Consider the following 288,358-nt stretch of genomic DNA (forward strand, 5'->3'; position numbering starts at 1 on the left):
TTGCCTATACAATAATATTTTCTTATTTGGCAACCAGCTGTATATCCAGAAACAAGGTACCACGATGTGCACGTGCTTCGCCCCCAGCTACGCGAATCTTTTCGTGGGCTGGTGGGAGAAGCACATGACCTGGTACGGGGCAAATGAGCCCTGGATGAATAAGATCGCCGTCTGGATCAGGTACATTGACGATATTTTTATCGTCTGGAAAGGGTCGCAACAAGAATTCCGACCATATCTAGATCTCTTGAACCATTACATCTACAACTTACACTTTCCTAGCAATATAAGTGATTCAGAAGTGGCCTTTCTAGATCTACTGGTATATGTGAGTGAGGGACAACTTATGACAAAGTTATACCGGAAAGCCACCGCAGGTAATGCCACCTTACACTTTACCAGTCAACATCCAAGATGCCTGGTGAATAGCATCCCCTATGGGGAGTTACTGAGGATAAAACGTAACAGCACTCTAGACACTAATTACCAAGGATCCAAGAAGGAAGCCATCAAGCGCTTCAGTGTAAGAGGCTATCCACTAAAAACATTGAAAGCAGCAGAAAGAAGAGCAGATGAGAAAGAAAGAAATCTGCTTTTAGTAAAAAAACAGGATGAGAAACAAGACGATACAACTAGGTTGATTTTGACGTTTTCGAAGAATTCTCCTCGAATTCGTCAAATCATCAACCGACATTGGAGTATTTTGAGGGCAGATATGGTCATTGGAAAACAATTGCCCCAACATCCCAGCATTACATATAGGAGGAACACCTCTCTGCAGGACCTATTAGTGCACAGTCATTTTGATAAGAGCATGAAAGGCAGAAATGAAATTAGATGGTTTTTCCCCTGCCTTAAATGCAAAGCTTGCAGGAACAGTAAGAAGATTAAAGGATATAAGGTCCCAGGTAGACCAACTGAAAAATTAATCCTCAAGTTTTTAAACTGCAACTCTGACTTTGTAGTATACTGTCTGAGCTGTCCTTGCAACCTGCTGTACATTGGAAGCACAGTGCATCCCGCAAAAAAGAGAGTCAAAGAGCACATGCGGGCTATCACCAATAACAACAAAAACTACCCAGTCGCACGCCACTTTGCTTTACATCACCAAAGTGATAGTCACCTACTGAGCTATTTTTGCCTTGATCAAATCCCAGTGAGACAAAGGGGGAGCGATAGGGTGAAAAGATTGCGCCAGTTAGAATCTAGATATATTCTAGAATTGAGAACTATGGCACCCTCAGGTTTAAATAGCGAAGAGGAACTGTGGGTACATATAGCTAATGTAGGAGGAACATATATAGGGGCAGCATTCTTGTTTATGTATATTTATATATTCATATGTATATTTTTACTCCAACCTTTTCCTCCTCCCTTTCCTTTCCCCTTCAGCTAGTGCTTGACATTACAATAGTTTCCTTCTATATGTAATATTTATGAAATATCAACTTGTTATGGAGCATAGGGAGGAACTATGTATTTTATTTAAATTCGAAAATGAACTGAAACAGAAGATGGAACACCAATATAATTCAATTTGACTTATCATAATATTGTAAAGCTAATTTTACCTCCATTTTTGTCTTTTTCCTTCTTTAAATACAATACATGATGGTGTTTTATAAATGACATTATATCATATAGTCCTACCACTAAGAAAAAAGAGAAGAAAATGTCATTGCCCATTCAGGGCTTAATAATAAGAATGTTATAATATTGAGATTAGAAACTGTAATTACAGTGGATAACAACATCATGTAAATGATTGGTAATAACCTCATGTAAATAACTGATAATGACTATTTTTTCTCGGTTGAAAACATCAGTGATCTTGGGACTATATGTTGGCTATTGGTCATGAGTAACTCCAAGATGGCCACTATGGCTACAATTGACAAACATAGTGGTCCTTCCTTCATGTTTACTTAAACATTGGAGTCTTTTTGCTATGTTTTTAAACATCCGTGTATTTAAGACAATAATTGTGATTTGAACTCTGACATTGAAAAAGGTCGCGAAGACCGAAACTGGTTTGTCAGCATGGTGGAATAAAGCATTTCTAAATCCACTGGCTCGGAGTACATTACCAGCCTTAGAAGGCTAAGGCGTTCTTTGTTCGAATATATATATATATATATATTCAATGAAAAAACCAAAGGTTTCACACATGTTATAGTTAGCTGGACATTTCACTCATAAATAACCAATGAAATTCCCCCGTTATAGTTAGTTCAGCTAACTATAACTCGCGCGCCCGCAATGCACTACTGATGACGTCACATATTACATCACTCATGACATGGTCACTGACATCACTCATGACCTCACTGATGACATCTCAAATGACATCACTGATGACATCACTGATGACATCATCCAGTGAATGTGTGTTTTTCTGAAAATTAAATATGTTTTATATATGTATATTTCAAGGTCAATGGAAGAATAAATGGGTATATAAGTGTCTAAATGGATGCTTTATTTTAGAAAAATGTATTGTGTAACTGACTGATTAAGTGTATCATAGTGAATACATGGCTTACTGAGTAATGTTTAAATATGTAAATATCTGTATCAGTCTCTCACTTTGTGTATAAGTGGCTGCATGGGTTGGTGAGTAGCTTCATGGGTGTCTATATAGGTTATTAGTTGTTTTTTTGAGTATCAGTCTGAGTGTCTGCATGGTTCGGTGGGGGGTATTACGTAGTGCATAGGTGCATGAATGAGTGATTCACTCTTTGTATGTGTTGAAGACAGCATGTGTGCAGGAATGTATGGGTGGATGAGTGTGTGTATGGGTGTGTTAGTGAGTGAATGACTGTCTCAATAGTGTCTTTATGAGTAACTACATATGTTTTAAACTAGTATATGTGACTATTGGTGTATATAAGTGAGTATATGTGAGAGTGAGAGATTGAAAGAGTTCCTGTATGAATAAGTATGTGTTTCTAAAAGTGACTGTTTATAAGACTAAGTATGTGTAAGTTTCCGTAGAAGTAAGTGTGGTGGTGTGTGTGTATAACTGTATATGCAAATAAATATATGTTTGTTTCTTTATTAGCATGAGTGACTATGTGTGTGAGTAACTCTATGGATGAGTGGCATTGTGTAACAGGATGTATAGGTGTATGAGTACATATGATGAGTGAGTACATGTATGAGTGACTGTATAGGACTGTTGGTGAATGAGTGGATGTGTATGTGGTTCTTAGAATTACTGAAGAGGTTGTTGTAACTGGTATTGGTATGTCCATTGTTTTGAAAATTTTAGTCTCTATTTTTGAATGTGCGTATCAAAGGTTATATTAGGGGAAGAGGAGGTCTGCCACTCTATCACAAGGATGATGTTATCAGTGATGTCATCAGTGATGTCATTTGAGATGTCATCAGTGATGTCATGAGTGATGTCAGTGACCATGTCATGAGTGATGTAATATGTGACGTCATCAGTAGTGCATTGCGGGCGCGCGAGTTATAGTTAGCTGAACTAACTATAACGGGGGAATTTCATTGGTTTTTTACGAGTGAAATGTCCAGCTAACTATAACGTGTGTGAAACCTTTGGTTTTTTTCATTGAATTTCTAAGGTTTTTTAAATGCTAATTCCTAACTATAACGTGTGTGAAACCCATGGTTTTTTCAGTGAATTTGCAAGGTTTTTTTAATGCTAATTCTTATATTTACCTTTTTTTTTTTTTCTTTTTTGCAATGTTTTATACATATTTTTATTTTATTTTTCTATCCTTTTTTAAAGACTATGGTTAAATTTTAAAAATTCTACAATATATTTTTTATTTTTACCTTTTTTTTAAACTAAACAGGTAAGATTTATTAGTATAACATAGTGTTTTTTAAATTCCCCTTTTTTTTTTTTTTTAGTATTTTTTTAACGTGCGCGTACGGTAAGCGCACGTCTTGCTTTTATTACGTTAGATTTCTACGCTGTTTGCGTTCATTTACGCAATTTGCGTAGACGTACGTCACGCGTACGCGGCGCGTAACGCGTACGCTGCACGCGCATGTTACGCGTAAGTGAAGGGGCGTGCCTGTTTTACGCGCATGCGTACTTTTGCCGTAAGCGCACCGTAAGCGCACCGTAAGCGTAACGTATGCGCACGTTGGGTCATGTGATCAAGAAACAAGACTTTTGATTGGTTTTTACTACTTTCAGTTCTAGAACTCTCCTACACCACACCCATTCCCCTCATTTCTGCTTGTGATCCCTTAGGAGAAGGAGCTGGGTTGTCTTTGTGATACGATGGCAGAACAGCAGAGCTCTTCTGAGAGTGAGGCTAGCAGCACTACCTTGAGGCAGAGAAGGAGGAAACAAAAGACCTCTTTCATATGGGAGTATTTTTCTTTTCCAGAGGGCAAGAAAAAGGTAAATGCACCCTTAGTGACTTGGAAGCTTTGTGGCTGTGTACTTTCAAGAGGGAATCCCAACAAGAAGTATTCCTTCGGGAATCACACCATGTTGAGACACCTTCAAGATGTACACGGTAGGACACATGCTCGACATACTGAAGGTAACCCTTCAGTAAGTCAACCAAGCACATCCACAGCAGCTCAGCCTGGTCCATCATCTGCAGGGCCGAGTCCATCTTCGGTAGGTCAGCTGAGCCCTTCATCTGTGGGGGGAGCATCTCCTTTTTCTCGTCCTCTGGAAACCAACCATCGGTTTGCGAGGGTTTTGATTCGGTGCGCCACTTGTCATGATCTAATTTGTCATAGGGAGACCAGTGTTGCCCTAGTGAACAATTTAATAGATCAGCACATTTGTCGTACCGACTAATATTCCCATTCTTTCTTTCCTCTGTCCCTGCATGAACACAACGGCTCTTTTAAGAGCCAACCTTACCTTTTAACTTTTTTTTATATATTTTTTTAAACTTTTTTTTATTTTTTTTTTACCGTACGCGTAATTTTTTTTTTTTTTTTTTAAAACACTAAAAATCAATTATCACATTACAAGGTCCTTGAGAGACTACAATGAAAAACTGAAAATGTGATTGTGGAGAAGTGGAAAAAAGGGACCATGACATTTTTGACTTACCTTACCCACTTTAAAAATTATTTATGAATTAAAATTTAATTTTAATTGCTTTATCAATGGTTCAAGTTTTCGAAAATTTTCTATCTCAATCTGAAAAAAAAGAAAAAAGTATTAATATTTAATAAAACATTTTATAATACAGTACACATATTTACATATTTTCCCCCAAAAATTTTTGCCTTTTTTTTGCTGTTTTCAGAATATATTGCATTTCACTATAAATTGTGAAAGCAATTGCATTCATCATTTAACAGCGGGCAAAAAAAAAATAACAATCTCAAAGATTGTTTTAAAAAAGCCCAGAATCTCTTTTTACTTAAACATAACATTATAGAAATGCATAATATTCTAAAAAAATATCATCTAATATCAATACTTATTTCTTTAAAATACCGTCTGACATTTTTGTTTCAGAAGTATAATCACAAAAATATATCTCAAATAACTCCACAATACATCTGGTTTCATTTCCTTTAGGCCAAATAGTAATTTTAAAATTCTTTTTTGATGAAATTTCCAATGTTAATCCAATAAAATTCTAAAGTTTAAATTGTTCAGATCTCACCGATTCTCTGTAACATTTTGGTTTCCGATTGATTAATTAATAATTAAATAAGTCCACAATACAATTGTTTACCTTTCCTCATGGCCAAATAGTAATTTTAAAAATCTTTTTTGAATAAATTTCCAATGGCAATCCAATAACATTCCAAAATTTAAATTGTGCAGATGTTACCGATTTTGTCTAAATTTTTGGTTTTTCAAAGTTTCATTAAAAATTTAAAAAGTCCACATTACAATTGGTTACCTTTCCATTAGGCCAAATGATAATTTGTAAAATCATTTTTTTTTTAAAATTCCAATGGTAATCCAATAAAATGGTAAAATTGTTTTGTACAGATCTTGCCAAGTCTCTCTAAAATTTAGGTTTCAGGAAGATTAGATAGGAATTTGCTAAATCAAAAGGCAAACATTGCTTGAAAATCAATTGGGAATCATTACACAGTGTCCAGCCTTTTTCACATTTAAGATAAACTGTGTAATGTCCAGAAGTAACAGTAGGTCCTTCATGGAAAATTATTGCAACTGTTACAAAAGTTTTTCCTGAAATTGATAATTGCTGTCCTGTAAACTTCTTTATTAAAGTATCCAATTTTGAACCATCAGCTTTACATCGTTGCATCATTAAAATTACATATTTTCTGTATTCCTTTAAAATTAACGTTGAAAACATTTCAGATTGACACTCACTGCATTCCATGCTATGATTAGCATCTTTAACTAATTTAGCAAAAGTGACTGTTTTACTTTCTGGCAATGTTAAATAAATAAACCTTTCAGAATCAACATTAGAGCCACATGTATTGTAACAGTTTTCACAACTATGTTCCCATTTATAAGAGACACCAAACATATTTTCAATGGGAACCCCTTCTTCTTCCAGTACCTGAAGAAAAAACATCAAGAATTCCTGTGCGTCTTGCTGTACATTTTGAGAAAACTGTGTTCGTCCTGAACATACATCTAAAAGTTTTCTAATTTCAGTAGCACTTTCTATTTGAGTTTTATCATTACTCAGCTTTTGAAAAAGGAAACTCAACTCAGAACAGAATCTTTTTCTCTGATTTACTATTATCTGCTCTTGCACACTTTCCAGATAAAATGCAACATTCAGCACTACATTAGCGTAGCAGTTGACACCAGAGCTATTTTCAAAATGACAACCTACAACCTCTTCAACATTTTCCTTTTTCTTTTTGCTTGCAATTACATCACTCCTCTTTTTTTTCCTCCTCTCTACATCTTCATTACAGATATTCTCATTTCTCCTTTTACGAGAAACTACACGTTTCTCAAACACAGGATACTGACCTAAATGAGGAGCATAGGTTCTTCTTAATCTATTATACTCCTTTACACAATTTGTATCAGCACTAACTTTTGAGTCATCAAAGTCTATCATGAATAAACCAGATAATGTTTTCACTCGTGACAAAGCTACATAAGCCATACCTTCTTTGAACACAGTTGAACCAATGTTCACAAAAGCACAATCTACAGTCAATCCTTGAGACTTGTGAATAGTTACAGCATATGCTAGAGAAAACGGAAACTGCTTCCTACGTACATATAAGTCTTTCACCAACATGAAACGAACTGAACAACGACAAATGTCTTTAACTTCTTCTATCTGATCAAATTTTATTTTTAAACATTCAATTCCATCTTTTTTCTGATAATTAATAAAACCCACAACTCTTCCCATAGCTCCATTAACTAAACCTTTTTCAACATCCAAATTTCTCCTTAAAAATACTCTACAGTTCATGCAAACATATAGATTTTTTTCTAATCCAGCTGTTTTGGAAATGTTCTTCTCTAGTGAATCCAATTTATTTTTCAGTGTGCCTGTTAATGTGATAGTAATTCTTCCATCCTCAATTTTGTCCACTGCTTCCAATTTCCTGATATCTTCCTTTTCCAATTTTAAAAGCTCCTCATTGAATATTGAGCATTCACGTAGAGTTGGCATTAAGCAGATGACACTTTTCTTTTCTGCAATGTTCTTGTATATCTTCTGTGCAACTATTTCTTCCTTTGGAAATAAATTATGTAGCAGCCGACTCTGTAATGCTTTCGTGCCAGCTTCAGTGAGTAGTCCAATTCTGATATCTTTCAGAATACTTCCATATTCTTCATCGTTTGCTTGCCTCATATTAGTAGTAAGTTCCTTGTACTCAAAGAAGGACCAAATATTTGCATTACCGATGCTTCCCAATGACTTCTTTGTGTCTTCATGTGTCATAGTATTAAACACTGGTTGTCCTTTAACTGGAGTAAGTTGTAGAAGATCCCCAAAAACTATGACATGTTTTCCACCAAATAACACGTCATAGTCTGTCCTTAGAATTTGCTGCATTCTTAAATGCACAAAGGCAAGCATTAAGTTTGATACCATGCTCACCTCATCAATAATGAGAACTTGCATCTTCTTCAATACTCTTGAAACTTCCAAGCATGCTTCTCCAGTTAGCTTGTTGTATTGTATTTTGTTCTCATGCTCCACTGGTAACATTAGCAAACGATGTAAGGTGATTCCTTTTATGGTATATGCTGCTAACCCAGTTGGAGCAGTAACCAAACAAGACAAAGTAGAATCCGTTTTTTGCTGTAGGTAGCTTCTGATGACTTTTATTAAGAAACTTTTTCCAGTTCCAGCTTGTCCGCTTACATACATCCTGATTGGATGAAATGATGTGCATGAGCACTCTTTTTTTCATGTAGTAATCCGTGATCAATTTTGCTTCTGATCTCTTCATAAATTTGTTGATGCTCTTCATTCAGTTGTCTTTCCAAATTTTGTAAGTCTATAAATTCTTCTTGAGCTTGATTCATAGCCGTTTCCACTTCATTCATGGCTATTGATGCTTCATTTTCAACGATTGGTTGTCCTAGGGGATCTTGACTGAGTGTTCCTGAACTTTGGCTGTCTTGAGAACTGTCTCTAGCTACTTCAGCTGCAATTGTAGTTTCCTGTTCAATTTCTTCATTTAACATTTGCAGATAAGTTGAGAATGTACTGCATTGTATGCTGTCTTTGCAAGCATTAAAAGAATCTTCATAGCTTTGAAATTCTCCCAGTAGTTCATCCTCTGTACGCCATGGTTTAAACAGCTGTAAAAGAGCCAAGTAGTAAAATTCCTTTTTGTCAGTAGTGTCGCAACTCAGCTTCCTGTGATTTATCAAACTTCCTTTTGTTTGCTTCACCAAACATCCTTCCTCACCAATGACTTTATATTTTCTATTGTTGATGTCTTCTGCGGCTTTCCGTGAATAAATGTAGTTCTGCAGCACTTCATAGAGACACATGTTTTCCAGATGATGACTTCTTTTTGGATAATATGTGTCCAACATGTTTGATTTCAAAATATCTGTACTTTCTGGGTTATTCTCGGCCAAATATTCAATTTCTCCAACAGATTTCAGTACCCGATTTCTCATTGCTGCAAGGCCTAAACTTGCCCAAATTATTCTTCTTGATTTCGAGTAGAGACTTGCAGAAGATAACCTATCTGAACATTCGTAGGATCCAATTTCTCGATGCGATAACATCTTTAAACTGAAACTGTACAGCTTCTTACTGACAGTCTTCTTGTGAGAAATCTCTTCCCACATTTCTTTCAATTCAGTTTTTTCAGATTTAGTAATGTAAGACGTTACATATCGAGCAACAGCAATGGAATTGTCAGCTACATACTGTATATCCATGTTAGCATTCCACATGGATAAAATGACTGGGTTGTAGTCATTTATATTTTTTGATTCTTCTTTTCTTTTTAGGTTGTAGGTATTCTTAGGTGATTTTCTTGTGATAGTATGTCTCACAGATGACATAAAATTGTTTACTCTTCCATTTGAAAGAACAGGTCTAGGAAATCCAAATCGACATTTAGTGTAGTATTTATCTTTGCTCATGTATTTCCGTCGACAGTATTTTCCACACCGATGACTTTGGAAACGTAAAACTTGCTCCTTTAACTTTTTCTCTTCTGTGCTTTTTGGTATAGCACATGTTGCATATTTTTCAATGTAGGATAACACTGCTTCATCAGTATCTGTTCCAAACTTTGGGGCATCCTTGATCCACAACAGCATATGAATATGAGGAGCACCTCTTGCCTGGTACTCTTTTCTCCAAAAGAAATCCACTACTTCTCCAAGGGGTGGATTTTTTTTATTGCAGATGAAGGACATCATAGCCTCAAATCTATGATTGAAATATCTGCAAACATTAACCGGATCCAATGAGCACAGTTCTCCTGCTGTCTTGGATTCAATGTTTTTAATGTTTGAATTTGCCTCTCGTAGAAAATCCAGTAAATCATCCCAAGCGTACTCAGCACAGCTTAGGGTAAGGAACCATGTTGGTGTTCCTAAATTCCGTAACATGCATTTTAATTCACCATGGCGTCGGTACCAATATTCATTTGTCCCACGCTGACAAGCCATCAGATTGATCAGTTGTGTTTCCAAATGATCATCTCGGTGCTGCACTTTCTCCATAAAATCCTTAGCAGACACATTTTGTAAATGTACTCCACTTTTTAAAATGTGATTTACTGCATAAGATAGTGCAGACAAGTCGCTTTCAAAAAAAAGATGGAACAAATAAGGAATACTTTGTCGAAATCTGGGATCTTCTGCATATAGTCTTGTAGTCCGATACTCAGAAGCTGGAATCTGTTCTGGACGTTCATCGTATCGTCCTCCTTTTCCTTTAGGAAACAGCTGGGGAAAACATCGAGCTTCCAATCTCTCCTCCCATACACTCACGGGAGTTCCTTTTGCTTTCTTCATCTGAAACAGATCAATATTGTCTCCCATAGCTTCTTTTGAATGTAGAGGATGTATGCTAAAATGTTCATAAATTTCTTCTTCCTTTGACTTGTCCACTTTTTCAATTTGTCCAGTTGGTGTTTCTGTGTCTTCTTGTAAATCTTCTTCTTCTTCTTCTATATAAATTGATTCATATAATTTGTTATTCCTTTTCAAATACAAATTTGCTCTTTGTACTTTCCGTACATCTACCAGCTCCTGCCAAATCTTCTTATTCTTTGTAGGTACACCATTAACCAGAATAACTAATGGTTCACTTTCCAAAGTATCTGCATCAATAGTTTCCATATTTTTTTTCAAATCCAAGGGCAAATACACCACTCTACCTTTTAAACCTCTCAGTAAATCTGAAGGAGGTAATTTACCAGTTTTGGGCTCCATACGTACTATGGTCTGGAAGGGATGAACACATTGAATGAGTATAGACTCATATGTATTTAATTCAGAAAGTTCGGCAGGAATAGCATCCAATTCTAAATTATTATGTACAGCTCTGGTCGGCATTCTATTTTCTTCTAATTTGTTGTAACAGTATTTACAAATACGCTGAACTTCACCCAATTCAAAACAATTTTCAAGAAATATATATGTGGCAAAATCCTTCCACTTCTAATTATCTTCATTTTCACTTTTTCTGTAGAGATCAACATACCTGGTTTGTTTTCTATAGTGAGTTCTGCGGCAACAAATACAAGTAATATTTGGTCTTTCATTAGAGATTATTGCAAATTTTGTTATGTGATCATTAAATGTCTTACTTACAGAGGGTTCTACATTCTCTTCCACTTCTTCCTCATTTACTGTGTCCTTTTCTGCACTGTCTTGTTCAGGACCAAAGTAACAAAACTGAATTTCATCAACAACCTTCTCTACATCTGATACCGATCCACGGAACAGAGCCCTATTTAATTCATCTAACTTTATTGCTGGACTTTTAGCAAAATACAACCGTCTCACAAACTTTCTCATTTCAGTATGATGAACAGCCAGCATCCTGAAATGATGGAAAACACTATTACACACTTTTCTAGATAGACAAGCCAGAGAATGACCCTGCAAACCAGTATTCTCTCTCACTCTGCATGGATCTAGACTTTGAAGCACCTTAATCTTCTGTTTTACACTTTTTTTACTATATTCTCTTAGAAACTCACGAAATTTATCAATAGATTCCTGACGCACAGTGCAAATACTACTACAATTCCAAGTGTACACTGGGGCTTTAGGACGTCTCCCCATAGCCTCATCCGCCATCACTTGTACCTCATCTCTTGGAACCATTTTCTCCTTCTCCATTATACAACCATTTTTCACTTCGTAAGCACGACCTCTGGTGTCAACTGCATGCAGCAAACTATTACTTTGAAAATAACTCTCTTCATTAAAAAAAGGTTCACTACTTGAACTATGCATCCATTCTCCTAAAAACACTTTACAAAAGTTTGTTCTTTTCACTACTCTTTTCCTTTTGCTTTGTGATTTCAGTACATTGACCATTTTATCTAATGTACGCATCCTATTCAAAATTAAAATGAATAGTTTCCTTTTTAATTCTAATGCCTTTGCTGCAATGGCTTCAATTTCTTTTTTTCTCTTGTAATATTTTGCCTTTTTCTTATATTTCTTTACATACTTTATCAAATTGGACATAACTCTTCTCTGAAACATTTTTCTACGTATCTCTTTAAACGCTGTTTTTCTGTTTAAGTTAATCTTTGTTATTGCAGAAGGTATATTTGCATTAACTAAATTCTCAATTTTTTCCTGTTCTTTTCTATTGAAAAGATTCTTTCCAGTACAGACATTTTGTACATTTTTCCTTTTTTTGAAGATGTTCTTTAAAAAATGTTTTGTCTGCTTACCAGAAGACTTTCTCTTTTTCCCAACATGAGCATCTCCAGCTAACTTAGGTCCTCCAGTTGTCTTCAAATATAGATTTTTTTTGTGGTTTTTCCTTTGTCTGGATTTTGTAGGCATCTTAAATTTTGTTCACTGCTCTTCAGCAATACCTGAAAAAAACTAAAAAAAAATTCCTTTCTTTTATTTAAATATATTACTACATTTGTTATGATCTTTTCAAATCTTAAAATACGATGTACCCCTTTCCTACAAGTGAAAATCACAATAACACCATCACAAATTAAATATCTAAAAACAATTCCTGTGTGCACACAGAGTCATGGTTTGAAATTAGGCAGAAAACGAAATTTCTTTGCCATTTTGAAAGCACACTTACTACTCTTTTTTTGGCAAGTAATAAGTACTTTTACAGTCTGACACATTTTGAATCCACTTTTCAGATTCTGATAAAAGCACATGTCCAAACTGCTTTTTGAGACCAGCACCATGTGTAACCTGGGTGACTGACTACACTCCAGCAAGGACAACCAGCCTTAGTGATGCTGAATGTATTTGCATTACTGACTGCAACCTCAAACCCAACTCGGTTGTGAATACTGTGCATGATTCCACAGGATAAGCAGCTGGGTGTGTGCTAAGAGTCTGCTTCTGCATAAAAACATAGCTCCCCCTTTCCATCTAATGCAAATGTAAAATCACCAGAGCAATACCAAACAGATTTCTGAGACCAGCAACATGTGTAACCTGGGTGACTGACTACACTCCAGCAAGGGCAACCAGCCTTACTGATGCTCAATGTATTTGCATTACTGACTGCAACCTCAAACCCTAAAAGTATTCCTCATTTATACCACTACACCTTAATTTATGGTGAAAACATAGTCCATATTATTTTACATGTTTTTATTTGCATTATTAAGTGCAACCTCAAACCCCACTCAGTTGTGAATACTGTGCATAATTCCACAGGATAAGCATCTGGGTGTGTGCTAAAAATCTGCTTCTGCATAAAAAAATAGCTCCCCCTTTCCTACTAATGCAACTGTAAAATTACCAGAGCATAACGCAATAAATCTCTGCCTGTAATTCCTCTTTGCACACAGAGTCATGTTTTCATATTAGTCTGAAAACGTAATTTCTTTGCCAATTTGAAACCACACTTACTACTCTTTTTTTTGGCAAGTGATAAATACTTTTACAGTCTGACACATTTTAAATCCACTTTTCTGATTCTTAAAAAAGCACATGTCCAAACTGCTTTTTCAGACCAGCAACATGTGTAACCTGGGTGACTGACTACACTCCAGCAAGGGCAACCAGCCTTAGTGTTGCTGAATGTATTTGCATTACTGACTGCAATCTCAAACCCCACTCGGTTGTGAATACTGTGCATGATTCCACAGAATAAGCAGCTGGCTGTGTGCTAAGAGTCTGCTTCTGCACAAAAAAATAGCTCCCCCTTTACATCTAATGCAACTGTAAAATTACCAGAGTAATACGCAATAAATCTCTGCCTGTAATTCCTCTTTGCACACAGTGTCATGTTTTCATATGAGTCTGAAAACAAAATTTCTTTGCCAATTTGAAAGCACACTTACTACTCTTTTTTTTGGCAAATGATAAGTACTTTTACAGTCTGACACATTATGAATCCACTTTTTAGATTTTTAAAAAAGCACATGTCCAAACAACATTTTCAGACCAGCAACATGTGTAACCTGGGTGACTGAGTACACTCCAGCAAGGGCAACCAGCCTTAGTGAAGTTAAATGTATTTGCATTACTGACTGCAACCTCAAACCCCACTCGGTTGTGAATACTGTGCATGATTCCATAGGATAAGCAGCTGGTTGTGTGCTAAGAGTCTGCTTCTGCATAAAAAAATTACACCCCCTTTCCATCTAATGCAAATGTAAAATCACCAGAGCAATACCAAACAGCTTTCTGAGACCAGCAACATGTGTAACCTGGGTGACTGACTACACTCCAGCAAGGGCAACCAGCATTAGTGATGCTGAATGTATTTGCATTACTAAGTGCAACCTCAAACCCCACTTGGTTGTGAATACTGTGCATGATTCCACAGGATAAGCAGCTGGGTGTGTGCTAAAAGTCTGCTTCTGCATATAAAAATAGCTCCCCCTTAACATCTAATGCAACTGTAAAATTACCAGAGCATAACGCAATAAATCTCTGCCTGTAATTCCTCTTTGCACACAGAGTCATGTTTTCATATTAGTCTGAAAACGTAATTTCTTTGCCAATTTGAAACCACACTTACTACTCTTTTTTTTGGCAAGTGATAAATACTTTTACAGTCTGACACATTTTAAAACCACTTTTCAGATTCTTAAAAAAGCACATGTCCAAACTGCTTTTTCAGACCAGCAACATGTGTAACCTGGGTGACTGACTACACTCCAGCAAGGGCAACCAGCCTTAGTGATGCTGAATGTATTTGCATTACTAAGTGCAACCTCAAACCCCACTCGGTTGTGAATACTGTGCATGATTCCACAGGATAAGCAGCTGGCTGTGTGCTAAGAGTCTGCTTCTGCACAAAAAAAATAGCTCCCCCTTTACATCTAATGCAAATGTAAAATCACCAGAGCAATACGCAATAAATCTCTGCCTGTAATTCCTATTTGCACACAGAGTCATGTTTTCATATTAGTCTGAAAACGTAATTTCTTTGCCAATTTGAAACCACACTTACTACTCTTTTTTTTGGCAAGTGATAAATACTTTTACAGTCTGACACATTTTAAATCCACTTATCAGATTCTTAAAAAAGCACATGTCCAAACAACATTTTCAGGCCAGCAACATGTGTAACCTGGTTGACTGAGTACACTCCAGCAAGGGCAACCAGCCTTAGTGATGCTGAATGTATTTGCATTACTGACTGCAACCTCAAACCCCACTCGGTTGTGAATACTGTGAATGATTCCACAGGATAAGCAGCTGGCTGTGTGCTAAGAGTCTGCTTCTGCACAAAAAAAATAGCTCCCCCTTTACATCTAATGCAAATGTAAAATCACCAGAGCAATACGCAATAAATCTCTGCCTGTAATTCCTATTTGCACACAGAATCATGTTTTCATATTAGTCACAAAACGAAATTTCTTTGCCAATTTGAAAGCACACTTACTACTCTTTTTTTTGGCAAGTGATAATTACTTTTACAGTCTGACACATTATGAATCCACTTTTCAGATTATTAAAAAAGCACATGTCCAAACAACATTTTCAGACCAGCAAAATGTGTAACCTGGGTGACTGACTACACTCCAGCAAGGGCAACCAGCCTTAGTGATGCTGAATGTATTTGCATTACTGACTGAAACCTCAAACCCCACTCGGTTGTGAATACTATGCATGATTCCACATGATATGCAGCTGGCTGTGTGCTAAGAGTCTGCTTCTGCAGAAAAAAATACCTCCCCCTTTCCATCTAATGCAAATGTAAAATCACCAGAGCAATACCAAACAGCTTTCTGAGACCAACAACATGTGTAGCCTGGGTGACTGACTACACTCCAGCAAGGGCAACCACCCTTACTGATGCTGAATGTATTTGCATTACTGAGTGCAACCTCAAACCCTTAAAGTATTCCTTATTTATACCAGTACACCTTAATTTATCGTGAAAACATAGTCCATATTATTTTACATGTTCCTCTCATTTAAATTTCACCCAAAACAGAAAATGATAAACACAACTTCAACAAAAGGAATTCCAATTCTAATATTCATTTCTTAATTTACCATATACATCCCCTCTCAAACTCTAAACTCACCTTTAAAATTAGTTAGTTGTGAAAGAAATGTGGCACTCAAACAGCAGATTATCAGAGCCAGGATCTCTGTTCTGTACACCTCTCTCCTCTCAGCAGAACCAGATAATGGCAAAGTTTCCCTCTCTTTTTCCACACATATACATGTAAGTTTCAAATCTCAGTGCTTCCCCTTTTTTTCAAATGTAATCACACATTTCTATTGGTTGAAAACCAACCCTTTTCCAAAAGTACCCTTCCCCCAACTTGACTTCTGCCTAGTACCCTTCCCCCAACTTGACTTCTGCCTGCTACCATAGCAACAGCTCTTGAAACACTGCTGTGCAGAGTTAGGTCAGAAGTTCACCAAACAATGTTTTATTTCCAAAGAGCAGGAGTGGTTGACTTTTCAAACCTAACAGCAAATCCATAGTACTGTTCTTTGGTAAGACATTTTTCTGTACCAATACAAAACATGCTTCTATAAATTTACACATACAGCCTAGTTTTTATTGTAGAATGGTATGAAACAGCCAATCATTTAAAAAAAAATATATATATGTATGCCTCCATTTCCAAACTGTCTTTCATTTCTTTTTACCATTCTACTGAATTACACCTCCTGAGTGCATCCAGTTCTCCTTTGAAGATGTTCACAGTGTGGATTGTAGGGCACAGCTATGTCTTCTGGAGTGAAAAGTATGCAGAGAAAACAGGTATGGTGAGAGACCTTGCTTTGCCAAATGTAGACATTAAATGGATTGGTCAGAGAGGGTTAAAGTGGCACCAATTGATGCCATTGGTGAAAACCTTCATGCAAATCCAACACCCTGACCTCATAATAGTGCACTGTGGTGGCAATGACCTAGGCACTTTGACTGGGGTAGGTCTGGAAATGCTTATGAAGGAGACCTTTGCACAACTGTTTTCACTTTTCCCTAAAACTGCCTTTGTGTATTCTAACATATGCCAAAGGCAAAAATGGAACTGGTCCAATCATTTTTGTCCGCAGATTGACAAAGCAAGAAAGCACGTCAACAAATCTGTTTCTGCTTTCCTCCGTGACTATGGTATGGGTTCCATTTACCACAACAACTTGCGTTACGACATGCAAGACATTTAAAGAGGAGATGGTGTACACTTCACTGATGAAGGGAACAGAGTCTTCCTCTTGAACCTTAGACTCTGCATCGGTACTTACTTGTAGGTACCACTGAATCACTTCATAAACACAACGGCTCTTTTTAGAGCCCCCTAATATCTAAACACTTAAATCTGCATTTAATTTCATTTTTTATTTTTTTTTCTACCGTACGCGTACGGTTAGCTTACCGTACGCGTACCCCGCGATTTTTAAAAAAATTAATAAATGTTTTTTTTGTACTTTTCTGTCCTTCTTTGACCCCCTTTCAAATGTTAGGGGGTCTGTAACTCTCTTCCTTGCCCCCTTTTCAAGTTATCTCCCTTTTTTTTCTGACTGAAACACACGAAATGGCGGCCGCCGCTTCCTGGTTTCGACCGATTCGAATGTTTACTAAGATCTATCAGCCAATCAGAATCGCGCTCGCGCACGTCACCGTACGCGTACGGTAAGCGCACCGTAAGCGCACCGTAAGCTGGCTCAGATATATATATTGATTTAAAGGCTATTTTCTCAGAATCTACTGAACAGATTTACACCAAACCTACAAAAGGCACTTCCTTGACCTGAGGACTACCTCTCTGCCAAATTTCATTTAACTCTGTTCAGCCGTTCGGGCTGTAGCTGTGTCTAAAGGTCCTATGGAAAAATGCATGGGAAAAACGTGTTTTGGGACCCCCCTTTTATCTCAGCCCCCGCTTGACGAATCCTCCCCGAGACTTTCAGGGTAGGAGCGGAACGCAGCGCCCCACCTATTTTGAAAATTTGGCGAGGATTCGTCGACCGGCGCCAAAGTTATTCAAAATAGAATGTTGCGGATTTCCTATGGTAAGAGGGTCCTAACTATAACTACCTACTGGCGACCGCCAGTAGGTAATATATATATATATATATATATATATATATATATATATATATATATATATATATCCAATATAGGTGTATTTCTGTTGCGAAATAAACATCCAGCACTCCGTAATAAGAATGGGCACTCGGTCTTTATTTTCAATAAACGAGGTGTAACATCAACGCGTTTCAGCAGACTCGCGCTGCCTTGTTCACGATGTTTTGTGCATATATATATATATATATATATATATATATATATATATATATTTAATACCTACTGACACTCACCAGTAGGTAGTTATAGTTAGGACCTTGTTTCTATTCAAAAAGCATTTTTTGTTTTCCCAATAACTTTGGCGTCGTTTGATGAATCTTCGTGAAATTCTTAAAACTAGTGGCCCGCTCCGGTCAGCTCCGAGCACTGTTTTCCGAGCAAGTGTCGGAGAACAGTAGTATCAGCACTGTATACACTGAATGCGGCTGTAACCTGAAAACACTTTGTGCACATAAGTGCATGTTTAGCAGCTCCCTGTCTGTGACTTCAATGCCATTAACCACAGGAGGTGGTGAGTCGGCAGGGACTGCAGGGGCCTTGAGGTTCCTCCCATCATCCTGGGTGGAAAAGAAGAGAAAGAGGCAAAATAAAGGTCAGAAACAAGCACAAAGTGGCAGAATAAAGGTGAAAAACAAGCAAAAAGAGGCAGAATAAAGATCAGCAACAAGCAGAAAAAGGCAAGATAAAGGTGAGGAACAAGCAGAAAGAGGCAGAATAAAGGTCAGAAACGAGCTGGAAGAGGCAGAATAAAGGTCAGGAATGAGTAAACAGAGGCAAAATAATGGCTAGAAACGAGCAGAAAGAGGCAAAATAGCATTAGGCAACAATCAGAAAGAGACAAAATAAAGATGAGAAAGGAGCAGAAAGGCAAAAAAAAGGTCAGCAATGAGCAAAGAGAGGCAGAATAAAGATCAGAAAGAGACAGAATAAAGGTCAGCGACTAGCAGAAAGAGGCAAGATAAAGGTGAGAAAGGAGCAGAATGAGGCAGAATAAAGGTAAGAAATGAGCAGAAAGAGGCAGAATAATGGTCAAGAACAAGCAGAAAGAGGCAGAATAATGTAAACAACGAGCAGAAAGAGGCAAGATAAAGATGAGAATTGAGCAGAAAGAGGTGGAATAAAAGTAATAAAGGAGCAAAAAGAGACAGAATACAGGTCAGGAACAAGCAGAAAGAGGCAAAAATAAGGGTAAGAAAAGAGCAGAGGAGGCGGAATAAAGGTCCGAAACGAGGAGAAAGAGGCAGAATGATGTCAGCAATGAGCAAAAAGAGGCAGATTAAAGGAGCGAAATGAAGAGAAAGGCAGAATAAAGGTCAGCAACCAGCAGAAAGAGGCAAATTAAATGTGAAAAACGAGCAGCAAGAGGCAGACTAGAGTTCAGAAACGAGCAGAAAGAGGCAGAATAAAGTTCAGAAATGAGCAAAACAAGGAAGAATAAATGTGAGAAATGAGCGGAAAGAAGCAGAATAAAGGTAAAAAACGAGCAGAAAGAGGCAAAATAAAAGGTCAGAAAAGAGCAGAATGAGGCAGAATATAGGTCAGCAATGAGCAAAAAGAGGCAAAATAAAGGTGTAAAATGAGCAGCAAGAGGCAGAGCAGAGTTCAGAAAAGAGCAAAAAAAGGAAAAATAGAGGTAATAAACAAGGGAAAATTAAAGGTCTAAAACAAGCAGAAAGAAGCAGAATAAAAAAAAAAAAGAGACAGAATACAGGTCAGGAACAAGCAGAAAGAGGCAAAAATAAGGGTAAGAAAAGAGCAGAGGAGGCGGAATAAAGGTCCGAAACGAGGAGAAAGAGGCAGAATGATGTCAGCAATGAGCAAAAAGAGGCAGATTAAAGGAGCGAAATGAAGAGAAAGGCAGAATAAAGGTCAGCAACCAGCAGAAAGAGGCAAATTAAATGTGAAAAACGAGCAGCAAGAGGCAGACTAGAGTTCAGAAACGAGCAGAAAGAGGCAGAATAAAGTTCAGAAATGAGCAAAACAAGGAAGAATAAATGTGAGAAATGAGCGGAAAGAAGCAGAATAAAGGTAAAAAACGAGCAGAAAGAGGCAAAATAAAAGGTCAGAAAAGAGCAGAATGAGGCAGAATATAGGTCAGCAATGAGCAAAAAGAGGCAAAATAAAGGTGTAAAATGAGCAGCAAGAGGCAGAGCAGAGTTCAGAAAAGAGCAAAAAAAGGAAAAATAGAGGTAATAAACAAGGGAAAATTAAAGGTCTAAAACAAGCAGAAAGAAGCAGAATAAAGGTCAGAAGGGAGCATAAAGAGGCTGAATAAAGGTCAGAAACAAGGGGAAAGAGGCAAATAGGCCTGGGCGGAGTTCCCAGAGTTCTGCAATGCTGGACCGTGTGAACTGGCCAAAAAACTCTTCCGTGTTATGCGGAGTTCTGCAAGCAGCGGAGTGCATTAAGTCACGCCTTTGCACTGATTGTTAGCGGCAGGTGTTTGTCCCACACTGGGTAATCAGCACAAATGTCACCGTGAGCAGCACAAGAGGGCGCTGCTTCTTCCAGCCGCTTGAGTAGATGTTCTACTCGAGCGGCAACTTCTTCAACGCAAATGGAAAGTTTCTCAACGCGAGTGGGTATGGCCATCTGCGACCACCCGTGTTGAGAAATCATGCAGGTAGGAGGTTTGAAGTAAGATTTCCTTGCTTGCACTAGACAACTTAACGTTGGCTAGCCCGAGTGAGGAAAAAACTCCACTACGCTATGAGGAGCAGAGTTTTTCCGAACTCTGCGCATTGCATGGAGAGCTGAGTGGATAAAACTCTGAAAACCCGGAATTTCACACCCAGGCCTCGAGGCAAAACAGAGATGAGAAACCAACAGCAACAGGTAAAATAAAGGTGAGAAGCAAGCAGAAAGAGGCTAAATTAAAGGCCAGCAAAGAGCAGAAAAAGCCATAAAAAGATGAAGAATTAGCAGAAAGAGGCAAAATAGAGGTCCGAAAAGAGCAGAAAGAGGCAAAATAAAGGTCATAAATTAGCAGAAAGAGGCAAAGTAGATTTCATAAACAAACCAAAAGAGACAAAAAAAGAATAGAAACGAGCTGAAAGAGGCAAAATAGAGATCAGAAACGAGTAGAAGAGGTAAAGTCGCAGTCAGAAATGAGCAGAAGAGGGCCCCTCACAACCCTCAGCAGCCAAGGGGACTTCATCCCCAAACAGTAGTGTAACATGAGGTGAATCTGCTAATCTGCAGAGGCACCTCCTGAAAAAGGGGGCTGGGCCTCAGCAATCCCACTGAGGGGGAGTTACTGGTGATAGCAGGTGGGGTTCTTGGCCCCTAAATATTCTCAGCATCCAAGCATCTCAGCAACCGTGATTTAATTTCAGATGTCATCAGTGATGCCACTGACCATGTCTGTCGCGATCCTCTGCGGATTCTGTGGGGGCGAATGAAGTACAAGAGTTCCACCTCCCGACGTCCCCGGCTCTGAATGTGAACACAGAGTACCAGGGCAATCAGGCGAGGGATGGGGAATTAGGAAGGGAACAGCGGGGACTGGGATACCTGTAACAGAAGGAAATCATAATACATAGTACAACCACACTGGGCAACCTACTCTCATTAGGTCTCACTATGTCTCCTCAATGTGTCACCTCATACACAACAAAACACCAAGAACATTGCCGAAATCGCCACAAGTTACAACAAGAGGCTTCCTCCTTTCATCTCACACACCCCAGGTTGTTTATGGCTCTCTGGGTTCTGTTCCCCCTGACTTAAGGCTCCTTTGAGGTGGTAGCACCCGATATAATTCTGCAGTGCTTCAATACTAACCGACTCAGTGACTATAGTCTTTCACTGACACCCTTGTCTAGCCCTTTAGGTGAGGTATAGTTAAAGTCACGCACCCCCCTATTACACCAGGCTGGTGTCTTCGCCGGAGTCAAGAAATGTCCCGCACAATGCAGCCCCTCCTTAGAACGACTATACCTTGCTATTGGCAGGCTGCGGCTCCGGCGGGGAATGGCACCGCTCCGGCTTCCACTGAGGAAGCGTCCGCTCCTAGTGCCTCTTTTGGTCCGAGGCTTAGATATCAGTCCCGAACTCCTGGGACGCGGTGGCGCTTACGTCAGCGTCCCGCGAGTGGTCCTTCACCTGTGGCAACTCCTGGATTCGAAGTAACGCGGTAACGCTTGGCTTCAGCGTCCCGCGAATAAAGAGTGCTCCTTCACCTTTTGGCCAATCCTAGGTTCGAAGTAACGCGGCAACGCTTGGCATCAGCGTCCCGCGAGTGGTCCTTTACTTTTGGCAAATCCTGGGTTCAGAATAACGCGGCAACGCTTATTCTAGCGTCCCGCGCTGGCGAGCTTCAGCAGTTCTTCGTTTCGTTCGGAACCCACCGAACGGAATTCAAGTGAACAGGATTACGCGCTCCGATTGGTCCTCCTCTCCCGTACTAAATAGCGGAGGCCACGCCCTCTACCGCCAAGCTTTCTGGAAGTTGTGGTCTGGTTACAGTTTCGGTAGGCGCACTGGATCAGCGCCTGACAGTATGCTCCCCTCCCGCGCGCCTCCTAGAATCAGGCTTGTCCGGGAAACGGGCGTGAAACAACCGCACCGCGGTCGGGGCGTGCACATCCGAAGACGGAACCCAGGAGTCCTCCTCAGCGGTGTACCCCTTCCAGGCTACGAGGTACCACAGACGACCCCTCCGGAACCTGGAATCCAACACCTTACGTACTTCATATTCCAAATGACCATCTCTGAACACCGGCGGGGCGACCACCCTCCGAGCCCCCAGCGCCGGCTTTAGCAGACTGCAGTGTAACACCGGGTGGATGCGCAAAGAGGCAGGTAACGCCAATTTGTACGCCACGGCACCCACGCGACGCACCACCAGATACGGACCTATGAAACGAGGATGGAAGATGCTGCGCAGCTTGAACCGGAGGTGTTTCGTGGATAACCACACTCTGTCGCCCGGTTGATACCGGGGTCCATCCTGCCGATGTCGGTCCGCCCACGCCTTGTACAACCGCTTGGCCCGATCCAGGTTGAGTTTCAAGCGGCCGTGCAGCCTACTCAACTCCTGTAGATGAGCAGAAATGGCAGGTTGATCGCGCACCTCCGCGGGGAAGGATAAAGGGAGCACCTTGGCATGATATCCGTAGTTAGCCCGAAAGGGGGACTCCTTGGTGGAGCTGTGCCACGCGTTGTTGTAGGCGAGTTCTGCTAACCAGAGAAGCGACACCCACGACGTACTCGCCTCTGTAGCATAGCACCGGAGATACGTCTTCAGCGTCTGATTCAGACGTTCGGTCTGGCCATCCGTCTGGGGATGGAACCCTGTGGACGTGGCCGCTTCCACTTGTAGGGCCTTACACCATGTTCTCCAGAACCTGGCAACAAACTGCGGGCCTCTGTCCGAGATTATGACTCCTGGAAATCCATGCAATCGCACCACGTGAGACAACAACAACTGGGCTGTTTGGCTGGCTGAGGGTAGATTCCTGCACGGGACGAAATGTCCCATTTTGGTGAGACTATCCACCACCACCATAATCGCATCATATCCCTGATCCAGCGGTAGGCCCACCACAAAGTCCATGCTTATGGTTTGCCAGGGCCCCGCAGGAGTCGGCAAAGGAACCAGCTTGCCCTTAGCCTTCGAGTGATCTCCTTTCGCTCGAGCGCATACCGCGCACTGCTGTATCCAAAGACGGATGTCCTGGTTCATGTGTTCCCACCAGAAGTGTTGTTGCATCAGGTGCTGCGTTTTCGTACAACCGGGGTGTCCTGCTATCTGGGACTCATGGCACCAGGCGAAGGCCTGCCTTTGTAGCTCCATTGAAGGCACGAACAGTCGATTTTGATAAAAGGGCAAACCCCCTTTTATGCGCCTGTCCGCCTCCTGTTCCTCCCATCGGAGCCAGTCCATTAACGTGCGGTGCTTTCTGACGGAGTCCAGAAACGAGTCTGCCCTTACCGCGCATATCACCTTCTCTGGGGGTATGATGGCCTCAATGACTTCAGAGCGGTGTTCTTGCCCCCCGTCTTGTCGTGAAAGTGCATCCGCTTTCCTGTTCTCTGACCCCGGGCGATACGTGATGATGAACTCGAAGCCAGCAAAAAACAGCATCCATCGCATTTGCCTTTGCGTGAGATGCCGGGCCGTTTTTAGGTACTGTAAATTCCGGTGGTCGGTGAAAACAGTTACCGGATGTTTGGCCCCCCACAGATAGTGCCTCCATTCCTGAAACGCCTTCCTGATGGCCAAGAGCTCCTTTTCGGCGATCGTGTAGTTTGTTTCTGCTGGAGTCAGTTTCCGGGACAGAAAGGCCACTGGATGCAACTGTCCTGTTAGAGCTTCCCTCTGTGACAGCACGGCCCCCACCGCTATGTCGGAAGCGTCTGCTTCTACTATGAATGGGACTTCTGAGCGAGGATGTTGCAGGATTGGGGCAGTAGTGAAGGCCTTTTTTAAGTCACAGAACGCCTGCATGGCCTCCTGAGACCAAGAGAACGGATGACCTTTGCGTAGCAAACGAGTGATAGGCGAGACGAGCTGCGAGAAGTGAGAGATGAACCTTCTATAATAATTAGAAAATCCCAGAAAACACTGCACATCTCTCACGTTCTTCGGTATGGGCCACTCCTGCACTGCAACCACCTTTCTCTCAGCCATACTCAACCCTAACGGACTCAAGACCACCCCCAGGAATTCTACCTCTTCTACATTGAATTCGCATTTGCTCAACTTGCAAAACAAATTGTTCTCTTGTAGTATGTGTAGGATTTGTGACACGTGCTTGATGTGCTCTTTGGGGTCTGAGGAATATATTAGTATATCGTCGATATATACTACTGCAGTTTTATCAATATATTCCTTGAGAACGTCATCTAGGAAGTATTGGAACGCGGCCGGGGCGTTGCACAGCCCAAACGGCATCACCCTGTACTCAAATAGCCCGTACCGCGTCTTAAATGCCGTCTTCCACTCATCGCCCTCTCTTATCCGGACCAGGTGATAGGCCCCTCGCAAATCCAAGCGAGAGTAAATGGACGCCTCCTTCACCTGGTCTAGCAAGACTGGGATGAGAGGAAGAGGGTAGCGGTTGCGCACTGTGTTTTAATTCAGTACTCTATAGTCGATGCACGTTCGTAATTCACCATTGGCTTTCTTGATGAAGAACAGTGGTGAAGCCGCTGGAGAACGTGAAGGTCTAATAAACCCTAACTCAACGTAGTGGTCTAAGTAGTGTCGCAAATGTTCTGTCTCTGGCTCTGACAAGGCGTATACTCGACAAGACGGCATGACTGCCCCTGGGATTAAGTCAATTTGGCAGTCGTAAACGCGGTGTGGTGGCAAGGTTTCCGCCTTACTCTCGCTGAACACCTCCCTGTACTTGCCATAGGCTGCCGGGAGAACCGTCTCTTTCTCAGCTGCGGTACCGAGGTGAAAACCGTGAGTGAGGGCTAGAAGATGGGTTCGATGCGCCGTGGCGCACTCCTCTCTACAGTACTCGGTGTCGAACTCCACCGATTTCTGCTTCCAATCGATCGTGGGGTTATGGGTTGTCAGCCAAGGCATTCCCAATATCACTTCGTATTGCGGAGCCTCGATGATGTTGAAGGCCACCTCTTCCACATGATCCCACAGGAGTCCTGCTTTGGTCAGGGTTAGAGATTCAGTGACTTCTGTGATGGGCCCTGATTTAAGAGGCTTCCCATCCACCGCCCAAACTATCTCGGGACTGGTTCTCGGAATGCGTTTTAGTCCTAGCCGCTGTACTAACCCACTATCTACGAAGTTCCCGGTGGCCCCGGAATCAATCATCACCCCTATCTCGTACTCGCTAGTGCCCGCGGTCAATCGCATGGTTAACACTACGTGAGATTCGGATGCAACCGACTCTATCACGGCCAAAGAAGGCAACCGCATAACCCGAGGTTCGGTTGTCGTCTCCAGTACTTCTGAGGTTTGTCTACCTGAGGGCAACGCCGGCAACGAAGCCACTGCCACTTTCTTAGCCCCGGCATACCCGCTCTTCTTGGGTTTAACCGGACACTCTCGAACATAATGGCCTTTCTTCCCGCAATACATGCAGAGACCGGCGAGTCTGCGACTTTCTCTCTCGGCTTTAGATAACGGGGCCCTAATCGCACCCACCTCCATGGGTTCTGCCTGAGACTCCGGAGATACCCCTGTGGTCCTGGGTCATCTCTCCGTTTTATCTACGTGGCCGTACACCCGCTCTCCCTTCCGCTCAGCCAATCGGTGGTCTAACCGCAACGTGAGGTTCATCAGGTCTGTATAAGTTTTAGGCTGCGGATCGATCTGCGCCAGCACGTCCTTCATATCATCATGTAAGCCCTGATAATACAGGGACATACGCTTTTCCTCTGGCCACGCCGTCTCGGCTATGAGCCGGTTGAACTGGGTCAGATATGTCACTAACTCATGTTTGCCCTGTCTGAGTCCCAATAACTCTCTGTCCGCCGAAAACGTGGTGGCCCTTCTATCGAACACTCTCTCGAATTCGTCTCTAAAAGCGTTCCAATCGGATAACAGGGGATCATCATATTTGACCAAGGGAACTGCCCAATTGGCAGCGTCCCCCGTCATATAAGATATCGCAAACGCTACCCGCGAATGATTGGTGGGGAAAGAAGCGGGTTTGCATGAAAAATGTAAAGCTATTTGTGTCAGGAATGTTTGGATCTTGTGGGGGTCACCCGAGAACCTCTCCGGGCTCGCCAGGGTGATGGGCGGTGATACATTCACATGTATAGGCGATATTGACGACGAGGCATCAAACGGGTTGCGCCCCTGTCGTTCTACTCTATCCTTCAGGGCGGCTGTTTCTATCTTTGAGGCAGCCAATTCCTGTTGGACCAACAGGAGGGCTTGCAATACATCGTCTAGGGAGGCCATACTTGTGCTCGACTCGAACCCACAGAAATAATTCTTGGGCGCGTAATTCTGTCGCGATCCTCTGCGGATTCTGTGGGGGCGAATGAAGTACAAGAGTTCCACCTCCCGACGTCCCCGGCTCTGAATGTGAACACAGAGTACCAGGGCAATCAGGCGAGGGATGGGGAATTAGGAAGGGAACAGCGGGGACTGGGATACCTGTAACAGAAGGAAATCATAATACATAGTACAACCACACTGGGCAACCTACTCTCATTAGGTCTCACTATGTCTCCTCAATGTGTCACCTCATACACAACAAAACACCAAGAACATTGCCGAAATCGCCACAAGTTACAACAAGAGGCTTCCTCCTTTCATCTCACACACCCCAGGTTGTTTATGGCTCTCTGGGTTCTGTTCCCCCTGACTTAAGGCTCCTTTGAGGTGGTAGCACCCGATATAATTCTGCAGTGCTTCAATACTAACCGACTCAGTGACTATAGTCTTTCACTGACACCCTTGTCTAGCCCTTTAGGTGAGGTATAGTTAAAGTCACGCACCCCCCTATTACACCAGGCTGGTGTCTTCGTCGGAGTCAAGAAATGTCCCGCACAATGCAGCCCCTCCTTAGAACGACTATACCTTGCTATTGGCAGGCTGCGGCTCCGGCGGGGAATGGCACCGCTCCGGCTTCCACTGAGGAAGCGTCCGCTCCTAGTGCCTCTTTTGGTCCGAGGCTTAGATATCAGTCCCGAACTCCTGGGACGCGGCGGCGCTTACGTCAGCGTCCCGCGAGTGGTCCTTCACCTGTGGCAACTCCTGGATTCGAAGTAACGCGGTAACGCTTGGCTTCAGCGTCCCGCGAATAAAGAGTGCTCCTTCACCTTTTGGCCAATCCTAGGTTCGAAGTAACGCGGCAACGCTTGGCATCAGCGTCCCGCGAGTGGTCCTTTACTTTTGGCAAATCCTGGGTTCAGAATAACGCGGCAACGCTTATTCTAGCGTCCCGCGCTGGCGAGCTTCAGCAGTTCTTCGTTTCGTTCGGAACCCACCGAACGGAATTCAAGTGAACAGGATTACGCGCTCCGATTGGTCCTCCTCTCCCGTACTAAATAGCGGAGGCCACGCCCTCTACCGCCAAGCTTTCTGGAAGTTGTGGTCTGGTTACAGTTTCGGTAGGCGCACTGGATCAGCGCCTGACAATGTCATGAGTGATGTGATATATGAGGTTATAAGCAGTGCATTGTGGTGGCGTGAGTTATAGTTAGCTCAGGTAACTGCTGAATTTCTCTGGTTTTGTATAAGTCAGAGGTCTGCCTAACTATAAAGTCCCTGTAACCTTTGTTTTTTAGGGTGAATTTCTAAGGTTTATTTAACTCTATTTCTTAAGTGTAATGTCCCTGTAACCTTTTTTTCGAGGTGAATTTCTAACTTTTTAAAATTCTGTTTTATAACTTTAACATTACAGTATTATTTTTCTATAATTGGATCGAATATTACATCGGCATGGTGTACCACGTATTTTTGTATTTGTCATACATTTATTTAAAAAGTCCATTAATTATCTTATTTCAAGATATTTTTGATTTTGCTGTCACGATCACCGAAGACACACCGTGAATACTGCGTGAATTTGACAAAGTGTAAAGCACATATATTGACATATTTTATGTAAAGTTTCAGTGTAGTTGTTTAGTAAGATGCTAATCTAACTTTCCCCTTCGTAGTCATTTGTCGAAAAAACTACATCAAAAATGCATTTTCCTTGTTCACAGTAAAACTGGAGTTCGTGATGACGTCAATAGTCGCGAATACAAATTACAAAGTGTAAAACACATATATGGACATATTTTATGTAAAGTTTGAGTCTAGCTGGTTAGTAACATATTGGTTAACTTTATTTTCACAAAACAATTGTCAAAAACAGCAGTTTCAAAAAATTACTTTCTGCATCGGTACTTGCAAATGGCACATAACTACTGAAAAGAAGTACACACCCAGTACTCCCTTCTTGAACATTCCAGGAACTGGTTAGTTTATTATTGGAACTGTCCAAAACTGATTTTGAAAAGTGTGCTGGTTTGTACCTTTCTTGGCTATTTCTATAAAAATAAAATGGTATCAGAAGACCCAGAGGAAGACCTACAACTGGTTGAAGTTGTTGAAGACCAGGAGGACTCAGCTGCACATGAGCAGTCTTCTGATGAAGGACCACCAATGAAAGCATAGCTTTTTTTTCTTCATTATTCCATCTGGTGTATCAAAGACAACAACTACATTGGTGAGGTACTGCATATGTGAGAAGGCATTATCTCAGGGCACAGCAAAAAAATATTCAAGTGGTACAACAAGCATGCTGTCCCACTTAAAAACAAACCACAAGAAGCAACTTAAAATTGCACAGAAAAAAAAAGGAGAGGGATCATATGCCTCAAGACCTCCAGCCCCTGTTCTCGGTGACAAAGTTCCAGCTGAAGTGGAGATAAGATGCAGTGAAATCTCACCAGAATTAAAGTGTCTTGCTACCTTCTTCATGTACTGTAACACCATTGTAACAACCGTGGAGCAATCTGTGGATGTAATTTTTTGCAGAATGTGAAAAAGCATAATGCTATATTTGTGAAAGTTCTTTTTGAAATGGAAATCTGTTCAGCTGTACATTGTGCAATTTCACTTTCTAATTTAGTACCATACTCTTCATCGTTGTAGTATGACTATGACATATTTTTCATATCTTTGTAGTAACAATGTAGACCTAAGTTCTAAACTGCAATTTAGACAAGTCATATCTTGATAGGCGTTTTTGGTTAAAATTTCAAAGGCAAAAGATTTACAATCTAGTAGTCAAGTAGAGGAATTGTTCGGAATTGATTTCAGTACTAAAGGTGAATTCACAATGTTCACAGTTATGGTTACATTTATAAGTTAAACCAAATAATTAACTGATATACACATACCCTTCCTCTAATGGTCCTAGCATTACCATTAAAAATTCTTTAGCATCCTGCTGAACATTTTGAGAAAACACTGCCAATCCAGTACACTACTCTACCTTTTAGACCATTCTGCAGCTCTGTTGGTGATCACTTGCTGTTTTAGGCTCCATACAGACCGTAGCGTGAAATGGATGTATACTTTGGCTAAGAATTGAATCATAAACATTTAAACCGTGAAGTGGTTCTTGAATGGGAACCAGTACTTATTTGTTATGCACACCTCCAGTTGACATTTTATTATCCTCTAATTTATTGTATCAATGCTTACATATAACTTGCTGTGTGGATTAGTCAAAGCATTCCTCAACAAATAAATACACAGCAAACATTTGCCAGTTATCATTATTTTTGTTTTCACTTTTGAAATACAAGTCGACAGTCCGTGTGTGAAACATGTAGCGAGTGTGTCGACAACATATACAAACATACTCTGGTTTTTCAGAGCACACTGTGGTACATGTTGTAATCTTTTATTCAAAACTATGAACTTTGATGTGTCCTGTTCTGCAACTCCTCTTGTTATCAACTCTTCATTTTCTGTAGAGTCCTGTTGTGGACAAAAGAAACAAAGCTGCACATCATCACAAACTGTTTCTACCTCTCTCACATTACCATGTAAAAGTGCTTCATTCATTTCTCCTAAACATAAAGCAGGAGTTTTCACAGAGTACCACCTACTCACTAAGGTTTGCACTGTTTAGAGGTGTACGGCTTACATCCTGAAATGATGAAAGGTGCTTTGGCACACTTTCTTTGATAAACAAGCTAATATGTGTCCCTCCACATGTATATGCTTTTTGTACTTACAATGATCTAGTCCTTGTAAGGTACTTATATTGTGTTTTAAACTTTGTCTTGGAAAGATATGTAGAAATGCTCTTAGTATACCAATGCATTGCTATTGAATACTACAAACACTGCTACAATTCCAATTGTATACAGGGCCTGACTACACCTCTTCTGCTATAACTTGTTCTACATTTCTATGTACCATTACCACTTTCACTATTAGGAGTGCCATTCTTTCATCAGTAGCATGAACTAATGTGTTATCCTAGAAATACTTTAATTCATTAAAGAAAGGCTCTGTAGTAGAAGTATATATCCATTCTCCACTAAAAACTGTACACAAGTTACTTCTATTCACTAATCTTTTCTTCTGGTTTTGTCTCCTCGTGTACAACACCATTTTGACAAGAGTTTTCATTCTGGTTATAATCAAAATGAAAAGGTTCCCCTTCATAGCAAAGGCCTTATCAACTACTCCCTCAACTCGTTCTTTCTGTTTCAGTGCCTTTCTCCTTCTTCTATACTTCTTCACATTTCTCAGTAGATTTACAACCACTCTACTATGAAACATCCTGGCTCTGATTTCTTTAAACTGCTTCTGTGTCCTGGTTAAGGTGTGTCCATCTTTGTTACACTCTTTCCTGTTCTTGTAATATAGATTTTGTCCACTCTAATTCTTTCTCATAGTTTGCTTTTTATTTTAATTATTTTTTAATCTTTGCAGGAATACACATATATTTTTAAGAAATTACTTACTCTCACCAGTAGCACTTTTTTCTTTCACCACCTTTTCTGCACTTTTCCCCTTTTGTGTCTCATAGATACTGTAGTTGCTTCTGTTGCTTTTTCCTCCCAGTTCTTGTAGGCATTCTAACTATCTAGTTATGTAGATATTGTTCCATAAAAAATAAGTACATTTTAGGTTTTACTCTAGTCAACATAATAACTACTTTACTACTGACTTACACATGATTCAAAAGCAGTTTTTATGTTATGTTGCAGTTTTAAATCTACAGATGAACCTAGCTATATAACTACATTCACTTACTTCAATATACATGCATGGATAGTGCATATGTTATTGTTTAGGTGCATGGATAGCACCTAGCAGATTGGATGAGTGCATGAGTAGTGTTTCAGTGACTGGATGAGTACATTGCTGTTGCCCATGTGTTTTTGGTTGAGTAAACAGGTAGTGCTTGGGTGATTAGATTGTATTAGTGCAAGAGTATTGCCTCAGTAATTGAATGAGTGCATAGGTACTGGATGGGTGATAGGTTCACTGCAGTGGTGCTGCCTGCTTAGTTGGATGAGTGCTAGGTTGTGCCTTTATTTGGATGAGTGCATGGGTTGTAAGTGGGGGTTTGAATGGGTGCATAGTTTGTACCTTCGGTGTTTGAATGACTGCATAGGTAGAGCCTTGGTGATTGTATAAGTGAATGGTTAGTGCCTGGACAATTGAATGAATGCATGGGTAGTGCCTGAATAGTTCAATGACTATATAATTAGTGCCTGTGTGATTTGAAGAGTGCATGTGTAGTGCCTGGGTGATTGAAAATGTGCATGGGTAGTGCGTGAGTGATTTGATGACTGCCTGAGTAGTGACTGGCTGACGGTGAAAGTACCTCCATTGCTATTAGATACATAACAGTAGTGACTATATCTGTAATGCATTGTTTAAGTCCTTCTGGCATATCAAATTACCTGGTTTAGCGTATCTAGCCTGTTCTACTGAAGTATGTGTGAGGGAAGTCTAGATATCACACTTGATATATATTGGATACAGGGTCTCTAGGAGTGTACATAGCTCTGTTACTCAGCATGCACATCCATCAGTAAGTTTCTAAAACTGAAAACAACAATTCTTTTCTTATTGGCATACCAACATCAGTTCACAAATATTTCTTATATCTTTAAAACATATATTCAGCATTTCTCAAAGAAATGTTACAGAACAAGTAAAGCTAGCACAAGAACTCTCAAGAGACATTCTGCACTATTAAGCCGCCTCAATTTTAAACACAGCATGTTAAAAGAAATACACCACCCTCACCATGTGCATGACATTTTCAACAGCCTTAAAGAACATAGATTACCATGTAAACTTATATGTGATTTCATAATATACATACACCTTCAGGCCATCTTTCCAAAAATATATAGTTCTTTACATCTTTAAGTAAAAATAAGAGTCTCATCATACATATAACTATCATCAACCAGAAAAAACAAATCTCACCATCTAAACGTCTGCAAACTGGTAATGTAAGTAAAACCACATTGACAAACACTTCCTAATATATACCTAACAAGTATTTCTACCTTATAATTCATAAAAAGGTGCAGCACATTTTCTCATCTTTTATTGTGACTACAGTTCTCCTGTTTAATAATGTGACTAAAAGTACTACAATTTCCAGAATGCAAATATTATAGATGTATCTATTCTGCACATAATGCTTAGAAATGTAAAACATTCTTACTGTTGAATACAGTCCACATTGTAACTATTCTGTTGCTTTCCTATAAAGTACAGAATGGCATAAAGGGACACTAATTCATATTACTCTTACTTCCCAAAAGATTCGGTACTAACATCTTAAACACATACCCTCTGCCAGTAGCAGTTCATCTGATATATTTTCATCATATCACTGTGATATTTTTTTTTTCAAACTCCCATATACATCTTAATTTCTAACATAAATCGTGTAAATAATTAAAAAGCTATGTACATACCTGTGAATTGAGTTTTTAGATTATATTGTTGTTTTAGCTCTTTTAGGATAACTTTTACACTGTTAGGTTTGTAAAAACTAAGTACAAGAATGATACACCACTCTCATACAAAGTAACTATAAAATGACAACCTATTCAATTTCCACTCTATGATCATGAGAAAGACAGCAAATGAAATCATATTTTCCATTTTAGATTACTCTATCTCCACTTGTGAATTTGTTAACCCTTTCCCTCTCTTTCAAATAGAGATTTCTGCCTATGCGTTTTCGCAATGTTTTTACGATCAACGCAAAGTAATCATAAAAAAACCATCCAAACCTATATTTAGCTTCAGTTATTTTTTATTTAAATATTCCACAACAGTTTAATACATAGTCCTGAGTTGGAAATTGAAGTTTATCATTACTTAAATTGTGTCATAACTCCTCAACTTAAAAAAAAACGTTCTGTCTCTTTAACACCCTTCCCCAAAACACTTTTTGCTGAGTGTGTGTAGCAACTCAGTGGAACCAGTAGGTCACAGGTTCACAGCACATTCTCTAAGGACCATGCTACTTCCAAATCAGATACAGCAGTGTATTTCAATCCTCAGATTCAAAAGCATATCCGTGTCTGTATTACATTTCTTTTTTGAAACAACAGCCAATAAAAGGACTTCATGCTAATGCATCTAACACAGTACCTAAATTTATTCACTTACATGCTGACAGCATTCAATCAAATATATCTTTTATTTTAAAAAAAGACAACACCTCTATTATAACTGCTTTTCATTTGAAAAACTACCTCATTCAGCTGAAGACTTCTCCTGACTGCTATTGCTCCTTCACTTCAAAATGCTTAGAGTGTGGATTGTTGGCCACAGCTATGTCTATTGGGCTAAAGAGGCTGCAAAAAAGAGAGGTATTGACACTGAGACATGGGTTTGACAAATGTGGAGATTACTTGGTTTGGCCACAGAGGGTTATAGTTTCATCAGTTGCTAGCTTTGGTGAAAACCATTGTGGATTGCCAAGTTCCTCACCTCGTTATTGTGCACTGTGGTGGAAATGACCTGGGCACACTAACTGGGATAGGGCTGAATATCCTAATGGAAGATACCTTTGCAGAACTGATGTCACTTTTCCCTAACACTGTCTCGGGGTGCTCGAATATATTCCAAAGACAGAAATGGAACTGGTCAAATCAATTCTATCCACTGATTGCCAAAGCCAGGAAACATGTTAATAAAACTGTTTCTGCATTCCTCCGAGACCATCGCATGGGCTGTACCTATAACAACAATCTGCATTTTGACATGCATGGAATTTATATAAATGATTGAGTGCACCTTACACAAAAAAGACAGCATGGTGTTTCTAAGTAACCTGAAACTCTGTCTCTGGTCTTATTTGTGGCTGTCATATACACACAACCAACACAACGGCTCTTGTCAGAGCCAACCTAGTACCCGAAATATTTTTTAGTTGTTGGGAATTTTACAACGACGTTGTGATGGTCGCAAATAAGTTGTGAAATCGCAATACAAAAGCAGACATTTAACGGCCACCAGCTAATGCAAAAATAATAACAAATAAAAATCTTTTCTAAACATTGCACTACACATATCACTATATTCATGCCTCTTTAAAAACATGTGTAAACTTATGTTTTTGTACTAAGTTTGATTAAAAACCATCTTTAAAACATTTTCTGTTTTTGTGGTTATTCAGGGCATTGTAACGACGTTGTTATCCGTGACGATAGAGCATTTTTCATGATGTCTAAAACACATATATGCACACATATTACATTATTTTACACACTAGGTTTTATTACTGTATTGTCTAAAGTCATGTTTTTCTAGTGAGTTTCAATAAAAACCATATCTAAATCCTAATTTCCGTGTACGCGTTGACTCCAGGGGTCGCAATGATGGCGGTAACTGCGACAACTGCACCTTTTTCAGATATTGAAAAGCAAATATATGCACACATATTGTAGCATTTTGGGCACTAGGGATTTATTACTGTACAATCCAAACTCATGTTTTTCTACTGAATTTCAATGAAAACCATCTCTAAAACCTATTTTCCATTTTTGTGGTGGCACCTGAGTAACAATGATGTCGGTATCCGCGATCATCACAAATATGTTGTAAAAACACAAAGCAAAAGCAAATTCAATAGCCACCACCAGATAAATAATTACAACTATATTATTCATTCTAACCATCACACTAGATAAATCACTATCTAAAAAACTCCATAAAACATTTATCGGTCTCTCAGTATCACTATCACAGTGTGTATTAATGTTTCACTGGGTTATTTGAGTGGTTGCTTAAGTATCCAAGTGGGTCTGTGCCTGGCTGCATTAGTTCTTCTGCAGGTCTATAAGTGGTTGCATAAGTCTCTGAGTGGGTGTATGAATGGGCGCATGAGTCTTTGAGTGAGTTTTTGAATGGGTGTATAAGTCTCTGATTGGCTATGTGAGTGGGTGTCTGAGTGTCTGAGTGGGTATGTGAATGGGTACATGAGTCTGTGAGTGGATCTATGAGTGGGTGTATGTGTCTGAGTGGGTCTGTCTATCAGTGGGTATGCAAGTGAAAGAATAAGTGTCTCAGTGTGTTTGTGAGTCAGAGCGTTAGTGTCTGAGTGGGTCTGTAACTGGGTGCATGAGTCTCTGAGTGGGTCTGTGACTGGTTATATAAGTCTCTGACTAGGTATGTGAATAGGCACATGAGTCTCTAAGTGCATCTGTAAGTGAGTGCATGAGCCTCTAAATGCTTATCTGAGTACACAAATGGATCTCTTAGTGAGTCTGTGAGTGGGTGCATTAGTGTCTGAGTGAGTGTATGAGTGTCTGAGTGGATATGTGACTAGGTATTTGAGTCTGTGACTGTGACCAGCGAGGGTGTGATATAGATATAGATACTTTTTGTTTTATATTTTCAAAAAAGTTCGGGAAGACGTCGATAGTCGCGATATCTTGCGATGGTATATGGGGGGCCGCAGTGGTGGTCACGGCATTGTTACGAATATCAAGGGCATTTTGGACATATATCTTGTGTCACTAACACCTCCATTTCTCAAACATGGTGTCAGAGTACCTCCACGATGACCCATTATGTTAGCTTTCACAGATATTTTCAGCCGCGTGACCGTTCACGACAGTTAAAATGGATGACGCAACTTTCTGTTCAGGTTGCATCCAGCCAATCACAGCATTCTTGTTGGCACGCGCATTAGCAAGTAATCGCGAAATCATTGCGAAGTACCGCATCCAGAGATATCACTATAATTTTCAACTTCGATTTCTCAAGAACTACTGAACGAATTTGCACCATATAACAAAAAGCACAATCTGTGTAATAACATTTACCTTTCTGCCAAATTTGGTGTCATTCTGTCCTGCGCTTCAGGCTGTAGTCGTGTTGACTGGTTACTATGGGAATTACCATTGCAAATGCATACTTTATTCAACATCACTTTTATCAGCCCCTTCTCCAAGAATCCCCCAGAAACTTTCCATGTGTAAGAAGAATCAGCGGAGCATCTATTTTCGATGCCCTTGTGAAGATTCGTCAAATTGCGCAAGGTTATAGGCAAGTCCAAAAATGCATTTTCCTATGGAAACATGGTCCTAAGTATAATTACCTACTGGTGACCACCAGTAGATAATTAATATTATATATATATATATATATATATATATATATATAGATGTGGGTTGGCAGAAGAGGAGATAAATAGCAAGGCAAATGCTACCAGAAAAAACACGATAATAAATTTGACAAATGTTCAACTCAGTGAAGAAGATATACAAATACTGTGCTTGGGTTTTTCATTCTGTCCAGCAAAAAGTTTAAATTATCCTAATTTACGATTGGACATTTACAAGCAGTTAGGAAGCTTAAATTGAAAAAACATTTTCTTTTAAATACCAAAATCAAATGATACTAGTGAATTTAGTCAAGGAAATGCAACAGAAGATCTGATCCCCAACTTAACACAATCGGATGTAACTTTGATTGACGAAATGCAGGACATGTGGGATGCAGGCACCATTGATGTGAATCTGGAAAATGCCAACCGGGATGGGACTGGTCAAGTTCATACACAGACAAGCTCTAGCAAAGTGACAATAAGTACCCCCACTGCCTTTAAACCGAAGTCTACTTTTAACCCTATACTTTTGAGAGACTCCATCGATATCGTTCATGAGAATGTGGTGAGTGAAGTGAAACAACTCAACCTGAAAGTGCAAAAAGGGAAAGTCACCCCCAACAGGCAAAATATCAAATACCGAGATCTCATCTCTAAGCTACAAACAAATAAGGTTGTAGTAATACCCAACTCTGACAAAGGAGGCAACATTGTTTTGCCTACAAAAGAGAATTACCCGAAAGAAGCCTATTCTCAATTAAACGATCGAACATGTTATGCAAGGTGTAACACATCAATGTTGAAAGAGCTGTATGCAAAACATTACAGGAACCTAGCCTCATGGAAAATAAAGAGCCTTTTGCCACAAGAGGAACATGATTTTTTTTTAAAACAGAATTCTGTGGTACCCACTATTTATTTTATACCGAAAGTAATATCGGCGATTGGCAGCTAATTGGAGCATATGTCACAATATATAGACTATTTTGTTCAAAACTTGGTAAAGACTCTGCCTTCGTATGTGAGAGACACCAGTGATTTCCTCATTAAATTATCCAAATTTGAATTGGAACAGGAGTATATACTAATTGCTATTGATGTCTGCTCATTATATACCTGCATAAGACATGAAGATGGGGTACATGCACTGACCTACTATCTGACTAATAAGACTACAAACACTGTGAGCCATAATGAAATGTTGATTGAAATGGTTAGGTTCTGTTTATCAAATAACATCTTTATGTTCAATAACATACTGTATCAGCAGATACAAGGTGTTGCTATGGGGCCAGTTTCACCCCTAGCAACGCCTGTTTACTAATGGGGTGGTAGGAGGAACTGGTCCTCAGGCAGCAACACACATTAAGCATTACCAGAAATGTCAGAGACCTGATGGTAGTTTGGAAGGGAACCCATGATGAGGCCAATGAGTTTATTAAGGCCATTAACCAGAATAACCTGAATTTGCAATTTCAGATACCATTAGTCCCACTGAAGTCAGCTTTTAGGATACTTTGATCTACATAGAGAACAACAAAATTAAAACCAAACTGTACAGGATGGCGACCGCGGGGAACTCAACGTTACATGCTAATAGTTCCCATCCGCATCACCTAATCAATAGTATCCCTTATGGGGAAATGTTGCGGCTGCGACGTATACACATTGAGGACAGTGACTTATTGGCTGCTCAGATTGCATGTAAGGAGAGATTCCTGGACAGGGGTTACTCTCCTAAGATAGTCAATAGCGCCATCACTAAATCTACGAAGCTCCCTCGTAATCAATTGCTAAACAAAAGCACACACCATTGCATTACTAAGGATTTGTTACCCAGTAGAGACTTCAGGATTATCACAGAATACAATAGGCAACATAAACAGATTAAGTCCATCATTAATAAGAATTGGCCTCTTGTAATAAGTGATACGATTATTGGGCCAACTCTTCCCTTGAAACCATCAATTACGTATAGTAGGGTACCCTCTATGCGAGATGAGTTGGTATAGACCAGTCCCGAAGTATTATAAGGTACCTCCTGGTTACAAACACACAAAGGATTCTACAAATGTAGGCCTGTCAGTTAGGTGTTAACACTTTAACCTATATGACACCATTTAGCTCCAGACAACACACTATTTCCAGACTCCTTACCTGTAAAACCGAATATGCAGTATACATTTTGTATTGTCCCTGTAATCTTCGGTATGTTGGCAGTACAAAATTACCTGTTCACAAACGGATACTGCAACATATACCACCATAAGGAACCAGGACAATACTTATCCTGTGGCCCGCCGTTTCCGGGACAAACATAATGCTGATAAAGAACATTTAAGGTATTATGTTATTGATTCTGTACCAGCAAGCAGGAGAGGAGGGGACCTTGAATCAAAATTGAGGAAATTGAGAAAAAAACCAAATATATACTGGAGCTAGATTCTAAACACCCCGGGGGCCTTAATATCACAGAGGACCTCTATACTTGCCTATATTGATGTGCTGTAACATAGATATCAATTAGGCTATCAGTAATATTCACAAATCATGCACGGCCCCTCTTGGTTCAAGTTCTGTCTGCATTCAGATGGGTTTCTCTATGCGCCATGCATGATCCAATAAGATATATTTTTTATCCTGCACCTCCTTATCCAACATGAACATGTAAATGTTACACATGTTTTAGTATCTATATATCTTTTTATTAGGATTAATGATTTTATATGTAAGTTTTAATATACAATCATTTTGAATACTTATTTATTCATAATATTAGGACAGATGACGTTTTATACATGCGTAAATTTTTAGGTATGTCAACATTTCAGTATTTATACTTGGATGTTTGGGTATTTAATTATTTATTTAATTATTTATTCAATTATCTATCTATTCATCATCTTTTTCTATCTGGAGAGGTACATATGTATATATTTGTATTTATTGGATCTATGACGTATACCGTCTCTTGTGATGAACCCTTTGTACATATATAATCTGCACAAGGCGCATACGGGTATTTAGACCATGATTGCAACAACTAACAAACAATGTGGCGTATTGCGGTGATTTAGGGCTCTAGATCCCACTGCATTATATACACAATATATGTGGCCACTTACTAGACCCAATTTGTTCCAACTTTCCTATCCTGGTCCGAGAGCCCCTCCCTGTGCCATGGTCGGATCATTTTGTATCTTTTTTCTCTTGGCCCGTCTTCAGGGTTGAGGCTCTGGCACCTGTCTTCCAGAAACCTGTGTTGGGGAGAGTAGACCCTCTGGATCAGGCCCTTGCACTCAACATTTCTAGACCGTCGTTGTCCGGGGGTCTGGAGGATTGCATATCTGGGTTTACAGGCTGGATGTCTGGAGCTGTGAATTCCATTACTTCCTCTCGTCCTATAAGGCCGGCCAGAACTACTCCCTCGAAACCCTGGTTTACCCCCGCCCTGAAGGTGCTCAAACAGGAGTGTAAAATCCTGGAGCGTGACTGGCTTAGGAGCAATTATTGTCCGGCGGCCAAAAGCCGGCTTAGAATTGCCCAGAGATCTTACTATGCTGCCATTTCCGTGGCCAAAGGTCTCTTTTTTACCTCCAGCATCGAGGCGGCCAGGAACAACTCTAAGGAAATTTTTTCCATAATCCAGAGTTTTACCTCCCCGGTGGCCCAGACCAGTGCTGCTCCCTCCTCTTTTGACTGGTGCAACACTTTGTCTGGCGCCTTCAGTGATAAAATATTGACTATTCAGGCATCTTTTCCTCCCCACTCTGGTGCTTTGCCAGGCATGTTGCCGGTGAGGCCGGCCCCTTCTACCTTGCTGTCCGCCTTTTCCCCAGTTCACCCTCTGAATAGTCTGAAAATACTCAGAGGTCTTAAATCGGGGTCCCCGGCTGATGCTTGCTCGGCCCGACTTCTAGCAGCTGTTGCTGAATACATCTATTTAGAAGTCAATTTGATTGTTAATCTTTCCCTTCAGACTATGATGGTTCCTCAGGTCTGGAAGGAGGCTAAGATTTTGCCACTGCTTAAAAAACCTACTTTGGACCCGCTTGAGCCTGCCAACTACCGTCCCATCTCCCTCCTGCAAGCTCTGGCTAAGATATGTGAGAAGGTGGAGCTTAAACAACTGTCTGATTTTGTGGAGGCCGAGGATCTCCTTCACCCATCGCAATCTGGGTTCCGCTCGTGCCATTGCACTGAGACTGTCCTTGTCGAGGTCGTGGAGGCCATTCGGACGTGCCTTGATGCCGGGGGTAGGGCCGCCCTGATTTTATTGGATCTCTCGGCGGCCTTCGATACGGTCCCACACGATCTTTTGCTGATTCGCCTTGCTGAGCTCGGGGTGTCTGGGGCCGTATGGGGCTGGCTCAGGTCCTTCTTGGAGGAAAGGGTCGAGCAGATCTGGCTCCCTACTTGTTATTCCTCCCCCCGCTTGGTCACTACGGGTGTCCCGCAGGGCTCCTCTCTGAGCCCTTTGCTCTTTAATATATATGTCACGCCTCTGATCCACTTGGCTGAAGCACTCGGTGCTAAGGTGATGGCCTACGCTGACGACACTCAGCTGCTTTTCACCTGGGATAAGGCCGCCAGCTCAGCCCTGGATGCCCAACAGTGTCTTTGTTCCATCTTCACTTGGCTGGCAGGGACTCAGCTTAAGTGCAACGACCAAAAATCGGAAATTTTGCTCTTTGGCACTTTCCCCTCCGACTTCCGTCATCAGCTTTGGCCCCAGGAGCTTCTTCTCCCCTCATCCGAGGGTCGGCCTACCAAGAATTTGGGCGTCTGGTTCGAGGAGAATCTGCTGTTTTCCACCCAGGTTAAGAAAACTGCTGGCTGCTGCTTCGGACTTATTAAAATTCTGAGAAAGTTCTTTCCTTTCCTTCCGCAGGCAGCTAGAGTCACAGTCACCTGTGCGCTGATTCTTTCCCGGTTGGATTACGCCAACTCTCTTTATATTGGCTCACCGGGATACCTCATCAAGAAATTGCAGGTAGTCCAGAACACCGTGGCCAGGCTACTACTGGGGCTCTCCTCTAGACTGAGGGTTACCTCTCACCTGATTGCCCTTCATTGGCTACCAGTAGCGGCTAGAATCAAATATAAATCTTTGGTTCTGGCGCATCGCGCCCTTCATGGTCAGGGTCCCCTCTACCTCCAGAAAGGCTTCTCTTTCTATGCCCCCGCTCAGGCCTTGCGCTCGGCTTCCATGGGCCTGGCCCTGGTTCCTATATTCAGACTTCAGAGGATGGGAGGTGGTTCTCTGGTGGTCAGGGCCAGTAGGGCTTGGAATGCCCTCCCCCTTGATCTTCGTCTTACGCAGGAGCTCACTGCTTTCAAAAGAAAGTTGAAAACATTTCTCTTTGTCTGATCTCCTCTGTCTGCCTCAGGTTCACGCCGGGATACTCGTGAGTGGAATATAGCATAACATAACATAACAATATCCACTTGAAGGATTGTCGTTTTTCCACAAGGGATGTCAGATTGCTACTTAGTACAGATAGATGTACGAGATAATCTTCAGCCCTTTATTGTTTTTGCACATATTTGTTTTGCACTAGCACTTTATTTGCTATAGACTAAGACCGAATACTTTGGAATTGGGATCCGCATTGCTCATGCCTCACTGTTATTAACAATGAATTTTTGGTCAGCATTATCAAGCAGCAAAACGACTCGTTCCGTTATTTTATGTATTTTAGATAACGTGATGTTTTATGACTACACAAAGAAAATGTTCTCGAGATGTGTTTTCAAAAACAATCAACTGTCTACCAAGATGTTTAAAAAGATATTTGTACTTTTTTCATTTACTGGACGTTTCACATCCTAAAATTACAGATTGTACTCTATAACTGTATTTTATAACAGCATATGATGGAAGTTTTAGTTGCAATGGCTTGTAAATGCAGGAATATCTTTTATGTCTATAGATACGTTTGCACATGTGTTTTGCATTATGAGCACTTTTCCCTTTAAAAGAACGGCGATGACGCGTATAAAATGTCATGTGATCAAGACCTGTGGTGGGCTGAAACGCGCTGTGGCGAGACCTGCACCCTGAATAAATAATTTAAGAAGGCACATTATCGTGGTCCGTTCCGTTTCTTCCAATGTGGAGGAGTGGCGAAGTTCAAGAATATATATATATATTACCTACTGGCGGTCGCCAGTAGGTAGTTATAGTTAGGACCTAGTTACTATAGGAAAATGCTAACATTCTATTCACAATAACTTTGGCGCCGATTGATGAATCTTCGTGAAATTTTCAAAACTAATTCTTTGTTGAGATCAGCTCCTATGTTGAAAGTTTGGGGGTGATTCGTGAAGGGGGGCCAAGAAAAAAGGGGGGGTCCCAAAACGTGTTTTTTCAATGTTAATTTCCATAGGAAACTTTAGACAAGGCTACAGGTCGAACGGGTGAATGGAATTACCCCAAATTTGGAAGGGAGAAGGGTCTTGGTCTAGAAAGCACGCTTTTGTTTATTTGGTGTAAATCCGTTCAGTAGTTTTTGAGAAATTTCGAAATTTACAGATATCGATATTTGGGAATTCTGCCATCTGATTGTCTAAGGCGTTACGAGCACAAGCTTGCTGGTGATTGGCTGAGAGCGGTGCGAGCGGTTGCAACTAGGAAGTGTTGGCCGCCATTTTGTGAGTCCGTTGAAGCGATGAAGGGGAAAAAAGGGAGAAAAAGTGGGAAAGAGGAGGGTAGGAGCGCTGTGAGGTTTGTAGGATGGGTAGGGTGTGCCATAGAGGGAGTGTGAAGCGAATTATTTATCCCTACTGGTGTGAAAGTGCTGTTTTGCCCACTGTGAGTTGGTACTGAGGTGAGGTGCCGGTACAAACTGGGATGAAACTGTGCGTCTAAACTGTGAGCTGAGTGCTGTAAAGTGATGAACTCTGGGCGCTGTAGCATATTGGGCGCTGTAGCATATCTGTGCAGATGGTGTTAGTATGCGTTTAGAGTATAGCGGGAGTGGGAAGCAAAGTACTTAGTGGTATCGGTATGAAGACTCGGGGATGAAACTGTGAGTGTAAGTCGTGTGTTTATTGCTGTGAAGTGATGTGCTGTGGGCGCTGTAGGATACTGGCCGCTGTAGCATACCTGTGTAAGTAGTGTTAGTGTGCGTTTATTCTATACAGGGAGTGTGAAACAAACTACTCATCCCTATTGGTCTGAAGAGTGGAATGTAGTGTATTAGGAAGCAGGAATAAAGGAAAAATCATGAAGAATATAATGCAGAATGTTGCAATGCCAGAGAAGGAAAATGATAAAATGAGTTGAGTCTAAGAAAGTGGTTGTGTGTTATAAAGGGATGGAGTTTGAAAATTATATAGAAAGTGTCTTTATTTCAGTGCCATAATTGGACAAACTCCAATTGCTTCTGCTGTAGTCAAATCGAAGCTCCTGAAACAGTGAATTGCACATTATATGTTTCAGTTCTATGTGACCTACAGAATAGCTATTAGACATGAATAAATACATTGTATAATGAAAATAAAGGTAGTTTACGATTATCACACTGTGCCAACCAGTTCCTAAACAAAGTCGACTTTATACATTTTTACTTTGAGGTTCTGAGCAGAGGCTGACTTTGAGTAAAATTATGTGAAAGGGATTTGTGAATAACAGGCAGACAGAGAGGTGTGTGCACAAAGAATAGATGTGCTTTCTAAATGGGTGTCGGGTTTAGGTTAATTTTGGAAGTAGATAGCGTATTTGCATAGGCCATACATCACCGATTCCTGGTTAGACTGGAGACGTAAGGGGGAATAATGAGGATAGAGTTCAAATGTCTGACTATACTTAGAAAGTTATTTTATCAAAGTAGTAGGATTGAAGTGTATTATAAAAAATGTAAAGGAAAAAAGTAGAAAAAGATGGAAAAAAATACATTCAAGAATAATGTGAGTTTCTTACAAGGATTGGAGATTCCAGTCCAGAAGTTCTTCAGCTGCTTGAGATGCGTAATGTTCCAAGAGGCTAGTGTTGCCATTGTGTGAGAAAAGTGAAGCGATCCAATTCATATCCTCGAATGGACAGTAATGTTCCTCGAATGTTGGAGCGGTAATTTGAATGGGCAGGCATTCTGCGACGTTGTGAAAGGTCGCACGTTCCTGGAGATCTTTCGCGGCTGTGCAGAAATCCCATTGCGCTGCGATTCCTTTTTGCATTGCATTAGCCATTGCTCCGCTGACAAAACAATCACGTTCATGGTTTTCAAGATACTCCATTACCTGCTGGATATCTGGAGCGATTGTTGAGATGTTGGCAAGGCATCCATCCATTTGTCAGTTGAATGGGCAAGTTTTGCAATCAAACAATGGTTGTACGCATATTGCATAAGTGTAGATAAATGTTATGTTGTAGCTAGCTCCGATAATAGATAGAGGCAGGCAGCCGAAAAGTTTTTCCGTTCTTTTACAGTATTGATGTAGCTTGGCGTAGAGCCGTATTCTGTCGGACATAGTTGTTACTATAGAGAGCGTAGCCATTTGTAGAAGTAGAATTAGTCGTAGAATGGCTGCAAAGAGGGTTAGAATTATGGGCACTGTTCCTGTTATTCCAGAGATGATCGATAGAATGTCTGAATGTAGTCTGGTATTAAAAGAAGAACAGTTTGAAAGCGTGTTAGAAGGCTGTAGGAGACCGTGTTAAAAAGTGTGCCAGACCTTGAGTGTGACATATGTTGGAAATTGTGTAACAATTCACAAAGTGTAATGGGAGGTTCGTATTTAAAAGGGAGTGTATTTTACTTGAAGTTCGTGGTATCTGCAGTCGATAAATTTCTTTTGCAGGAGTGAGGGACACTTCTGTTGTGAACAAAAGAGCTTTCAGTTTGGTTTGTTTAATGAAATCTGGTTTCAAGGTAGGGATTGAAGGCCAAGTTGAAGTTTGGGAGTTAGTTTGTGTGGGTGGGAATAGACATTGCCACAGGAAGTTACTCAGTTTGAAACAGTAAGGACATACGGTATGCCAGCTCACATTCCGTAGGAGTGCATATTATTGAGAAGCAGATAACTGCCGTTAGAAAGCTGTGTGAATGTTGGTCTGATTGTGGGAGTTGGCGTCCTTTTAAGAAAGGACACAAGATATGGGGCTGTAAGCTTAGAAGCGCCGTGTAGTTGGACATTCTTGGATAAAACGTCTGTATGCTCTTTAAAACAGCGATATGTAAATGGGAGAAACCACTGCTCGTGAATAAACACGCTACTTCATATAATCACATACAACATGACAAACAACATGTACACCTAGCAGACACAATGACACTACATACTGTGGGAACCGTGGCTAGCAATGTACACAAAGCAAACATGGCATGGCACCTCTGCCACACAATGCAGAATGCGGGGAGAGATGGGAGCAAAGTATGTGCGAAGGTGGCAAGTAATTCTCGATTATAAAAGTATACAATGCAAACTCTTGAGGGGATGTGCCAGACAGACTTGAGTATGCAGAGCACAGACATGTGCATGTCAACATACTCTGATGGTCTATTGTGTAAAATGGACAGTGGACGCAACCATGATAGAACAGTCAGTAGGGAAGATTGCGGAATGGTAGCGGGTACATGCCTCCTCCCCCCCAAATGTTTAGGGAAGTGGACTGGCTCGCCGTACGCAAGGCTAGCGCAGGGCTATGAATAAAAGGCACGTTTCTTTGGGTGTGGTTCTCTTCTGGATTGGCAAACGTGTCTGCCAGGTCTGCTTATACCGGCACGAGGCTGACGCTGTGAGCGAAGGTGGGTGCGTGAATGATGTTGTCAGACTGCTGGTACTCAGAAACCATCACGGCCGCTGTGACACATATATACCCCACAGTTCACCTTACGACACCGCTGTATGTGAAAGAGGGCCGACTACGTGCCGGCGGAAGGTCCTGGGCCGAGGTCTGCGAGCTCGGACGGCTCCTGAGATTAACGCTGGCTACCGTGACACAGGCACACAGAACCCAGCCTGAGGCCCAGGGGTGTGAAGTGCTCTGTATAATAGTAACACAGTAGTCCGAGAGGTACCGACAGTGGAACGGTGTTTTGATACCATAGTGGACGATGTTAGAACTGTATCTGTGAGTGGAGATGAAGGTACTCCCTTCGACGGGTGCAACCAACTCTGGGTCCCAACAGTGGAACGGTGTCTTGATCCCATATTGGATGATGTCCGATATTACCTGCTGCTGAGTTTTCAGAGAACTCCCTCCGTTGAGGTGCATCAGACTCTGTGCTTCCGTAGCTAACTGCTGCACATGATTATTGGGCTTGGTTGACTGCAGTCGGTGGAGTACACCGTGGTACAGCAGGTCCAAACAGTGGAACGGGGTCTTGATCCCAGAATGGACGATGTTAGAACTGCATCTGAGAGTGCAGATGAAGGTACTCCCTTCGACCAGGTGTAACCAACTCTAGGTTCCAACAGGGGAACGGTGTCTTGATCCCGCAATGGACGATGTTAGAACTGCATCTGAGAGTGCAGATGAAGGTACTCCCTTCGGCCAGTTGCAACCAACTGTAGGTCCCAACAGTGGAACGGTGTCTTGATCCCATAATGGACGATGTCCGATATTACCTGCTGCTGAGTTTTCAGAGAACTCCCTCCGTTGAGGTGCATCACACTCTGTGCTTCCGTAGCTAACTGCTGTAGAGGATTATTGGGCTTTGTTGACTGCAGTTAGTGGAGTACACCGCGGTACAGCAGGTCCGAACAATGAAACGGGGTCTTGATTCTATGATTGAGGATGTCAGAAGGGAAAGTCTGTGATGATTTCGGTGTACCTCCTCCGATCAGGGGCAATCAACTCTGGGTCCCAACAGTGGAACGGTGTCTTGATCCCAGAATGGACGATGTCCGATATTACCTGCTACTGAGTTTTCAGGGAACTCCCTCTGTTGAGGTGCATCAGACTCTGTGCTTCCATAGCTAACTGCTGCACATGATTATAGGGGTTGGCTGACTGCAGTCGGTGGAGTACACCGCGGTACAGCAGGTCTAAACAGTGGAACGGTGTCTTGATATCACAATGGACGATGTTAGAACTGCATCTGAGAATGGAGATGAAGGTACCCCTTCCGATCAGGTGCAACCAACTCTAGGTCCGAACAGTGAAACGGTGTCTTGATCCCACAATGGACGATGTTAGAACTGCATCTGTGAGTAGAGATGAAGGTACTCCCTTTGACCAGCTGCAACCAACTCTGGGTCCCCACAGTGGAATGGTGTCTTGATGCCATAATGGATTATGCTAGAACTGCATCTGAGAATGGAGATGAAGGTACTCCCTTTGACCAGGTGGAACCAACTCTAGGTTGCAACAGTGGAATGTTGTCTTGATTCTACAATGGAAGATGTCCGATATTACATTCTGCTTAATTTTCACAGAACTCCTTCCGTTGAGGTGGATTAGACTATGTGCTTCTGTAGTTAACTGCTGCACATGATTATTAGGTATGGTTTATTGCAGTTGCTGGAGTACACAGCGGTACAGCATGTTCGAACAGTGAAACAAGGTCTTAATTCTATGATTAAGGATCTCAGAAGTTAAAGTGTGTGATGATTTTTGTGTATAGCTTCTGATGAGGTGCAACCAACTCTAGGTACCAACAGTGGAATGGTGCCTTCATCACACAATGGACGATGTCCGATATTACCTCTTGCTGGTTTTTCACACAACTCCGTCTGTTGAGGTGCATCAGATTCAGTGCTTCTGTAGTTAAGTGCTGCACATGGTTATTGGGCTTAGTTGACTGGTATTGCTGGAATACACCGTGGTAGAGCAGGTCCAAACAGTGAAATGGGGTCTTGATTCTATGATTGAGGATGTCATAAGTTAAAGTCTGTGATGATTTTTGTGTACCCCTCTAATCAGGTGCAACCAACTCCATGCTCCAGAATCCATCGGTATGTGGCTGTGAGTTGTGAATGACCACTGGATTTGGTGTAGACTACAGTTCGCAGGGTTCACAATTTAAATTGTGTGGTGATTGTTTAATTACAGAATCCATTAGTTAAGTAATTAGAACGTCTATTGAAACATACACAATATTGTTTTAGTATACTTGCTTCAAGAAGTTTTTTTTATATCAGATATAGGTTTAGTGAAATGACCAAATTTATCTTGGAAGTACAAAGGAACAGTGAACAGTGTATACTGTGGAGAGATGAAATCCCAATTCGAATTGTTTCGATTTATTCATTGTAGAGTTCTCTGTAATTTATGTTGTTTTCTTTTGTAAAGAGGGAGTGAGAAAAAGTATTGATGGTTGTGTATGTGAGTACTGCTTTTAATTAACAATGCAGACAGTAGTGTTAACAATTCAGATCGAGTTGCTATTGTACATGATGTAATCCTGTAAGAGAAGAGATTGCTGTAGTGTGCTCTGTCTGCACCACTCATACACATCATTTCGGGCTCCGCACACGTTTTCTTTGCTTCGTGTATTGCAAACTGTAGAGCTCAAGTCAATGCTACGTGACTGTGGGCCCTTGCTGAACACTCTCTCTGGCCTATACTGCCGACTTCAGTGTTCACATCTGACATTGAGCTGGTATTGTAGATGACGCAGTCCTGTAGGAAAAGACATTGCTCCAGTGTGCTCTGTCTGCACTATTCATACACATCATTGCGGGCTCTGTACACGTTTTTTTTGCTTTGTGTATTGCAAACCATAGAGCTCAAGTCAATGCCATGTGGCTGTGGGCCTTTGCTGACCGCTCTCTCTGGGCTATACTGCAGACTTCAGTGTCCACATTTGACATTGAGTCGGTATTATAGATGATGCATTCCTGTAGGAAAAGACATTGCTCCAGTGCGCTCTGTCTGCACCACTGATATGCATCATTGCAGGCTCCGCACACATTTTTTTGCTTCGTGTATTGCAAACTGTAGAGGTCAAGTCAATGCCACGTGGCTGTGGGCCCTTGCTGAACGCTCTCTCTGGCCTATACTGCAGACTTCAGTGTCCACATTTGACATTGAGTCGGTATTATAGATGATGCAGTCCTGTAGGAAAAGACATTGCTCCAGTGCGCTCTGTCTGCACCACTGATCATTGCATCATTGCAGGATCTGCACACATTTTTATTCTTCATGTATTGCAAACTGTAGAGCTCAAGTGAATGCCAGCTGGCTGTGGGCTCTTGCTGACTGCTCTCTCTGGCCTACACTGCAGACAGCAGTGGTCAGAATTCAGATGGAGTCGCTATTGTAGATTAGGTAGTTCTGTAGGAAAAGACATTGCTCCAGTGTGCTCTGTCTGCAGCACTCATACGCATCATTGTAGGCTCTGTACACATTTTTTTTGCTTCGTGTATTGGAAACTGTAGAGGTCATGTCAATGCCACGTGGCTGTGAGCCCTTGCTGAATGCTCTCTCTGGACTATACTGCAGACTTCTGTGTCCACATTTGACATTGAGTCAGTATTGTAGATGATGCAGTCCTGTAGGAAAAGATATTGCTCCAGTGTGCTCTGTCTGCACCACTCATATGCATCATTGCAGGCTCTGCACACATTTTTTTTTAGTTTGTGTATTGCAAACTGTAGAGCTCAAGTGAATGCCATGGGGCTGTGGGCCCTTGTGACCGCTCACTCTGGCCCACACTGCAGACAGCAGTGTTCACAATTGAGATTGAGTCGCTATTGTAGATGAGGTAGTCCTGTAGGAAAAGACATTGCTCCAGTGTGTACTGTCTGCACCATGCACATGTATAATTGCAGGCTTTTCACACTCTCTTTTGTTGCTTCGCTGATGACAAACTGGGTAGGTGAAGTCACTTTACGTATTTGTGGGCCCTTTGTGACCGCTCTCTATGGCCTACACTGCAGACAGCAGTGTTCATAATTCAGATTGAGTCTGTATTGCAGATGATGCAGTGTTGATGGCAACAGATATTGCTCCTAGTAAGGGCTGTCTACAGCACGCATTATCGGTGGCTGTGCACATGCTGAATGCTTTTGATGGGGTATGTGAGTGCACTAGAACTGATGGAGCATTTATGATATAATCTTTTTGTGCATTATTTCAGATCTATTGATTGTGTGTCAGTATACCACAAGTTGTTGTTTTTTTACGATGGAATTATTTCTGTATTATTTCACATCTACTGTCCCTACCTTACTTCAGCAAAAATTATTGATTCTTTTAATATTGAATCTCTGTGTTTGATCCAATGATTACTGTTGTGGTTGAAGCTAGCAGCAACCATTGTCTGCAGGCTGGTTTAGACTTACCGCACACACATCCAGCACAGACGTCACTGGATATGTCACCAAGGTAATAAAAAGGAGTCGAGCGTATGTGCCCGTATCCACTTCCACTATCTATCTGTGTCCGTGTGTTAATTATCTATGCATGATACTGTCTCTGGGCCATACTATATTACGTTGTGTTGTGGACAGCGTATTGAACCATGTTACGTGTGGTATTGGAGAACATTTCGGTAATGTAACTTTTAGGTGTATGGGTATCATAGGTGGAAGGCTACTTTACAGAGCATGAATATTGATGAAAATGATGGTTGCATGTTGTGTGTAGTGTAAGATTTGTGTATATTGCAAAAAGTTTTGAACAAAGCTCTCTAAGCAGAAGAGGTGTGTCTCATGAAATGCAGTACAGATATTGACTAAAATGGGTGGTGCTTTCCAACTGTTACAATGAGAAATGTTATGAACTAACGAAAAGCTTTTTTTTTATCGTTACATGGCAATCGTGCAGCCAGTGCGCAATGAGACCGCACTCGATATGATTTTGAGAAAATATATTTATTATAATATAAGTTTATTAGAGTTAGAAATATATAACTGTTTAAAATAGTTTTAATTATCGCTTGCTCTCATAAACACTTTAAAGTTTTTTAGATATAGTTTTGAGACCAAAAAAATGAGGGAATGGCATATGCGGCGCAACATCGTACGTCTATGACATAACACAGCGCGTGGAAGCGTGCACTTGTCGCATACGCAACACGCAGCGGGCGCGACCCTATCCGTACATGACGTAACGTGCGGCTTAGTAGTGCGTACCCGTCGCATACCAAAGTAGCAGCTGGCTCGACCTCATATGTACATGTTGTTATGCGGGACGCAGGGAGACAAACCCGTCGGATACGAAATGCCCATCATTTAAAAGTGGTGGATAGGATTCGCGTGTTGATCGCGCTTGGTAGACTACCGGTATGGGACTGTAGTTGTCTCAAAAAACAAAAAAATATATATACATATTTTGTGGGGATGATATCAAAGATTACATAATTTGTAAAGTTTAAAAAAAGGATGATGGGTTGCAAAATATTAACAAACAATTTACAAAAATATAGGTTTTATAAATATTAAAATATGAAATTTAATTTTAAAAAACCTTCGAAATTCACTGAAAAAACCATAGGTTTTACAGACGTTATAGTTAGGAATTAGCATTTAAAAAACCTTAGAAATTCACTGAGTAAACCATAGGTTTCAGGGACGTTATAGTTAGTTGGACATTTGACTCATACAAAGCCAGAGAAATTTGCCTATTATAGTTAGTTGAGCTAACTATAACTCGTGCGCCTACAATGCACTGCTGATGATGTCACATAATACATCACTCATGACATGGTCAGTGACATCACTCATGACATCAATGATGACATCTCAAATGACATCACCGATGACATCACTGATGACATCACTGATGACATCATCCACGTGATAGTCAGTTTTGAAAAGCATAGACACTCCAATACCTGATACTAGGTATCCATCCACTGATTCCTATCTATATATTGTGAGCCAGATATACACTGATACAGTCACTCATACATGGTGTCACTCATTATTACATCAGTATACTATCCACTCATACATGTATATATACATTTGCACAGTGCTAATGATCCATAGAGTTACTCACACATCTATTCAGTCATGCCAAAAATCAATCATACACCCATGTACTCACCTATGCAGATATATACACAACACCTGCCTTTTTTATACACACATCACTTTCCTTATTTATATAGATACTATCACAGACTTACTCTCTTCTACAATCACTAATACATGTACACATTCGTGTATGTAGACACTCTTGCAATCACTGGCTTTTTTAGTAGTCTATTATTCACCCCAACACTCACATATAGTGTGTAAAAACATATATAGTTACTCACATATATACAACTGAGACATCAATTCACTAATCAACACACCTGTTCACACAGTCATCTACCTATACAGCCCTTCTGAGATGCACTTTTGAATTTATAGAATCAGTAAATCGGCCATTAAGACATGTATGCACAGTCAGACACTACCCACACACCCATATAGACAGTCAGACCCCAATACAGATACTCATACAATCAATGAAAAACACATATACACACTGATGTAGCTACTCACCAAGCCATGCACCTGCTTACACACCAAGTGAGAGACTTAGAGAGACATTCACACAGTCTAGTCACTAATCTATGCATTCAGTAACATACATTCAATCAGTGACTTATAGAGACAGTCATGCATCTACTAAATAATGTATTCAGGCACTTTTACATCGACTTATTCTTGAATAGACCTTGGCATAGATATATATGAAAAATTTTAAAATTTTACAGAAACACACATTCACTGGATGATGTCATCAGTGATGATATCAGTGATGTCATTTGAGATGTCATCAGTGATGTCATCAGTGATGTCACTGACCATATCATGAGTGATGTAATATGTGACGTCATCAGCAGTGCATTTCAGGCGCGCAAGTTATAGTTAGCTCAACTAAATATAACAGGCGAATTTCTCTGGTTTTATATGAGTCAAATGTCCAACTAACTATAACGTCCCTGAAACCTATGGTTTTTCAGTTAATATATATATAAATATATATATATAAATAAATAAATATATATATATATATATATACATATACACACAAACACACACACATATATTCACTGAAAAAACAAAAGTTAGAGGGATGTTATGCTTGACACTATACCTGTGCCTCTGCCATGCACTGCTCATGACCTCACATATAACATCCCTCATGACATGTTCTATTATACATTTTATGACATTACTGATGACCCTCGCATTATTAAAATAAAGGGGCCCAGGCTGCCAGTTTGTTTTTCTTTTGTTTTGTTTTTTGCAGTTTTTTCTCATCTTTGGTCCCAGGGGTTCCCCGTGGGTCCCCCAAATAGGGCCTAATGGATCAGGGTAACCCTACCCTGCCCACTTATATCTTATTTTTAAACATGCTCAGGACAGAGGACTAAGTCTCTGAGTCCTGAAACGGCTGCCAGCAACAGTCATCAGCAGTTGCCACTAGGCAGCTATAGTTATGTCAGCTTTTCTATAGCAAACGCTTTTTAAGTGTTGCTAAAGCCTTTGGCACCCCTCTACCAATGCCCATGTCCTACTTATTGACTACTGTTTGCATGAAAAGTTTCAGGGTGATCCATCAAGTGGGGGCTGAGAAAAAAGGGTGTCCCCATGCTTTTTCCATAGACTTCTTTGGACAAGGCTACAGCAAAAACGTCTTGGTCCACAAACCACGCTTTTTGTAATTTGGTGTAATCCGTTCAATAATTTTGGAGAAATGAAGGGTCAAAAGTATTTATATATCTGGATGGTTGGGCCTCCAGAGACTATTGCGGAAGCACTGCTTTAAAAACAGAGCATTCTAATTGGCCCAGGGAGCTTTATTTCCCTTGGGCCATCTTGCTCCCATGAGATTCATACTTCTGCTGGCGCGACCGCTCTGATTAGGGGCCAGCAACATGAGAAAATGTTGCTGGCAGCAATTTCTGGACTCGGGGACGTAGTCAGTTGTCATTAAGTAAAAAAATAATTTGATATAAGGGTGCAGGGTAGGAATAACCTAACCCCCTAGGCCCAATGGGGTGGACCCAGAGGGCTCCCAAGGTACAAAAGCAAAAATTGCCATGATCCTGCAGGACTCTAGTAGAATTGAAAAGAAAAAACAAAATGACGGCTGGGCAGCATTCATTAAGTTTATCCTCTGGGTGGAAACCCCTGGGGCCCAAATCATGATAAAAGAGGAGGGATCTGTACAACCTCCCTTCCTGAGCCGTTAAAGCTCCTGGAAAGTTGCCCTTCACGCCGACATTTCCAGGTAAGTGGTGCCCTCTCCCTGAGCCTCCAGAGGATGCAGGCATCCACGCCCGGACCAAAAGTTCTGTATATGGGGCAGCCACACTGACCCCCTCCCCAAGCCTCAGGAGGTCCTGGGAAGACCACCCCAAGGCCAAAATTAGTGCATATAGGGCGGGGAACTGGGGTGGGTCCTCTCCCAGAGCTTCTAAAGGCCCTAGCCCGCTCCAACACGGCATGGAAACCTGTGCTTGCTCTCGCTTGCCAGGATAATTTTTTGATCTCCTGCCAAGCCAGAACAAGCACCTAGTATGCTATTGGCAGATGGGAGCTTTAAAGATGTTCCACCCGCTGAGACTGGTCTGTTTCCCTGCCCGCACTAATACGGGCATTAAAGCAGATCAAAATATTGTTCCCCACTGGAGGGAACAGCATAAATAGCTTCTCCCTGTGGAAGGGAGCAGTGCCCGTTCCCACGCCCTGTGGGGAGCTGGATAGGGTTGTGGGGTCCTTGGGGCTCCTCAGCAGCCTCTAACAAGGTGTCCCATCTGCAAGTAAGGTGGTGTTCCTAAGGCCAACAACAGCTTGGGGAGGAGAGCTGCGTGGACCCCACATCTTTATTTAAATGAGTGACCCTTTGGGAAGGGGTCCCCAGGGCTTAACAAGACTTGGGAAGGGGGTTGTGTGGCCACCTCCCTTTTAATTAAATGAATGGTTATGAGGGTGAGGTCCCTAGGGCCTAAGAAGCATCGGGGAGGTGGGCCCAAGTGGGCCCCCTTGCCTTTCATTTTAAAAAATAGCCCTGGGGAGGGTTCCTTAAAAAGGCTTGTGGCGGGGGGCATGCAGACCCCTCCTTTAATTTAAGAAGTGGGTTTGGGGATGGGTTCCATCAGGTTAATAAGGCTTGGGGATTGTGCCATGCAGACCCCCACCTCTTTCATTTAAGTAGTGGCCCTGGGGGGTGGGGTCCAATGGTTACTAAGAATTGAGGAAGGGGGACACATCAACCCACTCTCCTTTAATTAAAAAAAGGCCCTAGTGGATGGGGCTAGCAGGAATTAATAAGGCTCGGAGCTGGTGTCCACTTGACCCCCAAAACCCTTTTTTTTAAGGACCTGGGAGTGGTGGGGTCGCCAGGGCCTAATAAGTCTCTGTGAGGGTGGCCACTGGACTCACTCCCCTTTTAAAAGAAAAATAACCTTGGATCCCCAGGGCTTAATAAGGCTCGGGAGGGGGACACCTCGACCTAAGATCCTGTGGCCAATCCACCTCTGGCCATGCACAGCGGGAGTTTGGCTTTATGTATGGTAATAAAATATTACAAACTAGAAATCCACTGAAGAAATCAAAGGTCAAAGCAAGATTATGGTTTGGTGTGATAAAAATATATATTTTTTCTATTAATTAGAAATTCACTAAAAAACACAAAGGTTAAAGTAATGTTTTGGTTAGGTGAATGTGTCAGTGACAACGTTAACATTATGAAATAAAAACTCAACAGAAATTCAACAGCTGTAGTAACAGAGCTAACTGTAGCTTGAGCCCCCGTCATCACTGCCTATGACCTGACATGTTCCATCACTCATGACATGTTCTATGACATCGCTGATGACATCTCAAAAGACATCATTGATGATATCACTTATGACATCAGTGATGAGATCTTCTAAGCTTCTTTTGCAGACATTGCTCTATAAACGCCTACATCATTAGATCTCTGAAAATAAGTACACAAAAGCTCAGAAGAATATGAAACATCATTTCTGCCATCACAAAACAACTCCCTTAGATGTAGACAGCATGGGGCATGTGTCAGATTGACTCTATTCCATATACTTCACAGGTAGCATTGTTCACTTAACAATCAGCCGCATATGTTTGGAACACTCTCATTCCTTATGGTGTTCAAACTGTATACAACTGTTCAGAGAAAGACAAATTTCTAAAAATACTGAACCTCTCTTTCAAAACAAATGCCCTACTATGGACAGCTTTTATCTGTATCAAACCCCTGACAGTCACTGAACCTACATTGGGAAATTAAGTTAATATGAATAGAGAAGTATGCACTGTAAACAGTATTCAGAGAAAGTTTACACAGTAACACACTGTTTGAAGACAGTGAAACTCTCATGAGAAATACACTACAGACTAGTAAAAAATTATTTAAAATAGTGTACACTCTCTGCAAAACATGTCTAAAGAGCGACTAATCATTTAAAGTAACCAAGGTCTGAAGGTGCTAACGATCATACTACCTTCAGCCTTCATACTGTGCTGAAAACTTTACAGGTGGCTCATATTCTGAAGCACACTAAGCACATGTAAATAGGTTAGTATCTGGTGCATACACAATCTTCCATGTTAAGTAGAAACTGTCATGTTGAGATGATTCTGTCTTATAACTCAAGGCTGCTTAAAATGCTTAGTATATGGCATGTAGAATCTTTCCCATGATGGAAATGTTTCTGCAGCACCATAAAAATGAGTGGAACATAATAATGTAGGTCAGAAACTGCCACCTGCACACAATTACTCTTCATTACAAAGATTTATAATGTCAATACCTCTACACACCTATGATGCATTAGAAGCACATGCGTTTTATAAACACTTACACAAATTAGCTGGACAAAGGCTGTACAAAATGAGGTAGAAAAGTAATATGGTAGTTATCTGCCACTATTTAAGACAAACAAACACACTCATTGGATGATGTCTTCAGTGATGTCATGAGTGATGTCATTTGAGATGCCATCAGGGATGTCATAAATGATGTCATTGAACATGTCATGAGTGATGTAATATTGTGAGGTCATAAGGTATAATAAAATGATCATTAGCAATGCATACATCAGATTAGTTGCTTAAACCTCGAAGCAATACAGTTAACATAAGATCCTAATGCATATATTGACTTAATCAGTATAAATAAACACATATTACCCAAAAAGAATCCATGTGCAGGAAACATATACCCACAGCAGAAGGACTTTTTATGCATCAATGTGGAAAATGGAGGTAACAATTTTCTTAAAAGAAACAGAAGTGAAACTAAAGCAAAATATATGGCAGGACAAATCTTTACATGCAACAATACTTTATAATGAAACAGCTTTGCAGTAAACAGTGACTTAGAACATATTTGATGAGGGACATAGCTTGATGCCCGCAAAGAAGGCCTTATTTCTGTAGGCTCCGCAGATCAGGTGGCGTTCCAGAGACAGTAGATCCTGCCATGTTGTTTTGAACCCTCCTGGAAGAGGCTGGAGAGGCAATAGGTATGCTTTTTTCGTGAAAACATTTTTTTCACATTTTTTAGAAGTTCTCCCTGATCTCTTTTTTGCGGGTATGCACGTCAACATTTCCTTATATTGTCATAGGGAGCGGGGCTCCTGGAGTGGAGCCCTGACATTCTCTGTACTTCGGATTGCAGGCTAAAAATTTATATAAATAAAGATGCTTATGTTTTCATAAGTATTTTACACACAAAAATATAGCTGGTTAAGTACAAGGACTGCTACATGGTTACCTGAAGGTACTTATTATATATTTTATTCGGAGCTTGTGGTTTGGCACTTTACTTCACAAAGACCTAGGGGGTCATCATGATCGCGGGCGGATCACCACCTCCCGACCGGTGGTGGCGATCCACCCACGATAACTCCCCGCCTGCCCATCATTTACCCCACACCAAATTAGCATGGCAGGGTGTACCACAGCAGACGGAAAGTCCATCCGCCCCTTTTCCGCCAGTGGGATTGCCGACCGGGCAGAAAAGGGAGACAATATGGTGGCGGTGCATTATCATGGGCATTCAAAAAGGCCTTTCCATGGCGGCGATGCTGCCATGGAAAGGCCGGCGGAGATTGCTTTGGGGGCCTGTTATGGGGGTGTGGGGGTGTTACTTGGGGAGCTGCACTTGGGAAAGTACCCCCCTTCATTGGTGTACACAAGGTGCCTGTCACGCTGTGCATGCCAATGCACAAAATGCATTTTTAACACTGTGGCGGGTGCTGCTTACAGCACCGCCCGCCACAATGTTAAATATGCGGGATGCGACCACCAGGGTGGCGGTCGCATCCTAATGTGCACAGCGGGACTGCCGCACACCTGGCGGTTGGTCCCGTTTACCGTTACGGTGGTGGGCGGACTTTGTCGGCCCACCATCATAATGGGCCGCCTAGTTTTGAAGACTTTTTTTCTTTTCTTTCTTTCAAATTTCCAAAATATTGGTTTTTGAATTCAACTTGGGAAACAATAATTATTTAAAGAAGCTCTTACTGGAGTAGGTGTCCCCATTCATGGTCAGAAGCAGGAAGGCCAAATACGTAAATAAAGACTCTCCTTTTTGCTTTAAATCTTCAGGTTCAGTGTCAGTCAAGAAACAGTGTTTCCAAAAGGAACGCTTTATAGCTGGGGACAATAAGAAGGCGATAGCATAGGTTAATTAAACCTGATTTAAGGGAAATACAGTTTTACCTGTGCATAGCAATCAAACCAATAGTAATCATATATTTCTGAGTAAGAATTTGGTTCAAGTTATGTTGTGTGCTGAGTTAGGTGATAGGTGCTAATATCCAATGATGTCCCAGTTAGAAGGTATCGTTATACCTCCTTGCTGACTGAATAAGATTTCCTTTCCAGATTTGAGAATACTATTACCAACTATTTTGATTTGAACTCCATTAGAAACTCTGTTGTTAGTATGATAAGGCATCTGCCAGAAGTTTCATTATTAATTATGTGTCAGGGAAAAAGAAAGAAAGAGACTTATAAAAAGTCACAAATACATTTGGAAGTGATATAAGTCTTAATAATAAATAAATAGTCTGGTGAAAAGCTGATGTCAGTACAAAAAGAGTTGAAAAGATTTTATGGTGGTGAAAATAGATTGAGTAAATTACTCGCTAATTACCTAAAACATAAACACTTAAAAATATTGCTAATGAAGAGGCGTTTAACGCTTTTAATGTTAGGGATATGCAGATTGTTTTACAGATTATTATAAATAAATCTTTTCATCAGGAAAGTGGTCTTCTGAGAGTAAGTTAAATAAGTATTTTGGCGAACCCAGTCAGAAAAACAGATCTTTGAGTGAATTCACCACTGTCGATAGAAACTTGGATTTTGCAGAAATTCAAGAAGCCCACAATAGAATTCTAAATGACAAAGCCCAAGGAACTGATTGATTTATGGTGGAATTTTTGCTACAATTTTCAACAATTATCTACAACGTATTTACACTGTCCAGTTATTTTATTCCATTTAGGAAAGCTAACTGAACTTTCACTGATGCCATGCTATTTTAATTCCCCAAAAAGAAAGAGACCCATCCTATTGTACAAATTAGCTGCCCATCCTATTGTAAGAATTAGCTGCCCATTTAATTGATTGATATTGACTAGAGATATTTTGCATAGCCCTTAGCATTGGTTATTGAAAAGTCTCTACGGGAGTTAATAGGGTTTGAGCAAACTGGTTTTGTGGTTTGTGCGAGTTCAAATAGCTCAAGGATTTATTTTTAATATTATCCATGGGGCTTCCAAGAGGAATGGGTCAATGGTAGGAGTAACTCATGTTGACACAAAGGCATTTGATCATGTTAATGGGAATGTCTTGTACAGTGATTTGACTAAACGTTTTACTTAGCTGACTTGCCACCAAGTAATCAAAATGAGATTTAAAAGTGAGTTATATGGGCAGAGAATATTTTTTATCATGTGAAAGTCCATTTGAAATTACTAAATTGTTCCCAGTACAAAGATACTCCAAATAAGGCTCCCAAATATGATCTAAACTGGTGAAGTCCAAAAGGTAATATTACAGTTAGCCCCTCTCTCCATATTTATAGCTAGTTCACAAGTTAATGGTGTTTCAGCAGTCTTTGCCATGGGTTCTCCAACAGATCAGAAGGTTGTCAGAGAAGTACCTGAGATTACAGACAGCTGAAGCAATCATAGTAATCACCGTTCCTTATTACTGTTTCAACTCCTGGTAATACCAAAAATGTTTCCTTTACAGCAAAGTTTTGGAAAATGAGTCTAACTTGATTATCGGATGTTTTTTTTCTGCATTGTCCTGTTCTACTAACATTTCAACAAGGGGTTTGGGTGCAACATATCCATGTTGAAAGTCTGGTTTGAGAGCCCCATTTTATTTCATCCATTTTTATAAAACAATAATGCAACCCAAAGACCACTTCAATGAACTTTGCACAAATGGGGAAATGGAAAGTTGCAGGGGTAATGATGGACTTGCCACTTGATGTTCACTAGTTATCGTGCAAGATCACTGTTTGGGGATTTTGAGGTGGGATGTTTTCAGAATTTATGTCAGCAAAGATGAATTTTCAAGCTTTCCTGCTTCTCAGAAGGTTTGCTTTGAAGTATATATGAATCACGTTTCAGAGGAGTTCTTATGAGTGTGGCCAGAAATATTTCCTGTGATTTGTCCACCTTGGAATTATCCTTCTGGTAATATAGATAGAATGCATGTTTTCCATGGTATTCCACCTGGAGGCTACGCCTCCCACAAACCTTAAGCCCCATCGGAATGATCAGGGCCCCTGTTGATGAGGGATTCAGTAGTCAACCTCTTTAATGTTCAAACCTAGCTAGGTGAATACACTCTGCTTTGGTATGCTGACCTTGGGCATCTAGTCAGATTGAATGGCATCCCCTGGTTGGATAGTTAGGTGGATGTCGAACCATAAATAATCATGTATATGAGGCATAGGGTCTTGTTTGACATTTTCAGAAGCCAGGGTAGTTGCCTTTCTTCTGGTGGTTAGTGGTACTCTAGACATTCATACACATGTGTTGAGGTTTATATTAGCATAATGGAAAGGTGACCACAAATGCATGCACTCCTATGGACTGCAACAACTCAAATTAAAAAAGTACCCTTGGAAGCACGCAGCCAGTAGAAGGACACTGGCCGTGGACAGGAAGATGCACTTAGTCCAAGCTCCATGGAACGGACCGACAATGCAAGAGAAAATGAAACTAGAGGTCCAGACTGAATAGAAGCACGTGACTGAGAGTGATCATGAAGCCAACTAATGGTAAGTAATGGGCTGGATGTAAGCCCTTTTTAATTACATTTTTTCAGAACAATAGATTCCCAAGGACAGCTCATTTGCTGTCCAGGCGAGACCTAAGAAAGGGAGGATGTCCCTACTCTGTCTTAGTTTCCATCTGTCACCAAGACGTTAAAATGCAGTTTATGATAGGCAGGGTTAAGTATGCCCTTTTGTCACTCGGACTCTCTGCCTGGACAAAGCAACACAAGTCCCTAACAAGAGATAACTTAACGGATGTGATGTGCACACACAAACCTTCATGTTTTAAGCTGTCTGGCCCGGATATGGAGTACTATATATAACGTTTTCTTTTTACAGCTTGCAGCCTCAGATTTCTTTCTACAGCTTACATCCTTAGATTACTTGCTATTGCAGAATTCCGCCTTCCACTGTACTGCTAAAACCCTGAAGGAAAAAAAAAACTAACTTAATTGAAATCCACTTTATTCGTTTGGGCTTGGTTCCTCTCCTTTCTTTCTTCAGAGTGACACTCATCTTACCTTCCATCCTCTGCATGCTCTGTATTTCTGAGCATAGCCTCCTTTCAGTCTCATGCCTGTGTACCTTATTCTCTTTTATTGTAATTCTGGAAAAGGCTAACACCTCTTTTCATAGATCACAACCTCTCCTGTTTGACAACCGTATCCCTGCAACCTAACATTACCTAATCTCCCCCAGCATATCTATCAAACCAACCATTCACCTGAAACCACATAGCCCCCATTAATGAGCATAACTAAGTGGTATTAATATTTACTAACACAAAGTACCTGGAGTAAATATATGCTATGCTTTTTCTTGAGAGCACATGACTATTCGCAATAACCAACATTTAACCACTGGAATAACAATTAACCTTGGGTTCCAGAGTAGCATGCTACTCGTCGTACACAGCTGCAAAGCCTCATCAGGGGTAGCATGTCCTATATAAATGCAATTACAGTGCTTTACAATGGAATGGTTTTGGGTCTAAAATCTTTGGTTAAACATGTTTATTGTACTCGTATTCAAACACGTCTGGCTTTGTAAAGGGAGTGTTGTCTTCATTTGGCCATTACAAAGAGGAACATGCCATGATTGGCATGTATCTCCTTAAGTATTTATACTCTCTTTGGAGCCTTTTCTTGAAAATATAGGACAGAAATAGTCAATTTCAAATACTTTAATCAAACTAATCAGATTAAAATATAACAGACTATGCTGATGATATTTTATTATAGATTATTAAACCAGAAATGTTCTTGCCAGCATTCTTTCTGGAATTATCATGATTTTCTATTGTCTCACATTATAAACAGTATTTCAATAAGTTGGAATTTTAACCTCTTAATAAATATTTTTCCCAAAATGTCTTTCAGCGAGTAGGACAAAGTTGGAATGTGACAAAAATAAAATGTTTCAGTATTTAATACTCCAATTCTATCTAGAGTACTCTAAAGTTTAATTTGGAGGAGTTAACATCTAGAATAAATAGTTTGGAGGAGAGATGGTCTCCTTTATAGCTTTCTTGGTGGGGTAAACTAGTCACAATAAAGATGATATTTCTTCCCATTATTAGGTTTTTCATGCACTGTTACCCATCAAGGTCACTAAGTCGTTTTTCTCTAAAACGGGTGGTATACTTTCTAGATTTCCTGGGAATTACAAAAAAACTGGATTTTAGTACATGCTCTTAAAAACCCAAGTGTAAAAGGGAATTAATTTGTCTGATTTTTTAAATACCCTTATGCTTTTTGTTTGGAACCGGGTGGAAAATTACTTTTCAGTTATCTGATTTTTACCCTTTCACATACAATTTGGTCCTTTTCATGACGCAACCCTAAGACAGGTTAAGTGTTTTATAGGTCCTACAATTTCATTATCTCGATATCTGTTGAGGCCTCTTTTAGTCGATTTTATAACAAAAAGGATACAACCATTTCTGGTATTTTGTGGTATAACAATAATGTTACTATTAATAAGACATAACATAAGACATTAGGGATGTGATGTTAATAATACTTTTGACCTTTTATAGGACTCTGTAATTGTTCCTTTTTCCATCATAGTTGATATATATCAACAGCCCAATTCATGTTTTAAACAATATAACACACTGGTTAATACACTTGTCAGTAGCCTTCCAAACTGTCTTGCACTCCATACTGAAAATAAATAGATACATTTGAAGTTGAAACACCTCAAGGATTCTGCTGAAAATAAGGCTTTAAGTATACAAATTCTTAACTTGCTTGACAGGTTACACAAGGGAGAAATGTAATATTGAGGTGAAATATGAAATCTATTTGGTTGTGAATTGTCTCTAAACTTGTGGGACATGTTTTGGTCTAAAATTAACTCCACCTCACACTCATCAGGAACCATTCAAACCTTATTTTGTGTTTACAATAGATTATTCTCTACACCCTCCCATCTATTTAAGATGAAAGTTCTTCAACATTATACCCATTGGCACTTTTACACAATTCTTTTTCAAAGTCCTGTAACTTACCAGTTTTGGTTACAGTGTTGACACAAACTTATGGATATATGTGACAATACTATTCCTTTTTTCAGACATGAATGTTTTCTGAATGGATGTTATGATTATTATAAGCATGAGAGTCTCCTGGCCAAGTTTATGGAAATTATGTTTGCAAATGCCATTAAGGTTATTATGTCAAATTGGAACTCAGCGGATAATATTTCATATAAAGTCTGGTGTAAAATAGAATACAATAATAATAGAATGTATGCATATGTTAGAGCTTTCCAGTTAACCATTACAAGAGGCAGAATTTTAGACCCTTCAACACATTATCTGAATAAATAATCCTAGATGTCCTACTTAACAAAAGATAATTGGAAGCCACCTTAGGTGTTATTAGGAAACCTCACTGGGATCTAATTAGCCAATCAGGTTTAATGTGTTGCTATCTTTAAATGTATATATGGATAGCTTATTTAGCCCCTGGTAAAACATTTTATTATTATTGATTTCTACTGTAGGAATTCAATATCTGTTACTAATTTCTTCATTTTCCTGCACTGTTAACCGTCTTTAATGCACATGTGTGAAGCTATTTCTTTTACTGATACATTTTGTTCTCATACTTAAGAGTTTATACCTAGTTCACCTGCAATTCTGTAATTGTCTCTATAAAGGAATGTCTTATTGCATCATTGCTTTTTTATTTAATTATAACTTTCATGCTATTGCTCTACAGTTAGGATCTGGAGAATCAAGGCCGAGGCAGGCCGAAACGCGTCATGGCGGTCATGGTGGCAGAAATAAACTAAAAAATATAGCACCTACTTTGTGGTTCGCTTCCGTTTGCTTCCAGAGAAGAGGAGATGCAGCAATGGAGTCTGTGGAATATATATATATATATATATATAGATATATATATATATATATATCCAACAAGGTGACCCTTAACTCCGACTGCGGTCACAAATCGAGGCGCACTCTGGCACTGGTGTTTATTTAATTTTATTTATGCACACGAACACGGACATATATATATATATATATAACTTTCAGCAGTCCTGTCTTTTCTCCTTGTTAAACAGGTACAGACCACAAAGTGCCAAGTAGATTTAAGCGTGCTAATTTATTCTTCCACGGTCAGCATAACGTTTCGGCTGTTGACACACAGCCTTGATCACATGACCCCCCAGTGACGCACATGATTTATATACAGCTCATGATTGGATGTTTGGCAGGTACAATTATGTTTTTGAAAAAATGTAGAGCTAAACAAAATAGTTCAAATGTAGAAATATTTGTTAAAATCCATAAATACATAAATAACTCTAAAATGTCATCATTGTTACATATATAATCACAATTACTATGATAAAATCTCATAAAAATAATATCATATAATATATAAGACCTTTAAAATAAAAAAGGGCCTACATAGTCGGGTTGTATTTCCGGTTTTTTTTTATCTCCTCCCCCCGGTTTCTTTTTCTTTTTATATATATATTTATATATTCCACAGACTTCATTGCTGCATCTCCTCTTCTCTGGAAGCAAACGGAAAAACAGGACCATGCGGAGAGGAATATATATATATATATTCACTGAAAAAAACAAAGGTTTCAGGGGCGTTATAGTTAGGAATTGGCATTTAAAAAACCTTAGAAATTCACTGAAAAAACCATAGGTTTCAGGGGGTGTTATAGTTAGCTGGACATTTCCCTCGTACAAAACCCTAGAAATTCCCCTGTTATAGTTAGTTCAGCTAACTATAACTCGCACCCCCGCAATGCACTGCTGATGACGTCACATATTACATCACTCATGACATGGTCAGTGACATCACTGATGACATCACTGATGACATCTCAAATGCAAATTCACTGAAAAAACCATGGGTTTCACACACGTTATAGTTAGGAATTATCATTTAACCTCTTCGACGCCGATGACGGAACGGTTCCGTCATGCACGTCGGTTGGGCTGTGCTTATGGCGGAACCGTTCCGTCATGGCCCTGCCCGCGCTCAGATCTTTCAGCACCGCGCGGGAATCCGCGCAGCGCTGAAGAGGTTAAAAAACCTTAGAAATTCAATGAAAAAACCAAAGGTTTCACACATGTTATAGTTAGCTGGACATTTCACTCGTAAAAAACCAATGAAATTCCCCCGTTATAGTTAGTTCAGCTAACTATAACTCGCACCCCCGCAATGCACTGCTGATGACGTCACATATTACATCACTCATGACATGGTCAGTGACATCACTGATGACATCACTGATGACATCTCAAATGACATCACTGATGACATCATCCAGTGAGTCTGTGTTTCTGTACAGTTTTAATATGTTTAATATATATAGGGAAAGGCCTGTTGAAGAATGAGTGGGTGTACAAGTGTGTGAATGGATGATTTTCTAGGTGCGTAACTGACTCTATAAGTGAGACAATTAAATGTATCTTACTGCAGACTAGTGACTAAACTGTGTGAATGTCTGTATGTGTCTGTGTGTTGGTGTATAAGTGGCTGCATGGTTTTGTGAATAGCTATATTAGTGTCTATATGGGTTATTGATTGGTTGTCTGAGTATCTGTATGAGTGTTTGTGTGGGTAGGGTGTGTGTGACTCTGTGCATAGATATGTGAGTGGGTGATTCTATGGGTGCATGGTTTTTAGAGTGCAACTGTGATGGACTGTATGGTTGATTGAGTGTATGTATGGGTGTGTTAGTGATTGAATGTATATCTCAGTTGTACATGTGTCAGTAACTACATATGTGAAACACAGTGTATATGTGTGTAAGAGTATATAACTATCTATATGTGAGAGTGTGTGATTGCGGGAGTGGCTGTATGGATGAGTGTGTGCATGTATCAGTAATTGTATAAGAGCGTCAGAATTTGTTAGTATTTGTTAGTATTTTTATGAGTAAGTGAACTTGAGTGTGTTTAACTGTATAGGTGAGTAAATTGGACTGTGATTAATTATTTGCATGACTGACTAGGTGTGTCAGTACCTCAATGGATGATTGGTGGTGTATGAGTGTCTATATAGGTGTATAAATGCATATAATAGTCCTGTACGGAGTGACTGTAAGTATGAGTAACTGTACAAGTGAGTGAGTGGAGATGTATGTAGACCTAAGAGTCAATGAGTGGGTATGTAGTTATTGGTATTGGAGTATCTATGGTTTTCAAATGGCCGTCTGAAATTTTGAGCCAGTGTATCAAAGGTTATATTAGGGTGTGAGAAGATGCACTAATTTATCACATGGATGACGTCATCAGTGATGTCATCAGTAATGTCATTTGAGATGTCATCAGTGATGTCACTGACCATGTCATGAGTGATGTAATATGTGACGTCATCAGTAGTGCATTGCGGGGGTGCGAGTTATAGTTAGCTGAACTAACTATAACGGGGGAATTTCATTGGTTTTTTACGAGTGAAATGTCCAGCTAACTATAACATGTGTGAAACCTTTGGTTTTTTCATTGAATTTCTAAGGTTTTTTAACCTCTTCAGCGCTGCGCGGATTCCCGCGCGGTGCTGAAAGATCTGAGCGCGGGCAGGGCCATGACGGAACGGTTCCGTCATAAGCACAGCCCAACCAACGTGCATGACGGAACCGTTCCGTCATCGGCGTCGAAGAGGTTAAATGATAATTCCTAACTATAACGTGTGTGAAACCCATGGTTTTTTCAGTGAATTTGCAAGGTTTTTTAAATGCTAATTCCTAACTATAACGTGTGTGAAACCCATGGTTTTTTCAGTGAATTTGCAAGGTTTTTTAAATGCTGATTCTTTTTTTTTTTTTTTTTTTTTTTATTTTCAATTTTTTTAACATATTTTTATTTTAATTTTCTATCCTTTTTTAAAGACTACGGTTAAATTTAACAAATTCTACAATATATTTTTTTTTACCATTTTTTTAAACTAAACAGGTAAGATTTATTAGTATAACATAGTGGGTTTTTTTTCCACTTTTTTTTTTTTTTTTTTAAATTATTTTTTTAACGTGCGGTAAGCGCACGTCTTGCGTACATAACGTTAGATTTCTACGCTGTTTGCGTTCATTTACGCAATTTGCGTAGACGTACGTCACGCGCACGCAGCGCGTAACGCGTACGCTGCATGTGCATGATACCCGGAAGTGAAGGGGCGTGCCTGTTTTGCGCATGCGCGGGTGCGCGTGTCTTTTTTACGCGCATGCGTACTTTTACCGTAAGCGCTCCGTAAGCGTAACGTACGCGCACGGTGGGTCATGTGATCATGAAACACAACTTTTGATTGGTGGAAACTTCTTTCAGTTCTAGAACTGTCCTACACCACACCCATTCCCCTCATTTCTGCTTGTGATCCCTTAGGAGAAGGAGCTGAGTTGTCTTTGTGATACGATGGCAGAACAGCAGAACTCTTCTGAGAGTGAGGCTAGCAGCACTACCTTGAGGCAGAGAAGGAGGAAACAAAAGAGCTCTTTCATATGGGAGTATTTTTCTTTTCCAGAGGGCAAGAAAAAGGTAAATGCACCCTTAGTGACTTGTAAGCTTTGTGGCCGTGTACTTTCAAGAGGGAATCCCAACAAGAAGTATTCCTTCGGGAATCACACCATGTTGAGACACCTTCAAGATGTACACGGTAGGACATTTGCTCGACATACTGAAGGTAACCCTTCAGTAAGTCAACCAAGCACATCCACAGCAGCTCAGCCTGGTCCATCATCTGCAGGGCCGAGTCCATCTTCGGCAGGTCAGATGAGCCCTTCATCTGTGGGGGGAGCATCTCCTTTTTCTCGTCCTCTGGAAATCAACCATCGGTTTGCGAGGGTTTTAGTTCGGTGCGCCACTTGTCATGATCTAATTGCTCATAGGGAGACCAGTGTTGCCCTAGTGAACAATTTAATAGATCAGCACATTTGTCGTAACAACTAATATTCCCATTCTTTCTTTCCTCTGTCCCTGCATGAACACAACGGCTCTTTTAAGAGCCAACCTTACCTTTCAACTTTTTTTTATATATTTTTTTAAACTTTTTTTTATTTTTTTACGCGTAATTTTTTTTTTTTTTTTTTAAAAAACACTAAAAATCAATTATCACATTACAAGGTCCTTGAGAGACTACAATGAAAAACTGAAAATGTGATTGTTTTGAAGTGGAAAAAAGGGACCATGAAATTTTTGACTTACCATACCCACTCAAAAAATTATTTATTAATTTAAATTTAATTTTAATTGCTTTAAAAATGGTTCAAGTTTTCGAAGATTTTCTATCTCAATCTGAAAAAAAAGAAAAAAGTATTAATATTTAATAAAACATTTTATAATACATTACACATATTTACATATTTTTCAAAAAAAAAATTTGCCTTTTTTTTGCTGTTTTCAGAATATATTGCATTTCACTATAAATTGTGAAAGCAATTGCATTCATCATTTAACAGCGGGCAAAAAAAAATAACAATCTCAAAGAATGTTTTAAAAAAGCCCAGAATCTCTTTTTACTTAAACATAACATTATAGAAATGCATAATATTCCTAAAAAATATCATCTAATATCAATACTTATTTCTTTAAAATACCGTCTGACAATTTTTTTTCAGAAATATAATCACAAAAATATATCTCAAATAACTCCACAATACATCTGGTTCCATTTCCTTTAGGCCAAATAGTAATTTTAAAATTCTTTTTTGATTAAATTTCCAATGTTAATCCAATAAAATTCTAAAGTTTAAATTGTACAGATCTCACCGATTCTCTGTAACATTTTGGTTTCCGAAAGATTAATTAATAATTAAATAAGTCCACAATACAATTGTTTACCTTTCCTCATGGCCAAATAGTAATTTTAAAAATCTTTTTTGAATAAATTTCCAATGGCAATCCAATAACATTCCAAAATTTAAATTGTGCAGATGTTACCGATTTTGTCTAAATTTTTGGTTTTCCAAAGTTTCATTAAAAATTTAAAAAGTCCACATTACAATTGGTTACCTTTCCATTAGGCCAAATTATAATTTGTAAAATCATTTTTTTTGAAAATTCCAATGGTAATCCAATAAAATGGTAAAATTGTTTTGTACAGATCTTGCCAAGTCTCTCTAAAATTTAGGTTTCAGGAAGATTAGATAGGAATTTGCTCAATCAAAAGGCAAACGTTGCTTGAAAATCAATTGGGAATCATTACACATTGTCCAGCCGTTTTTACATTTTAGATAAACTGTGTAATGTCCAGAAGTAACAGTAGGTCCTTCATGGAAAATTATTGCAACTGTTACAAAAGTTTTTCCTGAAATTGATAATTGCTGTCCTGTAAACTTCTTTATTAAACTATCCAATTTTGAACCATCAGCTTTACATCGTTGCATCATTAAAATTACATACTGTCCGTATTCCTTTAAAATTAACGTTGAAAACATTTCAGATTGACACTCACCGCATTCCATGCTATGATTAGCATCTTTAACTAATTTAGCAAAAGTGACTGTTTTACTTTCTGGCAATGTTAAATAAATAAACCTTTCAGAATCAACATTAGAGCCACATGTATTGTAACAGTTTTCACAACTATGTTCCCATTTATAAGAGACACCAAATATATTTTCAATGGGAACCCCTTCTTCTTCCAGTACCTGAAGAAAAAACATCAAGAATTCCTGTGCGTCTTGCTGTACATTTTGAGAAAACTGTGTTCGTCCTGAACATACATCTAAAAGTTCTCTAATTTCAGTAGCACTTTCTATTTGAGTTTTATCATTACTCAGCTTTTGAAAAAGGAGACTCAACTCAGAACAGAATCTTTTTCTCTGATTTACTATTATCTGCTCTTGCACACTTTCCAGATAAAATGCAACATTCAGCACTACATTAGCGTAGCAGTTGACACCAGAGCTATTTTCAAAATGACATCCTACAACCTCTTCTTCATTTTCCTTTTTCTTTTTGCTTGCAATTACATCACTCCTCTTTTTTTTCCTCCTTTCTACATCTTCATTACAGATATTCTCATTTCTCCTTTTACGAGAAACTACACGTTTCTCCAACACAGGATACTGACCTAAATGAGGAGCATAGGTTCTTCTTAATCTATTATACTCCTTTACACAATTTGTATCAGCACTAACTTTTGAGTCATCAAAGTCTATCATGAATAAACCAGATAATGTTTTCACTCGTGACAAAGCTACATAAGCCATACGTTCTTTGAACACAGTTGAACCAATGTTCACAAAAGCACAATCTACAGTCAATCCTTGAGACTTGTGAATAGTTACAGCATATGCTAGAGAAAACGGAAACTGCTTCCTACGTACATATAAGTCTTTCACAAGCATGAAACGAACTGAACAACGACAAATATCTTTAACTTCTTCTATCTGATCAAATTTTATTTTTAAACATTCAATTCCATCTTTTTTCTGATAATTAATAAAACCCACAACTCTTCCCATAGCTCCATTAACTAAACCTTTTTCAACATCCAAATTTCTCCTTAAAAATACTCTACAGTTCATGCAAACATATAGATTTTTTTCTAATCCAGCTGTTTTGGAAATGTTCTTCTCTAGTGAATCCAATTTATTTTTCAGTGTGCCTGTTAATGTGATAGTAATTCTTCCATCCTCAATTTTGTCCACTGCTTCCAATTTCCTGATATCTTCCTTTTCCAATTTTAAAAGCTCCTCATTGAATATTGAGCATTCACGTAGAGTTGGCATTAAGCAGATGACACTTTTCTTTTCTGCAATGTTCTTGTATATCTTCTCTGCAACTATTTCTTCCTTTGGAAATAAATTATGTAGCAGCCGACTCTGTAATACTTTTTTGCCAACTTCTGTGAGTAGTCCAATTCTGATATCTTTCAGAATACTTGCATAATCTTCATCATTTGCTTGCCTCATATTGATAGTGAGTTCTTTATACTCAAAGAATGACCAAATATTCGCATTACCAATACTTCCTAATGACTTCTTCGTGTCTTCATGTGTCACAGTATTAAACACTGGTTGTCCTTTAACTGGAGTGAGCTGCAGAAGATCCCCAAAAACTATAACATGTTTTCCACCAAATAACACGTCATAGTCTCTCTTTAGAATTTGCTGCATTCTTAAATGCACAAAGGCAAGCATTAAGTTTGATACCATGCTCACCTCATCAATAATGAGAACTTGCATCTTCTTCAATACTCTTGAAACTTCCAAGCATGCTTCTCCAGTTAGCTTGTTGTATTGTATTTTGTTCTCATGCTCCACTGGTAACATTAGCAAACGATGTAAGGTGATTCCTTTTATGTTATATGCTGCTAACCCAGTTGGAGCAGTAACCACACAAGACAAGGTAGAATCCGTTTTTTGCTGTAGGTAGCTTCTGATGACTTTTATTAGGAAACTTTTTCCAGTTCCAGCTTGTCCGCTTACATACATCCTGATTGGATGAAATGATGTGCATGAGCACTCTTTTTTTTCATGTAAAAATCCGTGATCAATTTTGTTTCTGATCTCTTCATAAATTTGTTGCTGCTCTTCATTCAGTTGTCTTTCCAAATTTTGTAAGTCTATAAATTCTTCTTGAGCTTGATTCATAGCCGTTTCCACTTCATTCATGGCTATTGATGCTTCATTTTCAACGATTGGTTGTCCTAGGGGATCTTGACTGAGTGTTCCTGAACTTTGGCTGTCTTGAGAACTGTCTCTAGCTACTTCTGCTGCAATTGTAGTTTCCTGTTCAATTTCTTCATTTAACATTTGCAGATAAGTTGTGAATGTTCTGCATTGTATGCTGTCTTTGCAAGCATTAAATGAATCTTCATAGCTTTGAAATTCTCCCAGTAGTTCATCCTCTGTACGCCATGGTTTAAACAGCTGTAAAAGAGCCAAGTAGTAAAATTCCTTTTTGTCAGTAGTGTCGCAACTCAGCTTCCTGTGATTTATCAAACTTCCTTTTGTTTGCTTCACCAAACATCCTTCCTCACCAATGACTTTATATTTTCCATTGTTGATGTCTTCTGCGGCTTTCCGTGAATAAATGTAGTTCTGCAGCACTTCATACAGACACATGTTCTCCAGATGATGACTTGGGATAATATGTGTCCAACATGTTTGATTTTAAAATATCTGTACTTTCTGGGTCATTCTCGGCCAAATATTCAATTTCTCCAACAGATTTCAGTACCCGATTTCTCATTGCTGCAAGGCCTAAACTTGCCCAAATAATTCTTCTTGATTTCGAGTAGAGACTTGCAGAAGATAACCTATCTGAACATTCGTAGGATCCAATTTCTCGATGCGATAACATCTTTAAACTGAAACTGTACAGCTTCTTACTGACAGTCTTCTCGTGAGAAATCTCTTCCCACATTTCTTTCAATTCAGTTTTTTCAGATTTAGTAATGTAAGACGTTACATATCGAGCAACAGCAATGGAATTGTCAGCTACATACTGTATATCCATGTTAGCATTCCACATGGATAAAATGACTGGGTTGTGGTCATTTATATTTTTTGATTCTTCTTTTCTTTTTAGGTTGTAGGTATTCTTAGGTGATTTTCTTGTGATAGTATGTCTCACAGATGACATAAAACTGTTTACTCTTCCATTTGAAAGAACAGGTCTAGGAAATCCAAATCGACATTAAGTGTAGTATTTATCTTTGCTCTTGTATTTCCGTCGACAGTATTTTCCACACCGATGACTTTGGAAACGTAAAACTTGCTCCTTTAACTTTTTCTCTTCTGTGCTTTTTGGTATAGCACATGTTGCATATTCTTCAATGTGAGATAACACTGCTTCATCAGTATCTGTTCCAAATGTTGGGGCATCCTTGATCCACAACAGCATATGAATATGAGGAGCACCTCTTGCCTGGTACTCTTTTCTCCAAAAGAAATCCACTACTTCTCCAAGGGGTGGATTTTTTTTATTGCAGATGAAGGACATCATAGCCTCAAATCTATGATTGAAATATCTGCAAACATTAACCGGATCCAATGAGCACTGTTCTCCTGCTGTCTTGTATTCGATGTTTTTAATGTTTGAATTTGCCTCTCGTAGAAAATCCAGTAAATCATCCCAAGCGTACTCAGCACAGCTTAGGGTAAGGAACCATGTTGGTGTTCCTAAATTCCGTAACATGCATTTTAATTCACCATGGCGTCGGTACCAATATTCATTTGTCCCACGCTGACAAGCCATCAGATTGATCAGTTGTGTTTCCAAATGATCATCTCGGTGCTGCACTTTCTCCATAAAATCCTTAGCAGACACATTTTGTAAATGTACTCCACTTTTTAAAATGTGATTTACTGCATAAGATAGTGCAGACAAGTCGCTTTCAAAGAAAAGATGGAACAAATAAGGAATACTTTGTCGAAATCTGGGATCTTCTGCATATAGTCTTGTAGTCCGATACTCAGAAGCTGGAATCTGTTCTGGACGTTCATCGTATCGTCCTCCTTTTCCTTTAGGAAACAGCTGGGGAAAACATCGAGCTTCCAAGCTCTCCTCCCATACACTCACGGGAGTTCCTTTTGCTTTCCTCATCTGAAACAGATCAATATTGTCTCCCATAACTTCTTTTGAATGTAGAGGATGTATGCTAAAATGTTCATAAATTTCTTCTTCCTTTGACTTGTCCACTTTTTCAATTTGTCCAGTTGGTGTTTCTGTGTCTTCTTGTAAATCTTCTTCTTCTTCTTCTATATAAATTGATTCATACCATTTGTTATTCCTTTTCAAATACAAATTTGCTCTTTGTACTTTCCGTACATCTACCAGCTCCTGCCAAATCTTCTTATTCTTTGTAGGAACACCATTAACCAGAATAACTAATGGTTCAGTTTCCAAAGTATCTGCATCAATAGTTTCCATATTTTTTTTCAAATCCAAGGGCAAATACACCACTCTACCTTTTAAACCTCTCAGTAAAACTGAAGGAGGTAATTTACCAGTTTTGGGCTCCATACGTACTATGGTCTGGAACGGATGAACACATTGAATAAGTATAGATTCATATGTATTTAATTCAGAAAGTTCGGCAGGAATAGCATCCAATTCTAAATTATTATGTACAGCTCTGGTTGGCATTCTATTTTCCTCTAACTTGTTGTAACAGTATTTACAAATACGCTGATCTTCACCCAATTCAAAACAATTTTCAAGAAATATATATGTGGCAAAATCCTTCCACTTATAATTATCTTCATTTTCACTCTTTCTGTAGAGATCAACATTCCTAGTTTGTTTTCTATAATGAGTTCTGCGGCAACAAATACAAGTTATATTTGGTCTTTCATTAGAGATTATTGCAAATTTTGTTATGTGATCATTAAATGTTTTACTTACAGAGGGTTCTACATTCTCTTCCACTTCTTCCTCATTTACTGTGTCCTTTTCTGCACTGTCTTGTTCAGGACCAAAGTAACAAAACTGAATTTCATCAACAACCTTCTCTACATCTGATACCGATCCACGGAACAGAGCCCTATTCAATTCATCTAACTTTATTGCTGGACTTTTAGCAAAATACAACCGTCTCACAAACTTTCTCATTTCAGTATGATGAACAGCCAGCATCCTAAAATAATGGAAAACACTATTACACACTTTTCTAGATAGACAAGCCAGAGAATGACCCTGCAAACCTGTATTCTCTCTCACTCTGCATGGATCTAGACTTTGAAGCACCTTAATCTTCTGTTTTACACTTTTTTTACTATATTCTCTTAGAAACTCACGAAATTTATCAATAGATTCCTGACGCACAGTGCAAATACTACTACAATTCCAAGTGTACACTGGGGCTTTAGGACGTCTCCCCATAGCCTCATCCGCCATCACTTGTACCTCATCTCTTGGAACCATTATCTCCTTCTCCATTATGCAACCATTTTTCACTTCATAAGCACGACCTCTGGTGTCAACTGCATGCAGCAAACTATTACTTTGAAAATAACTCTCTTCATTAAAAAAAGGTTCACTACTTGAACTATGCATCCATTCTCCTAAAAACACTTTACAAAAGTTTGTTCTGTTCACTACTCTTTTCCTTTTGCTTTGTGATTTCAGTACATTAACCATTTTATCTAATGTACGCATCCTATTCAAAATTAAAATGAATAGTTTCCTTTTTAATTCTAATGCCTTTGCTGCAATGGCTTCAATTTCTTTTTTTCTCTTGTAATATTTTGCCTTTTGCTTATATTTCTTCACATCCTTTATCAAATTGGACATAACTCTTCTCTGAAACATTTTTCTACGTATCTCTTTAAACGCTGTTTTTCTGTTTAAGTTAATCTTTTTTGTTGCAGAAGGTATATTTGCATTAACTAAATTCTCAATTTTTTCCTGTTCTTTTCTATTGAAAACATTCTTTCCAAGACAGACATTTTGTAAATGTTTCCTTTTTTTGAAGATGTTCTTTAAAAAATCTTTTGTCTGCTTACCAGAAGATTTTCTCTTTTTCCCAACATGAGCATCTCCAACTAACTTAGGTCCTCCAGTTGTCTTCAAATATAGGTTTTGTTTGTGGTCTTTCTTTAGTCTGGATTTTGTAGGCATCTTAAATTTTGTTCACTGCTCTTCAGCAATACCTGAAAAAAACTAAAAAAAAATTCCTTTATTTTATTTAAATATATTACTACATTTTTTATGATCTTTTCAAATCTTAAAATACTATAAACCCCTTTCCTATAAATGAAAATCACAATTACACCTTCACAAATTAAATATCTAAAAACAATTCCTGTGTGCACACAGAGTCATGCTTTGAAATTAGGCAGAAAACGAAATTTCTTTGCCAATTGCAAAGCATACTTTCTACTACTTTTTTGGCAAGTGATAAGTACTTTTACAGTCTGACACATTATGAATCCACTTTTTAGATTCTTAAAAAAGCACATGTCCAAACAACATTTTCAGACCAGCAACATGTGTAACCTGGGTGACTGACTACACTCCAGCAAGGGCAACCAGCCTTAGTGATGCAGAATGTATTTGCATTACTGACTGCAACCTCAAACCCCACTCGGTTGTGAATGCTGTGCATGATTCCACAGGATAAGCAGCTGGTTGTGTGCTAAGAGTCTGCTTCTGCATAAAAAAATAACACCCCCTTTCCATCTAATGCAAATGTAAAATCACCAGAGCAATACCAAACAGCTTTCTCTGACTAGCAACATGTGTAACCTGGGTGACTGACTACACTCCAGCAAGGGCAACCAGCGTTAGTGATGCTGAATATATTTGCATTACTAAGTGCAACCTCAAACCCCACTCGGTTGTGAATACTGTGCATGATTCCACAGGATAAGCAGCTGGGTGTGTGCTAAGAGTCTGCTTCTGCATAAAAAAATAGCTCCCCCTTTCCATCTAATGCAAATGTAAAATCACCAGAGCAATACCAAACACCTTTCTGAGACCAGCAACATGTGTAACCTGGGTGACTGACTACACTCCAGCAAGGGCAACCAGCCTTACTGATGCTGAATGTATTTGCATTACTGACTGAAACCTCAAACCCCACTCAGTTGTCATTACTATGCATGATTCCACAGGAGAAGCAGCTGGCTGTGTGCTAAGAGTCTGCTTCTGCACAAAAAAATGGCTCCCCCTTTACATCTAATGCAAATTTAAAATCACCAGAGCAATACGCAATAAATCTCTCCCTGTAATTCCTATTTGCACACAGAGTCATGTTTTCATATTAGTCACAAAACGAAATTTCTTTGCCAATTTGAAAGCACACTTACTACTCTTTTTTTTGGCAAGTGATAAGTACTTTTACAGACTGACACATTTTGAATCCACTTTTCAGATTCTTAAAAAAGCACATGTCCAAACAGCTTTTTCAGACCAGCAACATGTGTAACCTGGGTGACTGACTACACTCCAGCAAGGGCAACCAGCCTTAGTGATGCTGAATGTATTTGCATTACTGACTGCAACCTCAAACCCCACTCGGTTGTGAATACTGTGCATGATTCCACAGGATAAGCAGCTGGGTGTGTGCTAAGAGTCTGCTTCTGCACAAAAAAATGGCTCCCCCTTTCCATCTAATGCAAATGTAAAATCACCAGAGCAATACGCAATAAATCTCTGCCTGTAATTCCTATTTACACACAGAGTCATGTTTTCACATTAGTCACAAAACAACATTTCTTTGCCAATTTGAAAGCACACTTACTACTCTTATTTTTGGCAAGTGATAAACACTTTTACAGACTGACACATTATGAATCCACTTTTCAGATTCTGATAAAAGCACATGTCCAAACAGCTTTTTGAGACCAGCACCATGTGTAACCTGGGTAACTAACTACACTCCAGCAAGGGCAACCAGGCTTAGTGATGCTGAATGTATTTGCATTACTGACTGAAACCTCAAACCCCACTCGGTTGTGAATACTGTGCATGATTCCACAGAATAAGCAGCTGGGTGTGTGCTAAGAGTCTGCTTCTGCACAAAAAAATGGCTCCCCCGTTACATCTAATGCAAATGTAAAATCACCAGAGCAATACGCAATAAATCACTGCCTGTAATTCCTATTTGCACACAGAGTCATGTTTTCATATTAGTCACAAAACGAAATTTCTTTGCCAATTTGAAAGCACACTTACTACTCTTTTTTTTGGCAAGTGATAAGTACTTTTACAGTCTGACACATTTTGAATCCACTTTTCAGATTCTTAAAAAAGCACATGTCCAAACAGCTTTTTCAGACCAGAAACATGTGTAACCTGGGTGACTGACTACACTCCAGCAAGGGCAACCAGCCTTAGTGATGCTGAAGGTATTTGCATTACTGACTGCAACCTCAAACCCCACTCGGTTGTGAATACTGTGCACATTAGTCACAAAACGAAATTTCTTTGCCAATTTGAAAGCACACTTACTACTCTTTTTTTTAGGAAGTGATAAACACTTTTACAGACTGACACATTATGAATACACTTTTCAGATTCTGATAAAAGCACATGTCCAAACTGCTTTTTCAGACCAGCACCATGTGTAACCTGGGTGACTGACTACACTCCAGCAAGGGCAACCAGCCTTAGTGATGCTGAATGTATTTGCATTACTGACTGAAACCTCAAACCCCACTCGGTTGTCAATACTGTGCATGATTCCACAGGATAAGCAGCTGGGTGTGTGCTAAGAGTCTGCTTCTGCATAAAAAAATACCTCCCCCTTTCCATCTAATGCAAATGTAAAATCACCAGAGCAATACGCAATAAATCTCTGCCTGTAATTCCTATTTACACACAGAGTCATGTTTTCACATTAGTCACAAAACGAAATTTCTTTGCCAATTTGAAAGCACACTTACTACTCTTATTTTTGGCAAGTGATAAACACTTTTACAGACTGACACATTATGAATCCACTTTTCAGATTCTGATAAAAGCACATGTCCAAACTGCTTTTTGAGACCAGCACCATGTGTAACCTGGGTGACTGACTACACTCCAGCAAGGGCAACCAGCCTTAGTGATGCTGAATGTATTTGCATTACTGACTGAAACCTCAAACCCCACTCGGTTGTCATTACTATGCATGATTCCACAGGATAAGCAGCTGGCTGTGTGCTAAGAGTCTGCTTCTGCACAAAAAAATGGCTCCCCCTTTACATCTAATGCAAATTTAAAATCACCAGAGCAATACGCAATAAATCTCTCCCTGTAATTCCTATTTTCACACAGAGTCATGTTTTCATATTAGTCACAAAACGAAATTTCTTTGCCAATTTGAAATCACACTTACTACTCTTTTTTTTGGCAAGTGATAAACACTTTTACAGACTGACACATTTTGAATCCACTTTTCAGATTCTGAAAACAGCACATGTCCAAACTGCTTTTTGAGACCAGCACCATGTGTAACCTGGGTGACTGACTACACTCCAGCAAGGGCAACCAGCCTTAGTGATGCTGAATGTATTTGCATTACTAACTGAAACCTCAAACCCCACTCGGTTGTGAATACTATCCATGATTCCACAGGATAAGCAGCTGGCTGGGTGCTAAGAGTCTGCTTCTGCATAAAAAAATACCTCCCCCTTTCCATCTAATGCAAATGTAAAATCACCAGAGCAATACCAAACAGCTTTCTGAGACCAACAACATGTGTAACCTGGGTGACTCACTACACTCCAGCAAGGGCAACCAGACTTACTGATGCTGAATGTATTTGCATTACTGAGTGCAACCTCAAACCCTTAAAGTATTCCTTATTTTTACCAGTACACCTTAATTTATCGTGAAAACATAGTCCATATTATTTTACATGTTCCTCACATTTAAATTTCTCCCAAAACAGAAAATAATAAACACAACTTCAACAAAAGGAATTCCAATTCTATTATTCATTTCTTAATTTACCATATACATCCCCTCTCAAACTCTAAACTTACCTTTAAAATTAGTTAGTTGTGAAAGAAATGTGGCACTCAAACAGCAGATTATCAGAGCCAGGATCTCTGTTCTGTACACCTCTCTCCTCTCAGCAGAACCAGATAATGGCAAACTTTCCCTCTCTTTTTCCACACATATACATGTTAATTTCAAATCTCAGTGCTTCCCCCTTTTTTTCAAATGTAATCACACATTTCTATTGGTTGAAAACCAACCCTTTTCCAAAAGTACCTTTCCCCCAACTTGACTTCTGCCTAGTACCCTTCCCGCAACTTGACTTCTGCCTGCTACCATAGCAACAGCTCATGGAACACTGCTGTGAGGAGTTAGGTCAGAAGTTCGCCATACAATGTTTCATTTCCAAAGAGCAGGAGTGCTTGACTTTTCAAACCTAACAGCAAATCCTAGTACTGTTCTTTGGTAACACATTTTTCTGTACCAATACAAAACATGCTTCTATAAATTTACACATACAGCCTAGTTTTTATTCTAGAATGGTATGAAACAGCCAATCAGTTCTTTTTTTTATAAAAAAAATATGTATGCCTCCATTTCCAAACTGTCTTTCATTTCTTTTTACCATTCTACTGAATTACACCTCCTGAGTGCATCCAGTTCTCCTTTGAAGATGTTCACAGTGTGGATTGTAGGGCACAGCTATGTCTTCTGGAGTGAAAAGTATGCAGAGAAAACAGATATGGTGAGAGACCTTGCTTTGCCAAATGTAGACATTAAATGGATTGGTCAGAGAGGGTTAAAGTGACACCAATTGATGCCTTTGGTGAAATCCTTCATGCAAATCCAACACCCTGACCTCATAATAGTGCACTGTGGAGGCAATGACCTAGGCACTTTGACTGGGGTAGGTCTGGAAATGCTTATGAAGGAGACCTTTGCACAACTGTTTTCACTTTTCCCTAAAACTGCCTTTGTGTTTTCTAACATATGCCAAAGGCAAAAATGGAACTGGTCCAATCATTTTTGTCCACAGATTGACAAAGCAAGAAAGCACGTCAACAAATCTGTTTCTGCTTTCCTCCGTGACTATGGTATGGGTTCCATTTACCACAACAACTTGCGTTACGACATGCAAGACATTTATAGAGGAGATGGTGTACACTTCACTGATGAAGGGAACAGAGTCTTCCTCTTGAATCTTAGACTCTGCATCGGTACTTACTTGTAGGTACCAATAAAAAATCACTTCATAAACACAACGGCTCTTTTTAGAGCCCCCTAATATCTAAACACTTAAATCTGCATTTCATTCCTTTTTTTTTTTTTTTTTTACCATACGCGTACGGTGAGCTTACCGTACGCGTACCCCGTGATTTTTTTTTAAAATCAATAAATGTTTTTTTTGTACTTTTCTGTCCTTCTTTGACCCCCTTACAAATGTTAGGGGGTCTGTAACTCTCTTCCTTGCCCCCTTTTCAAGTTATCACCCTTTTTTTTCTGAGTGAAATACACAAAATGGCGGCCGCCGCTTCCTGGTTTCGACCGATTCGAATGTTTACTAAGATCTAACAGCCAATCAGAATTGCGCTCGCGCACGCCACCGTACGCGTACGGTAAGCGCACCGTAAGCGCACCGTAAGCTGGCTCAGATATATATATTGGTTTAAAGGCTATTTTCTCAGAATCTACTGAACAGATTTACACCAAACCTACAAAAGGCACTTCCTTGACCTGAGGACTACCTCTCTGCCAAATTTCAAGTAATTCTGTTCAGCCGTTCCGGCTGTAGCTGTGTCTAAAGGTCCTATGAAAAAATGCATGGGAAAAACGCGTTTTGGGACCCCCCTTTTATCTCAGCCCCTGCTTGACGAATCCCCCCGAGACTTTCAGGGTAGGAGCGGAGCATAGCGCCCCACCTATTTTGAAAATTTCGCGAGGATTCGTCGACCGGCGCTAAAGTTATTCAAAATAGAATGTTGCAGTTTTCCTATGGAAACAGGGTCCTAACTATAACTACCTACTGGCGACCGCCAGTAGGTAATATATATATATATATAGTGGGTGCTCGGTGCACGAAGCGCACCGAGTGCCCACAGAGCGCGCACGGTGCGCGCACAGTGCGCGCACGGTGTAATCCCTAAAAAAAAAAAATGTATAAATACATAACTTAGCATTTAAAAAAACGTACAAATTCACTTAAAAAACCATAGGTTTCACACACGTTATAGTTACGAATTAGCATTTAAAAAACCTTGCAAATTCACTTAAAAAACCATAGGTTTCACACATGTTATAGTTAGCTGGACATTTCACTCGTAAAAAAAAAATGAAATTCCCCCGTTATAGTTAGTGCAGGCAACTATAATTCACGCGACCGCAATCCTCTGCTGATGACGTCAGATATTACATCACTGATGACATATGTGTCTTTCTGAAAAATAAATATTTGTAATATATGTATAGCTAAAGAATAATGGAAGAAGACATGGGTAACTAAGTGTCTAAATACAGTGATGTAATATCTGACGTCATCAGCAGAGGATTGCGGTCGCGTGAGTTATAGTTGCCTGCACTAACTATAACGGGGGAATTTCATTGGTTTTTTATGAGTAAAATGTCCAGCTAACTATAACATGTGTGAAACCTATGGTTTTTTAAGTGAATATATATATTATATATATTCACACGCGCCCACTTTACGCAGTTAGTGCCGTGCACGCACGGTGGGCACGCGGTGCGCTACGCGCACCACGTGCCCATGTTACGCTAGATGGGCCATGTACGCACGATGCGCTTCGCGCACCGTGCGCACATGGAGGACATATGATGCACTTCGTTTTGAAAGGTAATATTTTAATTTTTCCTATATTTTATAAGCCATGCACAAATGGTGCCCTTCGGGCACCATTTGCACACGGGGTGGAGAGAGTGTGGATAATTTTTTTTTAATTATTTTTTTTTTTAATATTTTAGTTTATCTCATATCTAATAAGCCATGCACAATTGGTGCCCTGCGGCCACCAATTGCACACGGGGTGGAGAGATTGTGGATAATTTTTTTTTATTTTTAATTTTTTACCGTACGCGTACGGTAAGCGTAATCGGCGAAATTACCGAAAAAATAAAAATTCCGTTTTTGGCCTTGGGGGATCTTTGGGGACTCCCTCAACATGGCTATGTGTGTGGGAGCTGTCTAAACAGCCCCTTTACATGTTTTTGGGCTTTATATTTTAGAAATCACTCTCAGTGCGAGAGAGAAAATGGCGGCCGCCGCTTCCTGGTTTCGGCCGATTCGAATGTTTGCTAAGATCTAAGAGCCGATCAGAATCGCGCTCGCGCACGCCACCGTACGCGTACGGTAAGCGTACCGTAAGCGCACCGTAAGCTGGCTCAGATATATATATTGATTTAAAGGCTATTTTCTCAGAATCTACTGAACAGATTTACACCAAACCTACAAAAGGCACTTCCTTGACTTGAGGACTACCTCTCTGCCAAAGTTCTAGTAATTCTGTTCAGCCGTTCGGGCTGTAGCCCTGTCTAAAGGTCCTATGGAAAAATGCATGGGAAAAACGCGTTTTGGGACCCCCTTTTATCTCAGCCCCCGCTTGACGAATCCCCTCGAGACTTTCAGGGTAGGAGCGGAGTGTAGCGCCCCACCTATTTTGAAAAATTCGCGAGGATTCGTCGACCGGCGCCAAAGTTATTCAAAATAGAATGTTGCGGATTTCCTATGGAAACGTGGTCCTAACTATAACTACCTACTGGCGACCGCCAGTAGGTAATATATATATATATATATATATTCACTGAAAAAACCATAGGTTTCACACATGTTATAGTTAGCGGAAATTTTACTGATAAAAAACCAATGAAATTCCCCCGTTATAGTTAGTGCAGGCAACTATAACTCACGCGACCGCAATCCTCTGCTGATGCTAATACTGTATTTAGACACTTATTTGCCCATGTCTTCTTCCATACATTTTTAGCTATACATATATTACAAATATTTTTTTTTCATAAAGACACATATGTCATCAGCAGAAGATTGCGGTCGCGTGAGTTATAGTTGCCTGCACTAACTATAATGGGGGAATTTCATTGGTTTTTTATCAGTAAAATTTCCGCTAACTATAACATGTGTGAAACCTATGGTTTTTTCAGTTAATTTGCAAGGTTTTTTAAATGCTAATTCCTAACTATAACGTGTGTGAAACCTATGGTTTTTTCAGTGAATTTGTACGGTTTTTTAAATGCTAAGTTACTTTACGCCATTCGTGGCGTGCGCGCCCACTTAACGCAGTTCGTTCCGTGCGCGCACGGTGCGCTTCGCGCACCGTGCGCGCACAGTGAGCACGCGGTGCGCTTCGCGCACCGCGCGCCCACTTTATGCAGTTAGTGCCGTGCACGCACGGTGGGCACGCGGTGCGATGACAAAGCAAGAAAGCACGTCAACAAATCTGTTTCTGCTTTCCTCCGTGACTATGGTATGGGTGCCATTTACCACAACAACTTGCGTTATGACATGCAAGACATTTATAGAGGAGATGGTGTGCACTTCAATGATGAAGGGAACAGAGTCTTCCTCTTGAACCTTAGACTCTGCATCGGTACTTACTTGTAGGTACCACTAAAAAATCATTTCATAAACACAACGGCTCTTTTTAGAGCCCCCTAATATCTAAACACTTAAATCTGATTTTCATTTTTTTTTTTTTTTTTTTTCTACCGTACGCTTACCGTAAGCTTACCGTACGCGTACCCCGTGATTTTTTTTAAAATCAATAAATGTTTTTTTTGTACTTTTCTGTCCTTCTTTGACCCCCTTACAAATGTTAGGGGGTCTGGCTCTTTTTAGAGCCCCCTAATATCTAAACACTTAAATCTGATTTTCTTTTTTTTTTTTTTTTTTTTCTACCGTACGCTTACCGTAAGCTTACCGTACGCGTACCCCGTGATTTTTTTTAAAATCAATAAATGTTTTTTTTGTACTTTTCTGTCCTTCTTTGACCCCCTTACAAATGTTAGGGGGTCTGTAACTCTCCTCATTGCCCCCTTTCCTTGTTTTCACTTTTTTTTTTCAGAGTGAAATACACAAAATGGCGGCCGCCGCTTCCTGGTTTCGGCCGATTCGAATGTTTACTAAGATCTAAGAGCCAATCAGAATCGCGCTCGCGCACGCCACCGTACGCTTACCGTAAGCGTACGGTAAGCGTACCGTAAGCGGGCTCAGATATATATATTGATTTAAAGGCTATTTTCTCAGAATCTACTGAACAGATTTACACCAAACCTACAAAAGGCACTTCCTTGACCTAGGGACTACCTCTCTGCCAAATTTTGAGTAATTCTGTTCAGCCGTTCGGGCTGTAGCTCGTTCTAAAGGTCCTATGGAAAAATGCATGGGAAAAACGCGTTTTGGGACCCCCCTTTTATCTCAGCCCCCGCTTGACGGATCCCCCCGAGACTTTCAGGGTAGGAGCGGAGCGTAGCGCCCCACCTATTTTGAGAAATTCGCGAGGATTCGTCGACCGGCGCCAAAGTTATTCAAAATAGAATGTTGAGGTTTTCCTATGGAAACGTGGTCCTAACTATAACTACCTACTGGCGACCGCCAGTAGGTAATATATATATATATATATATATATATATATATATATATATATATATATATATATATTCCTTTCCGAATGGTCCTGTTTTTCTGGCTGCTGGGCAAATACATTACAAATCTAGTGGCAATCGGCCGGGAATCAATTAGAAAATATCCGATAAAGTAGCAAAACACTGAGCGAGAAATTAACTTAAGAGGATAGCGCAGCATGCTAAGGCAGCATACGTGTAAAGCAGACAAACTGTGCTCGCGTCCCGGGACTGACAGAAGTTCTAGTTACTCACATTAATCCTTTCTCCTCTATTTTATTATTTTTTTGTAAATATAACTGAAATAGAAATACAATAAGAAATAAATTACAAATGCAATTGAGCTGTGCGTAAGAGAAAACTAAATGATTAGAGTGCTAATACGCAGGTTTGTTGCCATTTTGTGATTTTTCCCCAAAAAATAGCATCAAGGATAAACAAAACTTCCAATACCAGAATGCAATAGATGAATGACAAGAGACGATTACAACAGGAAGTTGTGTCTGAATTGTTTAAATATGCAGAATTGAAATGGCGTTCTGTGTTTGATGATTGTTCCGCATGAGCAAGGTCTCAGCTGAGACTGAAACGCTTTGGCAGCATTTGTGAAAATAAACACCCTTCAACTATCGATAGAGGAATGAGAAGAATTATTGTTTGTTATTAAGTTGCAGCGAGTGCGGTGAGGAAATCCCTCTTCAAAGGGAAAGTGTGGTGATATATATTACCTACTGGCGGTCGCCAGTAGGTAGTTATAGTTAGGACCCTGTTTCCATAGGAAAACCGCAACATTCTATTTGGAATAACTTTGGCGCCGGTCGACGAACCCTCGCAAAATAGGTGGGGTGCTACGCTCCGCTCCTACCCTGAAAGTCTCGGGGGGATTCGTCAAGCGGGGGCTGAGATAAAAGGGGGGTCCCAAAACGCGTTTTTCCCATGCATTTTTCCATAGGACATTTAGACAGGGCTACAGCCCGAACGGCTGAACAGAATTACTAGAAATTTGGCAGAGAGGTAGTCCTCAGGTCAAGGAAGTGCCTTTTGTAGGTTTGGTGTAAATCTGTTCAGTAGATTCTGAGAAAATAGCCTTTAAATCAATATATATATCTGAGCCAGCTTACGGTACGCTTACCGTAAGCTTACCGTACGCGTACGGTGGCGTGCGCGAGCGCGATTCTGATTGGCTGTTACATCTAAGTAAACATTCGAATCGGTCGAAACCAGGAAGCGGCTGCCGCCATTTTCTCTCTCGCACTCTGAGGGGGGGGCTGTAAACAAAGGCAAAAAACATATAAAGGGGCTGTTTAGACAGCGCCCATGCACATAGCCATGTTAGTTGAGTCCTCAAAGATCCCCCAAGGCCAAAAACGGAAAATTTTTATTTTTTGAAAATTTCGCCGATTACGCTTACCGTACGCGTACGGTGCGCTTACGCTAAAAATGTTAATAAAAAAAAAAAAACACTCTCTGTGCATGGCATATTATTGTCATCACTTACAAATTAAATTTAACAGATTACCTATCACAAGGAAGCGCATAATATGTCCTCCATGTGCGCACGGTGCGTAACGTGGGCACGCGGTGCGCGTAGCGCACTGCGTGCCCACCTTGCGTGTACGGCACTAACTGCGTAAAGTGGGCGTGCGGTGCGTGAAGCGCACCGCGTGCTCACTGTGCGCGCACGCGAAGCGCACCGTGCGCGCACGGAACGAACTGCGTTAAGTGGGCGTGCACGCCACCAATGGCTTAAAGTAACTTAGCATTTAAAAAACCGTACAAATTCACTGAAAAAACCATAGGTTTCACACACGTTATAGTTAGGAATTAGCATTTAAAAAACCTTGCAAATTCACTGAAAAAACCATAGGTTTCAGACATGTTATAGTTAGCGGAAATTTTACTGATAAAAAACCAATGAAATTCCCCCGTTATAGTTAGTGCAGGCAACTATAACTCACGCGACCGCAATCTTCTGCTGATGACATATGTGTCTTTATGAAAAAAAAATATTTGTAATATATGTATAGCTAAAAATTTATGGAAGAAGACATGGGCAAATAAGTGTCTAAATACAGTATTAGCATCAGCAGAGGATTGCGGTCGCGTGAGTTATAGTTGCCTGCACTAAATATAACGGGGGAATTTCATTGGTTTTTTATCAGTAAAATTTCCGCTAACTATAACATGTCTGAAACCTATGGTTTTTTCAGTGAATTTGTATATATATATATATATATATATATATATATATATATATTCACTGAAAAAAACATAGGTTTTACACATGTTATAGTTAGCTGGACATTTTACTGATAAAAAACCATTGAAATTCCCCCGTTATAGTTAGTGCAGGCAACTATAACTCACGCGACCGCAATCCTCTGCTGATGACATATGTGTCTTTATGAAAAAAAAATATTTGTAATATATGTATAGCTAAAATTTAATGGAAGAAGACATGGGCAAATAAGTGTCTAAATACAGTATTAGCATCAGCAGAGGATTGCGGTCGCGTGAGTTATAGTTGCCTGCACTAACTATAACGGGGGAATTTCAATGGTTTTTTATCAGTAAAATGTCCAGCTAACTATAACATGTGTAAAACCTATGTTTTTTTCAGTGAATATATATATACACATGATCTTTTTCCTAGTCTGTCTGAAACTTAACACTAACTTCAACTTCTGAAGAAAAGAATTCAATAGTTTTGCATACTAAGTCATCATAGGATATAACCATAGTGAAGCAAGGTAAAGTCTTTTTTACAGTGCTCTATGCTCTCAAACACTAACATGAAAACAAGTGTTAAAAGAGAGAGGTGTCTGTTTCAATTACCAGTGTCTTGAGACAACCAGACAAATCACACTTCAGGTTTTGATCATGAATGTCATCCACTGCCATCTGGGTTTCATGCACGTGCTGTTCCCCCAACAGCAAAAAAATCCTTTATAACCGGTGTCTTCTGCCACTGCTGATGATAGTGCACAGGTTGTCAAGCATTTAAGACAACTAAGATTGTAGAGCGATCTAGGACCTTTTAAATGCACATGTCAAACAGTGTAGTATACTGCAGGCTGCAAAAGCAGCCTTGGCACATTGATTACCATAAACATCATGTGCTGTTACACAGACTGTTAGACCTGACATCCTTGTGTGGTTTCTTCCTATCTTTTTGCCTTAAGACCTCCTGTTTTTGCTTACTACGTTTTTGCTGGCCTTAGGACTTTGCACACTTTACCCACAGGGGGCACGGGGATACGGGAGGGTAGCACAGGGGACGTGGGGTGGACGTTTAACAAGTTTTAAAAATGCCTGAACGCTGCCGGCTTCCTCTTGCATTGTGCCTTGTGGCATTCTTCTTCCTGGTCCACGCAGATACTGGGACAGGATCACAGACTCGTTGTACAATCTCCACGCTGCTCTCATGCTATGAAGCAGTGCAGGGATTGGCATGAATAGGATCAAAAGAAGATCCCTCAGGCACAGAGAGTCTGTGTTGTTTCTCTAACCCGGCTGTTCAATACAGAAACCTAAGAACGCATGTGTGTTTGGCCAGCTGTCTCAGGCCGGCCAAACACACATGCGCACTTATACAGTGCACGTCCCTTCACTCATACTCCTCCATCCCATGGGCAAGCCCCTGCCCTCTCTACACATGTTGGCTGAGCCAGCTGCTGAAAAATAAAACAATGATAAAATGTAATTTTGTGTTTCAGCTGATGGCTCTGAACCAGGGGGGCGACGCTCCTCCACCGTTGCGAAGGAACACCCCCTGACTTTACCACTGCTAACCAGTGCTAAAGTGCTTGTGCTCTCTGGCCAAAACATGGTAACATTGGCTTATACCCAGTTGAAATATTTAATTTACTTAAAAATCCCTAGTAAAGTATACTATATGTGACCAAGGCCTTAAAGGAAAATGAGATGCACTTCAAAAACAATAATGAAAAATGTTCTTCGAATTTTTTTAGAGTAGGCAGTGGTCCTTGGAACCTCTGCCTGCTCTTAAAAAACATTTTGCATACATATGCAAAGGGAAAGGGGTTCCGTGGAGACCCCTCCCCATTTGTGAGTTTCAACCAACTGGTGGTAAAATGTGAATGTTTTGCAACCACATATCGGCTGCAATGTATTCTTACATACCACTGCAAGTTGCTATCAGGAAGCCACTCCCTTAACACGCCCTTTCCTAAAACCGAATCGCTAACCTATTTTGCGATTCAGTAATAGGTTGCTGAATCGCAAAATAGGGTTCCCTACATACAAAAAAAGCTTATTTTTTGCGGTTGCAAAAGGCCCAATGCGACTTCAAAAAAGCAATGTAAATGTGACCCCTAGTCTTTACCACGAGGAGTCCTATTGATTATGCTGAACGAATTAGGAAAAAGCAACATGTTCACCTTTCCAAGAGGTAAATTCATGTTCTATTGTTTTTCTTACTATGTGCAGGCGTATACACAACAAGTAAATTTCCTATTGCAAATTTCTCACATCATTTGAGCATACCTTTGTTTGCATACTTTTCCACATGAAAGCCAGAACTATTGGCTTTTCAAATGGTCATTATGTGTATAATTTTGTATTTTTCAAACAAAACAAAACACTGAGTATTGATGCTGTTCTAGAGGGTAATGTAGGTGCGCAAATCCGCACTTTGTTCTTGTAATCTGGTGAATACCTTTTTCAAGAACACATTTCCTATTGTGCTTCCTAAATACCATATGTATGTATTTATTGGTATTGATATAGTCAAACCTGGCAATGGAGCGCCATACGAGAGGGGTCGAGAGACGAACTACAAGCTGCGTACATGAAGAAGGGATTATACAAATTAATTTACCACAGATTCAGGCACAGGGAGATTGTCCAGAACCCCACGATGCTGAGTCTAGTGCCAAGGCTAGGATTTAAACCTGGGTTCCTAGGTTCCAAGGGTTGCAGCTGGAGCTGCTAGGCCACATCCCTTCCCCACAATAAGCGTATTATTCACTTAAACTTGCCCAAGCGTTGCCCTTTCTGACTCGCAGTCCCATTAGTCTTGCACGCAGGCACACCTGTTCACCTGCAGTTTTTCATGCTAGTATTGTCACTTCCCATCCCACAGTCCATCACTCTTATGAGCAATAGAGCTACTTTACAGTCCCGTCTGCCCTCCAGAACCAATGATAAAGGGCTGCGTGTGGAGAGTGGACAAGCGCAGCATCTTTATCACGGCTCAAGACAATCGTGCTCTGCTTCTGTGCTCCCGTTCTGTTGTTTTTAAATGTGTAGATGTCCCATCAGATGAAAAAACGAAGCGATTGCTGCTTTCCTATAAAGTCATTTAGCTAATAATTTTAGGTAGATAAAACATATATTTTACTCATGTGTACACGTGATCTTCACTTGCGATCTTGCTTTTTCATCAGTAGCCAAAGCACAGCTTAGTCCATTGCATGTCTGGAAATGTATTTGACTCATATCACCACTTTAATGCAAAGCACATCTCCAAAGCCATCTCTTTTCCTTCCCCTCCTATTTAGCTATATGCCCTCCTCTCCATAGTTCATTGTAGCTTGCTATTCATTTTCTATTGCTCTCTCTGCGTGCCAAGTTGCCCCTCTTTAAGACATTATTAATGCTAGTCCTTTTTGTGGATGTGGTTGAAGAACTAACTGGGGCATATTTATAAAAGAGTTGCGTCACCCTTGAACCATGCAATGGGGCGCAACTCTTGAGCTTGATTTATCAAGCCTCGCATTCCACCTTACGTACTCTTGTGCGGCTTGATAAATCTAGAGTGACGCAATGCAGCGCAAACCACTGCATTGTGTTACTCTGCCCCAAGGTGGCGTTACATGGGTGGAGCATGGCTGACCCAGATTTGCCATCCGTGGTAGACCCGGGAATGCGTCAAAATGCTATCCCTTCTCAGGTGAAGCGTACAAGGAGAAATATCTTTATTTCTCCTCGTTAGTTCCTCTTTCTATGTGAAGGACACACAGAAAAAGAAAAAATGCCTCAGGGAATTGTTTTTGTGCAGGAAGTATACCTTTCTGCACAAAACAATCCTGCTTACAATGCAATGCAGGCACCCTAGCACCATTGTGTATTGGCACTAGGCAGCACATTGTGACCCAGCACTGGGAAATGACAGGAATGTGCTGTATATGAAGTACAACGCATTCCTGCCCTTTCCCTATCATGCAGCACAGCGCCAGTGATTATTTGTTAAATATGCCCCTAACTGTATACCAAATGGTGAAGAATCATTGTTGGTATTCTGCAGCATCAGTAACACGTGAATCTTCTGGCCGTGGTTCATGGCTTCAAAAAATACCATGTGGTAGTGTAGGTTTCACTACACATTATCCTCTATTGCCACACAAGTAGCAGTGGCTTCATGGAAAGGATACCTGTGATCAGAGACCGGTAATTCATGGGAACTATATAATGTTTTCCATTATCAAAAAAACATAAATGTTAACATGTATTGGGATTTTCCCTTGCAATGTCGGCTTTTTGGTGACGCACGTCATTCTGTGTTCAGTCTCATGGTGTTTTTTGCTAGCCACCATAAAACCTTCATAGTAGTATATGTTTTTAAACCTATTTTAGTATTTGTTATTTCTAAAGTGCAAACACAGCTGTTTAGCAGTGGAATGCGCCAAGGGGGCAAACCCAATAAGGATACATAGGGCAAAGAGGATAGAGGTAGACACTGGAGCTAGTAGTCATTCTGTTTGAAGAAGTCTTCCTTGAAGAGAGGAGTTTTCAATTTGATCCAGGATTGTAAGAAGGTTGTGGCTGTTCTGCTGGGAATATTTGTCCAGACCATGGAGTCATAGATTAAGAAGGTTTGTCTTCTTATTTTCTCCTTCTGGCAGTACGATGTCAGAGCACCTCATCTGACGTTGGATAATGTTAGTATGTTAGCTAAGTAAAATCAAATCAAATCAAATCAAATAAGCTTTATTCGGCTTCATACGAGGAAACCATAAAAGTTAAAAGACATAAAACCCAGTTACATTGAAAAATACATGGTAATAAAACAATCCAATTGCAGCACCCCCACATTTTGCTGTATAGTGCCTAGTATATAAGAAACACAGGTTAAGATAAAAGACCGCGTTCAATACATATAGGACATTACATGCAATAATAAAGTGCAACGTGCCATATGGGACATTACTCCCTTTACATGTTTGACCTTGTAATGGGGGCTAAAACTTCACAATTTGTCAAGAACCTAGTTATCCCTGCACTAACCAAGCATCCAAGCAGGCCCTGAATTTTACAATAGATTTCAAATATCCCACAATAAAAAATAGACAATCCTCTTTTAATAACTGTAAATAAAAAAGGGCAGGGTGAACCTGGGTGAAATTCGACTTCTTTAAAATGGGAACCATAAAATGCCTTCGGGGAGTTTCATAAAACCTACATATAAACAAAAGTGCAGCAAATCCTGTGGAGAGTGGCCGTCGCAGCCACAGGGTGCAAGCACTTGTCATCTACTGCATCCCTGGGGCCTTGCTAACTGGAGGCGGAAAAGATTCATCTGAAACCTTGTTAATAAAAACTTCTCATGTATAGTTAAGGACCCCATAAGATAGAGCTCCATTAGCGGGGTTGTTTTAAGCATTAAAAACCTCTGAACATACGGTTTCTGCACCTCCTGTTCATCCCTTTCCATTTTCCTAAGAGTTGAAAAAGCTAAACTAATTGATTCCACATCTTTCTTGACAATAGTTTCAGGTTTAAAAAATAAATCAGCTCGCTCTAACCCTTTCAGACTTCTTCTAATGTAACTTAACCAGGGAATTCGCATTGCCTTATCAAGAGACATGCACTCCCGCAAAATCAAATGGTTAAAGTTAGCTCCTCGTTCATCCAGCACTTCATCCAAAACACAAGAGGGCGTAGAGCCAGGGTATCACTTAGAAAGGGGACTCCCAGCTCCTCATGGGCCGCTTGGTTGGAAAAACCGCACAGGCAACAAACAACCGCTTCAGGAATTTATTCTCGATTAAATGTTCCTATACGTATCAATCAAGTATATTTTAATGAATTAGATACCTTGTTTAGGGAATTTATCTGGGCGAAAAAAGCCCCCAGAGTCAAATTAGTTACTCTGCAACTACCCATAATCCAAGGGGGTCTAGCGCTCCCGCAGGTACGAATCTATTACGAGGCTGCTTTGTTAAATTTTGTGGTTGATACATTATTTTACAAGCGTAATTTTGATTGTTTTTTTTTGGATAAAATGATATTAGAAGCAGGAGTTCAATCTTCTTTTTTTCTAAAAACATCTAAATTGCCTAAAAGGACCCGCTATAAGTCTCTTCGAGATCTATCATTTAGATTGCAGGCAGCTTTTAAAAAAGCTGGCTCTTCTGGCTTTCAATATGTTACATTGAGGGAGTTTAATAACATCGGTCTGCACCTTCAATCTAGACATATTGATATATGGGAGGAATCTGGTTTCTTTTTACTTAAGCACTTTATTGTTCAAAATAGAGTCTTGTCCTGGCAGGAAATTACCTCAAGAGTTGAAGGCCACAGAAAACCCACGTTTCTTCGGATAGTCCATGTTATATCTAATACGGCGGGCATTTTAAATACTCCACAAAAAATTATGATTGATTTATATGCCTCCAACTGTTGTGGTTTGGGTAAGTGGTACTCTTTATTGAGGAATCAGGACCAGGACAAAGTCATATTAAACCATTTGGAAAAAATAGCTCGGGAGACGGGCTGTAGGATTAATCTCCAGGAGTGGGAGAAAATCTGTCTCTTGGGCTATAGATCCCTACGTGCTGCCAATTTTAAAAGAATGTCCTTTTTATCAAGGTGGCTTGTTTATTGAACACCGTCCACAATACAGAAAAAATTCCCCGAATCTCCGAATAGGTGTTTCCGGTGTCAGCAGGAGGATGAAGGTGGCTGGCATCATATTTTTTACTCTTGTCCCTTATTGGGCCAGTTTTGGGGAGAAATTTTTAGCGATTTGGGTATTGCCTTGGGTAAGTGTTTTTCTCCCCAAGCTGAAACCGCACTATTTGGGGGTGTGAGGGAGGAAGCTACTCTATCCAGCGCTGATAAAGTGCTTATAGCAATCTCCTGTATGGTGGCCCGCTCCCTGATACTTCAAAATTGGAAATCAAAGGAGATACCAAACCATCTAGCCTGGTTCAATAAAATGAAAAGGACTTTTAAATGTGAAGAGGCCTATGCTAGGAGAGTCGGGGGAATAACGAAATTTGACAAAATTTGGAAGGCGTTTAGAGAACTACTCGTAATTAAGGATAGCATCCGGATCTATTGGTTCTCGATGACTTAAAAAAAAAAAAAACTTTAGGGGGTCAAACTATCTACGACTATGTATAGTTTCTTAGACTTGTATGCCTTGTCATGTTGATTCAGGTTGTGCGCTGTAGGGGGGAAAAAGGTTGCATCCCCTTAAGGGGAATCTATAATGTATTTATTGATTGCCAGCTGCATTTGCACTTTAACTATCTCACTCTTTGTACTATAGGACCTAAATATGGCTTGTTTTCGTTGATAGAATTACCTGTTGGTATTGCATCTGCACTTTATGTGGAATTAATCTTCTTGTGCATTACTAGTCGCACTTTATTCTATGAAGCCATGATCTGCACTTTAATCGTTTTACTCTTTACACTATAAGACCCAAATATGGCTCTTTTCATTGATAGAATTTCGCGTTGCTATTACATCTGCACTCTAGGGGGAAACTCATGATTTGCTGCTACTGCATTTGCACCTTATTCTGAGATTTGAAAAGATGAATGGAGTGGCTCTTTATTTTGCACTGTATTTTAATATTGATGCATTGTATGATATAATTTAAGTTTTTTGTCCTGTGATTGACATAAATGAACACAACACATATGTCAAGTCTCAGAGCAAATGTTTCAAGTCAGATGGTCTTTTGTTCTGTCTTACATTGTGCATTGTGGTAGATGTTGCATTTGCATGTGTGTGATATGTTATTTTAGTGGTGGTGCATGTGTGATGTCTGAGTTTGTTGTGAATATGGTGAACAGTGAATTCTTGCTGGTTTGGTGAATATGAAAGGACGTATGTATCAAAAGAATGAACATTATTTTCTAAATCATGTTTGTTGCTGCAGGACATGACTGAAAATATCTGAAAACATAGTAGGACATTGACAAGTATATGTTTAGGTTACAGGCGCAAATAAAGCTAAGCGGTAAATAAATGCAAATGTATAAGATCTTGATTAAATTTGAGAAAGGTATGAATAACATATGCAGTTAACAATGCAATTGACTTGCTTGAAACGCAAATGAAAATATTACAGTAAACAAGAAAAGACATGTGGAAGTTTTGGGACTTTCAACAAGTGGCGTAGAGAGTGAATTAGTAGTTTTCAGCACGACTTCCAAGTCCTTTCTCAGAACAACGTGTGAAATGTGTACTTTTCAGTATGAGTAGCACAGGAGACTCATGTATAATGTCTATCTCCATGTCTTTTTTAAAAAAAGAAACACCTGAATATATTGCTGTAGGAATTCCAACTCCGTATTATATTATATTTAACCCTGTTTTTTAAATGTAACACCCTTGCACTTTTCCTCTGCTGTGGAAGAAAACACATCAAACAATATCAGCCAGAAGTGCTGTGATGAAATGATGTGCCTTTGACCTTCCAGTGCAGATTACGACTTGCCTTGAGGGGAAAAAAGAGATAGACGTATACTTGAGTTAACCCTAGCGATCGATAAATATTCGTGGTGGCATTCCATGCCATAATATGATTGCATATTTTGGTACTGCAGACGGAAAACAACCACCATATGCAAATCTGTCGTGTTCGTGCTTCGAATTTGGACTGGTCTGGCTTCCTGTTATGGTCTCAGGATGAGAACCAGAAAAACAAAATAAGAATGAGACCGACCATTGTAAGGGCATAGTGAAGGTTACTATGCCTGTTGCATATCAATCAATTATAGCAGAAATGGATGGGTTCACGGTTGACCAGTGATGCGACGAGCTGCTGAATTTAGCTTCTTAGATGTGACCAAAAGAAAAGATGATCCTAATGCCCATCCTTAACAAGCAGCATCTACCCAGGTAAAACCAAAGCCTCTCGTCAGGTGGGCAGCTCTAAACTCTTGACTGGGAAAACTGAGGCCTTACCTGAAAATGTCAATGAGGCATCTGATGCAGGATACAAGCCTCCACCTCCGGCATAGCGCGGGCAGTTTGTGGATGCAAGTAGGTGTGGAAGGGGAGCAGTGCTTTGGTTCCTAGTTGGAGACCTGGGGCATGTCTGCCACTCATCTGAGGTGTGGGCATCACAGGCATGGTGTGTTCTTTTCTCGGTCAGACTGGTTTGATGGCATGCGCACTGGCGGGTTCAGGCACAGTAACGTTTCCTGATGTTGGTCATCCTGCCGTGTAGAGACTGCTTTGCGCCCGCCTACAGTCTGAACTGTCTCAACCATAGTCTTTGACGGTGTGCAATTTTACCACATAAGCCCACATGTAAGTCGCTTTTGCATATAGCTGCCAGCCTGATGCTTGCGTTGGTATTGCATGAAAGCTACCCAGGATGTAAATCAACTGCCTTTTCAGTAGTTTATCCATCTTTGTTTTAGGGTTATAATGGGACTGTGCTGGAAGCAGGTGACCAGAGAATTTTTGCAAAGTAGTCACTTGATAAGGACGCTCTTGCGAGTGTTTATCCTGAGTGGGTGGCCATGTCTGGTTAGTGTCCTAAATACTGTTTAACATGCCTGTGGGGCTAAACCTTGATTGCCCCTCGCTCTTCCTTGCACCCACCTATGTCCATGTGGACAACTATACTGCCTTGCATAGCAAGTGGACTGGATGCTTATGTGAATCATCTTCTTTGCATTTAGTACCTCGAATGGCTTCCACCTCTATCATTGTAGATTGAGACCAACTCTAAAGCCAAGCTTCAACATAGTTCTGGGTCGCCACAGCTCTTTTGAGTGAATATACACCTTCCAGCTACGAAGCAGCACTGGCAGAAGGCAACGCATTTACAGACATACTTAAAGGGAATAATGCACTAACTGACCACCAAAGTTCATAGCATGAGGGGAGAGGGTAAGACCAATGTTTATGATAAGTACGTGTAAACAGTGAAGCAACAAAGAAGCTAATGTTTGGCAAATGTATCTGGATGACATGTAGGGAGATTCTGGCATGCAAGCATGTAAGGTGGTAAATTCGTATGCATTTTTGGGTATTTGGTTATGTTGCTTTGCGTACCCCTGCCACACGGTCACAGTGCCTGCCCCAGAAAGATAGATGCACTGCGTGTCTCTGGATGTTTGTATATCAATCACATATTAAAACATTTGCGTGAATGATTAAAACAATTGTGGAACAGAATATCCCACTCAAAACCCGACTCCAAATGAATGTTAAGGAGTTTTAAAAAACTATTCATACTCCCAACAGCTCTACTCTAAAACCAATCTTCTTGTATAAATAATTTCTTAATTTGAATTTCAGGATTGGTAACACTGACTCATATCAATAAAATGGAAATTAATAACAGACTGAATCTGGAAACACATTTACACAATGAATTATTTACTTTATTTTATACCTATAAGACATGGAATATTGAGTGTTTTTACCAATTGAAGTGTATTAATGAGATTCAGATTTTTGACATGAGGACGCCATTTCTTCTCATCTCCATTCCCATCTCAAATACACAGACGTCATAGGAAACACACCATATAACCCAAAAAAGAAGGTACGGAATTCACCAAGAACATAATGCCTGCTGATTTGGGATTCGGTTGCCTTCCTAGCTCAGAGCTTCCCTCAAGAATCATATTCTTCAGACTGTCTCAGCTGCTCTGAGGGATTCTCAAACCAGTGCCAGCAGCAAGTGCTTGAATGCACTGTAGTGGACAAAGTTCTATTGGTTACTGGGGAGCATACTTGAATTATTGCTAGATATGCAGCCTACACATTTGAAGATCAGCAACATCAATACAGAGAAGCAGCCTGTTGCATGGACATTTCCCTGCTTCTGATGGCACAGTCAACTACTCTCAGCCTAGGTTACCTACTGAATATTCATGTTTCTACATAGTGCACATCTTTAATACACAATTGTTTTTGGATTGCTGCTTTTAATTCAAGGACTGTTTTTGTTCATTTCTCCACAAATATAAACCCACGTGGACATTTTCTTTAGTATTGCCATTTTTGTCATATTTTTCCTCTTTAGTGTTTCTCTTTCCATTTAAAATTGGCGTTCAGTGTAACATTTTTTATTTCTCTAACGTTTGCAGGGTTTGTTACACAGAAACCTCCGAAAGGTCCTCTGAATGCAAGGGGGCAGATTTATCAATGTGTTGCATCGCCCTTGCACCACGCAAAGAGAGTGCACGAGCGACACAACACTAAACTGAGCTTTATCAATCCAAGCAGGGACACCTTGCATAGCCTTGTATGACTTGATAAATCTGTAGTAACGCAATGCAGCGCAAATCGCTGCACCCTGTTACCCTGCCCCAGAAAGGCGTTCCATGGATGGAGCATGGCTGATCCCATGCATCCACCCATGGATTTAGGTGTATTCCTAGTTTTACCAACACTACTAAGCCTAGGAAAATATTAAAATGCTACGTGTCCCCAGAAGTAGAGCAGCAAGGAGAAATATCTTTATTGCTCCTCGTCGTTTCCTCTTTCTAAGTGTGCTGCATTTTGTAGCACACTTAGAAAGTAAAACTCCTCTGAGCATTGTTTTTGTGCAGAAAGGTGCCCCTTTCTCCACAAAAGCTATCATGCCTACAACGGGGGCACCCTTGCACCATGGTGCAAGGGTACCTGCATTGGCGCTAGGCAGACAAAAGGGCACTAGCCTAAGGAAAGGACAGGGGTGCGTGGCAAAATGTTAAATAAAGTGCATTCCTGCCCTTTCCCTTTTCATGCAGGCTGAAGTCTTCGATTGAGGCCTTTAGGGAGGCCAAGGTAAAGCGAGTTGGCATAGCCCATCCTGGAGATGACTAAGGGCAAAATGACTTCGACCAAGGCATCAAATTTGAGTAATCTGTCAATTTTCGTAATTTTGCGTAGCTGTACAAAACAGGAAGACATGACAGCTCCCAGTTGGGGGTTCAGTGTCCGATTTCCATAGATGAGGACTCCAGGACTCATAACAGAGTTCTTGGGTTGTGAGGGGCAGCCCATCGTGGGAGGCCTGAAAGAGAGATTCCACAGATCTATCTTATTGTGAGTAGTGACAATCTCAGTTTTATCAGAGTTAAGTTTAAGCAGTTTGCCACTCATCCACTCTTGAATGAACAGCATAATAGATTTCAATGGATTTGGTTGAATTACTGCTGGTGCATTGTGTAATGATGTAACATGGCTCCATGCCAGAACACTAGGCATGGAACCAGCTTGTTCTGAGGTTCTGTTGTTGATGGGGTTCTAATGAGGGGCACAAGAATGATTCCCCCATTGAGTTTGAGAGAAGTCATCGTGAACATGGCTCATGAAGGGCATATGGGCATTTCTAAAACCAAAGAACGCATCCGACAGGATTTCTGGTGGCCTGGATTAGATTTGATGGTGGAACGTACTGTTAGGGAGTGTACGCCTTGTCAAGCTAGTGATAAGGTGCTCAAACCAAGATATTCACCTATGGTTTGTAGAAGTTTACCAAAAAGTCCATGGGATGAATTAGCTATCGATATTGTGGGACCATTGCATGGAGAACATCAGACTCCTTACCTGTTGGTGTTGCTGGATTTGTATTCACGATGGGTGGAGGTGAGTTTAGTGAGAGAGATCACTTCTCTTTCTGTGATCAGTTTTTTAGAATCTGTGTTCAAACGAGAGAGTTTTCCTAACTCTATTCTTTCTGACAATGGTCCGCAGTTCTGTTCTGCTCAGATGGAGGAGTATTTTGTAAAATGTGGAATTGAACATAAAAAAATTGCATTATATCATCCAGAGGCAAATGGTGCTTTGGAGAGATTTAACAGGACTTTAAAGGAGAGTATACAATTAGCAAAGGTAAACTGTTTAGATTGGAGAAAAGAACTGCAGTGTCGTATAACAGCCTACAGGTACACTCCTCATGCATCAACGGGGAAGACTCCTTTTGAACTGCTCAGGGGAAGGTCTCCAAATACTTGTTTGTGTCCTGGCTGGATGGTTGCTGGGAAGGGTTTGAAAAACAATGGTATTGGGGAATGGAGAGACAAAGAAGTGTCTCTGCAAAACAAAAGGAAGATTTATGTTGATAGAAGGAATAATGCGAAAGTTACAAATTTTGAGGTTGGAGATAAAGAAAAGGTCAGAGCTCCTGTTGGGTGTCAAAATTGGTCAAAATATACCTCTCCAAAAACTATCATTAAGCTGTTTAAAAATGCTGTCAAGACGGATGATGGTCGCATCTGGAATCATAGTCGTGTAGAACATTTTCGGGGGTGTGGTGTGGCCGACAGGAGAGATGATACTTCTTATCGTTTTCCCTTAGACATTGATGTAAGGTCTGATAGTACTTGTAGGGGTGTCAGAACACGCAGGTTTCCTTTGCATTTACGTGATTTTGTGTAGTTCTTTCTACCTTCTTTTTCTTGTTGTTCAAATGTGTTTATTGTTCTCATGTTACTTTTGTTCTAATGTAAAGAGGAAGAAGTGTAATGATGTAACATGGCTCCATGCCAGAACACTAGGCATGGAACCAGCTTGTTCTGAGGTTCTGTCATGTGAGGGTTCTATGAGGACAGTTGATATGCTGGCTGTTGGTTGAGGCTGTAATAAATACCTCTTACCACATATCTTCATCTGGTGTGGATTTACTTTATTACACATTGCAATTGCAGACCGTCCGTATAATTCTAAACTCTGACATGCCTCTCCTTTAGAGAGTGCACTAATGGACAAATGTACAAATTAAAAAGATGGGGAGACAGGCAGGATCCCTGAGGAACTCCACAGATTAATCGGACTGTAAGAGATTTGAAAGGGGATAACTGCACAGATTGCGATCAGTGCTTTAAAAAGGATGTGCTTATCTGGCACAGTCCTTCTATGGTTCAAATCCTTTCTGGAAAACAGAACGCAATCGTTCATGACCGACAAGATTCTTTCTCTCTCCTCACCTAACCTACTAGGAGTACCACAAGGCTCTACCCTGTCCCCCACACTATTCAACTTATATGTCGAACCACTTACCGATCTAATAACGCAGGCGAACATCTCCTACCACATGTACGTGGACGACACCCAACTTTACATTATGATCGCCTCCATTGAAGAGATAAAGAAACATGTCTAGCTCTCGAAAAAACCATCCAATGGTTAATGACCAACTTCCTCAAGCTAAACTCACAAAAAACTGAATTTCTTTTAATCTCTCCCCCAATAAATAAAGGAACGGACCAAAATGATCACTGCTCTGAACTGCACGCCAACGTTGGTGGACTCCACAATATCACTTGGAATCACACTGGATAAGAACCTTAACATGCAAGCTCACATCAACTTGATGGCTAAAAATGCCCTCTTTCACCTCAGCTATCTCAGAAAAATGAAGCCATTCATCGAGAACCCAGACCTCAAAACTGCAGTTCAGTCCTAAGTCATATCGAGGCTGTAGTACGGATGTTCTACCCTCTCAGGGTTCCCAAAATCTCTACCGCCCCTCTAAAAGCCTGTCTAAACGCCGCAGCAAGACTCCTAACTGAATCTAGGAAATTTGACCACATATCATCACACCTAAATGCACTCAACTGGCTCCCCTATGAAGCTCATATTCACCTAAGGATGGCTTCAATCACTCACAAGGCGTTACACCACAACACCCCCCAGTACCTAGCCCAAAAACGTACAACTATCTGGAGGAAACAGACATTCTAGGAGCGCAGATAATCTACTCCTGAAACCCTCACGGTTCAACAAGACTAAAACCTCCAACAGAGTATTTTCCGCCATTCATCAGAAAAATTGACTCGATACCCCACTTCAAAAAGGAAGCAAAATCATTCTTGATGAGCAAATTCCTCCATTAAAGTCCGCACAAACACCACGCCAGCTTACAACCTCAAACTTGTCTATACTCTCCGTCCATTGATATTTTGAAGCTAAGACGTGCACAATCTCGAATTGACTCTTTTTGCTCAGAACAGTTCTCTACTCTGCTTTTATCCCCCAAACTCTGTTATGCTATGTTGTTACCTTGTATGCATTGTTTTTGTATGCTATGTTTTTACTAAATGTGCTACTCATACCTTGCTCACTATGTAAAGCTCTCGTTTACCCTACCTTGGGTCTGGTTTGCGCTATAGAAAACTCTAACAAACAATAAAGTTGTGACCCAGGCCAGTGCTGAGAGCAAAAGGCCTTCGGCTCAGATACGGATGATCAGAAGCTCCTAGCTGACTATGTCAAAAGCTGCAGGCAGATCTAGAAAGACTAGCATTTGTTGGTACCTCTGTCAGCCTCTTCTCGCATATCATCAATAACTGAGACAATGACTGCTTCAGTAGAGTGCGTTGGATGGAGTCCTGCCAGATGAGGTCCAGAAAATTAGATTCCTCTTAGAAGGAGAAGAGGTGCCTGGCAACGTGTGCCTACAGCACTTTTGCCAAAAAAGGTAACAGTGAGATGGGCCGATAATTTTTCAAGGAATGTGCCTCCTCGTCAAATTTATCTTGGAGTGGGACCATTACAACCTCCTTAAAATGTTAGGCACTATGCCTTGACTGAGGAAGTGATTGAGAAGAGACATAGCTATCTCAGGCAAATGTGAAAAGATGGTTTTTAAAATTCTCGGAGGGCAGGTATCGTTGGGGGAGCCTGACTTAACTTTAGATAGCTGATACAAAAAATCACACTTGCTGATGGTGGGAAAGTCAGATAGTTTAACTGAGTTATTATTTTCAGTAGGTGTCACATTAGAGGGGGGCTGGCAAGGATACTATCCTTTATAATCTTAATCTTCTTGATTAAGAAGGAATTAAGAGTATCACACAAAGGCTGTGTGTTGGTTGAATGGGTAAGGTCACCCTGTAAGGATTGGACAGTTCAGAAACTATACTAAAGATTTCTTCCGACTTATTCAAGGAGGCCAAAATTGTAGTGGAGAGAAAGGTAGCCTTAGCTTGTCTAATTCGTTTTTTATCATTGTTAAGGTCTGATGAATAAAGGTACTTGCCATCAGTCGAATAGTTGTTCTGCCGTTTTCGCTCAACACAATATATATATATATATATATATATATATATATATATATATATATATATATATATATATATATATATGCAAAACATCAATCCTTCTTTACATATTTTCAGTACAAGTGCATTTTCCATGATGTGTGTCGGCCACTGTTTATATATATATATATATATATATATATATATATATATTACCTACTGGCGGTCGCCAGTAGATAGTTATAGTTAGGACCTAGTTTCCATAGGAAAAGTGTTTTTTGTTTTCCCAATAACTGTGGAGCCGTTTGACGAATCTTTGAGAAATTTTCAAAACTAGTGGGGCGCTCCGGTCAGCTCATGTCCTGAAAGTTTCAGTGATTTGTCAAGCGGGGGCCGAGAAAAAGGGGGCTCCCAAAACGCATTTTCCCCATGTAATTTTCCATAGGAAACTTTAGCCAAGGCTACAGCCCGAACTGCTGAACGGAATTACAACAAATTTGGCAAAAATGTAGCCTTGGTTTAGAAAGAGCCCTTTTTGTTAAATGGTGCAAATCCATTCAGTAGTTCCTGAGAAATTAGAAAAAGAAAAAGTTTCGATACCTGGGGCAGCGGAGGGTTCGTGAACCCTCCAGAGCACGAGCTTCACTGTGATTGGCTGCCAACACTCCAAACTGGGAACTGTTGGCAGCCATTTTGTGACTCAGTAGAACGGAGTCACAAGAAAACAGTAAAATAAATGTTTAAAAACGAGAAAAGGGTGCAGGGTAGAAACACTCTGACCCTTTAGGCCTGTTCCCCCAGGACCAAAAAAGTATTTTTTAAAATAATTTCGGCAGAAAGCATGATAGGGTCGCGAACTCTGTCGAAATTATTTAAAAAAATAAAGTGCGGGCTTCCGCACTTGATTTAAATGAGGGCCAAGGGTGGGCCAGGTCCCAGGGCAATTGCCCTATTCATAATTGTGGGGGCCTGCTGGGCCCCTGCAGCCCAGGGGACCACCACCTTCCTGGGGCTATGTAAAGTATATGTGGAAGGGCACGCAGCCCTCCCGCAGCCCCATCGACTGCCACCTCCCTGGGGCTTATTTTTAATTAATCCATGGGGAGGCCTACAAGGCCCCTCTAAGCCCCGGGGACCGCCACCCCCTGGGGCTTTAAAAAAAAATGTAAACCTGTGTGGGGGCTCGAGCCCCCCCTCATGACCCGGGGACCACCACCTCCCCAGGGCACTAATAATGCAAATTAGGCGGTCTATTATGGACCCCCGAGCCCTGGGGACCACCACCTCCCTGAAGCTATGTAAATAAAGTGAGGGGGGCCATGCAGCCCCCCTCCAGGAGCCCTCCATGGCCCTGAGGACCACCACCCCCCAGGGCGGGCTCCTGCAGTGTCCCGGGGTGCCCACCCCGGCACACTGGTGTTTTCTATGACAGGGCGGGAGCCGTGCACTCCCACCCTGTCATAGCAAACACTGCTTTGGATTTTGGAAGCGAGAGTAGGTTGCCTGCTCTCGCTTCCAAAATCCAAAGCAGATTGCTTTTCCACATAGGGAGCTGCATGTAAGCAGTTCCCCGTGTGGAAAAGCAATGCCGGCTCCCGCAGGCGATGAGGAGCCAGCAGGACCATGGGGGCATTGGGGCTCCCCCCACTGTTCCTAACCATGAGGCCAGGTCCCGGGTGATGGGGTCCCGGGGCCAAAAATGGCACGGGAGGGGGGTGACAGTCCCCCCTCCTTCATTGAAAAAGAAAAAGAAAAGAAAAAAGTGTATTTGGGCATGCCCCGGGGGATGGAGTCCACAGGGCGAATGTAAATTAATGAAAGTAGACGTTTTTTCCAAAAACAATTTGGAGTTGCGACCCTAGAGCGGCACTCAGCGCAGCCCCCAGTGTGAACGTGAATGGTGTGCAGCACTCAGCACGGCCCCCCATTGTGAATGCGATGGGTGTGCGGCGCTCAGCCCGGCCCCCCAGTGTGAACGTGATGGGTGCGCGGCGCTCAGCGCGGCCCCCAGTCTGAACGCGATGGGAGCACGGCGCTCAGGGTGGCCCCCATGTAAACACGATGGGTGCACGGCGCTCAGCGAGGCCCCTAGTGTAAATGCGATGGATGCACGGCTGTAGGTCGCACTGGGTGCGCGACTCCAAGCAAATATAATTATGATTTTTCTTATTTAAACCTAGGTTATATGTTGGGCTATTGGGTGGCTCTAAAAAGAGCCCTTGTGTTTATTATGAGTTTAATGCAGACACATGTAAGTGCGGATGCAGAGCTTCAGGTTGTTGAGAAACACTCTGTTCCCTTCATCAGTGAAGTGTACTCCGTCACTCCTGTAGATACCCTCCATATGGAAACGTAGATTGTTGTTATATATATGGAGCCCATCCTATGGTCTCTGAGGTAAGCAGAAACAGATTTATTGACATTTTTTCTAGCTTTCTCAATCTGAGGACAAAATTCATAGGACCACTTCCATTTCTGTCTTTGGCACATTTAGAGTATACAAAGACAGTTTGGGGGAAAAGCAACATCAATTGTGCAAAGGTGTCCTTCATGCAATTCCAGACCTACCCCAGTCAATGTGCCTAGGTCATTGCCACCACAGTGCACAATCATGAGGGCAGGGGCTAGGAGATGCAAAAAGTTTTTAACCAAAGGCATCAATTGGTGCCACTTTAATCCTCTCTGTCCGATCCATTTAACGTCTACGTTTTGCAAAGCTAGGTCTTTGTCAATACCTCTGTGTTCAGCATACCTTTTGCACCAGAAAACATAGCTGTGCCCAACGATCCACACTGAAAGCATCTTGAAGTGGTGACTGCAGATAATGAAAAGATGTCTGTAGCTGAGGTAGTCAGTTGGTAGAATGAGAGATATCTAAAATGGTGGACAAGATTCTGTTTTAAAGAAAGTAGAGATTTGATTGGCTGTTTCAGAACATTGTACATTCAAAAATAGTGTGCATTTTACTTTGTTTAAAAAGCAAGTTTATTATTGGTTAGTAAAAAGTGTTGGAAAGGTACAGCATAACAGATAAGGTCATGTTTTGCAAAGCCAACCACACCTGCTGTTCTCATTTGCAACATTTTGTGGTGAACTTGTGACCTGTGAGTTAAGTTGAATGTTGCATGACCTGTTGCTATGGAAACTGACATTAAGCAGAAGTGTTGAAGAAGTCAGTTGATAAGGATTATTATCTGTGACCAATGGAATTGTGTTTTACAATTTGAAAAACCCTGGTGAAGCAATGTCATTTGTTGCTTATGTGTATTTGCATGGAAAAAGAGAGGGAAATCTTGCCATTACTGATTTTACCTTGCTGAGTCTGGTAATCTATTTTGACTGTGTGTAAAAGAAAATCCTGTCTCAGCGTGTGAGATTTTTTATTCCACAGATTTATTTTCAAGGTGAGTTAAATATTGTTGAAAAGATTTGACATTATTCTAAAACTGTGTTGTTTGAAATATATTATTAAATGTAGAGATGTATACTGGAATTAGTTTCATTGTACTTGAAGTTTGTTTAAAAAACAGTCTGTATAATAATATATATTTTTTTAAGTCTGTTCAAAGGTATAGCTGAATGATGCTTCATATTTTTAGATAGTTGCTTGAAGATGCAGTAGAATTGTGTTTTTTGAAAGATGCTCATATAAGGTGTAGTTTATTAGGCATCATTTTGGTTTTCTCTCTACAAAGGTACAGTTTAATGATAGTGCATAATTATAGCTAGTTTGATAAAGATGCAGCACAACGGTGGTGTTTGAAGGATAATCATATAAGGTGTTATTAATTAAGTTTCTGTTATTAAATTGTACAGAAGGTAAAGTTAAATTATGGCATATAATTAAATATAGGATGATGAAAAAAAGTGCTGTTAATTAGGTTTCTTTTTGTAGTTTAGGCAAACGTATAGTTGAATGATACCACATAATTTTAAATAGAAAACTGAAGATATATGTAGTTTTACAAAAGATCATTAAATGTGTTGTTAATTGCTCTTGTTTCTTAAGTCTGTTGTGAGGTATAGTTTAATGGTGTCGCATATTTGAAGATTGAATGGTCAAGATGTAACTCGAAAATAAACCACCATATATTACCCTTTGTGGCATGTTGGACTTATCTACTGAACTAGATAGTATGTAATGAGTTATCTATGTGTTCAGATACTATTTATACAGTTGCATGTATGGTTAGTGTACCCAGGTACTAACACATGCAATGCTACAATCCTTTGAGGGCTACCTATACAGTTTAGAAATGTCCCTGTTACTACCTATGCCCTCCTCCAATTACCCAGCAAGTCACATGTCCTTATCCAATCACTCTGCCAAAACCCAAGCACTTATAAAGTCACCATGCACTCTTCTTGCATCACTCTAAGTATCCGGTCACTATCCAACTACTCATGCAATGACTCAGGCACTAACACATACAGTGCTACAATCACATGTGCACTATCCATGCAGTCCTCTAACCACCTAAACACTACTGATTCACTCCTCCAATTACCCAGGGAGTACCCATGCAGTCCAGGAATCAAACTGTCACTCCCTGTGCACTCCCCCAATCACCCAGACAGTCCCATGTCCTTATCTAATTATTCCGCCAAAACCCAAGCACTTATAAATTCACCATGCACTCTCCATGTAGTACTCTAATAATTCCGTCAGTACCCATGTACTCATGCAATTACCCAGACACTAACTCATGCACTTCTACAATCCTTTGACTGTTACCTATACAGTTTAGTAATCTCCCTATTACTACCTATGCACTCCTCCAATTACTCAGCCTGTCCCATATCCTTATCCAATCACTCTGCCAAAACCCAAGCACTTATATAATCACCATGCACTCTCCTTTCAGCACTCTAAGTATCCAGTCACTATGCATGTAGTCATGCAATGATCCAGGCACTAACATATGCAGTGCTACAATCACATGTGCACTATCCATGCAGTCCTCTAACCACCTACACACTACTGATTCACTCCTCCAATTACCCAGGTAGTAGCCATGCAGTCCAGGAATCACACTGTCACTCCCGGTGCACTCCTCCAATCACATAGCCAGTACTATGTACTAATCCAATCACTCCGCCAAAATCCATGCACTTATAAATTCACCATGCACTCTCCTTGCAGCACTCTAAGTATCCAGTCACTATCCATGTACTCTTACAATGACCCAGGCACTAACACATGCAGTGCTACAATTACATGTGCACTATCCATGCAGTCCTCTAACAAACTACACACTACTGAGTCACTCCTCCAATTACCCAGGTAGTAGCCATGCAGTCCAGCAATCACACTGTCACTCCCTGTGCACTCCACCAATCGCCCAGCCAGTCCCATGTCCTTATCTAATTATGCCGCCAAAACCCAAGCACTTATAAATTCACAATCCTCTTTCCTTGTAGTACTCTAATCATCCGGTCACTATTCATGTACTTATACAATGACCCAGGTACTAATACATGCAATATTAAAATCCTCTATCCACTGCCCATGCAGTAGTCTAAACACGTAAACACTACTCATTCACTCCTACAATTATCCAGTTAGTACCTGTGTACTGCAGTAAATGCATTGTGATTTCAAAACAAAGCGTTTAAATGGTTTTTATGTAGAACCTGTTTGTTTAATAATAAAATGGTATATTTTATAGATTTATATTAATCAATTACATTTTGTTTTTGACAGATATTCTTCATCATCATTAAAAAAGACTTACCATGACTAAAAAAACAGAAAAGAGGAAACAACAGAAGAAAAACAATTATTTGAAGAAAAGACAACAGCAAGAATTAGACGAACTACAACATGTGCGAAAAAAGAAAAAGTTTTTCGGTAAGAGAACAAAATAATTTATTAAAAGACTTTCAAGGACTAGAAACAGTTGCCTCAATGTAGACAGTAGAAAGAATACCTCAACAACAAAGAAGAATGAAAAGAAAAAAGGAGAAATTAATGGGAAATCACATTTTCAAAAAAACAATCCATGGTAAAAGGAGAAAGAATCAATTTGATGAAATAAGGAAAAGAATGTTTCACAATAGATTAGTAGTTAATTTATTAAAAGATGGCAAGAAATATAAAAAAAGATCAGCATTTTATAAAAAGAAGATACAGATTTAAACTATTGTTGAGGAGGCTTTGGAATTAAAAACAAAATTATTCATTTTAGTTTTAAACAGAATTCGATCATTAGATAAGCAAATACATTTTATGAAGGCCAAAAGTAAAAAGAAGAGACTAATTAACAGAACTAACTTTCGTGATATTTTTTTGGGTGAATAGAAGCACAGTTCAAGTTCAGAGCCTTTCTTTTAATGAAGAGAGCTATTTTCAAACCAATACATTAGCGCATGCAGTTGATACCAGTGCTCATGCTTATGAAGTGAAGAACGGTTGTCCAATTGAAAAAGAAAAGATGGTTCCTAGAAATGTGGAAGAAGTGATAGCTGATGAAGTTCTAGGGAGACGTACTAAAGCCCCAGTGTATACTTGGAATTGTAGTAGTATTTGTAGTATACAACAGGAGTCTATTGATATTTTATGCAATTTCTTACGAGAGTATAGTAAAAAAAAGTGTTAAACAAAAGATTAAGATACTGCAAGGACTAGATCTTTGCAAAGTGAGAAAAAATACTGGTTTGCAAGGACATTCCCTGGCTTGTCTTTCTAGAAAAATGTGTAAACATGTTTTTCATCATTTTAGAATGTTAGGAGTTCATCACTCTCAAATGCGGAAGTTAGTAAGAAGATTGTACTATGCAAAAAGTCCAGCAATAATTTTTATTGACTTAAACAGTGCTCTTTTGCATGGGTCAGTATCAGATGTAAAAAAAGTTTGTGATGAAATAGTGTTTCGTTACTTTGGTCCTGAACAAGAGTGTAGAGAAAGTGAGAGTTGGATAGAAGTAGGTGTTGAAGAAGATATGGAAGATAGTAGTACTGAGAAGTTTGAAGAAGAAATTACAAAGTTTAAGGTAATTTGTTGTAAAAGACTTAACTATGTTTGTATTTGTTGTCGACGAACTCACTATAGAATCAAACTAGGAATGTTGATCTGTATTTAAAAAGTGAAAAAGAAAACAATGATAAGTGGAAGGAATTTGCAACTCATTTGTTCGTAGAAGATTGCTTTGATTTAGGTAATAATCACCATATTTGTAAATAGGTCTAGGCTGTATATTCCGTTCCGCTTGCAGAATTTGCGGAATTTGGGTAATTTTGCGTTCCGCGGAGAACGCGTAGTTGCCAAAAATTCAGCGATTCGTGGCTTCACGGAATTTTTTGCTTGTTCGTGCTTTCAAAATGTGTGTTCGTGAGATATTTCCCCCCGAGCATGCAAACAGCGTCCGCAAACAGGAAAAAAGCATCGAAAACAGGCGGAACAAGCAATTCCGCGTGTTCGAAGAACTCTGCATGCTCGCGGAGATTTTTTACCGTTTCGCAGAGCTTTGCATAGCGCGACTACGCAAATTCCACCCATCCCTATTTGTAAATATTATTATTATGTTATGCCAAATTAGAGGGTAACAAAATGCCAGCTAGAGCTGTACATAATAACCTAGAGTTGGTAGCTATTACTCCAGAACTGGTAGATTTAAACACGAATGAGTCTATTCTGATTCAATCTGTGCACCCGTTTCAGGCTATTGTTCGTATGAGCCTAAAACAGGTAAGTTGCCTCCCACAGATTTACAGAGAGGATTAAAAGGAACAGTTGTATATTTATGTTTAGATTTAAACACAAATATTGAAACTATTGGTGTAGAGAAAGAGGAAACTGAACTGGTAGTTATTCTAGGTAATGGTGTTCCTACGAAGAGTAGAAAAATATGGCAAGAATTAGTAGATGTCAGCAAAGTGCAAAAGGCAACGTGATATCTAAGAAAAATCAATGATTACTACAAAAATGTGTATGTGGAAGAAGAAGAAATAGTTTTAGGAGATGATAGCGAAATGTCAAGTGGCCAAATTGAAAAAGTGGACATGTTCAAAAGTGAAGAAATTTATGAACATTATAGTGTACATCCTTTACATTCCAAAGAAGTGATGGGAAATACTATTGAATTGTTCCAAATGAAGAAAGCGAAGGGGACTCCCATGAGTGTTTGGGAAAAAAGTTTGGAAGCTCATTGTTTTCCACAGCTCTTCCCCACTGGAAAAGGTGGACGATATGGAGAAATGACTAGTACAGATTCCCGCACCAGAATATCGGACAACAAGATTGTACTCAGAATATCAAAGAATTTGAAAATGTATCCCATATATATTTCATCTTTTGTTTGAAAGTGACTTGTCTGGACTTTCATATGCAGTCAGCCACATATTAAAAACAGAAGTTCATCTTCAAAATGTTTCTGCAAAGGAACTCATGGACAAAGTACATGAGAGAGATGATCATTTAGAATCTCAATTGATTAATTTGATGGCGTGCCAGCGTGGTACTAATGAGTATTGATATTGTCGTCATGGAGAACTTAAATGCATGTTAAGAAACTTAGGAACTCCTACGTGGTTTGTTACACTAAGCTGTGCTGTATACGCATGGGACAATTTACTTGAATTTCTTTGAGAAGCAAATTCAAATATTAAAAACATTGAATTCAAGACACCTGGAGAACTGTGCCCATTTGTTCCTGTAAATGTGTGCAGATATTTTAATCATAGGTTTCAAGCTATGATGTCTTTAATCTGCAATAAAAACAATCCTCCTCTTGGAGAAGTTATTGATTTCTTTTGGAAAAAGGAGTATCAAGCTAGAGGTGCTCCTCATATACATATGCTTTTATGGGTCAAGGATGCGCCCAAATTTGGAACTGATTCAGATGAGACTGTTTTATCTTTTATTGAAGACTATGTTACATGTGCTATACCAAAAACAAGAGAAGAAAACACCTTAATGCAACAAGTGTTACGGTTTCAAACTCATCGATGTGGCAAATACTGTCGACGGAAATACAAGTCGAAGGAAACGTTTTATACCAAATGTCGTTTTGGGTTTCGACGTCCATTAATATCCAAAGGAAGAGGGAAATCTCCCAAAAATACTTACAATTTAAAAAGAAGTGAGCAATTAAAGTATATTAATGATTATAATCCAGTTATTTTGTCGATGTGGAATGCTAATAGGGATATCCAGTATGCTGCGGATAATTCCATTGTTGTTGCTCGGTATGTTACGTCATACATAACAAAATCCGAAAAGACAGAGTTGAAAGAAATGTGGGAAGAAATTTCCCACGAGAAGAGTCTTAGTAAGAAATTGTACAGCTTTAGTTTGAAGATGCTGTCCCATCGAGAGATTGGGTCCTAAAAATGTTCGGATTGGTTGTCCTCTGCAAGTTTATATTCAAAGTCAAGAGGAATAATTTGGGTTAGTCTAGGTCTTGCTGCAACACGTATTCGAGTACTTAAATCTATACAAGAAATCGAATATTTAGCATTAAATGAACCTGAAAGCACAGATATTGTTAAAACAAACATGTTGGATACGTACTATCCAAATAGAAGTCCTCATCTTGAAAACATATGTCTCTATGAAGTTTAAAGAGAAATATTACAGAGAATATAAATGAAGAAAAATATGCAGTGATTGGTTCAGAAGGATGTTTGGTGAAACATAGTAAAGGAAATCTGATTAATCATAGGATACTGAGTTGTGATACTCCTGATAAAAGAGAATTTTACTATTTAGCACTTCTGCAACTCTTCAAGCCTTGGCATACAGAACTGGAATCACTTTGAGATTTTCAGTGCTATGAAGATTCTTTTAATGAATGTAAAGATAGCATTGAACGCACAGTTTTTCCAAATTATCTCAAAGTGGTGAAAGAAGAAATTGATCAAGAAGCTACTATTGCAGCTGAGATTGCTAGAGACAGTTCGCAAGACAGTCAAAGTTCTGCTCCACTGAGTCAAGATCCATTACGACAACCAATTCTTGAAAATGAAGCAGCAATCACCATGAGTGAAATGGAAACAGCAATACAACTAAAAATTGAACAGAAAGAAATATATCAGCAAGTGAGACAACAGATCGACCATGGTTTTCTTCATGAAAAAAAAGAATGCACATGCACATATTTTAAACCTATTCAAATGTATACCAGTAGTCAAGCTGGTACAGGAAGAAGTTTCTTAATTAAAGTTTTGACCAGTTATCTAAAGAAAACCTCTGAATCACATTTATCTTGTTAGCAGCACATAGCATTAAAGGAATCACATTACATTGCTTACTAATGCTACCTGTTGAACATAAAAACAAATTGGAATATCACAAGCTTTCTGGAGAAGCTTGTTATGAAGTTTCAAGGGTACTAAAGAAAATGAAACTTCTGATTATTGATGAGGTAAGCATGGTCTCAAACTTAATGCTTGCCTTTGTGCATTTAAGAATGCAGCAAATTTTAAAAACAGAATACGATATCTTATTTGGAGGAAAACTTGTGATAGTTTTTGGTGATCTACTGCAATTTACTCCTGTAAAAGGGCAACCTGTATTTAAAACACTTGTATATGAAGACACCAGAAAGCCTTTGGGAAGTATTGGAAATGTGAACATTTGGTCATATTTTGAATACAAATAACTTATTAAAAACATGCAACAGGCAAGTGATGAAGACTATGGAAGTATTCTTCAAGATATAAGAATTGGTGTGTTGACAGAACATGGTGAAGAAGCTTTGCAAAGTCGGCTACTTACAAACTTGTTTCCAAATGAAGATGTTGCTCCGGAAATAATATACAAAAAAATTGGAGAAAATAAATCTATAATCTGCCTAATGCCAACACTGCGAGAGTGTTCTACATTCAATGAAGAACTTTTAAAGCTGGAAAAACAACAAATAATAAAAATGGAAGCCATTGATAAAATAGAGCACAAAGGTATTACTATTATTTTGATAGAAAAATTAAAAACAAAATTGGATTCATTGGAAAAATCTATATCTAAGACTGCTGGTTTAGAAAAGAATTTATATGTATGTGAAAACTGTTGGGTAATTTTACGGCATAATTTGAATGTGGAAAAAGGTTTAGTAAATGGAGCAATGGGAAAAATTGTTGATTTTGTTAATTATCAAAATAGAGATAGAACTGAATTTTAAAGATTAAATTTGATCAGATTAAAAAGGTAAAACAGATTGGACGTTGTTCTGTTTGTTTTTTGCTTGTTAAAGATTTGTATGTTCATAGAAAACAGTTTCCTCTTTCTTTAGCATATGCGGTGACCATTCATAAATCTCAAGGTTTAAGTGTAGACAGTGCTTTGGTAAACATTGGAAATACCGTGTTTAAAGAGGGAATGGCGTATGTTGCATTGTCCCAAGTCAGAACTTTATCTGGATTGTATTTGATTGATTTTGATGAGGGAAGGATTAGTGTAGATGCACATTGTGTAAGAGAGTATAATCGGCTAAGAAGACTGTATGCTCCCAATTTAGGTGAATATCCTGAATATGAAAAGCGTGTAGTAGGTCAAAAACTCTGTAGTGAGGTTGGAAAGAAGAAAAAAAATCAAGAGAATGTTGAGATTCAAAAGAAAAAGAAAAAGGACACGGTTGAAGAGATTGTAGGATATCAGTTAGAAAATAGTTCAGGTATCAACTGCTATGCTAATATAGTGGTGAGTGTTGTATTTTTTCTAGAAAATCTCCAACAGTAAATTACGGAGATCCGTGAAAAAAGGTTTTGTTCCTTGTTGCATTCAATTTTTGAAAAATTGTGAACTGATGCACCTAAAATCCAAAGTGTTTCTGGCATTCGGAATCTTCTGGAAATATGTTCTGGTTCGTCACAATTTACACAGAACGTACAACAAAATGTTCAGGAATTTCTTATGTTTATGCTTGAAGTATTGGAAGATGAAGGAATACAAATTGAAAATCTTCAGAAATGTTCTCAACATTATTTATAGAACGATTTGGACAATATATTATTTTACTGATACAATGTTTTAGAGCAGATGGAAGAAAATTGGAAACTTTGTAGCAAATCAACTATCAATATCAGGAAGAACTTTCGTAGCAGTAGCAATTATTTTCCATGATGGACCTTCTACAACATCTGGATACTACACTATCTATTTAAAGTACAATAAAGGATGGACACATTGTAATGATGCCCATTTGGTTGTCAAATATCGGTTGCCTAATGAATTACCAAATTCATACCTAATATTTTTAACGCCAAAGAGACCATCTTTCGGCCTAATGGGAAGATGTCAATATGAATTAATGACATTATATTTGATATTTGTATTATATGTAACGCAATTGACGATGTTTGTTTTAGGAAATGTGAACATATAATTGACTTTGTTGTAAATATTTTGGACACAGATTTGTTTTTTTTAAAAGTCTTATTGATTGTATTTTTTTGCCCGCTGTTATATGAAGAGCAGTATTGAAATTACTGTCTATGGTGAAATTCAATAGATTCTGAGAACAGAAAAAAAGAAAAACTGAATATCTTATATAATGGTAAATTTATGTTGTGTAGTTTAAACTGTAATATTATATGTTATAACTGTTTTTTCTTCTCTTTTACAGAATAAAATTCTAAAGTTTAAAAGTTTAAAAAACTTAAATTATATAAAAGAACTGCAAAAATTGTTTCAAAGAGTTTCATATCTACTATTGTAAAGGTAAGATTAAGTAACCCAAACACTATCCATGCACTACTACATTCACCTCTACACTATCCATACAGTCCTCTAACCACCTACACACTGCTCATTCACATCTAAAATTCCCCAGGTACTACCCATGCAGTCCAGCAATCACCCTGTCATTCTCGATGCTCTCCTTAAGTCACCCAGCCAGTACCATGTACTAATCCAATCCCTCTGCCAATACCCAAGCACTTATAAATTCACTCAGGCACTCTCCTTGCAGTAATCTAATCATCCAGTCAGTACCCCTATACTCATGCAATGACCCAGTCACAAACACATGCACGGCTGCAATCCTCTATGCACTAGTAATGCAGTCCTCTAACCACTTATACACTTCTCATTCGCTCTTTCAATTCCTCTAATAGTACCCATACAGTCCACAACTCACTCTGTCACTCCCCATGCACTGCTCCATTCAGCCAGCCACTACCATGTACTAATCAAAACACTCTGCCAATACCCAAGCACTTATAAATTCACCACACACTCTCCTTGCAGTACTATAATCATCCACTCAGTACCAATGCACTCATACAATGACCCAGTCACAAACACATGCACTGCTGCAATCCCCTATGCACTACTCATTCAGTCCTCTGACCACTTACAGACTTCTCATTAGCTCCTAAAATTCCCCTGGTAGTACCAATGCAAAACAGCAATTGCCCTGTCACTGCCCGTGCACTCCTCCAGTCACCCAGACACTACCATGTACTAATCCAAACACTCCACCAATACCCAAACATTTATAAATTCACCACGCACTCTCCTTACAGTACTCTAATCATCCACTCAGTACTCATGTACTCATGCAATGACCCAGTCACAAACACATGCACTGCTGCAATCCCCTATACACTATTCATGCAGTCCTTTAACCACTTACACACTTCTCATTCACTCCTAAACCTCTACACATATACTCATGCAATCACCCACACATTAGCATGCAGTCATTTCTCTTTTTTTAACCAGGTAAGGTAGTTCTAATAATAACTTTTTTTTCTTCTTTTTTTGCTTTTATAATTTGTTTGTGTTTTTTTAAACCATTTTGTATATTTTTTGGGGTGTTTTTTAAACAAAGGGAAAACAACAAAACAAACTGTCCAACTTTGCAAGTAAAACAATCATTGCAAGAAAAAGTGTAACAAAAAAAATAATTAACACGAGTGGTTTCTTGCGGCAAAAACCACAGCTTCAACAGACTGCTCGCCATAGCAAACTACAGTCTTGCACTTGATGCAGTGCTGTTCTAAATTTGCAAACTCGGAACAGATGTAGAGTCCACAATTACTCGGTCTAGCAGTTTGCTCATCATGGTGCTGTGCTTCCTGGGCGCGACGATGTTGTTCGCGGGCCAGATGACGTGGATGCAGTGTCTCCAGGTGCTTCAACATATTGGACGTGCTACATGAATACTTCTTTTCACTTCCACTTGAAAGGACCCTGGGACATAGCGTGCAGCTAACTTTCCTCACATTCACCTTCATTTGCCCCTAAGGAATTGTAAAGAAGGCCCATACCACAGACTCTTTCCTATTCCTTAATGGTTCCTCCAACTCTTCTTCTGTTTCGAAAGTCACATGTCCAGATGAAGAAGCCATTTTTTAGTGCAAAACAACACCAAAAAAATATACAGCCTACTATAAAGAACACCTAGGATGCAGTCAAAGGAATGAAAAAAAGGGAGGGGTCCTTCACATTCTAGAAACAAAACCTTGTAAACCAATGAAATGCTTTCTTTTGAAATCACATGGGGGTCGCGCACCGTGCGTGCACCCAGCGCGGCTTATGAAAATTGTATTTAACAATAATATAACTTTATTGCAAATATAAATATAATCATTTTATAATGACTAGATAATCTCTTCCTTTAAAACACATACTAAAGTTATATACATATACTTTTAAAACATAAACATTTTACAGGGGTCACGCCCCCGGCATGACCACATACGTACATGACGATACACAGGGCCGGACACCGCGCACCCATCGCATACCACACGTGCATCAATCGCGAAGTTCAAAAAATGTTCTTAACACTAACATACCTTTAATAAAATTACTAATATATGCTCCTTCAAATTAGTTTATATAATCTCTTGATTTAAAAGACATATTAAAGTTATATATATATATACTTTTAAAATAATAATATTTTACAGAAGTCGTGCATCCAGTGTGTTCTCATACATACATGATGTTACGCAGGGCCGGACACCGCCCACCCGTCACATATCAAACGCGCAACCACCACTACTTTACCAATATGGAGGTTTGACTCCATGCACACACCAAGGTAGGTACACGTTCGGTACGCAACTCCACTTTTTTGAAAAAAAATTAATATATATATATATATATATATTTTAGCAAACAAAAACATTATATTATTTTTACAACAATAAAAACTAATATAACAATATTTTTAACATATAATAGTTACAAAAAATCATTTAAAAAACCTTTGAAATTCACTGAAGAACAAAGGTTTCAGGTACTTTGAAATTAGAAATTATCATTCAAAAAAACCTTTGAAATTCGCTGAAAAAACCATAGGTTTCATGTACGTTATAGTTAGAAATTAAGATTTTAAAAAACTTTGAAATTCACTGAAAAAACCATAGGTTTTAGGTACGTTATAATTGGAAATTAGCATTTAAAAAACCTTACAAATTCACTGAAAAAACCATAGGTTTCAGGGACATTATAGTTAGTTGGACATTTCACTCCTACAAAACCATAGAAATTCTGCTGTTATAGTTAGTTCAGTTTACTATGACTCGCGCCCCCGCAATGCACTGCTGATGACGTCACATATTACATCACTCATGACATGGTCAGTGACATCACTCATGACATCACTGATGACATCTCAAATGACATCACTGATGACATCACTGATGACATAATCCACATGATAATCTGATTCACCTCCTCATACCCTAATATAACCTTTGATACACCCACTCTAAAATACGAGTACCATTTTCGAAACCAGAGACACACCAACACCAGTTACTACATAGTCACTCATTGATTCCTAGGTCTACACTCATATCCACTCATTCACACACACGTCACTCATACATGCAGTCACTCATCAATACAGCACTATCATATGCACTCATACACCTATACAGACACTCACACACTGCCACTCACCCATACAGTTACTTGCACACCTAGTCAGTCATGTAAAGAATCAATCACACTCCCATTTGCTCACCTATACAGTTATACACACACACCACCTCACCTATTCATACAGATACTAACACATACTTAATCTCTTATACACTCACTGACACAAGCACACACTCATCCATACAGCCACTCTCACTATCACTCACTCTCACATATAGTCATTTATATACTCCAACACTCACATTTACTGCCTTTCACATATGTAGTTACTCACACATATACCACTGAGACATCCATTCATTCACCAACACAGCCATATGCACACTCACTCACCCATACAGCCCTTCACAGACACACTCTTTTACCCATACACCCAGTGAATCACCCACTCACACATCTATGCACAGAGTAACACCCCCCACCCACACACACAAACACTCAGGCACCCATACAGATACTCAGGCAACCAATCAATAACCTATATAGACACTCATATAGCTACTCACCAACCCATGCAGCAGCTTACACAACAACAGACACACTGAAAAAAGACATTCACACAGTTAGGTCACGAACCCATGCATTCAGTAAGACACATTTAATCACTCACTTAAACAGTTAGGCACCTACTAAATCCTCCATCCAGACACTTATACACCCACTCATTCTTCAATAAACCTTGGCATTAACATATATAAAACATATTTAAACTTTACAGAAACAAACAGCCACCGGATGATGTCATCAGTGATGTCATCAGTGATGTCATCAGTGACGTCACTGACCATGTCATGAATGATGTAATATGTGACGTTATCAGTAGTGCATAGCGGGGGCATGAGCTATAGTTAGCTGAACTAACTATAATGGCAGAATTTCTATGGTTTTATATGAGTCAAATGTCCAAGTAACTATAACGTCTCTGAAACCTATGGTTTTTTCAGTGAATTTCTAAGGTTTTAAAATGCTAATTTCTAACTATAACGTCCCTGGAACCTATGTTTTTTTCAGTGAATATCAAAGGTATTTTAAATATCGAACTACTTTTGTGCTATTTGTCATTAGTACTGTTTTTTCTAACTTTTCAACTACATAAAATAAACTGCAAAACTGCTATGTATATATTTCACAAATTACAGTGAGTTTTTAAATAATACAAAATAATTTATCATTCAGAAAACAATTTTTCTCCCTTTTTTTGCTGCCGTCAGTTCTACTTAACTTCACTAATCACAGTGATGTCAGTGTAGTTTCATCATAAACAGCAGGGGGAAAAAACAATCAACTAGATTGTTAAAAAAAACAAATCCCTAATTCTCGCAAATATAATACAAAATCAACACAAATAACACATCCAATACTACTTCTAATCTTCAAATCTTACCTTTACTTTGTAGTTTCTGTTCACATTTTCCCAATACGCCAAATAACGTATCAAAAATTTCACTTTGAAATCATCCAGTATGCATTCCTTAAAGTATCTTTACACTTTCCCTCTAGGCCGAATGATGTATCTAAAATCTTTGTTTCAGAAATATCAAGTATGAGTTGAGTAATTCATAAGGCAATCTCGGGTTCATTTCCAAGTGTGTATCGTTGCAGTGACTCCAACCATTATTATACTTTAAATAAACTGTATAATGTCCACTTGTGGTAGTACTTCCAGCATGGAAAACAATAGCAACTGTTTCAAAAGTTCTTCCAGAAATAGATACTTGACTAGCAACAACATTTTTAATTTTGGTTACCACTTTTCTCCCATTTGGTCTATAGCGCTGCAGCATTATAATCAAATATTTTCCATATCTTTGTAGGCATAATGTAGATAGCATTATTGATTTACAATGAGAACAGATCATCTCGTGATTAGCTTCTTTTACTAATTTGGAAAATGGTACAGATTTACAGTCAGGTATTGTTAAATATAGAAATTGTTCTCTGTCAACTATAGTGCTTGATGTTAATGAACACTGTTTACATTTATGTTCCCATTTGTAACTGAGTCCAAATAAACTCTCAGTCTGAATTCCTTCACCTTCTACTGCTCCAACCATAACCATCAGAAATTCTTGTTCATCTTGTTGTATATTAGCAATGAACGTTAAAGATCCAGTACATGTATCCAACAGTTGGCGAATACCAGAAGCAGAATGGATCTTAATTCTATCAGTTCCCAATTCTTGAAATAAAGTATAAAGTGCCAAACATAATCTTTTTTCCTGACTTTCCATAATCTCACCGTTTAGAAAAATATTACCATAGCAGTTGACACCAGAAGCATTTCCTAATTGATATCCGACAACATCATCACTTGTTTGTATTTTCTGCTTCTTTACATCTTTTCTTTTCTCTTGATTTTGTTTCTGCTTTTCAACCATAGTTGATTCTTCAACATGTTTGTGTTTTGAACCCAGAACACGTTTCTCATAAATAGGATATTCACCTAAACTTGGAGCATAAAGCCTTCTTAAACGATTATATTCTCTTACACAATTAACATCAGCACTAACCTTGTTCTCATCAAAATCAACTAAATACAAACCAGACAATGTTCTTACTCGAGATAATGCAACATATACCATTCCCTCTTTAAACACAGTTCTTCCTACATTTACCAAAGCATTATCTGCACTTAAACCTTGAGATTTATTAATATTTATTGCATATGCTAAACAGAAGGGAAACTGTTTTCTACGAACATACAAGTCTTTTACAAGCAAAAAACGTGCAGCAGAACACCCAATCTGTTTTACCTCTGTAATCTGATCAAATTTAACTTTCAAGAATTCAATTCCATTTCTATTTTGATATTTCACAAAATCAACAACTTTCCACATTGCTCCATTCACTAAACCTTCTTCTACATTCAGATTACGCCTCAAAATTACCCGACAGTTTAAACATACATCTAATTTTTTTTCTAAGCCAGCAGTTTTTGATGCAGACTTTTCCAAAGAATCCCATTTAGTCTGTAGTTTTTCTAAAAGAAGAATTGTTATTCCTTGATGCTTGATTTTATCAGTACCTTCAATGTGAACTATTTCTTGATTTTCCAATTTCATAAGCTCTCTATTAAATGTATAACACTCTTCCACTGTAGGCATTAAGCAAACTATAGACTTTTTTTCTTTCATTTTCTTGTACATTACTTCTGTTGGTGTGTTTTCATTTGTAAACAAGTTCTTTAGTAGACAACTTTGAAAAGCTTGTTTACCATGTATGCTTAGAACACCAATTCTTACATATTTTAGAATTTTTGAATAATCTTCATCTCTTGCTTGTCTCATATTCTGAGTGAGTTCTTTATATTCAAAATGTAACCACAGATTCACATTTCCAATACTTCCCAAAGATTTCTTAGTGTCTTCATGTAGAAGAGTTTTAAACACTGGTTCTCCTTTTACAGGGGTAAGTTGTAGAAGATCTCCAAATACAAATAAATGTTTTCCTCCAAAGAGAATGTCGTAATCTGTTTTTAATACCTGTTGCATTCTTAAGTGTACAAAAGCAAGCATTAAGTTTGAGACCATGCTCACCTCATCAATATTTAAACGTTTCATTTTCTACAGCACAACTTCTGATAGACTAATGTATTATCATGCTCAACTGGTAACATCAGTAATCTATGCAAAATAACTCATTTAACATTGTGTGCAGCGAATCCAGTTGGAGCTGTTACCACACAACATAAATGTGAACCAGTAGTTTTTTTAAGATAACTGGTCAAAACTTTAATTAAAAAACTTTTACCTGTCCCAGCTTGACCACTGATGTACATCAAAAGAGGTTTAAAACATAAACACACGCATTCTTTTTTCATGCAACAAACCATGTTCTATCTGTTCTCTCACTTGTACATATATTTCTTTCTGTTCAACATTTACTTGTTCTTCTAAGTTTTCCAATGTAATATTCTCCTCGTGTGCTTGTTGCATTGCAATTTCGACTTCATGCATAGCAAGCGCTGCTTCATTTTCCAGTATTGGTTATCCAAGAGGATCTTGACTACATGGACCACTACTTAGACTATCTTGAGAACTTTCATTAGCTATTTCAGCTGCAATAGTCTTTTCCTGTTCAACTTCATCATTCAACATTTTTAAATATGTAGGGAAAGTTGTACATGCAATGCTATCTTTACATGCATTAGAGCACCCCCAGTTTTCTTTCCCACTTAAAGCCCTAACTGCACCATAGTAACAAAGAAATGGTCCAAGCTTCCATTTAAATCTACAATGGCACCAAGTTTCATAATTTGCCATCAACGCTGGCAGCCTTCTACCACAGTGCAAGAGTGTCTATCAGCAAGAAGATTTGTTATCCTCAGAAATGTTGTGTGATTTGCGTAGCTGTCTGCTGGAATACTCATCACCAAAAGGTATTAAAACATGCAAATTTGCGAGTAAAACATATACCATACCGTAAAGCGGTTCATAAATGGGCCCAGTGCCACTACACCACCCTCATCCCCATCCTTGCTTAACCCTACAAAATCAAAGAAGGAGCCCCAGCAAACCTGGTACAGCCACTATAACAATACAGGAACTTAATTTCAACAAGTGTCTGCGGAACGCTCAGCAACAAAAGGTATTAAAACATGCACATTTCCGTATAAAACATTTACCATGCCATAGAGCGCTTTATAAATGGACCCAGTGGCACTACATCACATTTACTAGCTACACACATGCACGTTACAAATGTCCCTGTTATAATCAGCAACTTAACCACCTCCCCCACCCCCACCCCTGCCCATACTTAACCTTACGAAATCAAACAACTAGCCCCAGCACTCCCGTTAGTACCACTATAGCCATACATAGACTTAATTGCAACAGTTGTCTGCCGGAACGCTCATCAGCAAAAGGTATTAAAACCTGCAATTTTGCAAGCAAAAAATATTCACCATACCATAAGGCGGTTTATAAATAGTCCCAGGAGCACTACACCAACTCCACACCCGCCCTTGCTTAACTTAACGCAACAAAACAAAGAGCCCCAGCAAACCTGGAAGCGCCACTATAGCCATACAGAGGATTAATTTCAACCGAAGTCTCCCGAAACGCTCATCAGAAAAACGTATTAAAACATGCAAATTTGCGGGTAAAACATATTCCATGCCATGGGGCGCTCTATAAATGGTCCCAGTGGTACTACATCACCTTTAGTAGCTAGTCATCTGCACGTTACTAAAGGCTGTGTTTTATTCACCAACATACCCACCTCCCCCACCCTCACCCCGACCTTGCTTAACCGTACGAAATCAAACAGAAACCCCCACCATTCCTAGTAGCGCCACTATACCCATACACAGGCTTTGCAAACGTGGGACATTTTGTTTATCTCGCCTGAATACATTAGCAAACCCAAATTAACGCTGTACCTCATTTTCAAAACCATACAGTCCTTTAAAGATGACAAACTACACTTCTTCTTTGTGAAAAATTCCTAAACATATATAAAGTACTTATTTAACAACAGGTCAAACTTTATGCATATTTTATAACCAATATGAAACACCACACTTTACTAACTATATTATTTTGAAATAAAAAATACTTTCAAACTTAAAAATATCACCTCAAATACTTAATCACTACTACAGAACACATAACACACCTTGTTCATTTCTACCTCACCTTTGTAGTTGGTATGCAGATTACAAATGTCACACACACATGCAATTCTTTCTTTGTCACACAGTACATGTAATGCACCGCTTTCATCAAGAATGGAACCAGTAATGGCACAATTTCTCTGTCGCTCCACATATAAATACATGTAAAGAAAAAATCAGAATACTTCATTCCTTCATCGACATTCTAAAACTTATTTCCATTGGTTATTTTTTAATTTTCCATATGAAAAGCTACTTAATATTCGGTGCCACATACAGGTCAGAAGTTCAACATATTTTATCACCACACTTTCTGGAGCATTCTAAGACACCTGTGGGTTAAAAGTTCCGGATTTTTTGGAAACGTTACTTTTTTTTGAGCATATTCTCGAACAATTAACAGCACCTGCGGGTTAAAAGTTCACCATTGTTTAAGTTCCAAATGTACCTTCCAAATGCAAGTAGCATGTCTGGTTGAGCTGAGCACATTTCATCCTATCGTATGTACTCCACATTTAGACTGCTCTTTATTAACCAATGACAAACATGCTTTTTCACCCAACTAATATGCACTCTAGTTTTTAGTACCCAATGCTTCCTATTTTCCAATCAATTATCGTTTTCTGTGGGGGGAAAAAATATTTTTCCCCATCTTTAAACATATCCCTTACTCTACGAAGGAACTGCATGAGCTTCAGACATTTTTCCATACCTTCCAGCCATACCTTCAAAATGCTAGTGTAGATCGTAGGACATAGCTATGCTTTTTGGTGCAAGAGGTATGCAGAACAGAGACGTATTGACTTAGACCTAGGTTTACAAAATGTGGACATTAAATGGTTTGCACAGAGAGGATTGAAGTGGCACCAATTGTTGCCTTTGGTTAAAACCTGTCTGCATCTCCAACACCCTGACCTCATGATTGTGCACTGTGGTGGAAACGACCTAGGCACATTGAATGGGGTAGGTTTGGAAATGCTAATGAAGGACACCTTTTGACAACTGATGTTGCTTTTTCCCCAAACTGTCTTTGTATATTCCAATAAATGCCAAAGACAGAAGTGGAAATGGTCTAACTAATTTTGTCCTCAGATTGAAAAATCTAGGAAGAATGTCAACAAAGCTGTGTCTGTATACCTCATAGATCATAGAATGAGGTCGATCTACAACAACATACGTTTTGATATGGCTGATATCTACAGAAGTGATGGAGTGCACTTCACAGATCAGGGAAATCGAGTTTTTCTGAATAACCTGAAGCTGTGCATCCGCACTTATATGTAGCTCCAACTATAAACACAAGGGCTCTTTTTAGAGCAGCCTTTTAACTGACAGCTTAGGCCCACTATTTTAGGGCCAGGTAACGGCAACTCCCGGACCCTCACCAACATTTATTCTCCACACAGCTGTGGCACAGCGGCCAGACCATCTGACTTTGGAGCACAGAGCTCTCGCTTTGATCACCGGCTCTAGCGACAGCTCAGGATAGCACCATGTGACTCTGAGCAATAGCTCACTTAATTTTCACGCCGGCCCCCAGCGCCTGCAGACCCGTACGAGTGAGTAGTTTGCACTTTACAAATACCGGATTGATTCAAAACGGCACAATTGAACTTCACTCTCCCTCAGCAGCATGCCCCAATCACCCTACAGACGTCACAGATGTCACAGACGAGCACAGAGCTCACGGTTTAATCCCCTGCTACGGCAGCAGCTCAGCTCAGCACCATGTGACTCTGAGCAATAGCTCACTTAATAGCTCACATAATTTCCACGCCGGCCTCCTGGGCCTTCAGACCCATAGGGGTGAGTAGTTTGTGCTTTTTCAAATACCGTATTGATTTACCTTCGCACTCCCTGTATAACACCACCTAAGCACCATATACAAGTTACCATGTTCCAAACAAAACTTCCTCCTACTACGTATAAAATATTGCTGACACTACTTACACAGGTGTGGCACAGCACCCAGAGCACATGACTTCACAGCATAGGACGCACAGTTTGGGCTCACAGTTTCATCCCCGAGTCCAGCAGCAGCTCAATTTAGCAGTATGACACTCTAGGCAATACCTCACTTAATTTCCGTACCCTGCACTTTCAGACCGGTAGGGGTCAGTAGTTCAGCGGCTTTATCCCCGAGTCTGGCAGCAGCTCAGCTTACGCCCCCAGTGGCATCAGACCCATAGGAGTGAGTAGTTTGCACTTTACAAATACCAAATTGATTTGATACACGCAAATTTACCTTTGCACTCCCTGTATAACACTCCCTAAGCACCATACACAAGTTACAATGTTCGAAACAAAAGTTCCTCCGAGTAGGTATAACTACATGCTGACACTACTTGGACAAATGTGGCACAGGGGCCAGAGCACATGACTTCACAGCATATGACACACACTTTGGACTCACGCTTTCATCCCCAAGTCCAGCAGCAGCTCAGCTTAGCAGCATGAGACTCTAGACAATACCTCACATATTTTGCCTACCCTAGCACTTTCAGAAAAGTAGGGGTCAATAGTTCGTCCTAGTAGGAATAAACAAATGATGACACTACTTACACAGGTGTGGTGCAGTGGCCAGGGCACATGACTTCAGTCACAGCATAAGACGCACAGTTTGGGCTCCCGCTTTAATCCCCCCGAGTCCCGCAGCAGCTCACCTTAGACTCTAGGCAATACCTCACTTAATTTCCGTAGCCCAGCACTTTCAGACTGGTAGGGATGAGTAGTTGGCTTCGCACCCCCTGTATAACACACCCTAAACACCCCACAGAGGTAAGGCTTCTCCTACCCTCCTCTTTCCTACTTATTTCGCCCTTTTTTCCCCTTACTCGCTTCAACAGAATCACAAAATGGCTGCCAACACTTCCTAGTTGCAACCGCTCGCACCGCTCACAGCCAATAAGCAGCAAGTTCGTGCTCGTAACACCTTAGCCAATCAGATGGCAGAATTCCCAAATATCGATATCTGTAAATTTTTATATTTCTCCAAAACTACTGAACGGATTTACACCAAATAAACAAAGGTGTGCTTTCAAGACCAAGACCCTTCTCCCTGCCAAATTTGGGGTAGTACCGTTCACCCGTTCGACCTGTAGGCTTGTCTAAAGTTTCCTATGGAAATTGCATGGAGAAAACATGTTTTGGGACCCCCCTTTTTTTCCTCAGCCCCCCTTGACGAATCTCCCCCAAACTTTCAACATGGGAGCTGATATGAACAAAGAATTAGTTTGGAATATTTCATGACGATTCATCAAACGACGCCAAAGTTATAAGCAAAACAAAACATGCTCTTGCTATGGAAACTTAAACTTGGTCCTAACTATAACTGGTGACCGCCAGTAAGTAATATATATATATATATATTCACACAAAAACCATAGGTTTCAGGGGCGTTATAGTTAGTTGGACATTTCACTCGTACAAAACCATTGAAATTACCCCGTTATAGTTAGTTCTGCTAACTATAACTCGCGCACCCGCAATGCACTACTGATGACTTCACATATTATATCACTCATGACATGGTCAGTGACATCACTCATGACATCACTGATGACATCTCAAATGACATCACTGATATATACCTGGTGGGCTAGTTGGCCCCCAGGGGACCTCAGGATTGAAGAAGAATTAATTTCCCCAACTTAAAATGCACCACAGGGCGTGTTTACACACATGTCACCTCAGGCCCCGCACCCTCCCTTCACTACTGTGCAAACGCGCCCCGTGGCCCAGTATTCAATGGTAATTAGTTCCCCATCTGCAAACATGCCAGGGGGCGCGTTTGCAGAGTGCTGCAGGGAGGGGGCGGGGCCTCCGGCGCGATGCCGGTCTTTCTTTTTTTTTTAAGCAGGAGGACTGTGTGGCCCCCCTTCTTTTCCTTTTTATTGGTCCTGGGGACCCCATCCCCCAGGGCCTGACCCCTTTTTTATATAAAAAATTGGAAGGGGCCCGCGTTGCCCCCCTCCTGAGGCCATAATAGGCCCTGGGGACCCCATCCCCCAGGGCATAGCCAGTTTTTTGTATTTATTTAAATTTTTGGAGGGGGGCGGCATGGCCCCCCTCCTTAGGCAATTCATGGCCCCAGGGACTCCATCCCCCGGGGCCGGCCTTTCCGTTTTTTTTCTTTTTTGATTTTTTTTTTATAATTTGGGAGGGGGGCTGTGTGGCCCCCCTCCTGGGCCACTCATGACCCCGGGGACCCCATCCCCCGGGGCTGGCCCTATCCGTTGGGGACCGTGGGGGGGTCTCCATTCCACTCATGGTCCCACAGGCTCCCCGCGTTCTGCGGGAGCCTGGTATTGCTTTTCCACACGGGGAGTTGCTAAGATGCAGCTCCCCATGTGGAAAAGCAATCGTCTTTGGTTTTTGGAAGAGAGACAGGATTTCCTGCTCTCTCTCTTCCAAAAACCAAAGCAGTTTACTATGACAGGGCGGGAGCCACCCGGGACACTGCAGGAGCTGGCCCTGGGGGGGTGGCGGTCCCCAGGGCCATGACAGGACTCCAGGAGGGGGGCCGCGCAGCCCCCCCAACATTAGCAAAGCCCCAGGGAGGTGGTGGTCCCGGGGGCTGGGGGGTCCATAACAGACCCCCCAATTTGCATACTTAGTGCCTTGGGGAGGTGGCGGCCCCTGGGGTGTGTGGGGGCCTCGAGCCCCCAACACAGGTTAGGTTTTTTTGGCACGAATCTTGCAGATTATTTTTTTTTAATGCTTTTTTTGGCCTTGGGGGTCCCTGTGGGTGTTTCTTCCCTGCCCCCTTTTCTTGTTTTTTGCGATTATTTTTCTGTTTGCTTGTGCCTCAGTTCTACCGAGGCACAAGATGGCTGCCAACACTTCCTGGTTTGGGGTGTTGACAGCCAATTAGCATGAAGCTCGTGATCAGGAGGGTGCGCGGATCATAGGAAGAACATTTTTTGTTTTGCTTATAACTTTGGCGTCGTTTGATGAATCTTCATGATATTTTCCAAACTAATTCTTTGTTCATATCAGCTCCTATGTTGAAAGATTGGGGGTGATTCGTCAAGGGGGAGCCAAGAAAAAAGGGGGGTCCCGAAACGTGTTTTCTCCATGTTCATTTCCATAGGAAATTTTAGACAAGGCTACAGGTCGAACGAGTGAACAGAATTACCCCAAATTTGACAGGGAGAAGGGTCTTGGTCTAGAAAGCATGCTTTTGTTTTCTTGGTGTAAATCCGTTCAGTAGTTTTGGAGAAATATCGAAATTTGCTGATATCGATATTTAGGAATTCTGCCATCTGATTGGCTGAGGCATTATGAGCACGAGCTTGCTGCTTATTGGCTGCGAGATGTTGCAACTATGAAGTGTTGGCAGCCATTTTGTGATTCAGTTATAATGAGTAAGGGGAAAAAAGGGAGAAAAGAATAGTAAACAGGAGGATAGGAGGATAGGAGCACTGTAACCTCTGTGAGGGAGTGCGAAGAATGACATGGTGCTGAGATGAGATGCTGCTAAACTCGGGTATGAAACCGCGAGCCTAAACCATGAACTCATTGCTGTGAAGTGATGTGCTCTGGTCTTTTTAGCATACCTGTGCAAGTAGTGTTAGTAGGCATTTATACCATACAAGGAGTGGGAAGCGAACTACTGACCTCTACCGTGCGTTTATACTATACTGGAAGTGGGAAGCGAAGTACTCACGCCTACCGGTGTGAAGACTCGGGGATCAAACCGAGCTGATTGCTGTAAAGTGATGGTCTCTGTGGGCTGTAGCATATTGTCCACTGTAGTATAACTGTGTAAGTAGTGTTAGTATGCGTTTATACTATACAGGGAGTGGGAAGCGAACTACTCACCCCTAATGGTCTGAAGACTCAGGGATTAAACCGTGAGCTCATTGCTGTAAAGTGATGTGCTCTGTGCGCTGTAGCATACCTGTGGAAGTAGTGTTAGTTTGTGTATATACAATACAGGGAGTGGGAAGCGAACTACTCACCCCTACCGGTCTCAAGACTCGTGGATGAAACCATGAGCTCATTGCTGTAAAGTCATGTGCTCTGTGTAGTATTCCAATGTAAGTCATAGTAGAATGTTAGTATGTAATGCTACTAGAATGTAAGTATGTAATGTTAGAATGTAGGGCTGTCATGAGGGGAATCTTGGGGAGTTTGTACACGGTGCTGGAGAAGACGGTTGCCTTGCTGTCTGCTCCTGTTGGTGGCTGTTTAAGCTGTCTTCTTTTCCTGCAATAAATCTACTTATCGGATCCACTGCGGTCTTCCTCTTCACTACATAAATTTGGTGATGAGCGGGAGAAAGTAAAAAGAAGGCAGCACTCACCAATATTTTGAGCTTCCTTGCGTTCTGCTGAAGACCAGTTTTCTTGGTGAAGCTGTTTCGACTCATCCCAGGGTTGTCGGCTCATGGAACTATGTCATCTGACCTGGTAGGATTTTAATTTTTTGATTTTGGGCTTCCTCTGCCTCTTCACTACACTTTGGTTGCTGTACAACACGTGTGCAAGTAGTGTTAGTATGCGTTTATACTAATGTTGTAGTTATGCAGTAACCAATGAATCATTGCTCTATGGAGCGTCACCTCCCAGGTGCAGTTCATACTATGTTCCAGGGTGTGCCTCCGCGGGACATTTATATTTTCTATTACAGGGCGGGAGCATGGCTTCCACCCTGTGATAGCAAATCCTTGTTTGCCTCGTTGAAGTAAGAGGAGAAAAACCTCGTATCGCTTCAATAAAGCGACTCCGGATGGTAAAAATGGAGAAAAAAAAAATGAAGCGGGGTCTCATCCGTTCATTTAAATGAGACCCCTGTTGGGTAATGTTCCGGGACCAATCCCATTATTATATTGTGTGGTCTCTGCAGCACTGGGGACCTTAATCTCACATATAAATTAGGCACGGAAGGGTACAGAGTCGTTTTGTAGCCTTGGGGATCGCCACCTCCCCGGGTATTGTTTAGTAATTGTTTGGGGGGGCTTCAAGGCAAACTCAAGTCCGGGGATCGCCACCCTCCAGGACTTTACTTAAATATGCAGGGTGGGCATCGCCAGTCCCTGAAGCCTCGGTGGCGCTAAGCAGTGCCTTATTGGTTCTGTAATCACACGGGCAGTGTGATTACAGAACCAATATCTTATAAAGTGATACACTCATAGAAGCCTTGCAGTTGTAGAATTACCTAGGCTTCATTTATGTAATAGTCCGTTGGTTTATATTTGGTAGGTGCACCGCAAAATTACAACTGTTTTCCCTCATAACCTCCATCAACCGCCGATTTTCACAATAAAACACAGACAAGTGTTGTCAGAAAAAGAAGACCCATACACTCACTTATTTATTGGTAAAAAAAATAACTTTTATTAAAACAACACAAATAAATGGAAACGCAACTTTATTCGAACAAACAACAGAAAAACATGAAATAAGTGGGTGGGACTACTCCGGAAGCAGCATACAAAACCTGTAAGACAAAAAAGAAACATAAGTATGTGTGCCATGTCCAAGAGAAAAAGAAAGGTAGTTAGAATGAAAGGAAGAAAGTGAGAATGGGACAGAGAGCGAGTGGGTGGAAGGGAGAATGGGAGTCAAAAGAACAGAGGGAGGAGGAGACAGAGCGTCGGCCTACTGCACCCAGCCCTCATTGTTCACCTCCCGTCACCCATGTGTCTGGGATGCTGGGGTCCACGAGAAAGAGTGCGGTCCAGCAAGTCTTTAAAATGAAACAGAGATATGAATGAGACCAGAGATTACATTATTATCTACGGCAACATCGCTTGTCTGCACCTGTGCACCCAGGCTGCTGCATCCCAGCAACTTCCCCTGCAGTGTGCTCAATTGCAGCTCCTGCACACCGAAGCTTCACTGCTCACCTGCCACAACCGGTGTGTCCAACGACATGCCGGTGCGAGCTCCAACTCTGGGATGCCGCTCTCAGGGTGGCACAGCAGGTCTCCGGTCGGGGATGGTGTCTTGATACCACGATGGAAGGTGTCTGAATGTGCAGGGCCTCATCTGGTTCCACTAACTCAGTGTCTGAAAAGGAAAAAAAACTATAATGGTGGAAACGTCTTGAGGTAAATGAAGGTTTATTTCAAGCTTAAACACCAGTTGAGTGTATCCTTCCTTCTTGAAGTACCATCTACCAACTGTTAGTGGTAATCGTGGTTCAAAGAGGAGTTGGAGTGCACGAGAAGACACAAGGTTAAATAATAATATGTTATGCCAACGTTCACATACAAAAGGAACAGAGCACATGCTAGAAGCATAATGTGCGTGTGCAATCCAGTGGCGCAAGCCTCTGTGCATGTTCACTTAGTAGTCAGCTCACTACAGTGCCCCAAAAGCCAACACCATGTGTCTGTAGGGCATAGCTGCCCGCTGGCTCAGGCCTACAGTACGTTCCAGCAGGTCCTTAAACTCTCAAGTCTCAACTCTGAAAGTCTCACATATGACACACTACTATAGTGGTAAAGCCTGACAACAGAGCATACTGCAACACAAATCTACACATTACTCTTTACTATTTGTCACATGTGATCTAGGATGTGCACTCTACCCTTGGCTGATGATACCCCTTCGAGCCACCAATACCCAGGCCGAAAGGCAGCACAATAATGCGCACACACACACACACAAGGGGCATCGTGTAACACACATTTGTTTTTTGATGTAACGTTTCAGATGCATGGCCATCACACGTGGAAGGCTACTGTACAGAGCATGAATATTGATCAAGATGATCGTTGCATGTTGTGTGTACAATAAGATATGTGTACACAGCAAAAGCTTTTAAAAAAAGCTCTCTAAGCAGAAGAGGTGTCTCTCATCAAACGCTGTAGAGAGAATGACTAAAATTGGTGGGGTCCTCCAACTGTTACAATGGGAGATGTTATGAACCAATCAAACGCTTTTTTTAAGGTTACATGGCAATCGCGCACCGAGCGCGCAAGGAGGCCGCACCCGACGCGATTTTGAGGAAATATACTTACCATAATATACGTTTATTACAGTTAGAACTATCTAAATGTTTAAAATATTTTAGATTATCGCTTGCTCTCATATACACTTTAAACTTATTTAGATATAGTTTTGAGGCATAAAAAATAATTGAGGGAATGGCACACCCGGCGCGGCACCATATGTCTATGACGTAACACAGGGCCTGGAAGTGTGCAGTCGTCGCATACGGAACACACAGCTGGCACGACCTCATACGTATATGACGTAACGCTTGGTACCGCACACCCGTCGCATACCAAACTAGCAGCTGGTGCGACCTTATACGTATATGATGTTAGGCAGGACGCGGTGATACGAAGCCGTCGGATACGAAATGCGCATTCTTTACGAGTTTAACAATATGGCGGATAGGATTTGCGTGCTGATGGAGCTTGGTACACTACCGGTACGGGAGTCCAGTTTTCTCAACAACAACAAAATAGAAGATATACATACTTTTTTTGAAGATATAAAAAATTAAATAATTTTTCAAATTTAAAAAAAAAGGATAATAGAGTTACAAAATATGACAACAACAAAAAAAGAAAAAATATAGTTTTATAAATATTAAAATTTGAAATTAACATTTAAAAAACCTTTGAAATTCACTGAAAAAACCATAGGTTTTACAGACTTTATAGTTAGGGATTAGCATTTAAAAAACCTTAGAAATTCACTGAAAAAACCATAGGTTTCAGGGACGTTATAATTAGTTGGACATTTGACTCCAGAGAAATTTGCACGTTATAGTTAGTTGAGCTAAGTATAACTCGCGCGCCCACAATGCACTGGTGATGACATAACATATTACATCACTCATGACATCACTGATGACATCTCAAATGACATAACTGATGACATCATCCACGTGATAATCTGATGCACATACTGATGCCCTAATATAAACTTTGATACACGCACTCTAAAATACAGACTACTATTTTTGAAACCATACGCACAACAGTGCCAGATACTACATACCACCCACTATTGCCAAGGTCTACATACACATCCAGTCACTTATACATGCAGTTACTCATCAATACAGTACTATAATATGCACTCATACACCTATACATACAGTCACACTCTGCCACATACAGATACTCAGACAACAAATCAATAACCCATATAGACACTCATGTAGCTACTCACCAACCCATTCAGCCGCTTATACACCAACTGAGACACTAATACAGACTTTCACATAGTTTAGTCACTAACCCATGCATTCAGTAACACATGTTCGATCACTCACTTATACAGTCAGTCACGCACCTACTAAATAAACCATTCAGGCACTTGTAAATCCACTCATTCTTCAATACACCTTGGCACAGATATATATGAAAAATATTTAAACTTTACAGAAACACACATTCACTTGATGATGTCATCAGTGATGTCATTTGAGATGTCATCAGTGATGTCATCAGTGATGTCACTGACCATGTCATGAGTGATGTAATATGTGACGTCATCACCAGTACATTGCGGGCGCGCGAGTTCTAGTTAGCTCAACTAACTATAACGTGCAAATTTCTCTAGTTTTACATGAGTCAAATGTCCAACTAACTATAACGTCCCTGAAACCTGTTTTTTCAGTGAATATATATATATATATATATATCACACATTTACATGGCTATGTTAACAAAACATTATCTATGGCAGGACCTTCCCCTTCAGCACACCTGCCCTTCTCTCCAATCTGCATCCTGTCTGCTGGCCGTATACAACTGACCTCCTTCTGTGCTGGCTGAAACAAAAAGGTAAATTACATCACTCTTCAGAGGCATTGGGTTTATGTTGCATTTCTGCTTTGCAGGATGAGCTGATACGTGTCCCAAAAACTGTGACATGTATTTAAAATTAAGTAAAGTGCTGGGATGTTGGGACAGTCCTCTGAAAATTGTGATTGTCTGGGGATATTCAGGACATTTGTTCACCATTGCTGTTGGCCAAATGGAAATTAACATGGGTATAATAGTCACATAAGGAATTTAGGAGGCTGAAGGCAGACACTTGATGATAAAAGAGGGAAAATGAAGAAAAGGGAGCAAAATGAGGACAGGACTGAAAATTGGAAGTGACTGAAAGTAATGATGGAATGAAAGATGACACTGATGTTCCAAGAGTGTTATGGGGCTCAGAGGGAGCACAGCTTAAAGTCAATAACTATCAGACGGCAAAGCAGGAGATGGTGAACAGAAGCATCTAAGCAAGCAATGATACACACCAGGAAAGAACAGACACAAGCACGGTAGGAGAATAGGACCAAGAGAGAGATAAAAAGTCATCCTAATGTGTACAAGCAGGGAAAGGCATAAATCAGTTGCGGCCAGCATGACTCGCGGGTTGGGGGGTCGCCGGGAAGGGAGTCGTACTGGGGGGTTGATTTTAATTACATTTCTTTTATGTAACTTACCTTCGAGGCCCACTCCGGTCTAGTCCCGCATTGTCCTGCGTCCTCTCCTCCACACAGGAAGCATCCAAGCAGGCAACCTCCCTCCCCTCCCTATACAATGCTGCAATGGCAGTGTTGTGATTGGCTGGGATGCCGACGGCACAGGTGTCTAAGGGAGGCCGTTTTCACCATGCAGGCTGCATGCAGCCTACATGGAGAAAACAGAGAGTGTGCATGACTGGTTTGGTCGGCCCTGGGGCCAACCAAACAGCCTGTGCCCACAACAGTGGGCAAGCCACTCCTCCCATGCCTGGAGCAGGACTGCCCACCCACACCCCTCAACCAAACCCTGCCTTCTGCTTTCTCGCAGTGCGAGAAGCAGAAACATAAAATGGTATTCATGATACCACTTTATGTATCTGCTTCTCGCACTGCGAGGAAGCAGTGGGGCGACGCTCCTACGCTCACATGGAGGAGCCGCCCCTGGCATAAATAACTGGGCAAATGCACTGGTTTACCACACAGGTGGTACACATGTAAGATACAGAACTTCCCACAGTAATAGGTTAACTAAATATCTTGGTGCAGGTTTCTCTGTCAGATAGCCACTGAAAACCCCCATTAAAAGAGGGCAGCTGAATTCTGTAACTCGACTCCGGGGCACAAAAGGATTGTACTAACATACACAAGACAAGCCTCTATGGCCATAGTTGAAGATTCCTAAGAAAATGGAAATATCACACTGTCACAATTAAGGCACAAACGACTACATGCACCATTAGACAAACGAAGGGGCAGGAATTGCCAAGGAAGAGGGGTGCATTCAAAAGTAGTAAAGTTCGACACACGGAAGGACAAAACGAAAATAGTAGACTAGCATGTACATTTCACAAAAACATACAATGCAAGGATGAGATTAGCAAAACAGAAGGGCAAAACTGAATATTCGACAGAGCAGGGGGAGCACACTAGCCTGGCCTCAAGGTACAACTGGGAAGCAAACAAGGCAGGGCCTGCAGAAGCATACTCAGAACTGTAAAAGGTAAGGCAGGTCAAAGCTGGAGACAATGCCAAGACAAGCTCATGAGGAATAGGACTGTAACAAGCATGTCATACCCCCTGCAAGGTAACCTAGACAATGTAATGGGAAAACATAAGAAATGGGCAGTTAAACAAACAGTAGAAAAAAGTAGCCAGTAGCTAAGGGCAGACACACAAGGAAAAACAACAGGGATAACTGGATCTGAAACAGGAATACAAGAAAAGAAGCAAAGGGATGAGGTAGCAGGAAAGGAAAGAGACAAGAAGCCAGGGAGGGAGCAGCACCTGACTGCAGACTAGAGACAGAAAATACAGTAAAACAAAATGCTTGCATGGCTGCGAAAAATCTTCATTCATGAATGAAAGTAATGGGATGCACACCAAAGTTCAGTTCTGATTCCGATGTTTGTCAAAAGTCATCCAAGAGTGCGTGCAAAACTGGTGTAGTGCCTTGCCCTGGTTGCACTTGATATACTATGAATTAGGTGGGGCGTCATTACGCCCCGAAACCAGTCGCACTGCAACATGCACAAGTCCACAAATGTTTAAGTTAATCCGTGTTTAGGTAATTATCCATTGAATTTTCTGCTTGAACTCGACTCCACTCGATCCACACTAAGAACATCATGCAATTTCCCAGGTTTCCTATGTATCTGATGAGACCATCCGGACTTCTATCAAAAACACGATAAACGCATGATTCATCCCAGGCATGTTCTTTTTATTAAAACCCAATGCATTTCGGACTACATGAGTCCTTCGTCAGGGGTAACTACAAATAAAATATGTCGTAATTAATAATCAATAATCAGCATGTACATGTAATATAATGCATATCTTCAACAATAAACTTTATCTATCAATCATCTTGTTGTACTCCGTGAATTATTGTGCACAAATGTGAAAACGAAAAAATAAATAAATAAATGAAATGAAATGTACACACATCCCCCTCATTATCATGCCCAGCCCCCGTGAACACCCCCTTCTGCTCAATGCTGCGGAGTTTCTTAACTGACTACCAACATACCAGATGTATATTTGAATGAAAGCCCTTCAAAGAACAGCCAATCGCTCAAAAACTGGTGTTAGTCTCCCCTATCTAGCGCCCTTCTGCCTAATGCTACGGAGTTTCTTAGCTAACCATCAACATGGCCCGTGTATATTTAATGAAAAACCCTTCAAAAAACAGCCACTCGCATTGAACTGATGTAAGTTTCCCCTGTCCTTCGCGCTCTGTTTCTAAAGCATCAGTGACTGACTCTTGTGAATGATTTGCCACCACGTAATAAGACATTCCACCCGTTAAATCCGATACACCTCCCTCTATTTACCCTGTTTGGAACGGTCCTGCCCACATGCATTCTGCTGAATACAAACGTACCTGCCCTGGGATATTGCAAACTCTCCATCTTCCTCTCGGAAACATGCGAAAAATCTTCAGCAAGCTGCAGTGGAAGTGGACACTGACAATGGTAGAGGTAAAACAGGAATTGGACATGAAACAGTCAACAAGAGTTCCAGTACTTAAAGATTCAAAGATCAATGCATGCACAAGGAGCTTTAGACAATGACAGCTGATAAACAGTTAGATGCAGCAGCAAGCACAGAAGGTCACAAGACTGGGCTGCTCAGAACTAACCACCAGTTGGTGTAAACCCGTTTCCTCACAAGTCCTGGAAGAGAGATTCTTTTGCTGAGCAATAGCAGGACTAATACTGTTGAAATAATTGCACAGTGGCTGCCAGGTCTTCATGAATACTTCCTGTTGCAGTTGGTATTTGTAGTCCATAGACACAAGCGCAGGTTTTCAGTGTGTTCCAGACAATAATAATTGAAAGGCTGGTTTTTTTAAATTAAGGTAGAATATAAAAACAGCACCATGAAAGACTATGAAAGATAGTGGTGATAAATACGATTTTTAGCCTGATATGTTTTGTTACATACTGCTTTCTGACATAGACTTGCTGCCTCTTTGTAGTAAAAATAACAGACCTAGGTATGCAATCCCCTTGGCTAAATTTCTGAGGTGGATGTGGCACAGTCGCTCCAAACTAATTTAGGGCTGGAAATTGTTCATGATGAAATCATTTAATATCGTTCAGGACCATGTGAGCATACCAGGACTTGTGGGGCTCTTTTAAGTCCACTACGGCGCATGAGATTGCTTCCACTCAACATTTTTTAACATTGTTTTAACATGCAAGGTTTGATAATGATGGCTCTGATCTCTTTTTTGCACATGTTTTTTGCACAAACAATTTTTGCACAAATATTTTTTGCACAAATGTTTTAACTCTTGCACTGTTGATTTTTTTCAACTTTTATATCTTTTATCTGTATGTGCTTTTATGACTTGCATAGTCAAATAAAGCTTCTTTGATGATGATGATGATGATGTTGGTGGAAATAAGAGATTTGTTATTGTTCAGCCCCTCCAAAATTTGATCATATGGTTTGGAGATTAAGGGGCTCATTAGGATGGTGGGCGGATTTGATCCGCCCACCACCGCAGCGGTGATTGTGTCCGATCACCATGCGTGCGGCGGTCCTACCTATTCAATCATGATGGGACCGCCACTGCTGCAGTCGGCTTCCGCACCTTTAACATTGCGGTGATGGCTGCTGACAGCAGCACCGCCATGATGATGAAAGGAGCATGTTGTGCACTTCACTGCACTACGTGGCAGGCACTACACTGTGCCTGCCTCTTGGTGCAGTGAAATGTAGAGGGGTACCATGGGTACCCCCCCAGTGCACCCACATCTCCCCCAACACAAGAGGGGCACAAAACGGGCTCTGGAAGGCATTCTCCGCCAGCCTTTCAATGGCGGTTGAACCGCCACAGAAAGGCTGTCTTCCACCAGCATCATAATTGTGCTGGCCATATGCAAATCAGTCTTGACCCTGCTCCCCATGGGAACAGGTCAGCCAAATCTGCCAAGCCAAGTCCTCCCAGGACCAGACCCAAGCATCCTGGGACCAGTTTTGGGGTATCATACCTCATCATCCAAGCTTCTTTCTCTTCAAATGAAGGCCCTGGAATAAATATTGCAACCCAGACACCAACTCTTCAGTACACTTCTGTACCTGTGGATACTCTGCCAGGAAGTTGGATTGTTCTGCTGCTGAAAGGACTGCTACTCTACTGGACTGCTGCTCTGCTGTGCTAGGACCCAAGAGTGATTCCAAGGGCTAGTTGGCTGGCCTCCTGACTAGATCTTTATAAACAGAAGGCTTCAACAACCCGGAACCCAGCACCTAGACCCTGCTGTCTGTGAGTCCTACCCTGCCATGTTTTGCCACTTCAGCCCTTGACCATTCGAAGAGGGCCTGAATGTACTCTACAAGCCCAACTGGGAATCGAGGAGAATTGGCACATCTCCTCTGCTAAGAGGAGCAATCTCAAGTAGAACCAATGCAATGCCTCTGCTGTGAGGGTTCTCCCAGAGCAATGACTTCACATCAACTTCACAGTCCACATCGGAAAAGCTGCTGTGCAAACCTGTACTAACCCAGGCCCTCACATCACAAATCCCTTGTCAACGGCAGCCTCGATGAAGATGGAAGTTCTCACATTGCACCCTCACAGGTCTTTAAAATTGATGCATCACCTCTACAGCGCAATGCATCTTTGACGGTGGACTTAGCATAGCAATTCCTCATTGACGGAATCCTTGATGATGGCGCGGAACCTTGCATAACAGCTCCTCGAAACTGATGCATCTCCTCGGCTGTGCGGCATCTCCTCAACTCGGGACCTTGCAACGCTCCGCAGACCAAGAATAAAGGCACACTTGTTCAGTGGGCCTAATTGGGACCCTGGAGCCAGCCCACACTTCATCACGGTCGGCCTGAACCTGTGACTTTGTCCCAGTCATGTGTGACCAGATATCAACAGCTGGCACCTTGTGTTTTTTGGTGCTATTTCACTGAACTTCTTTTAATGCATATTTCCGGTTCTACTGGTTGGATTTTTGTTGTTTTGGTCTTGATTTATTTATTAAAATATACTCTAATTTTTTTAATTGTGTGAGATATTTCTTTTGTTGTGTTTTAACTTTATTACTGTTTGAAGTGCTGCCCACATACTTTACCCATTACCCCTAAGTTAAGCCTGAGTGGTATGTGACCAGGTACCAGAGAGCTGATCACAGGTTAATTTGGGGTTTGCTTGTGCTTCACCCTGAAAAGGAGTATGGTTGCTGCTTGAGTAGGGGTTCACTCCGATCAACCACTAACCAAATGTCTTGCAATATCCCTCATGAAAAAAATAATGCCTGAAATGCAGGATAAAATGTAGTAAGGCTAACGGAAACATACAAAGCAACCTGAACTTAATTACTGATGCATAAGTAGAAAGTACTGGCTTGATATACTGGAAAAATTAGTTGACGGAAGTCTTTATTGGTAGCACCTTTGCCACATCTGAAGTTGCTACAAATTAGTAAGCTTATTTTCCTGCAGGGATAGGAACAGGTTATTTCAATAGTTACACTTGAAAGATTTATTAGTTCCAGAGCTGCACAGAGACAACGGCAAGATTTGCAACACACACTCTGAGCTCTATTAGATTAATTATTATTGAAGTCCAAGACTGCTCTACCACACAGAGTAGAATTTCTTTCCTTTTGACACTCCCTGTCACAAATTATTTTCCTGACAGACTGATAGGCATCATCACAGGCATTCATATTCTAATCTGCAGACAGATTGAGGGCATTGAGTCTTTAATTTATTTATCATGCTTTTTTGTGTTACCAATTACTGGAGCCTTCTTTTGCTGTTGTTTTATTAACACAGTTGTTTTGCACTTGTTTAGTGTTCCATTGTAGTAATATTTTCTAATTGTTGTTAAACGTCTTCTCATCTCTTTCTTAAGTAGGACTGTCTAACCACATTAATCTGTTCCTCTGATCAAAGGTCCTTTTTAGCTCCTTTAAATGTTGTGCCTCTCGCGGCTCCTCAGTCCACCCATACCCTTGTTGATACTTAGGGAGCATTGGAGCTTTTGTTTGGTATGGCTCTTCCAGATTACTGTTGAATGGATTTCATTTTAGGAAGTTGGTCATTTGGCTTCTCGGGGACAGTATGAGCATATGTAGACAATCTGCACACTATTTAAATGCTCACATCGTGCCACTGCGAGAAGCAAACCCTTAAGTGGTAAGTACTCGGAGTCAGCATGCCGTCTTGTCTCTTCCACCCCAGAAGCTTCCTTTTATTCAGGTATATTTTGGTATGCAGCTGTGACCTTGCTAAACTTAATGATGCATCCCTCACAATCTCTACCTATACTAAGCAGGGTGTTGCAGAAGCGGGAGTAGCTAATAACTATGATGCCGGTGGCGGTGTTACTTAGAACCCATTGAATTTGCCACCAAGTCCTGCTAAGTTAGATACGTGCAGTGCTGCTGCTTCTTTTGTATTGCTACAAGCTTGACTTCTCAATTTCTGGTCGCTTCCTGCACACTCACTAACCTTTTGGTCTTATGCAAGAGGGCACATGAGATTTGATCTTTCTCACTGAAACTGGTTTCAAAGACAAACTGGCACTCTATTTGGATATGGCCATTTCAAATAAACATGAGATTCTGCATTGAATCATAAAGATTCCAGGGATGGAACATTACACTTATTTATGGGGAGTCACAACATAGCACTATTGTTGACTTCCACATTGGGAAAAATGTTGAGTCACTTACATGTAGAGGTTTTCTATCCATTTTCTTGCCCTCTCCACACATTTATCTCTTCCAAGTACAAATTCATTCAAATCCTTTTATGAAGACATTATTGCAACGATCTTGCCAATCATTTCTTGACAAAAAGTAAAAAAAAATCTAAGCTGGCAGAAGGACTTTTTGCTACTTCAACCTGAGTCCATTGTTCTGTGGCGTCACCTAAGTCCTTGACACCCTGGTTTTCTTTTTACCTAAGGGAACATTGAAAAGGGATTTCTGGTTGGCAAGGGCTTGTGCCTAAGCCAGGCAGAAACCACCACTCTAGTCAGTGCAAGGGTGTTACACGCTGATGATAATCCCTGCTAACCCTCTTGGTAGCTTGGCACGAGCAGTCAGGCTTATCCCAGAGCCAATGTGTAAAGCGTTTGCGCAACACACAGCGGCGACACTCTAGGCACACCACAAAAGAAACTCCACACAAGGTGATATCAAAAATAGCCTTTGTATTATCCATAAACACATCAGAACATAATCACAATTGTACACTGTGCCATCTGGCATTTAGGTATCATTTTACAGGGGCTTATATACACGACAGGGCCAATCGAGCCACTGTCATACCCATTAGAACAGGTAAGTAACAACACGACCAGTAATCACGTTAGGCATTCCACATTATGCAGCAACCAGTAACTACTGGTAAAGGCACCTAGGCATAAATCACGTTAGGCATTCCACATTATGCATCATTTTAGGCATACGTGACAGTATCACTGCGCCCTAATAGAGCAAGTTATGCGAAACAGCATCTGCAGTGGGCATTATCAGCACCACCTGAGGCCTAAACCTAATCAGCAGCAGGGACCGATAGTATACCTACCAAAAGGATACAGTCCCCCAGTCAGTGTTCCCAAACGGGGGCCCTATCCTGGGCTCGCCCCGCAATGCCACCTCAATACATGATTGCCCCCGATATCTTGGAAGTGCACCGCCACTCGTGATCATGCGGGCAGCTAAACTTAAGAGGACAAATGTGGGAATATCCTTGGTTCTCCTTCCGCACCCAAAAGAGGTATGCCAGTGGCCCTTCAGGGCCGAGAACACTACAGAGTGGCCCGGAGCAGAAGGCACCCTGGTCCCCCCAGGCAGTCACCTTCTGTCCTCACCGTTTCCTTTCTTGGCAGATCTACAATGACCCTTCTAAATCTCGTCCCCACGGCTTCGGAATCACATTGGGACACTTCGGCCCTGGAGCCCTCAATGGTTCCCATCGTTACCCCGAGAGGTCTCCGGCAGCCGGATTGCCAAGAGACTCCCCACCTACAGCCAGTCTCTGCTCCGCCTGGACTTAGGAATAGTATAAATTACTATTCCTACTCCAGTTAGCGCAACAGGGAAGGTGTTGGATTTAAAATCCAATAGATTCCAAAACATTCACTGGTGTTGCACGCCACCTAGCACAAGTTGTTGAAACGTCTTGCGATGTAAAGGCACGCGTGGTAACAGTGCGTTGGTTGTAACTACCACGTTGTTATGAACCCAGTTGGTATTGCCAGCATTGTAAACACTGTCTCCCTAGTTGAACTGAGCCCACGAGGCTCAGCCTCCTCCCTCAGTCGGGTCCTGCCCACAACCAGGCAACCTCTGCCTGTCTTCCGGCAGCCTCTGTCTCACTCGTGGGTGGAAGTCTTCTGACCCTCTTAGGGATCGGATGGTAATGGCTAGGTAAAGCATACCTTTTTTCTGGATAAGGAAAAGTTGACTTCTGTCAAGTCCTTTTGTTATCTAGGAATTACATTTAACGATAGCGGGTCTTGGACCTCGGAATTTGATTCTATCAGACTAAAAATGCTGCGGTCTACTGGCAGTATTTTTCGTTTTGCCTCTAAACTCGGCTCACGAAGCATTTTAGACATGATGAACATATACAATGTTTGTTGTGTCCCCTCTGCACTGTATGGGGCAGGTGTATGGGGCCATAGTGTGGGTACATCCCTGCAGAAGGAGGAAAATAAGTTTTTAAGGAGGTTGTTATGTGTCCCCCCTTCTGCTTCCATTCTGCTGATCCATGAAGAAGTTGGGATCGAGTTTATTTCTGATTTAGCAGCAGTCCGGCCACTTTTATTGTGGCGTTCTATTTGGGCTAAACCAGAGACTCGATTTACTCAGGATATCATTCTTGATTGTATAGGCTTGGACCACTCCTCACGCATACAGTGGTTGAGATACATCCACCGCTGGTATCTCCTTCTTTTTAATATTGATGTATTCCGCGAGCCAGAAGAGGTTGTTTCTATTTCAAAAAAAGAAATTAAGACAACGTTCTTAAACTTCCGAAAGGCAGAGCGAGATAAAATTTCTGGCAATCTTATTACCGTGAAATTTTATAAAGATTTAAATTTAACTTCGGGGTTCCAATCCTATCTTGTGTATGTGACCCGTCCCTCCCATCAGTATGTTTTAACACGTGTCAGATTGGGTATTGTTCACCATCTGGTTGCATTTCCAAACACAAGAACCAGTTCAGATATACCCTGTCCGTGTGACAGTATTTCCCGGCAGAATAGTTGCCACTTTTTACTTCTCTGTAAATTTTATCATTCTCTCAGGTTAAAATACCTTAACCCCTTCAGTGCCCGCCCCTTTCCCCGCCCTGTGCCGGCCGTTGTATTAGCGGGCGGGGTCTATGACGAGCTGGACTCGTCATGGGCACAGCGCCACCGCGGCCCATGACGAGTCCAGCTCGTCATGGGCACTGAAGGGGTTAAGCCAATTTTTATCAAATATAATATTCGTACTACAGACACAGCACTGATACTTTTATCCTCATTAGAGAACGAGGTGATCTGTTTTTTCCTGGCTACTTTTATTTTGAAGTGTACAGCTGTCAGGAAAAGTATTGTACTATAATATTTTTATACTTACCTGTCTGTACCTATGTTATACAGCTGCCAGGTATTGTATTTCGCTGCTATTACTGTTTACATTTTTGTCTGTATATATACGTCTTCAAGTTTTATACCATTTTTGTAACTAAAGTATTATTCTTATTTTGTTGATGTCCACAGTATATTATGATTATTTATAAATTTTGATGTACAGCTGCCAGGAAAGGCCCATTGAGTAATTCCTACTGATCTCCTGTCTGTTCATTCATGTACGTTTTGCTTTTATAATAGTACATTGACCCAAACTGGCAAGATTACTCCTTAATTGTTGCACTTCAGCCTTTTGCACGTCTTATCATCGTTTCTTATAAGTGGTCATATGGTGATTTTAAACATTTTAACTATGTATTTTTTTGCTTGTATGATTTGTATGTACAAATCGAATAAAAGCTTTAAATTGAATTGGCTAGGTCACTTCACCGCAGCTGCCCGCACCGCACTGGCCGGCGGCTAAGCACTTCAGGACTCCACCCCTTCACTCGGCAAGTTGGAAGCACTGAGGCCCTACAGACCCCAGCTGGGTTAACTTCAGAGCTGTGGCCCCTCAGGTGATCTCTTTCCTCAGGCCTGACCACCCTCTTGTTGGGGATTCCTTCTTGGTGGCCCGGCTAGCCCGGGAGGCTCCATCCCAACCTTGCCACTGTCCCTGCCCACAACAGCAACAGGAATCACACGGGGCTCTCGCTCTCCTTGTGGGAGCCCCAACCACAGTCAGGCTGCCTTTGCCTGACTTTCGGATGCAATGAAGCGCTCACGATGCGCTTGAAGCAGGAGCCTCCCCTCCTCAAATTAAAAGGGGGCAAAGACAACAACCAAACAAAGGGGAAGCACTTGCGACGCTCTTCGAACGGCAGGACCCCCTCTCTTCAGGGGTACTGGAGACACCTGCACAGTGGTAGCTGGCAGGCAGGCAGGCCAGCACGTAGGGCCCCTAAGCAGGGGGCAGTCCCTCCAGCCCCTCCAGCAGGTAGCAGCCCGGTCCCACACGGCGGTTCCCCCTGGCAGTCCTCTGGCCAGGTGCAGTCCACCAAGTTGCAAGTAAGCCCACAAGGCAGAGCTGGGCCCAGGCAGGCCAGCTCACAGGGCCCTCCAGCAGAGGGGGAGTCCTTTGCGGCAGTTCCTACTGGCGCCCAGCAGTCTTCAAGTAAGCACCAACAGCACATTTCATGGGGTCACAGCCCCAATACTTATACCCCTTAGTGTCTTTGTTCTCCCCCTGACGCAGGGCTCTGCGCCCAGTCCAAACCAGTTCTGGGGGCACTCCCACTCTTTTCTAAAGGTGCACCACCACCCCCTTTGTCAGTGTAGGCTCTGGCCCCAGACACACCACAGGGGGCAGAGCCAGCATTGTGGAAGGCAGGCAAAGTCCCATTCAGTCTCAGGTGCTACTCCTCCCTCCACTCCAAATGCAGTTTGGCCTATTCAGCCTAGTGCTGACTCATTCATCCCCTGTCACTCCAGAGCCAGACATGCAATACACATCAGGCAGGCACAAAGACACATAGCACACAGAAATGCCCTCTTCTAAAAGTGGCATTTCTAAAATAGTGATAATAAATCTCCGAACACCATTGCACAGCATTTATTACCACTATTCCAAACATACCAAACTTGACCACTCTACTCCTCTAAGATCAGAAATTACCACTGAAGCATATATCTGGGAATCCCCAATGCATTCCTATAAGAGGGCAGCCTCACTGTAGTGAGAAACCAAAATGGCTGTTTGTCACTACCAGGACATGCCACACAGTTAAGACACATGTCCTATCTTTTACCTACAATGCACCTTGCCTATAGGGCTACCTAGGGCCTACCTTAGGGGTGACTGACATGTAGTAAAAGGAGGGTCATAGACGTGGCAACCACTTTGTGTGCCACGTCACAGCAGCAGTAAATTGCACGCACAGGCCCTGCAATGGCAGAGGCCTGAGACATGTTTGAAAGGCTATTTTGGTGGGTGGTGCAATCAGTGCTGCAAGCCCACCAGTAGCATTTAATTTACTGACCACGGGTATATGAGATACCCCATTACTGGGGACTGATAGGTAAATTAAATTAGCCAAACAGGTGTAGACCAATCTCACCACGTTTTACCATTGAGAGAACATGCACTTTACACTGGACAACAGTGATAAAGTGCACAGAGTCCTAAAACCAACAATACCAGGTCAGAACAAAATACTAGGAGGAAGGCAAAAAGTTCAGGGATGACCCTGCAAAAAGGGCCAAGTCCAACACAAGTGCTGAAAATTAAACACAATAAAGGCTGATTTTCTCTCTTGGCAAAGTTTTATAAAGAAACATCAATGAAATTGAGTCCAGAATAAACATATTTTGAAGAATTGTCTGCTTATGAATTCACATGTATAATACTGTCTCTTTTGGTTTGTGTACTGCATGCATAGTAGAAAGAGAATAACGTAATACCAGTTTCAAATGAACACAATTGGTTATGCTGTGAAATACCAGCAGTCAGATAAACAAGACAGTTCAAAAGGAATTTACAATAGCATTGGCAGCAGATAGGAACTGATAAAGCATGGAATGTGACATGTGGTCACATCTGGTAACAGGGTCCTGCTATACAAAGGTATCACTAAAGTAATTATAAGATAAGACACAAAACACTGGCACTGAATGGAACTACCTTGTGTGCGGAAGTGTTCATTCTGAAAAAGCCAAATGCAGTCACTCAAAGTGATATTAACCAGTGGCTGAAGAAGGCTTTCCCATTGCCCCATGCTGTATGCTGTAGTGGGTGGAAGTAAAATGTGAATGACACAATCAGGCGTGGCTCCTCCGCTAAGGCGGAGGGGAGGGGCTCCGCCCCACTGTCTTGAAGCAGTAAAAAAATAAAAAATAAAATGATAATAATGTATTGTTATTATCATTTTCTTTTGTCCTCCTGCTGCGGTAGCTTTGCGTAGTGGGCGGGGCTGTAGAGCAGGGGAGGAGTGGTAGAACCCTCCTAAGTGCGAGATGACTGTTTGCTCGGACCTCTCAGGCCACCCAAAACAGTCATGCAAACTTTCCCTGATCTCCATGCAGTCTGCATTCCAGCCTGCACGGAGAACATCGCCAGGCCCCCAGTCCCTGGCTGAGCGCCAAACCACGGCGCTCAGACCAATCACAACGCTGCATTGCAGCATTGAGATTGGTCAGGGGAGCCTGGCTGTATTTCCTGGAGTCCAAGACTGAGGAGAGCAGGAGCGGAGACGTGGGACCTGGCAGCAAGGTAAGTGTATGTTTTTTTTATTTAACATTGTGACCTGCGCCTTCCTTCGCCCGCTCACCACGTGAGCTGTGCCAGCCGCCACTAGACACATGAGACCAATGGATGAGGAGAGGTGTCTGAAAGCCCCTTTAGTAAATTCATCATACTTACAATTTTAGTAATTTCATAAGGTCTTGGCTAAGGCCAGACCTAAAAGACTTCTTTTCAAGACCATCTGCCTTATGCATTAGGTGTTTTATGTGATTAAGATATCCCTGTTGGCCCCTTGTATTACACCTTGCAAATCAATGGGTAAATTGCACTCAGATAACCTCCTACTTTTTGCCATTCTTAGGATCAAAAAATCTAGGGCTGGCACAATGACAGAAGGTCACTTTCTACTCTTGGGCAAGAACTGTAGGATTCCCTTCCCTTAAAAATAAAAACCAATGGCACTCCTCTTTATTTCAGAAACACCTTAAAATCGTTTGTATTCCGTTAAAGTCTTAATTCACTGTTTCATTGTCTCTAAGCCGTTTTTTCCTGTTTCTAATGCCAAGATGCCTATCGGGTGAATGCTGCTCTCTACAAGTACTTCTATTCCACTCCAGGGCCGGTGCTAGGCCTCACAGCACTACACAATTGCTGCGAGCCACAAGAGAGGGCCCCTACCCTGGGCATTGCAGGGGTATGTGTTTGGTTTACACTATATCAATACCACATACCTATACAGATAATAACGTACTATCCTGGAAGAAATGTTAACACTGGAGTAAAGATATATAGTTTGTGGAAACCTGGGCCAAGACTTTTTACCCAGAGCAAATAATCTAATGTATTTACACTTAAAATAGTTTAAAAATATTTCAACTTATTTTATTAGTGCAATTATTTTTGTTTCTGTTGATACTGCATCAGTAAAGTTGCCTCATGCAAAATCGCTTCAACAACGGCATAGGAATAAGTCAATGTATAGTATTAATGTGATGTTATGCCATATGCAAATTAGGGGTGCCTCTCCCAGTCCCCTTCTGCCCAGGGCCCCAAAACCCTAGGACCGGCCCTGTTCCTCTCCATATATTGACGCTTGCTCCAGTGACAAAGGATTTGTAAAAAATGTTGTAGGCAAACAGGCAAAAGTAGTAAACCAGTTTAACACCAAGCACCCCACACTCTTTTCTACTAGATGGCTGGAGTAGATTGCAGGAGCTATTTGCCAAATGCCGCCAACAAAATGTCTGATGCCACTGCACTGTTACCGTGGCTGGCCTGTCAAAGCTCATGCACCAGTACAAGGGGTGCAGATGCACACACCCTTCAAATCCTACATTAGAGAGATGAAGGAGCTTATTTACCTCTAAAAGTAAATAAACACCTTGTTCCATAAGCACTCTCCTCAGTAGTAAGAGCAAATGGTCACATTCGGAATAGGCTGCTAGTTTTTGAACTCTCCTGCCTTTAACATGGTTTTTTTTAATATGGGGCTGTTGTTTTCTTAAGTTTGATATGAGCATATTTAGAAGTTAATGTAAGCATTTGTGAAGCGAGTAGCAAAGGGTGCTAGAAACATGGTCTTCTGGACAGCCCAATCTCGTTGTGTTATTATACAGGTTGGTTGTGTCTAGAATGACCAGATGGATCTACTTTTTCATTCTTGGACTTTACTTTAAAATATAATTGCTAGTTTTGTTGGTCCAATTGACTCAGTTAGAGTGAACCAACTCTACAGCTATCATAATTCACTGACGTTAAATCAGAACCCAGAACTGAAACTGGTGACATAGCATCATCTGATCAACCTAATTGTGTTCTGTACAGACACAGGAACAAATAAAGTGAGTGATTATTTTGGGTAAAACCTTGCAGGTACAATAGAAAATCGAATAGAAGGAGAAGAGGAGGAAAGTAGGTCTCCATTAAGCTCATTTTAATTTCGAATATCTAAGAAAATCAAGGAGTATGACCCAAAAAATATGATTAAATAAGCATTAAAAAGTTATTTCTCAGCTGCATGTTTAAAGGCACCTATTCCTGATTTCTTCATGTGTTGTGAAAGAGAATACATACTAGATTTTCTGATTATATTAGGCTCTTGCTCTTTACTCTCTCTGGGCCTCATTTATAAGGGTGGGGGTGGGGGTGTTCCATGGGTGTTGTTGGGGGCGTTCCCTGCAACATCCATGACTTTTTGACACTGTCCCAGATTTACGGGAAATCGTAAGTCTGAGGCAGCACCAAAAATGTACGCCTCCCCAGGGGAGGCATGAGGAAGGTACAACTTTTTCCCTTTATATATTTATTTCTCCTCGGTTTCCCTTCCTACACAAAAATAATCCTCCCCGCAATGCAGGCACTCTTGCCCCATGGTGCAAAGGTGCCTGTGTTGGCCCACGGCAGCCCATTGTGCGGCAGCCTAGGTGAAAAGGACAGGAATGCGCCGTACCCAATAGATACGGCCCTTTTCTTTTGCCGTAGGGCAGCGCCGCAGCAAGGCCTGCTACACTACGGCAAAATAAAAACCATGACTGCGGCCCTCTGTCCTTTATAGTCGTTCTGACATATTTTCAGTACGGAGGTGGAGAGGCAGTAAGTAGCTTGCTCCACAATGATCATCCGCGCGCGCCCCATTTGCATTTGTGATTGCTCTCGCATGTTGCTCAACAGTCTGTGAGATTGCTTCTGTACAGGAGAGCCAGATGGGTTGCAGCAATACGGTGAAACAGATGAGCTACTCAAATCAATTGTTTTATCAACAATCAGCTGCAGATAACCATCATTTTAATGATGGAAATTAATGGTGTTTGCTAACATGATGTTAATTAAACAACACGGTTCTGGCTTTTTTCCATTTCTTATTTTTTGGCTTTCTTGCCTTTTTTTTGCCGCTCACAAATTTTTTCTACTCCTGACATCTTTCGTTATTGACTCCTGCCCCAATGAAAAGGCGATTAAAATCGGCTTTTGTTTGATGTTGCTCTTATTGAAGAACAAAATAGATCTTTCTGAAGCTTCCTGGTGAGATGAAAGTCTAATTATCTGCACAAATGAAAGGAAAAGCTTTAATTAGGCCTGTGCCGAATCTGCGCACTGCGTAGTTTGTGCATTGTGATGGATGGGGCTTGCTTTTTCCTCGGTGGCTGCGGCTAAACTAATGAAGGTAAGGGAAGAGAACCAGCCTGCTCCCAGGAACCAGCTGGCGGGAGCGGAGACTGGGGTACACCTGTATGGTGTGTGAGAATGCCCGGAGCAGCTGCCACGGGCCGCGATTCTGCGTCATGCATGCGGCGGCTTTATCGTCTGCTCGCGAGCTTTGATCTCCGCGCAGACAGCGGGGGTCCCAACAAAACAGCCTTTCATGTTTCACGCGCGCCCCTCTCTCCGGCTTTGCAGTCCACACTCGAGTTCCAGAGAGGACGGCTGGAAATATTGTCTTGTTCAGAGGCAATTAATGATCAGCAACTGACAGGATTGAAGCGGCTGATAAGAACAGTTATGGGCTGCTTTTTCGCGGTTTCCCGCTGCGAGGCGGGAGAGCAGCGGTGGCAGAAAATGCTAAAATATTTAAATACTACCTTGAGGGGGCGGGGTGGCGATTAGCTAGTTACGAACCTTCGTAACTGATTCTGTTGCTGTGCCCAATTTACTGGATAGTTAGTCCCTGTATTTGAAGCGCGTGCCCCTTTAGGAAGGAGACGGGCCCCTCCGCCTGGCTGAGCGGAATTGTTCAAGAGCTGCACTCCCAATTCTAAACTCGGCTATGTTCACAGCGCGGTTTAGCATCCCTCTTGCTTGTGCTGCTGACTGTGTCTTTATGAAGTCCACCTGGTTTCTGGAAGGTTAAACGACACTATTCGAATCGCTTTCTGTTTAAATATTCTTTTGGCAGAATCATAAAGCACCTTTGACATCAAAATCCCTTGCGAGAATTGCTTGCAGACGTTCCTGGACAGGATAACAATGGAAATCGGTCAGGAGAAATTGCACATAAAAGTCAGATCCTTGTGAACAATGTGTACTTTTAAATCTTTCTGTCAGGGGAACCTATGCGAGAGGAATTCCGTATGTATCCCTGATTATTTGTGCGTGCGAGTCGGCGAATGTTACTAGCAGAGTAAGCAAACTCACCTTTGTCACAGTGAGTGTGTGTGGTACGGGTGACTTTGGGGCAATCAGATTTGTACCTGTTCAGAGTGTGTAAGCTTTAGTTAATAAGCTGCCTGCACCAATGTGCAAGCGATGTGCGCAGACAGATCGAGTGAGTTGTACAACGTGGCCGACTGCTTTTCCAATGGCATTCACAGATGTACAGCTCTGCCAAGCCTATGTGTTAGAATACATCACTTTGGAGTGGGCAGGAACGTTGCAACCTATAAAATGGACAACCTATCCTGTTAATAAAATTCCCTCTTTTGTGTGTACGATCTAATTTTGAATAAACGGGAATTTGCAAACTCATTAACAAATTTGGGGGCATATTATCAAGAAACGGCGTTAAAATTATTGCTTCTTTAGCGGCAGAAAACTGCAGCTAAAGCGGCGATAATGGGCTTGATAATATGCCCTTGAGAATTCCCACAGAAGCCCATGTTCTGGTGTCAACATGGGCTTCTATGGGAATTCTCTGCGGCATATTATCAAGCCCATTATCGCCGCTTTAGCTGCAGTTTTTTGCCGCTAACGCGGCGATAATTTTAACGCCAAGCTTGATAATATGCCCCTAAAACAGAGACAGCATATTACCCACATATAAATTTGAAGAATTGTATTGCACAACTTTTCACTCGTAAGGGTATCCAGGCGCTGTCCATGGGCACGGGGAGGTTAAGTGATTTGTCCAGGATCGCAGGCTGTTGAGTCAGCGCTGTCTCGAACCCGGATCCCCATCTTCCAAGCCCACAGCTCTGTCTGCTGCACAACTTTATTGCCCTGTATTCTTGTATAGCCAATTGCAAACACTGACAGGGAAGAGAGAACAAACTGCGAGAGGGAGAGAGAGGGACAGCTCTCTGTGTAGAGGCAGGCATCCACGCGTTAGGAACAATTTAGCAGAAGGTTCAACCAGCAGATCTGGTTTTCCATTTCCATTGAATTTATGCAAATAGGAGTCCGTATGAGCAGAGGTGTCTGGAAGGTTTGTGAAAGCAGATGCAATTGTTGAGGTATTCTGTATCAATATTATGTTGTACTTTGAAAGTGTGGGTGAGGAGTTTTAATTGTGCTCATTTGTGAACAGGGAGTCAGTGGAACTTCTTCAGATGTGGGGTGATGAATGTGCAGTCTAGGAGGTTGAGAGCAGTTCGGGTAGTCAAGTTTTGTATGGCCTGAGGCCCTCTGGTGATTTTTTTTTTTGTTGATTTCGGCATAAGAGAGTTATTCCGTAGTCCAGCTTACTTGTGACCAGGGCATTCATGACAGTTTTCAAGTTGCTGATTGAGAGCCACTTAAAAATTCCTCCGTATCTCTAGGGTATGGATGCCTGAAGCGGTGACAGCATTGACTTGCGTGGTCATGTTGAGGTTACTGTTGATGATGATCTTGATGTGGGTAGTAGGGGTGGGTGTTAGTTCTATCTCTGGTGTCCCAGAGATCACGATTTCGATCTTGTCGGTGTTCGGCGTCAGACAGTTGGTCTTCATCCAGTGGGCAATTTGTCATGCAGGCATTGAACTTGATCGGGTACTGGGTGACTCGTCTGTGAGAGAGAGAATGAGTTGTGTGTTGTAGGTGTAGGAAAGGATGTTGATGTCGTAAGATTGGATGATACCGGCTAGAGACATCAAATATGTGTTGAAGATGGTAGGGCTCAGGCAGGATCATTGCAGAACTTCCCAGATGGGGCTGCAGGCATCCGAAGTGTACGGTGCCAGGCTGACTGATTGGGTCCTTCTAGTCGGGGAGGGGAAGATCCATCGGAGTGCATGTCTTTGGATTCTAAAGTTGTGTAGGCATTGGATAGGGTGGGAGATTGTGTCAAATGCTGTGTAAAGGACCAAGAGGATGGGTGCCGCCATGTCTCCACTGTTCAGAGCCATGTGGATGTCATCCATGGCAGCAATGAAATCCACTGGTCCTAAGAAACTGCTTCTGCTTCCTTCAATACACTCTGTACACATTGACCACCTTCTTTCCCCAACTCTTCCTCCTACCGTTCAACAGTCCATTTGTCATGTCTCCAAACAAGGATATTTTTTAATAACTTTTTTTGTGGTATTTCATGAGCATGACAAAATATTTTGCTGATGCATGTGTGTTGATTTGAAACATCACGGGCCAGATGTACAACCCTTCCATTTTGTGAGGTGCAAATTGCATAGTTTTGTGACTTGCAATTTGAGACTCGCAAAATGGAATGTACAACAGTGTCTCAAACACTGTTTGCGATTCCCAATGAGGCCACAAGCGACCTGCCTCATCAACATTCATTAAGATGGTCACAATTTGCGACCCCATTAGGAAAGGCCAGCACGCACAGGTATGGTGGCCTGCTGGGGTCAGCAGACCACCATGTCTGTGACTGCTTTTTGAATAAAGTATTTATTTTATTTTATTCAGACTGTTTTCCTTAAAGAAAAATGGGATGCATTTAAAAAAGAAAAATGAAACGTTTCTGTTTCATTTATAAGAGTAGGCAGTGCTCCATGGGACCACTGTCAGCTCTTAAAAAATATTTTCGCTGCCAGTCACAAAAAGGAAGGGGTTCCCTGGGAACCCCTTCCCATTTATGAGTGGCTTACCACCTTTTCGAAATAGGTGTTAACCTGTGAGTGTTTTGCGACTGCAATTGCGGTTGAAAAACAATCGTACATAGAAGTACGACTCGCTATTAGGAAGGGACGCCCTTGGCACGCCCCTTCCTAATAGCGAGTCGCAAACCCTATTTTGCAAGTCAGTATTAGGTTACCAACTCTAAAATAGGATTTGTACATTGCACATTTTTCCCATTTGCGACCACCAAAAACGGTCGTACATTTGGCCCCATATATATTGTCAGCATTACACAGACAACATAAATTAATCTTTTTCTGGGGTTGTAGTTGATGTAAAATCTTCCCCACTAATGAGACAGGTGTTTTCCATTCTATTTAAAACAGAGAAGTGAGGATTATGACTTATCTTATTAGTGAAATTCTCTAGTGGCAAATATATATATTATAGCGAATACATTTTTTCCAACATGAATGGCAGTTAACCCCACTCCATCAAGCCATAGTCTGCATTCCAGCCCCCCACCAGTGTCCATGATATCACAATATGATACCCACGGCATCACAGCTCTCTGTACAAGTTATCAGCAGGTGATCACACTCCCTCTTCTTTGACTGTTAGGAGTTGATACAACATACATAAGAAGAAATCCAAGGAAAGAAACCATTGTGAGAACATTAATGACTTCACACTAATCTGAGGATCATCAGCCCAAAGCAGTTACTTCAACAACAAGCGTTGGCATAGACAATAGGTCTTGCCTTTTGAACCTTATAAGTGTTTAGACATGCAGCATATTATCCTGGGTGCTGACCTGCCAGGTAGTGGCAGTCCCAAGGTGATTAGCCTGAACTGAATTACATACATGCTAACCGACACGATTCAGGCAGGAGACTCCTTTTATTTTTAAAACCTCACACTTTGCTGTTCTGCTATGTATGTAATTAGAACCTGCAAGAGTGAGATAAAGAGACAGGAAGTGGAAGGTAGTGGAAGAAAGAGGCTATAATGTGTAATCAAGACTAAAGTGAACAGATGCCCTGTTCTTTGCTTGGGAAAGGTGGCAGCAGGGAGGAGGGCTAACCAGAAATCCTACACCGGGCAGCTGCAGAAGTTATTTGAATACACGTGTTTACTACGTGTTAGAGATCAGCTTTGATTGCATGGCACATGTGTGGTGGCGAAGCTGTAGCATGAAGGTAATCAGAATGCAAAATGAAAAAAAGAACAGTTTAAAATAGTGACTAGGAGGGAGCGACTTCGCCTCTTTGTCATTAAAGGTATTTAAAACCATCTGTCCCATTAGTAGGGGAGATTTTACAGTCTGTTACAAGACCAAACGCTTTATTATGACAATATTGAAGCCTTTCAACAATATAGCAAGAAGCTCAGGCAACAGGATTAAGGCATAAAGGTCTAAAAATTGACTATTGAGACCAGTCTACCACCTTCCTTATATCCTCCAGATGTGCAGAGGCAATAAATGCTTTGGACACTTAAGCCCCCTAGAGAAATATTCCCTAAATAAGGAAATATCAATTGAGGCCTCCTCCATAACCTATCTAACCCATCTTGCTAAAGTTGAAGAGGTCCCAGACACGAAAAGCTTCTTACAGGTTATTAAACGCTGAAAAGCCAAAAGAGGATAACAAGCAGCATTGTATGCTTCATAACATCTGAAACATTTAGCTAAACAAATTCAGGACAATCTGGAAAACGTGGATAGAATATTACAATTAGGGCTCCCGGTTTTATGGTATTTATTTTTTTCACTTTTCCGTCTGTATTTATCCATATTTATTTTTGGTCAACTTTTTCTCTATTTATCCATATTTATTATGGGTTTGGTGAAAAAAATAAATCTGAAACTGGTATATTTCCGCATTTATTTAACCAATAAATATACAATCACGCTTGAATGCCTGCCAGGTTTCAGGGATATGAACACCTACAGAGATAAATTAAGGCACTTATATGAAAATATGAACATTTCAGTATCAGCCTAGTGCATATCTACTGCTGTTTAAGCCTCTTTACTAAAATTCCTTTTATTTTTAACCCCCTTACCTATCATTCCACACAGTTATTGACCTGGCAGTCTTGCCAAAGTGTATTTAGAATCACTCAAAAAGCACCCAATTTCCGTTTTATCCACATTTAAAAATAAATACAGACAAGAAATTAAATGGTTTTCTGTCTGTATTTATCTGTAAAAATCAGTAAAAACGGAAAACTGGGAGGCTTAATTACAATTGACAATGTTTTGGTGCATGTGTTGACCTAAAACATAATGTCCTATTTAGGGAAGCATTTGTTATAAATATCCAGAGTCTTAACATCCATGGCAGAATGTTGCCTCCCAGAATAGCTGACCTATTTTTTTAAATTTATCTGTAGGCCTTCCTGCTTAAAATAAAAGAGAAACCAGATAGGAGAATCAGCGATGGGTTAACCTGATGGTCCATGACCCAGCTAACCCTAACCGGCCACATTTGCTATTAGACCTATTGGATGGAGCCCAATAATATCTGATGACCTGCAGGTCGTCTGTGGAAGTCCAGTGACATTCCATGATCTCATAAAGTCTTCTATGCTATCAGTCAACAAATGGCGTTGCAACACAAGCTTGTGAGGCACATCTGTAGGACTGGAAACAGTCTGAGAAATGAAAGGGAGGAGCCTCAATTATTCTATAGAGAGCTCCAGGATTTGCTAGTACCAAACTGGAGCAGTCTAAAATAGAGTATCAATACCAGATTGAGCCTGCCTCTCACATTTGCGCTAGAGTACTGAGGATCATGGCGGGGGAAGCATATACCCTGAAGAGATGTCAAGGTTGATAAAACACATCCACTGCTTCTGCGTCCAGTCTCCAAGTGAACATTACAGGAAGCTTGTAATTCAGCTTGGGAGGAAACCGATCGACTTGATGTAGGCCCCAAAGGTAATCAAGATGATGAAACACCCCCAAATCTATAGACCAGTAACTCCTGTCATGAAGAAACCTTGCTCCCCAATCTGTGACTGAAATGGCTCATCCTACTCTGCCCACTCCATAATTCCACTGTCTATGCAGTAATGCCAAACCTCTGTTGCCAAATCCACTAAACCATATCAGTGATCACTTCCAAGTTTGTTTATAGTCCTGACCACCGAAATGGTGTCCATTTGTAGCAGGATAATACCACCCTCTTTGTCTGGATCCAAATGTTTCATAGGACAGTAACTTGCAAGCAACAGTAAGTAATGACATTGAGTTTCATGTGGCTGCTACTTTACACTTGTAAAGAAATCCATAAACTGACCACCCCAAACTAACTGGCTTGTGGCAGATTCTGGCATTGTATCAAGAATTAGGCCAAAACCAGATTTTCCATTCTAAGGGGCGGATTACGATGTAGGGTGGATGGCCACCGCCCGCATGGTGGAGGCGATCCGCCCCACATTTCCCTCTGCCCGCCACCCATTTCCCCCACCATATTAGTATGACGGGGGGACCCCGGCGGACGGAAAGACCGTCCGATGGTTTTCCGCCGGTCGACCAGTCGACCAGGCAGAAAAGGGGCTAGATATGGTGGCGGTGTCTGCTAGACACCGCCATCCATATTAGCATGGGTGCGGGAAGCAGCCTTTCCGTGGCGGCGATGCCACCACGAAAAGGCATGCAGATTTTGCTGTCAGGGGGTCCATTGCGGCCCCCCAGGGTATTGAGGGTGGGAGTGCACATGGGGGGTACCTATGGTACCCTCCTACCTACATTTTCATGGACAAGGTGGCAGGCACCGCGCAGTGCCTTTTACCTTGTGCATGACAATACACTCAGTGCATTCCCAGCATTGTGGCAGGCGGCTGTGTGAGCACCACCTGCCACAACGCTGGGAATAGAGGATGCCACTGCCACAGTGGCATCCTAATTGCAGGTGCGGGACTGCCACACCACTGGCGGACGGTCCCAGCACCTCTAGGGTGGCGGGCGGACTTTTATCTACCCGCCATTCTAATCGGACCCTATGTCCCCATTTAGGAGACCCTTCATTCCAACTCCTCCTTTGTCTTCATGAGAAAAGAATTTAAGGCGCAGTGAGGAAGGCCTTTTTTCTGATGTAGGGTTTTCAACTTCTGGACTGACCTGTAATAAAGAGGGGTCATAACATACCAACAGTCCTGGCTAGTTTCCACAGAAAAAGCCTGTCTAAATTCAGTGCAACATGAATCTTCATCTTTAAATCCTTGCTATGGAAAGGAAGTGGGATGCCTTCTGTAAGTCTATTGCAACCCCCAAACACGGAATCATCTGTGAGAGAACTGGTTGAGGCTTGTTATGGTTTAAAACAAAACCCAAGTTCTGTAATGGGACACAACATTCACTACTTGAACCACCAGAAACGTCTTATCACAACACATAATTAACATATCAACCTGCTAAACAATGATCCAACTACCCCAAGGCCTGAGTAGGGCCACTACTAGCTTGAATACCTGTGTTAAGCACCAAGGATCCAAGGATAGGCCGAAATGAAATTTCGTTTGGTTTGAAAAAAAGTTGGAGAAACTGCCTGTTAGGAAGGTGAACTGGTACCAACAGGGTTCTTTCAAATCTAACTTTATCATCCAGTCCATTTTTGAAGGGACTCTGCTGTTTTGACATATCTGTTAAGAAACATTCCATTTAATAACTTCAAATCATGACTAAGGGTGGGCGTAGTTCGCGAAGTAGCACTTCGCGAAACTACGCAAAGTGAAGTTCGCACTACGCGAGCTACGCGTAGCACTTCGCGAACTGCGTAGTAACATGTTCGCACTGTGCAAGATGTTGTTTTCAATGATTGCACAGTGCGGACAAGCAACCGGCACTGTGCAATCATTGAAAATGGCATCTTGCACAATGCGAGCTGTAGTTTTCTGCTGCTCGAGTAGATTTTTACTCGAGCGGCAGCTTTCTCAACACGAACTGGTAGTTTCTCATCGCGAGCGGTCGCGAGCATACGCGACCCCTCCCAATGAGAAACCTCGCGTTGGGAATCTCGCCGGGAGGTTTATTTTCCATGCTCGTGATCGCCAACTTGATGTTGCTGATCGCGAACAAGGAAAAAGTCTCGCCGGGATGTCATTTTGCTTGCTCGCGGACGCCAACTTGACGTTGAGGACCGCGACAAGCAAAAAATGACCGCAGCACTACGCAAAACTACGCTACGCGTGTTCGCACTGTGCTACGTGCAGTTCGCGTAGTGCGAAGTAGCGCGAACTTCGCAAACTACGCGAGCGTAGCGTAGTGCTTCGCCCAGGTCTAATCATGACCAGATGAAAACTTTAATCTTTCTTTAGCAAGAAGAATTTATTGACAAACCTCTGTTTCCGATACGTCACAAGCTCTATTTCATATTTGCACAAAAACTCCAGGACCTCTTTCCGCACCAAATTACTCTCAACCTTGGAAAAAACAGTGGACAAGGATGAACTCTAATCTGTAATCGTACATTGTTTTCAACACCCATGGATCCCCAGATACCAACTCAAAGTTTGAGAAACAGAGTAAGTCTGACACCTAACTGTCTTTATCTGAGTATGAATACCCTCTGCTTCAAGGCCTCTGCCACATCATTCACCCCCTCACTCAGGTTACAGGAGACAAAAACCTCTGTCATTCATGGCTGAAGAAATGCCCTTCTCTAGGGTTGTATAATAGACCTGTTGCTTTTGGGCATATGAGAAAGCTCTTCTTTGGCTGGCCTTTCTTTAGTTTCTGTAGAGCCTTGTTGAGAGAAGTAAAGATCTGAAAATATGCACCGTCCTCCTTCAGAAACCTCTCACCAAAAAGCTTACCTTCTATATCAGCCCACATCTCCTAATCTTAATCCTTCGCCAATTTGGGATCAATTCTCATTAAGTAACATTTGGCATTTTGCTGAAAGGGAAGCATTGCTGTTCCCTACCAAACAAAATGCATATTAAATACAACCTCTCAACACAACTGTTTCACTGGCACACCAGATGCTGCTGCTTTCTCTTTAAGAACCATTATTTGAGTTAGGGGACCCGTGATATCAGTCAGTGTATCTTGGCAGATCTTAAGGATCTAGTCAAGACTTTTTTGGCTTTTGCCTCCCTTAGGAAGGAAAGCAACTAAAGTCAGATCCATGTCCAGTGTTAAGGATAACTTGTGAAGTAGGATCGGGTTCGGATTAGACCCCTATGTACAAATCCAATTGATTCAATTGGATTTATACAGATGGGAGCTAATCCAATGTGCATTGATGGGGTGGAAGTCCACTCCCCATACCAACGGTGAGTGATAACACTCGGTTAAAAATAAGGCTGCCAAAAAACATCCTAAATTTCTCCCTCTAAACTTTCTGAAATGCCTGGAGCAGACGCATGATGAGGGTATGCATAAGCATCATCAACATTCATGTCCATTCCCTCATTATGCGGGAATATGGAAACAGGCAAAGGGGGCCCCAACTATTAACTTCACACTTCTGTCTACACTGGAAAGAGTCACCCACCAGCTCTGACATCCTGTCTTATTTCCTAGAAATGTCTTCCTGAGAAAAGTATCCTGCTATGCCAAAGGAACTAATTATCACTCTGTCATCTGAGATGGCTTAGAAACATTTATTCTTTTCTTGGAGCATTTCTTGCCTTCTGAACTCATTGAAAGCAAACTCCTCTCACAACTCTACTATGCCTAGTCCCGAGTATATGGATGTAAATGAGAGATTAATCTGTGAAAAAGGGCAAGGATGACATTTTGTATGTACTTCATGGCCTCATTTTCTGCAAATTTGCCACGTCTTGAACCAGAAAATGAGACTCCTCAAAAGCAGATTCCTTCTTCTCTGAGATATAATGGCTTTCCTCGTGCATTGAAGATTTGGACCCTTCCTCTCCTGTAGTCTTCGAAGACTGCGGAAGTGTCAACTTCTGTAAAGCACTATTCTCCATTATAATATATAAAGTAGAACAAAAAATAAAGGTGAGCAGTTACTGCAGAATATTTTTGTATATTATTTAAAATGATGCATGAGTATTTTATTATATCTTATATGTATGTTTGTGGTCCCTAAAAATGCTTAGTTACTAACCTGAAACTACACCGCTAGTCTAGAGCTATCCAATACAACAGAAAAAATCCCCACAAAGAAATATCTTGTCAGGCAATCTTAGCTACCATGGTAGACAAGCACAGCTGGTGCACACCTCCTGACAGAATGTCCTACCCACAGAGACACGAAGGTCAAAAGACACATAGTGCGAGGCTCGTACTTGCATGAGCTTGCATTTTTCCAAAATGGCACAGTTACTGGCAAAAAAAGCACGACCAGTACCAAATTCCAACTGGTCAAAGGAAGATGACATGGTTGACCTCGAAATGCTTTAAAATTTACAGTTCTGTGAGGCAAGATGGCGTCTGTGTGAGCAGTTGCATTGGCCGCTCCTCTGTCGCTCGGATTCCTGCATCACGGGAAAAGGGGTATCGGCTTGACATAGATGGTGACCACAACGCTGTCTTACTTATGATTTTAGACCTGGCGTGGGGTTGTGACGCAGCTGTCGCCGGCAGCCTTGGCAGCAGGAGCTCTGGTGACCGGCAGTGTGAGGCAATTCCTGCTGAAGACTGCCTCGGTTCTCAGTGGAGGGGCGGTGACGTCTGAGTGGCTCACGACAAAGGATTGTACCAGGGACTGCATCGAGTATAGGATGCCTCCCAAAGCGGCACGTGCTGTGCACGAAAAGACAACTGATGCTGCAGTGCTGCCAGTGAATAGGAGTCTAACCGACTCCCATCTCCCCAAGCCTGCACAAACTGGCTCAACAACTACCACTAGCAACAAGGCAATCCAAAGGAATAGAAAAGATTCTGAGATTGTTATTACAGAGGATGGGAAAAAAGAAGATAACATCCCACCAGGGAAGACGGAAGTCTCTCAGGGTAATCAAATGCAGGTACAGGTTCAGCAAAAACAACAGAGCATCACTGAATTTTTCCCAGCTGTAACAGCAACTGCAGAAATCTCTCAGGTGGAAGTATGCAAAGAAACCTGGAGAGATGGGAATGGTGATGGCTCTCTGGTCTCAGCCATCCAGTGAGCGCGAAGTGTGGAGCAGTGGGGGTCCCCGAGGCTATGGAAAAAGTCTACAGCTGAAAATGTCCAAGGGGCAGGACAGGGGGAAACCATAAGCTTGAACACACTATTACCCACTTGGGGCATATCGTGTTGGATGCTGCCGGACATCTGGTAGATAATGCAGAAAGCAATCAAACAGCTCAGCCGTCAAAACTCTCTGTTTGGAGCAACATCGAGATTAATGCTCTGGTCGAAGGAGCAAAGGGCTTTAGAGGGCTGGAGGACTCCCAGGATTTAAGAGATATCTTCTTTTCTCTCACTGATGGCTCGGACATCAGCTCCGGTGACTCAGAGACTAGCAGTATCCTCCAGACCTCCAGCTCCAGCCTCGACAGCCAGTACGACGGCCCGGGCACCGCAATGAGAAGAAAAAGGCAATCTAGATGGAACAAAGATGCTCCGCAGCAAGAACGGGAAACATCCAACACAATGCCTTTACAACGCAACCATTACAACGCAGGTACACTTACATCGCATGATTTTACAACGCATGCTGTTACTATGATTATATAGGTACAACGCATGGGTGAGTATTGTATGGTAAGTGTTTGTTCTATTTTGAGATAATGCATGTTAAATAATGTTAGTAATATTTATTTATAAAACATAATAGTTGATTAGTTTTTATATATTAATATTAAAGAGTTAATATGTTTGTTAATCATAAAATATAATTTATGGAATAGTAATAAGTTCTGAGTAAATTAATACCCAGGTATTATTATTGATGCTACTGTTATAATTATTTTGGAAACATTTATAGAAAATTTATTTTTAAATATAAGGGAAAAAAGATAGTACTCGGGTATTAATTTTGTTGGTAAATATTGGATTTGGGTGATTATTATTAACTTTATTTTAAGGTTTAGCTTAAAATGTTAAGTAAATTAATACTCAGGTATCAATAATGTTTATAAGTATTTATTTGCTATGTAAAAAGTCAAAGAAAATATTATTATAAAGTAATTAAATATCATTCAATATTTTAAATAAAAAAGTATATAGAAAAAAATATATTTAATGTTATGTTTAAATACTATCACTGTTAAGCGTAAATTGTGATTAATAATATATATATTTTAATGTAAAGTATATGTAAATACCTATTAATAAATGTTAATAAAATACATATATAGATTGAAATGTTTAAATTAAAATAATATTCATTTGCATTTTTTATTAAAGATAAATAAACATGCACAAAGAAATAGGAAACAGGTAATTTTTTTTTCAGAATTTTTTATTGTTAATTTAACATATTTAGAATCGTAATAAATTCAGAAAAATATATAGAAAAATAGTGTATATTAACATATTTTATAAAAATAGTTTTGTATTTTAATATGTAGAGTAACATTTCCTAATACATTTTTTAATAAGTTTCTCATGCTTTTCCATTGTTTTCAATGAGAGAAAATTTCCTTTTTTCATTTTTAGTAAAACAAATGACGACCAACGCGTAGACGTAAGTTTCATCATTAAGGAGAATGTCGCTGGAGAGAACAGAAGCAAGGGAGAGCTGCTTTATGGTAAGATAAATTTACAATATTAAAGTGCATAGGGCCCCATTAGCATGTCGGGCGGATCGCCACCGCCGGGCCAGCAGTGGCGATCCGCCCGCCGAATGTCCCTGGCACTCCCCACGCCATATTAGTATGATGGGGGGACCACCGGGGGACAGAAAGACCGTCCGCCGCTTTTCCACTGGTTAACTCGTCAACCGGGCAGAAAAGAGACATGATATTGTGGTGATGTCGATGCATGCGGTCTTTGGCCTTTCCGTGATGGCAAAGGAAATGCATGCAGTGGCTGACATTGGGGGCGCATTGCGGGCCCCCAGGGTGTCGGAAGGGTGGACGGTGCACATGGGGGATACCCATGGTCCCCCCCTCATTGCCATGCACTACGTGGCAGGCACCATGTAGTGCATGGCAATGATGTAGGCACTGCATTTGCATTGCAGGCAGGTCTGCAGCCAGCAGATCCACCCGAAATGTCAAATGCGTAGGAATGCGTCCGCCAGTGTGGCAGGTGCATCCTAATTTGCATTGCGGGACCGCAGCGACTTCTGCGGTCGGTCCCATGCTCCGTTGCAGTGGCGGGTGGGTTTGTCTGCCCGCCATCATATTGGACCCCACAGTGTACTGGTAATGTTTATTGTAAGGAGAGATGAGGGAGGTATATCTATTTAGTAAATGTGTTTTACGTATGTTTCATGTGTTTTCACAAACTAATTTCCGCCATTACATGTTGCAGTAGTAGTCCCACGTCGGGTCTTTTATTTTCAAAACTACATTTGTTTTGTTAAGTGGTTAATGGTATATATATTAAACACTTAATGAAACAAAAGTGTTTTGAAATGTGTACCTTTTTGGTTTAGCAGTACGTTGTTTAATAAATAACACATTTTTATCATCTTCGCGCTTAGATGTATTTAAACTTTGTTTAAACTGTAATACACTTTGGATGTGTTCATATTTTTTTTTCTATAGGATTTTGGCCCTAGATGGATTGAATTTTTGAAATTTGTTGCATTTTTTATATGTAAAACAACAAATATTTTTGGGATTATTTTCTTGGGTTTCCTTATTTTGGATTTCTATAGATTTGAAATGTTGTTGGATTTCGATTAGAACTGGATTGCAACGTTGGAATTTGTTGCGTTTTTCCTAAAAAAAATATATTTTACGTTTTTTTTTATTGAGTACGTATTTTGACATATGCACTGATTTTAGTGTGCATATTAATATATTTTTCATCGAGTGATGGATTTTTAAAATGGCTTCGCTTTTATTTACTATGGATTAAAGAAAAAAGGACTCTTGGTGAAGTAATGGATGGATTGTAAGTCCAAGAGTTGAGGATAGAAAACCTCTGAAGGTAAGAAGACCCAACTTTTATTTATAATTTCAATATTTTTTTAATATGATCAATTGAATTAGTAGGATTTGTTTTAGGGTAAAACAGACAAGTAACATTTATTATTTATTTATTTTATTTATTGATTTCTAAAGCGCCTGGTGACCCGAAGGCATCCCGCGCTGTAAATCTTTGTGGACCAGGAGAGGGGGAGGAGGGGATGGACTATTTGGGAAACAGGAAGGTTTTAAGTTTTTTTCGGAATAGAGCGTGACAGGATTCCAAACGTAGACTGCGTGGAAGAGAATTCCATCCTGTGGACGCTTTGATCGAGAAGCGGCGACCACCTGTGCGAGCCTTCTTGAATTTTGGAACAGTGGCCAGATGTTCGGCGTCGGAGCGAAGGAGTCTGGGGGCTTTGTAGGGGATAACCATATCTTTCAGAGCAGCCGGACCAACCCCGTTGATGAGCTTATGGGTGGTGCACAAGGCTTTAAACTCTACTCTCTGGCGAACGGGGAGCCAGTGTAGGGCCTTAAGAGCCGGTTTGGCTGAGGCTCTGGGTGGGAGGTTCATAATGAGCCTAGCCGCCGCATTTTGGGTGCGTTGGAGTTTAGCCAGGGTAAATTCCGGTGCCCCAAGATAGATGGCGTTGCTGTAGTCGAGCCTGGCTAAGATGAGCCCCTGAACCAGAAGTTTCCTGGATGAGAGGGGGCGAAGAGGGAGGATCTTGCGCACCGATCGCAAGAGACCAAAACAGGTGCCAGCTGTTTTGACCGCCTGAGTCCTCATGGTGAGGTCAGGTTCCAACCATACTCCTAGTGTTTTGATCTCTTTTTTAGGTGTTGGAATTTCACCGAAGGCGTTCGGCCAAACTGATGGAGGGATGGACGTCCATTTATTGCCCAGGAGCATGATTTCAGTTTTTGCACCATTCAGCCTCAGGGATGATTCACACATCCAGGTGTGGATGTCCTGGAGACAGTTCAGCAGGCTGTCTGGGTGGTTATCCAGGTGGGACAAGGAAACGACGAGTTGAGTGTCGTCAGCATAATTTATTATTTTTATCCCGTACGGGGTCACGACATCTTCTAGCGGGGCCATGTATACATTAAACAGGGTGGAACTGAGCGATGATCCCTGGGGAACTCCGTTCTTAAGAGATAGTGAGTCTGAACGTGAGTTACCGTCCCACACCTGAAAGGAGCGGTCGGATAGGAAGGATTCAATCCATGCTAGTGCAGTTCCTACAATTCCTGCCCTGGCCAGGCGGTGTAGAAGGACACGGTGGTCCACCGTATCAAAGGCGGCACTGAGGTCCAGGAGGATCACTGCCACTGATCCTCCTGAATCCAGGATACACCTTGCCTCCTCGATGACGGAGAGGAGGGCAGTGTCCGTGCCATGGCCGGGCCGGAAACCTGTTTGGGATTGACGCAGAAGAGTGTTTGTCTCAAGAAATTGGGACAATTGCGCATTCACTAGTTTTTCCGCAATTTTGCTGACACATGGGAGCAGCGAAATAGGTCTGTAGTTGGCCATGTCGTCCGGGTTAAGATGGGACTTTTTCAACAAGGCCCTGACGACCGCATTCTTCCAGTTAGAGGGCACCGTTCCTTGGGAGAGAGAGGTGTTGATAAGATCCCTGATGGTAGGGGCTATGTTGGTCGACACGGTTTTCAGGAATCTAACCGGGGCTGGGTCAAAGGGAGATCCGCTTTTCATTTTATCCAGCGTGGACGATACCTCGGTAAGGGAAAGTGCTCTGAAAGTGGACAGCTGTGGGCTGTTGTTACAGGCCTCTATATCCGTGTGGATAGGTGTGCTGATGGTTGGAAGGGAGTCCAGTATCCTCGAGATTTTGGAGTCGAAGTAGTTGGCCAGATCCGTACTTCTATCTGGAGGAGGGGAGTGAGAGGCGTGTGTTATTGGGATATTTAGTAGTTCTTTAACTATCAGGTAAGATTCTTTTGACGAGTTGGTGGCGTTTTTTATTCTGATGTCATAAAATGCAGCTTTGGCTAGCTTAAGGGCTGATTTGTAGCGTCTTACCGAGCTGTAGTACATGTCTTTGTTACTATGGAGCCAGTCTTTTCTCCACAGTCTCTCGGCCTTCTTACACTCTTTGCGGAGAGCATACATGTGTTTTAAAAGTGTGGGATGTGTGCAAGAATATCAAAGTAGTCTGAAGCCACTGTCAACGAAAATTGTTGAATTACACCCAATAGTCTTTCTGACATTTCCTTAGTTCTGGTAGAAATACATGGGTTCAGACTACCTGTTAATGATTGCACCATTCTCATTTCTTGGAAACTTTGCTCCTTCTTAAAAATTTCCCAAAAATTATAGAAATTAGGATGAAGTTTTCCAATTACTTTGTTGAAGGAGTTGTGCCATCCCTCTATGGCATTGTTTGTTTTTGCTCCTCCCTCGAATGTCGAGTAACAGTTCCACCAGTCCACATGGAAACGAAGTGTCCTTCTGTGACCCAACCTGCTTAGATGGCTAATCCATGTGTCTTCAAAATAATTTAGTATAGGTGCCAATTTATTTTCATTTGCTGTAAAATATTCATATTCAGTAATTGAAGTGTAGTATTCAACTACACTGTCAGGAGTAAAAGCAAAGGGCAGTTCATTTTTTGAGTGCACACTGTAGTTTACTGTCTGATATATAATCCTCAATTAAAGATGTTTTTTGAAGTTTGCACCAATATGCCTGAGAAAAGTGAAAGATACATCCTTGAATTTGGGTTTGTGGATAAGTTTTTGTTATTGTATTAATCATAGAATATTCAGTCAATTATTACTTTTCTAGGACTTTTGTTAGAAGTTTTCGGTTTATCACTGATAAAAATTCAGTGTATGTTGAGGATTGTGTATCAGGCAGTAAACTGTATACTAAGGGAACTACTGTATTGTTAATGTATGCATGAATAGGGTATATTTGGGTGAATGGATGGGGCGTGCTTTTAAACGTTCCATCTGTTAAATGGTAGTGGCAGTGTCAGTCGATAACCTTTCAAGTATTGCCCGGCGGTAATCGCCTCTCATACCACTCGATAATTTACCAATGAAAGAGGCAGGCGCCGGAGACTGGAAGGCAGGAAACAAAGTTTTATTCCGTCGGAGCAGAACACATCAGATCAGACAGCAAGGTATCGTCACGAGGTGCTCTAACTGCATCTCTGAGGCCTGGCCTCTTATACACAGGTTTATGACTTTATTGCAGGTTTATTGTACATGGCACATTCTTGAGATTACTTTGATGTATAAAAGAACGTCTTCGGAATCCCCACTTTGAACTCGTTCCCACACATATCTACAGTGGAAGTCCCCACCCCATCTACAGTAGGAGATGGCTATCACGCAGCTGGACATTCCGCCAATTCCCGGGGGTGTGTGCAACCGGCCGGGTCTCAGGGGGTAGGGGCTTTGATCCACTGTAATCCCTTTGATGTGGGGTGTTTCCCTTACAGTAGGGGCAATAAACTGCATCCGCAGGGCTAGGTGATGGCCTGGGATCGGTTCGGACAATGGGGCGCAGAGGAAGGGGGTTATCAAAGAGAGGCATGACCATGTATGGGATGTCGGTCAGGCGTGGGATGTGGTTCCATGGCAGGGTCGCGCAGAATGAGGGGGTTTATGGCCCGTGTATGAGAGAGCGGGGGTGGCCGGCGTGCGGGGGATGCTCGCAGCGCCAGGGGAAAGCGCTGGCGATCGAGAATGAGCGGGGAGAGAGTGGGGTGCCTAAAATGGCGGCCGTGCGTTCGCTGTGCGTGGCGCTGGGGAGAGGCAAGATGGCGCAGATAATGTTCAGTTACAAGCTAAATTTCCACAGTCCTCCCTTTTAACATATCTCGCCAGCTTGTCTAGTTCGGATCTATCCCCATAATACTACGAATTTCCACCTCATACAGAGCTTTCATTCGCTCTGTTTCAAAGTCCAAAGTCTTAGGGCAGATGCAGTTCATAAAAAGCGAACATAAAGGTGGCAGACACTAAATCCCCAAGCAACATCCACATAGTATCACAATCGGTATTAGGATAAATGAAAACAGCCTCCATCCCCAACTTTTAATAGTGTCCCAAAACCAACTCCCCAGTGACCATTCTTCTTGCTCTTGATGGACCTCTGCGGATAGTCTGTGGAGGTGTTCAATTGCTTTGTAGACTGAGGGTGAGTTATCCGGTACGTAGGTACAACAGCTGGACCCAATGATGCGGCATGCTCCTCCACGATCAGCCAGAACCACATCTAGAACGAGGCGGTTCTGAAGAGCCACTAGGCGGACGGCCTGGAGCTCGGCGGTGTTGTTGGCGAGGATGCCGGCCGTAATGTTCATCGCCGTTTCGACTGCCTGGGTTAAGTGGCGGAAGGCACGGCTGTTTGCCATTGGACCCCAGAGTGGAACAAGGCCGTTTACTGCGTCCATGAACTGCGCTCCGGCGGAGTCGGCTTGCACAATGTCTTTGGCCCGTTTCTGTCGGTGATGGTTTGCTGGAGCCACATATGTCGGAGGAAGGACAAAGGCGATGTAGCAGGTGCCTCCCCAACCTTTCGGAAGCCAGGTGTAGGCCTTAGTACCACAGACGAAGTACATATTCGGGGAGGCAACAAAGGAAGGCGGATCAACTGAGTCCAATGTTCGGGTGATGAGGCAGGAGCTGTGGCCCACCAGCTGCGCCCCCAGGCCTTCGAGGCATACAAATCCAGTGATGTTGACGACGGATAGGGCCACTGTCAGGGTGGCGGCCGTTCGTTTCCGGAGGTAAGAGAAGGTGGGTCTGGCTGGGTTGTTGAACACTTGCATTTCAACTCGTTCTTTGGCAGGGATGTCCATGTGAAAGGAAGTGTTTGATCTCAGAGGACAGAAGGGGGCAGAAGTTCTTCCAGTTTTGTTCAGCCAGAACCCATGGTAAAAGTGTGACATGGTTCTGCTGGAAGTGGCATTGTCCTTGTAGCTTTCCTGCAGGAGGATTAACCAGGCGAGGCAGGAGCCATGGACAGAAAAAGGAGAAGGGATGAAAGGGATAGAGTGTCCAGTGGCATGTGGTAGCAATCCACAGATCCAGCAATTAGTGGCGTTGGCAGCAAGATTGTGTTGGTGGAGCAACTGCACAAAAGAGTTATTCCTGAACTCCTTACGCCTCTCTCGGAGTTGGGGTGAAAGTGAGATCAGATGGTGTTCTTTCATGGTGGTAGGTTGAACGGTGGTCAGCAATGTCTTATGAGCGGGTGTGCTCTCCTCCATGATCCAGAAGGTGACCACGAGGAGAAGGCAAAAGAGAAGGGTAATGAAAAGTGCAATAGTCTTTTAGCTGTGCATTCGGTCAGTCTTTGGGTTTTTGTAGTGGATCTTCGGACGTCCGGTTGCTTCCATCATCTTCATGTCGGGCGCTTCCATCACCTTCAAGAGACTCGGTAGCGGGCAGAACCACAGACTTTGTTTAGTTTCTCTCCTTGTGGCCTTTGAGGTGACTAGGCTACCGCTCTGAGATTTCCACTTAGCCTGTGGTCTGCTTAGCCGAAGTTCTCTCCTTTCGTCGCAAGTTATACCCTTCCTTGGATGGCACGGTGGGATCGGGATATCTTACTAACTCAAGTGTCTCTGTATCTGAGCAGCGGCTCAGGGATGGTCGGTCTTTGTCCAGAAGTTCTTCTTGGGCGGTGATGTTGTCCGTGGTTGTCAGGGTCGGTGATACCTTCTTGCAGTGGTGTGCATGCAGCCAATTGCGTTTCCCCTCCACTCGAAGAGCTGTTCGGGTGGTGATCAGGACTTGCAGGGGGCCCGTCCACCGGGGCTCCAGACTCTTGGTGTGCTGGAAGTTACGCACTAAGACGAAGTCACCGGGTTGGATGTCATGTCCGGGGCCCCTGGAAACATCGGGAATGGCGTGCAGCACCTGCTGATGGATAACAGACAACGTTTTAGTTAGGTTATACAAATAGTCAGACATGAGGACGTCCGGGACGTCGTGGATGGATGTTGGCTTTGGAGCAGCCCAAAGGTTCATGGGCCGCCCGAAAACGACCTCGTAGGGGGTTAAGTGGTGTTTAGTGGGGGTGGAACGCATTGATAGCAATGCTAGCGGGAGAGCGTCTGGCCATCTCAGTCCTGTGGTGGCGACTATTTTTGCTATCTTAAGCTTCAATGTGGCGTTGTGTCGCTCAACCAAGCCTGCAGATTGGGGATGGAAGACCGCATGGAATTTCTGTTTTACACCCAACCCTTTTAAGATGAGTTGGATAACTTCGGCTACGAAGTGGGGGCCGTTGTCGCTCCACAAAATTCGACAAAGGCCGTATCGGGGGAAGAATTCCTTCAGTAGTACTTTTGCGGTAGTCATAGCGGTGTTGTCATGGGTTGGGTAGGCTTCCACCCACTTGCTGAAGGCACACACAACGACAAGTACGTACTTCAAAGCTTGGCACCTTTCTAACTGGACATAGTCCATTTGTAGGACTTCAAAGGGGTGATTGGGGACCCCAAACCCTCCCCGGGGTACAGCAGTTCCTTTCCCAGGGTTGTGTTGGAGGCATACTAGGCATTGTTGGACCAGACGTTTGGCTGAGTCAGGTATTCTGTCGTTGTGCCAGACTTTGGAGATGAGTTCGATCATGGGGGCAGACCCTATGTGTGCGGGGGAGTGTGCCATGGTCAGCATGGGGATCAAGTATGAGTCTGGTAGCAACCATTTGTTCAAGTCTTTAGTTCGCCAGCAACCGTCATCGTCCTTCAATCCCACCCGGGCCCATTCAGTTAATTCGTGTGGTGTGCTGGCTAGTTGGATATCCCTAATAGTTTCCCTAGCATCCTTCCATTTCTCAGTTTGTGACCTGGTCACGTACATACGGGTCGTGGACCTATTCTCGGCTGTGGTTCGGGCAGTAATGTCAGCCAGTGCATTTCCCTGTCCTATAATGTCTGTCACCTTCTTGTGTGCCGGGCATTTGATCACAGCTAACCGTGTGGGGAGGAGGACTGCTTCGGTCAGGGCAGAGACTAGATCTCCATGCAGGATGGGTGTGCCATGAGAAGTCAAGAATCCCCTCTCTTTCCACAAGAGCCCAAAGTGGTGAACTACCCCGAAGGCGTACTGACTGTCTGTGTAAATGTTTGCGGTTGTCCCTGCTGCCAGGATGCTGGCTCGTGTGAGAGCAATTAGTTCCGCCGCCTGTGCGGATCGCTGTGTGATGCGGGCTGTCTCAACAACTGTTCGGGCTGTGGTGACTGCATAGGCAGCTGAGGTGGTGCCATCGGGGAGCTTGATGCATGAGCCATCCACCCATAGTTCTCCGTCAGGGTCCGGGAAGGCAGTATCCCGGAGGTCAACCCTACTCTTGGTTTGTTCGTCGGTGAGGGTCACGCAGTCATGTATAGGGGACGCATTGGGGTCAGCGTCAGGGAGAGGCAGTAGAGTAGCTGGATTCAGAGTGGTGCATCGTTTCAATGTGATGTGGGGTGCAAGCAGAGTCAGTTCGTAACCAGTCAGTCGTGCGCTAGTCAGGTGTTGAGTCTTGGTTTGGTTCAGGAGGGTGTCAACCGCATGGGGTACCAATACTGTGAGGGGGTTCGAGAGCACGATCCCCTCGCTTTGCCGGATAGAGATAGCAGCGGCGGCTACTGCTCGAAGGCAGGCGGGCAAAGCTCTGGCTACAGGGTCAAGAGTGGCAGAGAAGTAGGCACAAGGGCGTTGCTTAGGGCCTATGGACTGGGTTAGGACAGACAACGCACATCCCTCCCTTTCGTGGGTGTAGAGGGAGAAAGGTTTAGTGTAGTCTGGGGTTCCTAGGACTGGGGCCGAGCAGAGGGCGTCTCGTAATTCTTTGAAGGAGGATTGACATTCGGGTGTCCAGGGGAGGGGGAAGGGGACATCTTTAGCCAGCAGGGAAAGCAGAGGTTTTATGATAAGACTGAAATTTGGCAACCATTGTCGACAAAAGGAGGTGAGGCCTACTGGGGACCGTACTTGCTTCTGAGTCTTGGGAACAGGGGTTTCTAGGATGGTCTGAATTCGGTCAGGGGTACGTTTTCTCCCGTCTTTGGATAGTAGGTGGCCTAGATATGTTACTTGTGGTTGGCAGAATTGCAATTTCTTCCTGGAGACCTTGTGACCGTTCTCCGCGAGGAAGCGGAGGAGGTGAATGGTGGCTGTGACGGCAAGTGGAGTGGTGTCGGCCGCCAAAAGAATGTCATCGACGTACTGTATCAACACCACTCCATCGGGTAGTTGGACTGCATCTAGTTGCCTCTTGAGGGCTTGGCTATAAATACTGGGACTCTCAGTGTAGCCTTGGGGTGCCCTGCAGAATCTGTACGAACGGGCTTTTAAAGTGAAGCCGAACAGGTAGCGGCTGTCTGGGTGGATGGGGATGGAAAAGAATGCGTTCTTGAGATCAATAACAGTAAAGGTGGTGGCAGTGGATGGAATCAGGGTGAGGATGGTGGTGATGTCTGAGACCACGGGGTACTGGGGTATGACTACTTTGTTAACCTCTCGCAAATCAACAATGAAACGGTAGGCTTTCTCATCTCCCTCACCTTGCTTCTTTACAATGGGTAGGATAGGGCTGTTGCAAACACTACTGACTACTTCTTCTACCACTCCTGCCTCGACTAGGGACTCGATGATTTCCACCAATGCCTTCTCGCCTTCGGGTGATATCCGATACTGTGGAAGCTTTGGGAGCACTGCGTCCGGTCGGACGGTTATGTGTACCGGGTCGATCACCATGCGCCCTACATCTGAGTCGGTTTTAGCCCATAGATGTGAAGGTAATGTGTCGAGTAGGGACATGTCAGCATCGGTTATAGAGAGCATACGCCGTGTGTGACAGGGTCTGGACAGATCTGGGTTATCGAGTAGGATGACTCGAACTCCGTCTGGGGAGCATCTGATGGTAGCTCGAAAATGTTTTAGCAAATCAAGTCCCATAATAGCATCGGGGGTGTTAGAGGAGAGCAGAAAGGTCGTGTCAGTGGTGTTATCTTCTAAGTCAAAGGAGATTGGTGCTGATAAGGGGTTAGTGGAGGGCGTTCCATCGAAGCCTATTGAGGTTACATGTGAGCCAGACAAGGGTGCCCTAGGAATCAGTCGTTTAGATAACGCACTACGTGTCGCCCCAGTATCTACCAGGAATGGAGATTTTGTGCCCAAGACCTTAGCAGTGACGTAAGGACCTTGCTGGTCAACACGGAGTTCGACTGGATCCCTCCCTTGCCCCTGGCGGTCCTATGCGAAGTCATGGGTGCTTTCATAGTCGGACTGTTGACACTGGTTTTGTCGGGGGCGATCAAAGGTGTTTGGTCTGCCTGGCCTGTCGTTGATGGCGTCGTTCGTGTACCCTCGTCCCTGTCCTCTATTTCTGGGGTCATATGCTGTGTCTCTGGGGTCCCTATTTCTGTTCATTTCCAGAAGGACCGGGCACTGGGATTTCCAGTGTCTGAACCCTCTACAGAACGCACATTGATTCCCATCTAAGTCTCTCCGTCCGTTGTAGGGTGCAGGGGTATGGTCTCTAGGGGGTAGCTTTCTAGGGGCGGTTGGTTGGTAATTCCCTTTCGGGGGTTCTCTTCCTATGGTCACCCCTTGCAACTGTGCTATCATTACCCTCTCCTTCAGTTCCTTTTTCTTCCTTTCTGACGCCCTATCGTTCTCATTCTTTTGGTTTTCGTAGTATTGGGCCATCTGGAGGATAGCTGCGGGTTTGGAGGCTGCCCAACTACTCTCGCTGGTCTGCAGCTTCTGGGAAACTTCTTGTGACAGACCCTTCACATAATTCTGGACAAAGAGGTGATGTCCGGTTGCAGTGGTCATGTCCTGGCCACTATAATCGGAAAACACAGTCTCGAACCGCTATGGGGGTATCTGTTTTGGTTGTCTGCCTGTGTTCTTTAAGGTGTCGATAGACCTTGAGTGTACGAGTGAAGAGGTTCGTCACATCGCCCTCTCCTTCTTCCCCAATGTCTACCTTCCTATATAGGGCCGCTAAGCCTTCGGGACCTTTATCGCGGTACCTATCCTCATGCATTCAGGGCGTGGTAACAAAGTCGTATGACAAAGTGTCGTCTGCGGCTGTCGGCATACGAGTTATACACATCTGTTATATACTCCTCACTTTCCTTTCGCTCCACCAGTGTCCCTACTATCTTGTCGATTCCTGCTCGTTCATCCTTTGTTAGTCGATTCATTCTGGTGGAATCTTTCTTTCTTATCTCAGGGTCATCCAACGTCATTGCCGACGTTGTGTTCAGTACAAGAGGCTCGGCCGGCGCGGAGGCCGTGAGGACCGAGGCCCCTGTACTGCTTTCGCTCGTGTTTGGGGGTTGTGGGTGTTGCACTACCGATTGGGAGGGTGCGTATGGAGGGGGCATGTAATGATTGGGGGACCTAATAGTAATTCGTCATTCGTTCGTTGCTTAGAGGACAACTCAGGGTAGAGCATAGAGGGGGTCCTAACAGCGTACTGGCCTGAGGTTTCGGGCTCCTGTCTTAGTTTAGTTTCCCTTCTCTCCTTTATTTCTTCTTCTAACTTTCTAGCGGCAAGGTGCGCTGCCTTTCGTAATTCCTTTTCTGCCTTTACTTCTTCCCTCTTTTTCCGTTGCGTTGCTTCTTTGCGCCACATGCCGATACTGTCAAGCATAGTAGGCATCGTCTTATTGCTACGCAGAGCCATTCCTAGCACTTCTATCTTATGGTCGTCGAAGGATCCCATCAGTGGCCACTGACTCTCGGGGTCCTTCCTTGTATATTTATGCCATAGCTTGCTATAAGCTACGGCGACTAGTCCATATTTAGTGAACATGTCCTTATTAGGGGTGCCTTCCAGTGGAGCCGGATGGTCCACCTCTAATAAGCGGTCCGGGCAGAACCAACTACTAAGTCTGCGTTACCTACCCTTCACTATCTGCAAAGGGAGAGAGAGAGAGTATTTCTACTCCTCCCCGTTTGTAGACAGCGAATATCTCAAAGAGAACAATCAATGAGCAATACTAGTATTTCAAAACTTCAAACAATCAATCAATTATTTCACAATTTGTCGTGTATCACGACCTTACCCGGACCGCGTGGACAGTTTCTCGTCTTCCGCCTCCAGCGCCCGATCGTCCTCTACTCTCCGTATTTGCCGCGGCACTCCTGATGGTTCCCAGTCAGGACCGTAGATCACTCGAGAGAGGTCTGCTCGGAACCAGTGAAGTTCGGATGATCGGCTGCCAGACGAGGGTCTATTGGGCAGGAGCTCTCCAGATCGTTGCAGTCGTTCACTCTGTCGTCAGGACCTCTCCCACTGGATCCACGTGTCTCTGATGGGCCCCACGTTGGGCGCCAATTGTTAAATGGTAGCGGCAGTGTCAGTCGATAACCTTTCAAGTATTGCCCGGCGGTAATCGCCTCTCATACCACTCGATAATTTACCAATGAAAGAGGCAGGCGCCGGAGACTGGAAGGCAGGAAACAAAGTTTTATTCCGTCAGAGCAGAACACATCAGATCAGACAGCAAGGTATCGTCACAAGGTGCTCTAACTGCATCTCTGAGGCCTGGCCTCTTATACACAGGTTTATGACTTTATTGCAGGTTTATTGTACATGGCACATTCTTGAGATTACTTTGATGTATAAAAGAACGTCTTCGGAATCCCCACTTTGAACTCGTTCCCACACATATCTACAGTGGAAGTCCCCACCCCATCTACAGTAGGAGATGGCTATCACGTAGCTGGACATTCCGCCAATTCCCGGGGGTGTGTGCAACCGGCCGGGTCTCAGGAGGTAGGGGCTTTGATCCACTGTAATCCCTTTGATGTGGGGTGTTTCCCTTACAGTAGGGGCAATAAACTGCATCCGCAGGGCTAGGTGATGGCCTGGGATCGGTTCGGACAATGGGGCGCAGAGGAAGGGGGTTATCAAAGAGAGGCATGACCATGTATGGGATGTCGGTCAGGCGTGGGATGTGGTTCCATGGCAGGGTCGCACAGAATGAGGGGGTTTATGGCCCGTGTATGAGAGAGCGGGGGTGGCCGGCGCGCGGGGGATGCTCGCAGCGCCAGGGGAAAGCGCTGGCGATCGAGAATGAGTGGGGAGAGAGTGGGGTGCTTAAAATGGCAGCCGTGCGTTCGCTGTGCGTGGCGCTGGGAAGAGGCAAGATGGCGCAGATAATGTTCAGTTACAAGCTAAATTTCCACACCATCCATCATCCCAATATCGTTGCTTTCTAACCGTACTAGATTATGTGGTGTGCTGAAATTTAGGATTGTCTTTTGAGGGTTTTCATTATCATGCAATAGGAAAGGTTCATTCGAAGCAGTAATAGGGAGTTCAGGTGGAATTATTATTTCAGAGTATGTTTGGGGTGTTACTCTTTGTGGGTTACTTGTCTGTTTTTGACGTTGAATAATTCTTCTCAAATTAGGTATTGTGGGCATACTACTTGCAACATGTGGGGGAATTTGTTGTGATACCTCCCTTAAAAGTGAACCACAGGGTTCATTGGAGGTGGATTCAATATCTTTAATTTAATTAATTAGTTCTCTAACTTCAATCTCCATTGCAGAGGCAGAGTGATTATGGTCTGTGGTCCTTAAAACAGTGTCACCAACAGTAACCGCTCTACCTGTGCAATGGGTTGAGTAATATTTCACACATCTCCTGTGTTCAGATAGTCTGGGTTCAGATAGTCTCTCCTTACAATAAACATACACACTATGGTTCAGCAGTCTGTTCCCTCTTTTGCTTTGAAAGTATTTTGCTTCTTTGGATGATGTTGCTAATTTTTACTGAAAAGAAAAGAAAGAAATAAACAATGTTATTTATTTAAAATATAGTGATCTATACCTGTTTAGAGGGAAAATGACAGTATGTTTTATATTACTTTTTTCACAGTTTACAATGTATGCATTTTCACAATCTGGTTCTTGTTTTTATTTTGATGTATCTCTATTTTTGTTGTATTTTAACATAAACAGTCCTGCTTTGTTGGGAGGAATAATAGGTTTAAATAGGTTTTGCAATGTTCTTTTGTGCTGGAAAATTAGTTGTCGTTTTCTGTGTTTCTGAAAATAAAAATATATATTGAGTTTGATTAGATATATGTTGTTTACTGGTGAAGTTTCCTAGTGAGAGTAACTTAAGGGTCTATTAGGATGGCGGTCTGATGGCTGACGCCGGCCAGCGGTGGCATCCACCCGCGATTGCAACCCAGAAAACCGCCGGTCCCATTAGCATGGCAGTGATGAGCCCGGAAGTGAGATTTTCCACCCGCCACATTTCCGCCGGGAGCAGTCCGCATGCTTGCCTGGCGGCAGAGCTGGACCGCTAAAATGATGCCGGTGGTAGCCAGCCTTTTCGCGGTGGTGGAACCGCCATGGAAAGGCATAAGGAGAATGTCTCCAGGGGCCCATTGCGGGCCCCCAATGTGTTTGGGGGGTGTGGGTGCACTGGGGGATACCCGTGGTACCCCATACATGTCTCAGTACCAGGTGGCAGGCACTGTGCAGTACCTGCCACACAGTGCAGGGATATGCTGGATATGCTTTTTTGGACATCGCGGCGGTACTGCAATGTTAAATGCCGCTATCGTACTGCGCGGTCAGATTTCCACTGCGGAGCATACTCATTGGACCGGCTGTTATGACACGGTCCTAGCAGTTGGTGTTTTCCTGCTACCATGGCGGTCGGAGTGATTTTCCGACCGCCATCCTAATGGACCCCATAGTTATTTATTTTTGTTGGCATTTGTTTTTGTAATCTTACCTTTATAAAATTGTATAGGTTGTTTCTTCCTTGTATTTATTATTTTGAGTTATTTTGTGGTCTGAAAAAGATTAAAGAAAATTATTGTTAGTGTATTAAAAATGTGTTACTTAATTTCTCTGAATTATAATAGCATATATTTGGTTAAGGAACAATACAATCATGTTTTATAATTATATACAATTACTTTTTTTGAATACAAGACTTAAATTTGTGTTTATCTGTCAACATTTCTTATTTAAGTATAATCAATTTATTTACCTGTTAAGGGGCCGATTCCGATCTTGTATTTTTTTTTCCCATACGACTCGTATCCGTACAAATCATACAAGTCCCATCCGACCCGTGAAGTACGATTCGTACGGGAAAAAGTACATACGGATCAGCCCTATCCGTACAAATCAGATCGGGAAAAGTTGTACGAGACGTACCCGAAAACGTCCATCCCGTACATGGGGAAAGACTTCTACATATGCAATGTCTGTGTACGCACCGTACAGTAGCAATGTCTGTGTACGCACCGTACAGTAGCAATGTCGGTGTACGCACCGTACATAAGCGATGGCGGTGTACGCACCGCACATAAGCGATGGCGGTGTACGCACCGGAAATAAGCGATGGCGGTGTATGCACCGTGCATAGCAATGGGGGTGTTCGCACCATACATAAGCGATGGCAGTGTACGCACCGTACATAAGCGATGGCGGTGTACGCACCGTACATTGCCATGGGGTTGAACGCACCGTACATAGCAATGGGGGTGTATGCACCGTAAATAGCAATGGCAGTGTACGCACCATACATAGGTGATGGCGGTGTATTGTATTGTATTGTATTGTATTGTATTGTATAAAGTTCTTCTATAGCGCTTTCTGTCACCCTACGGGTATCCTGGCACTAAGAGACTATAGAAAAAAAAAAACCTGAGACAGTAGGAACGTTTGCCGTTGTGCCAAGAATGTTACACTCTAATCTCTGCCAAAGAGCCATGTTTTAAGATTTTTCCTAAAATTCAGCAATGATTTGGCTTGGCGTAGATCTTGGGGGATTTGATTCCAAAGGCGGGCTGCCGCCGTACTGAAGGCACCTGCCTCCCGTCTTAGTGTGTTTAACTCTGGTAACCACTGCCAAACTTAGGCTGGTGGACCGAAGAAGTCTCTTTGGTTCGTACCATGAGAATCTGTCGCACAGAGGAGGAGGACCAATGTTATGGAGGGCTCTATACACCATGACCAGTGATTTAAACTCGATCCTTTTATTGATCGGGAGCCAGTGAAGGTCCCTCAATGCCAGTGTTGTTGAGGAGTCACGTTGTCTTCCCAAGGCCAGTTTGGCTGCGGCGGACTGTATTCTTTGCAGTCCCTGTACAGTGTACCGAGGGGCACCCAGGAACAGTGAATTACAGTAATCGAGCCTACTTAGGATCACGCTCTGAACCACCAGAGATCTGGTCTCAATAGGGAGGAGCGGGAGGATTTGACGCAAAGCTCTTAGTAGGGCAATACAGGTGCCTATGGTCTTGTTCGCCTGGGATTGCAGCTGGAGATCTTCATCCATCATAACCCCCAGGTTACGGACTGTTTTTACTGGCAGTATCGGGGCGTCTTCCGGCAAGAGTCGGAACTCACCCGAGAGATGTTTAGGCAGTCTCGCTGCACAGCAGTGCAGTAACTCCGTTTTCCCGGCATTCAGCTGCAATGACTTGGCTCTCAGCCAGTCTGAGACTTTTTGCATGCAGGCCTGGAAGGAATTCATGGGCACTGCATGCTCTCCCTCCAGGGAGAACATTAGCTGGATGTCATCAGCATAGTTAACCACCTCAATCCCGTAAGATTTTATTAGAGGGATCAGGGGTCTCAGATAGGCATTGAAGAGTATAGGGCTGATAGCTGAGCCCTGGGGTACTCCATGGCGAACCGGGGTCCAGGAGGAAACAAAAGGCGTTAATGTCACTGCCTGTTGACGATCCGTCAAATATGACCATAGCCATTCCAAGGCGCGACCTGTCACCCCCATATCTTCTAACCTTGCCAGCAACACTGAGTGATTAACCGTGTCGAATGCTGCCGACATGTCCAACAGTACCAGCACAGAGGAACATCCACTGTCGGCATGCATTCGAAGTTTGTCCAGAACGGTAATCAATGCAGTTTCCATCCCATGCCCAGGCCGGAAGCCAAACTGGTCCCTGTCCAAGATCAGATGTTCTTCAAAAAAATTGGACAGGGATTTGCTGACTAATTTTTCCAAGATTTTAATTGGAAATGGCAACAGGGAAATTGGGCGGAAATTAGCTGGCAATGAGGGATCAAGAGAGGGTTTTTTCAGTAATGGGGTGACCATTGCCTGTTTCCACCTGCTTGGTACAGTGCCTTCACTCAGGGATTGGCAACAAATTTGCCACAGATCTGAGAATAGGGCGGGTCCGAGCTCCTTCCAGATCTTGTGAGGAAGGGGGTCCAAGGGTGATCCTGATGAAATCTCCCGCGCTATCTCATGAAAAGAATCCTCCGTAGGGGGGATAAAATGGCTCAGGGTAGTTTCTCTTCCGGTGTCTACGCTAATCGTGGAGGGCTCTATAGCATTCTGATCGAACCCACCCACGATGTTATTGACCTTCTCAACAAAAAAAGTAGCAATTTTGTTGCACAAGTTTTGTGATGGCTGGATAGTACTGGCCATACAGCCCGGGTTACTAAGGTCTCTAGTCAAGTCAAGTCAAGTCAGAGAATTTATATAGCGCACTACATACCCAGAGGGTCTCAAGGCGCTTAGAAAGGGGAGGAGGATTACTTGTCAAATATCCACGTTTTAAGTTGTTTTCTGAATGCCAGGTGGTTCTGGGTGAGGCGAAGGTAAGCGGGGAGTGAGTTCCATGTTAACGATGTTGAAAAGTGCCCTAGTTCCATTGGGTGCCTGCAGAATGGAATTGGCATAAAATTTCGCCTTAGCTTCCCTAATAGCTGCCTTATATTGGAGTTGTATAATTTTTAAGGCTGTTCTGTCTGCTTCCAGGTACTGTCTACGCCAGCTTCTTTCCGTCTGTCTGCGTACGAGGCGTAACGCTTTTAGCTCCTCACTGAACCAGGGGGCCGAAGGAGTACAACGCATTCTCAGTTTTTTTTTAGGTATGTGGCCTTCTAATACTAAGTTGATGGAAGTACTATAACTAGTATAGTTTTCTTCCGGTGTAGCCTTTGGGTCAAACAGGTTAGAATGTGGGAATAAGGAGGATGCTCCTCTCCTGAAGAGTTTAGCCCAGTCCCTTCCCCACCTAAAACGTGCTTGTTTGTTCACAGCCCGTTTATCCTCTTGTATGCTAATCCTGAACTGTATTAAATAGTGGTCAGTCCAGTTTAGTGGAGTAATACTGATTACTTCAGTTTCAGAGGGTTTGGCGAAGACTAGATCGAGTATGTGGCCTCCCACGTGTGTAGGTTGTTAGACCAGCTGATGGAGGCCACAGTTCTCACCGGTGTAAATCAGGGCTTTTAGATGATTTCCAGAGCTCCCTGTTTCTCAGAGATTGAAGTCTCCCAAGAGCAGCATTCTGGAGTGTGTGGAGGCCAAGGCGACAATAGTGTCCAATAGTGCCTGGTGGTTAGCGTCCAAACCCGGAGGTCTGTAGCAAACCATACCCGATAGCACTCTCCCCTTAGCCTCCTGTATAGAGAAGCCCATGATTTCATAGCCTGCTATGGCTTCAATCGGTAGCATAGCACAGTCCCACTGTTCCTTAAAGATTAACCCTACCCATCCCCCTCTCCCTGATACACGAGGTTTTTGGATGATCTTCTATCCAGTGGGGCAAGCTAGCCCGAGTTCTACTGAGGAGTCAACATGAATCCAAGTCTCAGTAACGAACAGCAAGTCAAGGTCTAAATCTTCCAGCAGGTTGTAGATATCTTGATGGTGTTTGATAAGTGACCTGCTGTTGATTAAGCCACAAGACAATGCCTGTCGCTGTCCCTCCCGTGACCTGTTCCCTAGTTTAAGAAGGGTATCTTTGGAGTAGCATAGTCTGTCGGCACAATTTTGAACAGCGTTTCTGTCGCAAGGCGCGACCGAGGCGCGGACGGGCGCAGACGGGCTTGCCTCTGGCGCGCCTCCGGGGCGACGCCGGTGCGCCCGCTGCGCGCGCGCGCTGCGCGCTTGCGTGTCCTGCATTTATATAGTGCAGGCTACTAGAACGCTAACAACAATGGCGTCCAACGGTGTCTCTAAGGTGAGTGAATCTCGCAAATGGCGAGTGCTTGAACTTTATATTTTATAGTGCGGGTGAGTGGGCTTTGCAGAAATACAGGAATATCACAATTTCACAATCTCTTAAAAGATAGCCCAACCCAACCACAACCACCCTATATTAAAAATAGTGCAACGTACTTCCGACTCTTCAGCAGAAGAGTTCTACGATCGCAGTTAGGTTAAAACAATTTCGTCTCTATGGTGTATGCACCGTACATAGCAATGGGGGTGTACGCACCGTACATAGCGATGGGGGTGTTCGCACCGTACATTAGCGATGGCGGTGTACGCACCTTACATAGCAATGGCGGTGTACGCACCGTACATAATCGATGGCGGTGTACGTACCGTACATAGCAATGGGGGTGTTCGCACCGTACATAGCAATGGCGGTGTACGCAGCGTACATAGCAATGGTGGTGTACACACCGTACATACACAACGCATGAGGGTGTGTGTCTGTACAACTCGTACCCCTGTACCGTACTGAACCACGGACACTGTAAAACAGCACAAGGAGGGTCTATTCGACTCGCACAACACCACAAAACATGTCTAAACTGCACAAAAAATGGAAAGGACTGACCTGGACACATCCAAACAGGCAAACAGAGGGGCAAACTCACAACCACCCCTTATAACACACCCACCAAAAATTCAAACTGAGCCACACCCACAAATGGACCAATAAAAAGGGCCCACACACACAAACCATGAGCCTTTGCAACAGACTCACTGCAGCTAGAGAGCACACACCAACAACTGCACCCATCCACCTTAACATATACACTTTCACACAACCTCCTTCACATATACCCCCTCTAAACATTCACACCCACACCGTGACATTCAGACCCACACACCCACAACCATCCACACCCTCACTCTACACCATGCCCACAGACAAGAACCCAAAGTTCACAAGGGAGGAGCTGGAGATCCTTGTCAATGAAGTCACCAGAGTCGAGTCACAGCTGTTTGGAACATTGGTCAGACAGACCAGCATAGCTGAAAAATCACGCCTGTGGCAGAGGATCGTCGATAGGGTGAATGCTATTGCACCCATCAGAAGGACCAGGACCGAATGCCAAGCCAGGTGGTACGATCTGCGGAGGGCGGTCAAGAGAAAAATGAATGACGACTACGCCCAGAGCAACATCACTGGAGGTGGTGCGCCCCGCAGACCAGTACATTACCATCCATGGGAGGAGAAGGTGATGGCCATGCAATATCAATCTGTCCCCCGCAACATAGCCATCCACAAGTGAACATTGAGGAGAATGCTAGGCACATACAACTACCTGGAGGAACAGTGCCAACTTGAATGTGTATGAAACATGCATGTTGCATGAAACGGCATTAAAATTGTCTGTCTCTCACACACAGGGCAACGTGATGAATATCCCCCCAACAATGGGGGGGAAGAATCACAGTCACAGGATTGGGAGGAACCTGATCCCACCAGCAGCGACGCCTCTCAACACTCTGCGGATGACCCCGACCAACCTGGACCCTCTGGTGTCCAAGCCCCTGCAAAACCTGGTACAGGAACATCTGTGCCAACCACCACCCCCATTCCTGCCACATCCCAGGAGACACCAAGGAGCCCTGCCCGCAGTGAACAACTGAGCCAGTCTGACCAGGAGGGACAAGGTGCGGCGGGCACCCAGGAGGAGGCAGACAACACTGCCACTGCCATCCCTCAGGGGTCCCGTAGACCCGATGTGCCCACAACGGCAGGCCAGGCTCGTGTGGGCAGGGGTGGTGGGAGTGGAGGACGGCAGAGACGAGAACCTGACCAGCCAGCTGAAGGGACCGGTATGTCACATATCCACAACAGCATGGAGGCATAGCGGCGTGACACCAGGGAGTTCAGCCAGGTAGTGGTGACCCTCACAGAGATCAAGAACCAGCAGGCCGAGCAACACGCCAGTCAACAAGAACACCAAGGACGGATGGAGGCAAGACTGGCTGAGCTCCTAGCGCTGCAAAGGGACATAAGCCATTCACTCCGTCGGATCGCCGACAATATGGGCAACCCTCCCTGTGCCACCAGGCGCAGACCACCACCAGCCACAGGGAGGGAGGAGGAGGAGGATTCGTCCGACGGAACGTCCCAAGCATTGTCAAGGCCTGCATCTGAGGGTCCCGTGAGGAAGGTGGGTCGTCCACGGAAAAGACCATGAGAGGCAGCGGCCCATCCACATCTCCCAGGTCACCTGTCCTGGCACCTGGCCTTCATGTGCAACAGCATCACCTCCTTGACTGACATCATCTGCCACATGGACTTGCTGGTCACAGTCTGACCAATGATGCCAAACACTGTGGTCTGGACTCTGATGACTTCAAATACCAAGGATCCCATCTCCCCCTGTGAACTTTGGATTCTATGGTCCCTGCATAGCACCTTTTTCTGTGCACAAATCACGCCCCAGAGCTATAAATAAAAAAATAATACATGAAATTTTATGTTGCAGTCATTTAGCATGAGTCCACAACATACATGTGGGGATATGTTGAAGTATGCCTGAGTGTGGAACAAACTCCAGCCATCCATACACTTGGATCTGAGTCCAGTCGAGGACACACATGGGTCACAATGTATCACAAAATACAGACATGGAGCCCAATACTCACCTGTGATGGCCTCATGCTGCTGAGGGGTGCTTGCAATACTGCTCAGATAGACCAATTTGGAAGAGTATCATGAAGGTGTAGCAGTCATGGGTCATGTTGATGTGCCCGGGGAGGGAGTGCCAGGTCTGTTTGGCGAGGTGGGAGAACTATCTCCTGCATGCAGTTTTTATGTGGCTGTGATGAATGGTGGCCAGGGCAAGGTGGGCTGCATGGAGTTGGGCCAACGGGGTGTTGGATGACAGACATCCAAGGTCGGTGTTGGGTCTGGGGTTGTGGACTGCCACCTGAGTGTGGTTGAGGAGTGTGAAGATGATCCTGCAGCACACAGTGAGCCATTGTACCTATCTCAGGTGGACGGTAATGTGGCTGGGGCGGCGGATGTTGCAGATGAGGTGTGCGGATGCACCCTGGATGTGGACAACTTCTCCTGCAGTTTTACTGTTGTTCTCCGTAGAGGCTGGTGCTGTATTTGATCCGGCTGATGTCGTGGACCAGGGGGACGGTCTGTCTTGCCTTGGAGTGGATCCATCTGTGGGTCATTTGCAGCATGTGGAGGATGTTGCAGCAAGATGGTGGTGAGTTGCATGGTAATTGTGAGCGATGGGTCCATGATGAACACCAGCTTGCGTGCTCGGCCACTGGGTGCTGGTGCGGTGCACTGACCAGTGGGACACAAGGAGTTGACCCAGCTGTAAGGGGACAATCCTCAGATGATGACCTCTGTCCTGTCCAAGTCCAGCCTCAGGTGGCTGATGTTCAGCCATTCCTTAACGGATCTCATGCCTTCTTGAAGTTTGGATCTGGCAATGGCTGGGTCTTTGGTGAGTTTGAGGAGCAGCTGGGTGTCAATGGCATACGAGATGATGATGAGGTTGTGTGCGCATGTGATGGTGGAGAGGGGGTCATGGAGACATTGAAGATCATCACGCTGAGAGAAGAGCCCTGTGGCATGGGCCAGATGACCCCAGTGTACTACATGTTGCAGGGTGGAGTCAGACTCCCTGGGCCTTGCTGGTGAGCGACTTTCTGATTTAACCCTGGGCCCTCCTCTGGATACCAGTTCTGGAGATGTGTGAGCTGTGGAAGATGGTCTGGTGCCGGTTGCCTGGAGGAAAATTGTCATTTGCTTGTTGAGTGTCTTCCTGATGACATTGGCTGGGTAGGGAAGCAGGGTGATGTACCAGGAGATCCTGCGGTACTGCCTTCCGTTGTTTAAGAAGGGCCGGGGTCTCTGCATGCCTTCTGCACCCATGGAATGTGGCAAACTCAAAGGAGACATTCAGGACGCGCTGGACGTGGGCTTCAAGGATGTGGAATGATGTGGTTTAGATGTTGTGTGGGAAGGGGCCTGATGGAGAGCCAGAATGCTGATGAGCTCCTTGATGTCGTGTGTTTGGGTGTCCCGGCACTATCTGAAGATCTCCACTTGTCCTTGCTGATGATATGGTGATGGCTGTGTGTGGTGTTTTCCAGGGCTGTAAGGCAAATGATGGCTCTTTGTGTTGCAAGGTTTGCACAAGAGTCCGGCTAAGTCTGTAGGAGTCCAGTAGGTCTGCCTTGTCCCAGGTGCCTTAACTGTTGTTGTGCTTCACAGGAAAGTCCATCAGTGTGGCAAGATTGTTGGATCAATTGCTGATCTAGTGCGTGAGGTTGCAGGGTGTGGCGGGGGAGTTGTTTTGAGTGTCCCACACAGCTTGTCTGTGGTGACTTACATCAAGCATCTTTGGGGGATCGGTAGTGGGGTGTGGGGCAGTGTGTTGCTTGTCGGAGACGTGGATTCAAATGTTGATGGACCAATGATGGATGGTGGTGTGGTTCCCCTCCAGCAAGAAGTTACTGGCCCCCAGCCACATGTAGCCCGTAGTGGTGAGGGCGTGCGTGCAGATGTACGTGTTGATGGCTTAGCGGAATAGTGGATGTAGGCCTACAGATCTGTAGATGAGTGTTACTCTGAGGGTTGCCATTGAGTTGCTGCAAACCCGAATTTGCGACTCTGAGGGTGTACTTGTGAATAAATAGCAATTCCGGGATTGGTGTTGCCGTCCCTGCGGGTGATCTTGTATCCGTCTGAGATGGCAATGAAGACGTCATGTGCTGAGGATGCTTTTGTCCAGGTTACTATCATGAAGGTGATGTGTGGGGCTGTTGTGTTGAGGAGGTAACAGAGTCCAATGGCGTGTTGGTGGACTGAGCGGGTGTGGAGTAGGAGGCACATTACCTGGTTGTTCTGACAGGGTCTTGTAGGCTGGGCAGCGCTGTGTAGGCAGTCGGAGTAGCACACTCAGATTGTTTAGGTGTTGTGTTTGTACTTAGGGGTGGCCTGATAGCAGGAGGATGATTGTCACAATGACATTGCTTGGAGAGTGACTGCAGCATGAGCCTGTTGTGTGACGTGCGTCATGCAAAGATTAGAGGGTCGTACACTGTGCATGTTGCAGGCGCAGATGTTCCTGACTTTGGCACGGTGCTGGGGCTACAATGGCACAGAAAAGCTGCTGCCTGCATTTCGAATGGGTGGAGGGGGAAGGGCAGAGCATTTTTGAGGTGTGGGGGTTGCAGAATCAGGGCACTCGGTGGGGTGGTGCTGCTGGTGAGGCAGCAGCAGGCGGAAGGGGTTAGAAATTAGGCAAAAAGTAGCACACAAAGACAAGGTCTGAAAGGCACAGTGCAACAGGTGTAAGTAAAGGAAGGAGTGTCAGGTTACTCATGGGTCACTCCGCGAAAATGTATGAACAATCACCATAAATTACAGCCACTGGATCAGGCAACAAAATGGGGAGATGCGCAAAGGAGACACACCATCAGCAGGCGTTCACGTCCCGTTGTGGGGAGCAACCTGCACAAATACATACCCAACCAGGTACTTCATGCACAATAGAGATCATTAGCCATAAAGCACTGCATGCATGTTGCCAAAGTACACATACACACAGATGCTCAATCTTTGACAATTATGCCATAGATGACGCATGCAAACTGGCAAGAGAGCTGCAGTGACAGAGATGAGGCACTTTGGATTGTGCTGAACACCTTTATTCCACATACACACACAAAGGGATTTGCATCCATATTAACAGACTCACAGGTCAGTTGACAAAACATGTGGGACATGCGCTGGACACCCCCTTCACAACACGGATGATGTAAATCCCAATGAACTGGCACACAAGTTAAGGGGAAAGCCAAACACATCCTGCTGCACACGGAGAGGCTGCAATTCCCCATGGAGCCTGTTGTGATGTCCCCCACTATGTCCACCCGTAGCATCTGCAATGTTTCAAAGGCAAGGTTTACACACATTGATGCCTTCATCAGATGCCACACTCCACTACAGATGACTGTCAAGAAGGGTGACTATCATGTCATCGGAGTGATGCTACATGTTATATGCTCCATGGTGAGAAGACATGTATGTATGGTACCACAACATGCACAGAAGCAGTCCCCACACATTCCAAACCCGTACCACCACAAAAAAATCCTTGCTGCAATCCTTACCAAAACTGACCTTTCCACATGTCCGTGCATGGAACGCTGATTCAGCACACGTTGCAATCCTCATGAGGAATAGAAGGAGGATAACGATGACACGAGCAGACAACAGGTACAAAATACCTGGGAATGACAGGCACACAAGAAGTCACATAAAACAATTCTCACCGCAAACATGGACCTTTACCTTACATGAACACTGTTTGACACATGTTAATTGCAAAGAAAGTCTCTCCGCAAAACTGTGTGGCATGACATCATCACTCGAGTGACACATCAGAACACACATCCAAGTCACTTTGCATTCAGTCAGCTGGACACACACATTGCAACACATGCCACTCAATGCTACAAGCTTGCACACTCATACCCAGTGACTCACAATTATGAGAAGAAGTTGTGTATGAGCTGACTCCGGATAGCATCCTCCTCCTCCTCATCACTAGCCTCGTGAGCAAGCCCTTGATCCTCCACGGGTGTATGTTCCTGCTCATCCGGATCCAGGATGAGTGGCACTGCCTTCTCAACTGCCATGTTGTGCAGCATGCAGCACACGAGGAAGATTCGGAAGACCTTCTCCGGGGCATAAGGGAGGGACCCGCCTGTCTTGTCCAGGCACCGGAATCAGCTCTTCAGGAGGCCAAACGTCCTCTCAATCACTCGCCTGGTCTGCCCGTGTGCATTGTTGTACCTGTGATCTGCAGCTGTTCTTGGGTTGTGGAGAGGTGTCATTAGCCATGGCCTGTTGGGATATCCAGAGTCCCCTACATGGAAACATCATGTAAAAAAGTGAGTCAGGAGATGCCGTAAGAGCCAAAGATACTGCAACACACAGGACAAACCGAGTATACCCACCAACAAGACATACTCGTTCATTGTGCAGCTGCAGCATCATTTGTGGCACCCTGCAATGCCTCATGATGTAGGCATCGTGTGCTGATCCTGGAAAACGTGCACACACATGGGAAATCAGCATGTTAGCAAGACACACCACAAGGGCATTTATCGAGTGGTAATGTTTTCTATTGCAATAGGCTTGTTCCTGTGCCTGTGGTGGTACCAAAGCCACATGTGTACCATCAATGGACCCAATGACATGGGGCATCCCTCCCAGGGCATAGGAATCACCCTTGACATCTGTCAACTCCTCAGGAGTAGGAAATGTGATGAATTCATCAAGGTGCTCCAACATGGCTGTTAAACATCATGCAGGACACAGCTGAACATTGTCTGTGACATGCCACCAACATCAGCTTTGGTGAATTGAAACGTACCTGTGGCATAAAAATGTAGGGCTGCCATCACCTTCATCTTTGGGGTCAGCGCAGTAGGATACCTGTGTCGCGGTTGGAGGTGTGGTGCCAGCCTGTCGGTCAAGTCCTCAATCAACTATTGAGTGAATCTGTAACGTTGGATGCAGGCACGTTCCCTCATGGCACCCATGTCTGGCATTGGTCTTGGGACAGGCGGTGCCCTGCAAGACATTGTTTGTAAGAATGAAGATCGAGAGTCTGCCAATATCAATGTCAATGAACATAGCAAATGCTACACTGCTAATACACATCAGGTAACTATGGAGTTGGGTGTGTGCAATACATACAGGACACATATGTCAGCTTGCTGGTACTCCTACAAAAAGCCAGATACACCTGTTGATTGTCAAGTCAACATGACATGCCCTGAAATGATTTGGGGGCCAGTCTGAGTGAAGAGCCACAGATATCACTGGAGTGACACACAACCACATAGCTGCATTGGAAGGATGTCATCTCATCCAGACAGCTGACTGAAAGGCACACACACAGGTCACATGGAATGTCAAATGTACATATCAAACAAAGTGCGATGAAGGGGTACACGTGACAACACAAAGACACAGCCATTGAGACAACGCACACATGTATGACTGGGAAAATATGATGTCCAATGCACACAGACCTTACAGCTGTGTGAATCCACAAGTGGCATGGTGTGCGTAGTTGTGTTCCATGCCCATCTTCACACAGACCCCTGTTGGATGCACCAACAGCAGATGCAGTTGACGGGACACTGACATCAAGCTCATGGGAACACATGACACACACCTGACATAGTCCCAAAGGGGCACGCTGATCGTGACAGGTCAGTTGATAGAGTGTCCCTGTCCCTGGCATCAGGAGACAGGTGCGGGTGTTGATGACTGTGCCATCCCACTGCTGCTGTGCATGACACAGTTGGACTACAGACATACATGTGGCAAGTGTCAAGGTGATGTGTGCCACATAGTGCCCCATCACACATGACATGTGTCCACAGGTCATCACACATCAATTGTGCAACTAGATGAGATGACATGTGCAATATCACTGGCTAACACACCTAGAGCCTGCACATGAAAGTATGCAATGACAAGTACTTGATGGACATCCTTGTGCGACTCGTAGCCCTCAATTCCTGGCATGTGTATGCCTGTATTACCATCGTACCACCCGTACGTGTATGCACTAGTAGTACACGTACGTGTACTACTATTGCGATCCCCTTACGGGTACGCCCTAGTAGTACACGTACGTGTACTACTAGTGCGTACCCATAAGGGGATCGCAATAGTAGTACATGTACGTGTACGCACTAGTAGTACACGTACGTGTACTACTAGTGCATCCCCGTAAGGGGATCGCACTAGTAGCACATGTACGTGTACTACTAGTGCGATCCCCTTATGGGTATGCACTAGTAGTACGTGTGCTACTATTGCGATCCCCTTATGGGTACGCACTAGTAGTACACGTACGTGTACTACTAGTGCGATCCCCTTACGGATACACACTAGTAGTACACGTACGTGTACTACTAGTGCGATCCCCTTACAGATACGCACTAGTAGTACACGTACGTGTACTACTATTGCGATCCCCTTACTGGTATGCACTAGTAGTACACATACCCGTAAGGGGATCGCAATAGTAGTACACGTACGTGTACTACTAGTGCGTTCCCGTAAGGGGATCGCACTAATAGTACACGTACGTGTACGCACTAGTAGTACACGTACATGTACTACTAGTGCATCCCCGTAAGGGGATCGCACTAGTAGTACACGTACGTGTACTACTGGTGCGATCCCCTTATGGGTATGCACTAGTAGTTTGTGTGCTACTATTGCGATCCACTTCTGGGTACGCACTAGTAGTACACGTACGTGTACTACTAGTGCGATCCCCTTACAGATACGCACTAGTAGTACACGTACGTGTACTACTATTGCGATCCCCTTACGGGTACGCACTAGTAGTACACGTACCCGTAAGGGGATCGCAATAGTAGTACACGTACATGTACTACTAGTGCATACACGTACGTGTACTACTATTGCGATCCCCTTACGGGTACACACTAGTAGTACACATACATGTACTACTAGTGCATACCCGTAAGGGGATCGCAATAGTAGTACACGTACGTGTATGTGCTAGTAGCACACGTACGTGTACTACTAGTGCGTACCCATAAGGGGATCCCAATAGTAGTACACGTACGTGTACTAGTGCATACCCGTAAGGGGATCGCACTAGTAGTACACATACCTGTACCACTAGTGCATACACGTACGTGTACTACTATTGCGATCCACTTACGGGTACGCACTAGTAGTACACGTACGTGTACTACTAGTGCGTACCCGTAAGGGGATCGCAATAGTGCGATCCCCTTACGGGTCCGCACTAGTAGTGCACGTACGTGTACTACTAGTGTGTACACGTACATGTACTACTTTTGCGATCCCCTTACGAGTACGCACTAGTAGTACACGTACGTGTTCTACTAGTGCGTACACATACGTGTACTACTATTGCGATCCCCTTACGGGTACACACTAGTAGTACACATACGTGTACTACTAGTGCGTACCCGTAAGGGGATCACAATAGTAGTACACGTACATGTACCACTAGTGCGTACATGTACGTGTCAAACGCACTGTACAACTGGTGCCTTAGGGGTACGTGTGAAACGCACAGTACCTGTGTGTGGATTTCAAAATTACATAGGGGACACATAAGGGACAAATGTTAGGCCATAAATGCATGCTGGTTGTCATGGATACCAAGTTTTCAGTTGAAATTTGTCCATCAGGTGTCCTGGAAAAGTCAGTTGGCCACAAAATACAATGTTGCAAAGTGGTTGTTGACTTGACATGATGCTCAAGTTTTGAACGATGCAAATGCTGTCACTGGTGTATGTTTAAAGGGATTGGAGTAAACGTACAATGCGAATGATTCAGACCAATCACAATGTACTCCAATGACTGCCCCTCAGCAAGACAGATATAAGGCAGCCAGAACCCATGAGAGGGCACTCGCCTCCACAACTTAAGAGTCGACAACACTGCTGCTGTCTCTGCTTCCTCTGGCCATGTCACGTGCTGTGGAGAGGGCCCAGCCATTCACCCTGGAGGAGAATGAGGCCTTGCTGGACGTCCTCTTCCCACAGTACACCAGCCTGTATGAGAGACCAGGGGAGCAGGTGAGTGCTGACTCCACTACCTTTGCCTATGCACCTGTTGTGTGACAGTCAATATATTGTCCATGTGGGACACACATGCAATGTTGTTTAGAGTGTGTCCCGGGGTGGGGGGTCATGCTTATGGCTGTCATGCAGAGCATGATGTAGTTCCTGTGTGCACTCCTCACTTGCATAGTGCTTAAAGTGACTTTCACTGCATAGTGCATGACACATTCAGCCTGGCAAATCCTTGGTGGCTTTTTTTCCTGTTGTCCTGAGGTGATTCAGTGGTCCCCCCGGTGTGACCGGTGACTGTACCCACACATGTGTATGATTTGAGTGGACCTGTGGTGAGAGTGTCCAAATGATGTGTACGGCCTCATGGACATTGATGTGTGTGAATGTTCCTTGTCATGTGGGTGAGTGTCTATGTGAAGTGTTGCACCACAGCTGCATGGTGGAGGCAACAGATCTACCCATCTGATGTGACAAGTAAGCCTTGCTTTGTGTCTGACTTGCAGAGCTAGCACAACACCTGTGACTCCCCACTGGCAAATGGCACATGTGCAGAGTGAGGTTTGTATCCGCTGTTGTCAATGACAGGCAAGTGATCTGTGCCTGGGTGTGTCTGTCTAGTCTGCTGAGGGTGCGTCAGTGGAGTGGGAAATGTGACTGCTTGGCAGGTGCTGGCCATCAGCCTGCTGTTGCATGTGCTGCACAGTGTGTGGCATGATCAGTGAGTGTGTTGCACCCCTCATGCCACCTGTTTACTTTCAATGCCATGTAGTGCATTGGTGCTTGCACACAGGGCTATTTCTTGTTGTGAATGAGGCAATTCATGTCAGCATCCTATGCCCTGTTCAACATTTCAAAGATGTTCTAATGTGTGTCTCTGGGACATGGAGCAAGTGTATTGATGTAGTGTCACTTTGTCATCCTGACAGGTAACTGCCTACGAGAAGGGGGTGATCTGGAACAACGTCGTCAGGGCCGTGAAATCTGCGCGGGAGCATAGTCGGCAGCTGCCACAGGTCCGCAAGAGGTGGCAGGACATTCGGTGCTGGACCCGGCGGATCGCCCGGGTCCAGCTGGGGCTCGACAGTCCTCGCCACCACGGTGGCCGCCGATGCCTGACCCCCCCCCACATGAGACGTGTCCTGGCGGTGGTCTCGATAGGTAGTTACAGGAGAGACTGCAGCAAGGAGAGGGGTAGGTACATGGCTTTTGGTCATGTTATGTGTCGCCTGCTTTTGAAAGTGCTCTTTTGCATGAATACACTTCCAGAGTTGATATGTGCAGTGCATTTTCTGTTCCCCAATGTCACCTGGGGCTCTTTTTCATCCCTTCCCCTCCTTGACATGTGTCCCCTGGTCTGTGTGTAATCACATTTGCACATGGTCATCAAGGGTGCCAGTAAATCTAAGTGCACATAGCTTTCTGCATCATGTTGGAGGGTGGTCTGTGACTTGTGTTGGTACCTTGCCTGTGCCATGACCTGTTCACTATGTTGGGGGTCCATATTTGTTGTCACTGATGATGATGATTCTCAACATAGGAGTGTGAGCTTTCAACTGAACCCCCTTGCAGCATGCATGACCAATGTTGTGGCCTCAGACATGATGTGCATGAGTGGGAGATATGCATAGTGCCATGACGGTTGAACATGGTACAGTCAGCTCATTCCAGGACCACGGAGCAGTGTGCCCATTACAGTCCCCTGAGACACCCTGGCCTCCTAATCATGTGTGTCATCCAACACTGTGCACATTCACTGTGGGTTCAGCATAGGTCTGCCTCTGTAGCATTGTTACCTGGCCTAGTTTGTATTTTCCAAATGTGTGCTACATGTGTCCACTGGACAGGGATACACCATTTTGCTTGTGCATACTCACACTGGGCAGTGACTGTGTGGCTATTCACAACAATCTGTTGATGGTTGTTTGTCACAAATATGTGTTGCCAGCTCCATGAGGTGATGTTGTGTCAATGAAGCAAGTTTTCAAGCACAGTTATTGTAACCCTGAATAATAAGAGGTGTCACTTCTTGATCTGTATCAGTCACATTGACTCAGGTATTGGGGGGGGGGGGAGGGGCATACATGTGCATCCCTGATTTTTCATTGCCAGGTCTGACTTGTGTTTTAGAATTGGCTGTACAGAAAATCAACGTGCAGTGCCCCTGTGATGGTGGCCAGTGCTTAATGTTAGTGCTTTGTAGCCTGTGTCAGTTTTTTACAAACATGTATCGTGCACATACATTTTTTGCACCTGTGTGTGGTTCAGATGCAACGCATTTTTGACTTTGTGTGCTGACATCTGTGTGTACATTCTGGCTTGCCATGAGGGTGTCCCCACAGTACAGCTAGGCTTTTTTTCAAACCAATTGCAGGCCCATTAGCTTATGCATTGTCCTGGGTGTGGACATGTGTGCCACTCCAGATGACAGGCAGTAGGTCACATGTGTAGCCAACTGTGTAATCAGGTGACGGATAGCCATGTGACAAATGACATAATTCAAGTTGTTACTCTAAATAAATTGTACCTTGGCACTCACAACACTTGTCAACAGTTCTTCATGTTTTAAATGTGGTAATTTGATGATTTGTGTTGAGAACAATGATGTGCCTGTATGAAAGATATCTCCCAAGGAAGTGCACACCAAACAGCATTTCCAATTTCATTGAACACACTGGCACCTTTTCAAAGAAGCCACTGTTAGAATTAATTGGTGTTGCAGAATCTCCATATACATGTTCCCACAGTGGTCTGGATTTTGTGAGTGTTAGAGTCGGGGATCTCTGGTTGGCGCAAGGTTGCCCTTGTGTCAAGCAGGAACCCTCTCCTCCACGTCAGGGCGCAGGATAACCCCTCGCGAATGACCCTTGCTCACCCTCTAGGTGCGTGGCGTGAGCAGCCAAGGCGATTCCTCAGGCGTTGTTGGTTAAGCACTTACAATTGTACACACAGTAAATACATTAATCCCCCCAGAAACGGACACCAGACTTGGATATATATAAAAATACGTTTCTTTATGTAAAAATAAGGTATATATATCTCAACAGACTTATCACAAGACCAATAACGTTTTCGCTAGGCCACCAGATTATAAAGCAGGCAAATGTTCTTGGTTCGTAGTTTCAAATGGATACTTTGTAGTCTCTTTACTTGTAGTTCCAGTACTCACAGAGATCGGTTCCTGCGATCGGGGAAATAAGGCGTTGCGGGCCCCGAGCCCGATACTGGAACTTCTTTCGTGATGTGGAGAGTCGGCACAGGTCGGTGCGACTCTCAGCTTGGAAGTGTTCTTGGGTCCTCAATCAGCAGGTGTGGGCACGTAGGCAGGCGCGGCCAGCGACCCTGTAGCACGGCGGTGCAGGAGGGTCTCCACAGCGGGGGCGGCGCGGCCTGAGATGTCCGGGGATAGCGAAGCGGGGTCACAGGGCACAGTCAGTGCAGCTGGATGACCCGGCGTAGATCACAGTCGTCGGACGGCTTCCGGCAGGAGGGGTGATAGCGCGTTCAGCGCACTCCAATGGCAGGCGGTGACAGGGATGCAGGCGGCCTGGCCCGGGGACAGAGAGCGGCTCGGGACGGAGCGGGGCTCTCACGGGACTGAGGCAGGCGAGCTTCTGAGTGTCACGGCCCTAGGAGGGGCGATGAGGGGCGCAGTCTCTTTTCCAGCGGGATGCACACACGGCTCGAATTGGAGGACGAGCAAGAAGCACAAAGAACCCACTGTTCCTGGGGTTCAGTTCAGGGGGCAAGCTCAGATCAAGCCCTTGGAGAATGTTCAAGCACAAAGTAGCAAAGTCTTTTCAGTAAGTCTCTTCCTCTCCTCTCTCAGCAAGGCAAGCAGCAGGCCAGCTCCTCCGGCGTCTTCTTCTCCTTCTAGTCGGGCAGAGGTTCTTTGTGGTAAACAGGATTCTGATTTCTTAGGAGCCAGGCTCCTACTTTTATACACCAATTCTTTTGTTCTTTAGCGCCAGGGGGCCTAGGCCTGGCTCAGTCCAGTTCTGGAGCACTTTGTTATGGTGACTCTGCTCTTTCCTTTCAGCAGCAGGGCAGAGACATCAGCCGCCCCACAGGGGGTGGCGCCGGCTTTGTGGTGGCAGAGCACAGGTCTATTCAAGAGTCAAGGTGTACTCCTCCCACCCATCCAGGTGTAATCTCTCTACCCACCACCTGGCAGCCAACCTGTCTCTGGGGATCCCCCCACCCTGCTCCTTACTGTTGCCAGGCAGAACACATACACACAGCAGAGGCGGACTGAGATGGTCAGGTCAGTAAATACTAACTTTCTAAAAGTAGTATTTACAAACCCAGGATATTAAAATAAACTTGACTACAAGAAGTATTTTATTATTCTGAGTTCAGGCATACCAAACTTGACACTCTACCATGCTCTCTGAGTCCACTGGGGTCACAGCGTTGGCGGGATCCCAGCAGCCCATTCTGGCCTATGGAGAGCAGGTAGCCTTCAATAGTGAAAAACGACAAGGGCTGTAATTCACTACTAAGACATGCCACACACATCAGGGCATGTCCTACCTTATGCCTACAATGCACCCTGCCCTCGGGCCTACCAGAGGGGTGGCTAATATGTAGGTAAGGGAAGGTTTAGGGACTGGCAAGTGGGGGCACTTGCGCAGTCAGCGCGACGGTCCCGGACCGCGCACAGGGTCTGCGGTGGCAGACCCTAGACACATTTTACAAGGCCGCTTCCGTGGGTGGCGCAACCGGCGCTGCAAGCCCACCAGCAGCATTGGCATTCACAAGCCCTGGCACCCCTGGTGCACTTTACTGGGGACTGACAGTGAATCCAATAAACCAATCATGGACATCAATTACAGGTACACTTTACTTAGGGAGCACTTGCACTGCGGCACGGATTAGCCGTGGCGCAGTGCCCTGAGCGGACAACACCAGCAAAACAATCGAGGCACACCATCGAAAAGTGGAAGGGAAACTCACGCCAAGGTGCCAGGTCTAACACGTGTCCCCTCCAGCTGAAATGTGGGGAGAACTACCCTGGCCCAGGGGGTTCCTCGTCACTAAGGCGGAAATACCTGGACAGACCGTCGGCGTTGGCGTGATCTGTACCAGGACGGTGTTCCACCGTAAAGTCCATACCCTGTAGGGAGATGGACCACCTCAACAGCTTCGGGTTTTCACCCCTCATTTGCATCAACCATCTGAGGGGCCTGTGGTCCGTCTGAACCCGGAAGTGAGACCCAAACAAGTAGGGTCTTAGCTTCTTCAGCGCCCAGACCACAGCAAACGCTTCTCGCTCAATTGCACTCCACCTACTTTCCCGTGGAAGTAACCTCCTACTGATGAAGGCTACGGGTTGGTCCCAGCCCTCCTCAGTCATCTGTGAAAGAACAGCCCCCACACCATGCTCTGAAGCGTCTGTCTGGACTAGGAATTCCTTGGAGAAGTCAGGGGCCAAGAGCACGGGCGCCGTGCACATGGCAGTCTTCAGGGTGTCGAAAGCTTTCTGACAGGTGTCAGTCCAAATCACGTTCCTGGGCTGCTTCTTCGAAGTCAGCTCTGTCAAGGGGGCAACGATCGTTCCATAGCCCTTGACAAACCTCCTGTAGTACCCAGTGAGCCCCAGGAAGGCCCTCACTGCGGTCTGCGTCTTGGGGGGTTCCCAAGCCAGGATGGTCTCAATTTTGGGTTGCAAGGGTGCCACCTTGCCACTCCCCACTTGGTGTCCCAAGTACACCACGGAACCCTGCCCGATCTGGCACTTGCTTGCCTTGATCGTGAGGCCTGCTCGGCGCAGCGCCATCAACACTTCCCAGAGGTGGCGCAGGTGTTCAGGCCAGGTGGCACTGAACACTGCGATGTCATCCAGGTAGGCGGCACTGAACGCATCCAGCCCAACCAGTACCTGGTTGACCAACCTCTGAAAGGTGGCAGGGGCATTCTTCATCCCAAATGGCATGACTCGGAACTGGAAGTGCCCATCTGGGGTAGAGAATGCTGACCTCTCTTTGGCCCCATCGGTCAAGGCGATCTGCCAGTACCCAGACGTTAAATCAAACGTACTGAGGAACCGGGCAGCCCCCAGCCGATCAATGAGCTCATCAGCTCTGGGGATGGGGTGCGCGTCAGTCTTCGTGACTGAATTGAGTCCTCTGTAGTCCACACAGAACCGGAGTTCAGGTGTGGCTCCCGGCGCAGCAGCCTTTGGGACCAAGACCACGGGGCTGGACCAAGGACTGCTGGAGGACTCAACCACCCCTAGCGCAAGCATTTTGGAGACCTCCTCCTTGATGCAAGCTCTGACCCTGTCAGTTACCCTGTAAGCCTTGTGCTTCACAGGTAAGCTGTCTCCTGTGTCCACATCATGGACGCACCAATCTGTGACACCAGGAACCAGGGAGAATCGGTCGGAAAACTGTCCCAGCAAGTGGCGGCAGTCTTCCTGTTGTTCGGGCGTCAGGGTGGGTGAGAGGTTAACTCCATCCACTGACCCATCTTTCTCAGAGGCCACTAAGAGGTCAGGAAGAGGCTCGGTCTCCTCTTCCATTCCATCATCAGTGGCCAGCAGCATGCCCACTTCGGTCCTCTCTAAGTGGGGCTTAAGGCGGTTAACATGTAGGACCCTCAAAGGGTTCCTGGGAGTCTGCATGTCCACCAAGTAGGTGATAGGACTTTTGCGCTCCACAACCTCAAATGGACCGGTCCACTTATCCTGAAGTGCACACGGCTCCACTGGGGCCAAGACCCACACCTTTTGTCCAGGTTGAAGCTCTACCAGAGTGGCATTCCGGTCGTACCACCGCTTCATCTCCTCCTGGCTGGCTTCCAGATTTGCCTCAGCAAGTTGCCTGAAACGCCGAGTCTGGTTTCGGAAGGCCAGCATGTAACTATATACATTCTGGGGAGGTTTCCTGGGAGATTGCTCCCAGCCTTCCTTTACCAAACTCAGAGGTCCTCTTACCGGGTGACCATACAGAAGCTCAAAGGGGCTGAATCCTAGAGACTTCTGTGGCACCTCTCGGTAAGCGAAGAGCAGGCATGGCAAGAGGACGTCCCACTTACGCCTCATTGGACCGTCCAGGCCCATGATCATGCCTTTGAGGGTTCGGTTGAATCTCTCAACCAACCCATTTCCTTGGGGATGGTAAGGAGTGGTGAACTTGTACGTTACCCCACACTCCTTCCACAGGGATTTCATATATGTGGATATGAAATTGGTCCCCCTGTCGCTCACCACCTCTAGAGGGAATCCCACTCGGGAGAAAATTCCCATCAGTGCCCGTCCCACCACGGGGGCCGTCACTGTCCTCAGAGGGATGGCTTCAGGGTACCGGGTGGCATGGTCCACCAAGACCAGGATGAACCTGTTGCCCAGGGCTGTCTTGGGATCCAGAGGCCCCACAATATCAATACCCACTCGTTGGAATGGCGTACCGACCACAGGGAAAGGTTGCAGGGGAGCCTTGTGCTTCCCTCCGCTCTTACCACTTGCCTGGCAAGTCTGACAGGTTCTGCAGTAGGAATCGGAATTCTTATGCATTTGGGGCCAGTAAAAGTGGGTGACAAGCCTGTCATAGGTCTTGTCCATCCCCAAATGTCCTGCTAACGGCACATCATGAGCCAGCCCCAGTAGGAAGGTTCTGAACTTCTGGGGTACCACCAGCACACGGGCTGACCCAGGTTCAGCAGCCTTAGGCTCGGAATACAGGAGGTCACTCTCCCAGTACACGTAGTGTGTTTTGGCCTGAACACCATTGGCCTGGTCTGCAGCCTGTTGCCGCATACCCATGAGAGAAGGGCATTCTTTCTGCTCCCTGCAGAACTCCTCCCTGGAGGGACCTCCTTCTTGCTGCCAATGGGTCAGCTCAGGCAGATCTCCCAGTTCGGCAATCTGTTCCCCGGTAGGCTCCAGAGTATCCCCCTCGGGGTCTACTTCCTCCTGGGCCGTGGGAACTGCGGGGGCCGGTTTCCCGCGCCTCCTGCGCCTTCTCCCTAAGGCCGGTTCCTGGACCTCTCCTTCAGGCTCCAGGACCCTCTCAACACCCCTACTGGCTGCCATGGACCGGGTGGTCACGCACGCCCAGTCGGGTAGACCCACCATCCGCAGATGCGTGGTCTTCTCCACCTTTTCCCAAGGGGAACTCTCCAGGTCGTTCCCTAGCAGACAGTCTACAGGCATGTCAGTTCTCACAGCGACTTGTAGAGTACCAGAGACCTCCCCCCACTCAAAGGGAACTTGAGCCATTGGACAACGACTCTCTACGTTGTCAGCATTGACAACCCTACAGTAGGCATTGGGTACAATCTGCTCTTGAGACACCAGGTGTTGCCTCACCGAGGTCACGCTGGCTCCTGTATCTCTAAGAGCCTCCACCTTCTTTCCATTGATGGTCACCACCTGCCCATATTTCTTAGTGTTAGAGGGCAGGTAGGTTACAGGGACCATCTCACTGTCTCCTAGCGAGACTAGGGTCATCTGCCCGGGACCCCCACCCTCCTGGACTGCTACTTCCTCCCCAAAGTTAACACTAGCTACTTGCCGGGGTGGAGCACCAGTGGGTGCGGTCTTACCAAACAGGCGACACTTAGGATCAGAGGCAATGTGACCCGGATCGCCACACTTATAACAATTGAAGGGCCCCTTTGGAACAGGTCTACCTGTCGGGGCCCCGTTCTGCTGCGGGGTTGGGGGAGGCTGAGAACCCTTCTGCTGGTTCCCTTGGGAATTACTTTGGGGGCCTTTTTGGAACCCCTTCTGTTTACCCTTGTCCCCCCCACTCTTCTGCTGGGGACCCTGCCCACCGTTGGCGGAGTCTCCCACTTGACCCTTGTGGACCCTGGTGCTGAGCCAGCGGTCCGCCTCCTCAGCAAGCTTCCTCGGGTTGGACAGCTTGCTATCTATCAGGTGCTGGCGTAGCTCAGGAAAACATTGACTGGACAAGTGCTCCCATGCAATTAAATCAAGCAGCCCTTGATAATCATTCACTTTGCTACCCTTCACCCAACCATCCAGCGCTCTGCAGAAAAAGGTCACATATTCCACATACGTACTCTCAGGGATCTTCTTGGTCTCCCTGAACCTCTGTCGATATAGCTCCGGAGTTAACCCATACCTGGTCATTAAAGCTTCCTTCATATGGGGGTATGAGGTTTGGACTTCTAAGGGCAAATCTAACAGTGTGTCCCGCCCTTCAGCAAGGAACCTTCCCCACAACCCCGCTCCCCAGTCTTTCTCAGGGACCCGGTGTGAGGACATGGCCACCTCGTAGGCCCTAAACCACTGCCCTATGTCATCCTTTCTGAAATACTCCTTTACTACATCTTTGGGGATGTACACCTTGGACTCTACCTGCGCTGGTGGAGTGCTGCCACCAGAAGGAGCGGTGTCCAAACTTTTCGCCTTCAGCTCCAACTCCTTCAATCTGATATCATGATCCATTTGGCGTTGTTGTGCCTCCAGGGCCAACTTCTGCTTTTCCATTTCCATTTGTCCTGCCAACTTTGCCATCTCCATTGCATGCGCCCTGTCTGCTGCCCTGTCTGCCAGCTCCTCTGGCGACCGGACTCTGCTGGGCTCCTCAAGGTTGTCGGGTGGAACGATGTCCCCCGCATTCCGTAGGTCTCGTGACTCCTTCCAGGCTCTCAACGCCTTGGTGTACTGGGGCTTCCTCTTGCATCCAGCATGGGGGACTCTGAATTGTACACTGTAGCCTTTCAATTGCTCCATCGTGTAGCCTTCCAGTCTCTCCCAATCCACCTCATCGATTCCAGAAATCACAGAGAGTGCTCTCCCAGCGGAGTGTGAGCCAGGCATAATGGCAGATGTCTCAACAAAGTTCAACAATTACAAACCTGTGGCTGCGTTATTTGGTCTGCTCTCACCATCTGGTGATTAATAATTCACTGTATGCAAATTACAAGTGCAAATCCGAAATCCCAACCGCTGCCAACAATGTTAGAGTCGGGGATCTCTGGTTGGCGCAAGGTTGCCCTTGTGTCAAGCAGGAACCCTCTCCTCCACGTCAGGGCGCAGGATAACCCCTCGCGAATGACCCTTGCTCACCCTCTAGGTGCGTGGCGTGAGCAGCCAAGGCGATTCCTCAGGCGTTGTTGGTTAAGCACTTACAATTGTACACACAGTAAATACATTAATCCCCCCAGAAACGGACACCAGACTTGGATATATATAAAAATACGTTTCTTTATGTAAAAATAAGGTATATATATCTCAACAGACTTATCACAAGACCAATAACGTTTTCGCTAGGCCACCAGATTATAAAGCAGGCAAATGTTCTTGGTTCGTAGTTTCAAATGGATACTTTGTAGTCTCTTTACTTGTAGTTCCAGTACTCACAGAGATCGGTTCCTGCGATCGGGTAAATAAGGCGTTGCGGGCCCCGAGCCCGATACTGGAACTTCTTTCGTGATGTGGAGAGTCGGCACAGGTCGGTGCGACTCTCAGCTTGGAAGTGTTCTTGGGTCCTCAATCAGCAGGTTTGGGCACGTAGGCAGGCGCGGCCAGCGACCCTGTAGCACGGCGGTGCAGGAGGGTCTCCACAGCGGGGGCGGCGCGGCCTGAGATGTCCGGGGATAGCGAAGCGGGGTCACAGGGCACAGTCAGTGCAGCTGGATGACCCGGCGTAGATCACAGTCGTCGGACGGCTTCCGGCAGGAGGGGTGATAGCGCGTTCAGCGCACTCCAATGGCAGGCGGTGACAGGGATGCAGGCGGCCTGGCCCGGGGACAGAGAGCGGCTCGGGACGGAGCGGGGCTCTCACGGGACTGAGGCAGGCGAGCTTCTGAGTGTCACGGCCCTAGGAGGGGCGATGAGGGGCGCAGTCTCTTTTCCAGCGGGATGCACACACGGCTCGAATTGGAGGACGAGCAAGAAGCACAAAGAACCCACTGTTCCTGGGGTTCAGTTCAGGGGGCAAGCTCAGATCAAGCCCTTGGAGAATGTTCAAGCACAAAGTAGCAAAGTCTTTTCAGTAAGTCTCTTCCTCTCCTCTCTCAGCAAGGCAAGCAGCAGGCCAGCTCCTCCGGCGTCTTCTTCTCCTTCTAGTCGGGCAGAGGTTCTTTGTGGTAAACAGGATTCTGATTTCTTAGGAGCCAGGCTCCTACTTTTATACACCAATTCTTTTGTTCTTTAGCGCCAGGGGGCCTAGGCCTGGCTCAGTCCAGTTCTGGAGCACTTTGTTATGGTGACTCTGCTCTTTCCTTTCAGCAGCAGGGCAGAGACATCAGCCGCCCCACAGGGGGTGGCGCCGGCTTTGTGGTGGCAGAGCACAGGTCTATTCAAGAGTCAAGGTGTACTCCTCCCACCCATCCAGGTGTAATCTCTCTACCCACCACCTGGCAGCCAACCTGTCTCTGGGGATCCCCCCACCCTGCTCCTTACTGTTGCCAGGCAGAACACATACACACAGCAGAGGCGGACTGAGATGGTCAGGTCAGTAAATACTAACTTTCTAAAAGTAGTATTTACAAACCCAGGATATTAAAATAAACTTGACTACAAGAAGTATTTTATTATTCTGAGTTCAGGCATACCAAACTTGACACTCTACCATGCTCTCTGAGTCCACTGGGGTCACAGCGTTGGCGGGATCCCAGCAGCCCATTCTGGCCTATGGAGAGCAGGTAGCCTTCAATAGTGAAAAACGACAAGGGCTGTAATTCACTACTAAGACATGCCACACACATCAGGGCATGTCCTACCTTATGCCTACAATGCACCCTGCCCTCGGGCCTACCAGAGGGGTGGCTAATATGTAGGTAAGGGAAGGTTTAGGGACTGGCAAGTGGGGGCACTTGCGCAGTCAGCGCGACGGTCCCGGACCGCGCACAGGGTCTGCGGTGGCAGACCCTAGACACATTTTACAAGGCCGCTTCCGTGGGTGGCGCAACCGGCGCTGCAAGCCCACCAGCAGCATTGGCATTCACAAGCCCTGGCACCCCTGGTGCACTTTACTGGGGACTGACAGTGAATCCAATAAACCAATCATGGACATCAATTACAGGTACACTTTACTTAGGGAGCACTTGCACTGCGGCACGGATTAGCCGTGGCGCAGTGCCCTGAGCGGACAACACCAGCAAAACAATCGAGGCACACCATCGAAAAGTGGAAGGGAAACTCACGCCAAGGTGCCAGGTCTAACAGTGAGACTCCTTTGTTGTTGGTGATACGAACAAACGAGTGTCAAGACATCAAGACCTCCGTGGGCACATATATATGTACTTTCTGCAACACCATTTATTTCTAACTGTGGATTCTTAGAAAATGTGTCAGCTTCTTCAATGACAGGGTAAATGTACTTTTGTGTGCACTCCCTTGTGCGACATATTTCATCCAGGCACATGAGTGTTCTTTTCACAAGATGGTGAATTTCCACATTCAAAACATGTCGATTGTGTAAAGTATTGTGAGTCCCAAGGTAACAACATTTTTATGTTTTGTGTTCCAAAGTACTTACAGGTCTCTGAGTGTGGTGACACCTTGAGTATTGAGGTGTGTTAGTTTGCCTTGGGTGCACCACTACTTTTTCTTTCAGGGTAAACAAGAGGTGGCATGACTTCATTGTATTGCTGTGCTCACCGGTTCACAGACACTAGCTTCTCAATGTATTTCTCATTCAAGATGTGGCCTGGTGTGTTATTGTTTTCATGGTGTCCAAGTGGCATAGTGGGTCTACCAAATGGGAAGTACAGGGCATACATATGTGCAGAGTAATGTAGCTGTTACTCATGATGCATTGCCGGATATGCACTGTGACCAATTGTTTTGTGCTCATGTGTCAGATGTATACAGGTGACTGATGCATTTTGGTTTCTTAGCCTTGCCCACAGCATCATCAACTGAAACCGAGGGAGACACCTGCATGAACCTGGAGGAGGGACCCAGCAACAGTGCGACCAGTGCTGTGGAGTCAGCAGGAGCCAGTGGCACGGAGGGTGAGGGGAGTCAGTTGGAAGACCTGTCTGGAGGCGAGAGCAGCTATGACGCCGACGGGTCCGAGGCGGATGCTACATCACAAACTGGCAGCATCCCCACATCTGTCCCTGCCCCCTCCATTCCCATCTCCGCCCTCCCAGTTGCTCAAATCCCTCCTGTCCGTGCAGCATCTCACCATGTCTCCTTCGGGCTAGGCACCGCACCTCCTGCCCCTGTCACCCCTGCTGCCCTCAGTGAAGAGTCTGTGGACATACTGCGGGAGTTGCAGGTTGGGCAGGAATCGATGCTGAATGTCCTCCATGACCACACTAGACTGCTCACACAGGTGGTGTCATTCATGGAGGGCATGTCAGCAACGATGTCTGACCAACGCAAGATTCTGCGGTCCATGGACTCTTCACTGACGGCAGCAGTTACTGCCCTGCAGCGCTCCATCCCCCCCTACCCCGGACTCATCCACACTACCCTCTCCCATGCCTGCCCAACGCACACCCAGACAGTCACGGGCACGAACCCCAACAGACACATCCAGCACACCCACAAGTAAGGCACAGCGCACACATCCTGGCACGCACACTCAGGGGGATGTAGGCACACCCACAGGGTCTGGGGGAAGACGACAGACACGCAGCCACAGTCATAGTCTGCAGTCCTCACAACCCAGTTCCTCCAAAACCACTCCCCTTAGCTCCCCTGCCAAACTGTCACCCAAGGACAGCTACATGGCTGGTCTGGCCCTCAGCCCCACTGTGACACCACCCCACAAGCGGGCGAGGAAGTCCCCGGGCAGGGGAGTTGAGTCCCCCCCATGTCCACCCCCTCACCAAAGAGCGCTGCACCCCATCCCTCGGCCACCACACGCTCCGTTGGCCCTGGGGTATCTTCAGGTGCAGGGGTTAGGATGGAGGCCCTAGCAGTAGTGTGCAGCACCGTGCTCACCTCCACCTTTGGTGCTGCCCCACCCCCTGTGGTGGAGACGTACAGCCCTGCACCCACCACACCTACCCAACCCCCTCCTGTCCCTGTGGTGCCTGGCACTGCCACAGATGATGCCCCCCCGGTCGACAAACCTTGAGGTTCATTTGTGCAGGCAAGGTAGGGGTGGATGCAGTCCCCTACGTCCACCCTTGGACTCGAGAAATGGACTGGCCATTGGCCTTTGTATATAGTCTTAATAATTTATTATTTTTCTGTGCTGAATAAAGCCTTTTCTTTTACTTTCAACACTATTGCATTTCAGGTACTTGATGTTGGTGATGAGGCTCATGAAGTTGGTGTTCTGGAATGTGTTAGGGTTATGAGATATGTTTTTGTATGATGGTCATGAGGTGGACCATGGTGTCTGTGTGCCATCACAATGTCTGTGCAAATAATCATTGGTAGTGTGTGTTCATTTCCTTTGGAGACATTGTCCCAAGGAGTGTTCCTTCCTCTGTGGCACCTGACATCGTCCCTGCAAACAGTTGCACAATTGTTGTGCTGACCTGTGTCAACATTTCCTTTGTTGGTGACGGATCCCTTCAACAATGGCCATGCCTGCCCACCGATGTCTCCTGCTGAATCGTCTGTGCCATCCTTGCTAGTCACTCTACTTGTGTTTTGGGTATGTAGGAATGGCATCAGGGACAAATTGTCCCTTTTCAGCACTATGCATGTGTGTAATCCCGGCCTACCACACAAATGGTACGTGTTATGCAGGGTATTTGGGCACCTGACTCAGAATTGTGGGCATTGTATCTAGTGGCATTGAACCCTATTCCTTCCATGAGAGACAACATCTTGGTGGCTGGACCAGCACCTGGACATTCCTATCAGTACTGGGATGTGCGTAACAGTGTGTGTTCCCTTTGGCTACCTTAGTTTTGTATGCAGTTACATGACTATACAGTCTGTTGGCATGAAATCAGGGTGTGTATTGCGCTGCATCCGCCATGGGTGGGTATGCATGTGTTATATGTCCTCACACCCACATGTGGTGTGTCATGTAGTGTGTGAAAGACATCCATCCTCCTGGGATTGGGACATTGCTGGGAGTCCTCTGCACCCACCCATCATATGTCTGTCCACTGCTGGTAGTGATATGCACCCACCCCATATGTCTGTCCACTGCTGGTAGTGATATGCACCCACCCCTCATATGTCTGGACACTGCTGGGAGTCATATGCACCCACCCCTCATATGTCTGTCCACTGTTGGTAGTGATATGCACCCACCCCATATGTCTGTCCACTGCTGGTAGTGATATGCACCCACCCCTCATATGTCTGTCCACTGCTGGGAGTCATATGCACCCACCCCATATGTCTGGACACTGCTGGTAGTGATATGCACCCACCCCCATATGTCTGTCCACTGCTGGGAGTCATATGCACCCACCCCTCATATGTCTGGACACTGCTGGCAGTGATATGCACTCACCCGCATATGTCTGGACACTGCTGGTAGTGATATGCACCCACCCCCATATGTCTGTCCACTGCTGGGAATCATATGCACCCAACCCTCATATGTCTGGACACTGCTGGTAGTGATATGCACCCACCCCCCCATATCTCTGTCCCCTGCTGGGAGTCCTCTGCACCCACCCCCATATATCTGTCCACTGCTGGGAGTCATATGCACCCACCCCCATATGTCTGTCCACTGCTGGTAGTGATATGCACCCAACCCTCATATGTCTGGACACTGCTGGGAGTCATATGCACCCACCCCTCATATGTCTGTCCACTGCTGGTAGTGATATGCACCCACCCCCATATGTCTGGACACTGCTGGTAGTGATATGCACCCACCCCTCATATGTCTGGACACTGCTGGGAGTCGTATGCACCCACCCCTCATATGTCTGTCCACTGCTGGTAGTGATATGCACCCACCCCCATATGTCTGGACACTGCTGGTAGTGATATGCACCCACCCCTCATATGTCTGGACACTGCTGGGAGTCCTATGCACCCACCCCTCATATGTCTGTCCACTGCTGGTAGTGGTATGCACCCACCCCCATATGTCTGTCCACTGCTGGTAGTGATATGCACCCACCCCCACATGTCTGGACACTGCTGGTAGTGATATGCACCCACCCCATATGTCTGTCCACTGCTGGGAGTCATATGCACCCACCCCTCATGTCTGGACACTGCTGGTAGTGATTTGCACCCACCCCATATCTCTGTCCACTGCTGGAAGTCCTCTGCACCCACCCCCATATGTCTGTCCACTGCTGGGAGTCATATGCACCCACCTCCATATGTCTGTCCACTGCTGGTAGTGATATGCACACACCCCTCATATGTCTGGACACTGCTGGGAGTCATATGCACCCACCCCTCATATGTCTGTCCACTGCTGGTAGTGGTATGCACCCACCCCCATATGTCTGTCCACTGCTGGTAGTGATATGCACCCACCCCCACATGTCTGGACACTGCTGGTAGTGATATGCACCCACCCCATATGTCTGTCCACTGCTGGGAGTCATATGCACCCACCCCTCATGTCTGGACACTGCTGGTAGTGATATGCACCCACCCCATATATCTGTCCACTGCTGGGAGTCCTCTGCACCCACCCCCATATGTCTGTCCACTGCTGGGAGTCATATGCACCCACCTCCATATGTCTGTCCACTGCTGGTAGTGATATGCACCCACCCCTCATATGTCTGGACACTGCTGGGAGTCATATGCACCCACCCCTCATATGTCTGTCCACTGCTGGTAGTGATATGCACCCACCCCCATATGTCTGGACACTGCTGGTAGTGATAGGCACCCACCCCCATATGTCTGGACACTGCTGGGAGTCATATGCACCCACCCATGCACCCCCTTGGAGCTGGACACTGCTGGCCTGGACCTACACACACATCAATATGATGTTAACATGTTGGGCCAGTCCTCTAAGCCCACATTCATGGCGTGTTTACACCTTGTATCCCAAATGTACTGATGCCGTAGGGGTATGTGTGGTACGCACTGTACCCATGCATTCATGCGTGGGTATGGTCCGTACCACTGTTGTAATGGTGCCATAGGGGTACGTGTGGTACGCACCGTACCCGCGCATTCATGCGTGGGTACGGTCCATACCTGAGTTGTCATGGTGCCGTAGGGGTACGTGTGGTATGCACCATACCCACGCATTCATGCGTGGGTACGGTCCGTACCACTGTTGTAATGGTGCCGTACGGGTACTTGTGGTACGCACCGTACCCACGCATTCATGCGTGGGTATGGTCCGTACCTGAGTTGTCAATGTGCGGTAGGGGTACATATGGTACACACCGTACCCATGCATGAATGCGTGGGTACGGTCCGTACCACTGTTGTAATGGTGCCGTAGGGGTATGTGTGGTACGCACCGTACCCATGCATTCATGCGTGGGTATGGTCCGTACCTGAGTTGTCATGGTGCCGTAGGGGTACGTGTGGTATGCACCGTACCCACGCATGAATGCGTGGGTATGGTCCGTACCACTGTTGTAATGGTGCCGTAGGGGTACGTGTGGTTCGCACCATACCCGAGTTGTCGTGGTGCCGTAGGGGTACGTGTGGTACACACCGTACACACGCATGAATGCGTTGGTACGGTCCGTACCACTGTTGTAATGGTGCCGTAGGGGTACGTGTGGTATGCACCGTACCCACGCATTCATGCGTGGGTACGGTCCGTACCACTGTTGTAATGGTGCCGTAGGGGTACGTGTGGTACGCACCGTACCCACGCATTCATGCGTGGGTACGGTCCATACCTGAGTTGTCATGGTGCCGTAGGGGTACGTGTTGTACGCACCGTACACGTCCACTTCCGTTGTTGCGGTATGCTGGGGTTGCTGGACAAGCCCCCCCAAGTGACCAGAGCCTGGTGGTAATGTATGGCCTACATATTATAAGTTTGGGTTTGTGTATGGGGTATATTTCCTGCCCCTCACCCCCACCCTGGCACCTGGGTGTTCTCACCTTCTGCGGCGTGTGCGTCGGGTGCGGTGCACCAGGTCGTTGGCCAGGAGGACCTGGATGACACATACGATGGGGTTCATGGAGTGTAAGTCACGTACCAGGGCTCCGTTGCGTAGCGGTTCACATCGAACTCTGCTTTTCTGGCTGTGTTTGACTCCCGTAAAAAAAGAGCCGTACGGAGTGACGTAGGGATAAATTGGACTTGCTGGGCCGGAAACCGCTGCCTGAATACGTCCGGACGTCGCGTACAAGCTGTTCCGGATCAGAATCGTAGGTATTTTTTCCACGTACGTTCTTTTGTACGATTCGTATGGAAATAGGCTTTCTGTACGAATCGTACTTCCTAGGTTGTAGGGACAGTTTACCGTGTGCGAGTCGTATGCAGAAAACGCTCCGTACGACGATTCGTAGGGCCTTTTTACAGGATTGGAATTGGCCCCTAGATGTTTTTTTATGTAGGAGATAAAATATTCTTTCCTGGAAAATAATTTAAGTACAATTTAAAATATAAATAATTATTGATGTGGAAATTACCTTGGTTTGGTTTATTTTAGGTTTGAAAGCTGGAAAAAAAAATTAACATTGTTAATGATGTATTTTGTGTTTGTACGTTTTCTCATTTATTTGCTTTTTAGTTGGTTATATTTGAGAGAATTACCTTGGAATATGATTTTGCTGATGTCAAGTGGATTTTGAGATTTCTTTGTTGAAATGTTGTTTATTTTTTATGTATTTTGTAGTAATCTGTTTATAGAAATAAAAATATTAGAGTAGGAATAGTAATTTAACGTATTATTATTATGCATGTTTATTGAAAGAAGCAGCTTTTGGAGGAGGAATATTTCTTTTAATCTCATCACTATCATGCATTTTCTCTGAGTCAAGCATATTTTAGAGTAGGTATAGTAATTTAAACATACTAGTATCCTGCACATTTTCAGAATCAAACACATTTTGGAGTTGGCATAATTATTTTAACCTTAACACTATCCAGCATTTTTTCTTAGGCAAGCATCTTTTGGAGTTGGAATAGTTATTTTAACCTAAACACTATCCAGCATTTTCTGTGAGGCAAGCAACCTTTGGAATAGGAATAGTAATTTTAATGTTATTATTCTAAACATTTTGTGAATGAAGCACCTTTTCAAGTTGGAATAGTATTATTAACCTCAACACTATCCAGCTTTTTCTGTGAGGCAAGCACCCTTTGGGGTAGGAATAGTAATTTAAATATATTATGTTTCTGCACATTTTCAGAATCAAGCCCCTTTTTGAGTTGGAATAGTAATTTTAACCTAAACACTATCCAGCATTTGCTGTGAGGCATGCACTCTTTGGAGTAGGAATAGTAATTTTAATACATTATTGATCTGCACATTTTCTGAATCAAACACCTTTTGGAATTGGAATAGTTATTTTAACCTAAACACTATCCAACATTTTCTCTCAGGCTAGCATGTTTTGGATTTGGAATAGTTATTTTAATTTAAATATTATCCAGCAATTTCTCTCAGGTAAGCATCTTTTGGAGTTAGAATAGTTATTTGAAGTTAAACACCATCCAGCATTTTCTCAGAGGCAAGAATCCTTTGGAGTAATCATAACAATTTAAATATACTAGTTTCCTGCACATTTCCTGAATCAAGCACTTTTGGAGTTGGAATAGTTATTTTAACCTAAACACTATCCAGCATTGTCTGTGAGGCAACCACTCTTTGGAGTAGGAATGGTAATTTTAATACATTATTGTAGTGCACATTTTCTGAATCAAACACCTTTTGGAGTTGGAAAAGTTATTTTAACTTAAACACTATACAGCATTTTCTCTTAAGTACGCATTTTTGGGAGTTGGAATAGTTATTTTAATCTAAATACTATCCAGCATTTTCTCAGAGGGAAGAATACTTTGGAGTAGGAATGGTAATTTTAACCTAAACACTATCCAGCACTTTATCACAGGCAAGAACCCTTTGGAGTAGGAATAGTAATTTTAATACATTATTATCCTGCACATTTTCAGAATGTAACACCTTTTGGAGTTGGGATAGTTTTTTTTATTCTAAACACTATCCAGCATTTTTTCTTAGGTAAGCATCTTTTGGAGTTGGAATAGTTATTTTAACCTAAACACTATCCAGCATTTTCTGTGAGGCAAGCAACCTTTGGAATAGGAATAGTACTTTCAATGTTATTATTCTAAACATTTTGTGAATGAAGCACCTTTTCTAGTTGGAATAGTATTATTAACCTCAACACTATCCAGCTTTTTCTGTGAGGCAAGCACCCTTTGGGGTAGGAATAGTAATTTAAATATATTATGTTTCTGCACATTTTCAGAATCAAGCACCTTTTGGAGTTGGAATAGTAATTTTAACCTAAACACTATCCAGCATTTGCTGTGAGGCATGCACTCTTTGGAGTAGGAATAGTAATTTTAATACATTATTGATCTGCACATTTTCTGAATCAAACACCTTTTGGAATTGGAGTAGTTATTTTAACCTAAACACTATCCAACATTTTCTCTCGGGTTAGCATTTTTTGGATTTGGAATAGTTATTTTAATTTAAATATTATCCAGCATTTTCTCTCAGGTACACATCTTTTGGAGTTAGAATAGTTATTTGAAGTTAACCACCATCCAGCATTTTCTCAGAGGCAAGAATCCTTTGGAGTAATCATAACAATTTTAATATACTAGTTTCCTGCACATTTCCTGAATCAAGCACTTTTGGAGTTGGAATAGTTATTTTAACCTAAACACTATCCAGCATTGTCTGTGAGGCAACCACTCTTTGGAGTAGGAATGGTAATTTTAATACATTATTGTAGTGCACATTTTCTGAATCAAACACCTTTTGGAGTTGGAAAAGTTATTTTAACTGAAACACTATACAGCATTTTCTCTTAAGTACGCATTTTTGGGAGTTGGAATAGTTATTTTAATCTAAATACTATCCAGCATTTTCTCAGAGGGAAGAATACTTTGGAGTAGGAATAGTAATTTTAACCTAAACACTATCCAGCACTTTATCACAGGCAAGAACCCTTTGGAGTAGGAATAGTAATTGTAATACATTATTATCCTGCACATTTTCAGAATTAAGCACCTTTTGGAGTTGGGATAGTTTTTTTTAACCTAAACACTATCCAGCATTTTTTCTCAGGCAAGCATCTTTTGGAATTGGAATAGTTATTTTAACCTAAACACTATCCATCGCTTTCTCACAGGCAAGCACCCTTTTTTGCACATTTTCTGAATCAAACACCTTTTGGAGTTGGAATAGTTATTTTAACTTAAACAGTATTCAGCATTTTCTCTTAGGTAAGCATTTTTTGGAGTAGGAATAGTTATTTTAACCTAAACACTAGCCGGCATTTCATCAGAGGGAAGCATACTTTGGAGTAGGAATAATTATTTTAACCTAAACACTATCCAGTATTTTCTCTTAGGTAAGCATTTTTGGAGTTGAAATAGTTATTTTAACCTAAAGCATATTTTGCATTAGTAATAGTTAATTTAACCTAAACCCTATCCAGCATTTTCCCACAGGCATGCATCCTTTGGAGTATGAATAGTAATGTTTTCAGAATCAAGTGGATAACAATCTTTAAACCAGCACATTATTTTAACTTTGAATATATTTTGTAAAGTGAATAATAATAATTTTTTGGGGTGAAGTCTCATTTGTTATAGCATTAATTACTGTATAACAACTGTTATACATTTTGTTTTAAACGAGAAAAAAAATATGTTGAGACTTACTTTATATATATATATAATGTCCCCAATAGAGTATTTAGTAAGGTTGGTTGGAGGTTGTAAAGTTTTGTAACAAACTGAATAAAATAATAATGATTTGTTGTATTTTAGTTTATTTGCGCCTCTACAAATTATTAAGTAGCTATACATTTCTATAGTTTGTACTTACTTCGAGTTTAAGCTTGCTTTCTTTGACGACGAGTAGACTATGCATTGTGTAATCCCGTGTGCAGTCTCTGGTAATCAGGTAACTACAATTTAAAAAATGGTGGATGGCTCCTTTTATACGTTTTGTTGTCTTAAACGTTATTTGAAAGTAAAATATGTATTGCGTTTCATTTTTATTTTTATTTTTAATGGTATGTGAGAATATAAATCATAATTTTGTTATGTTAGTTTTCATATCTTTTTATTTCAGTATGTTTTAACATCCATTTTGGCTATTTCCGGGTCCAAGTAATTTCACTGAAAGAGTCGTAGGACTTTTTTTCACATTTTTAAAACTGAAGTTTTTTTTTGTTTTTGGTATTAGTTTTGTGTTATATTGTTTTTGTTATGAGAAAATTCATGATTTATTAATATTAGTTTAATTTGTGTTAAGTAGTGTTTTCTTTTTTTTTGTGTTTACATGATAAAATTTAGAAAATGTTGATTAAATGTATTTTATGTTAAAATGTCGTAAATAAATTAGTTTATATTAATTTAAGTTTTATATTTAATTTATGTATATTATGCATTTTGGTAATGTTTATGAAAATTATCAAGTAACAAAAAAATAATCCTGAAAAAAGTATTAATTTTGTTACCAGAGTGTTTTTTTTTTACCATTGGGTACTTTCATAAAATATTGTGTAATAAAATAGTATGTGTTGTAGCAATGTATTTAATAAATTTATCAACATTTTATTTTTAAAATTATTAATATTAACCTCGAGTATTAATTTTAGTACTCGAGTATTACTTTTAATACTTGTTATTAATTTTCAATAATTGCGTTTTAATACACTTCCCCACCCAAAACCCCTATTTTCCCTGCATCCCGCTCCAGGGGTTTATTATACAAAAAAACCCTATATATTGCGTTGTAAATATGTGCGTTGTTGTAGTATGCGTTGTAATGGATCATTCAATTTATTATACTAGTTTGCGTTGTAATGGTATGCGTTGCAAAAACTTGAGATGTAACGGCAGTTGCGTTGTAAAAGTTGCATTGTAAAAGCATGTGTTGTATTTGTTTGCTTTGTAACATCATATATTCAGCAAGAACATGTCCCTGATGGATTACAAAGGCAAAGGTCAGATGCCACTTTAAAGTGGGATTACTCAGCCACGTGGAAAACCTATCCTAACTCGCAAGAAGGCACTCATACCGAGGCCGTCACAGCACAAGACAAGATTAATGAGACCATGAAACAATATCTAGAAGAGACCCGAGCTGATGGTAAAAAAAAATAGGCTTGCAACAAAAAAACTGCAAGGGGCTGTCAAGAAAGTGGCTAAGCATGTGCTGAGTTTAGTGAGAAGCTCACAGAGACAGAAGAACAAGCAGCCACTTTGGGAAACAATGTCACTAGGGCCCAAAATCAGACCGAAGCACAAGGCGTGCACATCACTGTTATCCAATGGAAATGTGAAGATTTTGAATAGAGACAGTGCCACAACAACCTGAGAATCCTAGGTATCGATGAAGGGGTTGGAGGGAATGCCATCCCCGGCTACATGTTGAATCTGATGAAGGGGGCCTTTCCCGAGCTCCAACAATGGAATTGGGAGTTGGAAATCCAGCAAGAGCATCGCTTTCCACTTATGATGAAGGAACCCAGCCAGCCGTAACCTGGAAAAGCATGAAAGCAGAGAGATATAATTGTTTATTTCGGGAACTTTCTGCTCCGCAAAGCTGTGTTTGCTAAGGCCCGGTCAGATGCTAGAAGGACATATAATGGAAAGTCTTATTTTGCGTTGGAGGCGAAGACAGCTGATCCAGCCGTGTCGGGCACGTGGAGCTGAAGTGTTTCTAATGAATCCTGCCTGCCTGAAAATAATCTATAATAGCAAAACAAGAGTCTTTTCCTCGGGGATAAAATACATATGGACAAAATGGTGTAGTATGGTTGAGTTAACTGCCTCTTTTTTTCTGGGGTGTGTAATTGGATGTAGTTTTTTGATGGTGGGTGTTCTCTTTTTAACCCCAGGTATAAATACAGTCAAATAGCCCTGAGTGGCGGGTGAGGATCCAAGCACAGATTACATCACCCAGACCTTTTCGGTCATTTTGCCTCAGGGCTAGGTGGGATGGGTGGAAGGGCGGTGAGCGGAGGGGGTGTGAGGGTGTTTAGGGGGTTTGATGTAATGGGTAGGGGGAGCAGGGGATTGGCATGGGCACGGGAGGTGGGAGCACCAAGGGGTCAAAAAAGGGGAAAACAATGGTGTATAAGATTTAAGAGACTGTGGAGAAGGATGGGGAAATTGCTGATGGGAGCCAAGCCTGTAGACTTAGCCAGTGGGGTCCATATCGATAAAAAGTTATATTGCCAAAGATGATGAGAATTCGAATAGTAACACAGAATATATGTTGCCTAAATAATCATGCTAAATGGCATAAAGTTGCAGAAGATTTCAAATTCATTTGTGCCGATATTTTATGTTTACACGAGACCCATATTGAGGGCGAGAGGAAAAAGTTAATGGAACAGCTTGAGTAAAACCTTATTGTTAATAGTACACAAGGAACCAGAGGGTTGGTCCTTCTTTCTCGGAGGGGAGATATATTTTTCAAAAGGAGTTTGGCAGATAAATACGGGCATTGGGTGATAGCCAAATGCTATTATTTTACACATGTATTTACCATCTGCTCAGTATATGGGTGTACTAGAGAAGACTGAAATTTCTCAATACTGAGCTAGCACTATGGCCTACCTTGATTATATTCTGTGGCAACTTGAATATCAATGGCATGCATGGGTCCTGGAGTAGCAACACCAGTAATTATGTTTGCCGGAAAAACAAGGTTTTCGGGGTGCTCACGTGCCTGACACTAGACAATAGGCTAATCAATATTTGGCCAGATTTAGGGCCTATTGACCCAGGTAGCACCTATTTTTCAGCCCCTCATAAATCTGTAGCGTGCCATGATTATTTCTTTGTCACACAGCATCTAATGGCAAGATGTAGCATTGAAAAATGTCAGCTCATAACCTCTTGGTTTTGAAAGTTACCTTTATGGAAGCAGAAAGAGCTGAATATACTTGGACATTTGAAAGGGGTTTGTTGCAGGATCAGGTCTATATAGCAAACATGAACAAATAGATTGGAGAATTCATGGAGATTAATAGAAGCAGCACCAATAGTGGTACGGTCTGGGATGCGTTTAAGGTAGGGTGAAGGGAGAGAAACTCAGCTTTAGCCTGCATTGCAAAAGAAGCAAATCCAGCACCTAAAGATATGATATAAAATGTTGGCAGATATTGAGGAGGAACTTGTTGGTGCTTTAGACTCTGGGGCATATATAGAGAATATATTGCTCACACTTGCAATAGGAGAAATTTCATCAGCAAGAGCTGCCGAAAATTCCCTTGCACAGCGGCAATTTTGTCACGAGTATAACAAATGAGTCAGACATATGCTAGCAGTATAAACTAGACAGAAACTAGTCAGGGGTGAAATCCTCAAGGTCAAAAATAAGAGGGGCAACTTAATAATTGGCTCCACGGGTATGCAGGATGAATTTTGCAAGTATTATGAGAATTTATGCTGCGAGGATCAGCATTCCAGGGAGAGCATAATTAGAATTATTTGACCTTTTATTCAACCTGAGCAGTTTTCTCCTAAAGATGCCGAATTCTTAGATGTTCCATTCTGAAAAGGAGAAATATATAGAGAACTCAGCAATCTTCCTTCCCCAAAGGCTTTGGGACCCGATCAGATTCCTCTGGAATTTTATAAAACCATTTTCACTACCTTAGGGCCCAATCTGGTTATTATGCTTAGCCAGGCACAAAAGGGGCTGCCCCCCTAGAGTCAAGGACAATTTTTTTGAAGAAGGGGAAGCCTCCAACTGAAGATGGGTCCATAACATTCATGAACAGCGATGCAAAGTTATTTTCAAAGGTATTAGCCTGCCGGCAAAGCCTTATTATTGGTAAGGTGATTTTCCAGCGGCAGCATGGTTTTATACCAGGCAGAGGTACCACTGATCACATACGTAGGATGGTTACACTGTTTGATGCGGCCCTATGGCGCTGATCCTGCTTGATGCTGAAAAGCATTCAGAAGGGTCTTCTGGGATTACCTCTGGGCTACCCTAGAGTAGTTTGGTGTAGGTAAGGATTTTATTGACACAATACTGGTAATGTATCAGGCCCCTGCTGTCTGGCTTCGTCTGAACGGGGGCCATACAGAAACACTTTTAATTACAAAGGAGAGTAGACAGGGTTTTTTTTAATGTTACATAGATCCCTTGATTTGGAAAATTAAGGCCAATAGGAGCATTAAACCTATGTGTTTTCAAGGGCGCAACACTCAAATTCTGGGCTATGCTGAGGATCTGGCAGATGTAACATCTGACCCCCGGCTAGCGATTGTGGAAATAGATGAAGAGACAGGGCTGTTTGGGAGGATTTCTGGGGAGTCACTCAACCAGCCAAACACACAAATAGTCCCTAGTATCATGGTATATCTGGAGGACCCCTGGGTGACACAGTCAGCGATGTATCTAGGGATAAATATAACATCAGAGTTGGAGCAAATTGTAAGGCTAAACTTAGCCCGGGTCATCCAGAAAGGACTGAAGGATTTTGATAGGATGAATAACCTTCATCTGTCTATTGTTGGCCAGTGTAATATAATTAAGAATTAGATTTACCCCCAATCCTCTACCTCGTAGGGCAATACAATTGGAAATTGAAATACATTGGTTTAAGGGGATGAAAGACATGATCAATAGGTTTATATGGGTATCTAGGAAGACAAGGAGAGCTTTGATGTTTATGACACTTCCTAGGGAGAGAGGGGGTGGGCTGTCCCGGATTTATGAATGTACCATTGGGCCACAGTGCGACAGTATATGTGTGGTCTAGTGTGGGGGAACTCTGTGGATCAATGAAGTAGGAGGTGGTCACCTGATACATATGATTTATTACTAGCAGATGAGGCTCAAAATTGGTTACTGAAATATAATGAACCCAGTTATTACAAGAGCGTTAGATTTAAAACTCTAACAGCCGCATTTCAGGCATGAGTGGCACTAAAGAGGAAAATAGGGCTCGGCAGGATGAATTTCTACTCTCCGCTTTTCTGGAACCCACCAAATTTTCTATGATGTGGCTGTCACCCTGGGTGGATTTGGGAATCTGGAGGATTGTGGGCCTTACGGATGCAGATGGAATTCAGTCATTTGAGGAAGTTCAAATCAATTATGGGGTAAATAGGAAATACTTTTTTAAGTATCTGCAAATACAGAGCTTTTTAGCTAAGAAGAAAGGGGAGCCAAAGGAATTTTGCAGAGACTCTATCATGGAGGTGGTTAGGGCTTATATGGGATGCACTATCAGTCACATATATGGGGGCTGACCTAATTGAAGCAGGCTGACCTTGAGAAGCAAGTGGAGAAATGGAAACAAAAGCTAGGTACAAACTGTAGCTGCTTTCTAGACTCTTTGAAGCTAGGTCAGTCTATTTTGTGCTTGGCCAGGCTACAGTCGCAACACTACAAAAAATGTCTTGCTGTATTACACACAAGCAAAGATAGCCTAATGGGGGGGTCAAGTGAGGTCTGCTGTAGTAGCACAGATGCCGTACTAATACATATGTTCTCAATTTGTCCCATGCTAGAAAACCTGAAGAAGGAAATAGATTTCTTTTTTTAGATCAATCCCTGAAAATGTAAGTTAGCTTAACACCAGAACTAATGTTGCTAGGGGTCAGTAGTGATGGAACGACAGAGTTACACCAGTATTTTTGTTTTTGGCCATGGCAATGGTTATAATCTGTATTTCTTCGGCTTGGTTGTATCTACTATACCAACGTTTCAACGATGGATTGGATGGCTGTTGTCTATTTTTAATCCAGAAAAGGGTGTTTATGAAAGAAAGGGCCAGAGGGCAAGAAAACTAGGAAGGTGCATATGGGCCTCAATATATAGCTGGAAAATAGATTGGGTGCTGGGCCACAACGTATTCATTAATTATGAATTGTTTGCACTTAAATATATCATATGATATCATTATTTTTTATAGTTATGGCATTCGGATACCCATGGCCCCTCAATATTTTATTGCATTGTATTTATTACATTTTTGGCAGAATTTCCTCATTAATCTATATTTGTATTTATCTATATGATGGCATTGAATGAATAAATAAAACTCACAGTGCTAAAGAACAAAACCTCTTCATACACCGAGACCCTTGAATTAAGATGCCACTGGTGGGTGGGAAAGTGTACACAGGTGACCGCACAGGCAGAAAAAACCTTCAAGAAGTAAGGAAACCACAAGCATCCCCATCCATTTAAAAAGCCACATTTCTATCATACAATACCCAAATATTACAGTGCTTTGATGTTGCACTTCTTGTGGTGAATGTTTTCCTTCCGCTGGTGTGTATAGTTGCTGTCCATTATTTTCATTACTTTTATATTGAATAGTTATTGTTCTTCAATATATATATATACAGTTCACACCTTTAACTCCTTAGCTACTGGGGCTTCATCGCCCCTAGTTCTGAGCCCTTTTTTGACACTTGAGGCACTGCACGATTAAGCCTTCATAATCTTTTATATGCAAAAGTTATCTATGCCAAATTTGTGTCCTATTAACCCCTTCCATGCCCATGACGGAACGGTTCCGTCATGAGCATCGGTTGCGCTGTGCTCATGACGGAACCGTTCCGTCATGGCCCCGCCCGCGCTCGAACCCTTCAGCACCACGGGGGAATTCCCGCCGCGCTGAAGGGGTTAATAGTCTAAAGTATGGGCTTCAAACATCAGTCTCACTCAAGTAGAAGTCCTCCAGGATCTTGCCCAGCCCAGGAGCTTTATTTGGGAAATTATTGCTAATTGCAGATCTTACTTCTTGTAACAAAATGGGTGCAGTATCTTCACTGGTACACCGTTGTCACCCCTAAGCTATTTTTTTAGCATTCAAACTAGGTGGGGGAGCATTATCTTCTCCCTACAGAGAATAGAAACTGGAGAAGTGAGCGAACCAATCTGTGGTGGGGACGTTGGTCACAATCAGGCAAAATCCCTCCTGGCATCCTGATGACACCAAGTTCCAGAAGGCACGCTGGTCTCTTTTCCTGACTGCATCCAACAGACCTTCCCATTTCCCCTCTTCCCAATCTCTTTTAGCAGGCTTAATGGTCTCTTAAAGATCTAATTCTGAGCTTTTATCACCCCCCCGTCATGCTGTTTAATAGTGGACATAAGAGCGGACCTGGCTTCCTTACAGTCTTGGTTTAAACCAGATCTCAGGGGTTCTCCTCCCAAAGGCACTTCCACATAGAAGTATTCCTTTAATGTTTTCACAACCTATGGTCAAATGGTTCACTAGCACTGGCTCCTTTGTGGCAGGTGGGGGTCAATATCGATTCAAGAACCAGGGCATTATGATCGCTGTTCTGTCTAGATAGTATAGCAATGCCAATTATGAGTGGTCAGGCCCTTAGACCCACCACTATATTATCAATAGGACTGGTACCAGAGATGAGGTTAAATGTATGTTTTCCTTCCTTATCCGAAGCTGTCCTGCCATTCCCAGCTCACAAGACCCGATTCTATTGTTAAGCCATTAATTTCAGTTGTCAAGAGGAACCATTTTTTAATCGAGAAGTTACCAATTTAGGCATGCACCAAACACTGTCTTCGTCTTGGGTGAGTATATCAGCATTATCATTTAAATGTTTAAATTAGCAATTGAAATCCCTGCCCACAAAAGTTCATTACCTCAACCCAGGGCAGCTGCCATATGTGAGTTCAGCAGCTCAATGGTTGGGGCGTCACTATGGTTTCCGCCTGGCCTTAATTAGACATTTTAGATATAAGCTGATTGGAATGGGATAACCAACGAGAGAAAGAAAATATCTATAGAACATATTGTTATTTCCTGCACCCTGGAGGTTAAAACAGTGCTTACCCAGGTTGTTATTCCCCTTTAGTTGTTGACTCTTTGCTAAAATGTGCATAACCAGCGCAGTACACCAGTTTAGTGGAACATGTTTCTTGAAAGAGACAGAGTGTGTGCGTATCTATGACCTTAGCCCACCCTGGGGACACGAGTTTAGAAGATAGGCCAGCTATTTTACAAGAAAGCAGTTTGACTGGAGTGGCAGGCCATTTAATTACTGGCTCAATATGATTATCGGGCCTGGGTGGCCAATCCCGTTCATCAGGAGAGACTATTTGTGCATGAATTGCAGTGTGTGCTCAAGTATCTGTGCCCCTTGTCATATATTTTGTCCAGATTGTATCAAGGCAGTAGACATATGTGCTCTGCAAATGATCTGGCATGTCTCACTATGGGATGATTGAAAATCTGTTCCCAATGCCTCCAAGGGCTTGTAGTTCCTTAATGGTCTACTTAGCTCTGTCCCAATTTTCTCAGTTGCCTCTGCAGTAGTCTGTGAGCCTGCTATGTGAGCTCCCTGGTTGCTGCACCATATGGCCATGGAGTTCTTGTGCGGATTCCATGCCTCATCTACAGTACCCCCGGGACCCGAAATACACAGCTGCTTGTGTGCCTGTGTGATCATTAAATACAATCTGCCTCCTTGATTCTGACTCAGTGTGAATCTTCTAAGTATTGACTAGGCCCCAGAACATAGCAAGGTTTATAAAAGTACTCAAGTGGCAACAGTTCAATGCTGGACTCGCCTCTAGCCTTGCTAGGGCAACCAGAAAGTAAGCTTTGCATTACCTTTGGTGCCCTGTAATTGATGACAATACAGTACCAAGGGTGATTCACTGGCCCAGGCCCCAGTCATCCCACACCCATGTGTTAGCAGGATATTATTTGCCGAAAAAAGGGGAAATTTCTATGGAGGACCAGCCAGTTCAAAGATTTATTAGTAAGCTCTTCCGGGTCCTCCTTCTAGTCCACATGTAGCTGTGGGACACATGTTAAAATTGCCACATATAGACAGGATGCTAGTGGGAGGTCAATCACAGGGTTCCTCTGGCAGGGATCATGATCACTTGGCAGGGATGGGGCTTTCCTACCACACTGACGGGTGATATTCTAGGCAAAAGTACTTGACTACCAACCGGTCCTTGGGGTTCAGCTAAGGTGACAAAGAAGGAGGGGTGGAGGGAAGGGGTGGGAATACCATCAGAAGTTGGGAAAAGACCTGCTCCTTGTGATAGTCTCCTCTTGGTCAATTCCATTTCGGTGGAGATAATCCCCATAGCTCCCTGCAGTATCTTGTCTATTCTGGTTGTTTCAGCGGGAGGGGATGTAATAGCAGGGCCACCTGATGCTTTCCTTTCACCCATGGTGCTTAGGTGTACAACCATGGCACCTTAGCACCCCTAAAAAGACAGACAGGAGCTTCACTTGGAGACTTTATAGGCATAAGGTAAGTAGCACTCACCCCAAAGGCACAATGTCTGAGAATGGGCCCAGCCCAGCCACGGATGGGTGCAGAAGGGGCCCGTGTGCGTCCCACACTGCAGGAGCCAGCATTGTGCAATAGGTGCTGCAGGTGGTGTTTTCTTCTCGCTTTGGCACCTCCAGGCACAATCCTCCCTGGGACACCATGTCCCCTGAATCAATGGCCAGCAAGAGGGCAGCAGGAAAACACAAGTGCTGCAATTCCCACATTGTGGGATCCCATGTCCCTCTATAAGTGCTGCAGGGGGTGTGTCCTTCTTGCTTTGGCACCTCCAGGTGCAGTCCTCCCAGGGACACCAAGTCCCCTGAATCAGTGGCCAGCAAGTGGGCAGCAGGTTAACACAAGTGCTGCAGCCCCCACACCATGGGAGCCCGCATCGCGCTATATGCAATGCAGGGGGTGTGTCCTCACGTTTGTGCCTCCAGGTGCAGTCCTCCATAGGACACCGGGTGTCCTGAATCAATGGCCAGCAAGCATGCAGCAGAAAAACACAAGAGTTGTATTTGATACTTGGTCTTCCTGGTACTGTGTATTGTAGCCAACTGTAATAAGTTTTGTCAATCCATTGGCGCCTTATTCAATCCTGCCTCAAAAATGGGCGGTAAACCAATTGCCTCACTGCTGGAAATATACAAATCACAACATGTACCTGTTGCCACATGCAGAGCTGAGGATTGTTTTATTTTTCAAAAAGTGCGATCTTGCAATTAGAGGACAACACATTTTGCCGACGTTTGCTTTCTTTACCCATGAGTTGCTAAAATTATTTTAGTCATGAGGAGTTTTGTTTGACCTATTGACCTGTATAGAGGATGTAATAAGACTTGCTTCTGTTTTGCTGTGGATTTCTATATGGTTAAATCCAAATGCTACTTTGAACCAAAGTATTACACTGGATTGTCTAGCAAGTGAAAATTGTATGAAGATACCATTGCAGCATTACATAGACTCTACAGTGGATAAGTTGGGCAGCCCATTCATATTTATTGCCCCCACATGCAAAGAATAAATCAAACAGATTATAGGTCAAGAATTCTTGTGCATGTATTTGAATAGAGATCTTGCTGAGTTAGCTAAACCTATGCAAAGGCAATGTGATATTATTCCAATTTGCAATAAAATGGAACCTTATCTTTTGACTACTTGCAAATTCTTGGGAAAGATCACTTTTCACAAGATTCAGGATTGGCATCATCCATCATCTTTCATGCTTCCCATTAGATCAATTCTGTTCTGAGTCTGTAAGTATATTCCCCTGCAATCCGGAGTCATTACAATCACTCTTTTTTGTAAATTGTACCATCAGTTAAACAAAAAAAAACTTTAAAAACCAGTATTAAGAAAAGAAAATGCTAGAAGATGTAGACCAGCGTTATGTTTTCCCCAATCATTGACTAAGTTGGATATTTCTCTTGGTGTTGGATCATTTTTAAAATCTGTGGTACATTTTTGCAACTCCAAGTTTTAATTCATGTCTGTATACTTGTTGTATTCTTGACTTTTATGATTATATGTTTTTATTATCGCATGAAGTTATTCATTCATTTAGTTTTTTTACTATGACAGCACGCTGGCTTTACAGCAAAACAATAAAAATCAAACTCCAGATTCAAGGTAGGTTTCTCTCTCGCCTTGACTGATTTCTGAAAAGAAAATGCTTCTGGTGTTTTCACCAGGAGCATTTTCTTTTCATGTTTGGGTGTCGATATTCTCATCATCCTCACTACATAGTAAGAATGACAGTAATGTATCGAAAACCATACGGAAGAAATTAGTATAGAAATGCACTATGGAAAAGATAGGCACTTAAAAGTCAAATTTCTAATGACATTGGAATGCCCCTGAATGTGTAGACTTGTTAATGTTTTGACAAAACAAAGAAGCTCCTTCTTCAAAATGAAATTATATCTAGCTGCACTGTGAATTGTATTTTACACTGAGAAGTTTTGAGGTTATTTCTAAAATGTTGAATGAACCCTTGAGTGAAACGATTGCCTTAAAGTGAGAGGTAGATTGGCTTAACAGGCCCTCTAAAGTGTGTATGCATGCCCATATACCGTTCTTCCATATGATATCCTCTTTTTTTGCAGTCTGCACCATGCAATGGTTGTTTCGGGCAGGTGTTACTTATCCTGTGAGGGATCATGAAAATGATTCCTGCTCAGATATACAAAAAACTGTAATGTTTTTGCAGTCAGCATGTTCTTCTCTGCTACTGAGCTTAATACATTTTGTTTTTAAAAGAGAGAATTTTGGAGATATATTTTCCACACTACATCTATGTCCTTCCCACTTGACAGGATTAGACTGACACAAGGTGGCATTACCTTGATCTCTTTGTACCCTCAATGTTCCATCCTGAGCAAATGCTTATCACCCATTGTGAACTCAGCATCTGTCCTGGTACCACACTGTTACTGAGGTTGTGCTGCTACAGGTCTTAAAGGAGCCATTATCCACCAGCCTATCCAATCTCTGAAAGAACCCCCAACCTCCAATCTACCACAAGGTTTTCCTATCACCTCTATTGCGAATCCAGTACAAGCAGAATAACCTACTCTGGGTACCAAAATAAAAACCTGGGTATTTGACGAATTTGTTGAGCAGCAGTTGGTCATTTGTTGGAATTTCTCTATCAATATTTTTTTATAATTTCACATAGTAGTCATAGAAGTTTACTATTCCTAGTGTACTTATAAGATGTTAGGTAGGCTAGTCTTTTGAAATTAAGGAATATTAATTACCTGGAGAATGGCCATACACTTTAGAATTAGTATACTACCTGATATATCCCAGATACAAAAACGTCTTCTCAATTTTTGTTTTATTTATCTACCAAGGTCTTTTTGTTGCCAGAGTTCACACTTCAACATGCTTACGTTGTATTTAAAATAGAATTGTAGTGCACTACCCACACTGAACATAAATAATGTTTTGCCTGTGCTGTGTAAGTGAAACCTCCTCCCAACACGTGTTTGGGATATTGTAAAGATACCATGTAAACTGTAACATCACAATTAAGTATGCTTTTCCTTGTAGAACACTGAATTGAGATTCATCTGTGTATATGCCTCCTCATTTAATGTCAACACTAGTAAAAATATTTGTTCATGGAGATCACAATCTTCCCCTTTTCAATGTCCACTGAGTATCATTACTTGAAAAAGGTCAATATGTGAAATGGAACCAATGTAACCCTTTTATACAATATAATGTCTTAATTGACTTTCCAGACATGATACCAAACCATGAATCAGCTCATCATACAAACACTTACATTCTTTGTTCTTCATAACTGCACAGGCAGTCCCCCCACCTTAGTCAGTCACCGTACACACCACCACAAACTAGATATTCTTAGTAAAGCCAGTTATAGTTGAAGTCACCTGCCGCAGTTAGATTTCTGTTTATAGGCTGCTAAACTGCTTGTTTAGCTTTGTTTTACTGCTTGATGATTGACCTGACTTTAGCCTGTTCATTTGGAGAACTGTGGGTGGGTCAGTAAAAGCGAAGGACCCTACGTTCAGCCAGGCTAGTGACAATGATGGCCTCCCCTTCAAATTTGATGCTCTCTCTAACACAGCACTCTGTTTTTGCACTGTATCGAAGAGGTTTTGGGTCTAGTTTCAGGTGGGGCTGCATAGTGCTTCCGCTGAAGGATACTACAAAGACAATCTGCATACTTCATGTTGGAGGGTGCAAAGTGTGGATGGCTGTGGTTTAACTCACTATGTTATAAAGTACACTACCACTATTGAGATGGGTTACTTTGTGCTTTATATATGACAGTGATATAAAGGATTAAAATACATTCGAAATTTGTACTCGGATAACAATATCTAGTGTCAAAGAGTGTTAAACCAACATATACATATCCACAGAGGTTTGCTTCTGGCTGAAAGAAAGTGACAACAAAATCTATGATGGGACTTCAGTCTTTTTCGCCTCATTTCCCAAAAATATTCTTAGAGTACCAAAAGCTATGGGGGACTCCTTGTGAGTCCAAAGCAGAAATCTGACCTTTGGAATGACACTTCTCATTAAAATAAGTTAGATAACGCTGAATAAAGAACTAGTTGAAAGTATCCCATTGATATGTGAAAACATAATTATTCAGACAGTACAGGCATCATGTGTGCAGGGGGCCCTTATTATGACATCTAAATGTGCCTTAAATTGTGCTAATGAGACAAGAACTACTTCAGATTGTCTGTAAATGTGACATTTGGGTATACAATGGAAACTAGCTAGGAAGCAATGGAGCTGTGAAGAGGAAGTGAAAGCCACATGTACTTTTATGTGAACTTTGCAACAAAAAATATAGAGGAGTTGGCTGCCTAGCACTCAAGGTGGAATTGTTATGTGCAGAGGCGTCATTAATTTCTTACTGAAATTCAGAAAGTTAGATTCTGATGTTAGTTGGGACGTTGTTTGAGATCCTGGGTGTGTAGACTGAGATGGCATGCCTTTTCCCTTCCTTTCTGCAATTCCTCATTTCCAGTTTGTCAATATACTGATTTTTTTAGCAACATGTTGTCTACAAAAGAAAGCAAGATTCGTGGCCTGGCATGCTGTGGTTTTTGTTTCAGAAGATATTGTATCTGATAAAGCTGGTCAAGAAGATGATGAGGCCACAGAGGATGCACCAAGAATGTTCCATCAGTGCCTGTGTGATGTTGGCAGATAGCTTCACCTTGCTGAGATCAGATGAACCATATTGGATACCTTTCAGTTGTACCAATATAAAGTCAGGTAGACTGCTGAGCAGAGTGTTGCCTTCAACCATGTGGCAGAAAACCATTAATTCAGTGCGAACCTGTAGTCAATGTTATGTATGAAGAGTTTAACTTTCTTTAGGAGGGAGAGCTGATGCTGTTAAATTTTGGTTTTCTCATTGATGTGTTTCTTAAACATGCAGTCTACTAGAGGGTGATTTTAAGTAACTCACAGCTGAGATTAGTAGGCATCAAGATTCATGTCTTCTAGCTTTGCATGTTCTATTCAAGTTGATTTTAAGTTAGGTATTCTGAAGACTACAGGACGATTCAGGGATCTAGTGGTTCCCATCTGCTTGAGCTCAAGGTGGTTGTTGAGGTAAGATTGAACCATGACAGAAATGTCAGTAAATCCTCTTGGTGTTTTTTGGGTGTTGATCAACACATAATTATTGAAGGTGTTAAAGGCAGCTGAGTTGTCCAACAGGGTCTGGAATCAGGATTCATTTTTGTCGGTGAAGAGCGACCATTGTTAACTACTTGCAACATTTCAATGTCTGTGCTTCATCGCATTTGAATTCTGGTTGTTAGGTTGCAGTTTAAGACTGATTGGTAGGTCTGTATGAAGTGGTTCTTGATTTATTCCTGCTGTGTGTGAGAAGCAAGACCATGCTGTTTGCAAAAAAACATGGCTGACCTTAGCACTAAGGGGTGTATTTTGTAGCCAGAGTGCCTAGAAGATCACACACATTTTTTGAATGGTAATGCCAATAGTGTATGCTTGAGCATCCTATTTTCTGTTTATGAACTGCTTGCATACCGGTGCAATGGCGGGGCTAGACAAAACCACCTGGTGCTGATGGGAGATGCTGAAGGACTGAATTCCGACTTCTCATTTGATGACAGTATAAGGTATGCAGGGAGACTATACATGGCTTGGCATAATTAGAGCTTATTGAACTGCCACATCCAAACAATTTTGATGGTTATTACATTTAGACATATTAGGTAGGGTGTAGACCAGTAGGAGAGGAATGTGTGATGAAATATGATTGAGATTAATTGAACATATGTCCTGATTTGCATATTATCTACTGTTTTATTTTGATTCATATAATGTGTAGGCAAATACTGCATAATAAAAATATTGTCAAATTACATTTGTTTTTCTTGCTTACTGATTTCTCTATACTCTGAAAAGGACACTAATCATTTTGAGGCCAAAGGAGAGCTATTGAGTGTGTCCCCTGTAATATTGGGGTGAACACATTATGGAGCCCAACATGGGGCCTGGCCCCTGCGAGCCTCCGAGGGCACAGAGAAAAGGTTGCACACTTAAACCTAATTAGAAGTGTTTTAAACTCTCTTCCTCAGTAAAGGAAAGGTATTGCCATTTTCTGACTGAGGTTTGAGTGCAGATGTAAAGGATCTATCCAAATGGCAAGTACTAATTTAGAGTTTTTATAACCAATGGCAGGAGAAACAGAGAAAGTAGAACTGGTGATAATAGATGTACCAGAAAATGTGGCCTAACCTTACTGCCCATTTGATGGCAAAGGGATTCCTGTAAACTGGGGGTGAAACTACACTGGCAATCAGAGCACTCTCTTTACATACCACTGAAGGATTCTATTCATGGATCATAATTGAAGCTACAAACGCAGCAGGGTTATTCATAAAATATGCAGACATGAATCCTCCAAAACACTATGATCCATATGCTTCCCTTGAAGTGCCTTTACCTTACATAAAGAGCATGGCTCTATTAGTTGGTACAAAAGAAAATAATGTAATTCAGAGTTATACACCACATTGACAGAGCTATACGTAACTCGGGACAGTTCATTAAAAAAAAATATAAGATCTATTCGCAATCTAGGTCACTCAGAAGATCTAAGGCTTTTTATCTATCCACGTCCAAGTTCCGGCTGCTGTGCAGAGGTAGTTGTTCAACTACCGTGGTAGGAGCAAAGCTTTGGGACCAATTCCCGCTTTCATTGAAAGTGATTTCAGATTATTCAAGGTTCTTAAATGATCTTATGGTTCTTCTCTGCTCCTTAACTTTATGGCACTATTTGACTGTATTGCTGTTTTGATCTGAAGTTCCTATTGCACATAGAAGATCTTGTTTGAGCATTAGTTGCACTCTATTAATAATTTTTACTTTACATTGCACTAGCCAAATATATGCAGCACCCAGAAAGAAACTGACTTCCCATAGTAGAATTTAGAGAAATGTTGACCGAAATAAACATATGCAGACACTTTAGACAGCACATCCTTTTGCAGCTAAGCAATGAGGTCACTAGTACCATTCAGAAACGTACACACACAAGCCTACGGTCAATAGCTCTATTGCCTGAAGACCGCAAGTTCTAAACAAATACTGGAGGAGGATGGTGCCTTGTCTGCAGTGGCCTTGGGCATGAAATGAATAGTTAATATTGATACTATAAACATAAAAAGTGATGCAGCTCTACTGGCCATCTGCTACAGATATGCGATGACTCCTTATGACCAGAAAGAAGTGGCGTTACTGAATATTATCTCTCATGTTTATGTCTCGATTGAAGAAGCACCCTCAACCACAGTTCCACTTAAAAGTAAAGTTAGAAAATAAAAGTAATCACAAAGAAAAGAAGATGCAGGAGAGAGTGCAAACATCTGTTGTGGATTTAAGAATTAAAAACTCAATATTGTCCTAGCGATGTAGATTAAAGTGTGTATAATTTGAGAGATAAGAGGGAAATTAGGATTGTACATGGTATAAGACCAGACCGATGTGGAGAGGTTCATTATTCCCAAGGACAAGGACGGACGTATCAGCAGGGAAGAGGAGCCAGTCAGGATTCCAGATCTCCCAATGAACACTTTCATAGAGGAAAGTTGGTTCCTGTAGAAGACAGAATGCCCCAAAGAAAGAGGGGAATGGGCAGTGGAAGTCATAGTGCAGTGGAAATAAAAAAAAGCCCACATGAAGTCCCTCCTGAATGTGGAGTGGACTATTGACCTTGTAAATTTAGAAGCACCAGATAAGCTTTTAAATAAGCTGGATTTGTTTTACAGTTTGGATTCAAATTGAAGTGACATTGAGTGAACAATCTCAATGATTTTCTAGACTTTAGATTATTATCAATGCTCCTAGAGGGGAGGAAGTTATAATGGGAGCATTTTCTTCTCTAGTGCTGCAGATAAAGAAGGACTGGTATGCCATACGAGGGGAAATCACATGGCTTCAACACTGTATACCATTCAAGCGGGCTAAATCAAACATGCTGTTCCATGCATAATCCCATAATACTGTAAGTCCGAAGGTGTTATATGATGAAATATCGACCACAAGGCTTTCATTGTACAAAAATATCACTGTCAAAATCTCAACAACCAAAACATTGACTTTACAAGTCTGTGAGAAAAAATACAGAATATCAAGAAAAGTACAGAATAATGACATAAATAGTGACATTGTTCTGGTAAGTATATGCATGTGTATAGAATTGAAATAATGTTTACACTTTATTGTAATTTACAAAGGTAAATAGATTTGAAAAATGTAATACATTAAAAAAAGTACATAACATAAGTATAAGATAGGAATAATAAAAAATGAATTCTTAAAAATGCATGTCATTTAAAAATAAATGTAGCAATAAATATAACATCCTATAGTCAACAATAAAATAAAATATCTATATTTTGCAAATACAATTATAATAATATTACTTAATACTGAGTAACAAAAATATAATGGTGCGGATTTAGTAAACCTAAGAACAGACCTAAGCCTGTCTTCATTGTGTAAAAAGCTCTTAAGTTAGTATTTTTTTTACATAGCTTGGTATTCATAAAAGCATGTAGGTGCATTCTTAACGTTTTGTGAATAGCTGCAAGAAAATTAGCAAGTTGATTTTTTAATACACATTGGATGTATAACTTAGTTATCATGTCACAGCTTAAAGTGTTATCTTTTAATCACAGACAATAGGTACTAATTATATAATAAAAGTTTAGTTAATATATTTAAAAGACATTTTCTAGTTTCTTTTAAATTAAGTAGATTGTACTGTTATTTAGGGCACATGCATATTCAGCACCATTATGTACTTGGGTATGGTGCACACTACTCATGCGTAGTTTACTCACGCATGCATATCTTGCATACTCAGTGCATAAAATATGCATGACTGAGTAAGATGTGCATGAGTAAGTTACTCATGAGTGTGTAAGTAAAGCAAAATCACTTTGACAACTTGAAGTTTGAAACAAGACACACCAAATCTTGTCCAATGGACACACCTAAAATTAATCAGTAATACTGGGCAGGATAATATATATGATTAGGGTGTGTATATTTTGTGTTATTTTATTTTGTGGTTACACTCCACTGTCACCCTCATTCTTTTAAATTTAATTAAAAAAAATTCACAAAAATCATTAAATCTATTTCTGCTCACAATGTAAGTTGTAGGTTAAGTGTACCAAATGCTGTTGGAACAGGTAGACATTGTGTGTAGAAATTCAATTACACATAGAAGTGTTGGGTAAATATTATGCATTATGGAAAGAAGTATTTGGATGTAAATAAAGTGTGTAAAAACAATATTTAATCAACTGGCAAAGGTATGTTATTAGCGTAACTTAAGCCACTTGCTATTCAGGTCCACTAACAAGAGTTAACAGTGGGTTTATCCTCAGATCTTTGGCTTTGTGGCCTTCTGTTTCTGACCTGTTTTTGTAGGTTTTATGACTCTGGACACTTTACCACTGCTGATCAGTGCTAAAGTGCATATGCTCTTCCTGTAAATTGTATGTATGGATTGGTGTTTCCATAATTGGATGCTTTGATTTACTAGTCAATCCCTACTACAGTGCACTGTGTGTGCCCAGGGCCTGTACATCAATTGCTGTTAGTGGGCCTGCAGCACCGGTTGTGCCACCCACATAAGCAGCCTGTAAATGTAACTCAGGCCTGCCATTGCAGTGCCTGTGTGCAGTCTAATACTGCTATGTCGACTTGGCAGGTGCAACCTACTTGCCAGGCCCTAAACTTCCCTTTTTCTTACATGTTATTCACCCCTAAGGTAGGCCCAGGGTACCCCTGTGGGCAGGGTGCAGTGTATGAGAAAGGTAGGACATGCCCTGGTATGTGTGGCATATCCTGATAGTGAAATACTGCCAATTTCGTTTTTCACTATTGCAAGGCTATCTGTTCCCATATTATAGAATGGAAAGTTTGCTTATAACATCTTATAGGCCTAACTACCTCTGGAATGAAAGTATGAAAATAGAGTTTCGTATGCCGGAACTCAGAATGTTAAAATGCATCTTTTAGTGAAGGTGATTTTTCATTCTGTGTTTGAAAATACCACTTGTAGAAAGTAGGTATTTTCTTGCTTAGCCATCCAATGTGCCTCTGCTAGGATGTGTATTGACTGTCTGGATGAGTCAGCACTAGGCTAAATTAGCCTGGTCTGCATTTGTGGGGGGAGGAGTAGCACCTGCACCTGAATAGGGTTTTGCCTGCCTTCCACAATGATGGCTTCGCCCCCCTGTTGTGTGTCTGGAGCCAGGGCTCACACTGGCAGTCGAGGTTGTTATGCACTTGCAAAGTGCCCCCAGAACTGGTTTGAACTGGTCTCAGAGCCCTGGGCCATGAGAGAAGAAAGATATTTACTGTATAAAAAGAGGTGCCCAGACCCCAGACTTTTAGATCACTTCTGGGAATCAAGAGGAACCTTTGCCAAGGAGAAGAGCCGGAGAAGCTGAGGAGAAATACTGCCTGTGTGCTGTTTGCTATCTGGGGTTGGCCTGCAGTGGCTACTTGCTGCCAAGGAAAGGAAAACGGACTTCGCTGTGTCCCCTGCTTGAGGAAGATCTCCAAGGGCTTGAAACTGAGCTTGCTTCCTGTTCTGAAGTCTCAGGGACACAAAGACTTCACCATTAGCTCCCGTGAACTTCCTTGCTGGGAGTGCTGAACTATAAAGAGGTGCCTGCTGTTTCTTTGGACCTCTAGAGATTGTTTTCCGCTGGGAGCTGGAAAATCAACGCAACGCGAGAAGCATGACACATCCATACCTCTTTCCGACGCATTGCCAAAGAAACTTTCACAGCGCCTGCTGCAGCTTGACAAATCGCCGCATGCTGCATCGAGTGCATTGATCTCCGAAGTCCGATATCACTGCACTGATCTTGATGCAAGGCCTGCTGTGTGGCTGCCAGAATCCACGCATCGTTCCAGATCATCGCAGTGCCTAGTCTGTCACATCATTGGGGACGCAGTAAGAAACCGACGCATCACCTGCCCATGCAGTAAGATACTGATGCATCACCTTCTCTCCGGTAAGGAACTGATGCATCACCTCCCCTGCGCAGCAGTAAGGAACCAATGCTTCACCTACCCCGGAGCAAGGAACCGATGCATCTCCTTCCCTGATTGTAAGGAACCAACGCATCGCCTTCCCTGCGGCCCTTTTTGCTTTTGCGTGACGCATCCAAAGTACTTTGTGTGAAAAGCGTTGCATCTGCAATTTGCTTTGAACTGACTTATTTTGACAATTTGAAAGTTATATCTTTTTACTGTATTGTGGATAGTCTTGTTTTGTTTAGATAAAGATTACTTATTTTTCTAAACTGGTGCAGTGTCCATTTGTAGTGTTTTCACTGCATTACTGTATGTATTCACAAATGCTTTACACATACCTCTGAGATAAACCTGTCTTCTCCTGCCAAGCTACCAAGTGGGAGAGCAGAGGTTATTTTAGGAGTGTATCCCCTTACCCTTACTAGAAGCAAGGGTCCCTATTTGGACAAACTTCTGCCAACTAGAGACCCCCATTTCTAACAGAGGATAAGAGCAAATATTGAGGAAATATTTAGATTATCTTCAGTGAATCAGTGCACTTCAATATCAGTCTTGAGTTAAGAATGTCTTTAAAGTTTTCAAAAGATTTTGTTATGTTAAGGGATTTTAGTAACTCAGACCTGATATATTTATAATTATTAATGATTTTGTAAAACACTTAAAATGTATTTAATATTAATTATATCATTAAAAATTGTTTATGAAAGTAATACAAACTAATGCATTTCAAAACTACATCATTCAACAAAAAATTAGAGCTAATTTAAAAAAGCTATGAAAATAGTTAAAAGAAATGAAATAATTCAACATGTATAAAAATATCTGATAAAAAAAAATCCAGATGAAAGTAAGAAAAGTAACCTAATGACAATCAGAAAACACTTCTAGTACACTAATTTAATGACAATCCTATCGATATTGAAGAAGATCTTTACAATATGGAGTGAGGAAAGTAAGAGTCAGTATTCTAACCAGTAGCGGCTCCTCTGTAATGGTGTACTAACGGCAGCCCACTGGTCAGAGCTAGCATATGAGAAATAAAAATGAAAAAAAAAAGAAAAATGTTATCATTTTATTTTTCAATGTGAGTTGAGTCTGACAAGTCTGCCGAGGTTAGGGCAGGCAAGGCCATCCTCAACAGAGAGCAGAATGGAAGAGGAGTGGTGGCACTGTAAGTGCGCGAGACAGGTTTGGCCGGCCATCTTAGGATGGCCAAACTAATATGTACACTTAGATGTGTCCAACCCAGCCATGTTGCACACCCAGGTGGAGAAAAGGCTCAGGGTCCTTGTGCCTGAGCGAGCATCAGACCTGTCCGCTCAGGCCAATCGCGGCGCTTCTTTTATGCTTGGTAAATCATGAGGGAAGCATTTGGATTGGATGAGGAGCCTGTGCAGAAACCAAGAAGCTGTCAAGGGGCACTGATGGTCGGCCGGAAGTGGTAGTGGCAGGTATATGTCTTCATCGGGGGTAGGGGAAACAGACGTTGGCAATGTAGGTGGAATGGTCATTTGAATTTAGATGCAGGCATTCATCATAGTAATGCCAAATTGCGCCAACTGTTTGATGTTACAAATTATTTTGGGGTGTCTACAGGTGTCTACAGGTGTGTTTTTCCCTTTGATTATTGATCAGTATGATCACATATGCATGACATCTTAAACATTCAGTGGTGACTATTGATATCGGATACAGTACAGGATGTGCTCTAGACAAGGGAAAATGTTACATGTGTGTACATTTTGATTTCTACTAATTTGTGACTGACATTGATTTTACTGTTAAATTCTAAGGGAAAAGTAACACCTTATCTAGTTCAATTTCAACATCATGTTACATTGCACTTATTCTTATGACGTGTATTGCATATGTTTTTCATACTGGAATTTTCTACATTTCCTTAGGCACACCTTGATGATGAATTTTTATATATTTTTTGGATATCCTATTTTTGTGCAAGTGTCCATTTTTTAGAAAGGTAGCTTAGACCAAATGAATACAAATACTGTGTTGATATAGGCGTGTTTCTTTAAATTTCTAAACTTTTAACATTAAAGACTTATGCATTGCACATTGGTATGTTTTGGACCCTGCCCTTTTTGCAGGGTTATCCCCAAACATTTTGCCTTCTTCCTGCTATATTTTATTTTTACCTGTTTTTGGGTGTTTTCAGGACTCTAGGCACTTTACCACTGCTAACCAATGCTAAAGTTCACATGCTCTCTGTCTAAAGTTTATTGGTGTTTGATTTATCCATGATTGGCATATTTGATTTAAATATAAGTACCTTGTACAGTGCACCAGGTGTGCCCAGGGCCTGTATATCAAATGCTACTGGTGGGCCTGCAGCACTGATTGTGCCACCCGCATGAGTAGCCCTGTAAACATGTCTTAGATCTGCTACTGCAGTGTGTATGTGCAGCTTTTGACAGTCATTTCGACCTGGCAAGTGCACCAAAAAAAACCGTCCCTTTTATTACATGTAAGGCACCCCTAAGGTAGGCCCAAATTAGTCCCATGTGCACGGTGCAGTGCATTTAAAAGGTTGGACAGGTACTGGTGTGTTTTACATGTCTTAATAGTGAAATACTGCTAATTTAGTTTATAACTATTGCAAGGACTATCTTTCCCATACTGACATGGGAATTGCCTTGAAATATCTTTTAATTATCATTTCCCATTGGGAGCAAATAGAGATTTTGAGTTTGGGGTCCTTGAACTCACAATTTATTTATACATCTTTTGGTGATGATGGTTTTTTAATTGCAAGTTTGAAAATGCCACTGTGCCTAACTGTGAAGCGCAGGCCTTTAAAATTTCCCTGACTAGCCAGTATTCCTTTAACGGGGTACTACTGTACAGACCTCCAGGTCCTAGTCTAGCCTTTCTGTACAACAGCAGTCCACTGCTGGACATTAAAGTCCATTTTTTCTGATTTTACCATCTATGGGGACTTTAACCTCCACCTCGAAAACGCAACATCTAATGACGCTTCTGCTTTCACCGACATTCTGTGAAGTGCGGGCCACCTACAACTAGTGAATCGCCATACCCATAAGGCTGACCATGCTCTGAGTGGCATTTTACAGACAACCCCTATCTTAAAATCTCATCCATTATCCCTCTAAATGGTCTAACCACTCAGCCGTGATGTTCAGTATCTGCCCAAAGTAGCAGCTGAGCTGTCACCCCCCTCCTTGGCAAAATCTTTGAAACGCCGTTGCCACAAAATCATCCCAGACATTCTCAAGACCCACCTGCATTACTCTAAACCCAGTCTCCCAGGTGACCTGAATAAGGTCACCAATACCTACCTAATTGGATTGCCAATAATCTAAATATCATAGCACCTTTAAAAACCATAACCAGTAAAAGCACCTCCCCCTCCAAGCCGTGATTTGACAATAGTTTGAGACAACAGAAACAAGTTTTTCAAAGGCTAGATAATGGCGCACTCATTATGATCCTGATGATAAGACACCTTATAAAAAAAGTAACCCTGGGCGTAGGACTACCCTACACTTGCGTAGTTTGCGCAACTACGCGCTACGCGAATTGCACGTAGCACAGTGCAAAAACACGTAGCATAGCATAACAGGCATTTTTTGCTTGCCCGCGGTCCTCAACGTCAAGTTGGCGACCGCGAGCGTGTAAAATAACATCCCGGCGAGACTTTTTCCTCGTTCGCGATCAGCAACATCATGTTTCCGATCGCGAGTGTGGAAAATAATCCTCCCGGCGAGATTTTCAACGCGGGGAGGTCAGGTTTCTCATTGCGAGTGGTCGCGTATGCTCACAACCACTCGCGATGAGAAACTACCAGTCCACGTTGAGAAAGCTGCCGCTCAAGCACAAATCTACTCGAGCGGCAGAAAACGACCGCTTGCACTGTGCAAGATGCGGTTTGCAATGATTGCGCAGTGCGGACATGCATCCGGTACTGTGCAATCAGTGCGAACAGCATTTTGCACAGTGAACTACGCAGTTCGCGCAGCTACGCATAGTTCGCGTAGTGCGAAGCGCACTTCGTGTAGCTACGCATAGCGCTATTACGCAAACTACGCCCAGGGTTATAAAAAAGCCATTGTGGAATACAAAACAAAAATTTTAACCTCTAATAAATGCTATTTCTCTTTCAAAATTAGGACTTCCTTCAATTCTGCCCAAAAACTTTTCTTCGGTACAGAATTTGAGTCAAACTCCTCGTTCAGAAAAACACAGGTGTAGATCAAGAATTCTGTAATCTGCTAGCAGATTTCTTCCAGGCAAAAGTTAAAGCAGTCTCAGACTTCTTTTCCTCCACCCATCGGGAAGCTGGAGTGCTCATTCAGGGACCTACCCCGCTACTATGTAGGGATTCAACTGCTCAGACATCCCAGTAGTCACTATCCCTAGTTTTAAAGTTTTTAATCCCATTTTGGATTCACAGGTCATGACTATGCAATATACAGTCACGATTCCTCACCAAAATGCAGGTCCTCCAAAATGCAGCAGCTCGTCTGCTGCTGGCCATCCCGAAACATCAGTCAGTGGCTCATGCCCTCGCAATTTTGCACTGGCTACCAGTCAAAAGACAAATCAAATTTAAGGCCCTTTGCACCGCCTTTAAAGCTCTACATAGACTTGGCCCAACTATTTCACACAAAGTTTCAGGTGGTATGTCCCAGAAAGGCAGCTCCGCTCAGCAGCATTCTTCAGTCTGGTAATCCCTAGGGCTAAAACTGCCTCATAGGGGGAAAAAGCTTTGTTGCGGGCACAGCTAGCCTGTGGAAATCCTCTCACTCTTAAGAAGGAAAGCAATCTTCTGGTGTTCCACAAGCTCTTGAAAACCTAGCTGTTCAATAACTAGGCCGAATGCACCAATCCAGCATCCCCTTCTGGTTAGCTAATTCTGCAGAGCCACCGCGCATAGACACCCTTGGGTATTAGTGTGCATTACAAATCTAAAGTTAATTTAATTTCACTTTGCCACTGGATTCAAGCTAGCCTGACTGATGATGGGTGTTACCCCAAAACCGGTCCCAGGATGCTTGTATTCAGTCCAGGGAAGACCTGGCTTGGCATTTCAGGCTGGACTGTTCTCATGAAGCACAGGGTCAAGACTGATTTGAATATAGCTGGGTCTGAAATGGGGTGGCAAAGTGATCTAAAGAACGATGATGGATTCAACCCAGATCTGTGACTGAGGGTGAGTGTCTGAAACGTTTCAGCACTCCGTCCATCATCTCCTTGTGTTCGGTTTTAGAAAGTTTGTATTTTCCTGCCCAATTTGGTGCATACAGTCTGTTACTGGGTCATATGACTGGGGGTTGTTTATTCCTCCCAAACAAGCACCCAGTAGGGGGATTAAGAGTTCCTGGATGGGCCATCAACTGGCAGGATGGGGGCTGAGCTGGGCACAGCACCACTTGCAACTAAATATGCTATGCTCTGCCTTCACACAATGAACTTGCCAGCTGCCAGCCAGCCTGGAGCCAGGTCAAGAGGGTCAGGAAATTTCAGACACTTCAAAGTTAAGTCCCTAGAAACCTTTCCTACTTCAATGAAATCACCAGGTATAAAAAAATGACCCTCAGACCCACTCTTCAGGAACTTCTGAAGTACTCTCAGAGGACTCCTCGCTGCTATGGCCTGAGGTATACTTAACAAGACTACTTTGCTGCACCTGAAATAATTGCTTTACTGCCTGAACACTGCATAGAACTCCAGGCCTGCCCCGCTGCTTGAGTCCTGTTTAATCACTTGAACCCTGGACAACCAGAGTGACTACAAGGAATAGTTGGCTGGCCTCCTGATTAGATCCTGACAGACTGAAAAGGCTCCAACCATCTTGAACCTGCACTTGGACCCAGCCTGGACCCAGCCTGAGTGAGTCCCTAAATAGCACTCCTCTAGTCCTTGACCTGTGGTTGTGGTGTTAAAGTTGGCCAGATAGCCAAAATCTGAAACTTGGAAATTCTTTGGCTATAAACTGCTCACTCCGAGAACTGAGAGAGGGCCAGGACCACCATGTTGTCTATCACCCCGAGGTGCTTCGCCAGTCGGCTTGAGTTCATGGCAGCTCCTACTACGTTCTCCTTCCTCCGCAGCAAATTTTGTTCAGCGATCCTTCGTAAAAGTGATAAATGGCTTCCTGGAACTCTTGTCGGCTACTGCCTCCTGCTAACTCCAGATGCAGATTTTCGACTTCCAAAAAAGAGACTAAGGGTTTAATTGTGATATCAGCAGTCTTACTGCCGGACCACAGCTGTGGCGGTCAGGAGAATGCCACCAAGCGCCAGCAATCCTGACCGCCATATTATGACACTGCCTCAGGGCTGGCACTGTGTCGTTTGTGCTGAAACAGCAGCGGCATGCTTCGACTCATAAAGAAAGCCTGAAGAACATGCCTCTGCAGTGCAATGCCACTTCCACGTTGGGTGAACTGTGTACCATGCACCATGTTGTGCATGACAGACAGTGCACCCACGATAGTGCAAGCAGAGGGGGACACAATATGTTCCTAATTGATCAGTTCTCAATGGGCAAACTCACCCTGGGGCCATGTTTGTGGCCCCTTCCCTGCCTTTCTGCTGACCTTTTCATGTGCCCCAGCCATGAAAAGGTCAGCGGAATGGCAGGTCGTAATTGCCACAGTGGTCCTGGTATCAGCACCTCCTCCATCGGCTGCTGCTTTCCTAAACACTCTGGGATCCAAGATCCTGGTGGTTACAGAGGGTGGTCTTGTGGTGGTCCGACCACCTGATTCACTCCAGTTTAACAAACGCTGGGGGAAAGTGTATCCCTTTTGAGAAGATTTTTGTATTATTCTAACTCCAGTCTAGCAAGCAGTGCAGAAAGTGCATGCCTGGAATGAGGTGGGTTATAATTTACTATTTTACAACCATTGCAAGAAACGTTAAAACTAAATGCATACATGGAGAGTTAGATTTTCTGTTCTATCTTCATATTCAGATTAACAAGCATTGGGAAAAGCACACACATAGAGGTCAGATTTACAATTGTTACAAAAGACTAAGAACCATCAGGGAAAGTGCATATATTTGAAGGAATGGGGCATCAGATTTACTATTCTAGCTCCAGTCCAGCTGAATGTACATAAATAGGGGGATCAGATTTAGTATTTCAACTCCAATCTAATGAACACTGGGAAAAGTGTGTATATTGGGGAACGTCAAATTGACTGACTATACAAACTCTTGTTAAAAATTGGGCCATATATTTCGGGAGTCATATTCACTACACCACTAAAATATAAGTAACCTTTAAAAAATATTTATAAAAAGAAATTACAAAATTTTAAATATCTAGAAATAAGCTATTTTAAGTGAATAATAATAAATGAAATACTTTTCAAACACTTAAGCTAATTGTTGGAAAAATATTAGAAATTATATTTAAATATAAAAAATCTCTCAACCTCGCACATAAAGAGCACAGTAGTAAAAAATAAATATTATATATATGTACATTTTATAACTAAGAAATTATTATTTGAAAAGGAAAACTTCCTACAAATTCCTCCACTATACCTCACAGCAATAATTCCAAATTAAAAGTTTAACATCATTAGTACATGAATCAATTCATATCTGTTGTTCTTTATTTATTTGAACAAATGTTTGAGCCTATCCCCAAAAATCCCAGCAGCTAAAAAATTTAAATGTAATTCATAATTTAAAAAAATAATCATTTAAACAAATGTGTAACATTTAAACAAATAAAGTATTTAACATAATAATTAACAAGAATTAATATATAATGAAATAATTCCTACCCACCAATTCCCCCAATGAGCCCAACATCCCAAAATAAAATATGTTGCATAATGTAAATATATTTAACATACAAAATTAAAAGAATTTAAATTCCTAAAATAATTAATATATTAGTAATTGAACATTATTATATCATTATAAAAACACAGAGGTGCCGATTCCAATCCAGGTTGGAAAGCACTCTGACCGAGCCGGATCCAGAGTGTTTTCTGACTGAGCTGGAGTCCTGCAGTCTGACCGAGCGAGTACGAGGTGGCCTTATGCTGCCAGACTCGGTTCGGTCGGACTCCCATAGAAGTCAATGGGAGCCAGTTGTACGACGCGTACATGTGCTCGCATTGACTGAATGGGTACGTCTCGCGCAAGGGCGCCGCCTACAGTGGGCACACATCAGTGCCATCCACACCGTACATGTATGTGTTGGGGGACCCTTGGGTCTCCCCCTGTGTCTGAGTCATAGGGCTGTGGATGACAGGGGGTCCGACGCGAACCCCCAAATGCAACCACCCGGATGTTTTGCGAGCTGGACACTATGGCTCGCACAGGCTGTCCGACGCGTGCATCGTACTGGCTCGATCACAAATTGCATCCATTGCATGCCACAGTTATCTTACGACCGAGACGTACGGAGCGGTTTGGACCCGGAAACGACTCGGTCGGTGAATTTCACATAGCTCGTATCGTACTTGCTCGCTCGTACCGCTGTACGAGTCGGGCTGAAAACATGCATACGGCTCGTAGGTTTTCCGGCCGGATCGCGTTTGGTGCCCTTTCTACCCGAATCTGAATCGGCCACAGACTGCTAAAGCATTTAATAAACCTAACAGTCTTAAAAATAAATATGCATTGTTATGAAATATTTTTAAAAATAACAAATCAAATTTATTTTATAATATTATACATAATAAAATAAAACCATAATACAATAAAACAAAATGCCATAATAAAAATTGAAAAATTAAGTATTGAAATATTTTCAACTTCTATAGCATAGTAAAACAGTAGGAAAAAAGTATACTAATTGTGATATCTTCTTTCATGATGATTTCAAGTCATAGTATTTAGACCATCATATTATTGTCCAACAATATTTTTGAGTTCATGCTTTAGTGCAATATTTCCAAAGGCAGTACCTCATGAAATCAAACAGGACCCCAAAACAATTCTGGATTAACTGTTAAATCCGGAAATCATTAGTCTTTGCCCATCAACAATTAACACAGTGATTTTTCCCTGTCTTGAACCCAGATAAGCCTTCGAGATTAGTTTTGGATCATCACATATTACTGTGTTAGTGATGCATCTCACAAGCAAAGTACAAATCCACAATGGACAAAGCAAAAGGGTTTTTTACCCAGAGGATTTCCCTTGAATCATATTACTCAACCCTATTTAGTTTTGAAGGAACACAACACCACTTTATGGGATTATCTCAGGGGTATGAATAAACCTAGTTTTTTCTCAACATGAATAACTGAATTATTGCAAGATTAGTTAAGTGTAGTCTCCTACATATATGCATCTGAAAAAGAATAAGATGATCATGTACAAAGAAAGGTCAAAATCTTGCTGATGCAGATTAAAAGATGAATTTAAAAAAGTACAAATTATACTTGAATGTGATTTTCATTATATTTGATATTTAGGGAAGGAAAGAAACTCACACCAGGGTTCTTTGAGATATGTGGGTCGTTAAAACACCCAAACAACTCGAAAGAAATTGAAGGTATTGTTAGGATTTTGGATTTTTGGACAAACATATCTCCTTATTATGCAGGAAGAGTAAAATCATTGTACCTGTTGATTTCCCAAACATTTACAGGGAGAGAATGGGAAGGAAACAAAGGGGCTCATTAGGACGGCGGTGCCGGCGGAAAATGTATTTTTCCGCACTTCAGATGCCGTCCTCGCGCCCACCATATTAGAATGGGCAAACATAGCCCATTTTCCGTCCGCTGCGGAGTGATGTTGATTGCCAGAAATTTGAGACCACCACCGCGGCGGAGGCAGCCAATAAAGACACACCGCCGTGCGGAATGACATCCCGTATGCCGTACAAATCACGATGCCCCAAGCAGCCCATCACACAGCAGCGGAGAATCCACCCACCCACCCAGAGACGGTGGAAGCACGTCAGCTGAGCGCAAAACAAGACTCCTGGTACCCTCCACCAAGTTCTGAATGCAATGGATCGAGCTCTTCAAGTCTTTCCGCTGCTGTACCTCATCCACTACTAGCAAATAATGCACCATCGCGGACAAATCCACAGGTACGCAAATACACAAATCCGCACACAACCACAACACACAACTCCTGTGCTGACATACCGTTCCTGTCCACATCAGACACTCTGGTGGGGACAGGAACATATCCCCCAGTGTACTCACACAAGTCCTACCTGATAGAAACTCACCCCTCTTCATCCGGGTCATCCATCAACCGCAAAATCACTGCAAGGTCCCGGTCATGTCACCGCATCGGTGAAGATGTGGGAAAAACCTGCGCACAATGTAGTAGGCAGGGCCTGTGCCAGGCATGGGCAGTCTGTCAAGATTCACAGGGCTCCACCTTCACCCATCCCACACTATTCTTCCCACACTCATTTGAGAACATGCTGTGTGCTCCTCCTGTGCCCCCTGCAGACCTAATCATCCAGGTGTAGCCAGATCTCGCACCTCACACATCAAAGGACAAGGGAGATTGACTGGGAAGGTGGGGTGAAGAGGAACACCCTGCACAGAAGCTCAGGGGCTAGACAACCCTCCTCCTCACACCTACCTTCCACTCATGGGAAGCAAACTGAGTATGAATACAAAATGAAGACTCACACTGCCTATGAACTTCCACTGAACTATTCACACTGCCTGTCAAGTCACTCACAAACACCCAACACTGACAGCCAGCAACATACTCATACCATAGGTCAGCAGAAATGGAGGACAATAAATGGGCCAGCCAAAATTGGACAGTGCTGGAAAACCATGCAGCAAGCCACATAGCATCTGTACATCACATGCAAGAGAAGGAACATATCACACCACCCCTAGGCCATCAAATCAGACATGGGTGCCACAGTGAGTGAAATTACACCAAAGTGACCTCTGTGCAACAACTCAAGGAGACATCAAGGCAAGCCATGCATAGGCACAGGAATTATGGGAAGTGTCTGAAGTCATACAGTGACCAGCCACACATCTATGTCAACTTACTTGACATGTGTATGTCATCAGCACAACACACATGGCTCATTGTCACACTCCCTGACTGTCAAACACACGTAGGGCCTTCACACATACCCCTCCTCTACCCACCTCACACCTGCAACACTCAACACCTGTAAGAAACACACATAATGGTCAAAATGATATTCTGTGAGTTCAATGACAACTAATCACACTCCCTGTGGTGCATCGACAAACATCACACTCACACTCAGGGAAGCCTAAACCAATGCTGACACAAAAACAATTGCCAAAAGCAAAGCTCACAAACAACATCCACATAAGTCCAACAAGCCCAGACATGTGCAGCCAAACAGTGGAAAGGCAATGTGTCCCTAGACAGAACAGGAGTACACAACATTGTCACTCAGGGCCAATGCACATACACCATACCCCAACACAAACAAGAATTGCATCATCAAACAATCATGAACAACAACTGGGATGAATGGGACAATCAGCTAATACAGAGACACCACACCACTCATCAAGTGAACATGGTGTCATAGTGTACCACAAGCATGCACATGCACAATCCTGACATGTGACAGGTCAAAAACAGGAGGACAAACCATCAATATGCACTCAAAACAAGCTCAGGAACAATACTCCACCTTGCTGCATGTGACAGACACACAAGTAATGCACACTGCACTTGCAACACACATATGAATATATGACAATGCACAAACTACTCACACACACTGTCATGCAAATAGAACATCACACACACAGAGCATCTGTCAGTAGAAAGAGCCAACACAGGCCAAACACAGCATACATCCACAACAGAAACACAACAGAGCCACATACCAATCCATCACATTGCAAACTCAGCTGGACATCAGGGGGATGCACACCAGACAAGTACAAGGCAACTCACACTGACAGCATTGCATGCACACCAAGCAGTGTGTGAACACCAACCAAACCAGTAGCACACACATCTGAGTGCCACACCATGAACTCCCACAACACAAATCATCACAACACACCGATAACATCACACTCAGGAAGGGTAGCAGTAACTCAGCAAATACACATACAGCTTAACCATCACCCACAGATGCACAACAAGGGAAACCCAGGGGCAAACAACATGACTAGAGGACTGTGCTGCTCAAACATATGCACTGCACGTGAGCACCCATGACTGCAAAACAGTAGCAGAAAATAACATATAACTAATTGGGAAACTGTCCTGAGTGTCACATTGGTCCTGTACACAGTCCAGCCTCACACAACACAGTGTCACACTATGAAGTGGTGGGGAGGCTCACACACTGGCAAGCCATGGGGTGGAAGACATGTGACTGAAGTGCATACGTCAGTACACAAACACATAGAGGAGTTACTCACAATGTGTAGGCATCAGAAGCACATATAGGGGAAGGCATGACTCCACATACCATGATGGAGCCAAAAATGGTTCAAGTGACAGCACAAATAATGTCAGTATGGCTGAGCAGGTCTGCTCAGTGAGCAAAAACAGTAACAAGACACATGGCTGATCAACAAAACACAACACAGACTTGGCAGTCACACACTCTGCATACCCACAACTGGCAGCAACAACAAATAGGTGTCCACCAGGAGTGCACGGACACACCAACACACTGCACAATGCCCAACCTACAACTCCAACATGTGCCCACAACCTGAAGCACTTGGCAGACAATTGAAACAAACAGGCACCCATTTCCTGGATCATACATGTGCGCTATTGGCATTGTCACATATGGAGTCACTTTTAGGGGACAATACAGATACTGATTCCAACATGTCTTTTTACAATGACCATGAGCTACTGATGTGCACCATGTTGTGCTTTGAAGCACAACGACCATTGCACATTGGTGTCAGATGTGTAGTTCTTACAATTTCCAAGTCAGGCACTGCACACATTTACAAAAGCACACTAAAAGGATGCACACTGCTGCTCACTGCCTGGTGATGTCTGTGACACCCATAATGCAGTAGATGTCAGAAGGCCACATCTCATCTTGCATTGTCAAGGGCCATTATATTAAACACATGAGAAAGTACATTTTGAGAAAATGCATGACAGCTGCACTCAACACATAGGCCACTTACAATCCATTGCATCACACTAGAAACATCACAGAGCTCTGCACTAGCTCAGGGTTGGGATACATGCAGTCACACACACCCAAAGTCACCCTTCGCAGAATACTCATCCCAACTTGCTGCTGATGGGCCCTCAAATGTCCATCCAGATCTGGCTGTGTCACTGCCAAGATGCGGGCCATTAGTGGTGTCATGCTCCTGCGCGCCAACATTCCAGTCCGAGGGGGGCAGCCTCAGCCTCATGTCTGCCTCATTTTTGCTCAGCCGGCAGATGTCATCCCACCTCTTGTGACAGTGTGTGTGCCATCGGTTGGAGACACCCAGAGCCCGCACCTTGCATGCAATAGCGCTCCATAAGGCCTTACGCTGGTGGAGTTTAAGCTGCAGGCATAGGAGACAAGGGGAGGAAGTTTCAATGACACTGTGTTATGTAACACTGTGTCTCAGTACAGGATCACGCAAAACTTACCACAGCTATACAGAAATGTTGAGCAGAGGCCATACATCATGACACGTAGAACATTTGCATCAGATAATCGCATTGAAATGCATGCAGGTATGAGAATGGACACAGTACCTGGCCATTAAATTGGAAAGAACATAGATTTAGGAATATAGATTAAATAATAAAAAATGTAGATTAAAGAACAGCGTGACTCTTGAATACAGAACTAGATAGAACTAAAGTGCTTTTTATGCATTATTTTTATTTTTTTAGGTTTGTAGCAAAAATATATGTATATCACCTTATTTACAAATACATGTTTTGAATTTCATTTTCAATTGTAAATCGATTTTAGGTAGTTTAACATGTTTTTAAAAAATGTTGGACAAAATTTACAAGAATTCTTCTCAGTGTGACTTAAAGTACAAAAATAATAGACATAGTACACAGATATCCAAGCAATAATGTGCAGAGGGTGAAGTATAAATATGGCCTTAGGATGCTTCCACAATCCACAATCCTACGCGCGTTTCGGCATGTGCCTTCATCAGGGGGCCATACAAAGGTTGTCACTGGTACCTGAATAAGAACATGTATAAGAAACACTATCAAGAGTATGCTGTACAATAATGTGACCTATTACAGACCTTAATTGACTCTCGTGATTTCCATGGTCAAACAATTTAAACCGCTAGTCTATCACATCTTATTCGACATATTTTTATATAAACGTGTGCTTGAAGATTAACTTTTCACCTTAATTAATCCCTTCACCAAAAAAGTGACTTTTTGCTTTCTCGAAAAGAACCTAATCATGAAAGATTCTATAAACTATAATATTCGCTAGAAGAAGGGAAGGGGGGGTGGAGGGGGGAAGAAAAAGAAAAAAGGAAAAACCTAAGAAGATTTAGCTAATGAAGAGGAAATGGTATGGATTTGGCGTGCATTCTGATAATGGATAAAAAATGCTAACCTGAATGTTAGTTACCTTTAAATTGGATTGCTCGGGGAACTATGGTGGAGATGATCATTACCCGATTACTCTGTTGGGACTACAACTCTTTCAATTAATAGAGATGACCACATTACAGAAATTAGAGGGGGTTCCGACGAATGTGCTAAAAAGAACCTGCAAATCTATGTTGTAACTGTATTTTATTTTATATAGCATGACTTACATTGTATTTGGCGGATCCGCTTTGTACTGGATATTACTTGTCAGTAATTGGGATCCAAAGAATCTGACGGTGTAGAGAATAGGCAAATATATGTGAATGAATGTCAAGTAGTTAAAAAAATGGTAACGAATAATAGCTAGAGATGGCTAATGTCAGAACGCTTACTTTGCACTATGTTTCCAGATTCTCCCTGGTCTTCGTAACGAAGGAGAACGAGAATGCTTTCTCTTGGATGAAATCGTGAGCGTATTCGGCAGACGGTTTTAACTGTCGGCTTATTAGGTGCGCTTAAGCTGATTGTCTAAGAAAAGTGGAAAACAAGACAGCTGCAGTAGAAACCAAATGTGTTTCAACTGAATAAATTCTTAGTTATGAATGCGATAATCATCGTACTTACATCTGTCGAAAAGTGGGAGGTCAACTAAATAATGCACTCTGGTAACCTCCAAGCATGGACTCGTGTCCAATTATAGAAGAACTAAAAATAGAAACGGAATATGTATATCAATATGGTCATCTATCGAGTTACTCTGTAGTAGTAAGACTAGCGACTGAACGAGCGCGTACTTACTAAGCGTCCGACGTGTTATGTTTTCCAGAGTGACGTCCTGATTATGCTGGATGTTTCATCATCGGAGCCTCGCCGTTCCTATTGTTAACTGGCGTATGGTTCCTTGAGTGTCTAGCAAAAGAGGGAACATGTATTATAATGCCTATACTGGGTAAAACTAGTTAGTTGTGATAAAACTAATGCACGAAAGCGGGCGTACTTACTCAGTGTCTTAAAAATAGTTCATTCCAGCATAACGTAACGAGCCGGCAAGACGTCCCCGCAACGGCGTCTTGCTTCTCCCGTATTTTCGATCAGTTGAAATTAGGAGTCATGACTACGGCTATTTGTATGGTTAACGTGTGTTTTGATAGGACAGTCACTTGATTCAAGAAGAAAGCAAGAATAATAGAAAGAGGACTGACGTTCACATAGCTTGTGAAGGACGCTGAGAATGGCGGCCATCTTAAAATGGAGCTCAAAACCCAGGAGTATTGGGTGTGGAGATCTTACACGCTGAGGGAGAAATCCATAGTCTCTAATAATGCAAACTATGAGTTTTAATTTATTTAATGACTTGTTCCCACGGTATTTCACTATTCATACCTTTGAGATAAGTGTTCAAATGGAAAATCCAAAACACTTCTCTTTTTTTCCGTATATTTGTACTTATATTTGTGGGATGATTTCTGATTTTTTCTAGAATAATCCACTTTATTTGATCAGGTGTGTGATTTAATTCCACGTAATGACGGACTATGGGGGCTTGAATTTTCTTGGTCCGAATTGCTGACCTGTGTTCAGTTAGTCTAGTGGATAGCATGCGAGCTGTCTCTCCAACATAGCCTTGATTGCAAGGGCATATTAGCAGGTATACGACATTGGTGGTCTTGCAATTAGTTAAACTTGTCAATGTGATATTCCTGTTATTAAAGGTGAATTCTTTGGTTTCTATAGCTGAATCGCATGCTGCACAGGACATGCATTTGAAATTACCTACCACTCTGGTAAGACCCGTACTGCAGATTTGTGTTTGGATGTCTGTAGATATTGTTGTCAACCGCGATCTCACTACCAAATCTTTGAGGTTTTTATTTTTTCTGTATGCATACAGAGGTTTTGGTAAGATTTGATCTCTTGGCTTGGTAGCATTTAGAATATGCCAATTCGAATTGATGACATGGCGTACTTTGGCATTCATTGTGGAATGTCTTGATATGAATACTAGTCTGGAATTGGGAACTTTTTGGCGTGATGTTAACAGGTGTTGCCGGTCATAAAATCTTGCTCTCTTGTAGGAGTCTCGTATTAGGCGTTTGGGGTAGCCTCTTGTTAGAAATTTTTGTTTCATTTCATCAGATCTTAAGTCGAAATCTCTCAAATTCGTGCAATTCCGACGAAGACGCAAGAATTGACTAAACGGTATGCTTGTCTTTTGGGTAGATGGATGAAAGCTGTCAAAATGAAGGAGCGTGTTACGCGCTGTAGGTTTTACGTAGAGGTCCACTTCTAGATGATCGATGTTATTTTGAATTTGTATGTCCAAAAATTCTACCTTGACATTACTGGTGTTAGCTATAAAGAAAATATTGTTGTCGCATAGATTCAACCAGGAGACAAATTGTGGAAGGTCTTCAGGTTCGGCTTCCCAGATGAAAAAGACATCATCTATATATCTAGACCATGTTGTTATGGACTCACTGAAGGGTGCAACTTCGTTGTATATGAAACGTGTTTCATACAGGGCCATGTAGATGTTAGCCACCGTGGGAGCACATGATGCTCCCATGCTTACTCCCTTCGTTTGTTTGTACAGGGAGCCATTAAATTCAAAGGTGTTCTCTGTGAGTATCAACTCTAAGCATTCCAAGATGAATTGTCTTGGGCAGTCAATGTTAAACATCTCCATGAACCAAGCTACTGCTTCTATAGCTCCTGTTTGTGGAATATTGGAGTATAGAGCTGTGATATCCATGGTAACCAAGAGTTGAGTATTTTCATTGAACGGTAGATTTTCTATTTTTGTGATGATGTCACTAGTGTCTCGAATGTAAGAAGGAATATGCGATACAAATGGTCTCAAAACGTTATCCACGTATTTCGAGAGCGGTTCCGTGACAGATCCTATGGTGGTCACTATTGGTCTGTACGGTGGATTGGTGCTATCCTTGTGGATTTTTGGCAGAGCAATACAGATACTCAAAAACTCCTAGCACTTATGAAAAAAACTAAAAGAATCGAACTCCACGGACGATTCATGCTAGAATATTTGAAGGCCGGGGTTATACCCCAGGGCCTCAGAGTACGCAACATTCCAGGCCTTTTTGTTCAAATACGCAAATTTCTGGAACGTTGGTCATTAATCTCTAACAGATGTTCACGAGACTATATCACAGCTCTATACTCCAATATTCCACAAACAGGAGCTATAGAAGCAGTAGCTTGGTTCATGGAGATGTTTAACATTGACTGCCCAAGACAATTCATCTTGGAATGCTTAGAGTTGATACTCACAGAGAACACCTTTGAATTTAATGGCTCCCTGTACAAACAAACGAAGGGAGTAAGCATGGGAGCATCATGTGCTCCCACGGTGGCTAACATCTACATGGCCCTGTATGAAACACGTTTCATATACAACGAAGTTGCACCCTTCAGTGAGTCCATAACAACATGGTCTAGATATATAGATGATGTCTTTTTCATCTGGGAAGCCGAACCTGAAGACCTTCCACAATTTGTCTCCTGGTTGAATCTATGCGACAACAATATTTTCTTTACAGCTAACACCAGTAATGTCAAGGTAGAATTTTTGGACATACAAATTCAAAATAACATCGATCATCTAGAAGTGGACCTCTACGTAAAACCTACAGCGCGTAACACGCTCCTTCATTTTGACAGCTTTCATCCATCTACCCAAAAGACAAGCATACCGTTTAGTCAATTCTTGCATCTTCGTCGGAATTGCACGAATTTGAGAGATTTCGACTTAAGATCTGATGAAATGAAACAAAAATTTCTAACAAGAGGCTACCCCAAACGCCTAATACGAGACTCCTACAAGAGAGCAAGATTTTATGACCGGCAACACCTGTTAACATCACGCCAAAAAGTTCCCAATTCCAGACTAGTATTCATATCAAGACATTCCACAATGAATGCCAAAGTACGCCATGTCATCAATTCGAATTGGCATATTCTAAATGCTACCAAGCCAAGAGATCAAATCTTACCAAAACCTCTGTATGCATACAGAAAAAATAAAAACCTCAAAGATTTGGTAGTGAGATCGCGGTTGACAACAATATCTACAGACATCCAAACACAAATCTGCAGTACGGGTCTTACCAGAGTGGTAGGTAATTTCAAATGCATGTCCTGTGCAGCATGCGATTCAGCTATAGAAACCAAAGAATTCACCTTTAATAACAGGAATATCACATTGACAAGTTTAACTAATTGCAAGACCACCAATGTCGTATACCTGCTAATATGCCCTTGCAATCAAGGCTATGTTGGAGAGACAGCTCGCATGCTATCCACTAGACTAACTGAACACAGGTCAGCAATTCGGACCAAGAAAATTCAAGCCCCCATAGTCCGTCATTACGTGGAATTAAATCACACACCTGATCAAATAATGTGGATTATTCTAGAAAAAATCAGAAATCATCCCACAAATATAAGTACAAATATACGGAAAAAAAGAGAAGTGTTTTGGATTTTCCATTTGAACACTTATCTCAAAGGTATGAATAGTGAAATACCGTGGGAACAAGTCATTAAATAAATTAAAACTCATAGTTTGCATTATTAGAGACTATGGATTTCTCCCTCAGCGTGTAAGATCTCCACACCCAATACTCCTGGGTTTTGAGCTCCATTTTAAGATGGCCGCCATTCTCAGCGTCCTTCACAAGCTATGTGAACGTCAGTCCTCTTTCTATTATTCTTGCTTTCTTCTTGAATCAAGTGACTGTCCTATCAAAACACACGTTAACCATACAAATAGCCGTAGTCATGACTCCTAATTTCAACTGATCGAAAATACGGGAGAAGCAAGACGCCGTTGCGGGGACGTCTTGCCGGCTCGTTACGTTATGCTGGAATGAACTATTTTTAAGACACTGAGTAAGTACGCCCGCTTTCGTGCATTAGTTTTATCACAACTAACTAGTTTTACCCAGTATAGGCATTATAATACATGTTCCCTCTTTTGCTAGACACTCAAGGAACCATACGCCAGTTAACAATAGGAACGGCGAGGCTCCGATGATGAAACATCCAGCATAATCAGGACGTCACTCTGGAAAACATAACACGTCGGACGCTTAGTAAGTACGCGCTCGTTCAGTCGCTAGTCTTACTACTACAGAGTAACTCGATAGATGACCATATTGATATACATATTCCGTTTCTATTTTTAGTTCTTCTATAATTGGACACGAGTCCATGCTTGGAGGTTACCAGAGTGCATTATTTAGTTGACCTCCCACTTTTCGACAGATGTAAGTACGATGATTATCGCATTCATAACTAAGAATTTATTCAGTTGAAACACATTTGGTTTCTACTGCAGCTGTCTTGTTTTCCCCTTTTCTTAGACAATCAGCTTAAGCGCACCTAATAAGCCGACAGTTAAAACCGTCTGCCGAATACGCTCACGATTTCATCCAAGAGAAAGCATTCTCGTTCTCCTTCGTTACGAAGACCAGGGAGAATCTGGAAACATAGTGCAAAGTAAGCGTTCTGACATTAGCCATCTCTAGCTATTATTCGTTACCATTTTTTTAACTACTTGACATTCATTCACATATATTTGCCTATTCTCTACACCGTCAGATTCTTTGGATCCCAATTACTGACAAGTAATATCCAGTACAAAGCGGATCCGCCAAATACAATGTAAGTCATGCTATATAAAATAAAATACAGTTACAACATAGATTTGCAGGTTCTTTTTAGCACATTCGTCGGAACCCCCTCTAATTTCTGTAATGTGGTCATTTCTATTAATTGAAAGAGTTGTAGTCCCAACAGAGTAATCGGGTAATGATCATCTCCACCATAGTTCCCCGAGCAATCCAATTTAAAGGTAACTAACATTCAGGTTAGCATTTTTTATCCATTATCAGAATGCACGCCAAATCCATACCATTTCCTCTTCATTAGCTAAATCTTCTTAGGTTTTTCCTTTTTTCTTTTTCTTCCCCCCTCCACCCCCCCTTCCCTTCTTCTAGCGAATATTATAGTTTATAGAATCTTTCATGATTAGGTTCTTTTCGAGAAAGCAAAAAGTCACTTTTTTGGTGAAGGGATTAATTAAGGTGAAAAGTTAATCTTCAAGCACACGTTTATATAAAAATATGTCGAATAAGATGTGATAGACTAGCGGTTTAAATTGTTTGACCATGGAAATCACGAGAGTCAATTAAGGTCTGTAATAGGTCACATTATTGTACAGCATACTCTTGATAGTGTTTCTTATACATGTTCTTATTCAGGTACCAGTGACAACCTTTGTATGGCCCCCTGATGAAGGCACATGCCGAAACGCGCGTAGGATTGTGGATTGTGGAAGCATCCTAAGGCCATATTTATACTTCACCCTCTGCACATTATTGCTTGGATATCTGTGTACTATGTCTATTATTTTTGTACTTTAAGTCACACTGAGAAGAATTCTTGTAAATTTTGTCCAACATTTTTTAAAAACATGTTAAACTACCTAAAATCGATTTACAATTGAAAATGAAATTCAAAACATGTATTTGTAAATAAGGTGATATACATATATTTTTGCTACAAACCTAAAAAAATAAAAATAATGCATAAAAAGCACTTTAGTTCTATCTAGTTCTGTATTCAAGAGTCACGCTGTTCTTTAATCTACATTTTTTATTATTTAATCTATATTCCTAAATCTATGTTCTTTCCAATTTAATTTTGTCTTACCCTGATTTAGGAAGAATAATTAGGGGTAACCCTCTGGTTCTGACACACACAGTACCTGGCCATCTCATACACATGCAGAATGCCAGCACAGAAAGGAATGTGAATAAGGCCCTCATCTGTGATGCAGTATGTGAGGTAGCAAGACATACATTACATTGGAAATGATGTGTCGGGGCAGACTCACTGTGTCCAACACTACACACCCCTCAATGTCCTTGGCCTGTGAAGGGCTCACTGTGTCATGGAGGTCACATTTAGGGACATGATCTTACATTCTCACACCCTTCTCACAAGGTCTGTCTTGTGCAATCCTCAGGCCTAAGATGGCTCATTGAGAAATAGGGTGGCAGACAACACATGTGTCTCACTCTGTCCATTTACTGATGGGTCCCTGTCAAATTGGGCAGTATCTGTGCAGGCCAGGGGGACTCACACTGAGGTTAAACATGGGACATCAGAACATTCACATGTATGTACAATATGAGAGGGAAAACAGTGCCTACACATGCGAGTCAATACACATAATGAAAACAATGGAAGGAGGATGTTTCAGAAGTACATAAATCTGATGTGTAATATAGGTGCTTTTCCACCAAGAGTGTCACCCTCAGGCATTTGAATCTTGTGCATAATGCTTACATATCCATGGTGGCAATATGAAAAGTGTACACACATCCTTCAGTACCCTTTGGACGAAGCACATTTGTAATGTCACAAATGAGCATGTGAAAACCTCATGGACGCTGACATCCATTAACACAGGCACTGTTTGTTCTGACTTCCACTTTCCAAACCAGCAGTGTTACTGCATGGCTGCTAGAAGACTGCATGTCACACACATCCTGAAATGCTGCCATGGATCTGTGGAAATTAGGCTACAAAACCCATTGACATGAAGTCATCATGCTAGGCAGTGTATCACACAAACTTGCACTCACAGGCCCATACTACAGCAGATCAACTTCATGTGTGCACTCTTTGCACTCTCCAACTTTCACCCTGAAACACTTACCATTACATCAGGAGCACCAATAGCTTCCCATACTGTGAAAGCACCTCGTCCACCAGGACCTCCAGCTCCTCTGTGGTGAAGGGATGGGCCCTGATGGCCTCAGTTCTCGCCATCACTGGGTCCAGGAGACAGGTACAGCAGCAGTTGTTGGTGATGAATGGCAGACAGCAGTGTCTGGATGCAGTGGAAAAGTGTGGCTCTCTCCCAGACATATATAGCCCCCTGGGGTTGTTTCAGTGGTACTCATATGCTGCTATTGGTGTTCCAGATTAGCTTTTCTCAAATGTAACTAATAACCAGCCCTGTGGTAGCGGAGCACGCCTACTGTGATTTTCAAAAGTGTATTTCACTACCGCGATTGTGATTCCCATTGGCTTAATGGGCAAGGGCATTGGCAGGTTCACACCGTGGGGCCCAGGTGGTCGCTACCACAATCATGCATCTTTCAATTGTAACCAATGACTGGCCCGTTGTAGCGGAGCACACCTACTGGATTTTCAAAGTGTATTTCACTACCGCGATGGCAGTTCCCATTGGCTGAATGGGCATGGGCATTGCCGTTGACACAACGCGGTGCCCATGCGGTTGCTACCGCGACTTGGCATCTTTACATTGGTGTCAATGGCCGAGATTGCGGTGGAGGAGCACTCCTAACGCAATTTTCAAATTTGTATTTCACTACTGTGATTGCAGTTCCCATTGGCTGAATGGGCATGGTTATTGGCGGTGACACACTGCGGGGCCCATACGGTCACTATGGTGAATTGGCATCTTTACATTGGTGCCAATGGCCGTGATTGCTCTGACGGTGCACACTTACGGCACCTATGGACACATCATGCTGTGGCAATGGCCAGTTCTCAGCATTGAACAGTAGACACTTACTACGAATCATGCCACCAGATAGTGTAATTCAATGCTAGCTTGACATTTAACCTCTTCAGTGCCCATGACGAGATAGTCTCGTCATGGAGCACGGTTGCGCTGTGCCCATGACGAGACTATCTCATCATGAACCCCACCCACTAGTGCAACGCCCTGCACAGGAGGGGGAAAGGGCGTGGCACTGAAGGGGTTAACTCGCTGCTGACTACACAACAGATCTGTTGTGTGATGGACTCTCAAATATGTACACATGTCAAGGTGTGAAATGTCTAAACAACCTACATTAATAATGGTTTGACTACATAAGGTGCATATTTCACTGTGTATATTGCTGAACTCATGTTTACACTTGATCTTTATGCACACACTGTGCTCATTGTGTTGGTAATGTGTGTCCTGTCCAACTAACGCAAGAAGGTGTGGCAGATACAGCAGCTACGTTGAAGCCAGCAGTGTTGCTGTTTCAGACATGTGCTGTGCCAACTACTCGCAGGGCTGGTGACACAAGATGTTGGAATGTAGCTTTTGGCATTCACATAGTCTGAATCTGTTTTGGGGGTACTCACTATATAAATACTGGACACATGTACAACTACTTTAGATCAAGGAGTCTCTACATATGACTTGCGCTGTAAGCTGTAGTTTCAGGCTAGTCATTTTTGGTAATGTGTCATTCAAAACGTAAGATGTTGGACACATCTCATAGGGGAATTGAATTTACATGTGTCCCCTTTCATCTTACCTAGGAGGCGCCCAAATGTGCGTTTTCCATTCACTTTGCTTGCGGACATGGAGGATGAGGACATCATATGTAAATTCCGTTTGGATCAACCTATCCTTCAGGACCTATGTGCTCAGTTGGAGCCCCATCTGAGGCCTCGCAGAACGTATCTGACTGCTTTGACACAAACATGTAAGGTGATGGCAGCCCTGCATTTCTTTGCAACTGGTTTGTTCCAGTACATGGTGGCCAGCGCAGGTGGCATGTCTCAACCCCTGTTCAGCATGGTGCTACGTGATGTCCTGTCCGCAATGATGACCTGCAAGGACAGCTACATCCATTTTCCCAGGAGACATGAATTGGCAGCTGTGAAGGATGATTTTTATGACATTGCCCACATCCCTAATGTTGTTGGTGCCATTGACTGCACACATGTTGGCCTGGTTTCACCAGAGGCATGTGAGCACATCTATAGGAACAGGAAGCATTTCCATTCTATTAATGGGCAAGTGGTATGCCAAGCGGATATGATAATCTCTCATGTCTGTGCCGAATTTCCAGGATGAGCACATGACTCCTACAAACTGCACAACAGCATCGTACCACAGCTGATGGTAAATCTGCATCCCAACCGTGCGTGGATTGTGGGTGAGTACCTAGAGTCGAGTAGTATGCTGTATGTGTGACATGCTGTCCTCTGCCACAGTTATATCACAAAATTGGTCTGTGTATCTCACACCTAGGTGACTGCATATCCCCACCGGCCTTGGTTGCTGAGCCCACTGAGGAATCCCAGGACCCCGGGTGAAGTCCGCTACAATGAGGCCCATGGGAGGACACGTCGTGTGGTGGAGTGTACATTTGGTGTTCTGAAGTCTCGATTTCGGTGCCTGGACAGGAACGGAGGTGCACTGATCTACTCTTCCCAAAAGGTGTGTCAGATTGTAGTTGCATGCTGCATGCTCCACAACCTGGCCTTGCGCAAAGGGATCCCCCTGATCCTGGACGATGATGAGCAGCAGATGTCCCCGCCTGCAAACCCACCCATCCAGTGACGAGGATAGTGGAGAGGAGGAAGGTGTCAACCTGCGTCAACAGCTTATCAATTGTTACTTCCCTTGAGTTTGAGTGACATTGTACAACAGTGCCATTGTCTGCTGTCTTTGATAGTAGTGAAAAGACCTTGGGGAGCTTTTTGACTGCTGCCTGTTGTTGGCTCTGTGCTGATGGCTGATGTTTGTGGCACAGTGAAGTCATGACCAGCCACATGACATCTATGTTTGTATTGTTTCTCATTGTAATGTGTGCTGGGTTGTGTACCTTGATGACTAGTGTTGTGTACTGGCTGTGATGCCATCACCTGACAAATAAATGTCGTTCTCTTGTGTCTTTCTAGGTCCCTTCACTCTCTCAATACCTCGTCACAATCAGAGATTCTGGTACATTAGAATCAGAGACAACATTGTACATCCTGTGATAAACATGGAGCTGGCACAAAGACATAGGTGTGTAAGGAGTGTTTAATTACAAAGAGTGTTTGTGACAGACAAGTGATGTTTGAGAAAATGGTGCAAAGTGAATCTATGAGTTTTCAGTTATGATAGACGAGACAATAGAGTAGACACCACATTGATGTGGTGACACAGTCCAACAAACACCTGCCATCAACATGGCAATGTGGGTAAGGATAGTCAACAAAGTTAATGTCACGGTGAAGAGAGGTACCATCATGGCTTGCTCTTTGACTTGCGTGTGGCTGGTGCTTTGCCCCGTGATCCTCCCATGGTGTTTCTCGGATGGCCCTTTTTGTGTTTTCCAGGGGGGCCTCTGCTGCAGGCTCAGTGGTGTCTGAGGAGCCCTCCTGTTCCAGCTCACCCCTCTCTGTGGCCACAGCTGAGGTGGTGGGAGTATCAACCTGTGGGCCACTGGAGGGAGGTTGAGCTGTCCTTTGGGCCACATGACTGTCCCTCAGAACGCGTGTCCATGGACCTCACCAGCAGACGGAGCTCATGCACTTCTTCCAGAACCTGGCCCGTATGTCCCTGTGTTTGTCCATATGCCCCAAGGACTCTGGCAATGTTGGCCAGGGCTTTGGCCCCTGTGTCCTCCAGTTGCCCTCCCACCTGCCCTGCTGTCCCGGACCTGTGGCGCAGACTCTCCCTGCCCTCTTCAGATTGTGGGGTGTTGTTGGTAACCTCTGAGGCAGGGAGAGTGTTGCAGGTAGCAGCAGTGGTGGTGGTGGTGGTGATGGTGGTTGAGGCTTCACAGGTCGTTGCAGCAGGGGTCAGCATGGTTGTTGTTGCTGAGGTGGTGGTGGTGGGGACAGTGAGGCCCTGGGACGTGCTGCACCCTGACAAACCTGATGGGCCAGGTTCGGGCTCCGCATCCAATACACTTGGGGAGTCTACATCCAAGAGTCCATGTTCCAGGGTGGCGGGGGGGGGCTGGCTCTGCAGGTCGGTGTTGTCATCTGCAGCAGTCAATTGTTGATCTCCTGTTGGACAGAGGTGATATGGTCATTGAAGAGCACCACACAAGCTTGGTGTTAGATGTTTGGATGTTACATGTGATACACCACATAGTTTACATTGATGTCACTTTGGCTGCACGGTATTGAGCATCATGACATTATGTGGAGGTACATACATTACTTGTCCATGGTGTGACATGTCAATAGACACAATGTTCCACGTACAGATTGTGTCATTGCAAGGACATGTCCTCAACTAACAACTAGCAGCACAACAACTTTATGTGAAGCGTCTTTTTGGTTTACTCTGCATGGAAGACGTTACATCTGAGTATGAACTAGCCATTGTAATCGTATGCATACCTTTGTCATAGCATGTACTTTACTTTCTTTTTACAACTGACCGTGCATGTTTTGTGTTCATATGGGCTTTGATGCTCTGCCCCCTTGGCACTTAAACATAGCACTCAGTGCTGTGCATGATTGTGCAAGTGATTTGGAGAGTCAAACTAAAAGTTCTGTGACAGTTACATACACATTTCTGTCTGCACATTGGAAGTGGCTTTTGGATCTATGTCAAGTTGGCTGACATGTGAGGGCTGGTGTGGTCATATGACTCCATGCTTTTTGAGAGTAATGGCAGGGTACATGTACTGGCTACCTACCTGTTTTGTGAAACAGTTGAGGGGAATTGCTGCCACATGGTTCGGGGGGTGTACCATCCTCCTGAGCTTTGGGACAAGTGCCTGGTGGGAGTTGGAGTGCAGGCCTTCTACCCACAAACACCCCTCCCTGTTAAGATTAACCCTGGGCGGACAACTACGCTATGCTCGCAAAGTTTGCGTAGTTTGTGCTACTTCGCGCTACGCGAATTGCACGTAGCACAGTGCAAAATTGCATAGCGTAGTTGCCATTTTTTCCTCGTTCGCAATCAGCAACATCAAGTTGGCAATCGCGAGCGTGGAAAATAAACCTCCGGGCGAGATTCTCAACGCGGGAAGGTCAGGTTTCTCATTGCGAGTGGTCGCGTATACTCACGACTGCTCGCAATGAGAAACTACCAGTCCACGTTGAGAAAGCTGCCGCTCGAGTAAAAATCTTCTTAATACACTTTTAAACAGTAATTCCTGATTAGGGAGGAGTAGCTTTTTCATGTTTGAATTGTTTGGAATGGTAATGATAAATCCTCTGTACTGGTAAAGTTGGGGTTAACAGTTAACATTACTGTTTTAGAAATACCCCTTTTATAAAGAGTCTGATCATAAATAGGGGTATGCAGTTCCTCTACAACCAGGAGAAAGGGGGGAGGAAAAACGTTTATGCTGTCTAGGTTAAATGAGAAAGCTCCAGTAGGACACTTCCACGCAACATATGGAAGCATTTCAAGAAGAAATTAATATGAATGCCTTTTTAATCGAGCTGAAACAAAAGAGTCGCTCCAGTAGAGATTTAATTTTATGAATTAGCATCATTCCTATGCATAAATCAGCTAATTCTGCAAGAGTGGCAAAAAGGGAAAATCTGAGCAATGCATACCAACATTTTTTAAGATGCACTAAAAGTGATAGTGATTTCTGGGTGCTAACAGAAAAAATCTCTACATTTTCTGGATTGGTGTTACCTGTCTTTAACCTCTTGAGTGCCCATGACGAGATGGTCTCGTCATGGGCCGCAGTTGCGCTGTGCCCATGACGAGACTATCTCGTCATGAACCCCGCCCGCTAATGAAAGGGCCGGCACAGGGCGGGGAAAGGGCAGGGCACTCAAGGGGCTAAAATTGTACAGGAAATGTTAAAAACTTACAAGTATGAACAGGAGTATCATAAGCCCTCATTTTCATTATAATCCCCTTTACAAGTGTTAAAGTTGCTGTGGAACTGTATCAACAACTCCATTATTTATGAACTTTATACTTTAAATGAACTTCAAATGATGGTAAGTAAGCATGACTGCATATATTTAGTATTACAGGAGTTTTAAATATTTCCTTTTACTCCTTATGAAAAACTGCATGACTAATGTACTGCTTCATTACAATACAGATAAATGTTTTACACTTTGAAGGTTGAGTCCTGAAAAAAGAAATAGGATGGTGCACACAGTTAGCATTTTGTTTTACATTATTTGTGTCAGATGCTATATACATTACATTGTTTGTTGAAAGAACAACCTGCGTAATTGAACACTGAAGACAGGTGCAGCCCTTTATGAACATCGCTTATTACAAGTGAATTGTTTTATACAATGAATGAAATATAATAGGCCTAAATTAAATTTGTACACTGGAAGTGTTCCCAGAACAAAATATTTTTGAAATATTTGTTACTATAAGAGATGATACATATCAATGTAATAAGATTCACAAAGATGATATTCTTCAAAAAGACTCTACAATTATCTACTGCCTGTAAGAGAAATTACTGCATATTGTCGCTATAAATTATACCTGCAATGACATGTGGTGAGTGCTCTGCTCCGTTGGCCAGAAATTAGCAACTTTACTTATGCAAGTTTTGACAAATTAGCTAGGCTAGTTTTATTATTACTGAAACCGGCTACAACACTAGAATCAGCACATTAGATACTACAAGTTACAGAACGTACTAAACAGATTTATTTATTTATTTGAAGGTTTTATATAGCGCGAACATGACCCTTGCGGGTATCAGAGCGCTTTACAAGAGAAGTAGTTAACAAAGGAGACAATATACAAGGGTAACATAGTGTTTCGGAATAAAGTCTTATGTTCCAGCTGGTTATTCTAAAAGTCCGCACAATATTTAAGTAAATTTCGACATGAGAAGAGATTTGACTTCTTTTTTGAAATAGACAGTTGAGGGGTTGAGTCTGGTTTCTGGTGGTAGTGCATTCCAGATCCTTGGAGCAATACCAGAGAAGGCGCGGTTATATGTTTTCTTCTTGGCAAACCTTTGAGGCTTCAGCAGAAGGTTACTGGCGCTCCTGGATGATCTGTTTCCACACGAAAGCTCCAGTTTCTGGGCTAGATAACTTGGTGTATTGTGATGGATGGCCTTATGCGTCATGCAGGCCATTTTTAGTTGAATTTTTGCTTCGAAGGGTAGCCAATTTAGCGCTTTGAAGTCAGGGGAGATGTGGCTATTTCTTTTAGAGCCTGTAATGAGCCTGGCCGCTGAGTTGAGAGATGCTCTTAGGGGGGAGTTGTAGATCTAGGTAGTCCACAGAGAGTTGCACTACCATTTTCACAGCTGCTACAGATAATACATCCAACAGCTTTTATTGAAAGCATGGAAAGTATTTCTTATGCTATAAGCAGAATAGGTTTATTTTCATCTACAAAAGAAGCAGAAGAAGAATCTCTAAATTCATTTAAATATGCTCCAAAATTGCAATGTAGTTGCCCCTGCTGCAGTGCTACTGCTGTAGAAATGCATGAGCTCAATAGAATAATGAAGATGCTTAAATTGTGAATCTGAAAACAAAAAAAGGAATGGGTCAAAGACAACTCACAAGCACAATCATCAGTTTAGACTTTTATGCATCTGAGCGTTTCTGTATGAAATTACTACTTTTTGTGTGATGTACCTCCAATTTCTATCCTATTTGTTTTGCTGACATTAGAAATCTGTGTACTTTACCCCTGCTAAATACTAGTGAAGTGCCTATTCTCTTCCTTTAAACATTTCCAAATTGGCTTAATCTGATTGATTCAAATAACTTGCCTGTAAGTCCCTATTATGTGGTGTAGAAAGTGCATCCAGGGCCTAGAAGTCAAATCGCACTGGTGCAGAAGAGCACCTGTTGCACCATCCACTACAGTGGCAGTACAAAAATGGTTTGTGACCTATTCTGTGTAGCAGTGCAACAGCTCTTGTGCAACCTGTCAAAATGACCCTTTAGACAGGTAAAGACCTCCCTCTTAAATGTATTAAGTCACTCCATGTAGGCTTAGTAGCCCACAAGACAAAAGGGCATAGTTATTAAAAGTGAATAGTGTAATTATTATTACTATGTCTCTACAGTTACTCAGCCCTAAAAACTATTTTAATGGTGGCTGACCGAGCTGTCCTATGTGGAAAATCAGGGTATCGATTGAAAATGTATCTTGGGACTACGACCAGCTAAAACAATAATTACACAGTTTACATATTAGTTATTAAAAATCCAAGTCAGATTTTTGCTAAATATTTAAAAAAATAACTTTTAAAAGTTATCTTTTTCCTGCCTGAAGTTCCTGGAGTTTAATTTGTATCAACTGTTCAGCATCTCTCAGCCTGTGCAAATTCCTATTAGAACCACACACAGGCTGGCCTGAATGGGCAGTGATTACTCCTTTAACCTCATAAGAATATGCGGGGGGAGCTGTGGGCATTTCTGTTGCCACCACAGGTCTGTTGAGCCACATGCAACACTGTGATGCACTTTAAAGTGAGAGAACAACATACCAAGCCAGTTCTTGTGTATCACCTGTTTGGTTGCTGAACGACTCTGCTTTTGTCCTACCTGATTGTTGGTGTGTGTAAAGTGCCTGCTTTTTAAGATCAATTTTAGTGTTAGTTGTGGGAGGTCTGAAACCCTCAGGGCCCATGTACCTAAAAAGGCTGTGAAACATAGCATTATGGGCCTACTTGAAGTGAGGCAAACAGAAGATACTGAAAAAGTGGACAGGGTTGCCCTCAGAGACTTTTACCTTATTGGTTAGGGAGTCACCACTAGCTATCGACAGGCATATATATGGCACACCAAGGCACCAGGACAGAACATTATCTAGACCTGCTGAAGGACTTAAGTGGACTGGACCTGTTTACTGTGACCTAAGAGGATCCCTGACGGACTGAATCTGACCCCCTTGTACCCAAGACAAAGAAGTGCACTCAAAGGGACAGTTGGCTGACCTCTGTGTGTTTTTACAGGGATAACAAGCTCTAAGAGACTTTTACCCTGAAGTGCCCAGCTAACCACTAACAACTGACCTGGACTCTGCTGAAGTGTGCCCCCCAAGTGCAGACCTTAAGGTCTGGACAGCCTGCTTCAGAAATCCTGAAATGTTGGGACTTAAATAAGAAAGGACTTCATTTAAATCGGGGTGGGTGTCCCGTTGTCTGCCAAGTTGACAGAGTAAATTACTCTGCCACCTGGAAGATTTTGAAATGTCCACCAGCCCAGAGGACATTTCTAAGAGTGCCAGTGACTTTCATGACATAATGTATTTTAAGTTTGAGAGACGGTCAATTCCAAATTACAAAGCAAAAGCAAAAAAAAAATACCCTTTTTCTTTCATGACAAGGGGGGGGGCAACATGCATTTTACAATGCCCCTTACTTATAGTTTTTTTTATATGGGTGGATATACAGCCAAACCTCAGATGGCCCTTACTCCATTGGAGGAATTTGACCACAGGGAAAATGGAGTAGTCTCTGCTGATGTCAAATTATGGTCTGCCCAAATTTAGATCGGGTGGGCGGACCATGATATGGTGTGGAGGGAACTCTGGCTCTGTTGCAACGGAGTTCACTTGTCCCCAAGATTTAAATGATGCTCTTAGAAGGTAAAACCTTTGAGCAGGATGAACTTGGTTGGTGCATCTGTCCTGCACTCTGTCACAGTCAGCCTGAAATAGTTACCATGTCCCGGTCTACTGTGTCCATAAACTATCATTGTCTTTAGTGCTTTTTGGTGCTTTTTCTACTTAAAACTTTTTCAATTCATTTCTCAGTTCCCCTCTTTGGATTTTTGTTGTTTTGATGTCATTTTGTTTATTTGTTTTATTCAGTTTTGATTTTCTATTTGCCAGGTGTTTCAACTATATCACTGTTTTGGTACTGCATACATATATAAAACATGTTAAGTCTGTCTGCTCTATGCCACAACTGTCAGGGGGTTGAGCTCAGAATAATGTAGTGACTTTGTGGGTTTACCCTCAAAGGTGTTGTGATGATTCTCTAATTATTCCACCCCAAATATTAAACCAATTTCTTACAGTTAGTAGCAGTGAATTCCCAGATTCAAAGAGTTTCTTCTCTGCATACAAGATGAATTGTCAGTCATCGGGATTGGCGCAGAAGATGGGGAGTTGTCTGTGGCCGAGCTTTTAAATAATAATAATGCATGTTACATGTCTGACAGGCCTGATTTCACATAAACATGGCTGCATTTTAAATTAAGAAGTGTTTGTATTAGGCGTTGGGGCAGATAAGAAGACTCATCGTTTGAATGGTAATGCTAACAGTGTGTGCTTTTGTATCATTTTTTTCTGTGTAAGAACTCCTTGTTCTTCGCACTGTCAGATGAACAGCACAGAAATGGGAACTTCCAGATTTTCTATTGTGCATGTTGTAACCACAGCTGCAAGGGGTAATTGGAGATCCATTTTGAAAGAAAGAAGAAAGAAGTAGCACTTGCTTACATATGCTCTACAAAGGTGCATTGTTTTAGCAAAACGAAAGCTGTGCATGAGATTGTTAGACCTGACAGCCTTAAGGTGATCATCCCCCAAACATTTTGGCTTACTCCTCCGTATTTTTCTGATCTCATTTATGTTGATCTTAGGACTCATCACTTTACCACTGCTAATCAGTACTGAAGTGCGTATGATTTCTCATCTATGCATGGTAGAATTGACTTGCACCCAATTGGCATATTTAATTTACTTATAAGTGCCAAGTAAAATGGTACTACTTGTGCCCAAGGCCTGTATATTAAATGCTACTAGTGAGCCACTTCACACCTCATCAAAAGGGCTGTACAGATCCTGGGTGCCAGTTGGATGCTCATGTAAATAAGTTTCTCAAGGCTTTAGGAAGGTAAAAGGTGCCTCTTTAAAAGTACCTTCAATGAAGTATTTAGTGAAATCTGACATTTGCAGTAAATTGAGCGTAACATAAAGATTTTAACAAGTTCAAAAATTTACTATGTTGCTGGTTCCTAGGTAGAGACAGCATTATTAATTTTAATATTTTATCCCAATGCTTTCCTATGACAGAGCTAACTGGGCTACAGTGAAAATAGCATTTAGGGCCTTGTCATTGAAAGGGCATGTTTACAATTACATTTTTACATTTTCTACTTCTAAATAGCATATACCCTGCCTTATAGTCATTTAAGGCCTATTGAGGGGTGACTTATTACTATTTAAAGGGAGGTTGTGCCTGTCACAACGTTTTTTCTTTTTTTGACAAGTCGAAACTGCATTTATAAAACTGTATGGACAGGCTACCGTGGTAGGCCTGCAGTCAAGTTTTGCACCGTGTTTGCTGCAGTCCATTAGTGGCATTTAACTTACAGGCCCTGGGTACACTTTGTAGGGGATTATAAGTAAGTTAAGTATACCAATTAGGAGTATAAACAATGTCAACATGTTTTATGTGTCAGAGCACATGAACTGCAGTCTGGTTAGCACAGTGACAGTACATGAAGTCAAAAGAAACACCAGCATCAGTCCTAAAAAATGGGGATGATCATGCAAAAAAGTATTTTTTCTACATTTGCCATTAAACAAGTGGCGCATTAACCTGCTTGAGTTAAATATGCAACCCAAATTCCCCAGAGAGTTAGGTCACATTCAGCATGCAATCGTAATGACTGCCGACTGGCAGAAAAGCGGCAGACGGTCTTTCAGTCCGCCGCGGTACCCCTCGCCATACTAATATGGCGGGGGTGAAACAGGAACAGATGGCGGGTGGATCGCCACCACCGGGCTGGCGGTGGCCACCGTCAGCCCGGCGGTGGCGATCTGCCCACCATACTAATAGGCCCCTATGACTCCAAGAATTCATTAGGCAATCACACAAAATGTATTAATTTCTGATATAGAATTTTTAATGTAAAAACCTCTGGTTTATGGTAGTCTACAAAGTGGAAATGCCAGTTTTGTTGTGTTTTTAGACCAAATTTCCTATCTATATTGAGGCCTTTAAAACTACAATTTTGTTGCTTTTTGGAATAATCTACTAAAATCCCAGCCCCAGCCTCCAAGCCCATAAACTAATGTAGCCTGAGGGTGCCACAGTCCTTTCTGAAAACCCAGGTTTATAAAATGAGGACAGGGATGACTTGGATGTGAAAAAAATGAAGGGTGAACTACAGCCAGGTAGATTTTCTCGACCTGGATATGGAAGAACAGGAAAGGTAGGGAGAGTAAAACAACACTCTGTGGGCTCTAAATACATAAGTTGACATGATCTTAATCTACAACTATGAATGATATCATGAAAATAATATAGATACTTAAAGACATGGAGAAACAAGTACTTAATGTGAGAAGGTATATGCACTGCTTCCAACTTTAACAACCACTAACAAAATAAAAGCATCTGGAAGGTTTACCTGTGTCCATAAGGTACACCGAGAAATAATAAAAGTAAGTGAGAAGCACACTGTGCAACACTAGTTTTGTACCATTTTAGTTTGAATGTATCTGTTTCCAATTTTGCTCACATAATATTCAGGTTCTCTTGTACCCATTGAAAGATAGGTTCCAGGACCAAAGCAACCAGTAAGAGGTTTCCATGTCATGAACCACTTATGTTGTTAGAAAGAAGAGAGTGAGAAGTAAGAGCTCGATCATCTTATCATATCAGTATCTTCAATCAAAGAGAAGTGAGCATGTTACCCAATTCCTTAGAGATATCTCTCACACAACGAGGATCATTACGATGTCGGGCAGAAAGCCTCTGACCAACAGTCGGATTCTCCTAGAATGTTTCGGAACCCTTCTGCCCAACTCGGTCAGTTTCCAATCTGCCTGACTGATTAGGATGTTTGCTGTAGGATTGCACACCGCACGGTCTTTCCGAATCAGTTCCAACCAGCCCACGGAGTATATGTGTTGTTTGCAGCCGCATCATACAGCTCTACCGACAGTGTTTCCGACCGAGCGATTACTATGTCGGTTTCCAACAGCCTTTCAGAGTGGGTCTGTCTGACATGAAAAGGCTGCAGGAAACTGACTTTAGGGGCCCCTAGCGAGCCCCACTTCATCCTGAGTCCTCCGGTTGGGGGCCAAGTGGGCACCTGAGGGACCCCCCTGTAAAACCATACACTTTGTGGCATAACTAATGGGATCCCTGTGCCAGGGTGCAGGGTTCTGCAAACACCCCATTTCCCCTTAAGAGGCAGTGTTATTGGGTGGAACACTGGCTTCCATAGAAGTCAATGGGAGTCTGACCGAACAGTATTCAGTCGCATTGTAATCGGTCTGGCGGAACTGCAGATTGCGAGTCGTTGGATCCGATTCCAAGGAGTCGGGCAGAAAGTTTCCACACAACATCATAATCTGCCCCTAGGTGTGGAAAAACACCATTAAGGTTTTTTTCAAAGACCCCTTACTCACCAACCTAGATGGTGGCATACTTCATCATTGGGGTCCCACCTGAGACACCTAGCATATCAAGGGTGTGCTTTGATGCCTGATTACAGCAGAGCTGGGTTTTTGGGGAGTTATGTGCATCTCAAATGAGACAAGGAGGTGAATTAAAATATTCTTATGGGTTACCCACCAATGCGGTGTATGTTTTATTAATGGTATCTATTAGAATTGGGGGTCTCTAGATGGCACAGGTAGGTACTTGTGACAAATAGGGACCCTTGCCTCTAGTCAGGGTAAAGGGGTACACTCCTAAAATAACCACTGCTCACCCCCTTGGTAGCTTGGCACGAACAGACAGGCTTATCTCAGAGGCAGTGTGTAAAGCATTTGTGAACACATACAGTAATCAAGTGACAACACTACAGATGGACAGCACCAGTTTTATATCAAAAATAAGTATTCTTTATATAGATTTACCCCAAGACCATAAATGACAAAAATCCACAATACTGTTACTTTAAAATGGTAGTATTTAGCTTAGTTTTCCTTAGTTCTTAAATGCGACACTTTAAGCCAATGTACCTTTAGATGCGACGCGCAGGGCAACTAAAGTGTTGCAACGATGTTGTTGCGATGAAAGTTTGGTGCAAAGAACTAAAGACGTGAAGATCGTCCTTATGCGGCACGCTTCTCCGATGTTGCGAGAGATCTCGGCTCGATGCGTCAGCTGCAGCGGAGACACCCTTGTTCCGTGATGCAACGACAGCAGCTCAGACGGTGGCACGCTTCTCCGTGGATGTGAGGCGCTTTTCTTGATGCGGTGCAATATGTCAGCTACAGCGGCGACATCCAAGATGTGACGGCAGCAGCAGCGATGGCGACACGCTTCTTCCTTGATGCGAGACACTTCTCGTGATGCGGTGCGATACGACAGTCCCAGCGGCGGCGAAGGCAACGCGCTTCTTCGGCGTTGCGAGACGCTTCTCTCGATGCGGTGCAATACGAAAGCTACAGCGGTGACATCCAAGATGCGACGGCGACACGCTTCTTCCTCTTGAGTCGCACTTCCAGTTCCTTGCGACATGCAGTCCCTCAGAAGGCCCAAAACAGCAGCAGGCACTTCCAAAGAACTCTTGGGGAGCTGGTGGTTGACGTCTGTTGTCCTTGAGACTTCAGCAGGAGGCAAGCTCTTCTCTCAAGCCCTTGGAGATCCTTACAAGTTGAAATAAGCACACAAAGTCTCTTCTCCTTCCTTTAGCAGTCAGGCAAACCACTGCAGGCCAATCCCCCAAGCAGCACTTCAACACAACCTAGCAAAGGGAGGCTTGGACAGTTAAGCAAGAAAATACCCACTAAAAGTGGTATTTTCAAACACAGAATGTTAAAACCAATTTCACTAAAAGATGTATTTTATCATTCTGAGTTCAGGCATACTAAATTCGAATTTCTAGTGTTCCCTGAGTCAGTTAAGATTATAAGACGTAATAATCTAAACTGCCCATTTTGGCCTATGGATAACAGGTAGCCTTGCAATAGTGAAACACGAAAATGGCTGTAATTCACTGTTAGAACATGCCACACTCACCAGGGCATGTCCTACCTTATCCTTACAGTGCACCCTGCCCTGGGGCCTACCATAGGGGTGTCTGATATGAAGAAAATGGAAGGTTTAGCGACTGGCAAGTGGGTGCACTTGCCCAGTCAGCATGACAGTACCAGACTGCACGCAGGCTCTGCAATGACAGACCTTAGACACACTTTTACAGGCTGCTTCTGTGGGTGGCACAACCAGTGCTGCAAGCCCACCAGCAGCATTTGGATTTACAAGCCCTGGGCACTCCTGGTGCACTGTACTAGGGTCTGACAGGTAAACCAAACCAACCAATCATGGAATCACAAATTCATACATCAATTTACAATAGGGAGCACTTGCACTGTGGCACTGGACAGCAGTGGCACAGTGCCCTGAGCATCTAACATCAGCAAAAACACATGAGGCAACAGCAAAAATGGAAGGGAGACCCACGCCAAGGTGCCAGGTCTAACAGTACCCTTAGACAAGGAATAAAAGCAGTGGTGGTTGCGTAGTGTGAAACTAATGTCCACTCACAACCCTGATAGAGGTTGACATGTTTCAGCCATAATGTCTATGCTGCCCCTTAGGGTCAGTATGGCTTTATTCAGGTCCCAAAATTATGTGCACACTAAGGCACACAATAGTATCACAGATCGTAACGTACAGTTTTTGTATTACTCCATTTGAGGTTTTGTTGATCAGCAGTCTCTTAGTACATGGATACTCTGCAGCAGCAAGACTTATAGCCACACATTTGTCATGGGTGATCACCCGTACCCAAACCAACACTCCTCCAGAGCTCCATAACTTACGGATCTCTAAAGGGCTCAGGGTAGGCCCGCAGAGTATCCATGTAGTAAGAGGCTAATGATCAACAAAAGCTCAAATGGAGTAGTACAAAGATTGTAAGTTATATTTTTTAGCACAAAAATGTCCCCGTCCATCCAAAATGGAGACAATGATGGACTTTGCACTAAGAAATCGCACTAAATGCAACAGAACATGAATAGGGGGTGAGAGTAGCCTGTTGAGCCTGAGAAATGTACTCTTGGTGTAGGATTTTCTTCCATATTACTTGCAGAGTTGAGCTCTAATTTCTTAGCACAAAGTGCAACCTTGCATCCAAAAAGTACACGAGGATACATTTTGCACTAGGAAATAGTGCTAAATGCAGAAAAACATGAAAAATGTGTTCTTGCAGTAAGATTGTTTTCCAAAATTACTCTTAATTATGTGAGCAGGAGTAATTGCTTTATTTTAGCTAATTCTGCGCCAAAGAGTAATGCGAAATTTACTACTATGACTCTAATTAATCCAGCATAATTGAAATTTAGCCCAGGCCTTCTTCTGATATTGTGTGTTTCCCCCATAATTCTAATTAAATGTCTTCTCAGCATCAAGCAACAATAAGACTGTTGCGTTACCCACTCTCCTTGCCACATCAGTAATATGTAAGTATGTATTTGTATTGTCACAAGTTTCTCTTCTCAGAATTAGACGCAATTGGATGATGGGAATCCGGTCCTGCAATAGTTTCTCTAATCTTACCTCCAGTATGGTAGTGTAAGCCTCCTTCTGCAATCAGAGTATTCATCAGGATTGCTACCAGCTCAAGAAAGAGTGGTACAAAAGTGTGTGTAGGTTAGTGGGAAAGCAGTCCGGGCTAGAGCAATTGACAGCTTAAGGCTTCGCATTGCCTGCTGCTGTAACTAACTGTTCAAAAGTCCTCCCTGGCCTTTTCTAGTATTGCGGGCACTTCAGTGATTGCCTAATTTGATTCTGTGTATGACTTCTCACATTGATCAGCATATTATGTTTAAGTATAGATTGTGTGTGAAAATGTTAGTTTGTACTCTTTTAAACTCACACTTTGTACGAGTCATTTCTTCTATGAAAAATCTGGGCTAAGGTATATTAACATTTTGTGCTACTGCAAAGTCACGTAAAGCAGCGTATTGTTGTTTACTTTCCGGTGCAAGGAGTGTTTTCCTGAGAAAGGTGCTCTTTTTCAGCTCAAAAAGCCCTTTGCACTGCTTTTTGTTGCTTTGTGTCAAGAGGAGGAACTGAGCAATTCAGGGCAAACCCCCTTATGCCCAATGTGCTAAGGTAGCCAGACTGAGGTCTGCATCAAAACGAATGTCTCATTAAAGCAGTCACAATCAAAGAGAAATGTATTCATATCTTGAAAAAACAAGCACATTGCATGTGTCCTGAAGATAAGAGCATATAGCAAAAAACAACAAAAGAGTGCACAACAGACTTAATCAGTAAGTGGAAGAGAAAAAAGAGAAGAAAACATGATCAGAAAAGGAGTCACTCTTGTGAATAAAAAGAACCCTCACTCACCAACCTAGTTGGTGACATGCTTCATCATTGGGTTCCCACCAGAGAGGCCGAATGCCTCCCTGGTGTGCTACAACGCCTGGTTACAGCGGAGCAGGTTTCTTTCAGAGTGTGATGAAACAGAAAAAAGTATATGTGGTGATTTAAAAAGTGCTTGGTTTAGACCCAAACAAACTTTATTCATGGTTAACCAAGCACTAATCAAATCGTGGTTGGACGTAGGAATAGTCTAGCCTAAATTTAATAGTCTCGTCCAAAATGTAGGTGAAATAAAATCATGGTCATCGTGTTTCTGCCTCCTAATTTGCTAAATAAGCTAGGCTTTCATCAGGACCAACTGGAAGAAAATGAAAGAACATCACGGCAGTATGCACACCCTAAGGTGCACCCTAACCTGAGGTGTTTGTAAGAAATTGCGTCGTGACTTACAATTTGTAGTCCGGGTACCACTTTTCAGAAAGCCTTAATACCTGCAGGTGAACAAGAGAAAACAGACACAAGGTTGTGTTGACATACATAATCACACAGTTATCGTCAATACAAGAGTGAGTTAATTGTCATTATGGCAAGAGGGTCCTCAGGGGTGTGTAAATTTAAAAAAAAATCTACTTGGCCAGGGGACAAAATGTTACACAAATCTATTTGTCCTGGGAAGGTAACTGCTTGCCCCACCTACTCCATAAATCACTATGGTAGGTCTCCACGGAGAGACCCTGCACTGCAATCAGTGCAACATACTGTGCAATATATATTTCAAGTGCAAGTCCAATTATGCAGTGCATGGTCATGCACTCTTAAATGCAACTGTTCTGGCTGGCTGTACAGCATGTGTGCAGATGTGTCAGTGTGCACTGCACTCAATTATCAACTATTTTGCATGTAACACATTTTCATATGTAGAGAAATAGAACCTAGAGGCAGAGGGCTGACTGCATTTCTTGAAGTGTTTTTGGCACAGTCCAGACTGTCGAAATATGAACCTCTAGGACAGAAGGGTGTTCTTCATCATAGGGCCAACTCATAGCTGTCCAGCTTCAAAAATCCTCAGATGTGATGCGCTGATAAACGTGTGGATGGGAATAACTACACTTCTTGGGAGAGCTTATGAAGGTTCATGGGGCAGCAAAATCATGTAGAAGATACCCTATGGTTCACAGAGGCAGTATCTACAAGTACAAATACACAAGAGGCAGGTGTGATGTTCTTATATTATGGTGCCCTCACTGCTACATCTCCACATTCTTCTCCCACACAAAGAGCATATGCAGCACTGACAGTAGCTGTACAGGGTTCTCTCTTGTAATTAGTAATGGCTGCAGCAGAGTAAGCTTCCCTAACATGAAGAGATCAGCAATGGGTGTTCAAGTTTGTCTCCTTCAGGTATGTAAGAAATGTAGTAGTCACGCAGCTGAAAAGCAAGTGTTAGTCTCACAGCGAAGGTAAGGAGTGTTAAGTTGAAAAGACAATAAATCTAGAAGTGGAAAGCTGAGCATAATTGAGACGGGGACTAGTGAGTAACTGCAACCACTCAACATTTCATGTAACACCCATGGCAGCAAGTCCCGAATACTGTATTCAGAGGGCAGTGGGAGTGCAGCGGTGGTAGCAGGCCCAGTGTACAAGGCTGGAGAAGGTGCTGTCTGCTCAGTGGTTGAAGTGCATTAAAAAAAATATGGGAACTGTGATGCTGAACAAAATGGGGGAGGCAAGGTGAGTGAATCTGGGGGCAGGGTAAAACATAATACTTTCTAACTTTTTGTGGTCTTTCACCTTCAGGTAACTACATGTATAATAATGGACAGCTTTCATTGAAATTAAAGTTATGTTGATCAGTGGGAAATGCGGTATCAGACATTATGAAACCTCTATTAGTTCATGCACTGACCAAACCATGAACATTTAGCACAGCAGGCAGGAATCTCTGACAGACCATCCTAAACACAGGCACCCTCATGTGCAGACATGCATCCCTATGCACGGGTGGCTGTGCAAGTTTTGCTGCAGGTTTCTGATGCTAGCCACAGGCAGCTGTCTTGCAGGTCACTGAACTCCACCAGAGACAATATCAAACTGTGAAAGAGCTGGGTCAACTCTTGACTACCTGGGGTAGAGGTGGAGGCTGTGAGGTGCCTCGCCACTGGGTCTCTGCTGAAAAAGGATGTGGTCACCGGAGGTGCAAGGGGTGGGTTCTGCTCACATGCAATGAAACAGCTCTGTATCCGCGGGCCTGTCTTGGAGGCTTTGATGCACCTAGTAGTGACACAGTGAACCAGTGACAATGTGGGGTTATGGCCCTGAAAACCCCCAAAAATCATTTCTGTAGTCAGAATAAAAAATAATGTGGAGGAGCAAGTGCAGGCATCGCGAGGGATTTTGGGCTGGGCATGAGGTTCTGGGGCGACAATAGGGGGTAGAACAGGCTAAACATTCTTCATGTACCTCTAATGTAACCAAGCATTGAGGGCTCTTTGCCTAAATAGAGCTTGAGAAAATCTGATCACATCACAGGCAAACTGTGCCACTTTCTGATTACAGCCTCCATTACTGATAGAAGGACAGTTAAGGAGGTTGAAAGTCTGCTGCAGTGATATGTTTGTAACCTACGTGCCATAGATAGATATGAGTATGGTACTTTGGTGGGCTTTTGAACCTGCTACCACATACAAGGTAAAAAGAGACCTGCAGCACCCCTGATTCCACTGGGTTAGATCAGCAGGTTGAGTTTTTCTTCAGTGATCTGTTTGCAATGTGCCCGTCTCAGGCTCCAAAGCCAGTATGCTAGTTTGAAGGTTTGATGTGAGAGAGAGAGGTAGAGTGAGAGTGAGAGAGACTGAGACAGAGTGAGACAGACAGAGACAGAGTGAGACAGACAGAGACGGAGTGAGACAGACAGAGACGGAGTGAGACAAAGACGGAGTGAGACAGAGACGGAGTGAGACAGAGACGGAGTGAGAGAGAGACAGAGTGAGAGAGAGACAGAGTGAGAGAGAGACAGAGTGAGAGAGAGACAGAGTGAGAGAGAGACAGAGTGAGAGAGACAGAGAGAGAGACAGAGTGAGAGAGACAGAGTGAGAGACAGACACAGAGAGACACTAGTGAGCGTGTATAAGTGCAAGGAGGTGTGGAGTTGTTGGTATCTTTATTGCATGTTTAGTAGTTGATATAGTCTAACTTAACTCCCTGGAGCAACAGCAAGGATTAAAGAGAAAATTTTTATAACCGCAGGAACACTCTAACTTGAGGTACTTTAGCAAAAAACAAATTGTGTGCGTGGAGTCTGTGAAGAAGTTGCGAGGACTAGTGGTTAGTCGGGCATTACTGGGTTGTGCACTCATGTGCAGTTCGTGTTGATATTTTTAAGTTAGTTTATGACACACACAGTCTGAGCAGCACGGAGCAAGAGAGGGTCGTTTTAGAGCTGAATATAACTAAGGTGTGCAGGTTACAAGACTGAAAGGAGTAAATTTCACTATGACAAAGTACTGGAATTCGGCTGCTGCAAGGCGATTAGAGACTCAGAGCTCATGGACACGCTACTACAGAGTGCTGGGGTGTCTCTTGAAAATGCTGCATGGCTCCTGTGCAAGCCAACATGCAGGACATTCTGTCCCAGGGGAGTGTTAGGGGTAATTGGCCAATTTTCTATTCTATAAATTCCACCAGTTCCGTTGTAGCTTGTAAATACACAATAGTTACAACTGATGTTAGAGCACTAGTGGGAAATGCTTTTCTTTGTTGTCTCCTGGAAGAAAGCAGACAATGTGTGCCCCCGAACGCGCAACATGTAATGTGCCAAAGGGGGAGGGTGCCAGGCGTCCTCTGATTGAACTGATGTAGTTTGACCCCTAGAGGTAAACTGCAAGTAATGAGCAGCGAGAAACATCTTAGGAGGGGCTTTGGGGAGAAAGAGACAAGGCCGAGAGGCGCTTGCAGCACGTGGCGAAGGAGAGAGAACAAGACTAATACTGTTAACTCGTGTCACATTGTGTGCAATGTGAGGCACATACTATATTAGCCCACCAATGAATGAGTGTCCGATTCGGGACACTGGAATTTCTCTTTGTCTTTACATATATTATGTAACAGCACACTGCGCTCTGTTTTCTCTTGTGGAATCTGAACAGGGCACTCGGTAATGCAGTTATTTTTACTTCAATCTGCTGAGCTCTCAGCAGGATGTGTGCATTGCCTCTTCCCTTCGCGATCAGCAAGATAAAGTTAACTGTATTTCTACCCCCCGTATGCCGCAAGCTCACTTGGAATTAGCCTGTAAACATTAATGCCCCCCTGCCTCCTCACCCCAGTTTCAGGTCGCGCCACCATCAGCGAGATATTTGTGCTATCCTCCTGTGTTAAAATGGAGACATGTTCTGCACGTCCACCCCATTGATCTTAAGGAAGCAAGACACCCGATTGCTGAGATTGCCGCTTGTTGAGACTGAAGTTTCAGTCCCCCAGCCAATCACTGGCTAGAGCCCAGCCATGGGCTGCTAGCCAATCAGAGGCCTCAAAATCGTTTGCAGCACCCTGCCAGCCTTTCTGATTGGCTGTGAGACACAGAGTGTCCACAGCGTGTATCATGTACGCGATTTAATGTCTAGTTGTCCGTAGGACAAAATAGACATTACATCTTCTTGCCCGAGGTAAAAATCAACATGGTTCGGGCGATATGATTTCCCCACCCTGTCCTGCACTTTATGTAGCATTGTTGTGGTATTATTTAGTAGTCCTACTCCTTTCAGAGGTTAAAGAATATCAAATCCCACTAGAAACCAATTATATGGTGCCTCAATTTCCCCCAAAAACAATTCTTATGGGACAGAGTGACTATCTGTTGCACTCTATGGGGGGTCACTGATGATTTATCAGTGAGATTTCACACAGCAACACGCACACGTTATAATCCATATGGTTTGACTGAACTTTACGGAAAACATAATGAAAAAGGGGGAACATAGTAAGTGTGATATTTTCAGAAAATGCATCACTTACTTTAAAGGAGAAGGGAAATTACCCCATGGGTCCAGGCGGGGGGCGTGTACTTATAGTCACACTTTGTTGGTTTTAAGAGAAAGGAGTGGGACCAGTTAGAAAAGTATATCCTGAACAGGATACGACTCACCCATCTAGCAGAAGTCAGTGTTCGAAGGAACTTACTACTCCAAAGTACGACACCCGGAAAAAAACCTATATCTGCCGATATCAGGACCCCGGCGATGTTGGTCTGTTCACGGGGAGGCTTTTTAAAGGAGTCATAGCGATGTAGCCTTCTGTTTCCTACATGCCCGCGCGGTGACGTTACAGCGTCGCGGCGCGTCAGGTGAACAAAACAACTAGACCGAGACTCGCCAAAGCAGCATATCGTAGCCGACGTACGTTCACAACTGTGTGGATACGTCGTGATGCAACTAGCAATGAGAAAAAACCCACTGGATTTAAAATCGAATGATAAAAAAAACTTTGTAATGAAAGAAACTTTAATCAAGTGTTCCCAAGCATTATCCAGCCTACTCCCAGGAGCGGTTGTCATATGGAAACAATCGATATTTAGTGCCACAGTAACATCTAAAAGATATATATATATATATATATGTATGTACTGATTGACACAAGTATAGTTTTGAAGGGAGAAAGTGTACATATTTTTTTGTTTGTGCCCGTATTGGTTCTAATTACGAGGCAGTTGAATTATATATAGAGCAACAAGCATTTTTCATAGGAAGTAAGTATGAAAATTACTTGGAGGCTAGTAAGCGAATCGGCAAATTTTGCTGAAAAAATGGGATTGAATCCAAAGTACGTATATCGAATTCTTGCGTGTGGCATCCAACCACGTGTGAAACTCTAAAGTTATACCCAAAAAACTAATTATAGGTGGATAGGGTCTTGATGTACATACATCTATGAATCATATGTATCATAAGGCCACTTTAGATACCAGAGATGAGGCTCTACTGCAGGCAGACTGATAAGTTATAAATGTCACCGGGTACACAAAAGACCTCCTGGGAGAAGCAAAGATTCAAAGAATCAAAAAATCAAAAGGTTCAGAAACAGGGCCAAAAATGACCTTCAATAGCAAAAGGCATAGCACGTGTAAATCACTGTGTGTTCACGAAATTGGTATATTGATTCAAATCTTTTTCAGAAAGACACGGTATGGCTACCGTGGCAATATCGTGCCCCACAGGATATTATCATTGAGGCCTGAGATGTGAGTTGACAAACGATACACCCATCTTTGTTCCTTTTCAAAAAGGCGTTGAGATTGGTTCCCACCTGAACTGATCTGTTCAATTATTGTCCACTGTAAATCATTGGTTGTGTGGTTCAGTTGTAGAAAGTGATATGTCTTACGAGTAGCACTTCTCTTACAGCGGATATTACTACAATGTTCACATATGCGTTGTTTGATTTTGCGCGTAGTCATGCCCACATACCTCATGTTACAAGGGCAAGTAATTAGATATACTAGATTTGATGAGTTACAATTGGTATGCGAGCGTTGTTTCCAGATAGAACCAGGTTCCAGATTCAGAATCTTTGTATGTGTGGTAAGATGACAGACACTGCAGTTACCGCAGGGAAAATGACTCTGTATTTCAGGTAGACCCCAGGCATTTAACACTGTAGGGGTGACATCCTTTGTGATGTCCCTCAGTTGTGTATGAACAAGGGCATCTCTAATACTTCTTGCTTTTTTGTATGAGAAAAGCGGTTATGTCCATTTTCTGTTATCACTTTCCAGAATATTCCAATGTCTGTTGATTGATTTTGAAATGGCATTAGAGGCCACATTATATGTTGTTACACAGGTCAACGGATCATTTTCTGGGGTTTTCTCATGGACTTCGAGCAATACTTCTCTAGGCTGATTCCTTGCCCGTTTTCTACCCTTGTTGAGAATCCACTCCGGGTACCCTCGTTTCTGTAGTTTTTGAGTAAGATCAGTGGCCTGGGTGCGAAAGTCATTGATGCTACTACAGTTACGTCTAATTCTGAGATACTGACCATATGGCAAATTCTCTCTTAATCGTCTAGGGTGAAAACTTAAAAATTCAAGTAAATTTTTCTTTGCTGTCGGTTTATAGTGTGTTCTGGTAGTTAGTCGACCCTCCGATTTTGTTATCACCAAGTCTAGGAAAATAATCTCCTTTTTATCTGTGGTATGTGTAAACTTGAGATAGGGGTCTAGGGTATTTATCCACTCTAAAAACTCAAGTAATGGAGTTTCCGGACCTTGCCATATTATTAAGATATCATCAATGTATCTCTTCCAGAATGAAATTCTGGCAAGGTGAGGATTGGTGGCATTCAAGATGTATTTACATTCGAAATGGTGGACGTACAAACCCACCACACTGAGGGCAAATGTACTGCCCATCGAAGTGCCGGTGGTTTGTAAATAAAGTTCTTTCTTATTTTGAAAAAAATTATTTTTCAAAGCAAGTGTTGCGCACTCACTAATGAATTCTCGGATGGTGTGATAGTCCCATTCACCTTCATCAAGGGCTTCCCTCAACACTTGGATGGTATCATCCTGTGGGATGCTTGTGTAGAGGCTTTCGATATCCAAAGAGACCAAAATAGTCAAATCATCCACGGTCTCAAAATTTTGTAACATAGCAAGGAGACTCTTGGTATCTTTAAGGTAGGTTGAAGTCTGTTGTACGAGAGGTTTAAGAAAAAAAGTCAGAAAACTGTGACAATGGTTCCAAAAGGGAACCAATCCCGGACACGATTGGGCGGCCTGGGGGTGGAAATGTATTTTTATGCGTCTTTGGGAGTGTATAAAAATACGGGAAAATCCCTTGGCCAGTTGTCAAAAAATCGGCTTCATGTTTGGTAATGTAGCCATTGGCCTCAGCATTGCCAACAAGGGTACTAATCTCACCTCTAAGCTGTGGGAATGGATCAACACCCAAACGGGTATAGTTCCTGGAGTCACTGAGAAGACGTCTACATTCTTTGTCGTAGTCTTCTGCATCCTGAATCACTAAACCTCTGCCTTTATCTGCAGGTTTAATAATAAGAGCATATATCTAGTGCTTGAGATACTTCCATGTTTGTCCAGACACTGGAATTTGTATTTGCAGGGTATTCTTTAGTACCAATCCTGTGCTAGATAGTGCACAGTCACCTCTGTGAGGCTGCACATCACACAAGGCAGCCTTTTAAAAGCTCCAATGCAGGGCAAGACAGCAGCAGCAGTCCACTGTTAATAAATATGGCTCTGCACTCTGAGGTCTGCCTTGGGCGATGCAGCAGGCCATTGCATTCAAAAGTAGCAAGTGTGCCCCTTGGTTAGATGAACTCTCAGCTTACTCACTTGTCAGCAGCCTCACTTGTTTTCCGTTATAAGATATTTGGCATTATTGCGATTCATGAGATAGTAGGCTCTGTCTGATTCTAGGGTCCTGATTTAGCCCCTCAGTGCCAATATTCTATGCCAATCCCTATGAGATGCCAGGATCTTGTATCAGTTCAGTGCTTGCTGGAACTCCTGTCTGAATTGTTTTGCCACATCCTCTAATTGTTTTTATATTCGTAGTTGCCTCATCTATAATTGGCCTGCAAAATTGTTTTCATTTTATCCCCTTGTATTGCTGCACTCACCGTTTATTGTTTGTGAAATAGTATTTGATGCATGAGGCTATATTGTTTATGGCTGACAGGTCTTTCAATATTGTTTCTGTTAAACCTTGACCTTCTTGCAGGGTCACTTCCAGATTTTTGCCTTCTGTTGCTGAACCCATTTTGTTGGCATCAGGACTCTGCTAACCAGTGGTAAAGTGCACGGGCTCCCTCCCAAATCATGGTAAAATTGGTCCACACCTCATTGGTACATTTAATTTACTTGGGAGTCCCTAGTAAATGGTACTACATGTACCCAGGGCCTGTGAATGAAATGCTACTATGGGGCTGTTACACTCACCCTTTAAAGTAGTATTTTAAATCTACAACCTGCAGTGCAGTTATTTCCTGCTATATTGACTAAACACAGGCAGAGAACTCTGCTCCGCTAGCGGAGTTTATGAGTTTTGCCTACTCTGCTCTCTGTTGAGAACATGGAGTTCAGGTAAAACTCTGACTCTGTGGCAGAGTGGAGTTGGCCAGCCCCTCCACCCTCCCTTGTTTAATTATATATTAAGAAAAGGCACTTACCTGCTAGGGCGTCTCCGGGCTGCCTGTTCCTCGCCAGGGTCTTTCTCTCCTCCTCGTCCTCGCCGTCCTCGGAAACTTCTATGATGTACATCTTGCGCACGTGTGCGTGCAATACATAAAATGTAGGGCTTTCCGTGGACGAGGATGGAGAGGACATACGAATTGAGAGATTTCCTCTTGTAACTTGCCAACCATTCTTTTAGGAGGGGCTAGAGGAAAAGTTTGGGATAGATAGAGTATTTTGGGGAGTATGGTTATTTTG

Source organism: Triturus cristatus, chromosome 2_2 (assembly GCF_964204655.1).
Source record: "Triturus cristatus chromosome 2_2, aTriCri1.1, whole genome shotgun sequence".
NCBI lineage: Eukaryota > Metazoa > Chordata > Amphibia > Caudata > Salamandridae > Triturus > Triturus cristatus.